The following is a 288,358-nucleotide window of genomic DNA, read 5'->3' as shown; positions in this document are numbered from 1 at the left end:
AATATTAATGCTTTTGCTGTGATTATGGCATTATATATTGTATTGTAAAAAAAAAACAAATCTAACTAACAGGTTTATGTAGCAATTTTTAAAAAGTTAAACAGTACAAATGTCAGTCAAATGGAAAGCAGTCGCACATAGATGTGCATAGACCTCAGTCCTGTGATTTTCCAACTTGGCACATTTAAGATGTGTGGACTTCAACTCCCAGGATTCCCCAGCCAGCCACTTTTAAATGAAAGCAATGAGGCAGTCAGGTGGGCCTTTCTGGAGATAGCATCCCCAAACTATAAAGGGACATTAAAAGCACACACACTCCATTTTGAAGAGTAGATCATCACAGTTCATGAAACAAGAATATCTGAAGCAATATATGTCCAGGAGATACTCTCAATCTAAGTCAAATAAGGCTTTAAAGATTGAGAGGTAGAAATGAACTGATCCCTGTTAGTCATTTAGGCTCTGTATTTTGAAACAGTTAGTCCACCTAACCACAATAACAATAATAAAAACAATATAAAATTTGCCATAAGAATTGTGGTTTTGGCCAGACAATCTCCCCAGAGAGGCTTCAGTTATCAGCTCAACCTCATTGGATGGAATTTGTTTCATTCCATCCATTCTTCTTGAACCTCACATAGTAATGGTGGATCTTCTAAGACTGAGGTCCTCTTCAGATATATCTGACAGCTAACTCCTTAGGTAATCAAACAGCCCACCAAGAGCATCTCTGTCTTTACAAGCTGGAATATCATTTACTGGACCAGTGGTGGGTTCCGGATCAAATTCTAATCAGTACAGTTGGAATGGGCCCGGCGTCACCCACATGGATGTGCGTGGCACGGGCACATACATGTGCAATGCGCACATGCATCGTACTTGCCTGCAATGCTTCTGCAAGCCTCTGCGATGCTCCAGCTGCTTGGCGGAGCGTCACTCAGGTGCCGTATGCGCCATGCACATGCACAGAATCGCCAAAGGCTTAAACGACAGGTAAAGAGCTCGGGCGGGCAGGTGGGCCCTCTGGAGCACCGTACCTGAACGGTACCCAGTGCTCCTGGCAGGCTCCGGTATGCCCGTACCAGGGCTTACCGCCTACAACCCACGACTGCACTGGACTATTATCCAGCCAGTGGTTTTTTTTCTCTTGCATCATTTGGAAAATCAAATTGAAGGATTATTGCATTATTGATCAATAAACAATTCACCATAATTGTAGTTGTTAAATTTGCAACATGGCTGTTGAGTGGCTTCCCCATTGACTTTGCTTCTTAAAAGGTTGGAAAAGGAGGTGGCATGACTTTGGGACACTACAACCATCATAAATATGAGTCACTTGCTAAGCAAGTGAAATTTGACCACATGACCATGGAGATGCTGCAATAGTCATAAATCTGAGAAACGGTCATAAGTCTTTTTTTTCAGTGCCATTGTAACTTTGGACGGTCTCTAATTGAACTCTGGAAGTCAAGGACTATCTGTAAGAACATTAACAGCATAATTTTTCGGAGAAACATTCAGAAACCTTCTATGCTAGTCAACTTTCAGCATAGTTTAGAGGCTCTTTATTATTGAATGTACACATAAAGCTACCAGTTTCAATTTGGTCACATTAAAATCAAAGGAAAAACTGCTTGAAACTCTAGAGTATTGGCTAATGTTAATAGCAACAGGCCTAATGAACCTAAGGTATGACTGTGAATAATGCAACTTCTTATGTTCCCAGTTTCTAGGAACACACACTTTCCTTGAGAGACACTTAAAGGTTCTGCTAGATTCCTTGAGGCCACTATGCAGATAAAAGAGAATAATCCCGAAGAAAGAATGCCAGGGAGAATGCAGGCTGGCTTTTCAGCAGTCGAAACAAATAGTGTGGAAAGGAAGTTGAAAAGAAACCAGCAGGCAAAGTTTGCTTCTCATCCATTTTTAGCATTCAGTTAAATCACTATTTGGAAGCCAAAGATCACTTGAAAGTGGAGGGACACAAAGAACAGGAAACCCACAGCTTGTTCAACCAAGCTCTGTTGTCTAGAACATCCTTCATGTTTTTGTTCAGTGGCACTCTATGCTCTCTGAGATTTAAAAGAAAATATGTAAAGAAAAACTTAAAAGAAATTTTGCTTAGAACCCCAGCAAATTCATAATAGTGAAGACTATTATTTTCTTTAAACAAAGCTGGTTCTGTCCTATCATTGTAGGACAACATTTTTTCCTCAGTACACTTTGCTAGAAAGAGTTGTTTCTACAAGTTGTGAGGGAACAATGGAATGTGATGGGTAAAAACCTGGTGTCATTAGTAAATAATATTTCTTACCAACGTATAAGATAAGTTGTCATCTAATTAAATATAACTAAATGCTAAGGCTTTACTAAAAGTTTCAATGACCTTCGTTTCCTGTTAAGTGGCATGGAAATCTAGTGAATTATATATTTTTTCTTCACCTCTAAATTCTAATTGGATGTTAACCAATTGTGGAGGCCAGCCAGTGGATGGCAAAGGTCTTTGAATAACATTTCAGCAAGATACTTTGTGAATCAATCCAACCGTTGCCGCAGAAATGTGACTCTTTCCACTAGCTTGTACTAGATTTTACAAAGCAAAGCCTGCTACAGATGCTTGGTCAGCAAATTGTTTGTCAATCAAAATTCTCAGATGGACATTCCCACTTGGATCAAACCATAGCACAAACGTGTCCTAGAAACTTCCTCCCTCCCTCCCTTTCTCCCTATAATAATGTTGCTTTCCTTTTAACCCTGACACATGAACAAAGGTAAAGGTAAAGGTTCCCCTTGCACATATGTGCTAGTCGTTCCCGACTCTAGGGGGCAGTGCCCATCTCTGTTTCAAAGCCGAAGAGCCAGCACTGTCCAAAGACATCTCCATGGTCATGTGGCCGGCACAATTAAATGCCGAAGGCGCACAAAACGCTGTTACATTCCCACCAAAGGTAGTTCCTATTTTTCTCCTTGCATTTTTGCGTGCTTTCGAACCCTAACCCTAACCTTTCTGATCGACAAGCACAGCGTCTTAGCTACTGAGCCACCATGTCCTGACACATGAATAAGATACACTTTTGATAATATAGTAACTTTCTTCTTATTCCAAAACCAAAGGCAATCTCAAATGGTTTTAACTTGACTAGGTTTTTATTCCCAAGTTCTCAAAGGAAGTGAGACGATTGGATTGACAGATCACAATAGAGGCAGGATAGAGATCAGCCAGGGGGACAGCAATTTTTCATGCTGGTAGTTTTCTGTCAAGTCATGGATGGGTAGTACTTCAACTCACCAGTGGGGAAAGGTGTAGAGTAGCTTAGTAGATGAAACAGAAAAGTACCTACAATATTCATCATTGACAAAAATGCATGATGGCAGGCCCTTAAAATCCCACATGAATTGAACGAAACACTAAAAGCCCTATGAATGATTTTCAATTAACAGCAAAAGCAAAATAAAGAAATCACTAAGAAAACCTCTCTAGATGGAGAATTCTGCAAGAAGAAAAACGTACTACCGAAGGTCATGTAGCTATCATGATTAGCTATTATTGCTTTATTTTCCACAAATCGGTATCATCTCCTTTTAAAGAGGAGGGGATCAACCTATTTTCCAAAGCACCTGAAGGCCGGCGAAGGAATAATGGATGGAAACTGATCAAGGAGAGATTCAACATAGAAATAAGAAGAAATTTTCTGACAGTGAGAACAATCAACCAATGGAACAGCTTGCCTTCAGAAGTTGTGGGAGCTTCATTACCGGAGGCTTTCAAGAAAAGACTGGACTGCCATCTGTCAGAAATGGTGTAGGGTCTCCTGCTTGGGTTGGACTAAATGACTTACAAGGTCCCTTCCAACTCTGTTAATCTATTAAAGCATCCATGGTGGCAATAACCTCTATATTTTGTGGTAGCATATTCTACAATTTAATTATGTATTGAGGAGTATTATTGCAGTCACATGTCCTTGCAGGTATCTAATAAGAATGCAGCTATAACCTAAATACTATTGCATAAAGAGTGCCTATTTGGCATTGTAGTCTAGAAACTGGGTGACTGGGCATTCTAGTCCTGTCTTAGGCACAAAGCCAGCTGGGTAACTTTGAGTTAGTCCCTCTTTCTCAGCCCTGGGAAGGAGGCAATGGCAAGCCACTTCCGAAATTTTGCCAAGAAAACTGCTGGGGTTTGCAGACATCAGAACTAACACTGACTTTTAAGAGACAACCACCACCCTATTACATAAATAATAACCTATTTAATAACATAAGTAACAATCCCTGTTAAAAACAACACTGTTGAGTAATAATAACTGATCAAAGTTATTTGATCTGAGGACGGGCTCCAGCACGAGTTTGAAAGCTCAGAAGACTAAATCTTTGGTCCCAGTGACTGATCCAGATTGAATCCTGAACCAAGACTTCCTTATAGCAATTACTATTCAACAAACTGTAGCCATCTTCTTCAGTATTTCAGGAGAGGCATCTACTAAAAGGAAATAAACATTTTCCTCATCCATCTGATAAAGTCAGCCAGCTAACAGGACTGTGTTAGTGTAGAGCAGCAAGACTGATCTCTGAAACAACGCAACAAGACATGTGGAACTGACTCTATTGATCCTTCCAAAGAGGAACAGAGATGATCATGCAGAGGGATGTTATTATACCTGCCCTCAGAATCATAGATGGTGCTGCCTTAACTCAAGCCTGGGGAAAAGCTATTCTGTGCAGAACACAATATTAATACAATAATTGAGCAGCAGATAGAGCCCTCTGTGCAAATGACTAATTATATTAGGAAGTTATACTTGAATCTCCCTGTAGATCACAATCAGGCACCCTGTTTTATCTTCACTAATGCTTTGTTATATTTCTCTTGGAGGAAAAATAGAATGAGTAACCAAAGCCGTGTCTGTGTGTGTGATTTTTTTCTCTCCAAAAAATGTGTTCATAAGAATTAGAATTCTGTCCTTGTCAGTATCTTAATCTTACACTTGTGTCTATAGGAAGGAGACTTGTTTCCAAATTCAGAGGAGATTTTGGGTCAGTGCAAAGAATAAAAAGCATTGTTATTATAAATTTAATCCAGACGACCTTTGATGCTTCTAAGCCCTTATTCAGACAAAATGGTTTACATAAAGCACAATCACCATTCATAATTTATGGAAGGCATAATGGAGGGCCACTATTTGAGGTGTCTTTTTACAAACTACTTTAGACAAACATAGAACTACAACTTTCTAGCCAGAGGATGGCAGGTTGAAGAAAGCTGGAAATTCTTATTTTATTTTATGGAGTTAATATGGAGAATCTCTTCCCTTTGATGTGGGCAGTAGATGGTAAAAGTGGATGGTTGTGTAGGAAGTTATCACCCAGCCCTCTCCCAGAAAAATAAAATATCCTAGGAAATATTGATAAGGCAGAATATTATATTTTCCTGGATGTGAAAAAGGGAGAAACACATTTTAAACACTAAATTCCTGCAGCTTCCTGCCCATCCCCACTTTGTCAATGGGCCATTAAGAAGGCCAAGCTAGTCCACTTTACATAATAAAGAGTTCTCCCCTTCAGCTCCAGGGGGGATGGCAATGAAGGCAGGATAATATTGCCTTTTACTCAACTGACCACATGGCATCTAAACTCAATCAAACCTGAATTCAAAACTCACCCTAGAGGGTTGCCCTTGCACGGGCCCATGGGAGTCTGGCAACCAATCAGAATACATTTCTTACACAGGAACAGGAAACAGAGAGGTGGGGCAGAACAGCTTATAAAAATCCCTGCAAGCCCTTCTTCAGCCCTTCTTCTTGTCTGCTCTTCTCCTTCTCTTCCCTTCTCTTCTCTTCTTCTCCACCAACATTGAACCATGTGATCACCTTTGCTGTTCAGGACTCAGGCCATGTGGTCCTGTCCACCATTAAAACCATCTTTCCAAGCAGCCTCCATGTCTCCAGTGTCTTTTTCCTCACCTGGAGCCGAACCCAGAAGGACATTTCTTCCAACAATTGGCACCCCAGATGGGACTCCAAGCTAGCCTAACAAATGGATATGGCCCAGGTAAGCCTCCCATGCCGGCACAGACCCCATTGAGTCTGTGGGTGGACTTTATCTTGGCCTTAGCCATTTGGATCTAGGCTTTAAAGGGGTTTTGAGTTTGAGCTCAAAGGCTGCCTGGAAAGAAGGTGAGTACCTCTAAATTTTAATTCTCTAAAATTTAATTTTAAAGCATTGGAAATGTGTGTATGCCTGCCTGTGTGTGACTAGTTTGTGTGAAAATGGATGGAAAAGTGAATGGATTTTTTATTTTTTGTTGTTGCTGCTGTTTTTGTCCTGTGAGAGAAAAAAGCTAAAGACCATAAGAAAGTTAGTGAGAAAAAGGGAGGTACGCATACCCGCTCCGACAGCACCACTCCTGGGTCACTGTGTGGCTGGTCCTCCGGGTCTCTTTCCCCAAGACTTGAAACTGTAAGAAAAGTCCCTGCGTGAAAGGGCGCGAATCGAGAAAAGGTTCCCGCGGTGAGGAACGCGTCAAAAGTCCCTCCGAAGGGCACCCCCAGAAAAGTCCCTCCGAAGGGCAAACAGAGAAAGTCCCTTCAAAAGGGCGTGAAAGGTCCTCTAAGGACGCGAAAGTAAAGCGGGGAAATACGAAGTGGCAAACCCGGCTAGGACGAAGTGAACCCACATCTAAACGGGATCATGGGAAGCGGTAGCTCGAGGGTAGCCATGGAAACCCCCCTAGGGGAGTTGTTGGGGGCCTGGGACGAAAAGCAAATGCCCGTCCTGGCCGGAATGAAGAAAAAAAAGAGCTGATTGTAGAAAATGGGCTTTGCTGAAAGATGATACAGGAAAAACTAATTTGGCTGAAAAGGTACTTAAAAGAAAATGGTGGGGTTTCTTTTTTTTTTTTTCCCTCTTGACTGTCTCTTTCTCTGTCTTCTATATAACCACGTGGTTTTTGTTTGTTAAGATTTGTGCCTTCCCCAATTTAACTGAAATTCATGGTGGGAATGATTTTGTTTTTCCCTCTTTGTCTGTGTGTGTGTATGTCTAAGTCTTTGTGCACCCTCAAGGTAATTGTAACTAAGATGTCTCCAATCCAAAAGACAAGAATTTTAAAGTGTTCAAAGAAAGAAAGGAGTAAACTGGCAGAAATTGCCTTCGCTCAGTTTGTTGGGCCTAGAAAACTAACTGATACTGGGAAGGGTCTTTACTTTGTGTCTGTTTTGGCCAGCAGAAACAGAGTAAAGATTTTTTTTTCCTTCCTTCCTTGCCTATACCTTAAAGTAACAACCCAGGAAATGTTTGCAAGAAAAGTTTCATCCTTGCATTTATTGTGTGACTAAATGATTTTACCTGTTCATTTCTTTCCTGGAGCATGTGAATCCATACCCCATTTCTCATCTGTGATATCCCCATAATATCTGTTTATCTGCTGAGTAACTGATGCTTTTATTTTTCAAACTCTGCCTGCAAGCTATCTACCCCCCCCCCGCCCCTCCCTTACCTCTAATCCTCCAACAATGCCTTTTCTGTGGGGGAGGGAACCTTGTTCTCATGTCTTTCAGCCCTAGAAGATTGTACTCTTCAGGTGAGTATAGATTTTTTTTCCCTTTTGGGGGGAGGAGGAGAGTGTTGCCTTGTGTGTGCATGTATGAAATGAAGGAAATTCTTACTAAAGGTTTGCCTTCAACCTGAGTAAAAACCCTCTGCACATTTTTCTGACCAACCTACTCTATTAGTCCTAAAGTAAAAACCTGGCCTCCAGAGGGCATTTTTGATTTAGATTTTGTCAACAAATTTGCTGATTTTCTGGCCACCATCAGATGAATCAAGGGCCCCACCCAGATGCAAATGATGTGTTAATGAAAGTCTCCATACATCTTGGATCTTTAAAAATATGCCAGCATGTGCTGGGAGAGCCAACCTGGCTGAATGCAAACAATGTGTGGACAAACATCTCTGTACATTGTTTCTATACATCTTGATATTTAAAAATGCCAGCGTGTGCTGGGATATCAAGATAGAATTTGGATCTTTAAAAATTAGCCAGCGTCCGCTGGCAGGTCCAAATTAGAAACGAACACCCCAGGGCAGAGACAGGCATTAACAATCTAGTGCGTGATCATTTGCAGACCTGGAGGGAAGATGAGATCCTTTAATAATAGAAAATGGAGCTCATTGGCTTATGTACAGCTCCCTGAAGTAATTGTAATAACTGCCTTGCATGAAGAAAGAATGAAATGGGATTTTTGTATGTGAAATTAATGATTGCAGTGCAAATGTGAGTATGTTGATGGTAAAAGTTGGTATGAATGTAGTTTGATTCCCTTTCATATAAAGAAAGAGTAAGTTACAAGGTTGTTTAGTGGTATGTGTGTGTATGCATGTGTGTTATCATTTCCAAACCTGAAGGGAGGGTGAGATCCTCTAATAAAAGAAAATGAAGCTTGGTGGCTTGTGGAAAAAAAAGCTTCCTGAAATACCTATGATTGTTTGGCATGAGCAAGCATGAAGGTCTGATTTCAGTATGAATGTGAGTATATGTCCCCCATGCCCCAGGGAGTGATAAGTGAATGGATCCAGAGATCCACGTGATTGCCTGTGTGAATCCCCCCCCCCTTTTTTCCTTCTGGGTCATTCTTTGGAGGGAAGCAGGAAAAGCGGGGAGAATGAGTGTCTGCTCATTTTTTACCATGAGTGTGTGTATGAAATGCCCCAGTGATACCTGTGAATGCCTCTGGGCATTCCCCCCCCTCCTTCTTTCCCTCCTTCCTTTTGGGTCATTAAAGGAGGCTAAAAATTTTCTCCTCACTTTAACCACTTTTTCCCCCTCTCTCTCTTCTGAGAAATCTGAGAAATTTGGAGTAAATGGGTGATCTGCTCCGCTTACCTTTCACTATTGTGATCTTTCATCTGCATATAAAATTATGCAGTTACATTTCTTTGCTCTGACTACAATTTTGATTTTTTTTTCTTCTGGAAATTTTTGAGGTTTAAAATGCTTAACTAAACCTATAAAAAGGAATGATTTTGAGATATTTTGCTTACATTTGTAAATGTTTTAACATACTTAATGAGAATTTGCTTCCATCTGAATGAAATTTGACATTTTGGAGTGTTGACTCAAAGTACCTTTTTTTTAATTGCAATTTTTTTTAAAAGCTGTTTTTCTTCCCTCCCTCTTTTACACCTGAGTGCATTTTTAAATGTTTATGAGTCAAGGTGCTCTACCCTATGACATTTTATTTGTTTGTTTGTTTGCAACACAAGTTGTTGTCCCTCTTGGAAATTTACTCATCTTACTGCAAAAGTGTTTCAATCATACAGGCAGTGGGAATGTCATGTTCCATGAAATTCACATCGTCTGCCTCCTGAAATAATGTTTGGATTTCCACACTTGGGCAGAATGGAAACAAAGGACTGCTAGCTCAAACCATAACTCTCCAATTTGCTGCTGGTGATTGCCTCCTGATAAAACCTGACATGAGAAAAAAAACTTAGCCAAGCCTGGGACAGACTGCCAAAACTGACTGACCACTCTTACCAGCAAGCCAAGCCTAGTACCATCCAGCAGACATGAAAGAACCCTGAAGGAGATGAAGAAGTAAAGACCAAAAGACTCTTTTCAATTCCCAGAAGACAGCTGAAAAGATTATGGGGAGGGTGGAATTTGATAAGGTTTTCTTTCTCTGTTTCATTCACAGAAATTTATTATGCTTTCTTCCTTGCCTCATTTATATTGTAATCAGTTTAATGTACTCATGTAAGAATTGTATTTGAGAGTGGCTAGCACAGCAAGTTCTGAACACCTTAGATTTCTGGCTGGTGGGAGGGAAATTTTCTCCAAAATGTCTGTATTTTCTGTATTGTAGAAGCAGCTACACACACACACACACACACACACACACACACAGAGGGAGAGAGAGAGGCCCCATTCAGAATTAGATTGAAACTATCTCCTTGACCCAACTCCACAAAGCTTTTCCTACGTTGATTTTTGCCTTTGCACAAAAGCCTAAACAGTGATATCTCCCTTTTAATCCCATGGGGGAAGGGAAGTTCCCCTCAGGCAATCCCCCCACTTGAAGAGCTAGCAGAGAGGATCTAAAAAAAAACCCAAGCTCTCACAAGAAAAAAAACCACACTGCCCAGTAAAGCAGGACATGTTGCACTGGTGGTCTCTGATAGGAGTCCCTGGGCTCATTGTGTGTAACTTTTAAAAAATACTAAATAGCTTGTATTGCACACTAGCTAAACTCAATTTGGCCTCACTAAAATAGGAGCCAGGGCAAGTTAAAGAAATCCCTTGGAAATGGGCAGCCTGTACTTCTTTAAAAGGAAGAATCCTTCAATGGCTGTGAAGGTTTTTTGGGGACTTCTGCTTGCTTGTAACCTGGAAGCTCACAGAAAGTGATATCAAACATCTGAAAATAATTGGCATGGTAAATTGGATATTGTAAATTTCTTTCCAGATATTGTGCCCTGGTTGCTAAGACCTTCATGGTTGAAAGCTCTCTGGGAGCCACTGAAGGGATCCTTCTGCTGTCTCTTTCAATGCTTTTCCATCAGAAAAATTAAGTTTCCCTGATCTGACCAATTTTATCTTTTGTCAAAAACATGTGCGTTCCACTCACATTTTTTTGAAAAAAAAAAAGGAGGGATTGTAGGAAGTTATCACCTAGCCCTCTCCCAGAAAAATAAAATATCCTAGGAAATATTGATAAGGCAGAATATTATATTTTCCTGGATGTGAAAAAGGGAGAAACACATTTTAAACACTAAATTCCTGCAGCTTCCTGCCCATCCCCACTTTGTCAATGGGCCATTAAGAAGGCCAAGCTAGTCCACTTTACATAATAAAGAGTTCTCCCCTTCAGCTCCAGGGGGGATGGCAATGAAGGCAGGATAATATTGCCTTTTACTCAACTGACCACATGGCATCTAAACTCAATCAAACCTGAATTCAAAACTCACCCTAGAGGGTTGCCCTTGCACGGGCCCATGGGAGTCTGGCAACCAATCAGAATACATTTCTTACACAGGAACAGGAAACAGAGAGGTGGGGCAGAACAGATTATAAAAATCCCTGCAAGCCCTTCTTCAGCCCTTCTTCTTGTCTGCTCTTCTCCTTCTCTTCCCTTCTCTTCTCTTCTTCTCCACCAACATTGAACCATGTGATCACCTTTGCTGTTCAGGACTCAGGCCATGTGGTCCTGTCCACCATTAAAACCATCTTTCCAAGCAGCCTCCATGTCTCCAGTGTCTTTTTCCCCACTTGGAGCCGAACCCAGAAGGACATTTCTTCCAACAGTTGCACTATGCTTTCTCTTTCATGAATTACTTTTCTCTCTTTTTTTTACACACTCTCTCCTTTTTCTTCACACAACATATTCTAGGGAAGGGATACATTATCTGAATTAATTATTTGCAAGAGGGACTTGAATTAGATGAGAATGTCTTGCAATTAGGCCAAAGGCGGTATGCAGTTTTAGGGCTGCAAAATTGCCCAGCCCTCTTTCAAGTATATTAACGGCTATAACCTGATAGCTAAATCCAGCTTCTTTTTTTTTTAACTGGCACTGGGCAAAATCAACAAAAGAAAGTTAATGTCTTTTTGCCCTGCTACAGTACGTGGCAGCTGGTCTAAATGAAACTAGTTCAGCAACACAATTCTTAAATCCTCTGTTTCAAGTCAAGCATAAGGCAGACTGGTCATTAGGATTCTTCCCTAGTTGATTGTAAAGGTAAAGGTTCCCCTTGCATATATGTGCTAGTCATTCCCGACTCTAGGAGGCGGTGATCATCTCTGTTTGAAAGCCGAAGAGCCAGCGCTATCTGAAGACATCTCCATGGTCATGTGGCTGGCATGACTAATTGCTGAAGTTGCACAGAACGCTGTTACCTTCCCATCAAAGGTGGTTCCTATTTTTTTATTTGCATTTTTACATGCTTCCGAACTGCTGGGTTGGCAGAAGCTGGGACAAGTAACGGGAGCTCACTCCATTACGCGGCGCCAGGGATTCGAACCGCCAAACTGGCGGCCTTTCTGATCAACAAGCTCAGCATCTTAGCCACTGAGCCACCACTTCCCTGTTATTTTACACACTGATAAAAGTTCTCCTGAATGAAATCCTCAGAGTACATATAGTCCCCCTGCTTAATTCTTCTTTATTTTAAGAGTTACTGATCCACTGATGGGGAAAGGCCTATATTACCATTGCTGTTCATCAGCGTTTAGATACCAATGCTGTCTGTAATGTTGAAAAGTTAGATGAAAAACAGGATTAAAGGAATCAATTGAACAGGTGTGTTAGGAATCTGGCAGAAAGGCTTGGTTTGAGTCCAGTGCCACTGAGCTGGTCTGAAAGTCTTCTGTGTTGCTCTGCAGATGGCTAGAGTTACAGAGAGTGACAGGAGAAGGGTAAAGAAAACCAGGATCAAAAACAAGAACTATTGGGTCACTAGGACATTCTTTCAACATTCAGCATCCTGATAAAGCTGGCATCTGCAAACAACTGATCAATCAAGGGATATCTGTTTCAGTAAATTAACCCAATGTTAATGAAAAATAAGTAAAGGTTTGATATGTTAGAAACTAGGAATTGATGACTTCCTTCCTTCCTTCCTTCCTTCCTTCCTTCCTTCCTTCCTTCCTTCCTTCCTTCCTTCTTCTTCCTCCAAAGATCTTAGGGCAAAGGAAGTATGTGTAATTGCTTTCATCTTTTCATCTCTTTAACTATTCTAAGATTCATGACTGATCTGATATTTGAACTCAGGTCTCCTGTATATCCTGCCATCTGTAACTAATTAACAGAGGCTGTACAGGGCTACTTAGACCCTCTAGACTGTCTCATTACTCTGGCATTATGATTTATCTTCTTCCTAAACCTGTTCTAGCATCTTCCTTGGTTTTGAATTAAACCAGACCTTTGTTCCCGCTTCCCTTTTTGAAGAATGGGGTGACCTTGGCAGATTGCCTCTTTTTTTGATTCTCAAGGATTTCTCAGCCACTCCAGGGGCTCTTCAAATGCAGCTGCAAGTTCATTTAGTTCTGTGTTAAGTCCTAACCTCAACCCTGAAGGCTTAGACTCACTTAATGTCTTGTTTTAGCACCATTTTGTTATTGCTAGTTTTTCTCTCTTTTTTTACTTTTTCAACACAAGAGTCTTTGGGTTGATGTTTTGGGGTTGATGTTTTTGGGTTGATGTCTTTGAGTTGATATCTTTGGGTTGATCTCTTTGGATTGATGTCTTTGGATTGATGTCTTTGGATTGATGCCTTTGGTTTGATCCATTCTGCTTGCTCCAGTGTGAGGTCCAGTCATCTACCTTTTGGAGAAGCAATGACGGCATCATCCTCAGTCCATCCCTGAGAGAGGCAGCCTTCCTGAAATTTCCTTGCACCACATCAAATGTAGTATTCTTCCTCCATTCCCAGTCTCAGTAGTGCAAGCAGGGAAATCCAGTGCATCTGCTATGCTTCCATTACACTAATGCCTCTGGGCCAATAGGCGGGGATGGGCTTTGCCTTTCATTGCCGTTTGCTCCCCATGGAAAAAAAAAGTGTCTTTACAGATTCAGTAATCAAATAGTAAAATGCTGACCATTTCTTTATCATTGTTCTTTTAAAAGGTTCACCAGAAGAAGAGAGAAATACTGACTTCCCTTTCCTTGTGCTCTATTTCCTTCCTTCCTTTCTCCCTCCCTCCCTTCCTGGGTGAACTTGAAGAGTTCTGTCAAGTCCTCCCTTCTACCTCAAAATAACAGAAAAGTCAGTAAACCTGCTGTCATTTTTTCCTACCAATCCTCAAAAGATGTACACAAAACAGAAAAAGCATTGGAAGGAGAAAATCCTCAGTTGGGGGTTGTGTTAATGGCAATCCAATCATCCCTAAAGCAAAAGCTGAGAAAGGGCTTAAAATCTGAGAAAGGGTTTTTTTTAAAGCCAGTTTTATTATATCAGCCAAGAGAATTTCTTTGAAATTTTAAATATTTTTTCCCATTTCAGTTTTCACAATTCCTCTTCCTATTCCCATGATCAATTTCTTAAGTTAATTTTCATGTGTGTTAAGTTGACTGGATCTCTTCCTTCCTTTGATCTTATAGTCTGATCAAATGTCCTTTTAGTCAGTGTTCTTGGTATACCTAATTTCTTTAATATTCTTAAGTTTAAAATTTATATTTGCTGCCAATAATTCAGTCGGATCCAGAGTTTGCACCTGGAAATGTCCTGGCAAATTGGATTGCATTTCTCCTTCTTTCATTTTCTAACCACTACTCATCTTATATTAAAATTGTACATAAAGTTGCTGTCCATGTATTAAAAGTCAGTGTTTATGTTGCTCAAAGAAGATTTTGGCAATGACAAAACTCTACTCATTGTCTCTTGCATAACTGCAATTACCAGCTGTTCCTAAAATACCAAATTAAAACATTGCATTTCTGTTTTTATAATTTTATATTTTATTTGGTTCTCACATGGTGGGACTGCTTAGTGCCATGATGGTGAACCTATGGCACACATGCCAGAGGTGGCATGCAGTGCCCTTTCTGATGGCACGTGAGGTGTTGCCCCAGTTCAGCTCTGCCATGCATGTGAGTGTGCCTCCCACCGGCTAGCTGGTCTTCACATCTCTGCTGCGCATTCATGTGGGCAGGGCGCATGTGGGGGGGGGCTGTGCACACATGCACGGGGGTGGGACATATGTGAGGGATGCATGAGGGGGCACCTGTTGCGAGGCGCACACCAGAGGTGGTATTCAACAGATTCTGACCAGTTCTGGAGAACCGAAAGCAGACGTTTTGAGTAGTTCAGAGAACCGGTAAATACCACCTCTGACTGGCCTCGCCCCCATCTATTCTCTGCCTCCGGAGTCCCAGCTGATTGGGAGGGAATGGGAATTTTACAGTATCCTTCCCCTGCCACACCCACCAAGCCACTCCCACCAGGCTATGCCCACAGAACCAGTAGTAAAAAAAATTGAATCCTACCACTGGTGCACACACATGTTTGGTGGTGAGGCGCATGCACTGGGGCCGCATGAGCATTGCATTTTGGGGGTTTGCACGCGCATGTGCACTTTGGCCACGCCATCTGTAAAAGGTTAGCCATCACTGGCTTAGTGACTTCCAAGTAACTTCAGGAGTGATGCCAGTGGTGTGACCATTCGTTGAATAATAATCCATGCTGGTAAGGTAAAATAAAAAAGAGAACGGCTAAAAGTAATCCATAAAGGGAGGGAGTAATTTATAGAGATGAGGGAAGCCAACCCACCCCAAAATGGAACTCCAAATATCAAACCAGAGGTCGGCAAAGGGTAGATCACTGAAAGGCGTAATTTCAAAGAAAACATACTTGAAATATTTAGACAGGTTTCACGAAAGACGATGGGGCCTCCTGTGGAAGGCTCTTCTGTACCTACTGAGGAAGAACGATGAAACTTCGTTAGCCTATTAGGTGCTGAAGCTGTGGTCAGACCCCAGCTGCAAAAACATCCCGTCGCAGATGGTGCCAATGCAAGTAGTCCTCGACTTACGATCACAACTGAGCCCAGAATGCGTGTTTGCGAAGTGAAACACTTGTTAAGTGAGTTTAGCCCCATTTTATGACCTTTGTGAAGTAAATCACTGCAGTTGTAAGACAGGTGTTAAGTGAATCTGGCTTCCTTGTTGATTTGGCTTGTCAGAAGGTCACAAAAGATGATCACATGATTCCGGGACACTGCAACCTTGATAAATATGAACCAGTTGCAAAGTATCCAAATTTTAATCATGTGACCAAGGGGATGCTGCAATGTTTATAAACTGTGAAAAGCGGTCATGCCGCTTTTTTCAGTGACGTCACTAAATGAACTGTTGTAAGTCGAGGACTGTATTGGACTAGAAGTACCTGTTGATCCTGAGATCAATAAGATATTTCAAATAAATATTTTCTAAGCTTAATACTTATTATATTTGGAAGAAGAAGAAAAACAGATGCAGAGGTTTGTAAGTATTTCCAAAGAGGCAGCTGAGGTTACCATTCACCATAAGTGACTCAAAAACTTTCAAACCTACTAATTGAAATGGGAGGTGGCCAGATGTATATTTTATCTTCCCACTAAGAACAGATATATATGTGTTTGATTTTGAGATACACTGTGCTGATCCACGCCCCCCCCCCCCCAAATAAGGCAGCAATATCAACATTCTTCTTGAAAACAATAGTCAGAAACTAATGGGCAAAGCATTTTGTTTTCTCTGACAACTGTGTCTTTAAGAAATCTTTAAGCTTAGAAACTGGCAGTCTACTGTTCAGATATGGATTTGCACAATGCCCAACTATTTTCTGAGTTGAAGTCTGATTCCCCCCCCCTCCTGTTATCTAAAGCAGCCTTCCCTAAGCCTAATGCCCTCCAGATGTGTTGGGAATGGACTCTCCTTGCTCAATATTTAGCTTCTCAACACACAAAGGGGTGGGTGGGGTCTGGTTTCTCTTTGTTTTTCTATCAAGGGGCTCCTGACATCTCTGTAGAGGGCCCTCCCATTCGCGTTTTTGAAATCACTTTACACAGGAAAGCATACAGCAAGCTTAAGCGATAGCTAAGCATGTAATATAGCCATATAATGAGCATGCAGCATAATGTGGACACATAGTTATGCTTGGCAACTCCTCAAGCATTAAACTAAACAAGGCCAGTCTGATGGCTAGCAACACTGCTGGTTTGTGTGTGGGTGGGGTGGGGGGGAGAATCTCAAAGGGCAACAGAAAGTGGATTCCATGCTTAACCATCTGCTTGGTTTAGTTGGCCATGTGGACAGTCCTATTAAGTTCAGTGGATCTAAGGCAAGCAAATACGTGCAACAATAGTAATTCAAACTATTATTTGCTGCTCTCAGATGGTGGAGATTCTGATCACCAGAAGCCTGAGCAGGAATTTTTTCTTTTTTTTAAAAAAAAAAAAGTCTTTTCTTCCTTCCTAAAAAGGGTTGGTTAGAAACATTGTTTACCTCCCTACCAATATTCCTGCTCAAGATCACAGTGGAAGTTCAGCAATCTGACATGTCCAGATGCAACAATTAACCATAACTATGAGAAACAACCCTTGGGGAGAAAAAATATCTGTCTAAGGTTTCTTTTTCCTGTTCTTCTTTATTTGCAATGTGAAATAATGGCCTAGCTCACTGATGGCTAATCTTTTTGTCATCGTGCACCGGCCCACACCCATAATGCAGTGTGCATGCGACACCCACACCCATAATGCAGTGTGCATGCGACACCCCCCCTGTTCGCCCCTCCCATGCATGCACATGTAACCCCCTGTGCTCCCCCCTTCCCCCCACGCAGGCATAGGTGATCCCCCTTGCCTCATTTTGGGCCTAGTAGGCCTCCCTGCAGCCACCTGGGATCAAAAACGGGCCGCGGGGACGCCAAAACCCCCTGCACCCCATTTTAGGCCTAACAGGCCTCCCTGCAGCCTTCTGGGACCAAAAATGAGCCGTGGGGGGAGTGATGCCCACCCCCACATGCTCCAACACATACCCCATGTATGCACATATGACCCCCCTGCTCCCTGGCACATGCACGTACGTCTCCTGCATTCACACCCCCCCCACGCATGAACGGACCCAAAAATCAGCTGGCTGGGAGGAGGCGTGCGTGCATTTGCGGTGGAGCTGAGCTGGGGTGATGGCTCTCATGCCTGCAGAGAGGGCTCTGCGTGCCACCTGTGGCACGCATGCCGTAGGCTCACCATCATGGGCCTAGCTTGTAGTGGTACTAGTTCAGTGGTGGGATTCAAATAATTTAACAACCGGTTCTCTGCCCTAATGACCAGCTGGGTAGGCGGGGCTCAGTAGTCATGTGATTGGATGGGCATGGCCAACTCAAGGTCACTCAGGTCGATGGGCGCTTTGCCTTAGCTGTTACAATGTAATAAGGGTTAACCAGAGAGGCAGTTTCTGTAAGCAGGGCAATAAAGATTAGGCTAGAAACAACAACAGAATGTTTCCTTCCTGCCTTCCTTACAGGATTAGCCCTGCAAAGTGGAAAAAAACAAAATGAGATCTCTTCCAATAACCGGTTCTCCGAACTGCTTAGAAAGTTACCAACTGGTTTTCCTGAATAGGTGCGAACTGGCTGAATCCCACCACTCTACTAGTTGTTGAAATCATGCAACCCGGAGATGCTGTACAAATGCCACTGATTCTTTTCATCTGGCTGCCTTTCAGATTCCTAACTAATTTCTATGATTTCAGGATGCTTGGTGTAAATAAGGGTGCTACCTTGCTTTAATTAGGATGATAAAAAGGCACAAAGGGGGGAAGAAAGGGAGCAAAAATGGGAGTTGCAGAGGGAAATCAATTTACCTTTCAGGTAAATGATAATGCTTAATTTGCAATCAGATCAGGGGAAACCTGAACTTAAACAATAATTTGCTTATTACATCTTGGCTTTTGTGACTTGGCAGTTAATTACCCCTAGGATTAGACAGCCATTTAGAATATGCTAAATTGCCAAATACATCATCTCAACCTTAGCTGGAGGTTTCTATTATTTGACAGGTGGCTTACGAAGCAGTTCAGGGATGCTGTGTATTCATTGGGTCGAGGAGATCTTTCTGAGCTGCTTTTTAGACCAGGAGTGGAGAAAAACATCCATTTGACTCCTGTCGACTCGAAACAGGATTAATTGATAGGTCTCCTATGACCCTGGATGAGAAAACAACTTTATTACAATTTTGCAGTAAAGTATCAGTTTCAGGCGCTAGACCTACTGTGTGACAGCAGGCTTCCAGATCTTGACTGTGCTAACTTGTGCTTTTGGAAAAAAGGAAATGACTGACTCCTGAATGGAAAAACAACAGTCTGAATGATCATAAACAGCCGACAGAGTTTTGGCTGACTTGAAATCCGTAAGTTCCATGGCAAAGAAATGTTTTGATGTTAGATCAATGGTCCAGAGGAGTGGGGGAAGTCATGTTATATTTCCAAAGAAGGGGGGGGGGATAAGATTCTGAGGCAGCACCCCAAACTTACAGAATAACAGAGTCGGAAGAAACCTTGGAGGCCTTCTAGTCTAATCCCCCTGTTCAAGCAGGAGACCCCGTACCATTCCAGACCAGTGGCTATCCAGTCTCTTCTTAAAAGCCTCCAGTGATGCAGCACCCACAACGTCTGAAGGCAAGCCATTCCACGGGTTAATTGTCCTCACTGTTAGGAAATTTCTCCTTCGTTCCAGGTTGCTTCTATCCTTGATTAGTTTCCATCCATTGTTTCTCACCTTGCTTCTGCTGCTTTGAAAAATAGATTGACTTCCCTCTTCTTTGTGGCAGTCCCTCAATGGTGGCCCCTTCAGTTCAATAACGGAACTGCCAGACCTATGATCAACTTATAATCTTCCCATCTCATTTTAACAGTGTACAATCTCTTGATCTTTCTTTTGTTTGGTTATTTGTATGGTATGACATGGTTTGCAAAATGCAAAAAAAAAAAACATTAAAAATGTTAAATACCTTTTTTAAGCTAACAGTGACTATAGGAGTGTCATAAAGGTACATGATGCTTAGAAAGGAGCCGTGAACAAAAAGTAGTGGAGAATCATCCTGCATCAGATGACATGTGGGGGCTGCAAAGATTGCCTGGAGCACTACTCAGGCCAAGCTAGAAAAGATATTCCTCCTTTCAATTTATGACCACAATTGAGTCCAAAATTTCTGTTGCTAAGCAAGACATTTATTAAGTGACTTTTGCCCCGTTGTATGAGCTTTCTTGCCAAAGTTGTTATGGCTGTAGTTGTTAAAGTTAGTAATTTAGTTGTTAAGTGAATCTGGCTTCCCCATTGATTTTGCTTGTCAGAAGGTCGCAAAAGGTGGTCACATGACCCTGGGACACTGCAACCATCATAACTGTGAGTCAGTTGGCCAAGCATCTGAATTTTGAGCATGTGACCATAGGGATACAGCAATGGTTGTAAGTTTGATGAATGGTCATAAGTCACTTATTGTTGGGTTCTTCTGCACATCATTTTCCAGGGTAAATAGTTCAGCCTCTGGAAATTTTGTGGAAGAGAGGAGCATTTTTCCACAGGGAACTCATAGTAAAGTTCAAAAACCTTCCATGTGCTATTATCATCTGCAAATAAAACATTCAGTGTTCAATACCAAGTTTAGCATTCATGGAAACTGAAAGCCAAGTGAATCAATTGATAAAGTAAGTGCACAACACTTCAGATTTTGAAGAACAGCTGCAAAAGTTTAATTTCTGGCAAAATATCTCAGCCTCAGTAAACAATATCAGAATCAGGAGAAAACTCGGGCTGTAGATTCCAACAAAAGGGCATGCCTTGAGATAAAATTCCAAAGAAAATTGAGACTAAATGTTCTTCAGGAGAATATTTGATATGGGCAAAGTTATAGTTGGAAAGAAAACATAATTTAGAAAATCAGAGACATATTTTGAACTCAGTGAAGAAGCTTAATTCTTAGCCCTAGTGATAAGCATATGGAATATAAAGTACTTTCAAATATGTATAGATTGCCTTTTCCCCCTGAGTGAACATGGAATTACAGGAGGAGGAGGAGGAGGAAGAGAAGGAGAAGTTCTGCTGCTGAGAAAGGTGACTTGTCTCCTGAAAAGGCAATGTGAGATATTCTATGCTTAAAAGTAAAGTTTCCCCTTGCACATATGTGCTAGTCATTCCTTATTCTAGGGAGCGGTGCCTATCTCCATTTCAAAGCTGAAGAGCTAGCACTGTCCGAAGACATCTCCGTGGTCATGCGGCCAGCATGACTAAATGCCGAAGGCTCATGGAACACTGTTACTTTCCCACCAAAGGTGGTCCCTATTTTTTTATTTGCATGTTTACATGCTTTCAAACTGCTAGGTTGACAGAAGCTGGAACAAGTAACAGGAGCTCACTCCATTACCTGGCGCTAGGGATTCGAACTGCTGAACTGCCGACCTTTCTGATCGAAAAGCTCAGAGTCTTAGCCACTGAGCCACCACGTTCCTATATTCTATGCTTACTCCTAAATAATTACTTTGTGCATGCTTCTATTGAACAGTAGAGTTGCTCCTTGCACATATCAGGTTTTAATTGTTTTTCCAAACTTTCAAGAGAAAACTGGCATTTTCAGACTGCATCTCTTATTGCTCCTAAAGGTCATCCATCTAGAAATGGCAAAAGTTGCCTAATACTGTATATCTCAAGACTGGGAGATAGCTCTGTGTGAGGAAATGCCAATGTATTTCCAACAAAGTACAACTTGTCCGATACAGGGAGATGGTGAATTTTTAGCTTCTGCTTATGTAACAGAACTTTAGTTCCCTCAACTCCCAACCTTATTCATACTCCAAACCATCATCAATCTTCCAATCCAATACAGCAAATGTTGACAACAATCAAGATAGCACTTGAGCACTAAGATTAACTAAGCCACAGAGAAGGAAAGAGAAAATTATGGAGAAAGAGAGTGATACTAGGTTCATACTACTGAGACACAGGCTGAGAAAATTAATGAAAAACTTAAATGAAAGAATGAGATGGAGAACAGTTGCAATAAACCTGGAACTTGCAAAAAATGATCAGCTGGACAGCCCAAAGAATTAAGGAGAAATGGGATATACTTCATGGATAGCAATCCATGAAAGATGACCTTATTAAGAGTGTTTTGAAACAATTGGTGTGGGCTAATTAAACACCAGGTTGTCATATGTCCCTGACAATTGAAGGCAGTCTTTCCTAGACTATTCATCTAGGCGCAAAAGAAAAACTTGGATTTGTTTTTTAAATATAGCTATCATTTATTCCAAATATGCTTTTTTCATCACAATTGAAAAAGACTGCACTCAAATAGTGCAAGTTAAATCTGGATGTACAAAATAATAACATTAATAATAAGAGAAATAATAGTCATTAATATTCTGTTTTTATGAAATTCAGGTGAAAATGAAGGCAAAATATATGAATTGAAACAAAGGTATTCTAGAAGAGACCATTGGTAGATATATTTGTTGTAAATAAATGGCTTGTGCTGATAGATTTGTGTCAAATAATTAAAGTCCAACATTTACTACACATTTTTGCAGTTGACATGTGGCATACTGTATCTCCATATCCCTCAATAACATGATAGAAAGACTTCCTATTTTATCACATATTTCATTAGATTTTGTCCCAGATACACTCTACAATTCTATATTATCACATTAGTAATTTCAAAGTGGAGATCTTCCCATGAGGATGGTGAACTAGATATCCTTGAAGGAGTAAGGATGGTATTGTGGGGGAGATCAGTGGTGGGATTCAAAAAATTTTACTACCAGTTCTGTGGGCATGGCATGGATTGGTGGGTGTGGCAGGGGGAGGATACCGTAAAATCTCCATTCCCTCCCTGCTCCAGGGGAAGGATACTGTAAAATCCTCATTCCCACCCAACTCCAGGGGAAGGTTACTGCAAAATTTCCATTTCTTCCTGATCAGCTGGGACTCGGGAGGAAGAGAATAGATGGGGGCAGGGCTAGTCAGAAGTGGTATTTACTGATTCTCCGAACTACTCAAAATTTCCACTTGCTGAATACCACATCTGGGGGAGATCAACAGCCCGAGGGTGAATTCTAGCCAGTGCAGTATCTCCACAAAAAACAAGTAATCATGAGATCACCCCTTGCACTCTGGACAGCTACTCCTCATCACCAACCTGTAAGAATTGAGTTTTTGAGGTCAGCTTGTGAGTTGAGTAGCTGGAAGTCAAGGGAGTCCAGCCAAGTTCACAGCTGTAATGCAGCCTATAAGGGGATAAGATTTTCACAAGCCTCGTTTGGTAACTACTTTGGGTATAATTAACTTACAGATATATTTTCTTTTTTCTACTTTGGCAATAATTTATTTAAGGTTTTAATTATAACAAGAAAAGTTAATGCAAACTAAAAAGAGAGAAAAGAATAAGAAGAGTTCATCAAAGCAAAAAAGTAAAAAGAATGTCCCCTCAAGAAAGAAAAAAATTCATCACAAGTATAAATAATTTCATAATCTCTTCACTTTCCTCTTAATTAACAAATATAAAACTTTTCCTCCCATAATTTATCTCTTAACCATAGCCAAATCGAATAAGTAACATCTTCCCCAATCCAGATATCAGTAAAAAGTCCAACCAGAGATTTAAAATAATATTAATTAACATATATAAAACTCAACATTCAACATCTTAGCTCTAAGCAAAACCCCATTTAAAAGGCATTAAATGGTCTCAATTTCCTGGTATAAACAAAAAAACTAAAGTTTAACATGACAAAGAGGAATGGTTTCTCCTTTAAAAAAGACAAACTCCAATACACAACATTTTTCCATTTCAAATACCAACAGTTCCAAGGAAAACGATCGCAAATAGCAACATATCTCATTCAAATAAACATTCCCTATCTCAACTATAAACTATAAACAATTCTACATTTAGCGAATGTAAAGTAATCCCAATATCTGAATATAAACAAAAGATTAAAATTTAGCGTAAGGAAGAAGTATAATTTCTCCTTTAAAAAGAATAAGTTCACAAAACACCCTTACCTTAAGTAAAAAAGGCAGTTAGATGTAGATTCTGTTTAAATGCTAACAAATTAGGATACATGAAGTAACTGTAGAGGGAAATGCTTAAACATCATATTAAATGTAAGCAAATCCAATAAACCACATTTTTCCATTTCGGATATCAGTGAATCCAAAGAGCACCAACCAAAATGACAATATAACCCACTTTAACCCTGATCAAGTAAACCAACTTTATATTCCTTTTTTCTCTTTTTATACATAACAATCTTTGTCTGTAATCCATTTAGATCCTTGATATGAATTTCTTCAATGCTGCAAAACAGCCATTTTCATAAGCACAAACAAAATTGTTCAAAATTGTTCTCTGGAATTGTCACTTTTATTTCCTTCTTAATTTTTAAAACTTAATGCAATTGTTTCATTACATCTGATGACAAATTCAAATTTTCATCCAGTTGTTCTAATTTTGTTGCATATATTTTTCTATAACATCTTCTGAGAACAAACTGTATTTCAAGAAACAACAAGCTGACATAATTGATTCAAAGTCCCAATGCAGTTACCAGTGCAGCTCCTCAAAAATATCTCTGAACGCCATTATATATTACTTGTCTTGTTATAAGTCAAAATAATTTCCCTTTCCATAACATGCATTTATTTTTAAAATTAATTTCAAAATCTTAATATTCAAATACAATATTTCAGTGCTTTCAGTCCTTAATCCACTTAACATTTTCTGTTGCCAAAACCTTGTCTTGATTTTGCTGTTTATTTTAAACTCTTAAAGATTATAAACGTACATCTTCATTTTCTTATATCAAGGATCGAGGGCAATCTCCTGGTATTTGCAATCTTGTCACTTTGAAGTTGTCTAATGTCTTTGAAACAGTTAATAGGCAATTTCTGAAAGTAGCTAACAAAGGACTTATTGCCTTTTAAACAGGCTCCATGTGTGGCTGGAGCAATTATGGTGAATTCCCTCATCTCCCAATTCTCCCCTCACCCTTTCTGGACACAGCTATCTTGCTATGTCTTTCTGACAATCAACCATAAGGTGAAGAGCTTGGGTGATCTCGCATCCTCTATTTATCCAGAGAGGACTAAAGGAACTGATCAACTCATTGGCTCCTATTCATGAACACAAATCCTGGCTTCACTTTTTAATAGAGTTATCTTCAGTTTGCTATCTTCCTGGAAATCCCTAAAAATTGGTATAAAAAAGCTAGAAAATTCTGCATTCAAATGCATACATTGCTCCAGAGGATTTTAATGATTAATATGCAGTTGAGACCAGAAGTTTTTCTTAAGATTATTGGACAGTCAGTTGGGGGAAAAAGTCATGGAACTTTGCTTTTGTACATGATAACTGCATCGAGATTATTATCTGCACTATTGAATGCTGCATTAACAGATGAGGCGCAGACAGCTGAGGTAACGCAGAACAGCGGTTTATTAACAGAACGATAGCAAACACAACTATGTACAAGTTCAGCACCTTACCCTGCTTGACAGCTATTTATACGGGAGCTGTCAAGCAGGGCAGCCAATAGCAACGCAAGAAACAGCCCGCTTCCAGCCCGGTGCGCCTTAGCCAATAGGCACGAGCCCTTTGTTGCCAGGCTGTCATTCGTATGTTTAGGACTTGCGGCCGGTCGTAAGTCGAGGACCCAAGACCGGTCGCAAGTCGAGGACATAACATGCACAAAGATGAAAAGATTTAGCACTACACACAATGGAGGAATAGTTGATGAAGATGATGGAACTTGCTCAAATGTTGAGTTATTTGATCAGACAAGACAACATCTACATTTACTGCTGAAATGTAGTAACATGTAATAACGTGAAACAAAAAAATGAACTTATGATTCAGGGTTTTGATGATTAGACAAGGTACAGTAGATTATAGAAATAAGAGAGTATGTTGTAACCATAGAATAAAAGGTAAGTTTGCAGTGGTACTTAGAATTTTTGTAAAGATGATTGGGATCTACCGCTTTGTATCTTTTTTCTTTCTTTTCAATTTCTCTTTTTTTTTACACTTTTATCTTCCTCTTTGATTCCTTTCTTTTCGTGTGTGTGTGTGTGTGTGTGTGTGTATACATACACTATCTTCCTAGAGAAAGAACACTCCCTATAGAAATAAAAATGATTGGACTGATTTCAATATTCAATATATCTAATTTTAATATAGATACTTTTAAGAACTTTGAAGGATTTAGATGTAACTCCAGTGTAATAAACCAGAATTTCATGTAACTAAAAGGCTAAACACTGCCAGTGTATTTGTAAACGGTTATTTTTTAAAAAAAAAATCTCATACTGAAATAAATACTTTTGTTTGGTTTGATTGTGACACAAACTGTCAAGAAGACGGCCTTACATTCAAATATTAACTTTTTAAAAAATTTCAGAAATGAAATTGCCCCTCTCATCAATCAACTTATTTTCACGTTGCTATAGCTACCAATTAAACCTGTTCACATTTTAAACTCTAGCTCTTTTCCTTTTGAGACTAGATTTATTCAAACCTGCGCAATTGAATCTAAGAACTCATAAATAACTTTAATTTTCTGTAACTTTTTTTTTATTTAAAGGATCCATGGTTTAAAAAAAATAGCAAATGATTTTGGAGGACTAGATGTTTCAGAATTAGGTATTTTATTTATGGCGATTGATTGATTTAAAAAAATAGCAGAATGCATTTTAAAATAATCTGTCCTCTATTTCTAATGTACTCCTTCTTTAAACTTTACAAACAAGATTACTCTTAATCTTGCAGATTAGAAATAATGACCAGAAGGAATGAAAATCTTAAATCTGACAAAAAAATTTAAAAGGGGTACCTTAGGGTCAATAGTGTCACTGCTGAAGGAATGGGTAGATTTGTAGCTTTTGGCCAGAAATATAAAACTGGCAGCCCACTGCCTGGATGCATCACATCCAGGCCACGCCCACCTCAGCTCCACAAATTGGAAAAAGTCGCAAAACATGAGCTTGACTGTATTTTAGGCCATCATTGTTCAAACCTGGCAACTTTAAGTGTGGACCTCAACTCCCAGAAGCCCCTGCCAGATTTAGGATTTCTTTGTATTACATTGTGTAAGGTTGGCTAATGTTGCTTACACAGATTTTGAGGTTAAAAAAATGCAGAGCATCAGTCAAAGAAGACAGAGAAAAATAACAATCCTTCATTTTAACTTATGACATTTTCACACCAGTGGTGGGTTATGACTGGTACGCCCTGGTACCGGCGTACCGGTGCCTACAGGTAGCACCGGGTTCTGGTACGGTGCTCCGGAGGGCCCACCCGCCCACCCTTACCTGTATTTGAGCTCTTTGGGGCTTCCACACATGCGCACGAAGCATATGGCGGTTGCGTGATGCTCTGCTGAGCAGCTGGAGTGTTGCAGAGCATCGCAGATATGCATGTGCGCGCTGTGTTCATTCATGTGGTGGACACCAAGCCCCGTTGCACCCTACCGGTTTCAATAGGATCCGGAACCCACCACTGTTTCACACCATCAGAATTTCCACCGGCATCCTTTGCAAAGAACTTGTTTAATGTTGGCACTGAAATATAGAGAATATAAAGAATACAATGTGAGATGTGAGTTCTCGCCTCTCTTTCCTCCAACTAATAAACAGGATATAACAAAAACCAGTATTTAATCAATGGCCTGCCCCCGACTTATCATCAGTTATAAAATGGAAACATCTACTCAGTCTCAATAAAATAAATGTTTCCCATCCTCAGCATGTAGAGCATTTCGATATTTTTCAATACTGAATAACTCTAGGCATTTGCTGCGATGTGAATTGAGGCAGAGAAGACCGATCGTAATAAATTAACAAAAGCAGATTGAAATCCTCGAAAGAATTTTGATCCTCCTCTTTGCCAGCATCCCCAGTTGCTTTTAAAAGCTCCCCTGAGTTGTGACAGTGAAATGCCACTGTGTGTTGGCAATTGTGATGCTCAGTGCTTTTCCCAACACTGTGACCAAAATTGTATATTACTACTAGTAAAAGGAGTAGTAAAAGGAGGTGAGTGCTGAACAGTGTTTGCAGGAAGATGCAACCCCAGAAATCCCAGAAACGTCTGATGATCCTCTGATGCGGATATGACAGGGGTGGGTTCCTGCCAGTTCTAACCTCTTCTATAGAAGAGGTTCCACAAATCTACAGTGCTGTTTAGAACTGGTTCCAGTTCCCTCCCCCCCGCCTGTCCGCACATCATCAAGATGAAGAGCGAGAGGAGGAATTCTGGGAGTTGAAGTCCACAAGTCTTAAAGCTGTCACGTTTGAACACCCGGGTTTTTTTTTTTTTCTAAAGGGTTAGGGGTGCAAGGGTCTTGTAACTTGACAGCTTTAAGACTTGCAGGCTTCAAATGCCAGAGTTTCTGAGAAAATGTTTCTGAACATTTTGGTTGCTAAGCAAGAGCATTGTTAAATGAGTTTCACCACATTTTACAAGTTGGCCATGCCCACCCAGTCACATGACTGCCAAGCCACTCCCACCCGGTCACATGGCCAGCAAGTCACTCCCACAAAGCAGGCCACAGCTACAGAAGAGATTTTAAAAAAATTTGAAACCCACCCCTGGGATATGAGGGCAGGAGTAAAATAATATTAGCCTTCTTGAGCACAGGATCTGAGAGCAAGTAAGGGAAGAACCATCTGCAAAGGCAATAGAAGCACAGTGCTTCCAAAAAAATACAGGTTTTGCTGCAGTTCCAATAAGCAGGAGTAGAATTACAAGCAGATTGTTTCAGCTTCCCAAAACTAATTTGCTCATGAGATCAATCAAGACTGATACCAAAGTGGAATGGAAGTACCATTTTCTGTTGCTGCCTGTTTCTGTCAACCTCCTGGAGTAAACTGGCTAGGTTAGAGTAAACTTGTTTGCAACCAGCTGAGCTAATTTTATTTTATTGCAAAGCTACATCAGCAAAACCTTACAAGTCTGAAAGCACAATTTTTCCCCATTTCCTTTATAACCCAAGAAATGAGGGAGGTCTCTTCTGAGGTCTCATTCACCATCCAGTTGTGGGCTCTGCTGTCTCTTATCTGACTGTTCCTTTGGCAACATTTCCTTGCCCAGTCCCCCAAGGTCTTTCCTACACACCATTACAGTTTCTTGGAAAACCATTGAGCCAGAAGGTTCTAAGAAGGAATCCGACAACTAACAAGGAAATTGCCAGAAAAAAATCTAACAAACAGATGATGATGATGTTTGGCCTAAGGAATTATGGAAATGTTTTTAAAGAAACATATTAAATGTAATACCTATTGCCTTGCCATTGAATAAAACACAAAATAGAACCCTAATCGGATAAATTAGGTTGCTAGTCAAGTGAAATCTGATCTGCATCAGATATTTGTGCCATTTTCAGTGCCAACAGGTGATAAAATGAATGGGCATTATTGTATGGGCATTATTGCAATTTCATGCTGGTACCAAATCTGTTTCTCAATGAAATTGGCATAATTCAGCTGCCTTAAGGATTTGAGCCCACCTTCCCTAACCTGGTGCTCTCTAGCTGTGTTGCAATGCCCATGGTATTCAGTCATGAAATCATGAGGTTAGAACATCCCAGATGTGGAAAACCTCTCTAGGGAGATGCTACCTGGCTTACCAGAACAAATTGGTTGTATGGGATGAGTATGCTTTACTATGCTTTGTACTGTATTTCTGTGCAAGCAGATCTAATTATGATTAAATTTCCTTACTAGTTGACAATACAAGGCAGATGATCAAGCTCTATCAGATAGAAAAACATCAAGCCAGGACAGATTGCTTATTATTATAACGCCATACATGAAGCCAAACAATTTGTGTTGTCAGATGTTTAAAATTCAAGCTTTACCTGTCCAAGAAGAAGAAAATAAGCACCACTGATCTTAAAAGAAAAATAATGCAATTTCAGATTTGCAACACATTTTGATTAATTTGTAACTTTATTTGATATTGGGATGTGGGAGCCTAAGGTCTTACCCCAAAAAACTCAGTCCATCAATTTTAGCTTCCTAAAAGCTATCTTCCTAAAAGCTATCTAAATAGCTTCCTAAAAGCTATCTTAATAAAGTATCCCCAATTTATTTATACTATATATCCTGTTTTCCCCAAAATAAGACCTCCCCAGATAATAAGCACAATCGGGCTTTTGAGTGCATGCGTTAAAATAAGCCCTCCCAAAAAATATTGAAACACAGCAGCAACCATGAGGAGACCATGCTCACCGCCTCCTGCACCTCAAAAATAATAAGATTTCCCCGAAAATAAGGCCAAACGCTTATTTCGGTGGTCAAAAGAAAATAAGACCCTGTCTTATTTTCAGGGGGGAAAGGTATGATCTTATGCTTGTTTTCCTCTTTAATCCTTTCTTCTTTCTATCCAGAAGATTTGTTTAATCTAACATTATACTCCTCAAGCTTAGAAAGTCTAAAATCAATTGTCTTAATAACCATGTTGGATTTATTATTAGTTCAGAATAAAGTCATTTGTTTTTAAATTGAAGGCTCACTTAGCTAATTTCTATTCAGAAATTTAAGGGAAAGAGGGAGGGAGGGAAGGATGGGAGAGAGGGGGGGATATTAGAAATTTTTAATGTAGCAGAATCAGTTGGAAAAGTTCCAAAAAGATTTATTCCTAACATCCTTTAAATACCATTTGTTTAGTTAGTCAGTTGTTAGCCATCCATTTAAATTCATAGACCAATGTTCAGTTCCAAATATGTTCTTTTGAAATGTACCCAGAATTTCAAGTTATCTTTCTCTGAGATTTCAACACATTCTGTAAATGGGGAAAATTTCTTTGCAGATACTTTCCTTGAAGACATGTACTATATAACCTTTCTTATCTCTCCTTTCTCTCCAGTATTTCTTACAGTGTTTATTGCTTAAGAGGAACATTCAGACACTTACAATCACAGATTTTTTGGTATAGCTACTCAGAAGCACGCCGCGTCCAGCTCAGTGGGATTACTTCTATATAATTGTATGATTTTTCTTTAAAATGTGGATTGCTGTAATTTCCAGAGGGTGTGATAATGACATAATGAGGTCATCAGAGGATGAAGGCAAGATATGTGGACTATTTTGGCCTTTTAAAATTTTTGTTTGAAGGAGGTCAATTTATCATAGATAGGTTAAACACTTGGGAGTGTTAGATGCACATGGTTAGTTAATTTTCCCAAATTAAGATGTTTGAGCCACAAGTTACTCACCCTTGTGAGGAGATAATTACCAAGAAAACAAGTCTTAGGTGCAGAAGTAAAGCCAGCAGGATTCCTGCATCAAGAACAGATTATCACATTCTATTGTAATATACTTCTGATAAATAAATAAATAATTGGAAACATGGCATATGGTACTGCAAAGGAATGTGCAAGCTTCTGGCTCTTTCTTTATTTCCAGGAAGATCCTATAAGCATTCTTGAGACAGAAAAATGAGGGAGAAAGGTTCTACAGCTTTCTTAGTGCCCAAGTTCTGGACTGCACTAATCCTGATTACCATTAGATGGTAACAATCTCCTCACTTATTACAGCTATGTAGTGGCTTTCTACATTTCCCCAGTCCAGGTTGGGTATCTTCCTCAAAATTCCAAATAGATGTATCAGCCTGAAAAGTGACAAACTCTTTCTTTTAATCTTCAGTGAAAAACTGCTCATTTTAAAATTAGATTTTAGGCATAATAGAAGTACCAGTTTCTTCAAACATCTCTCCTTCAAATATTTGAAGAACGTTATCATTTGATATCAAGTGAAAAAAACCATCATTTCTTTCTACCCCTTCTATTCTTTCTCCAATTTTCTTTTCAAATTACTTCCATCTTTTCTCATGCAATTTATTTTCCATATTCTTAATCACCTTTTTCTGAACTCTTCTCGTTTTTTTCTGTCTTTCTTAGTGTATCAGCTGAAATGCTGACAATATTTCGAATGATGTATGATCCCTTACAGTATCTTACAACTTGGAAATTATCCTAACTTCTATCAATTCTTCCTAAAGTCATGTAAACATTTTTACAGGCACATTATCCTTCTGAATCATCTTTACCCCCTGAACATTCAAAATGCTTTTACACATATTAGTGCCAGAACATTTTTTGTCATTTTTATGGTAGCCATGTTTGTTGAAGATAATAATAAAAATTTACCTCAACACAAAAACTTTGCACTTGGTTTTGTGGAATTATCACTTTGTTCATTTCAGACAAACTTTGTTGAATAATCAAAGATATTTTGAATAGTATTAGTAACTTTGTGTATATTAGCTTCTTTGAGTTTTATTTCACCTGTGATATAATAAAGGTTCTCAAAACACCTTAACTATATAATCCAGTTTTTTTTAAAAAAAAGTCAAACAAAAGAAAGATACTGGATTCAGGACAGAACTACGAGATGAAAAAAATCACCTTCAATAAAACTTTCTTCCATTATTCTTTTCTTCCTTCTGTTTTCCCCTTTGGCATGAATTTAGTTTATGTTTAGTAATTTTCTTTACTTATCTTGGCCTGCTGTCTCTATAATTTTATCTTGCCATGATATCCTACCTAACATTTATCTGACAAATCTTTTTTTTTGACATCTAAGATATAGGATTGATGTAAGCATTGCACTCATACTTTTCTAAAACTGTGGTATCTCCTTGACCAATTCTTCCCTACTGATTAGGTCAAATAAAGAATGTAAACTGATCCACTCTACTTTATGAAAGAGGAGCTTGTCAACCAACTATGACAAGAATGTACTGAAGGTTCTATTCAGAGTTCTCTTCAACAGATACTAGACTCCTCTATACACCTTTATAAGTATGAATAAGAATGGTCCATATTTTCCCTATATTAATGCTGTAAAAGCGAATTGGGGGAGGGGGCTCTTGGTGCTCTCTGAGCTTGCTTGTTTTCTTACAGAAGTTTCATTATCCTAACTAGGTAACATTATCAGTGATGTTACCGAGTTTGGGTAATGAAACATCTGCCAGAACCCCTCATTTCAACCCTGATCTACAAATATCCTTATTTATTTATTTATTTATTCATTCATTCATTCATTCATTCATTCATTCATTCATTCATTCATTCATTCATTCATTGAATTTATATTGCCGTCTATTTGCCTATGTCGACTCAAGGCAGTTTGCAAAATATAAAGCCACATTTAAAACAATAAAACCAATAAAAAGAATCAAATAAATTAACATAGTATAATATAATAAAATCATACCCTGCTCCGGCAACAGCAAATCACACTAGCCATTAAATGGCTTCATCCTGCTCTGGGTCCCCCAGGCTCATTGGCAGAACCATGCCTTCAGCACCTTCCGGAAGAGTATTAAACTGGGGGGGGGGGTGTTCTAATCTCTGGGGGAAGGATGTTCCAGAGAAAGGGAGCCACTACGGAGAAAGCCCTTCTTCTGGGTCCCACCACGTGTATCTCCCTTGGGGATGGGACCCACAGCATTCCCTGCCTCCCCACTCTAATGGGTTGGGTGTGACTGGCAAGAGATGGTCCCTCAGATAACCTGGTCCCAAGCCATGAAAGGCTTTAAAGGTGACAAGCAGCACCTTGAATTGCACTCGGAAGAAATCCGCAGCCAATGCAGCTCCTGTAGGAGAGGTGATACATGTTCACACTGCATACATGCCTGCACAAAACCATGCGGGCCTCTGCATTTTGCACCAACTGGAGCTTCCAGTTGCTCTTCAAGGGCAGCCCCGTTTAGAGCACATTGCAATAGTCAAGATGGGAAGTGACTAGAGCACGAGTATCCATGAGTAGGAATTGTTGGTCCAGGAAAGGGTGCAACTGGCGCACAACCTGCAGTTGTGCAAAGGCCCTCCCGGCCACGACCGCCACCTGCTATTTGAGCAGGAGTCCTGAGTCAAGGAGAACGCCCAGATTATGCACAGGGTCTGTTTGGAGTACTGCCACCCCATCCAAGACCAAAGATGGCAATTCTCCCTGAGCCAACGAACCCCAAAACCAGAGCCATTCAGTCTTGCCAGGGGTTAGTTTCAACCCATTGCTCCCCATCAAGCCCCTAACAGCCTCCAGGCACTGCGAGAGAGAGGACATGGCATCACTGATTGAAAAGAGAATATTTCTAATTCTTAGTAAAAAGAGGTAGGAAAGATTTCATTTATTTAATTATTTACAGGCTGATCATAGAAGATCAGACCGAGCAGGTAACCATGGCCTCTCATCATATGACGGTAATTTTACTACATTTTTCTAGTTTCAATGCAGTACAATCTGCTCCAACTATTTAGAAGTAACATGAAAAAAAAATGTTTTCTAGAACGCATTCATTTTTGACAATTTGATCTTGATTGTCTCAATGGGAGTGTACACTTACAAATTTGCAACTTGTTGCCCTAGGAGCTTTAAGAATGAAAGCCTCTTTATTTAACTATAGCAGTTCTATGATTGCAACTGATCTCAAAAAACAGCATAGCTGATTTCCCCCCCAAAAATGACCCATGCACCCCTTACAGGACAGGACATTTAATAAGTCTTTTCAAACTGTATTAGCACCTGTCATAAACACTTGATCCAGTGGTGGGATTCAAATATTTTTACTACTGGTTCTGTGGGTGTGGCTTGGAGGGTGTGGCATGACTTGGTGGATTGGCTTGTTGGGTGTGGCTGGGAAGGATACTGTAAAATCCCCATTCCCTTCTGATCAGCTGGGACTTGGGAGGCAGAGAATAGATGGGGGCGGGGCTAGTCAGAGGTGATATTTACCGGTTCTCCGAACTACTCAAAATTTCCACTATTGGTTCTCCAGAACTGGTCAGAACCTGATGAATACCACCTCTGGTTTGATCATTAAAACACCTTGTGTATGTATGTGTGCTTGCATGTGTGTGTGTGTTTCATAGACTCCAGCTTTGCATTTTCAGTGATTTTACTCATTTGAGCTGAAATGCCTTCTGACCTTATTGTAGACACTTAGGGACTATTGAGTCCAATTTGACAGCTGTGTCATTATTTCAGCTGCAGGTGTCTCTTGAAGAACAGTCATTGAGTCTTCCATACACAAAGACTATCAATTATATTCCTTTTACTGTAGTTCTGTAGGGCTTCTTTTTTCCTGATAAGATTCTTTGAATCCTTTACTTGCTTGAGTTGTCCTTTTTATCATGGCATTGTAGAAATAAGTAATGGGGTTGATAAAGTGAAAAAAAATCCTGAAATCTAAATATCTTTTGCAAATAACCTGAAATCTACAACAAAATTAAGAGAGATTACAATTTGCAATCCCTTTTGGCATATTCTGCTTTGCAGTCTAGACTTCTAATGTTGATTGCTAATTTACTTGTGACATTCTCAAGCAATTACTGTTTCTATATATTTCAAATGGTATTCAGCCAGAAGTTCTTCCAAGCAGTTCAAAGCACTTTGTAAATTCATGAAATAATATACATGAGGTGGGGATGGAAGAGGCATTATTTCTCACAAGTTAACTTCTGATACATGATTATTCCAAGTAAATAGAGCCATGTAGCTTTTTTCTTCATCAAGATTGACATTTGGTCCAGAGGCAACCCTAGCAGTCAAAAAGTTAAGATGATTGAAATCATTCTTTCTAAGTCTCAACATATTTTTTACATCGTGGCAACCAAAACTGGATGCAGTATTCCAAGTGGGGCCTTATCAAGGCATTATAAAGTGGTACTAACACTTCACATGATCTTGATTCAATCCCTCTATTTATGCAGCCTAGAATTGTGTTGGCTTTTTTGGCAGCTGCTGCACACTGCTGGCTCATATTTAAATGGTTGTCAACTAGGACTCCAAGATCCCTCTCACAGTTACTACTACTATTGAGCAGGGTACCACATATACTGTACCTGTGCATTTTGTTTTTCTTGCTTAAATGTAGAACCTTACTCTTTTCACCATTGAATTTCATTTTGTTGGATAGCGCCCAACGTTCAAGTCTGTCAAGAATCAAGATCCTTCTGTATTTTAAACCAATCTTCTGGAGTTTTGGCTGTTCCTGCCAGCTTGGTGTCATCTGCAAATTTGATGAATTCTCCATCTATCCCCTCATCCAAATCATTGATGAATATGTTGAAGAGTACTGGGCCTAAAACAGAGCCTTGGGCTACTCCAGTGCATACTTCCCTCCATGTAAATGCAGTTCCATTGAGTATGGCTGGTCAGCCAGTTACGAATCCATCTGGTGGTGATGCTGTCTAACCCACATTTTTCTACTTTATCTAATAGTAGGTTATGACCTACTTTAGCAAAGTAGACCATATGTTTTGAATCAGACTAAGGACTTTTCAGTCCAGCATATTATTACCAGTGACTAACTAGATACACAGATATTTATTTGACTTAGATTTCACCCTGCATTCAGGAGCCCAAGGCATACGAACAAGGAAGTCATAACATCCTGTTCCACTGATGTTCCTCAGTAGCTGGATTCTGAATGTGTGCCATCTATGATTCAAGAATTGTAAGATAGCAAGAGCCTATATATGAAATGAATCTGTCTGGTTCCCTTTAAAAATGCAACTAGCTGCTTTATTTAATACCTAAACTAGTGGTGCTATCATAATGGATCACAATCCATGGTTTAACTATGTTAAATATACCGTATTTATTCGAGTATAACGCGCAAAATTTTATACCCAAAAAAGAAGTCAAAGTTTGGGTGCGCGTTATAAACGAGGGCTGGGCTGGGCTGGCAGTGGCGAATTGTAAATTGTAAATTTCGGGACTGCAGCCTCGATCCCGGCCTCAGGCGGCGCCGCGCCGTGCTCAATAGTCGCAACTCAGCTGCCTGCCGCCTTTCCCCTCCTTTGTCTCCCCGCCGCTGCTGCCGCCGTTTAAACCAAGGAATCGTCGCTTGTTCTACCTACAGAAGGTCCAGCATAGAAGCGAAGCCGAAAGAGATCCTTGCGAGGCTCTGCAGGCTTCCTCGGAGTAAGGAAGGCAACAGCTCCCCTCACCCCCCAGAAAGCAGCGGGGCTCGTCGCGATGAAAAAGGCAGCCCTGATGCCGAGGAGAGCCTTGCAAGGAGGCGGAAAGGAAAAGCCCGAAAAGGCACCAAAAGAAGCGGGGGGAGCTTCGCCCGCCTGGTGGGCAGCCATCGAGGTGTTTTCAAAGGCAGCGCCTGGGAGAGATGAGGCGGCGCTCCGGCGGTCCTGTTGCCAGCGTTCAGCGGCAGCAGCAGCGCTCCGACTATTGCCGCCGCTGCTGCCGCCGAACGCTGGCAACAGGCGCGCACAGGCTGCCCGCCAGGCTGGCAAAGCTCCCCCCGCTTCTTTTGGTGCCTTTTCGGGCTTTTCCTTTCCGCCTCCTTGCAAGGCTCTCCTCGGCATCAGAGCTGCCTTTTTCATCGCGACGAGCCCCGCTGCTTTCTGGGGGGTGAGGGGAGCTGTTGCCTTCCTTACTTCGAGGAAGCCCGCAGAGCCTCGCAAGGATCTCTTTCGGCTTCGCTTCTATGCTGGACCTTTAGCCTGCTCTTCCTCTTCTCTATACAGCAATCGCCTACTCATTACAATGCCTCCCGCGAGTTTGGGCTTATTTTGTCTTGACTAGAGCAAAAGCTGGCGCGCCTCCGCCCCCTTCCACCCCGCCAGCGGCAATAGTCATTACTATTACAATGCTTGGTGTGAAACAAAATTTTATACCGATTTTTAATCAAAAATTAGGGGGTGCGCGTTATACACGTGTGCGCGTTATACTCGAATAAATACGGTAAGTAGCCCTCGACTTACAACAGTTCATTTAGTGACTATTCAAAGTTACAATGGCACTGAAAAAAGTGACTTATGACCTTTGCAGCATCCCCAGGGTGACATGTTGAAAATTCAGATGCATGGCAATTGACTCATATTTATGACGGTTGCCGTATCCTGGGGTCACGTGATTAGCTTTTGCAACCTTCTGACCAGCAAAGTCAATTGAGGAGCCAGATTCACTTAACAGCCATGTTACCAACTGAACAACTGCAGCAATTCACTTAACAACTGTGATCAGATAAGTTGTAAAATGTGGCAAAACTCACTTAACAAATGTCTCACTTAGCAACAGAAATTCTGTGATCAATTGTGGTCATAAGTGGAATACTACCTGTAACTTTCTGTATCTGTTTTAAATGATGAGCTCAATTTCTAACAATGTAATAGACCAAGTGGAAAAGCCTCTGGCCACAGTATGATTTTATAATATTTTTGTCACATTTCCCTATGTAGTACTTGCTTATAAACTAAGCCCAAAAGCCTGCTCATTGTAGTGTTTCCTTGTAAAGGAGCTGCTGTAGCCTATTAATCACATTGGTGGTCTTTTATTGCCTCTTTCCCAGCATCGTTTTATATGTACAGGTCAGAAACCATCAATCCTGTTCTTTTGCTATTTTATTCTCATTTAATAGCAATAGCATTTTGACTTATATACTGCTTCATAGTGCTTTAGAGCCCTCTTTGAGTGGTTTACAGAGTCAGCATCTTGTCCCCAACAATCTGGGTCCTCATTTTACTCATCTCAGAAGGATGGAAGACTGAGTCAACCTTGAGCCGGTCAGAATCGAACTGCTGGCAGTCAACAGAATTAGCCTGCAATACTGCATTCTAACCACTGCACCACCACACACTTTAGCAACATCGGCTTTATTTGAATGAATCCCCATGCCACCCTCCTTGCCTATTGATGGCAAACCTGGAGGTAAAATTAATTCATCCACTACAATTAAGCAATCACACATAAGAAAAGCTTGAGTGGAATTTTTTTTAATGTACCCCATTGTCTCCCCTCCCTTTCTGTTTCCACTTTTTCCAAATCTTGGCAACACGTCCCTGAGATTTTAACTGTTTTTTCTCTCCTTTTTTTACTTTCTGTTTTTCTTTTTGACACTGCTACTGGAAAGCTTTATGAAACAATGCCACTGGAGAAAGGAAAATTACTCCATGCTGTGGAACTTTTGCTACAACCTGATCTTAAGAGATCAGCTGTGAGTTTCATTTCTCTCCTCCTGTTTCCTATAGCCACTTCACTTCACCCACACCTTCACTGTGCATTTTGTGTTTCCTGCTATCATCGGGCCTTTGCGAGTTGCCAGTGCCTGTCTGCATTTTCCCATCCCAGAGGCCTGAAATATTGCTTCTGAATGGAACCAGGTAATTGCGTGTTATTCCACTGATGGTAACGGAAGGAAGGCATGCTGGAATCCTGCTTGGAGTAATGTACTGATTAGAGAGAACTATTCAGGTTGATTAAGTGGCCTTTTCATCGAAGCAAACCGCTATCTACTTCTTTCTGCAAAGCTACCTTCAGTGCTCCAGGCTGTCTTAGACTCATGCATAGGAACTGCAGGAGTGGCCTAGAGTTAAAAATATATATATTAATAGCTCTGGATGACTATTGTTGGATAAAAGAATAGGCTTAGCAAAGGAAGTTGCACTGGTGCTGCTGCTTTTTGACCGAGGTTTGCAGCGAGAGATCTTTTTACATTTGGGACTGAATGATGTTAAAAAGCAGGTAGGGACTTGAAAAGGCTTTGAGTATCGCATTACTTTTGTCTGGAAGCATATAAATAGCTTGGGAATAAGGACAGTTTTCTCGCAGACAAGAACAATACATTTTTTAAATTTAAAAAAATAAATAAACAAAAGGCAATCTCCAACCAAGAGCACCTCCAGGTAGCTCACAATATATATTTTAATAACAATAAGACAAAGGAAATCACTAGCACCAAGTGTGCCTTTCTGCCTTTGTGATAGCACACTGTCTACGAATACCTCCAGGGTGGAAAAGATTGCTATCTTTCTAGTGACACCAATATGGAATTGTTCTTACTATCCTTAAGTCTCTTCTGATGTTCCCGTGAAACATGGCCTCCTACCATTGCAGCTTGCAAGATCTAAACCTCTCCAGGGCAACAAAGAATAAGTCTTTCCTTCAGGTACTTAGAAACACGATCTTGTTCCCCATTACTTCCTCAAACTCTGTCCTCAAACAAAGTCTTGGTAAATATTTTCTGAACTTTCCTTATGTCTGGTGAAAAAACAAAACAAAATCAAAGCCCTACAATTGGGAACACATGCCCTTAAATCATTGTTGATATGCCAGACATTTTTTTTCCTCATATTTTAGTGGTTTATGTACTTTATATTATCAAGAAAATACTGCAGCATACAGAAAATGTTTCATAAAAGAAATCTTGCATATCAATAGTGAAAGGAATACAAATGTAATTTTATTACCTGCAGACTTTGCACTTGTTAAATATTTGAGGCTTTTCAGACCTATCAAAAAAGTGAGTGCGTGGAAAGAGAGACTGATCAAATAAATTCCTGAGAGTATCCCAACTTGAAATAGGGTAGGAACTACACAAATACAGGCGTTTTTAAGGATCCAAGGGCAGAAAAGACACCTCAGCAAGAGATAAGCTTTTTGGACCTCCAGACCTTGAAAGTAGAAATTAATCATCCACAAGGCTTGGGTAGCATTGAACAAGCTCATTTCCGCCATCCAGCAATTTGCTGTGTTGTTCTATTCTTTTTTGCATCAAGAGCATGTAACATTTTATAAAATGCATAGCTGACAAGAAAATAAGCATATTTCTGGACTGCACCACTTAGGCCTGCAAATACCTCATCAAATACTCTTGCACGTAAGTCAGTGGTGGGTTCCGGATCCTGTTACAACCGGTATGGTTGCAAAGGGGCTCGGCATCCTCCACATGAATGTGCGCAGCGCGCGCATGCATCATACCATCAGCGACGCCTCCGCGAGCCTCCGTGAAATTCCAGCTGCTTGGTGGAGCAGCGCGCAGGCGCTGTACATGCTGTGCCCATGTGTGGAAGCCCAGAAGAGTTTAAAGACATGTAAGGAGCGCAGGCAGGCGGGTGGGCCCTCCCGAGCACCGTACCGGAACAGTACCTGGTGCTCCAGGCAGGCACCGATACGCCCGTACTGGGGCATACCGTCTACAACCTACCACTGATGTAAGTAGACATACAAATGGTATTTGGGAAGGCAAATGAGATCCAGGCAGAAGAAGAACATCATGGTTTCAAAATCTAAGGGACTGGTTTGGACAAAACTCAGCAGCACTTTTTCATGCGGCTTTGATAAAAATAGGATCAGCAACATGATCGCCAATGCCCGATGATGGATATTGCAGAAGGAGGAGGAGGAGGAGGAGGAGGAGGAGGAGGAGGAGGAGGAGGAGGAGGAGGAGGAGGAGGAGGAGGAGGAGAAGAAGAAGAAGAAGAAGAAGAAGAAGAAGAAGAAGAAGAAGAAGAAGAAGAAGAAGAAGAGGAAGAAGAAGAAGAAGAAGAAGAAGAAGAAGAAGAAGACCACCTTGTCATGCCACAGAAGATCAAGATGGCATAGAAAAGTAAATTCAAACCTTTATCCTTGATGTTCTAGTTTTCTTAACTGTGAGTACAAAGTCTTGGGAAGAAAGATTATGCTTCCCTCCCAAAGTACACAAAGGAAAGCAAGCTGGTAAAACTTTAGATCAGGACAATTCTGAGTTGGTGCTTTTATTTATTTGTTTATTTATTGATTCATTCATTCATTCATTCATTTTGTCACTCGTACAAGATAATAGGAATAAGAATAAACATGAATAAGAACACAGGAAATGGGTACAAATAAATGGGAACAGTAGATCAGGGACGTTAGGCACACTGGTGTGCTTATGCACACCCCTATTTATTATGCACGCCCCTATTTAGTCTTAGAATAACTTTATTGTCACTTTAAATGTACACTAATGGGCATACATTAAAATGACATTTCATTGCATACATGGGAGATCCAGTTAGGCAGCAATCTCTTTCTTGACCCTCCCATTGTGTTGGATTGCAATATCAGTTTCCAGGATATTTGTGGATTATGGGGATTCTAGCTTGGGCTGAAGAAAACCAGGATAAATATGAAAGAGGTCCCTTGACTTAAAGACTGAATTAGTGACCGAAACAAGATTCAAGATTTTTTTAAAAAAATCTGCTGATATATAAAGTCCTGAACAATTTGGGAATAGGGTATCTGACTTCCCAATATAAATCTGTGCAATTAAAATGGCTGATTAGATGGGTCCTCGTGGGTTATATCACAACTTGTGGGCTATTATTTTCAACTGATATGAACCTGTCTAGGATGGCACCCATGCTTTAAACCCGGGGTCTCCAACCTTGGCAACTTTAAGCCGGGAGGACTTCAACTCCCAGAATTCCCCAGCCAGCTAATTCTGGGAGTTGAAGTCTGCCTGGCTTAAAGTTGCCAAGGTTGGAGACCCCGGATTTAAATGATCTTTCTCCATCATGTGGCCCAGCAAAGGGCCAGTTACTACCTCTTCCAGTCTGTTTTTCTAAATTTTGATTTCAACAGGGTTGCATCAAAATTTTATGACTGTTTTTCACACTCCCAATCTCATTGTACACGTTATGCGCTGACAATAAAGCATTATTACATATGACCGCTGCAGCATCCCTATGACCAAGTGCTTAAAATTCGGATGCTTGACAACTGACTCATATTTGGGACACTTGCAGTGTCCCTGGACCATGTGACAAGCAAAGTCAACGAAGAAGCCAGATTCACCTTGTTACTAACTAAGCAAGTGCATGTGATTCACTTAACCACTGTGGCAAGGAAGGTCCCAAAATGGGGCAAAACTCACTTAAGTGTCTCAGTTACAATGGAAATGTTGGGCTCCATTGTAGTCGTAAGTCAAGGACTCTGTCTAGGTGATTGTTACTGTGCACCATTCTGAGCTGTTGTTTATACAGAACTTGAGGATTCATTAAATGAATCAGTGGAATAATGGATGTGGATGGAAAAGTACACTAGGTTGAACTTAATAATTTGCAGGAAGGGTTGGAAGGGCAGGGAAACGCATAGCTGGCTCACAAAGAAGTCACAGTGTCCTCCTCTAAAGTCAGTTGCATGTCCTGGGACAGAACAGCATGTCCTTTATTCACACCTATGATTAACATCTGAAGTCTTATTTCTGTTTTACTTACATCCAGTAACGAATGTGAGAGAGTTGATAGCTATTCAGAACCATACCTTTCTTTCCCCCTAGTCCAGTCTGAGGATAAGCTGGTCCGTTCTAAAGTCCAGTCTTTTTAGTAGTGCATTTCAACCAATTCTTTGGTTGGGAAGATTTAATTGACAGCAGACATTTGCAAAGTAATCCACACTTCACTTGTAATTATTCTTGTGGGTAGGTCAGCATCTTCTTAAAACAAAATTGCTACTGCTAGCAATGATGGTGGAAGTAGTAGCAGTACCATCAGTGTCATTAAATAGTGTGGTGGACACTACCCTCGGGTCAAGGGTGTAGATATTTTATGACATACATCTAGCTAATAAATTTGCATTGCAACCTTCACCAGTTCCACAACATAGATGGATGGAGCTTTGCACCAAACAATTACTAGGAGTGCTATTTTATTTTTGATCATGGTTGTCTCACGCCCCTCTTTGCACAAACCCTGGATGGGATATAGAGAGGTGACTCACTTTAGCCACACAACAACCCTCTGATTAAAGCTAGGCTGAATGATTAAGTGGTGAATTGAGACTTCATTCATATTGCCAAGTGGGACACATCCAGTCAGAGCTGAAGAAGCTTCTTGGATAAGGAGCAAAACGTCTTCAAAGAAAAACCAGAAAGTCCGGGGGCCTCTTGAAAAAGCACCTTTGAGACAACTATGATTTGAATGACTGAGAATCTTCATAGACAAGCGAGACACAAGTCACTTAAAACACTTTGCCTTCCCCTGGGACTAAAACAAAGGCCATTTCTACGTAAGGCTTCGGCAGACTCACACACACACACACACAACAATTGAAGCTTGAGAAATTGGAGAGCAGAGCATGGCAGAAGACTCTGTCTTTTGGCTCCTAGACTGTCCCTGTTTCCATCAAAATTTAGTTCTACAGCTAGTACAATTGAGACCTACATTTCTGTTGCTAAGTGAAACATTTCTTAAGTGAATTTCTGCTCCATTTTACAATCTTCTTTTGCCCATATTTGTTAAGTGAAAGGCTGCAATTGTTAAGTTAGTAACATTGTTGTTAAGTGAATCTGGCTTTCCCACTGACTTTGCTTGTCAAAAGATCACAAAAGGTTATCACTGTTTTCAGTGCTGTCGTAACTTTGAATGGTCACTAAATGAAAGGTTGAAAGTCGAGAAGTCGTATTTTGATCCTCCATTTACATAGCCACGAGGGTTGTCCATGACAGCCATTTAGTCTCCCTACTTGGGGGTTGGACTAGATGACCTACAAGGTCCAACTCTGTTAATCTGTTAAACTACATCCTGACAGTTTACCAAACAGACAAAGAAACAGAGCGGCTGGCTCCAGGTTACTTCTTGCCTTCTGGAATCAATCAGATGGAGGCAGGGGACACAACAGAGGCATCCATAGGGATGATGAAAAATGTCAAGATTCAGTAATCAAAGCCCTGCCCTTTTTATAGGCCCTATTTATCAGAGGTAGAATTCAGCTGGTTCGGGTGAACCATTAGCAGCGGCTGCGGAAGGCTCCGCCCACCCGCCCCAATGGAATGCGTGAGCACTGTGTATGCACAGAAGGTGGTGCACATGCACAGACACAACACGTACAAGGGCTCACGTTTGTGAACTGGTAGGGAAGGTAAGTGAATCCCACTGCTGGGTTTTACCTGTATGAGGCATGCAAAAAAAAGAGGGGGGGGGGGCTTGGATTGCCTAACTGCCATTTTGACATACAAAAACAAGGTCCATGGAACTGAATTGTACTGTAATACTGAAGGACCAGACGCATAGCATGGCATTCAGTTGCGGACTTGAATGGGGATTTCTTTAAAACATATTTGGCAGAGGCTGTCTTTTAAAGGGCTCTCCATAAAAGATTATTGTGATAGGCTGCCAAGTCAGGCTGAACCTCCTGACACATGAAGACTAAGAATTCTTAGTTTGTCTAACCAGGGCTTCCCCTTCAGGCCAGCTCTATAGAAAGAGGGAAAAAGATATTTTGGATTTTCCTGCCCAAAGCCTAGAAATGGAGAATTTGTGCCAATCTTGAAACTCAAGAGCTAGTAAACTGTAAACATTTTGATGTAGGAAGGATTTCACTGAAGATCTTTTATTACACCCAAATCTCTAGATCAGTGTTTCTCAAACTTGGCGACTTTAAGTCCACAGAACTTAAAGTCGCCAAGTTTGAGAAACACTGCTCTAGATGCACACACATCAGAGGTGGTATTCAGCAGGTTCTGACCAGTTCTGGAGAACCGGTAGCAGAAATTCTGAGTAGTTCAAAAAACCAGTAAATACCATCTCTGACCGGCCATGCCCCTATCTATTCTCTTCCTCCGGAGTCCTAGCTGATTGGGAGGGAATGGAGATTTTACAGTATCCTTCCGCTGCCACACCTGCCAAGCTACGCCTACCAAGCCAAGCCAAGCCAAGAGAACTGGTAGTAAAAAAAATTGAATCCTACCACTGACACACTCACACATACACAGTTTATTGGGAAAAGGAAACAGTAACAGGCTAGAATCAGATGAGCACTTTAGGATGGGTGGACTTCAACTCCCAGAATTCCTTAGTCAAGACTAGAGAATTCTGGGAGTTGAAGTCCATACAACTTAAAATTGCCAACGTTGAGAAATACTGTTCTAGATGTTCAATGTCTATTCATAGCAAAGAGATGGTATTTATATTCCATCTCTTTGAATCCCTCCATGCTTTTCTCTTGTGTACTTCTTCCTAGAATGTGGGTTAAATGAGGAGGCAGACTTTTTCTTCACCCCCTCTTGCCAATAAATCAGAAATTATTTAGTGTTACCTTCCAATAACACTTGTTAGAATAATAAAGGCAGTCTAGCATTCCTCAGTTTATCCCTTTATACAAATGAGACCCGTTTGAGAAACAAAAGGTGAATTCTATTGCTCTACACTTCCCTGGAGGGAGTCAGTATAGCAGATGTTTTAGGGTGTATTGTGGTGCTATATCAAGATTTGGTCCTTATCCCGTAGTATATATGAACTTAACTGTAAAACCAGGTTTGGGTCTGTGCTTGAATTCAGATTTTCTAACTCAGTTGTTGCCTACCTCAATGGTTTTTGTGTGCTCCCTCTTCCCCTACCACTAACAAACATGCCAAATAATCAAATCAAATCAAACCTTTATTGTTAATATACAACATGTGTACAATGAAATTGAATAAGCCTCCTTTGGTGCAATAAAAAGAAACCTTAGTTCAGTTTAGCCCTGACACTAAAGAACAATGAGATTTTTTTAATGTTGTATTAATATGTTGAATGAAACGGGCTTTTATAGTTTGCAAATCATAGTTTATATAGTTAAGCACCTTGAGGCAGCCCAACCAATAGTGATTTATCCATTAAAATATGGAAAAGCAACTCTTGGTATAGTATGATTGATGGAGCCACTCAATGACTAAAAGAATTAGGTGACATGCAATGCCACTAGTTGACCTGAAATTTTGATTGCAATCCCCCTCTCTTGTTCACAAAAGCTCTGGATAAAAACACCTAAAGAAAATGCACCTATGTTCGATAATGGTACATATGATGCAGAGATGGGTTGCCAATCTTTTTACTAACCGGTTCGCTCGTGAATGCACACTCACATACACGTGCAACACTTCTGCACATGTGCAGAAGCATCCAGGCGGGTGGGCAGAGCCTTCCGCCACCATTAGTACTGGTTCGTCCAATCCGGGCCGAACCAGGAGCAACCCACCTCTGATATCCTGTATGCATGCTCCAATCACATACCCCAAGCAACCTGCCCCAGAATGGGACAACTCGCTGCAGCCAACTCTCTGTGGCCAACTTGCCACAGCCAAATCACAACGGCTAACTCTCGGTAGCCAACTTGCCATGGCCAACTCGCCGGAGACAATTCAAGGATTCAATTTAATTATTTAAAATAATTTAATCTTTTTTAAAAAATTGTCATTCACATTTCATTTTGTCCCTTCTTGAGCATCTATTTTTAATTATTCTATTCCACCATTTCTTCAGTATTAGTGTAACTCTTGTCCTGCGATGAGTTGTCTCACAGTGAGTTGGCCATGGCGAGTTGACCATGGTGAGTTGGCCATGCTGAGTTAGCAGTGCTGAGTTGGCTGTGGTGAATTGTCCTAGACCCAACCTGGTGAAATGTCTAGTTCCCACCTGGAAGCCTAACACTGCAAAGTATTGGGAGAGAAGTGATATAATCTTGTATCATGATGCAAATCTCATGAGTTCCCTCTAACAGGATACAAATGGAAAGGTGGAGTTTTTGTTGTGGCATCACAGCATAAGCCTTGTAGTTTGCATCATCACGGCTAGCTGTGGAGATCAATGCCACCATGAGTAATTTTGGGGGGTATACCCTCAAAATGACATTATAGAGCAGTGAACATCTGAACACTTAGACACAAGGACAGTTTTTTTCCTACAGGCCATCACTCTGCTAAACAACTAATTCCCACAACACTGCCTAACTATTTACTAAGACTGTATTACTATCATTCTTTTCATCCTTCCTATTACCTATCTCCTTCTACTTATGACTATAACCTTGTTGCTTGTGTCTTTATGATTATATTGTTTTATTTAGTTTCCTACTATGATTTTGATTGCTTATTTAGTATCCTATAACTATCACTAAGTGTTGCATCTTATGATTCTTGATGAATGTATTTTTTATGTACACTGAGAGCTCACAAGACAAATTCCTTGTGTGTCCAATCATACTTGGCCTATAAAGAATTCTATAAAGAATAAAGGATTCTAAATACTAATGTTCTCAGATCTGCATAGATGCAGACAAAGAGAAGGAAGGCCTTTGCTTAATTGGTAGAGGAAAAAATTAAGCCAAATTGAAATGAACCGAATTCTTGTCATAAACGGAAACGGGTCCTGTGGGCTGCTTCAAACCTGAGAACAGAAATCCGCTGTCAGTGGCAGAAGAGCTCAAAACACCCTCTGAAATCTCTGCATCTATGAGGAATTGCTGGATGGTAACCGATAATTCCATGACATTGCATTTGTGACAGATCTGTGCTTGCAGAAACAAGTCTATGATTGCATACTAAGCTAAAGTGTGCTCCAGTCTTAATAGGTTAATTAAGTGAGGCAAGAAAGATTTCTCCCTCTTTGCTCTACCAACACGCAACAGGATGTGGATACAAGACATGATCTTGCTTTTTGAGATATGCACTTGCTGCTCTAATTGTGTACATTTATAACATGTACTCAGATGTAAAGATTATTACTAAATGAGTATAAATAAGGATGGCTATCTTATTTATCATATGCTACTACAGTACTTTTCTCTTCAGCCAGGATTTCTGAATTGGTTGCTTTGCTATTTCTGATTATGCTTAAAAGCCAAGATGTTTAAATTTTAGCAATAGCACTTAGATCTTTATACCGCTTCATGGTGCTTTACAGCCTTCTCTGGGCAGTTTATAGAGTCAACATATTGGCCCCAACAATCTGGGTCCTCATTTTACTGACCTTGGAAGGACGGAAGGCTGATTCAACCTTTAGCCCCATCGAACTTCAGACTGTGGGCAGAATTAGGCTGCAATATTGCATTCTAACCACTGCGCCATCACAGCTTAACCATTTAAAAACTATGTTTCAGCTTTTCTGTATTATTTGTCACATATGTCTGGGAAAGGCATGGAACACCTGAAATAGCAATTAATATAACTCAGTGCCATTTATTGTCACCTGTACACCTAAGCAGATGTTGAAAAAGGAATCTGGACCACCAGGAAAGCTGAAAACTATGAAGAATTTTCCGTGTCATCTGCCTTCTAATGGTCAACTGGATTTTTGCAGCCTAGATCTGGTAGCCTTCTCTATCCCAGCATTGGATTTAATTTAAGTGTTTGGATTAATTTCTCATTCAACTTGAAGGAAGCAAGTATTTTGAAGAGTGCCCGTGTCCTCCTCTCTTATTACATTCTGTAGTTCAGGTATGTAAAAAAAAAGTCACAAAGAAAAGTCCTTTCTAAACATGGGGACACAAGGGCAAAGATGATAGAAAGCAGGATATTATGATCAGATAGAGATGCATTACGCAGTATGTGATACGATTTTCTCTTGTCCCTTTAGACTGGCTTGTTGTCCTCAAGAGTGATGGAAGAGGATGCTCAGTCCTCAAAGTTAAGTATCAGCTGTCAAGTGTGGTCAATTGCTATAACTGGATTTCTCAATCTGTATATGCCTCAAGTAACAACATGTGATCTGATGTTACATGCATCCAGTTTTTATGTTGGCAAACCATAGTTTATACAGTTCAAATATATAAACCATAGTTTATCTAGGTAAACATATTATGGGTATCCTGAGTAAAGCGTACTTCTTGCCTTCTAGTCCTAAACTGCTTTTTTTCAATCTAAATATATGTTCTTCATTTTATGATAGTGCTTCATTTTGAAGACTGGATGCTCTATTATTTGTATATACACATTGTGGTTTTTATATATCATATTCCCATTAAGAAGAAAGGAAGGACACAATGAAATGAACAACCCCAAATAAATTAAACTTAAAATGTAATACTGTCTGTAAGCTCAATGCCTATTGACACACGCGCACACGCGCACATGCACACACATGTATGTATGTGTGTATGTATGTATGTATCTATCTATCATCTATCTATCTATCTATCTATCTATCTATCTATCTATCTATCTATCATCTATCTATATCAAAACAGTTTTCATGGCATGATGTGATTTCTCATTGCCTTCTTCCAGAGTATTGTTTCAATTTACCAAATTAACTGACAGTCTTAAGCTTCTCAGATAAAACCACATCAAATACTAAGCAAAGATGAACTTGTTTGGTTTCCAAATCAGCCATATACCTGGACAATAATTGAGAAAGAATAAGTTTGCAATAATAGAAACATCTCTTCCATTTAGTTTTCACATCACCAAAATAGATTTCTAAGCTTCATGTTAACCTTCCAAATGTGAATAAATGCCTTACTGGCTTGGTGAATCCTCTCATCAGGAAAGCTGAAATGTCACTAAGTGATGTGCCAACTTTGCTTATTCATCCTAATGGGCTGTTAATTGCAGAGGTTCATTAAAAACACTTGGGTGTCAACTGGCTAACAAGAAACAAGAGTAATATGATTCCGTAATGAGGATGCTGAGATATGTCTGTTACTGTAGGCAACTCTAATGCCGGTTACAGAACAATCCAACTAAAGTTAGGGATTATTATTTTTTTTCAAAAAAGGCCCTTCAAGAGAAAGTTTGTATATAAAGCTTTTGTTTGAAAGCGGTCGGAATTAAATGAGCTCAACTTTAGCTGACCATTTGTTTGACATGTCTCTTCCCCTACAGTACAACAAAACTGTAGGAGAAGGAGTGGCAAAATCTAGGGGTGGAGTCCACTTGTGACTATGTAGGAATTCCAGGCTGATCCCTCCTTTATCTCTTCCCCCAGGTTCTAATACTCCTCCTCCTACAAAAACCGTTTTACCTATATAATGGTCCCTAATCATTGGGGGGTTGGTGAACCCACATGCAATTTGCAGAAGTTGTTGGGAGCTTCTAAAATGGGGAGAGGGGCCTGCCCTTGCACAAAATGGTTAATGTGGGAAATATTAAAAATGACAAAGCACCGATTTTCCAGAATGCTATCTATTGCAACATTCCCTTTTATATGACACTGTAAGAAGCCCCCACTTTAGTATTGGGAAATACTAAAAAGGTAGGATAAAATATTTCTCCTAAAGGAGAAATGAAAAAAAAAAAATCTTAAGGGAGGCAGAAACCGGCCCCGTTTCCCCTGCCCCAAGCAGAAACTGAGGAAGCCAGCTTTTAGAAATGCAGATTTGGTAATCCATTCAGAAAGAAGGGGTCAAGGCAGAAACTCAGATAAGCAACAAAGAAAAGGTTGACAAAATTAGCTCAGACAAGCACCTATGATTTGCATTTCCCCATGTGCCTATATAGCCAGCTATGACCCCATAGGAATCTGACAACAGCCAATAGAATATTAAAGGACATGGTCTTGCACAGGAACAGGAAGCTCAGATACAAAGCCCAAAGAAGGTATAAAACCCACCCACTCTCAACTCCCATTTGCTCTGAATCACACGAGGTTGGTGGTTTTGCTTCATCAATAAAGGGAAGCTTTCTTTCCAATCAGCTTCCATTTTATTTCCAGTGTCTTTTTCCCAGCTTGGAACTGGACCAGAGGTGGTATTCAGCCGGTTCTCTCCAGTTCGGGCAAACCAATAGTGGCAGCTGTGGGAGGCTCCACCCACCCGCCCCGATGTACTGCGTGAGCACTGCACATGCACAGAAGGTGGTGCATTTTCTTTTTGCAAGTGGGCCTAACAAAATTTCATTTGCCTTCCCTTCCTTGTTTAGATATGTATTTTATTTTTTATTTTGGCAAAGCTTTGAAGCTCAAAGCATTCTTGCAAACGAAGATGATGTCGGAGTCTAGTGCTGCGCATTGTGGCTGTGCCTACATGAATAGAATGCTTTTAAAGTGGGAGGAATGAAGAGCGAGATGCAGTGCAAGGGGACAAACACAAGGATGCCTTGGAAACTCCGTCGGTTGCGGGGAACCAGAGTTTTATACAAAGAAGATTAAGAGAAGAAAGGAAGCTTGGGAAAGAAAAGAGAAAGCTTGGTAGCATCCTACGAAAAGCATCAGACTGTTTTGATGTTGTCGTTTTTTCAATTGTGTTGCTGGAGAAAACAGATGAGAATAACTTGATCCCAGGGAGAACAAGCCAGGCTGCTCACTGAAAGCACTAAAGCTGAAGTTTAAAAATACTGGATACATAGTTCAAAGGCAAAAGGCACTGGAGGAGATCCTGGAGACGTTGCTGGTGATACCAGGCTTTTCTGTAATCTGAACATTTCTGGGCTTCTTGATGTTTTTTTTTAAAGCACAGTCTCTCTTTCTTTCTGTCTCCCACCCCACCCTCCACCCCTCCAAATGCTTCACATAAGTGATATGCACTTGGTACAGAGGTGGTATTCAGCCAGTTCGGACCGGTTCAGCTCTGATGATCAGATGGCCCCGCCCACCCGCCTCTGCTCTATCCTGTTCTTTATTTCCAGCTTTCTAGCTCAACTCAATCGCGCAACACAGCTGATTTCCCCTCCCATTGCTTCTACTTACTGTTGCTGACTTGGAAGGTAAGCAACTAAGCTTGTAAATGCTCCATTTTCAGCATTGCGTTCATGCGCAAAGCACACATGCAGGCAAAGTGCTCGCTCACCAAACCGGTTGTTAAACTGGCAGCATCCCACCACTGACTTAGAACTATACAATACAATACAATACAATAGCAGAGTTGGAAGGGACCTTGGAGGTCTTCTAGTCCAAGCCCCTGCCTAGGCAGGAAACCCTATACCGTTTCAGACAAATGGCTATCCAACATCTTCTTAACTAAATTGTTCTGAATCAAGGAAATGTTTTCAGGACCACAAGTGATTACACCATCCCTTTCAGATCAAAATCCAGACCTATCCCACCTCTCCCTTAATGTTTCTTTGTTTCAGCGATATAACCTTGGAGTTTGTCCTTAAGCTATTGCTAAAATAAAACCACTGAAAACTTACTATTTAATTGCTAAATACTTTGGAATCTGTCTGTAGATCCTAGAGTGATGTGGACCAGAAAGTGAAAAGATCTTTTCAAAGCAGGCATAATAGACCTTAAAAGATGGGACAGTCACAGAACGACCCACTTGCAGTTAAGAATGTGTGTCAGCCAAAGTGTAAAAGTCCAAAGTTTTGAAATGTCCATCTGACTAAGAGAGAGCTATGCATGACTCTGTTTCTTTCTTCAATCCCATCAGTGTGGCTCCAAAGTCTTCAGCACTGATTATTTCTTCTCCAAAGTATAGCAGAGCTAGGGAGCAAGGCTACGCGAAGAGGAATCTTAGCTGAGAATTCAACATTAGTTGATCGATGCTGAAGTGATCTCAGCAACTTAAATTTAGGTAAAACTCCTGATCTGTTTCCACTACTAGTCCTACCAAATCAATAATCCACAAGTGGACAATTCACAGACAGACTATTAATCAGACAACAGTCAGATCTGATTTTTGAATATTGGGAAGGATTTTGTCCCAAATATATTTGTTTTCTTCTCACTTAAAAAATATTCTTGTCCTGATGCAACTTTATCTGACCTGAAACTTTTAGGGATGGTCAACTATAGCCCATCATGCCCACGTAGTCATGTTATTCTGGGGGGGGGATTAATGGGACATTAATAGCCATGGCATGTGGGTAGCCCAAAAGTGGAAAAGTTGATCACAAAACGTATTTACCAAAACCTTCTTCTAAGAAACATTTGACAGCCTTGACCCTGAATCTGTTCCTTGGAAGTAAACTTTACGTTACGGGTCTCAAACTCATGGCTCGCAGGCCGGATGTGACACATGCTGGCCACGCCCCCATCACAGTTTAGCGAAGGGGGGAAAAGTCGCAATACGTCAGTAGTAGTTAAGTAGTTTTATATACAATATTGGACTGAAATTTATATTATTACATCTCTCCAGGATCCAGATGATGCCAGCCTGCTGGACTTTCATGAAGCTGATTTTCCTCTTGAGTGTTGGACCTGGGGGTTCAGTTCAATACTCAAGGGGGTTAAGGAATTTAATTTTTAGGACAAGTACATGCACTTCGGTGGTGGGTTGCCAATTTTTTTACTACCAGTTCAGGCACGCTCCCGCACATGCTTGTGCGTGCATGCGACACTTCTGCACATGTGCAGAAGCATCCGGGCAGGTGGGCGGAGTCTCCTGCGGCCGCTACTACCAGTACTACCCAATCCAGGCTGAACCAAGAGCAACCGATCTCTGATGCACTTGGCCCTTCACTTTCATTCCCTCACCCAAATAACTTTGACTTCATATAAAATGAACATGATCTTGGGATTGTTCTGATCTGGTTACTGTTGTTTATATGTTCGAAATTATGCTTTCAATACTAGTTCCTTTGTACCTTATTTGGAAAGTTAGTGGCCTTGTTTGTGGCTGCAGTTGTTAAACAATGTTTGTAGAAAGCACATCTGTGTAAAAGTTGAGGTGTGCAAATTAAGGGTTATCTATACCCAGCAAACCATTCTGAAAAATATGAAGAGGCCAAGGTTGAACTCTTTGGAAAGACAATGAAAGGGATCTTTGCAGTTGGATGTTAAGAGACCTTCTTTTCTATGGGGCAAAAGTCCTTGGCACAGTAGAAGACTCTGCCACTTTCCAGGGGTCAACAGAGCACAATTTTACTCTTCTTGATTCCCCTTTCCCTCTGGCAAAGAGCTTCGTAATTTGCCTGCTAACATTCACTTTGGAGAAGCGCAATTTAAACCATAGCTATCTATCAGCTTCCTTTATAAGGAATCTGGCAGGTACCAAAGTAGATGTCCATGAACACAGATGTTGTGCATTTCAAACATAGTCAATTCTCTTTCACATACAAGAAGAAAAGGAAGGATGCCTATGGATATGCCGTCATAGCCAAAAACCCTTCCTTGGCTGGTAGATGCTTTACAAGATTCAATCTCTTCCTCATGACAGTTCTGCTCTGCTGAAGTTTATAAAATGCAGCAAAATGTTGAAAAGTCTTCCAGATGAAGCAATTATGTTTGTGAATGAGAAACCTGAGCCTGCACCGCAAAAATTAGGGCAGAAGATGGAAATGAGGTTGGCCACGAAAAAAACTATATTTACTCTAATGTTACTACAACCTAATTTAGCTTGCATTGAATTGTTTTATTTTAAATGTATTTAAATGTAAATCAATTTAATAAAACATTAAAAGTAATGTGTTAATTTTAACCTTCTGCTTCTCTGTGTGTATATGTACTGTACATACATACATACAGTGTATGTGTATACCAGTGGTGAAATTCAAAATTTTTACTATCGGTTCTGTAGGCATGGCTCGGTGGGCATGGCTTGGTAGGCGTGGCAGGGGAAGGATAGTGCAAAATCTCCATTTCCACCCCACAATGGGGCCAGCCAGAGGTGGCATTTGCCAGTTCTCTAAACTGCTCAAAACTTCCGCTATCGGTTCTCCAGAAACTGTCAGATTTCACCCGATGTATACCTATACTATACGTATACATATCAGTGACGTGCGGTGAGGTTTATGGCAGGTGACGCTGGTGACGTCATCAGCGCGCTCCGCGGTCCCCTTCATGTTGACTCAGGAAGGAGGGGAATGGGACCACGTGTGCAGGAGGCTGAAGCTGCCTCAGCCCCCTGCACACGTGGTCCCATTCCCCGCCTTCCTGAGTCAACATGAAGGGGACCGCGGCTCGCACTCTGTGGTCCCGCAGCTCGCGCTCCGCGGTCCCCTTCATGTTGACTCAGGAAGGCGGGGAATGGGACCACGTGTGCAGGAGGGAGGCTGAGGCTAGAGGAGCCTCCTGCACACATGGTCCCATTCCCGGACCACGTGTGCAGAAGGCTCCTCAGCGCCTTTTCCCTTTTTTTATTTTCATGATGAGAGCGGTGAGGCCCTGACCGCACGTCCCTGATACATATAGATGAAATATAACTATTCTATTGTATGGAGTCTTTGTGCTCCCTGAGCTTGGTTGTTTGCTTGCAAAGATTTCATTACTCAACTAGGTAATAAGGTGAGTTTAGTGTTTGCTCCCTGTTTATATACAGTAACTTGCCTTGCCAGTTTTGGTGAGGATGTCTTTCTACTTTGTAATTGCTTAACTACTAGAGTATTGTTTTATGCTTGATTATTTATCTGGTTTTAATCCCTGCTTATCTGGATGTTGGTTGCTGAAGAGATGCATCTGCCCTTTTTGTTTCCTTCTTAGTTTTTCTTTGTATTTTTTTGTTACTCCGTTCCATTCCATTCTATATTTAAAATCTTCCCCACTTTCTTAAGTCCGAATTTTCAACTTTTGGAAAAGCTCCCAGCAACTGTCCTTATAACTTGGGGAGGCATTTGTGAACCTGCAGAGCTTCCAATCCTCTGCATTCCTGATGCAAGAGAATGAGTGTCAATTTGCCAAAGTAGGCAGTGGACCTCTGGCAGAGTCCAAGGAGGAACTTCCTGAATCAAAAGAATCTTGCCAGGCATTCAGTTTACTAGCTAATTCGGGAGGGTAAGGGCTAAGAAGAGCAAGGGAATCAAAATGGACAGACTGAAACGTGAAAGGTTACAATGAAAAGAATGTTCTTTCAGATGCAGAAAAAGAAAACCTTGCCCATTTCCAGTTCTCTGACCCTTAGTAGGCACCCATTTTTTTTCCAGGCCCTGCTTGTTTTCAAAGAGGACATGGAAGTGATTATAGTCTCATTTGTTGTACATGTCACTTTACATTCAGGAAACATTGCTGTTCAATGACACCAGCCTTCTCAACCGGGAACCCTCTAGACCAGTGGTTCCCAAAGTGGGCAGTACCGCCCCTTGGGGGGCGGCAGGCGGCAGAGAAGGGGGGGGCAGGAGGCCTACAGCTTCAGCTGGCCAGCCTGACATAAATGCTCCTTCTTCATTGATCTACTCGATACTACCACTGCTGCTTCTCGTTGCTGCTGCTGTCTGCCGTGGCGACTTAAGCTACAGCAGAATCAATGCTAACTACCAGCAGCCTCAATCACCGCCCAGCAAAAGAGAGAAAGAGAGAGAGAGAGAGAGAGAGAGAGGAAAAACATGCAGAGAACGCGCAACCGAGCAGAGGAGGGGGAGGGAGTCGAAACAACAAAATCAGAAGACACCGAGCTGCTCCCACGTGGCAGCTAGGCACACGCCGCTCAGGGCTTTCCCCCCTCTCTGGACCGAGCACCACGGCTCAGAACACACGTGCTCCCTGAGCCAGCCGCAGACATGGGCCGCTCCCATCCTCCCCCCTCCCCGTCCTGTCGAATGGTTGCTTCTGGCCTCTTGCATACCGCACATTCCACGAGGTAGCCAGTCAGTTGGCACGCCCTCTGTCGATCCGCACGCTGTGTGCCAAGGGCGGCAGTACCAGGTTCTGCAGGCAGGGAACCCTCTTTTCTGCGGGCGCGCAAAGGGTGATCCTGGGACCTGGGGATCCCCATATGTGCGTGTGGCAACTAAAATCCTCCAGCAACACAAAAAAAGGGGTGGTGGATGGTGTTCCTTGGGTGGGAAGGGGGCAGTGGGCAATGGCCAAAGGGAATTTCGACATGGGTGACGACGTAGCAAGTTTTGCATGAACTCCAGGGGCAAACTAGTAAGAAACAGACCGCTCTTTTTAAGTGTCTTTTAAGACAAACCATCACCCAAAACTACTGGAAACTAGAGCCACTACTAGAGCCAGAGTGCAATGTTTCCCAACTAAGGTTGGGAAACATTGCACTCTGCTAAGTGACTTAAAACCAGACATTGGGAAACTAATATCACTTCATCAAGCCCATCCATCACATTAAGAATTTACTGAACAGTGAAGTAGTTACTACATTTTACTGAGTTTACTAAGTTATTAGTTACTAAGGTTCTTGATAAATGACTATCAGACTTTGAAAACCTGGTATCACTGGATCATGTTCAACAATTTTGTTGAATTAACATTAAGTAAAAAGGTTTTTAAATTGGATTTTGAATAAATGTGCAATTAATTGTTACAGTTTTGAATTTTACTGTTACTACCTTCCATCGTGCAAACCGCCCAGTCACATGACCCCCCCAGCCACGCCCACCAAGCCATGATCACAGAACCGGTAGTAAAAAAAATTGAATTCCACCACTGGGTGGGGGCACTGAGGATCAGTTTGTAGCACCAAGGGGGCGGTGGACTGAAAAAGTTTGGGAACCATTGCTCTAGATGTATAAGATTACAGCTCTCAGAATTCTCAGCCCCGCCTGTACGAATTGGCATCAGATGCCATGCTGTCATTACTTAAGCGCCCCATTTACCTGATGACATAAAGATTCACAAGTCATGGTTTAGATATAATTTATGCTTTTTAAACTTCATTATTTTATCATTTATAAAGTAGTAACTAAAAAGCAGAACAAAATGCAAAGATGAAAATACAGGTACTGTGTTTCCCCCAAAATAAGACAGGGTTTTATTTTCTTTTGACTCCTGAAATAAGCACTTGGCCTTATTTTCGGGGAGGTCTTATTATTTTTGAAGTTCAGGAGGCAGTGAGTGTGGTCACCTCATGGCTGCTGCTGTGTTGCGTGTCGCTAGGCCTGGCACTCTTTTTGCAGCGGCCATTAAAATGATAGAAGGGGCTCAGTGGCTAGGATTGCAGGAGCGGCCATTAGGTAAGGGTGTGTGGAGTGCATGGGGCATGTTCCTCCATCCCTTTCCCCCCGTCTGGCCTCGCCTCCTTATCTCGTGTTGTTTGTATGGAAATCGTGGGGACCAGCTGTGCATATGTTTAAATATTTTTGGGAGGACTTATTTTCGGGGGAGGGCTTATTTTAGTGCAAGCCCAATTGGGCTTATTATCCAGGGGGGTCTTATTTTCAGGGAAACAGGGTAGTCCTTGATTTACAGCCAAAATTGAGTCCAACATTTATATTGCTAAAGTCAGATATAGATTAAGTGAGTTTCCCCCCATTTAATGACCTTTCTTGCCACCGTTGTTAAGTGAATCCCTGCAGTTGTTAAGTTAGTAACATGGTTTTAAGTGACTCTGGCTTCCCTGTTGACTTTGCTCATCAAAAGGCCGCAAAAGGTGGATCACCTGATCCTGGGACAATGCAACCGTCAAAAATATGAACCCATTTTTGATCACATGACCATGAGGATGCTGCAATGGTGGTATGGGTGAAAAACAGCCATAAGTCACTTTTTAAAATGTCATTGTAACTTTGAATGGTCACTAAACAAACTATTGTAAATTGAGGACCTATTTTGTTAAAAGAAAATTGAAAAACACATAAAAAGTGTGATTGGTGCTTAGTAAGGGATGCTGTTGACCCTGATCTGCATCTCATGTTATTTTGTCATTTCTGCGTCATCAGTTCCCTTCCCACAATTGGGCAGATTGCAGATTCCATATTTTACTCCTTGTACCTACCTTCTATCCTACTTGTCATGTCAGACCTGTGATGGGTATTATTTTGTGTGAACCCTTCTACCCTGATTTTCCAAAATATCACAAACCAACCGACCACATTATGACATGATGTGTGTGACTCAGATGGTCCTTGACACTTGCTTTAATAATGGCAAAGAGATGAAGGGTTAAGCTGACGTTTGCAATATTAGAATGTGCTGAACCAGCTTCTTTCCCTAACTAAGGAAATCAGTTTCTGGGATCTAAAGACAGTGAAACAATTTGCTTGGCAAATGCTAGAGGAGCTACAGACTACTCAGAAAACCCAAAGGTTCTGATAAGGAACCTGGGCTTTTTTCGTCTTTTAAAAGAGCCAGTTTGGAAAACTAGTTCCCATGTTAACAGTAACTTCAGCTTGAATGAGGAAGTGACATTTTCTCTGTGCCTGAAACAGGACACCTGTGTACGTCCTTGAGATGAAGACAGCAATAAACAGATAGACACACATCACTATCAGCTGATATTTCTCCTTTCCACCTGCAGGTTCACCTTTGCTTTTATATGGTATTGATCAGTGGTGTGATTCAAATTTTTTTACTACTGGTTCTGTGGGTGTGGCTTGGTGGGCATGGCATGGCTTGGTAGGCTTGGCAGGGGAAGGATACTGTAAAATCTCCATTCCCTCCCCACTCCAGGAGAAGGTCACTGCAAAAACCCCATTTCCTCCTGATCATCTGGGACTTGGGACACAGAGAATAGATGCGGGTGGGGCCAGTCAGAGGTGGTATTTACCGGTTCTCCGAACTACTCAAAATTTCCGTTACCGGTTCTCCAGAACTGGTCAGAGCCTTCTAAATATCACCTCTGGTATAGATTCTTTTTGGACAGTTAGAGGTTTGGGGCATTTAGGTATAAATGGCAATCTCATAATAATTAGAGAGTCTTGTGGGATTCCTCAGCTGTAGTGTCTTGCAGTCTTTTTCAAGATAATATCCTGATATATTGGCTATATAGTGGCTGTCAATTCATATGAATTTCTTGTTGAGGTGTATGGGGATTTAGATTCCATTCATAGGTGAGATGGGCATTAGACCAGTAGAATATAATGAATAATGACTCTCAAGAACCAATTCTGTATCTAAATGTCTATGGAGAATCTCAGTCAACCAGGTCATGGTTGTCCCAAAGCTGCTTTATCAAGAGGGAACTGGACTTCCTTTTCTTTTCTTTTCTTTCTGTTTCACTTCTCATCCAAGAAGCTTCTCCAGCTTCTTCAGAGTTGAAGAAGCTTCTTGGATGAGAAGCAAACTGTCTTCAAAGGTAAAACCAGAAAGTCCAGTTGCCTCTTGATAAAGCACCTTCGGGACTCCTGTATCTAAGTAATTTAATACCAACATAATTCTAATAAACATAATTCTAATAATCATAGTATTCTAATAAACATAGTATAATCAATATCCTTCTGTAGTATTATTTTCCTTGTTCAAAAAACTAACTTTAATGAAGCTGCTGAGGTTCTAGATCAATAACAGAAGCAGGTCACAGCTGTTGTAATGGAGAAGTGCTCACATTGGGGGAAAAAAGTGCCTACAGATTAGTGGTGCTTTCTGAGATTCAGGCATGCCTCTGGATGGCCAGATGGCAAAGTATCCAGGAAAATCTTTGGCAGTTCAGACCAGTAAACCAACATACTTGCTTCTGAAGAAGCCAAGTAGCACACTGTTTAGTTACATCTAGATTTAATTACTGCAGCATGCTCTTCCTGGGGCTATTTCTGAACTGTTTTTTTGGAAGTTGCAGTTGTTCCAGGCTGCCTCCGTGAAAATGTTAACAAGCACTTTCCATGGAACCATTAGATTGGATCTCACAATGTCTGCACTCATCTATTGTTTCTAGGCCTAAATCAAAGTATTGGCAAGCCCTTTGAAGGACTAAATAGTTTGGGCCCAAGTTGGTTGGCAGATCATCTCCAGACATACTAGAGATAAGATAAGCAGTCATTCTCTGTCCTTCCTATAGCAGATACTGGTTAACCAAATCCCTTTAAAAATCTATCTGTGAAAAGCAAAAATTGCTCCTATGCAAAAATGGCTATTTAACCAACTTCTATAGATTGTCTACTAAACTACACACATGCTGAAAATTTGACTTAAAGGAACTAGTTCTTTTCCAACATTTCTTGCCCATTATTTTTATTGCTACAGGCAGCTTACAATTCTGATCTTTACCAGATCTTTAATATTCTTCTTATTGGTATCTATTTGTTCTTCCTCTTGCTGCCTTTTAGGACTCAAAACAAGTAATGAAACAAATGGAAAATATGACTAAAGGATAAAATCCACAGTAACAAAAACGTAGGAAAATAGCAACAGTTAAAATTGTTAAATAAAATCATGGGTCACCTTCAGATTAATCAGCTCAGTTTGGCAAAAATACAGGTTTTAGACCATATTAAAATTAATCAAAAAGTAAATGAAGCTCTATTTTTTTCTGGGAGCAAGGGTGAGTATGATCACAGAGAAGGCTATTTTTCTTGCGCTTACCAGAGTATGTGCCTTGGGCAACCCTTAAAGAAAGTTAAATTTGCAATCTGCAGAACCCCAGGTCAATGCTTCTTAAGTAAGATGCACCACCAAGCGATCGTGCCATGTCTACTGACTTTTAGTTGGCAGAAGGCATATGAAGAGGCATACATTTATGCTGCGCGGAACTGTGATATTCTGGAAGGGTGAATCAGTATTTTAAAATAAAGGGTTATCCTTGGGCTCTGTGGCCTTCTTTGGAGATAAAAGTAATGCATTACCTAAGACAATCTGTATATAATTATGCAAGCTAAGATAGCAGGAAGACAAAATCCTTATGGCCTTCTCTATGGAAATGAGGTCAGCTGAAAAATAATCTCTGGGAAGATCAGTTTTGATTTTCTCTTTAAAGAGAAAGGGAAAGAAGGATGCGATGAGTCGAGTTTCCCAGAACTGAAGTTCCAAGCTTCCACCTCGCACCAGCCCAGCGTTTCTTATTTTCCAGGAGAACTGGCTGACAGGAAGAGTCAGGATTCATTATTAAAAGACAAAGAGACACATTATCTGCTCTTGTGCTGAAGGTATGTCAAAGACTTTCTGAAAAGTCCTGGCGTTCCTTTCATGAGAAGGGATGATTTATTGAAAATTGCTGCCAGAACACATGCACACCCTGGCAGCAGCAAAGTCTATCCCCCACCCCCTCTTCCCTAATAATGTTCTTTTATCAGCATCTTAGGTCGTGTCTGCTTCTCTTGTCTGCATAGAATTATGAGAATCAATACAAATTTTTTCCAGATCTTCCCCCCCCCCCGCACTCTGATTGATTTTCTAAAATAGGCAGTTTTCCATCTGTCCCCCCCTCCCCATCATTTGTTTCTTTTGCATCTTATTTAAATAGTACTCAGTAGAATAGTTAATTCATGTAAAATTACAGCAGTAATGGTATTCTATTCTCTTCATTACTGGTTCAGTAGCAGGAGTGTGCACATCTGGGCATGCACAGAACCTTCTGGGCATGTGCAGAAGGCCCGCGATGATGTCAGGGTGGGAGCGCGGAGCCTCACACCACTGCCACTAACAGTTCGCCCGAACTGGTGTGAACCGGCAGCATACCACCTCTGAATTACAGTATATAGCGTAGGATGAGAGAGGCAGTTTGGTATAGTGATAACGCATCAGGCTAGAAACTGGGAGACTGTGAATTCTAGTCTCACCTTAGGCAAAAGCCAGCTGGGTGACAGTCCTTCTCCCTCAGCCCTAGGAAGGAGGCACTAGCAAAACACTTCCAAAAAGCTTTATTAAGAAAATCTCAAAGGTGTTTTTTTCAAAAGGCAACTAGATTTTGTTTTTCCTTGAAGATGTTTCACTTCTCATCCAAGAAGCTTCTTCAGTTCTTCTTAGATGAGAAGCAAAACATCTTCAAGGAAAAACAAAGTCCAGATGCCTTTTAAAAAAGCACCTTTGGGACAATCATGACCTGGGCGAGTAAGAGTCTCCATAGACATTTACTATGAAAACTGCAGGGATTAAAGGGACTTGTCTGGAGAGGGTGTGGAATTGGATGTATTTGGTGTTCCTTTAAGACAGTGAAAGGAATGCTATCCAAAAATACAGCATATGATGTACATCAGTTAATATATAATGTCCAACCACCAACCAAATACTTTGCATATCTTTTCAGAAGCATATGACACTGGATTTTTTTTAATGTAAATAAAGTTATGATTGCAGAACTAAATACTGTTGCTCAATTGATTTGGTTTCAGTGGGAATTATCTGAATACATATTTGATAATGTCTATTCATCAGGGATGAGCAACATGTACCTCTCTTTATGTTTCATTACAAGATCCATCAACTCTTGCCAGGATCATGATGGTGAAGGATGATAGCAACCTGCAATCTGCAGCTGTATTATCAATGCACCTAGAAGTCTTCTGCTTTAGTGCACCCACAACATATCCCTCCAGATCAAGGCTGGACTGCTACCTGATCATCTGTATGATGTTCTCTTCCATTGCTTCTCTTCCATGGCATTCTTATAGACTACCACTTCCATGACATGAAGGCGCAAATGCTGGATGACACTGAACAGTACCAAAATGAGCAGGAACTTGATAACTAACCATATGATAATCAAACGGAAGATGAGTTTCTCCACTGTATTATGCAATACAGTAGGCAGAGTGAGCTGAGTGAGTGCTAATCTGGATTAGCAACAATGTCTATTGCCACTGTAGCAGGGCCATCAACTAAGGAGAGTAATACCTGCTTCTGGAAGTTAGCACAGTCATGGACAATCTGCTCTTCCTCCAGCATCCATCTAACATGATTCTCTTTCTATCATAGCAGCCGTTGCTTGCAGCATTGTCCCTGACTTTCCAATTAGTGGTGCCGCACAAAGGTCTTGCACCAAGAGTATAGGAGAGTGTCTCCTTCACTACTCCAAGTAGAAACAAGTACTGCTGTTAAGGAGATTTGCCTCTAAACATTCCAGCAAGGCTGTCTTTGTGCAGAAGCTGAAGGACCAGGAACACAAATGGCTTGCCCCATGAAAGTACAACTGTGACCTAGGCACCACCACGAGGACAACAAGGCATTTCGTCAACCACTTACATCATGACATCTGGAACACAGCTGCAACATTGCACATTGCAGGATCATTATGCTTCCACTATTAGCCTTCAGATCACACCATTCTTTGTTATAGTGCAGCAGCTAGAACAAGCAGGAGGATAGCCCTGAAATCTGTGGTGGGATTCAGCCAGTTCTCACAGATTCAGGCGAACCGGTTGTTAAATTACACCACTACTACCACCACCACTATCAAAGTGGATCCTGGGCAGTGCGCTGCAATGGAGAAACGGGCAATGGAGCAGACGGCTCAAGAGAAGGACAAGGCCGCTTTCCCTCTTTCTTCTCCCTGCTCCTCCTCCTCCCCTCATGCCGGCTGCTCCATTGCCCATTTCTCCACTGCAGCACAGCACAGCACCCAGGATCCACTTTGATAGTGGGGGAGAGGTAATTTAACAGCCATTTTGCCCAGGGTCAGATTGGCCATCATGGGAGGCTTGTCCCACATGTTTGGTGGAGCTGGAGAATGGGAATGGGCCACGGCTCTCACGACAGCCAACCTGACCAACCTAACAATGGGCGAACCGATTGTTAAATTATTTGAATCCCATCACTGCCTGTAATCTTTATGTTCCATACAAGATTTGGCCCGAGTCGGTTCTTCTGTATCCACATGAGTGGTGCCCATAGCTGGCCGGTCAATCCTGTTTCCAGGAAGCTAAAGACTGGATAAATTATCAAGTTCCCTATGAAGGGTTCAGGAAATGTAGATACAAGTAGTTCTCGACTTACAACAGTTCATTTAGTGACCTTTGAAGGTTACAACAGCACTGGAAAAAAGTGACACAACCATTTTCCACACTCACAACTGTTGCAGCATCCCCATAATTATGTGATCAAGATTTGGATACTTGGGAACTGGTTCATATTTATGACGGTTGCAGTATCCCAGGGTCATGTGATCCCCTTTTGCGATCGTCTGGCAAGCAAATCAATGGGGAAGCCACCTTCACCGAACAATCATGTTAGTAACTTAACAACTGCAATGATTCACTTAACAACTATGGCAAGAAAGGGGATAAAATTGGGCAAAGCTCACTTACCAAATATTTCACTTGGCAACATAAATTTTGGACTCAATTGTAGTTGTAAGTTAAGGACTACCTATACTGCTGCATGATATCTATGAACAAGGGACATCGTGTGCATTATTTAGAGCCAGGAGTGATGAATTGCCCAGAGAGTGCTGTAAAACACTATGGAGCGGTCTATAAGTCTAAGTGCTATTACTATTGAAGCCAAAGCATATTATGAGGTCCAAGCGGCGACAGGCCATTGATTACTTTGGGTTGGTGCTGATTTAACTTCATTTCCCTACATGTCTGTGCTTGCTAACTTGTACAAGTCTTTCACCAAACTTTGACTGTAGGACTATCTGTTCCTCCATGTCTCCCCCAACAAACAACACATGTGAAGTTATGTGATTTCTGTAGGTTCTGCATCTTTTGATAAGCCTACATCACCACCCACTATTTCCAAGTGCTATGCTCAGAAGGAGGCTACAGGAGTCCATCAGACCCCCTGCATCATGAACGCACTCAATTCCCTTGCCATTTATATTCTATCTGTAGTAGGAAAGGGAGGCCCTATGCAACCTGGTATTACCTGGTGGTGAGATATAAACCTGGGATTACCAGCCTTTATCACGATACACTACAATGTGTTATAATCAGCACCTTTTATTTCTCAATTGTAGACAATGGCAGGAATTGTTCTGTGGGTATCTGTGGGTATACCATATCCAGTGGTAGGATTCAGCCAGTTCGCACCGCTTAGGGAGAACCGGTTGTTAAGTTTCTGAGTAGTTTGGTGAACTGGTTGTTGGAAGACATCATTAGGGCAGAGAACCGGTTGTTAAATTATTTGAACCCCACCACTGACCGTATCTCTCAGTCATCCCACCACAACCCTAGTGCACAACAACAAAACTTACCAATAGTTAAGTTCAATTTCAACAGAGGGAATCGGGACAGGGATATAAGCAACTCAGTGATCAGACAGTGAACTTTCCAAAACTGCCCATGCAGACTATTGTTCATGTTTCATGACGGGATATTGGGGAAAAAGTTTTCAATTAGCAATAATCACGCCTCTGATTGACTTCATTAAATGGCTATGATACTGTCACTATGCAAAGAAGCAGTACCATCCAGGGGAAGAAGAGGAACAAAACTAGTGCAGTGTCATCAATGGAGTAGATTATGTCCTAGGGTCACCCATACTCCTACACATGGAGCAACATTTTCTGTATTCTTCTGACAAAGTAGACTCCATGAGTTTGAAGCTTTCAGCAGGAATATGTTGCTTATGCAGACTGGTAGATGTATCTGCATGGGAGACAAATATGGAAATTATGTTTCCGTGTATAGAAAGACAATTCTGCTATTAAGCTCACGGAGACCACTCTTGTTGAAAGGGGCAGGATGACATTGCCTCTGGAAAATCAGCATGGTAAGATGCCCATCACCCACCAGTATACCAAGATGTTATCTTATGAGATTTGTTTGCAACCTTAGTGGTGAAAAATGAAATCAAGTCTTTGGGGTTTGGAACACTGGGGCCTGCAGTGTGAAGTTGACTGGAATTGACTGCACCATGTTGGCCTTCTGGCTTGTGGTGTCATAGCAGATGGTGAAGGAACTCAGATTGGTGCGTCTGTTTTCATTGCTTTGTCAGAAAATGTTGGGTCAACTGTTAAAATTCCAGTAGACCCATCATTTCTCAGAATGGTCCGGCAATACCCCCCACCCCCATATCTGGCAACTCACGGGACTGTCCAGCATGGTGTTAATGGGGATTGCTGAACTTCAAATTGCTATATTTATGGACAAAAAGAAGGTTTGCCAGTCTGAATCCTGATATTTGTTAAGGCAACCTCTGAGCTGACCACATGATACTTGTTAGAATAACCTACTGCAATCCTCATCTTCCCCCACAAGCAAAAGAGACGCTCAGGATTACGCTTGGCCCCTGATGTGCTCAGTGTGGTGTATCTGCCAGGGAAAGAATGGAAAAGATAATATGACCGTCTCCTGTGCTATCTTGCCCAATATCCCACCTGCAGGCCCACTGTGTCCTCCTTCCACTGCTTTCTGTGTGGTATACAGGGAGCAATCCCTTAGCATGAATAAAAATATACGGTCAGCAGAAGTAATGTTTGGGATGTGGCACAAAACATGGTCAGGGTTTCCCCGTACAGCAGTTGCTTACTGCTATATAAACTGGGAAAGCAATAGCAATAGTACTTATATACCACTTCACAGTGCTTTCCATCCCACTCTAAGTGGTTTACAGAGTCAGCCTATTGCCCCCAACAATCTGGGTCTTCATTTTACTGACCTTGGAAGGATGGAAGGCTGAGTCAACCTGAGCCAGTGAATTGTATACTGCTGAACTGCTGGCAGTTGGCAGTCAGCAGAGTTAGCCTGCAATACTGTGTTCTAGCCACTGCACCACCATGGCTCATAAAGCAATACATAGTCATGGAGAATGAGGCCAGGGGTCAGAAAATACATACCAGTTAAGTGATATTTTTTCCAATGCGGTCTTCCACTCTTACTTTAAGACTTACTTTATACTTCCACTATACTAATAAGTGGGTGGGTGGTGGCTTTCCCTACTGCCCATGGCGTACCAGTTAGCCTCTTAAAATTCATTTGGGCTTGATATAATAACCATTCAAAGCTGTCCTTTCCAGATACACACAAGGAAATGCTACCAAACTGCAACTGGCAAATAGCTGTTGCTGCCCAAACTAAGGACCTTAGTTCACAGAAGGGCCTTGATTTCTTTACATTCCAGTTCTAGCTAACAGCAATGCCATGAGAGAAGAAGAGGGCAGGAAGTCTGTGGGCCTCTCTTGTAAACACTGTTGAGCACATAGAAATTATACGGTTAGTGATGTGTCTGCTTGGAAAGCAGAGGAGTCAAAGTGATGGTGGTGAGAAGGGCAGTGGGTTGTCAAGATGGCTGGTGTTAGGAATTCGCTTCCGAGCCTCATTGGATACTTGTGTATTAAATATAGAAGCATATGTCTCTACCTTTGTCTCTGTCTCTCAGTATTATGTATATAAAAAGGTAAAGCTAAAGGTTTCCCACGCACAAATGTGCTAGTTGTTCCCAACTATGTTTCAAAGCTGAAGAGCCAGAGCTGTCCAAAGACATCTCCACGGTCATGACTAAACGCCGAAGGTGCACGGAATGCTATATTAATGGACAAAAAGAACCTTCCCACCAAAGTTTTTCTGTTTGCATTTCCCCCCCCCCCCCCCATGCTTTTGAACTGCTAGGTTGGCAGAAGCTGGGAGAAGTACTGGGAGCTCACTCAGTTACGCGGCACTAGGGATTCTAATTGCCAAATTGCCAATGCTTCTGATCGACAAGCTCCGCATCTTAGCCACTGAGCCACCGCATCATGTATGTATATATGCATGTATAAACAGAAAGAAGTAGATGGGGAGTGACCACAAAATGACATCCTGATGGGAGGGGAGGGGGAAGGAGTTGGCATGTTAATTGGACACTGGAACATATTGGCATTTCATGCACATGAACAAGAACATGCACAAAACAAAGACACTGATTACATTGGGGAAAACAGACATCAAGTACGGGAACACTTATCCTATAGTTTATTACAGGATAAAAGAAACTTTAACAAAAAAACAGAAGAAGAAGCAATGGTGTACTAACTAAAGTGGCTCAAGGTGTTGACATGGCAGCCCCTCACGGTTGGACACACGCTATCTGGTCTCCTTACAGAGCTGCAACGAATGAGAGAAGGGACTTAGACTCCGGAAGTGAAGCAACTGCACCATAAAAGCACAAATGCAAAATTGGCAGTGACACAATTACCATCAGCACTGCCATGAAAGGCTGATATGTAGATCATCCTTAAATTCAGTGGAATTTATCTTGTTTAGCACTATAGCTGAAGAGGGATGCAATTCTGATTGGATTTGCCTTTTCCCACAAAGAAAAGGGCCATTGTACTTTCCTTCTGGCGTGTCACCTTGTTAGATGAATTATTACCTCTGATGACAAAGTCAAAATTGAGGCGGTGAGAAGCATCTGCATAGGTTGATAAATGTATTAGTTCCCAAAGTGTGCAAAATATTTTCCCCAATTATTGTAATAATATAATATGAAACATTAAAAGGGTTTTATACTGGAAGCCATTGATCCCATTCAAGGCTACATAAATCCTGACAATTTTAGAAGGACTAGATTTTACTCATTATTAATCATCATAATTTAGGAAAGGAGAACAACATTGAGGACATGATGGAAAATTAGAGACAGATATGCGTTCTCATTTTTACTTAATGAATGTTTCTTCCGTCTTCCCAATTTTTCTTTTATTCTGTAGCTCCTTAGACTCAACTATTCTTTAAAGCTTGAGTTGAATTGTTTCTCTATATTAATTAAATCCATGTATTTAAAATAAAAGAATCAGCTTTTTTCCCCACAGAAGGTTTCTCATTCCATGGAAAGGATTCCCTCCCCCATCTACCTCCTCTTTACTACAAAGAGACTAGTTGAAGGACTAGAGAAACAGAGAAATATCAGGAGTACCATGTCTCCCATTTCAAATTGCTTTCCTCTTCACTACAGTGTTTATTGATTTTTTTTCCAATGTTAACTTCATCTCCCTTCCACCCTTCTCTCCCCAACCCCAGTACTAGATTAAAATCTGAAAGGTATTAAAATTGGCATGAAAGATGCAACTAGAAGGGGGGGGGGGAGAGAATCCTACGCACACATATTGTTTGCAGGAAGGGTTCAGAATGATTTCCTGGAAAAATAAAGATCCATGGTTGTCATATCTTCATTCCCCCCACACACACACTTCTTTTGTCTTCAAGGTGATGACACCTTATCATTGGCAATCTTGATTGTCACTTTCCATAGCTTGCGCCTATTATAGTCAGCCAGAGAAGTGCAGACAAGGAGAGGGAAGGGAGGGGGAAGATGGCACCAAAGTTTTATTTTTATTTTTTATTTTAAAGTAGGATCCTGTGGTAGTCAAAACACTGCACAGACCTTTCTAAGAAAGCAGAAGCATTTACTCCTGTGTGCTTCAAGCTTTCTCCTTTTGTGTGTCTCTGTTGAGTGTATATTACACACACGCACACATAGATGTATATACATACACACGCACACATGCTAGGAGAAGAAATCAAACGACAGTCTTTATTTCCGGGAGACTTCAAAATACGTGCTAGAAATGGACAATTTGAGTCCTTTTTCTCCCCTCACCCTCAAACGCAAGCTAAAAGAGGAGGGAGGGGGATTAAAATCAACCACGTGGTAGATCTGAGCTTTCCTTTTCCTTTTTATTATTTTTTTTCTTTTAAGATACACTTTGCAACCTCCAGTTCCATTTGTGTTCTTTCACGCTGCTCAGGGGGAAGGGGGAAAAAGGAGGAGGGAAAAGACTAAGGCTCTTCTAGATGGACGCATCTCAGGGATCAGCTTAGGGGACAGACAACAAGGCGCATCTCTGGAGGCGCTCAAACCCGGTGGTACAGATTTTATTAGAACTTCAGGTCTGGTGGCAAAAGGCTCTGGTGACCCAGCAGTGTAGAGAGGGGGTTTCTCTGAGCATCTCCAAGACTTAACAAGGGTTGGAGTTTACAAGCAACAGCTTAGAATTGGGAAACCTCTCCAGGTCGCTTTTTTTTTTGAGCTCTCCCAACCTCAGGAAGCTGGGGAGTGCCTCAGAAATCAAATCCCAAGAGGACTCAAGTTTGTAACCATCTTTCTCTTCTCTCATCTTCTTCATCAACACCATCTCCTCCACCACCTCCTCCACCATCACCATCTCTAGCATTCTTTCCCCCCTCATCTTATTCTCTTGCCTTCACCCCCCTTTTTCTCTCTCTCTCTTCTTTCTCTCTCTCCCCCCTCCACGTTGTTGTTGTTAGAAAGCCTTCTTGCACCCCCTGGTGCTCTTGCGTTTTGTGTGGTAGGCAAGGAGATTGTCTTCTCTCTCTCCTTCTCTCGCTCCCTCCGGTTGCTCATTATTCAGAGAGAGACACACAGAAGGTTGAGAGAGAGAGAGAGAGCGAGAGGGAGAGCGAGAGAGAGACGGATATCTCAGGTCATCTGCAGCTGCAGAAAACCAGTAAGGGAGAGAGAGAGAGAGAGAGAGAGAGAGAGAGAGGGAGAGGGGGGAAAAAGCAGGGAAAAAGATGGCGATTCTCCATTGCTGAGACCTGGCAAGGAGCACATGAGTCTAGCAAAAACAACTTCCACAACAATTGCAAGCAGGAGAAGGAGAGAAAGGAGAGCCGCGGAAAGCGACCAGCGCCAGCGCCAGGACCTTCCCACTGTAAGTTCTTGCAATTGAAGCCCATCGCGGGTCTAAGCTATGGGAACGGGGAAGAAAAAGCCTTCTTTTGGCTGTCCCACCACCTTGGAAAAGATAGGGGGATAGATCTCCTCTCAAAGCCCCTGATCCATTCATTCCGGCAAGCCAGAAGAAGAAGCAGAAGAAGAAAGGGTGTGTGTGTGTGTGTGTCGGGGGGGGGGGGCTAGGGGGGGCGCGACCCGAAGTAGTGGTGGGAAACGATGGTTTTGTTAGAAGTCTCTTGTCTCTTAATGGGGGAGGAGGAGGAGGTGGTAGTGGAAGAGCCGGTGGTGGGAGGAGGAGGAGGAGGAGGAAGGCAGTTAATTAATTTTTTGTTGTTCTTGCATTAAGGTGGGGGGGAGGTGAGGGCGAGATAAGTGAGAGGAGCGGAGCTCAGAAGTGTGTGGGGGCAGCTGGGGGGTTGGATGTGGGGAAGTGATTGGATCACAGGCGGGAGAGGTGGGGAGAAAAAAAAAACAGCTCCGAGCTTTGAGCTGACTCGACCCAGCTATGTGGTGACCTCTTTCTTTCTTTTTCTTTCTTTGCTTTCTCTTTCTCTCTCTCTCTCTCTGTTCCTCCACCTCTCCTTGCAAATCTGGTCCCTCTTTCCCAGGCAGGTATACTGGGTCCCCCCCTCCCGTCCTACTACCGGTGTGGATAATCTGTATATGTGTGTGTATATACATATATATATATAGATAGATAGATATAATATGCGTATGTATGTATGTATGTACACACGAGTGCTCCCGCCTTTCCTGAAGTTGATGTAGTGGGGGTCTTCCCTTTGGCTGCGGTTTCTGAAAGGATTGGAGGAGAACAGCGTTAAGCTGGAGAGAAGCCATTACACACGTCCTGCTCTTTCCTTTGAGAGACAGAAGGGGAGAGAAGAAAGAAGGGAAAAGGTGGGGGGGGAGGACAGAGACCTTCACTTTTTGTTCAGTTCCGTGGTGTCTATGGCTTTCTAGGGAAGGAGAAGCAGCTGAGCTTCTTCCCCCCCCCCATCTCCTTCATTCCCCCCTTTCTTTCTTTATCTCCTTGTCCTCCATTTGCAAGCTGTCTGCGTTGGTTCCAGTCCAGATTCCAAAATACAAAGCTACTTCTCTTTCCCCCCCCCCCCCCCCCCGCACACACACAAACACATACACCGTCTTTCTCCTCTCTTCTCCCCCCCTCTTGCAAAGACCTCCTTTCTTTCTTAAGCTTGGTAGTTTCTGGAGGAGGGGAGCTAAGGTGGGGTGGGGAGGAATCTCTTCTTGGAGATCCTTGAGATCTGTTCCTTTTGTACCCTGGAGAAAGTTTTCTCTTGTTGGTTTTAGAAGGACCTTCTGGTAAAGGGGAGGGAGGAAGGTGGCGAGATATGGAGTTGCTTTCTGCTGTTGCTTTGTATGCATGGCTGTTTGTCTCATGAAGCTACTTGCATGCCTAAGAGGAAATGAATAGTTGGACAGAGGGCTGTGATCTGAGTCAGGTAAGCCATGTCATGTTCTCTAGCTCCACCAGAAAATGGAGGAGAGGGAGAGCAAGGACAGGCTTTTAACCACCAGACAAAGCTGAGATGGGAAGTGCTCATGCAATTATGGATGTTTCTCCATTTTCTTTCTCTGAAGGTTTGTTGGCAAAGCCTGGCTTTGACAAGATTTTTCCTTCAGCAAGCAACGTTTTTTGATGTCTCTTCTCTTTCTGCCTCCAGGAAATGGATGATTTGAGGAAGTTTCATAGATTCTTTTCATAGAATCTCCAGAGACAGTCAGAGAAAGAGACGGAGGGAGAAAGAAAGAATGAAGAAAGAAAGAAAGAAAGAAAGAAAGAAAGAAAGAAAGAAAGAAAGAAACCTGTCTTCTAAAAGGACATGTTTTCTACCCTGTCTCTTATAGTTGCATTTTGAATCTAAGCCTTTTTATTCTTCCTTCCTTTCTTTCTTTTTTGGCTGAACTTCATGGCATTCAAGTGAATGTGATCCAGTTGATCAAAGACATGTTTGGATTTTTTTTTAAAAGAAAAGGAATAGTTTAGTGTATCTGATGAGGCTGGCAGTGTTCTTCTTCAGTATGACATGAGAATCAATGTCAATCAAATCTCAAGATGGTCTTGCAGTGATCATTCCAATTTGGGAACCATGATAGTAGGCTGCCTTCTGGAACCATTGTAATTTAGGCCTGTATAGCTACTCTCGGCATTGTTGCTGCTTTTTTTTAAAAAAAAGATCTAAATGGGCTATTTGTTAGTTCTCCTGAAATTCCATGAGGCACCTTATGGGTTCATTTGTGATAAAGAGCAATCGCTCAGTTCTGACTCTTACAAATGGTGACATTTCATGTGAATTTCCATTATGAACCAATCATATCTGAATATATTTAAATCTATTTGTTTCAGTAAATCTGTATCCAGGATTAAATCCCACTGAGTTGTGTAGATCTCGGATTGTTATTATTTTTGCATTCATATCTACATCATTTAAAATATCTTTAATCTAGATTATGAACTCGGTTGTTAAGTAATTATGGGTTGCCAAGTTGTTGTTTTTTTTACAGTATGGCAGTTCAGGCAAAACACGAAGCAAAACACGAAGTTCTCACCCTCCATATAGACATCAAAGTTTTATTTGGACTACTTTAAGGTCTGTGTGTAAGAAAAATATGTAGCAGTATATGTAACATTTAACTTTACATTTTAAATCCTCTAGAACTAATGACCAGGAGAATTTCCTTATGAAGTTAAATCTCTCTTTCAAAAATCAATAAAAATTTCAACAGTAAACTACTGAAAATAAGTTAACCAAAATATTTGACATGTTTAAAGGAATGTGGGTTTCCATAATGAGCAGTAAAACTGGAAAACCAAAGCAGGTAATGCTGCCAGATAGATTTTTGTGGATGCCACTGATAGCTGGAAGTCATGAAAAAATAATGGCTCATTCACCTTGTCAGTATAATTGTAGCTAGTAAACTGACAAAACAATATTCTAAAAACTCTTGTACAACTCTTGATTATAAATAGATAACTTTTGTTTCTGTTTTCTTGACAAGCTTATGAGATTCATGTTCATAGGGCCATCCTTGAAACAAAGAACAATGTTATCTGAACTTTATGCTTAAGCTTTAAGTTATGATATGATGGGTCTTTGGGAGGGCCCATTCTGTGGATGTCCTTGAATTTACACCTAGGCTAGGGGGCACCATAGTTGATACCATCATTTATTTTAATCATAGTTTATTGAAACACTTATAGTATTTGGGTTCACGTACTGTGCCAAGTCAAAACAGATACACGGGTGAATCTATGCCAATTGATATATCTGTCGTTGGTGTACTTAAAAAGATTAAGTCCTGTTTTTTCTTTCTTTCTGTGATGGATTTATTCATACTCCGCTTCTACTTAGAAGGAAATGTACCCTTTTAATATTACACAAAATTACATATACTTTGTAACCCACGTTAAGGTACAGATAGATCAGACATCACTTAAAGGCATCCTTTGTAGACATTCAAGAAAATTGCTATAAAAGAATGTAAAGGTCATTTGCACGATAGATTTTAAATGAAATACCATTTGTAGTCAATGATGGGTGTTCTTTAAAAAGAGGAAAGAGAGAGCCTCAAGTTTCTTCCCATTAAAACTACTTAAGACAACTTCTAACAGGAATTTAGCAGTTTTCTTTGCTTGCACAAGCAAATATTCCAATTGTACTTCTATTAGGAAACTGTGAAGTATTTAAGAGCTCTTCACTCTTGACTTAAACTGAGTGGGTTTCTTTCCTTTGATGCCATGTGATTGGGATGTTTTATCCATTTCCATGTTAAAGACATTGCAGTCACTTAGATGAAAATACATGCACACATTCATATATGTTGGAATGTATCTCTTTCTTCTAATTTTGGCCTTAGGCTATTTGGTCATTGAGTCCTTTGATTTTTGGTTTTGTCTTCCAGGCAGTTGTATTCTTTTTCTTTACCATATATTATTTTCTTTCTGTTTTTTTTTATTGTGGTGACTCAGAGTAGCTGTGGAGTTGGATGGCCTCAAAACTGAACTAACAAAAACATAGATATGTCAACTTTTTGGTCCTCTGAAAAAGTGGAGATGTTATTCCTTTTAGATGTTATTCTATATTATAGAATGTTTTATTATTATAGAGTATTATTTTATAGCAAAAAAACTCTCTATAATGAGGAATGTGATATATGAATAATGAGTAAATATCAGCATAGATAAAATGTAGCTTCTTGAAGTTCTTTTTTTTTAAAAGTACAATGAAGTACAGCAGGAGGAATGACAGCAAAAAGGGTCATTCAGAATATACATGATTGCTGTTTCCTTTCTTTTTGTTCTTGGATCAAATAATATAAAATATGGCAAATTCCCACTTATGATGCAACCTTCTATACAATAAGCCTCTAGTTTTTCAACACCCATCTATAGTATCTGTTTTTCTTGATTGTTCCTTTAAAATGGAGTCCATATAATCTCCCATATAAGCAAAAAGCAGCAAGGAATCTTGCATATTTTATGCATTTGGATCTAAATGGTTGCAAAGATGGTGAAAATAAAGATTTGTGGTCAAGGTAATTGCTCTTAATGTTGAGTTAAAGAGGTGTTAAACATTTGTTGTTTAATCAGACTTTTGCAAGTTTTTGAAATAAAAAAAAATATAACGATCTGATGGATTCTTTAAAAATTAACAGAATTGCTCCCTAATTTCAATTCTTTACAATAGCCTCCCTGCATTATTAAAACAATTATAATATTTTTTTATAATTTTCTCCCCAGTTGGAATTATTTTAATTAAACTCTTACCTTAATTTATTAAAGTATGTTGCATTACCTTCACATTGGACATTGCAATATAGGAAAATAAGTTAATTTTGGTAGTTGAAGGGATGGAATCGTATGGTGACCGCTAATGGTAAAAAAATTATTAGATTCACTGGAATATATGTATTCAGTTATTCCTTTGTAGCACTTATTTGCAAACTATCAATACATTTATTTACGAGAAAGGCATAATTGAATAATAGTGATCCAAGTTTAAAATTTTAGCTAAGGCTGACAGGAAACAAAAAATATTTTGTGAAAGAGAGATTCTTAGTTGAGAAAAAAAAGGATAGAGTTCTGCACACTTTGAAAATTGGTAGGAGAAAAAAATACCTTAACCTCTTGTGGGAACATTCATCTCTGCTGTTACTTAAAACACCATCTGTCCTTTAATGTTGCATATATATTTTGGGTATAGGAAGGAAGCTTACACGGAAAGCAATAAATAAATAGATAAATGTTGTAGATTTGTGAGATCCAAAGCATTCACATCGTTTAAGAAGTCCAGTACTGATTGACATACATTTCTACGTTCTACAGTAATATGTTTATGGATGCTTTTCAAAAAAGCATTAATTTCATTCTTAGCAACTTGGATAACAAGTTTTCTTTTGGGATAACACTTGTCCTGAGTTAAATTTCTAAAGTGTAGGATGCAGATGTTAATTGTTTGCCTTTCTGACCAACCGGCACCATCAGTCAAACTGTGACAGCACAGTATGATTTTTGATGTTTATTTATTGATTGACTGATTGATTTGATCAAACTTGGAGGAAGTGAGTGGAAGGTCTGTTTATGTACATTTTAAGTAAGAGTTGAAAACTCATACTGAAATAGTAGGAATATGTAGAACAGCCTTCTCTAGAAAATGTGAGTTTTGAATTCCAACACATCTGGATAACACCTTGTTGGGATAAACTGTTAGGAAAGTTCATTTTGCACTGATATGCTAGGAAAGTCCTCCTTTGTCATGTTAATTTTGAAGATTTTGAAAAATATGTTAATTAGCTAGATTTTCAGTCTATTTCTGGGAAATATTTCAACGGTTGCAATAATCCCTTTTGATTTGAAGGCTACCTTTTTTCTGAATCAGACTGGGCTACTATTCAGATGTGATAGTGTTGATTTCTTTCATAGAACTGAATTGCAGAAAAGTATTTTCCAACTTCTGCTATCAGAGACACCGCTGCTGATCTTCATATTAAACATGAAAAATTATTCCACTTTCGCATCTAACGAGACAGAAAAATCAATCAATTTCCATGGTGTCCTTCTGTGGTGGCGCAGTGGTTATTTCTGCCAACTACCAGCAATTCAATTCCACTGGCTCAGGGTTGACTCAGCCTTCTATCCATAACAAAATGACTTATATTTTCCTTTAAAAATGTGCATTTGCTGCTATTGAGCCGCAGTGGCGCGGTGGTTAGAATGCAATACTGCAGGCTAACACATTGTTCACTCCGGCAGTTCAATCCTGACAAGCTCAAGGTTGACTCAATCTCCCATCCTTCGAAGATCGGTAAAATGAGGACCCAGATTGTTGGGGGAAAGATGTTGACTCTGTAAACTGCTTAGAGAGGGCTATAAAGCAGTGTGAAGTGGCATATAAGTCTAAATGATATCGCTATTGCTATACTTGAATTTGGTGGGAGGTACTGCTGTTAGTAAATCCACTTTCAGGACAGTTTCTCAATGACTACTCCCACCATGGCCAATGCTACAATGCTGCAAAGTTGTATTCAGTACTATTTGGAAAGCTGCAGGTTCCCTAATTCAGGTTTACAATTTTTGGGATCTTCTATAATCTGTTAGATTAATAGAAGATACATTAAGGAATCCTGGTGCACTCTAGTAGCAGCCTTGGGATAATGTCACTGTGGACATACTAGCAGGATAAGGTTAGTGCGTACATATTAGATGGATAAGACCTTGCTTCACCACTTAATGGACATACTAGTTATGATGGTTTACTTTTTCAAGAAGTATTTCAGCCACTTGCGTGAAAAAGAATAGCAATTTCTCATCTGTTTGGGCCTTTGTCAAAGCTGTGGTAAATCCCAAAGCTCCTGAAAAGGGAGAGCATTTAAGAAATTCTTAATTGCAAGAGGTGGCAGCAATTGCACTTGGAAGATTTAAACTGCAATATAAACCTAGAAATATATTAACAATGAATTGCTTGGAAAGCATATATATGTATTTAAGAAGTAGAACATAGAACATGCACAAATACTATCTATAGCAAAAGACTGCAACAACTTTAGATGATCTGCTGCTATAAATAACCAGAGGTGGCTTTTTAGATCATATGTTTTAGATGTTTTTGGAAATAGGGCCTTGAAGCTGTGGTTTTTGTATATGAGAGTACTAATGAATTTCTTGATGCTCGGATATGAGTTTCGAAAGTGGCCCTTTCTCTAAAAATTAGCAAGTTTTATGAAATCATTTTCTACATTGTTGCGGTTGTTTATCCTGGTCTTATAGGTCTTTCGCTTTTTAGAAAGATTTAAAAATATCTTCTTATGTCCTAGAAGTGAACTTTTAGTCACTGTGGAAAAGTTAGAATTAAAACCGTGCATTGTTTAAAACAAAAAAAGCTGTTTGGGACACCGAGAAACGTAAAGGTGATATCTGCTGTTGGGAAAGTCACAGTTAACATTGCAATGGATGAACCCTCACCATGGCAATATTCCAGATGAGTTTACTGTTGAAAATAAAATGTTCCAGAAGAACTGGGAGAACAGGAAAGAAGTTAAAATAGCATAGTTTGTATGCCAATTCTGAGAGGAGGAGGAGGAGAAAGGGAGACAGAAGGTAATTATCACAACGTTGACAGTCGTGTTGCTTGAAAGAACACAATTTCAGAGGTGCATTTGAATGATTTCTTTCCTTCGTCTCTCAAAATGGTCTCTGAATCATTTTTACACTACCGTCTTCACCTCCAAACATAAGGAATTCGAAAATAGGGGAGCTATGTTATAATTTAGATCATAGCAAGTATGCTTTTGAACAACAAAAACTCTTCAACATTCTTTATGATCTAAGTCGAGCATGAAAAGGTGTACCTGCTGCACATGTTTATTTTGGAGTGGAAATTATGCCCAGTACTTTTCTTATTATAATTGATATATTTTGTTCCCTGGCCAATAGAGACAAATGATTCTGGCGTTAGTTTACTGGAAAGCATAGAATTATTCTTGTTCACCAAAGGATTTTTCTTTCGAGGAAACATCAGAAAGTTTTCAAAGCGTCATCCCCCTGAGGTTTCTCCTAGGAAATGGAGTAATCTGACCCGTGATCTCTTATTGTTTGGCCTATAAATGTTTACTAGCTAGCAAGCCCAGATGGACCACATCAGGAGTGGGTTCCGGCAGGCACTACTGCCGGTTTGCTTGTGGGCGCACTGTGTGCATGTGTGCATGTGTGCATGCATAATGTAATAAAAATTGTTCTGCGGAGAAGCGAAAAACAAGATCGTGATACCTACGGCGGCGCCTGGAGAACCAGTTCAGGTGTGTGGCAGACCTGGGTCACTGCTGGTTCCAGCCACCCACGCCACCAAACCACTACAGGTTTGGCTGAACCAGTAGGAACCACTACTGGACCACATGTGGCCCTCACAGCCCTAACTAACATGAGATGTTGATGTTTCCTTAACTTACGAAAGGCTATCATGTAAGCACTATGAAAAGGGACAGGTTGTCTTTAGAAGTTTGATTTAGAATAAGCTGGTTTGATTTATATGCTACTTTATAACAAGAAGCTCTGTTATAATTTCATAGCACTTAAAAGTTGCTTAAGCCAGGAAAATTTAAGAGCATTGTTTTCTATTCAAAAAGTAGCCAACTAACTGATTCTCCTTCATTGCTTAGTCTGTTGATTTAGCTACCCCAGAAATTTATTCTAGCTATATTGAAATTATTCTCCTCCCTCCAGATGGGATTTTGATTCCTATTCCAAATCAACAAAAGTTGGGCTCATTCCATAAGCACACATAACAGGCAGTCCTTGACTTAAATTGGACTACAACTTTTGTTGCTAAGTGAGATGGTTGTTAATTCAGTCAGACCCAAGCTCAAGCCTTTTTTTTTTGCCATGTTCATTAAACAAATCAGTTGTTAAATGAATCATGCAGTCATTAGGTGAATTTGGCTTACCCCGTTGACTTTGTTTGTCGGAAGTCTGCTGGGGAAGTCTCAGATGGTGATCACGTGACCCAAGATGCTACAACCACCATAAAGCCATGCCAGTTTATCAAGGGCCTGAATTTTATTCGTGTGACTGCAGGGATGCTGAGATGTCGTAAGTGCAAGGACTGGTTGTAAGGCCACTTTTCAGTTCTATTTTAAAGTTTGACCGCTAAATAAATGGTTGTAAATTGAGGACTACCTGTATAAGAACAGTCCAATATTTTATTGGACTGGAACTATGACATATACCTGATAAGACATACTTCTGAAACTTTAATTTTAATAGGGCATAATCAGGGTCAATTGGGACTACTACGTTGGGCTAAATATAATTGAAGATTGAAGAATAGTGTTTTTTTCATATCTTTATATGATCTTTAAGCTTTTAAAGATGAAAAATAGGTTTGAAATAATATTCAAGAATATCTATAATTGGCATTATTTATATGGGGTGGTACCCTATAGCAATGATGATGTGAATTACAGATCACTGTTCAATTAACTTATATTTTGTGCAAAGAAAAGGCTCTTAGCTGGATTTTTTAAAAAATTTATGGACCCTGTCATAATAAATTTTGAAATATTAACCCACTGGTGTTCACGTGTAGGTCTGGGTAGCCATGGTGTCAGAAGTTGAATCTCTCCATCTATAAAGCAAAAACTAGGTGCCACTTTATTTGTTCACTGCCCTCTGCTATGGCATTCAGTTCATGTTAAGTGTTTGGGGAAATGCTCCCGTTTGCTTGGCTGAATCTCATCAAGGGTTCTGTATAGCAAAGATCAAGTAATTGTTTCCACTGGCTTCTGTATGTTTTTTGTGGCAAACCAGATAAACATTGTTTTTTAATACACAGCTTGGAGCCTTGTGTGATAGAAGGGGGGTAAGCCAAACATATACATTGAAGTGGAAGAGAGATTTTTATGAGGTGACCTGGTGGCTTTCGTGCTCCAAGAAGAGAAAAACCTTTGCCAGAAGTTGTAAGTGTTCTAAGAAGTTCCATTGTTTTGTGAGGGAACGTGCAAGTGATTAGTAAAGGAACAAAACAATGTTTTTGATTAGGAGAGTGAAATACTTTGCTACTGAAGAAGAATTCATCGGAGACAAAACTTGTGAACTAGTTAAAGTCAATTCTTTGAAACTTTGCTAATAATGAGTATATGGGAAATTACTCCCGAAATCATAATCATAAGCTATAAAGGTTTTGTAAGCAGTGTAAAATCAAGACCGTCATGTTTATGACTTTAATATTTTCCTTTAAAGCATTCAGAGTGATTTGCATACATTAAAAATTCTTACTGTGGGTTTGCCATGTAGTTCAGCATTAATATCCTTTTTAAAAATAAAATAAAATTGGTAGATAGGAAATTAAGGCAATCTGTTCCATAAGGCTTCAAGGGAACAAATGTCTCATACTTTCATAAAAAAGTGAAAGTGGATCAGCTTTACCCACAAAACTCTTTAGTTCCTCAATATTTCTCAGCACTACCATGTTTTCCCCAAAATAAGACCTCCCCGGATAATAAGCCCAATTGGACTTTTGAGCGCATGTGCTAAAATAAGCCCTCCCCCCCAAAATAAGCCCTCCCAGAAAATATTGCAACACAGCAGCCGCCACGAGGTGACCACACTCGCCGCCTCCTGCACCTCAAAAATAATAAGACCTCCACAAAAAATAAGGCCAAGCACTTATTTCAGGGGCCAAAAGAAAATAAGACCCTGTCTTATTTCCAGTGAAATACAGTAGGTTGCTCTGTAAAGTTTTTATTTAAATGCTCAATGGAAGGAAGAGCTTGCTGTGTATTTCCCATATTGCTGCTTCCTTTTCTCTCTTTACCACTTTATATTACAGTTAATTACTTAGTAATTATCAAGGGAAATGAATTACCTGTGACATAACAGTCTTGTGAGACTGACATCCTGTAAAGCCATCTGATACCCGAAGCATCTAAACTGTCTTGAAAATGAAGATAGGTGATGTTTAAACCCACTGCATGACTATTATTAATGGAAAGTATTAGAAGAAACCTAAAAACTGGAATGTCAGCTTATAGGGTTGGCTTTCAAAGATGCAAGGATCACTGTCAGGAAGCGGAAACAGGAGACACTGAAGCAGAAGGCAGGCAGAGCTGTTAAGCAAGCACAAAGTAGGTTAAAACATTCCATAAGCAATATGTAGTGGAAAATCTCTGGTAACAAAGCTATCCATGTTAGAGAAAGAGGGACTGGGTAATTAATCATGGACTATAAAAGAAGGTAGACTTTTATGAAAGATTCTGCAGAAGTAGAATCAGTAGACTTCAAATGAGAAGACCATTTGGTACTAAAATTGGAAGTGTCATATGTGGACACTGTCTGGTTCCATGATATTTTTGACAGCTGTTGGCAGTTGAACAGAAAAATAATCTGTCTTGTTGGTAAAGAGTTAGGAGATTTAAGCTGTGAACTAAGATCTAGAGTTTGTGATTGTGGAAGAAGCTGTAATGTGAGTATAACTTTCATGCTTCCTGTGAAGTCATAATTATAGTTGTGGTATTAATAGGAAAAGAGTTCCTACAAAAATGTTGTTCTGTGTCGTATCTAGAGATTGTGGGCAAGATAGGTATGCCATTTGGGAACATCAAGATTTTGAGCTCTTACGCAACTGGTAAACAACTACTTTTTCCTAGCGGTCTTTTCAAATACTCTTTGGATATGGTGTTCCGCTTTTCCAAAATGGCTTGTTGCCAGATCCACTTGGCTAGAGACACTGATTATCTTTTACCCATTTTATGTCCGAGATCAGCCAAATCATACTGTTCAGGGACGGATATTAGCCAATAGTCCATTACAGTCATGAAAAGGCATTCTAACCTCAAGTGCGAATTTGAAGGTTTAGATGCAGTAGTAGGCCAGAAAATAAAATATTTCACCGCTTGAAAATTAACCTGGTTTATTGAAAGCATTGGTTCACTGTGTAATTGGAGTCCATTAATCATATACTTTAGCATTCTGTAGGTGAAACTGCTCTACACATACAACAGAAATGGAAGTAACAGACAAAAGCTTTTTTTTAAAAAAAATATTTTGTTTATGCAGACTTCACATCTTTGCAACACATTACACTTCTTTTACATATCTGTTGTGATTCTTTTATCAGTACATATAAGTCTTGCATAGCTATAATTTTATATATGTGTGCATTTATATTTCATACATCTTTTTTCTTCATTCTGTATATAACATTCTATATATTCTATGTGTAACAACTTTTATTACATTTGAATCGTTTTGCATTTATTTTCTATTATTTATTTGCTACAGTCTATTTTGTATTTCTGTCTTGTAATCATTTTCCGGTTTTGTTTTTTTAATTTGTTGTTTTTTAATTTGTTAAAAAAAGCTTTTCAAGCATCTTGTCTTCCAGATTTCCCTCTGAAATCCTTTAAACCAAGTTATCCATCGAATTGATCACATTGACCGTATTTGGCAAGGCCTTCATTTGTACAACTTAACACAGGGGTGTCCAAACTTGGGAACTTTAAGACCTGTGGACTTCAACTCCCAGAATTTCCCAGCCAGCATGGCTGGCTGGGGAATTCTGGGAGTTGAAGTCCACAGGTCTTAAAGTTCCCAAGTTTGGACACCCCTGACTTAACATATGAGCGAAAATGAGCAACCCCACCTTTCTCTAAGAGGCATTGATGATGTCACTGACGAGCTGCCTCTAAAGGGATGATGTGATTATTTTTCAAGGAGCCTTTGCAATTTATGCAAAGATTTTTAAGTGAGCTGTAATTCTGAAAATGCAGCACATGCTCTGAAATGGGAAGAAAAGTGCCGCGAGTTTTCCTGGAAGCAGTGTTGTCTTGTTTTAGAATGCAGGCATAAGAACATCATCAAAGGTATCTAGAAACTCTTAATTTGATGTCTTTGAGTCAGTGCTGATTTCTGGTGATTGCCTGGAGTAGTCCTCGAAGTATTTTTGGCAACATTTTTCAGAAATGGCTTGCCCTTGCCTTCTCAGTAACTAATAGTTCATGGCCTTCAGGCCACATCTATATTTTGCATTTACTTTTGGTAAAACAACTGAAGTCCAGTTAACAACATCAGATAACATAAGACTACATTTTATTGCCTTTTCACAACTGACTTCCTCAAGTTGAGATGGCAATGTGGTTATGTTGGTTGAGTGATTATGGAGATGTACAAGATCAATATTATTTGAAAGGCAATGGGGTAAGGAATTGATTGTATAGTATGTATAGTTGAAGTTTCTCTTTTTCATGCTATATCATTTATTACTAATTTGTATTTAGTTTTATGAGGGGCTCTTTTATTGTACGTGTTTGGTTTTTTATTAAATTTGTTATAAAATAGTTTTGACTAAAATTATTTCTGCATTTGGTACAAAGGAATGAAATAGAGGAGATAATATGTTGTTCATGACTTGTAGATCATGACAGTGAATGGTCTAAAGTGAAAATCCATACCATAGAAGACACTGAATGCTATGACATTTCTGGCAAATATGAGTTTGAATATGAGGAAATTTAACTTAATTGTTTCTTAATTCTTTCATTTAATTTACGTTACTAGTTTTATATCATATGTTATCGTGATTCTTAAAAAAATAAGAAAGTTTACATAAAAAAGAGATGACTTTTGGTCTACCATTTCAATTTGTGACCCCCAACTGTTAGGAGAAAGGGAATTTTTTAGAATAGAAAGCTTGGATATTTCTGGATATTTCAGTAGCACCAATATTTTCATCAAGTTGATGTTTGTTGTATTTTCTTCTTATAAGCTGGCGGCTAAGATATTAAAATCATGATAACTCTACTGTTCTGTTAATCTGTAATGCATATTATGAAAGCAGGTGATGTTGGCCAATGCATAACTTACATGCTGCTCTTGGTCTAAAATAGCCTCCTGTATGTTCCTTCAGGTGGTTCTCAAGTCATTTCATCTATGGTGATGTAGGGTGTGACAGACTCCTGGTCTTCACTGTAGAGTTGTTTATTTTAAGAGTTGATGTCTACTTGGCTTTGCTAATGCTATACTGCTATATCAAATGGTCTATTGAGACTTCAAGGGGTTGGTAAGCTATTTTTATCATGTCAGTTTGGTAGATGAAGTTTCAGATTATCTAATGGTACTTTGGAGGTTCTGTTACCATATACAGAAGAACGTTGCCACTTTGTGTGTGTGTGTAAGTGCACTTGTGGAGTATTGCCATGTTTTGCTATTAGATAATCTTGAGCTAGTTTTTTCAAAGCTAAATTCTAACTCTGGATGTTATAGACTTTATTTTGGTTTATCAACCTTAGCATTTTGTTAAGAAGTGTAGAAAGGACAATGCATTGATTCTGGTGAAATAAGTTGATATTTTATCAAGTTAATTCAGACTTATTTTCATCATCATTTTTGAGAAATACATGAATGGGAGAAAGAGAGTTTACTATATGTTTGTTGATTTAGAGACATGCATGATAAAGTGAGTAGACTTGAAGTACAGGATGTGTTGCGTGATTATGGAGCTGAAAATTGATTTCTGAATATGATAAGAGAAGATAAAGCATCTATAAGAATAAACAAAATGCTTAGAAATAGTTCAACACTGAGAAGTTAGTAAGACCAGCATATATGATACCCTGGATTGTTTAGGTATTTATAGATAAATATATAAGAAATTCTTAGAAATGTTTTGATTGTGGGTAGTGTATCTAAGTATACGTAACATCATATGCAAGTAATGCCATGGTGGAAGCAATGATTGTTTGCAAAGTTAAATAAGCATGATGAGATACAGTGAACGAGGTATTCCATGAGAAACATGTGTAGTCTCTAAATATGATAAATAAATAAAATGGTGTAGGTGTAAATTAAGTTTAATTATATATTCTTTGTTATTGATCATGCCTTTCATTTATTCGGTTTTGGGTTTTTTTACCTTTTCTACACTTTACATAATATTGTTTATTCTGAAAGGGAATAGTGTAATAGGTACTACTATTAGTACTACGGTTATTCTTACCATCATCCTAGCTAACCTCACCAATTATCCTTTATAAAGTAATATTACTTTATAAAAGATGTCTGTATGTGTTTGTGTATAATAATTTTTAAATAAAAATAAGATTTTCAATTTTAAAAATAAATTTTATTGAAAATTTTAACAATAAGAACTAATATATATTAAAGTAGAACAAGAAAAGAGAGAAAGGGAAAACAGTTATAAATGAAATTACATTTTAAACTCTCTATCTCTAAAGTTACATCATGCCTCTCTTCTTTCTATAATGTCTCTTGTATAATCATCAAAACCATAAATTTATTCTTTTTTATGCAAAAAGTCCATAAGTTGTTTTCAGTCATCCATAAATGTGGATACTGTCTCTTTTCTAACAAAACAAACCATTTTGATGAATTCTGTCTTCTTCACCAAATATTCCTCCATCGTAGATATTGCCAGTTCTTTCCAGTTGTATGCATGCAATAATCTTGCTGCAGTTTTCATATGTTAAAACAACATTCCATGCCTCTGGATATCTGTTCTGAGAACTCTTCCTACCAAGAAAATGATCTATACTAGTATTTCTAACCCAGGGGTTCAAAAAGCACATGGTAGCATCCTAATTGCCATAGTCGTCCTGGTTGGGAATGAGGTGTTACTACGGGGAAAACATCTCTTTTCTGAATACAGTAATGTATGTAAGTTCTGACCTAACAGAGGCAATTTTTTTCTTTCACACCATTTATTTTGAGCAAATTAAATTTAAAATTAATTTGGGATCTGGCACATTTCCCTAGGCCAAATTCCATTGCTATTGAAATTCTTGAAATGTTTCTTAATGGCTGAATTTCGATTTCTGTTTTCCCATTATATTATGATTGGTCGCACTGTCAGCTAGATGTTTAGACTTGATTTGGCATTTTTATCCACCTATCAAGGCCTTCACAAGGATCTGGGATAAGCAAATATTGTTATTATTTGTTCACCACAGTGTGAAGTCACAGCTGCCAGTTCTTTAGCTGGTGTTGGCCTTCATACACATTGAATTCTTTCCAAGAAGCTAGGATGTCGTAATATATTGGTGTAGTATAGTTGTGAATCCAAGCGGTATGACCTTTTGTTGTTATTGTTGTTGTTATTATTATTATTGTTATTGTTATGGGTTTCTGCATGTTTCTTTTGATGAACTTGCTTCCTTTTTCCCTTAACAGAAAACTATGTTGTGCTTTTTAAAAGATTCCCCCCCCCCCTAAAATGTTAGTCCTAGAGAATAGCAGGATTTAGCATGGTTAGCAATAGGAGAGATTAAACTATATGATTTTCTCATGACTTGTTCCTTTCCATTTAGTCAGAATTTAAAACTGAAAGACAAGAGTATGATTTTTAGTTATTTAAATGAATTGTATTAGTTAAATTGTGGTCATCTGAAGATTCACATTTGATAGTTTTCTTTCGATTAAGATAAATACTTTTGATACCCAGAACAGAACAATTGAGCATTTGGCTAAATTTGAAACCGTTGATGAGAATCGGCCAAAGTTATGAGGGCAGAACCTTTTCCCTCATTCCATTCACACTCAACCATATTCTTTTCTTTCATCACCCTTGTTTAGATTGATCACTTGGGTAGCAAGGGAATATTACAAAGAGCTTTTGTAAACATGCACTTTTGGTTTTAAAGACAGTAGACTGCAAAGGTAGTCTGGGTTTGCAATTAAAATACTAGGTATTAGATGAAGGAGGAGTGTTTCCAAGGCCTTTTAAAAAGAGAAATATGCAGTTGTTCAAAATATATGTGGTTTACCTTGTCAGGGTGCTCAATCTGGCACTTCATTTGTGTCTCTTTGTGTTTTTCTTCCCTGCTAGTGTGAATTACAGCTTCTAGTTATTCTTTGAGGTCATGTTCTCAGCAGTCCAGTTGGAGATAGACCAGGTGCACTGTCGCACGCAGACACTACGTTAAGACTATAGTTTTGATGTGCTCTATGCTTGGTTTTTTTTTTAAAAAGAGATTGCTTTAATGAAGTGATGTTTTAATGGGGTTTTGGGGGAAAAGAGACCATCTGGCTAACAGAAGGTTAGGGCAGGTAATGTCTTGCTGAGAGTGCCCCACAGATTAACTCGGTGTTTCTGAAAAATGTGCTCAGTGGCTGCTTATGTTAGAGTTTTGAAATAGTGCCTTTCGGATTTGCAGAGCCAGCAGATCTATTACCACTGCTGTGACACAGGAGATAATTCTGTTGGGCAAGCAGTAACATGGGGGTGGTTCTAAAGCAGAGGATGTGTAATGTCAACATGAAGCCCTGGAGTTGGCACTAGGAAGAAAAGCAGCCATTTCATGCCAGTGCAGGAAGTCTAAACAGATTCTCCAGGCTCTGCATCTTGTCCTTTACACTACAGCTTTCCCATATTGTAATAAAGCTGCACCTTTGTGTTCTATCATCTGAAAAGTTCAGCTCAGGCGCACATTTCTTGGCTCCCCTCCCCACCGTCTCTCTCTCTCTGCTCCCCCCCTTTTTTTTTTCTATCTGCCTTTTTTATTTCTCCTGAAGGAACTGAAGAATATTCCAAAAGCTTTGTATAAATGAAGGCTGGGAAGGGTTGTTGGAAGAGGTTCACAAAATCTGGAGAAAAGGAAGCATTCAGTCATGTGAAAAGTCCTAAGCTTCTGATGAAGCTCCATTGTAATGTGTCGATTCCTTCCTTTGTCTCCAGCCCAGAGACACTTTTGTTCAATAGCTGCAATCATCTGAGAACACTGTGTGATGACTATGAAGTGGGGAAGGGTATAGAACACTGCAAATGATATAGAATACACTGTGCAATTATGCAATTTCCATGTTATAGTGAAAATCCATCACAATTGTCTCTTAATAAGACATTACTATAGATTTGGGGAGCATTTCTTCCTTTTCTGTACATTCGTTGCCATTCAATTAGCTCCTGTGTCACCAGTAGGTTTGGTGCTGTTAATTAAGAAATCTGTAAAAATGTATGGTGTAACACTTTTGTAGGAAAAGTTCTGGAAATGTTCAGAACATTTTCTTTGAGTTCTTCAGAATTTATTGACCAGCAGAGCATTAAGGTACACTGAAAATTGGGATGCTTTTAAGAATAATAATCAGAGTTCTGCTTTATTAATATAGGTAATCCTCAACTTACAACCGTTCATTTAGTGACTGTTGAAAGTTACAACAGCATTTAAAAAAGTGATTTACAACTGCTTTTCACAGTTACGACCTTTGCAGCATCCCAGTAGATCATGGGATCAAAATTCAGATGCTTGGCAACTGGTTCATATTTATGACCGTTGCTGTGTCCCAAGGTCATGTGATCTCCTTTTGTGACCTTCTGACAAGCAAAGTCAATGGGGAAGCCAGATTCACTTAATAACTGGGTTACTAATTTATCAACTGTGGTGATTCACTTAACAACTGTGGTAAGAAAGGTCATAAAATGAGGCAAAACTCACTTAATAACAGAAATTGTGGGCTCAATTGTGGTTGTAAGTTGAGGAATACCTATATAGCATAGATATTCCTGTGATTACTAAGCTGAAAGCACAGATGAGGCTCTCCAACAATAAGATGTTATCAAGTTTTCTGAAATATTCCTATGGAATGATTAAATTGAAATACTATTGAGATCTCAATGTGAGATGTAGTTTGCGTTTCTTGGCACCATCTGGGATGGGAAGGCACACATTAAACTGAAATTACATAGCAAGAACCTTCTGTTGCTTGCTCTCCACTCATTAGTGCAAGGAGATTTGGTGTGGTGGTAATAAAATTGAGTTTTTAATCTAATCTTTTGGTAATTGTTCAAGGTTTACATTTAGGTGCAATGAGATAATGGTCACCTTGCAAAAACTGTTCTGTTGTTTTTAGCTCTCTTGTAAGAGTTGGCATCTCCATTCATGCTAACAACAAAGTAGAACTTAACACCTGTGTGAGGTCAAAGGGGATTGCAGTGTATTAATTAAGTTTTTGCATGGCTTTCTCTATCCAGGTTCCTCTGCTTCTTTGTATCCCAGAAACACTTTGAATAAATAGTGCCCGTGCAGGTAGCTTTATAAAGATGTTGCTTATGGCTAATCTTTCCTGTGTAATAAGGAATGGGTCATAATTTACAATTAAGGATGACTCGCAGTTAAAGTCAATGAGTTATATCACCAGGATCTTTCCTCCTGCTCACCAGAATGAAGAGAAGTAGCTCAGGGCTACTGGAGCTGCCGTATTCCCAAGAAACCAGTTTGGCAACATCTAAAGCAGCGTTCTAATCTTAGTGTTAACCAAATATCCTGGACTACAACTCCCATGATTCTCCAATCAGAGATGAAATCACATTATGCATGCTGATTAAAACAATAAGCTTCAGTTCCTGACTTGCTACATTCCAGAGGATGTTAGAATCTATATATTTTTTTAAATAAATAGTCCGATCAAGGTGCCTGTTGTTATCTCTTTATTTTTTTAAAAGGTTTTTTTTGGGGGGGACAACAAATATGCAAACCACTTGACTGAAGGGCTGAATGGGCTGCTTGTGTCTTCCTGAGAAAGCTGGTGGTTTCATTCAGTAATTTAGCTTTCCTAATTTCCCAGCCTGCTTGATAAAATGTTAAATATTACTCCCACCTAGTTAAGTGAACAGAAGCAATAGGGTGCATTAGGACAGGAAAATAATGCTGATTAAAAGGAAGTTTTTGTCAGGCTTAGTTACCTAAATTGATGTTGGCTTTTTGATCTTCAGGACTGGAATCGACTAAAAGTGCCAGTCCTGACCAGATAAAATTTCGGATTAAAGAATCATACTTTATGAATTAAAAATCCTTGCATGGCCACAGGATAGCATATGGCCATTTACATTTTCCATACAACTAATCTCAAAAGGTACTAGAGGGTAGAATAGGATAATCCCATGCAAACCATTCCAGGGGGTGGGGGTGGGGGGAGATACAATTTTTGACCATCCTTTGTGTCTGCTGCATATGAATGCAATGGTGATACTGATTCCTATAACCAAGCTAATATCCATCACTAAGGGGTGTTGGGAGATATCATTGAATTAATTGCAATCCATTAGACAAAAAGAAGTGCCTAAATATAAAGACTTGGTGTCTATTTGGAGATACCACAAATCTAAGACTGATTCTTGTCCATTCCATATTGAGTCACTATCTTGTTGGTGTCTCCAGTTTCAGGTCAATGCTACACCTCATAATTGTCAGTTACACTGGACATACAAAAGGAATCAACTGATAACTCTTAATGGATTTTTGCTGACATCAGGATTGAAATGATGAGAGTTGAAGTAATATTTGTTTATAGATCAGTATAAGGGAAAAAGCGATTATGTGTTGTATTTTAAGAGAAGGTCATAAGTTATTAAAGAAATTATATGTGATAAAGGGGGAAAAATTTATGTATATTTCTTTAACATTTTCTTATTTTTTCTTTCTTTTCTATTTTTCTATTTTTTTCTTCTCTGCATCTTCTTAATTTTTTTACTTTCTGTTAATTTTATTGTACTTATGCTTTTGAATAAAACTTCTATTAAAACAAAAACAAAAACTGTGAAGTTGCACAGATTTGTATTTAAAAAGAGAGGCTCCTTGAAAATCTGATACATGATGCATTCCATTTTGAAAGGAAAGGTGGGATCATAAGCATCACATTTTCCCCAAAAGTAGTAGAATACTTATTTGGTAACAGAATACACAGGGAACCCTTTTTTTGGAATGACTAAGTAGGTTCTACATAATTTAACTTTGTAAGTGTTGAAATCTGGACAAAAAAGTCATGTTTAGTTTAAACATTATGCCAGCAGAGAAGCTTCAACCTCTGCAATCATCAATTATAATCCAACACTTCAGGGCGAATATATGTGTTATTGCGGATTATATCTATACATACACACACACATGTACCAATTGCTATAAGATGTAAATTTATATAGTACTGTTTCACACGAGGAAGGCAACCAGAAGAATACAAAGCATGTCATGACAGCCTATTCCTACAGGTATGCTGTACAAGTACCACAAATACTACAGAAACATCTGCAAGCAGAGAAAAACTTCTTTTTCTTTTACCTATCATTTTTAAATCCAGCTTCAAATCAGTTTCAATCTTGTTAACTGTTTCTTTTGAATAACATCTTTTAAACTATATCTATAGAGGCACAAAAAATTCCAAAATCTTATTTAAAATTTATCTGGACATTTAGTCCATTTATCATTTTAATTATTCTTTTGCTATATATTGTTAGGTGTAATACTTATAATTCCTACACATCAGAGGTGGTATTCAGTAGGTTCTGACCAGTTCTGGAGAACTGGTAGCGGAAATTTTGAGTGGTTTGGAGAACCAGTAAATACCACCTCTGATTGGCCCCACCCCCATCTATTCTCTGCATCCCAAGTCCCAGCTGATCGGGAGGAAATGGGGATTTTGCAATAACCTTCTCCTGGAGTCGGGTGGGAATGGAGATTTTACAATATCCTTCCCCTGCCACAACCACCAAACCACACCACGCTCACCAAGCCACACCCACAGAACCTGTAGTAAACATATGAATCCCACCACTGCTACACATCATCATTTATGGGCAGGAGGGAAAATGATGGCACATATTAATGAAGTAATCATAAAAATGCTGTGAATTATGTATTACCAGATGTCTTGCTTTTGCTCTAATTATTTTGTAATAAACAGTCATGCTTTAAGGTATCCATTTCAGTTTTGATTCATACTATTTTGTTGAGCAAGATAACATTACACAGTTAATCTCCAAGCAAAGAAATGCTTCTCTTCCTAGATGCATAAATTGCACTTCAGTTTCTTTCTGAGTCTGACAGAATAAATAAAAAAGTCAGGGAATGCAGGAATATTATGGACCTTTGAATTGAGAAACCATAGCTAACTGCTGCTTTTAAATTCATTTTGTTTCTTCTGTGAAATGCTCTAGTTATTATACAAGAATTGGTTTTCTGAATGGAACTTATTTTTCTACCTATGGCCTGTGGGAGCTGTGCAGTTTTTATTATCTTTAAGGTTCAAATTGCATGGTCGACTATGTTTGACTTTGGCCTAGACTTTTTAATAAAAACTAGAATTATTTAGTTCTTGCTCATGGAAAAAGGGGAATGAAGAAGGAAGGAAGGAAAGAAAAATATTAATTGACAAGAATATACAATTTTTGGATGCTTAACAGCCAGAACCGATAGTCACTGAAGACTACATATGGACTTATGCTGCTCACCCATACAGCTTATCATTTTGGACAAACATTATTTTTGTCATGAACCATCTTCTTAGGATGGTTATGAAAACATTAGATCATGGATTTCTTGAATGTGATCAGAGTATAAATACCAGTCTATGAGTTGATTCCTAGATCTACTGTATGCATGTTTAATTCTGAATAGATTAGGACAAGTCTATATGCAATTGGCTGGGAATACACATATTTAGGAATAAAGAATATTTGAATAGGTACGTATAGAATTGTAGTGCAGTTTCAATTATTCCGTTGATTTATTATTTACTTTTACTGTGATTTATAAATAGCAGTATTTATAAGATACTTGTAGGATTTGTAAGATAATACATACTGAGAAATCATATGGAAATTTTAAAAACTAGACCTTGCCTTATCCCACATTCAGATTTTTTTCTTATTTGCCAACATTTGAATTAAGCCTAAAGGGCAGACACCTATGAAGAATCACACTAAATGACTTTCAAATCCAGTTCTTAATAGTTAATTCAGTACCTTCAGGAAATTTGCATGTGAAACATAACCACGATAACTCTTATTCTGAGTTTGACAACTCTGATTTTTTGAAAATTATATTTCCTCTCACTACTGAAGAGAAATGCTAAATAATAGATAAATATTAAATTTTGTAATATGAAAGTGTTAATTTTTCTGTCAAAATGAATAGTGAAAATCTTTGCCTCTTGGCAAAATTGGAGTTAGGAAACTTCTCATTTGTATTTATCCCAGGCTCTGAAATGTTAGTGGCAAGGAACAATGAAATAAAACTTCTCAAATGTCTGATTCAACTATATAGTGACTTTCATGGTTTTCGCTCCTCCCACCCCAGAGATGTTTAGGAAAGTTATCGAAAAGGACTGTAGGTAAAGCTGTGATGAAGGCAAAGTCTCCACTATATTTGGGCTGGTTGAGTCTGATTACTCTGATATAAAGAAACCTTAGTATCAACTTCTCCCCCTCCCCCCCCCTTTTTAAGGGAATATCATTTTAACTTGCGGTACCTTTTTTTTTTAACCTTTGTATGAATCAGGCAACCTTAAAGAAAGTCCTTAGACACTACCAACTTTAACCTGACTGAGGGACATGTTCTAAAACACTAATTCATTAAGCAGACTTTTGAAGGACATCCTTTATAGAACAACTACCCATTTTATTTGGTTAATGGTTGACCTAATTCAACTATTCTGTTTCATGGAATGCATTTTAATATAAAGAATGCACCAAACAAGATGGGGGATAAAAGCAGCAAAAGTCAAATCTTATCATTGAATAAAAATCAATGCCACCCTCAAAAAATGTTGCAGAGTTTGATACAGTTTTTAAACGGCAAGAATGTTTTGTAGAAAAATTTGAAAACAAATATTGTTTGAATATCAGCAATCCAGTTGCTGTATTTTGAAACAAGCTGTAGATTTAAACAGTTTCCCAAGGCAGACCCATGTAGATCACATTGTAGAAACTTAAGTCAGGCTCCAAATTGTGTTTTTTTAAATATTTGTGAGTATGATTGTGGCCAGTTTTTTTTTTTTTTTGCCTTCCATTTCAAAATGGAAAGATATATATTTTACCGAGTGTATTTGCAAGTCAGCTTTGATATTTAAATTGAAGCAAATTATAAAGAGGGAATTTTAGCCTTTATCTTTTTGGTGAACATTTCCAAAATAAATAATATTTAGAGCTTTTTCTTGTGTGCCTTGACTGGGGATGATACTCTAATCCTTGTGATTTTAATTGCAGAATTTTGATAAGCACATTCAATAGGCACAGGTTGTGTCTATGTTAGCATCTACATTGAACATTAGTTTCTGTGTGGACAATGGCACTTAAGTTTGTAAACTGTTTTAAATGTTCAATATTTCAACATAAATATGACCTAAAATGTTATTTGTTCTCCATACAAGTCTTAAAGTTAGATAAAGAATCCAAATAAATAAATGAATCAAAAACATCATACTACTTCAATGATTTATTGAGGAAAATCATCCAAAACTGCATATTTGTATGTGGCAAAAATATTGATTGAAACATCTGACTCTATTTTCCCCGTTAAATGAATTGATGATCCTTGAGGTTCACATATGTTGTTACACATAAATATATAGCTTTGGATTATTTTCCTCAATAAATCAATGAACAAATATAATCAAATCAAATAGACCAGCATAGAAACAAGTATAATGTTTTGATTCAAATGTTTAATTAGGTTATCTTAGTATAGTTTTAGGACTTGAAGGGATATCACTTTTTAAGTCCTACTAATACAGAAATATTGAATATTCAGAAAGGTTCACATATTTTTAAACTCAATTGTATAACAGTCTTATACTTTAATTTTGTTGGAAATGCTTTTTCAAAAGAAAAATCTCCTTGTGTGATTGTAGCAAGCTTTTCTTTTCCTGTTTACAGAATAAAAAACTTATAGGTATTGATTGCCTTCTATCTTATAAGGAGGAATATTTGTTTTTCACTGGAATCTGCATTATCTGCCACTTTTAAAGTGATATTAAGGTGTGGCTTGTGATAGGCTGGTGCTTTATAGAATAAGATGATTCATACTATAATTATTTCTAGTATTGGGATTGAATTCCAGAAATTTCTTGAAGTATTGAGCTTGGAGCTTGCTTCTATATGTTCCTTTCATTTTAAAACTGTGCTGTGAGCTGCTTCTAAGATTAATAGCTTTAGTTACCAATTGGTCAAGAGGTGATTGCTCTATTTCCTTAAAACAGATAAGTCTTATTTCCTTTATTTAGATAATTCTTCTCATTTGAAAATAGAATAATTCCTGGGATTCTTCTGTTTTTATTTTTATTTTATCATTAATAAATATTATTCATCGGAGTTCTAAGAAGCATGACCTTTGGGTTAATTTTACAGTGCAAGTTGTGAAGAAATCCAAACATATTCCATAACATTTTATATGAGTCTTAAAGCTGTTTTCTGCATCCCACAGTTAATGTAAATGTGATTTACAACATTTTTTTTGCCACCCCCCCCCCCCCCGCATTTACTTTCTCTTTTGGCAAAAATGCCCCAAAACAAACAATGGGCTTTTTTGACAATAGTGGCGTTTCCATGTTTGCTTAACAACTAGTGCAAAATAGGTCATAGAATTTGGTTGGTCGCACTTTATAAATTTTACGACGTACAACTGTAATTTAGCAGACTCTATTATGGTTGTAAGTTCAAGGACTTTGTACATAACCTAGAGATCATGTATGTCAATGATGGCAAACCTATGGCACGCGTGCCACAGATGGCACACGGAGCCATTTGTCAGGGCACATGAGGCGCTGCTCTGTCAGCTGGCCAGCACGCATGCACGCGCTGGCCAGCTGAGTTCACCTTTTTAAAAAGCCATTTTTCGCCCTCTCCAGGCTCCAGAGGCTTTATAGGAGCCTGGGGAGGGCAAAAAGAGCCTCCCCGCCCCCCCGGAGACCCTCCAGAGGCTTCAGGGACCGTCCGGAGGCTTCCCTGATGCCTTCGGAGTGCTTAAAACGACTCTCCGAGCAAACCTCCGGTTTGCTCAGAGGGTGGTTTTAAGCATTCCAAAGGCTTCAAGCAACGTCCGGAGGCTTCCCTGATGCCTTCGGAGTGCTTATGGTCGTTTTAAGCATTCTGAAGGCTTCAGGGAAGCCTCCGGACGTCCCTGAAGCCTCCAGAGGGCCTCCGGGGGGGCAGGGGCGGCTCTTTTCGCCCTCCCCAGGCTCCTATAAAGTATGTAAAAATGGGTCGTGCGTTGTGCGCGCATGCACACTTGGGGAGTAGCGCATTGCATTATGGGTGCGGCACGCCCGCACACGACCCCCCTGCGCTCCCCCCTCCTTGTGGCACGCGAGCCAAAAAAGGTTCGCCATCGCTGATGTATGTTGTGTAATAAAGATTTATTTGGTTGATTATTTTTCTAATAAAGCTGAGGATGACTGTATGAGGTAGGATACAAAAATACTAATTCATAATACATATTTGAGGACCTGCAGCTGCAAAGCAACCATTCTAAAATAGATATTGATGGTTGGAATACTAGGACAGTATGAAAGGATTTTTTGCTCTAACCATGATGTAGACCAGGCGTGTTCAACCCACCGTCCATGTGTGACCCTGGACAGCTAGTAACGTGGCCCCATAATTTCATAATAAAAATATACAAAAATAAAGGAAGTTTGTTGTTTATATACATTAACTATATTATACTGTATATTTTATGTGTGGCCCCAAACAATACTACTTCATTTAACGTGGCCTAGGCAAGCCAAAAAGTTGGACATGCAAAAAATGGTTGTGAGATAGTTCACAATACATAGTGTATAAACAGTGAGGTGGTGTTTCCTGCCTCTATTTTATCTATTGATATTGTTGTTTGTGTTAACAGTTTCCCTAGCAATAAAATTCATGGGTTAATTGCTTTGCGAATCGTGTAAAAAGGTATACTATTTCCATATTTTTATTTTTCCCTAAACCTATTTCAAGTTTATACTGTGTGAATTTTTTGATTAACTTCTTAAGAGTTGCATTTTTCTGTGGTAACTCCTCATTCATTTTATCTATTTATGATACCTTTAAGTTTTTCATCTCTCTGAGGTACTTTTGTACTTCTGTGTAAAACAATTTTATTCTATTCTCATTTGTTGGGTTTATTATTCTATCTTACCCTGAAGGGTCAAGCCTCAAGAGTATTTTTTTTTTCCCCTGTAGAAAATGTGATTTGATATAAATAGACACAAATTTCCAATGGTGAAGTTGGTTTAAGAAAAATTATTTGTTTTTAAGGGAAAAGAAAAGTTTTCAGCTACCTGAATATAGTCACCTTATGCCAAATAGTAGCATTTTTAAGGTATTATCAACAGATTTATATGATGGATTCCAAAATATAATTCTAGACATGTGTCTGAAGGTGGGTCTGGTTTGTGCCCATCAAAAAGTAACTCCCTAGGTTTCACTGTAAAATGGTTCTGAGGCTGAGTGGACAGTTGAAGGCATTTGCGATGTCTTTTTAAAAACCCAATATTTTGAATATTTCACATTAGGGAAGATGTGTTCATTAAATTCTTCCATGCATGCATAAAAATTTAGCTTTGAAAAGTTAAAGAGCATACATATGAGAGGAAAATTGTGGCCTTATTTACTTCCTTTCGACTTCTCAATAAAGCCCACATTTTTCTAAGCCTAGCTTGCCAATGGAATCTTCACAGCTTCTCATCACTTTTCTCTCAGTGAAATGTACCAATCCATTGTCAGGCAAACAATAGTTATTGTACAGAGATGGGGAGATCAACCAGCTTGTGTTCCTGAAGAAAAATTAATGGGAATCTTGACTAAAGTTCGCATAGTGTCAAAGTCATAAACTTCTTGCAGAACAGACAAAGCAATATAGATCCAGTGAGTTACCTCTGAGGCAAAAGAACTGATTTTTTTTTTAAAAAAAGGTTATTTGCAATTTTCCCTCTTTTAAGGGCTTCCCAAAGCTAGGATGTGTTATGTGTTCCTGAAACCTAGGTTCTTCTTTTTTTAAGTAACCCTAAAGCCTTCGAAGATTATGAAGCATAATTCTTAGGATAGTGAGGCCTATTACTGAATAGATACTGGACCTAATTGATTGAGCTGTACTAAGGAGAAATATTGTAATAAGAATCAAGATATAGTGCCTTGCTGAATATGAGAAAGAATTCCTAAGGAAAGAATATGGAAGGTTATCTAGCCCAACTCCCGTTTGATAAAAGTAAAACATCTTATCAGAAAGTCATATCATCTTGTCTTCAATATTTCTAGTGGGAATATAACTAGGGGAATCTGTTGAACAGTGTCTGCCATAAGGATGTATGCTTATCAAAATATAAAATTATCTATGAAATACAAGTTTCTAATACAGAATGATAAACACGTTGATCTTTGGAAGGAAGGGAGTGCAATATCTTTTTGAAGAAGTACCTGTAGAATATTTCACAAGTGAGTCATTGATATTTTCATAAATGCATTTCTGATTTTTTTAAATATTGTAATGTATAGCCTTGAGCGTTTGGCTTTTCTGAATCCTGATTTGTGCTTGGATCAACATCAGGCAAAAATTAACTTCCTCTATGTAAATATCCATAGTAAACTACATGCATTTTACTTAGCTTAATCTTCTCTAACCTGCTGCCTTCCAGAGATGTTAGACTTCTGTCATTTTCACCCAGTGTAGAATACTGACTGGAGACATTAGGAATGTCAAAACGGAGAGTCATGAAAATGAATCATTTCCCCAAGTGTTTTCCCATTCTAGTTAATTTAGGGATTGGGAACAGGTTACAGTGCAATAAAAAGTTACTCTGGGCGTCATTCACGTCCTGAAGAGAACCTCAGTAAATTTCAGCCTGGAGCAAACCACCAAAATTATTGACTCATTCAATTGCACCTGAGGAAACTGAGGAGATCCTTCCCTAGAATATATTAACATTAGTTCTACTAAAGAGAGATTGATTTATTTACTGAGGGAAGACAAATTGGAGCCCAAATATAAATTGAACATGGATAACTTTAGCTAACTCTCATTGTCTGATCTCACCAGAAGTTGGAGAAAATGTGCCAAATTCTTCTCTTGTCTAAAAATTAATTTCTTGTGGTTAAAGATGAAACATTGGCATATGCCAGACTGCCTGACTCGATGAAAGACAGTACCAGAACAAATAAAGCTAAGATTGGGAAGCATATTCTTCTGCTTAATTTGTTGGCTCAGCAACTTCTTTTCTTACTGCATTTATAGTAAGTGCTACAATGGTACTAAACCTGCAAGAGACTGTCATCAAACTCTCAGAGACTTAACACATAGCCAACATGTTTTAGCTGCACAAATGTTTTAAAAATTGGACCACTTCAGCAGGTTTTTTTTTCTTGATTACGTACTATATAAATTTAAGATGTTGCATGAGGCATTTTCTTCTATAAAATTTTAATCTTTGTAAATATGAATGCTCCCTAAATGCAAATAAGGCTGCAAGAAAGCAGATTTACAGATTGACACAGAAGTTCATTAGAAGGAACAGTGTATTGTTACATTCATTGCTTGTGTCCTAAGAGCAGAAGTTCATGTACTGCTGTTCAGCACACATGTGCACACATGCAAAGGGTTGCATTCGTTCAGGGAAGTTATAAAGAGATAACCTGACGAGCTTTCTTTTGTTACATTTGCTGTGACAAAATTATTCTGAATCCAATTTCTAGAACATTTTCAAAATTGATAAACAAAAGTACTAGGAAAATGAGACCAAAACCTTTTCGTTCTCCCTTCTACTCATTTTAACTCTTTGCAGGCTGGTCTAAGGAAACAGTCCAAGAACTAAAACCAACCTACTTCTGGAACATTAAAAACAGAGAGATTTTAACTACAATACATAGTGAGTCCCTCTACCTTGACTCTCTACATTTGCTTGACTTCACACAGTCTAGGAGAGTTATTAGAAAAAGGCTTTTAAAGATTGAAGGACAGAATGAAAAAGGACTCATACCAAATTTGGTCCAAAACTCAGTTTAATCATTGTTAGATAGAAACCAGCCAACTACATCAACTCACTCATCTCTCCTGCCCGACAAAGGTTCTTCTTCAGAGCCAGATATAATAGTCTACCCTTAGTGCTTTTATACAGTAGATTCAATAAAACCCCCATGATTAAATGAACCTGCCCTTGTGGTGATGGTTCAATTGAATCTATTCTCCACATGCTGTAGCACTGCTCCTTTTACAGTTGTATTTAAAGAAGACTCGTCTTTCCTCTCATGCTACATGCACCAAATTCTTCTGAGGAACGTCTTGTTAACTTTCTCTTAGCAGATAAGAAAACTGCTACCTCCCGTAACATAGCAAAAACACTGTATAGTATTGTGAATGTGCACAAAAAATTGACTGACTGATGTGACTGACGTCTTCATATCTAATTGATTTATCTACATCATGTGGATGCTTTGTTTGTTTTCTACTGTAATTTATGCTTTGTTTTGTTTTGTCATTGATGGAAATAAATATAGGTAGTCTGCAACTTAACAATCATATGTTTAGTGATGGTTCGAAGTAACAACGGCACTGAAAATAGTGATTTACGACAATTTTTCACACTTAACAATCATTTCACCATCCCCATGGTCATGTGATCATGTGCAACTAGCATGTATTTATGATGGTTCTGGGATCATGTGATCACCTTTTGCGACCTGACAAGCAGAGTTAATGGGGAATCCAGATTCACTTAATAATTGTGGCAAAAAAAGGTTGTAAAATGGAGTCTTGCCTTGCAGTGTAAATTTTGGGCACAGTTGTGGTCGTAAGTCAAGGACTACCCTGTTTCCCTGAAAATAAGACCTCCCCCGATAATAAGCCCAATTGGGCTTTTGAGCGCATGTGCTAAAATAAGCCCTCCCTTAAAATATTGCAACATAGCAGCAGCCATGAGGTGACCATGCTCGCTGCCTCCTGCATATAATAATAAGAACTCCTCGAAAATAAGGCCAAGCGCTAATTTCGATTGTCAGAAGAAAATAAGACCTTGTCTTATTTTCGGGGAAAACATGGTACCTAGATTACCTATCTATGGAAGATCGCAATTTGTATGACTTGAGGAAAGGCCATTTTTCTACCACTTTTTTATTTTGCTCTGTAACCAAAATATATTTCTGGATACAGAAATATCCAGATAGATGCCAAGATAGAGTTAGCATTCAACCAATCTTTGCAGGTCTTGATGAGTAAGCATCTGATGAGTGCTCAGGCCACAGGAAGTCCAAGAACTGGGGGGAGGGGATGATACATTGTGGAAGAAGGCAACAATAACCCTTTTGATAATTGTTGCCAAGAAAGCTATCTATATATGTCATGAAATCACCAGGAGGAATCTAAGTGAGTTTACATTAGCAGTTTATAAATCTCAGTAATGAGACATCCTTTGCCCTCTGAATTACTGTCTATAAGGAATCCCACGCAAAGAAAAAGGAAAGGAGGAGGAGGAGAGAAACGTTCAGTCATTCTTTTTGAAAATTATCAGTCTTATACCATAATGACCTGCTGGGAGAAACAGTTCAGATTACTTAGGTGACATTGTGACATTGAAGTATGAACAACATGTGATTGCTTCACAGAGAAGGTATCTTATTACCTATGAGAGAGTGTTAGAAAGGTGATGTGAGAGAATTGGGAAGGACGGGGAAAATTGCCTTGATAAAATAAATAATTTTGGGAAGAAATCTTGCTTATCTTCTGTTGTCTCCTTTAATCATCATTCGGCTTTTTCTGATAGGTCCAAGCTTGGATATGGGTATGGCAATCAAAAGTGAATCTGCCAGGCAGATTCTGAATATACTTCTGGAAAGAGAATGGATATATGTGTAGGCCAGGTATCTAGATCTAAAATGTAAAAATAAAAATTTGGATGACTTTTCAGAGATTATAGAGATGTTTTAGTAAAATGTTATAAATCACAGCCAGTTACTAATACATTCAGTTTTATTTTGTTTAAACTTGCTTAAGTATAATACAATACAATACTATAGCAGAGTTGGAAGGGACCTTGGAGGTCTTCTAGTCCAACCTGCTGCCTATAACATTTATTTATTTATTCTAATGTAGCTTCTTGGAAGTTGTATTGCATGTATGTGTATGTGTGTGTGTGTGTGTGTGTGTGTGTGTGTGTGTGTATACACACACCTACATACACACACATGATATATATGTATATGTGTGTGTATTACAAATCAATGAAATGCTCTGATGCAGAATTGTATTTATTATCTTCTAGAAGATAATAAATACAAATCTTTTCCTTATCTTCTAAACATAAAAGTTAGCTAGTCATTAATTCTTCTAAATATGGTTTAAAATCTCTTTTCCTCATGGTCACATGCCTTCCATACTTTCATTTATCTCCTGAATGATCATTTGGATTGAGATAAATTGGGACTTTGCCCATTAATATCACTTCTGTAGAAATACATCATTTTTAGGATGTCTAGGAATATCAAAAGCATCATGTATATGGAAACGTAACCTATCTAGATCAGGGCTTTTTCCTTGAAATACCAGCTTTTCATGACGTATCAGCACGTGTAATGTGACTTTTCTCCAGTTCTGATTAAGAGTTTATGGATCATAATAAAAGTGTCAATGAGGATGAAGTGAAATGCTGTGAAGTCTGCTACCGGTTCGCTCTGCAAGCATGCGCACACAGGCGCCACCATGCAGCGCTGAAAAAGGAGGATTAAGAAGCCTTTTCTGAGTCTGCAAAGGTAAGTAGAACAGCGAGGGGGAGGGGAACAGCTGTGTCACACGATTTAGATTCGCTACAAAGCACAATTTCCTGATTTTTAGCAAATATAAATCATGTGGCACAGCTGATTGTCGCACAGTTGATCATTGGAACTTTTTAAAGCATTTTTTTACTACCGGTTCGGGGAAATCAGTAGTTAAAAAATGCTTTAAAAAAGTTCAGACGATCAGCTGTGCAACAATTAACTGCCGCATGATTTCTAGTTAATATAAATTGTGTGGCACAGCTGATAGTCGTATAGGTGATCGTCGGAACTACCGGTTTGCCCAAACCAGTAGAATTTGTTACTATCGGTTCGGGCGAATCAGTAGCATTTTTTACTACCTGTTCTGGTGAACCAGCCCAAACCAGTAGCATTTCACCCCTGTCATTGTAGGCAAATGTAGCCTGCAAAATTAATTATTATGTATCCTTTTTGTTATTTAAGAATAGCCTGGCATAGTCTGATGTTGTTCAACAGTTGGGAGTGTTAGCTAGGAGTAGTAATTATGGGAATTGTGTAAGTAGAGGGCTCTGTTTGGGAAAAGTGGTTCTACCACAAACCCCCTTGCTGAAGAAAACTTTGTATCTGGAGACCCTTATTTAGACAAGTAATAAGATAATAAAAAGAACCAAGCTGTTAAAAAAGTCATGGATATTAACAACACACTGAGCCACACTCCAGCATATTCCTAGAATAAAAAAAATGAATGAAAGGGAACTTAAAATTACAAATTCTCTCCCCCCCCCCCCCCGCCTCTGTGTGCAGGAAAGAACTTCTTTGTTGTAAAAACTTTGGATTTCAGCTCAACTTTCATCTTATTAAACCAGCTTTCTTACCGTTTCTTTTCACTTCAGTATTTTTAAGGATGGTCATTGTCTGCAACACAATTGCAAGGCCCTGCAAAAATCCAAGAATGGTCTAACACTTCTTAATGATAAACCTAGCAGGTTGGTGCTAAAATTGAGTTACCTACAAAGGGGACAGAAGGCTGTAGGCAAAAATCTCTAAACAGGCTGAAAAAGCTATTTCTGAGAAAATTATATTCTGAGTGATTTGGCCTAGATCTAATTAAATCTTTTGTGGCATCTATTCTGCTGTGAGATTCTCTGGCAGACCTTGACCTCTATTGACTGTCTTGAATAGGTGGACTTAATTTCTTCTGAGAGCTGGGTAGCTACTAAGCTACTTTGAAAATATCATAGCATCAGACTTTGCTTGTGCGTTGGCTTCTCACATGTGCATTCTGTTCTGCTATTAGAAACTGAAATTTCTTGTCGGTTTAAAAAGGATGTCTAAAAGTGCAACTCATGACAAAATGGTTATTAGGATAGCCAGTGGCACAAAGCTAACCATTTTCCCTACCTGCAGTTGAACTTAGACTGAATGGCATCTGTATCTTTCATTATCTGTTCATCTATTTTTTTAGACACTTGTTTACTAAAGTTGCATGCAACTGAACATAATATTCAAGGCATGGACTTTACAATCCCATGAAAATTTTAAAGATTTTTAGAAAACCCAATGATGTACTCTTTCTTTCTGCATGGTTGCTCCGAGTGGGTGGGCACTCCACAAACTCGGGTGCAGCCGGACCAGAGTCCTTTCTCTTCTCAGAAAAGTCTTCTCAGAAGAGCTGTGGCAGTCTCCCTGTCCCTTTCAGGTACCTCCACCCCCCAGGAGGGGGGGGGCAGGGGGGCATAAAGGGAGAAGCAGCTCCTCTCTGAATGAAGGGGGAAAAGTTCGGCTTCTCTTTGAGGCTCTTCTTTAGGGGCCAGTAAAGGATCGGCTGCGGCAGCCCGACACTAGTCGCCTTTCCCCAAACCCGGACAGCGTTACTCCTGCCTCCCTGGTATCTGAACTGCAGCAAGTGAAGTGCCACTTCAGTGGAGATTATCTCCAGCCAGACTGCAAAGCACGGGGAGCAGAGACCAGCCACTGCTACCCCACTGCTGCTACTGGTGGTGGTAATAGTAATAGTAGACATGGATGCATCTTCGCTGTATGTTACGCTGCACCCAGTCACATGGGAGGCGAAATGGGAGGCGCCCCTCCGGCAGAGCGGGTGGAAGGTGAGTGAAGGGCGCTGTGGCCAGGGGCTGGCCACCCCCGAAGCCAGCTCTCGAGGAAGGAGGCAGATATGAGGCCTGGGGCTCGCTTCCCTGCCTCCTTCCTCCAAGAGCTGCGGGCGGCAGGGAAAATGAGGCTTCTTTGCAGCCTCCCAGCTGGCAAAAGAGAATGTTTTGCCAACTGGAAGGTATGTGTGTGTGTGAGAGGGGGGGCGGGAAGAGAGTGAGAAAGAAAGAGTAAGAGGAAGGAAAGTGGGAGAGAGACAGAGAGAGAGACAAAGAAGGAAAGAGAAAGAAAGTTGGAGAGAGAGACACAAAGAAGGAAAGAGGGAAGAGAAAGAAAGAAGAAAGAAAGAAAGAAAGAAAGAAAGAAAGAAAGAAAGAAAGAAAGAAAGAAAGAAAGTCCGGGGGAGAGAGAGACAAGAAAGAAGGCAGGAAGAGGAAGAGAAGGAAAGAAAGAAAGTGGGAGGGAGAGACACAAGGAAGGAAGGAAGGAAGAAAAAGAAAGGAAAGAAAGAGGGAGAGAGAGACACAAGAAAGAAGAAAGAAAGAAAGAAAGAAAGAAAGAAAGAAAGAAAGAAAGAAAGAACTGTGAATGAATTGTGATCATAAGTTCACAATTGAGCCCAAAATTTTGGTTGCTAAGGAAGAGCATTGTTAAATGAGTTTGACCACATTTTACAAGTTGGTCAGTCCCACCCTTTACTTTACTTTACTTTATTTCGTATTTCTAGACCACCTCCTCTCCCAAAAGGGACTCGGGGCGGTGTACAGCCAGGCTAAAATACAAATAGGATGCATATAAATAAATACATAAATACATAAATACATAAATGGAGGAGGCTATATAAAACTCTACCTTCAAGTAAAGCATTAAAAGCAGTATTTAAAAACAACCCCTAAAAATACCCCAAAAAATTGAATTTAAAATAATTACCCATGAAATTCCCCAATTAAAATATCTGCCAGGAGGTAAGATAAAACTATGAGTGGGCCAGGCCGGCTAATCGAAACAGGTGAGTCTTTAGTTTTTGTCGGAAGGAGCGGAAGTCGGTGGTAGTTCTGATGTCGGGGGGGAGGTCATTCCAGAGGGTTGGGCCCATCACAGAGAAGGCTCTACTCCTAGGCGCCGCCCGTTGGCATTGCTTGGTGGACGGCACCCGGAGGAGTCCCTCCCTGTGAGAGCGAATTGGTCGCAGGGATGTGTGCGGTAGGATGAGATCCCGCAGGTAGCTAGGTCCTGTGCCATGGAGCGCTTTAAAGATGGTGATCAACACCTTGAAACGCACCCGAAAAACCACAGGCAGCCAGTGCAGCTCGCGCAGGAGAGGTGTAATGTGGGAGTACCTGGTACTCCCCGTGATGGCCCGCGCGGCTGCATTCTGAACTAGCTGTAGTCTTCGGGCGCGTCCCAGGGGAAGCCCCATGTAGAGGGCATTGCAGTAGTCACATGGTTGCCAAGCCATGCCCACAAAGTAGGCCACACCTACAGAAAAGGTTCTAAAAAAATTTGAAACCCACCACTGCTGCACTCATCACCATCTGAGTCCTTCCACCTCGTTATTCTTATCTTTCCTTCTACCTTTTCCAGGCTTCACATAACGTGTCTGAAGTAGAGTAATTTGAGCATGGTTAATAATGCCTCAAGTGTAAACTTGGATTGATTTGTTCAATGAGCCATTGATTTGTTTTCTTGGCTGTCCACAATATTCTCAGGAGTATTTTCCAATACCAAAGTTCAAAAATGTCAATACCTCTTCCTCTCCTGCTTTGTCAAAGTCCAGCTTGCATTTCCATGGAGTGTCGTAGGGAATATATGGCTTGCAAGATTCTAAACTTTGTAGGTATAGACACATCACAGGATTTGAATACCTTTTCTTCATGTTTACCAAATGCTTGTTTGTGTGTTTCTTTATTGTTGATCCTAAAAGAAGCTTCCATCACTTCGTTATCTTTAGTGGTAGAGGTTACAGATACTTTGCATTTTCAGTTATCAAGGTAGTGTCATCAGCATATTTAAGGTTCCTGATGTTTCTTCCTTGTATTTTAAAATCATGCTTATTTTCTTACTATCCAGCTTCCCTTAGTAAAGATTCTGCGTATAGGTTGAATAAATAACGAGAAAATATTCAGCCTTGTCACACTTCTTTGCCAATCTAGACCCGGTGTATTTCACCATCTTCTGTCTATTCTGTGGCTTCCTAATTTACCGGTATGAGATGTTTTGGGATTTCCATTTTTTCTGAGCACTGTCTACACCTTGATGTGATCAACATAATCCAAGACTTTAATATAATTGATGAATTTTCTTTGTTATTCTTTTCTTCTTTCTCAATTATCCAGCATGCATCAGTAATAATGTTTCATATTCTTTGGCCATTTCTAAAGCTAGCTTGAACAACTGGTACCTCTTTTTCCATGTAAGGCTCTAATCAGTGTTGAATGATCCCAAGCGTTATTTTGCTAGCATGTGAAGTTAAGAATGTTGCATGAGTTTGCGTGCTCTGTTAAGTCTCTTTATCTTGGTATTGGAATCAGGGTGAATAAAAATCGATGGTTTTTTTTTTTATATATTTTAAAAAATTGGATTTTTTTTATTTAAATTGGAAATGTTTTAATTTATTTTTATCAAAATGCTTTTGGAGTAAAAATCTATCTAAAGATAATTTTCTATTTAAGATACATTCATAATTTAGTTTATTCAGCATGAAATGGAGCTTAGTTATGTAGCATGAGGTTGTACATTGTGCAATATTTACATTTTTGGTAAATTTGTTTAATGAATCCAAGCTCTGCAAGCTAAATAGGAAACCTTCACTTTGTTTGCAAATAATAATATTAAAGATTCTAACTACCAGCAAGAATAAATATTTACATTTAAAGAGCACCTGTCATTTCAGATCCATCATGGCAGCACCTGTTAGCGGACATCCACTCACCTGCTGCCCGCCACGTCCCTCACCTTGTTGTGTCACTGCTGCATCACCAGCCATCCCATTAAAGTGGATGGGACTGACTGTGAGTCAACAGCAGGTCAGAGGAGGAGTCGTTGTGGGACAGAGATGACAGTTGCTCTTTAAAAATTATGATTTAAATCCAGTTGATTTAAATCAAGCCTTTTTACTTGTGATTTAAATCATGATTTAAATCGACTTGATTTAAATCAAATCCATCCTCATTGGAATGTAGATTGACCTCTTCCAATTTGTTGGCCATTATGTTATTCTCTAGTTTTGCTGGCATAACTTGGTTAGAACTGTCACTGGTTCTTCTGTTGCTTGCTATATTTAAGTGGCATTCCATACATTTTTCTATTATTAGGTTTTGACTTGATAATGGCCAGAGTGCCGATCTAACTTATCTAGTAGTAGATGTTTTTGTAAGTAAGGAATATTTTCTAAGCTATCTCAGATGTTGGAAAGTTCTTCTGTATAGTCTTCCATCTTCCTTTGATCTCCTTACTCTCTGTCCATTGACTTCTTTAGCACTACCAGTTTGAGATTAGGACTTTCTTCTGAGGTCAGAAATGTTTTCAAAGACTTTCCTTGTTTTTCCATCTCTCTCTCCATCTTCAGTGTCTTGTGTCTTCTAACAGCTCTCTGAAAATCTTTGTTAAGCTCCTTTCTGAGACTATTTGTTGAACTTGGCTTTGGCTTCTCTACTTGGCAATTTCCACAGTTTGTTCTGACATCCAGTTTGCTTTCTTCTCTTTCTTCATTTTTGGCTGTCTCGTTTGACATTCATCCTTAATAACTTTGAACTTCATTCCATATTTCCTCTGGTTCTCTATCAATGAAGATCAGGATTTTAAAGTGATTTCTGATGTACTTGAAAATGTTGGGTATATGTTCAATATCATATTGTAGAAAGTTATTAGCTTTCTTTTTTCTTCTTTAGCTTAATTTGGAGCTTGCACATGAGCAGTTCCTGATCTATTCCAAAGTCAGCACTTGATCATGTCTTTAATGACATAGTTGAGCTGCTTTTAGCAAAAAACAGCTTGATTTCTGTATACTCTTATCTGGTGATATCGATGAATAGAAGTGTCATTTTGGTGGTTTGAAGAGTGTTTTCTATGAAGAAATCATTGGACTGATAGAACTTAATATTTTGGTCTCCTGCTTCATTTTGGTTTCCTAAACCATAATCCAATGCATTTTCTTTTTTCTCCTTCTAATCTCCAATCCCAAGCAGTGTACATATTGTTTGCATATTTTGTTGATTTCAAATTGGGCTTAGAATGGACATTAAATTCATCAACTTCCTCTTCTTTGGCATTGGTGGTTGAATCATAAACATGAATGTCTATGGAGATTTTCAGTCATCCAGGTCATGGTTGTCCCAAAGGTGCTCCCCACCCAAGAGGCAACTAGACTTTCTTGTTTTTCTTTGAAGATGTTTTGTTTCTCATCCGAGAAGCTTCTTCAGTCATTGATTGCATTGTAGCCAAATAAATAATAAATAAACACCATTTATTATTTGGTTTTCCACAGTAATAAATTATGGAATCGTTTGACTGAAACAGTCCATCTCAAACCATCTCAATTCACTGATGCTGCAGATGTCAATTTGTAGTTGTTCCATTTCATCTTTCACTGTCTTGAGCTTTCCTATGTTCGTGTTTCTTACATTCCCTGTTCCTTCCGTAATGTTATCTTTGCAGCTTTATGTTTCCTTTACCTGTATTGCAATATTAGCAACTAGATGTCTCGACAGCTTCATCACAGCAATAATTACAGAATCAGTATACCCAGATCAAGGAACTGATTCTTTTAGAGCAGAGTACTGCAAGCATGTGGGAACTGGAGGCTCTCCAGAAGTTTGCATCTTTCATTATTTCACGCTGCAAGTACAGGTAGTCCTTCACTTAAAACCATCTGTTTAGAGACAGTTCAAAGTTACAATATCGTAAACTGATGTACGACCGTTTTTCACACTTATGGCCATTGCAGCATTGTCATGGTCACATAATCAAAATTCAGATGCTTGCAACTGGTTCATATTTATGATGGTTGCAGTGTCCCTGGAGTCACTTAATTCCCTTTTGCAATCTTCTGACAATCCACGGAGAAGCCAGATTCACTTAACAAATGTGATGAGAAATGTCATAAAATGGATCAAGACTGACTTAACCAGTGTCTTGCCTAGCAATGGAAATTTTGGGTTCAATTGTGGTTGTAAGTCGAAGGCTACTTACATTGTAGTGCGAAGCAGGATCTGTCAAACTTTTTGAATTTGTAGTCGTCAGCCAAATAAATAAACCTCCGCTAGGAGGGACTCAGGGCGGTGTAAATAAAGTGCTAAAATATAAAATGGTATATATAAACATTAAAAAGTTAAATATGTGTAGGTCTGCCTGTCTATCTGTATCTGCCTTCCTGCCTATCTATCCCTTCCTCTCTCTCTCTCTCTCTCTCCCTCCCTCTCTCTCTCTCCCTCTCTCTCTATTTTATCTAATCTATCTATGCCTATCCCGCTAGATTATTTTTCATACCTCCCCTTTAGTAGATACACCCTACTTTGGAGAATATTGCTTTGGTGGATCACATGTTTTTCAACTCTTCTCTAGGGGCGATGGGGATTGAATACTCTTTAAACTACAATTTAGTTTATTGGCCCTCATCCAATCCATTGCTGCACTCAGACATTGATTTGGCAGATCACCTGCAGAGTAAAAGTGGAGGTCACATAACCCCTATAATGACGACATATTGATAATCAGTCATGTGAATAATAAGAATCAAGAGTCTCACTTAGACAGAAATTTACAGTATGCATCACGGTTACAACAGACCCAGAGAACTTGAACCCAGATTAATATTTAGATAAATATTAAAATGTAATTTTAAAAAAATCATTTGAAAGATTTTTTTTTCCACAAAGAATTTGAATGTTGCATATTTTAGGTTCCTTAATTTAAAATAGCAATTTCCTTCTAAATTCCCTTTTAAATTCGGGACCTTCAAATAAGCATTGTGGAAATCTATTTACCTTCCTTTTAGAGTAATCATAATAATTTTGTCAGGCTATAATCTATATTGATTATTTTTACTGAAGCATAAATAAAACCCAATCATATGAACGAATGAATTTACTTAGCAGAACTTTACCAATGATTCTGTTTTAGATCGTTGTTCTGTACTTGCTCAGATTTGATATTCCATTATCTTTTGGACTTTTCTTTAATAACACCTCCATGCAAAGTGGGTAGAGCTTGTTTAAAAAGGGTGGGGCTATTCACACTTGGCAAGACACAGTTAGGTTTCAGAGAGGAAATGTTTTCAAAGACCAGAATGATTAAAGAAGTCATTGTTTTCTCACGAGGTTAATAAGCAGGAGATGATCTGTATCCTTGGCAACTGAGAAAAGTCATAGTTTCAGTGTTTGTCCCCGACTTGAACAACTATTAAAGTGAACTAATAAATATACAGTTTATTTTTGCATGTTGTCCATAGATTATACAATTTTTAGTTAATTGATAATTTGGCCCTTGGTTTAATGTAAAGAGATTTGGAAAGAAATACTACATCAGTGTGAGTGCAGAGTTAACAATCATGCTTAAAATGAAATCCATCTTTAATGTTCTCTCTCCCGCTCTCAGATACACACACACACACACACACATACACACATACACATACACACACCATATTTGAATCAAACAACATTCCATACATAAATGTCTAGTTTATTAAAACTATTGTCTAATTAAAAATGAAAATGGTCCTTTCTATCTCACTCATACTCATTCCATAGCAGAGCTACAGAAGTTAAATAATTCTGAGACGGGTTTTATTATGTATCAGCTGCACTGCTTTGCTTTTTTTATAAACATATTTTTGTTAAATTTTAATTCTGTTTCTAAAATCTCAAATTTTAATTAATTCTGTTTTTAAAATCTCAATTTGCATTCATTTATGAGGAGTTTAGTAGCGCTCTCCAGGCTACAGTCTTCCATATATCTTAGAGTTATATGCTAATATATATGAAGCCACTTAAGAAAACTTGAAGTTTTTTCAAAAAAGTAAGAAGGATATTACAAACAAAAACTCTTACATTTATTTTCCTGGTGATGCTGGGACGGAATCAGGAAAAGTAATTGCCGTTATTCCAAATTTAAGTTCTGCAATAAGAGGAAAAAATTAAGAAAATGGGAGGCCTTATTATTCATATGATGGTCTATCTTTTAGAATTCTGCCAATTAGAGAGAAGCAGTTTGATAGGGTGCAGATTTCCCTATACCCCACAAGTAAAATTCAATGAACTTTAATAGGATAGCTTCTAAGAAATATAGGCAACACTTTGCTATGGGAATAAGCCCTAGTTAATTTATTGGGGTTACGATATGAGTTGAAAAAATATATTTTTTTCCTTTTGGAATAAAGGAAATTCAAAGTAAAGTTAAGTTCATAATTTTTCTGTGTTTTGATGTATAATCCAAATTACATGATACAAAGCCAGAATTACCTAAACATTTAGAATGTTTTTATAATATTCATTAAAACTCAATTTTGTTGTTGCTTGGAGAGTGGCTTTGTCCTAGAATAGATGAAAGAAAACAAGTTTGCCTTATGAAAGGATTTGTGTCTTAATGTAAGGATGGGTAACAAGGCATAAACATATGACATTATCTGACATGGGATCCCAAATGGTTGCAGAACAATCTCTTCAATGAGATGCTGCCCACAGTTCTTCCTTGGACAGAAAATAACTGGTCTGATTGGCAGGAAGATCAGTTAAGAACAGATTTGAAAGAGATGGCCTTGATAATAGCACAGAGCGCTATTGTAACTCCATATAAGGGTTGGTGTATTACTTCTTTCCTCCTTTGCTTCTGCAAACATGTGATTAAATCCTGCAGTTCCTTGTTGTATTAGTAAAGTTTGTACTTATTTTATTCTGCTAAACTGATAAACAGAGGAAAAAGAATAAATGCATGTAATATAACATTGTTAACAACTCCATGTACTCAGAAGTTGTCTTCCTTGCAGCTTTGAGAGAAATCGCAACCATTCATTGATTCATTTCAGGTGTAAGATTTTTTTTTCTTGCCAGTGTTATATGATTGTTCTTTAACAAGTAGTTTCAGTGCCTGAAAAACCTACAGTTTTTGATGCTTTGATAGATGCCAGATACTGGGAATGTAGGCAAGGAGAACATACACATTGTTTAACTTCATTTTAAGATTGTAGGAAATTAATTTCGTGTTCCTTACAGCAACTCTTAACTGGTTAAAAGAAGACATTCAACCTCATGCTTCCATTATTTTTGTAAATAATTTCAGATTTTGTCTCCTCCCTTCCATCTTCTGAGAAAGAGGCTGCCTAGTTTGGGATCCATGAACCTTTCCTCTTAAATCCCATGCTGTAGAACTTCAAAAAGAAGCAGGGACTTTTTAACTAGGTCAAATATTGTAGCTTTCCAACGTCTGTCAAATACAGCCCAAATTTGATAGAGTTTCCATTGTGGCAGGCTTTTGACTACATACTGTCTTCTCTGTTTTTTTCTTTTTTCTTGAAAAACAAACATGACTTGAAATAAAGCTTAAGAGGACCCATTTGTAATATCTGCAGTTAGTATTACAACTCCATTTGTTTTATGATATACCTTACTGTTGTGCAGATGTGGTAAAAAGTTGTGCAGGTAAAAAGTGTCTCGTATGTCCTGAAGCACTCATAGTTTAGCAAAGGTGATATATTGTGCAATGCACAACTCTTAGAAATATTGTTTAAAGGAAGTACATGCTGTGTTGTTCTTCCACTTCATAACCATTCTTTCTCTGTTCCTGCTGACACACCATTGGCAAAAGTGAGCCAGGTTAGTGTTGATAGTATCTTCATTTGACTGTTTTTTAAACATTTTGTTTGCTTTGGGCGTAATCCATTAGGAAATTATTCTACACAGTTCCAGTTAAGAGTATATGACAACTGAAAAAACCACCAGAAGTTGGGAGGCAGATGCCTGACTTAATTTATTGTAACTTAAATGTTGATCTTTTTCAGAGATTTATGAGTTTATTTGCTAAAGCATTGAAAAAAAACTTGTAATAACATAGGTGAACTATAATATTTATTCATCTTATGCTGGTGATAATTACCCAAATCCCCCCTTTGTGTGTGTGTGTGTTTATTAAATTTACAGCATCAACATAAGGTTTTGTTATATTTCACTGCTGTCTTACCTATTGTAGACAGCTTATCTGGAATTTACATATGAATATTTGCAGCAAGAGGCCCAGTTTTGTGTAGTGATTAAGGCATCAGGCTAGAAACTGGGAGACTGTGATTCCTAGCTCCTCCTTAGCAACAAAGCCAGCTGAGTGACTTTAGGCCAGCCACTTTCTCCCAGCTCTAAGAAATAGGCAGTGACAAACTGCTTCTGAAAAAGTGTGCCAAAAACTGCAGGGAACTGCCCAGGCCAAGAATTGGACATGATTGAATGGAATAAAAAAATGTTGCAATAAAGTGTTTTTGTTATTGTGATATTTTTCTGAGAAGTTACAGTTGATTAATTTAGCCAAAGTAGGTTTATAAGTTGACTTTTTGCATTCCCTGCACCTTTTCCCCATGTTATATCCAACTATCCACTTTCCAAAACGGGAGGGCCTATCTTTTGTAATAACAAGCATATGAAGTTAGGTATTATCAAACTACAGATGGTCTTTGCTAACAGAACTGAAGTTGAAGAACTGAATAAAACTAAGACTTCCACTAAATTCATCTTTCATAGAAGGAATGCTAGAAGGAACAATGTATATTATGCTCTACAGATAGTTCAAATGCCTACAGATCCTTGTGAACGCTGAGTTTTTAAAGAACTCTTTCCAAAGCAGGAGAATGTTGGAAAGAAATAATGTAAAAGGAGGTTTCAGTGTATGTCAGTATGATGATTATCTGAAAACAGAATGGAATGGGACCAATTTTGGAGTGGTAGGAGAAATTAGGAAAAGAAAGATGGAAATGATTTCAACTAAGGTCTTCAGAAAAAAACAAATGCACCCTGATTGACTATGGTGATTCTCAATCATCCAAGACATGGTTTTCTCAAAAGTGCTTTTTCAAAAGGCATCTGGATTTTATTTTTCCTTGAAGATGTTTCACTTCTCATCCAAGAAGCTTCTTCAGTTCTGATTGAATGGTGGAAGATGGAAGGATTTATATTCCTTGCATTCATCTGGTCCTTAGCACTCTTTTTTCTAAATTGTTGAGACCACTTGGAAGTTTATCAGGATTACCAGAATAGTGCAAATGGGTGTGGAACTTTCTTGGAGCTGCTGAAAGAATGAACTTAGGGCATAGATAAATCTCCAAGTGGCCTCAATGACTCAAAGTGAAACCCCTTCAAGGAAAAAGAAAGTTCTTTTGAAAAAGCACCTTTGGGGCAAAATCCATCCTGATGCAAGAAGCCATGGGGTTCAGAAAATTGCTGTCTTCTCCATTCAAAGCCAACTTTGGTTCAATCAGTCAAGTATATCTTCTCAGAAAAATGTCCGTTTATTGAAAGTTTTTTTTTCTTCCATTCAAACGTGTCTGATTCTTAGAAATTGGACAGATCCCTGCAATTTTTGGCAGACTTTTTTCAGAACTAATTTATCTGGTTTGGGTAATGAAACATCTGCAAGAGAATAGTAGATTTACTTTACAACTGCTGTTTTGGCTTAATGACCACCACAAAAAAGGTGACCTGCTTAATAACATGCACAGCTTGCAGCCATAATTTAGGGGCCAATTGTTAAGTCAAGGACTACCTATAACGAGTTCCATTGCTTTCACCAGTGCTCTTTTTCCTAGTGCTCTTTATAAAGCCTAGAGAAATAATGGCAATCAAAAGTGTAATTAGCCAAAACAAATTTTATGAAAGCCCTTTAGAGTGGTCCATTCTGTGCCACTACATCAGAGAGAAAAGAAAGTGTCAGGTTGACAAAACCAAGTTCTAGCAACCAACTTTATTTTTCCTATTCCCTCCTTTCTTATTCATCAGCTCATGCATATTGAAACATGATCAAGGAAAGCGCTGTGAAAATGCATGTTTTAAGGGTCTTTCTTTCTAAAAAAAATCTTTAAGATGTCATTCTTTGCAACTTTTTTCTTTAAAAAAAAGATTCCGATCAATATTTGAGCCATCATCAGACTAGGGAATCAGGGTAGCTCGCAGAGAATGTGACATTTGCCTTTTCAAGAACTCCGCCTCAATGTCCCACCTAAATCTAACAGGAACATTGGTATATGTAACGTATATAACTATGTTCGATTCTGTCCAATGTCTTTGGAGTGTGCTCAAAAAGAATACTGATACATATAATATATGCTAACTAATTACATGCATTTTATTTATTAATGTTCCTACCAGATAATTTTATGTATGCTTTCTTGGGGGCAATCCAAGAGAATTCAATGGACCCTCCCACTGAGTAAAAGTATACATGATCATGTTGCCTGTCAAACACATCAAGCATTAAAACCATATAGGGAAAAATATCTTGTTTTATAGCCTTTGCACGCTAAACCTAACCCTGTTTGATGGCAGAATTATTTCATTAAAATTTTAAAAATTGAACCTTTCAGCTTAGGCTGGCGGGAAGTGAATATGCAGTTGGATACCTTCTATCTGAAATTTTCTACCCGCAGCTGTGCTTAATAGCAAATTAGAATAGCAGATGCTAATACATTTCCAAACAGCTCATTAATTATTTCAGCCACCTAGGGCCATCACCAGTTTTACAATTTGGCCATATGTCTTGTGGGAGTTGGGTGCAACAACAACACAGAGCAGAAGAAAAAAAAGGAATTAGAAAGGAAAACTAACAGAACACTCACTTTTTTTGTATTTGGCCATGTGGATAATATAGCAAACTGACAGTTGGAATGAACACTTCTATACATGAATTGGTAAGGGAAAGGAAGATACTTGCTAATGCTGAACAGTACTGTAAATCAGTAAATCTATTTCCTTCAAATATCAGGAGCTAGACACAGATGGAGAGCCAGTTTGGTTTAGTGGTTAAGGCACCAGGCTAGAACATGAGAGATTGTAAATTTTCCTGTAGGTTCGGCGGGAGGGGCTACAGCTGGGTTTAGTCACAGCCTGATTGGTCCAGAGATTGAGGGAATTTTCTTAAGTATCCTTCCTTCCCTATAGGCTCCCAGTTTCCCTCAGTCTTTGGTCCAAGCACTAGCTGTGGCTCCAATGAGGTACTTATTGAAGTTTATATCTTTCCTAATTTGGTTGATTGGATATTCTAAAATTTCTACCAAAAATTCGACTGCTGGCCATAGAGACTGTCCCTCAGCCTCATCAGGATAAGGAGAGCCTTGGCCTCCTACCCTGGGCCTGAAGGGGGGCTTGCCCAATTCCTGGGTGTGTAGGGGTGGCAGGCTCCTATTGCAGTCGAGCAAATTGCAGGCTCTGCGGGCGGCTTTGATTGTCAGACCATTTTCAATTGAACAACCTTTAACAACCTGCCGCTGCTGCAAGGTCTCGCTGCCGCCAGAGCCTCGCTGTGACTTTAAGAATTTGCCGCGGCTTTAATTACGCTTTGAGAGGCGTGCCTCAGTTGTTAAGTCGCCTCGCGCGGCTCGTAAAGGAGCGCAGAGCACGAACAGAAAGATCTAGCCGCTGCAAGAGTTCCAAGGGGACTCGGCTCACTGCGAGGCCACAACCTCAGAGCCATTGATACCGGGCACCTTCTCTCTCGATCCACGAGGTGCAGCGGCCATATTGGTGCGACCTCATGGGCGACAGCCATTTTATAAGACAGCGGCCTGCATCAGGGCCATTGACCAAGGCCTACAGACATCTTCTCCTCTGGCCTACTGTCGATATCGTGGCCATTCATCGAGGCCGATAGACTCCTTCTCCTCTGATCAGCTACCTGCAGTGCGGCCATACATCGAGGCCGGCAGGTTTGCCGCAGTCAACTCAGGCACAGGCCACGTAAATGAGGCATTGCCTCCACAGCCCCTGAATCAGTGCAGCCCAGGGAGAAATGGCAGAAGAAGGCCAAAGCAGACTCAGAACCAGAGCAGCGGCTTCCAGGCCTGCAGCTGACCAGCTGACCAGCGCCCTTTCAGAGCGGTGGTTAGTGAGGGTTCTATCCTAGGGGACGTGGCTCATCCAGACCTGGGGTTCTCGGAAGATGAGGACTCAGTTTCTCCTGACCCTCCGGCATTTCCAGGCCTCTTTCCTCCTCTGGCCTTCAAACCTCCATAAAGCTAAGAAGACTACTCAGATTGGTACGAGGGCCCCTCCAGTTTCCCAACACAGAAATCCCAACCTAGCCATGTTTATAAATCCCAATACAGATAAGGAGGAAGTCCCAGCCCTCCCCTCTCTGCCTGGAAGTGGTCAAGAACCAATGGTCTCAACCTTCTTCCTTGCCTAACCCTGGGAGTAATGATAGGTGCTTCTACAACATGGAGCAGGCCTTCTCCCAGGCCCTACAATTACCAACGGTAGATGCCCCCATCGCCCTTCTTGCTAATGCATCCACCGTAGTCTCAGGTGATGTGGCCGACAAACTAAAGCCCGAAGACAAGCGTGCAGAACTTATCTCCGTAAGAATTTCAACGCTTCGGCCTCCCTCAGGTCCATCCTCCTGGGAATCCGACGGGACGACTTTATGGCCTCAATAGACTTGACGGAAGCGTATCTGCATATCCCAATACTGCCAGCCCATCACAGATTCCTCTGCTTCTCCCACGAGGGGCCCCAATTTCAATACAGGGCCCTCCCATTTGGTCTGGCCTCTGTCCCTGGCACGTTCACGAAGGTCCTGGCGGCATTGGTGGCTCACCTGCGATCCCTCCCAGTGAGACTCCATTGCTACCTCAACAACGTGCTCATCCTGACCCAATCCCGAGCACAGGCAATTCACGACCTGAATCTAACCATCCAGACTCTGCAGTCTCTGGGATTTTCCATCAACTTTCCCAAGAGCCATCTCTCTCCCTCGACGAGAATACTCCATCTGGGCACAGTGATAGATTCTGTAGCGGGACTTGTTCGTCTTTCCCCAGAACGCTTGACAAGACTTCAATCCTTGGCACAGCATGTCCACACAAGTCGGTCAATTTCCATCCTGACCTTGTCCCGCTTGCTGGGCAAGATGGTGTCGTGCATACGGATAGTTCCCTGGCCCTGCCTCCACTCTCGGACTCTTCAATGGACGCTCATCCCTTACCAATGCCAGTGCATTAGCAATTCCCCACATTCAGTCTCCCTATCACCAGGGCTTCGCTGGTCCCTGAAGTGGTGGCTGTCCCCGGCCTTGCGCTACAGATCTGAGTTTTGGAACTGGACTGCATCTCAATCACGACAGACGCGAGCCTTTTCGGCTGGCAGGCCTTGATGGAATCCAGGCTGGTGCAGGGTTGCTGGACAAGCTCAGACCTGCGCCACAATATAAATTGGCTGGAGCTGAAGGCAGCTCGCCTGGCCCTGCTTCACTTTCAGGGCTCTATAGCCAATCACCATGTGCTCCTCTTGACGGACAATGTCGCCGCAAAGGCCCACATAAATCGTCGGGGGGACCCATTCCAAGAGTCTATGGCTGGAAGCCCAGAAACTCGGGTTCTGGGCAGAGAGGAACCTGGTGTCAATAACATCAGAACACATCTTGGGCATAGCCAACCATCAGGCTGGCTAAGTTGGGTGACAGTCGATCACGGTGAGTGGCAGCTAATTCCAGAACTCTTCCACAGAATTTGCCTCCGCTTCGGCAACCCAGTGGTGGACTTGTTCGCCAGCCCATCCAATGCTCAGCTGCCCCGGTTCTTCTCCCGTTTCCCAGCACGCAATGCAGAAGGAATGGACACCCTCAGAAGTCCATGGCCCCCGGGCCTCCTTTATGCCTTTCCCCCTCTCCCTCTATTCCAGGGGACCCTGAGGAAAATAGTGATAGAGAGTGCACATCCTAGTAGTGCCATATTGGCCAAGGCGGCCTTGGTTTGCGGACCTAATCCAACTGTCTATATCTTCCCCCTGGAGGATTCCCCAGGAGGAGATTGCCCTGTGCCAGGGGGTCCTGGTCCATCCGGAGCCCAACTGGCTCCAACTGACTGCCTGGCACTTGAGCGGTGACTCCTGAGGGACATTCATCTGTCTGCCAAAGTCATTTCCACCACTGAGGCCTCCAGGCGCCTGTCGACCACACAGATTTATAATTTGACGTGGTCGACGTTTGCCTCCTGGTGCGGAAGGTTCCACCTATCTCCGACCAATGCCTCAGTTGCCCAAGTCCTTGAGTTTCTACAACACGGCCTAGATCAGGGCCTTTCCCATAACACCCTGCGAAGACAGGTGGCTGCCCTCTCCCCCATCCTGGCAGGAGAGGGCCGTTTATCCTTAGCCCAGTCCCCACTGGTCAAACGGTTTCTAAAAGAGGCAGCGAACCTGTGCCCGCCCCCGGTGCATAGGTTTCCAACATGGGATATATCCCTAGTACTTAGAGTGCTCACGGGACCCCCCTTTGAAACATTAAGGACAGTACACCTCAGCTACTTAGCTCTAAAGGTGACCTTCCTCGTCGCCGTTACTTCATCTTGGCGTATATCCGAGTTAGGCACCTTGTCATCCAAAGACGACTTATGCCAATTCGACCAAGACAGGGTCGTCCCGACATTTCTCCCAAAGGTCAACTCCCTTTTTCATAGATCTCAGGAGGTCATCCTCCCTAATTTCTGTCCCTCTCCCTCCCATGAGAGGGAAATCCTTTGGCACAGGCTTGATGTCCGCCACGCCTTGCGCATTTATCTCAGGCGCTCATTCCCCTTTCAGAGTTCAGAGGCTCTCTTCCTATCCTTCCAGCCCAGTACTCTGGAGGCTAGAGTCTCTTCGGCCACCATAGGCAGATGCTTATGGCAGGCCATCAGGGCGGCTTACGAAGCCTTAGATCAAGTTCCACCACAGGGAATTACGGCCCACTCCACTCGGAGTGCGGCTACCATGGCCGTGTGGGCCACTAGGGCCCCTCTAGAGGACATCTGTAGGGCGGCCACTTGGGCCTCTCTGACACTATTGTTTAGATCGTTTCGCTTTGGCGGATGCGTCCTTTGGCCGTCAGGTTCTCCAACAGGTGGCAACCTCACCTTCCCCAGGGTCTACATCCCGCCCTGGGACTTAGCTTGGATATGTTCCCATCGAACCTACAGGAAGAAGAACATTGGTCCTTACCTGAACGTATCTTTCTGTAGTGAGGCGGGAGGGGCTACATCCCACCCATAGCATTCTAGTTAGTCGGGTTCAGGGCGGTCACGAGCCTGTGTGTGTGCACTGCCTTTTCCTTATATAATGTTTCACAGTTTTTCCATTCGACCTCGTGAAACTGGGAGCCTATAGGAAAGGAAGGATACTTAAGAAAATTCCCTCAGTCTCTGAACCAATCAGGCTGTGACTAAACCCAGCTGTAGCCCCTCCTGCCTCACTACAGAAAAGAAACGTTCAGGTAAGGACCAACGTTCTTTCTAATCCTGCCTTAGGCACAAAGCCAGCTCTAGCTAGGTGACCTAGGGCCAATCCCTCTTTTTCAGCCCTAGGAAGGAAGCAATGGCAAACCACTTCCAAAAACCTTGACAAGAAAACTAAAGGGATTTGACCAGATATTTCAACATTGACTTTAAAGTTTTTTTTAAAAATAACACCTAAAAAAATCCCAAAGGCACAGATGAATTCGCTTTTAAATATCTGCACATAAGCCTCCACATTTGCATGTGTATGCACGTTACAACATGCCTAATACACTGGGATAAATTAATCTGAAAATGTCAGAAGAAGCCCTCTAGAAAACAGATTGAAAATTATACATTATTAGTCAAGTTTACCAGCTAATTGTATTAATTGTATAATTAATAAGCTACTGCAGTTTTCATGGCACGGATAAAAGAAAGAGCACATCAAAAGAGAAACCAAATGATTTTTAGAAATGTAGGGCGTGGCTATCCGGCAGCAAGCTCATTTGTCCAATTCAAAAAGGTGAAACATTTTTTTCCTCCATGGAATATGCTTTCTGAACATAATGAAACAACACTTCGACTTATAAATGGATCTTTATGGCCCGTTTTGTGGAATCGATGCATTTGAACCCCCAAAAACCTGAATCTAAATCAGCACCTTTAATATTTGATCCATAACACAATCTGGATCCCTGCCATCAACTATTCTATGAAATTCTGTGGAGAAGACAGGAAACTAGGATTATTCACTTCAGGCTAGTGTCTGCTTTTCAAATAAAAATATATTTTTTTCTGGAAAGGAATGTCTGTTCTTTTGGATTCTGGAAGAGATAAATGTAAGTATCTATAGCACAAAAAACTGCTGCAGCACCAGTAAACAAATTTATGGATGAGTTTCTGCTTCAGCATCTATAATATTTCCTGGATGTTAATAATTAGAATTTCATACAATGCAAATGGAGTTGAGAGAAGATAGCCCACAACATTTCCACACAGCAAAACATACAGTGACTTCAGATGTAGCTGCTGAAATTTCCGGAAGGCTGAAAATTACCTCAGCTAGTTGTTTTGTCTACTCATCTCTAAAGCATAATTCTGCTTGAAATCGGGCTTTATTAACACCTATGCATTGCCAGTGGGAAGGCTGGCAACTTGGTATGTTTGCTAAATCACATAGACTTAAGTTGTGTTTCTAACCCTATGTCAATACAGTGTCCCTATTTCCATAGATGGTCTTTAAGGTCACATCATGTTCTTTGACGGGGAGTTATAGAATCAAAGAGTGTTCCACCTCGTCTAGTTGTATATTACGTTTTTGTGTCCTTTGTTTTCTACCGTGTTTCCCCGAAAATACGACAGGGTCTTATATTTTTTTGACCCACGAAATATGGCCTTGGGCTCATTAAAGGGCAGGGCTTATTATTTTTGGGTTGCCGGGTGGCTGCTCCCTTGCGACTAGGTTCCCGAAGAGCCGGGCACAGCCTCAGGGTCGAATGGCTATGTTGCGCTGTCACAGCAGCAACACAGCAGCCATGAGGTGACCAAGCTCGCGAGTAGCCGCCCGGCAACCCCCCTTTCCAGCCGGGTACAGCGCCGCTGACTGACCTAGCAGTACCCGGAAGGCACCAAGCAACGCGAGCTCCTGTTCGCCGCCCTCTGCTCCTGCGGCTCGGTGCCTTCGGAATGCCCCTAGGTGAGTGAATGGGGCTCTGCATGGATGGAGAGGGGGGTTGCGCAGCGGCTTTTCCTCTCCCCACTCGCGCGAAGGGCATCTCTGCTGCTGGCGCTGCCTGCCATTTGGGGTTTTTTTTCAAAGCACGGAGGATGGATGCTGCTCTGGGAGTACGCTCTATGGTTGTATGATCAAGATTGTGAAAGTTAGAGGTACACAGCTACTAGAATGATTCCCAATCCAATAAAGGAGAATATTTGTAGCTCAGGATTAAAATAAGAGGTCTTTGATTTGTTTTAAACCACTAGTGTCAAGCTCAATTTCATTGAGGGCCGCATCAGGGCTGTGGTTGACCTCGGGGGGTGGGGGATAGGCAGGCATGGCCGATTGGGTGGGTGTGGCCAGTTTGGTGCTACTACCCAAACTGCTGGCATGTTTCCTCTTTGCATTGGGTAGACCGGGCCAAAGCCACGCTGGCCCGATGTTTCCTCTTCACACTGGGTAGACCGGGCCGAAGAGACGCAGGCTGGCCTCTTACATTTTTCAGGACAGCCCTGTGGGCCGGATCCAATCACATCGCGCCTGGAAGCGGCCCATGAGCCTTGAGTTTCATGCCGCTGTTTTAAACTTACGGAAGTAAATGCCGGTTTCCAGAAAAAGCATAGTAAATTGTGTTCATGGGACTGCGGGGCACTACAAACAGATGTAAATGCAAGCCAGTTGCTGAATGGCCAAAATGTGGCCACATGACCACGGTGAGGAACACACCCATCGAAACTCTAAATCTGAATCACAGCCTGGGGAAGGTCTATCATAACTTCAAAAGGTCACTGAGTGACGGGTCATAAATTGAGGATTACCTGTGCAGTATCTATTAGAAACTGCTATAAGAATTTTATTTGAGGCTGTAGGTAATAATGTATTCTGGGGGTGGGGTGGAATAATCTCTTTAGGCAGCTGTTACATTTTTCTTTTAAATTCATAACTTGAAAAAGTAATCGCAAATATAAGAATAAATATGTAGAATACTTCGGGGCACCACAATAGGTATTGCTTAATCCGGTGGTTCTCAAAACTTTGTAACACTTCCTAAAACCATAAATGAATTTATGTGAATACCCATTAGTAAAACTAATGTTAGTTGGTTGAATAACTAACTGATTAATAACTAATAATGATGTTATTAGGTTTAAGTTTGCGCAAGAAATAAAAATGGCATTAGTATTATGACTCTATATTTTATAGGACTTTACAAACTTTACAGTATGATGCAGTACCTCCTTGCTATGGATTTATATTGTAAACCAACCCACAGTGTGCAAAAGCTCAGTCATCTAAACACATCCCCTGCTTTTCTATCATGTCACTCAAAATTGGCTTCTTGAGTTCCCAGCAATTTCTCATTTCAGAACTTGTCTGATTAAATTTCAATTTTTAAAAGTCTGTTTAATTAGATATTGACAAATCTTCAAACAATATACTTTCTTTGTGAAACCTGCAGAAGACCAAGTCATCTTGGCTTTTCATTATTTAGCTAAGGTTATGGCATTATGCTTATGGAAGCACAGACATTTTGGAAATCTGCATATCATACTTGAATGTCAAATGTTAGACACCATGTAGTTTATAAATGGACTAGTCTGTTTTTAGCTATATTTTATTAGCTGATGAAAACTTTTGCCTCTGTAAAGTTTCAGGAACCTTTAATGCAGAGACTGATTACTGGTGAGCGGGAACTCTAAGGTAGCTAAATGTAATTAAATCATGTATCTCGGATAAAATTTACATTCTTTTTACTTTTTTGTCTGCTTTTCTTGGCATGGAACCCAGTTTGTTTCCCCAGTTAGATCTATTCCTGAATTTCAATTTTTAATTAATCTTTAAAGGATAAGATGGCAATAACCAATTACTACAGATTATCCTTGGGTTAAACATGATAGTTTAAGTACCATGAGTTCAGAATAGTGGGACACCTTACAAATGCATTAATCATATTTTCCTAAATTATAAAGGAGTTTTCTTGAGCTGTTCTAGTCTAGGCAAGTTATTACTTACAACTCTGTATGATGAGCTCTTTAGAGGATTTCTTTTTATTATTAAAAAGCATCTTGCTGTATATAACTAGATTTACTACCTGATAGAATTGAAACTGTCCAGACACCAAGTTGAAATATAGGAAGAGTTATCAAATTTATTGTCTTGGTAAAAAGTCATAATAGATTCAGAAAGGATATTGAAAATTAGTTCTTAATTTACTCACTAATGCAAATACATAAAGAAATGCTTATTAGGAGTTTGGCTTATAAAATGCCCCAGTTTCTTCCTCTTTCTGTATTTTTTATATAGAGGAACTTACACTATATGCAAGTCCAACTAATAACAGAAATTATCTGGATCAGATAAATTATTCATTAAACAATTCAAATTCAATACAAAACAAAAACCAACTAACAGGAACAGCTATTGGTACAAAATAGAAAGAATGGGGTAGCAGCAATAGCACTTAGACTTATATACCCCTTTACAGTGCTTTACAGCCTTCTCTAAGCGGTTTACAGAATCAGCATATTGCCCCCAACAATCTAGGTCCTCATTTTACCCACCTTGAAAGGATGGAAGGCTAAATCAACCTTGAGCCTGGTGAGATTTGATCTGCCAAATTACCGGCAGTCAGCAGAAGTAGCCTGCAGTACTGCACTCTAACCACTGCGCCTCCGTGGCTCAGATCTCTAACGGCTAGGATAATAGTTTTAATCAGGGGATAACACACTTAAATTTTGGGAGAACTTTTTCTCCTGCTCAAGAGACAAAGTGTGAATGTCAAGAGAGCCTCCTTGAAGAAATGGAAATTTAAAGAATCTGGTAGTATCTTTTGAGACTGACAATTTAAGGCATAAGCCTATTTTTTGACATGGCCCCTGCCTTTTGGTACATCATTTGGTACATTACTGAAATTAGACTTGTCCCCAAAAGGCACTAAAAACCTGGCTTTGGCATTAAGCTAGGGCTCTGATGGCATACGTGAATCCATGTTGTGGCTCATTTGAATGTGATTCTTTTCAGCTCTTATTCTTATTTATGTTGTTTTTACTGTTCGTTTCAGTTATATGAATGACACCTAGAGTCATATGAATGAGACGAGCAGCCTGCAAATTTACTCAATGAATAAATAAAATATATAATAAATCCTCTCAAAAGATATGACCCGATTCTCTCTGAATTTTGGCCACCATTGAGTCCACATGACTCATTACACAATATCTTCTATAAATGGAGTGACACGGATTTCTTTGTGATAGTTACCCAACAGCCAAGCATTTGGAGAAAGTTAACTAAAAGCTCTGGGGAGTTATATCCCTTAGGATTAGCTGAGCTAAAAATACAATAAATTCATTATTGGTTTACCAAACATGGTTTAGTCATAGGGACTTGTGACTTTGGTATGCATTCGTTAGTCCATGCATGGGGTATGCATCTTATTGCATGTAACATGCATGGGGTATGCATATTATTGCATATAACAAACCAATTAACTCTTACAAACTTAAATGTCTTTCAATGGTGATGACAATCAAGAGGTGTGATGGATCACTTTTTATGATTAGTGTAATCATTGCAAACAGTGCATTGCTTGCTTGTCTGTCAGCAGTAAGGTGATATCTGAAGGTATTTTTCTATCGCATCTGCTATTCATGTATTTAACAAGTTTCCACTGAAAGCAGAACATTACTTATTTTCATGGATCATAGGATCCTTATGTTTGTATATTGTATCTTTGCAGGGAATACATCAAGCTGCTTCACACTTCCAATGATTGCAGCATGCCCGTGGTCATGTGATCAAAATTCAGATGCTTGGCAACTGACTCCAATTTATGATGGTTGCAGTGTCCCAGGGTCATTTGGTCACCTTTTGCAACCTTCTGACAAGCAAAGTCAATGGGGAAATCAGTTTCATTTAACAACCGTGTTGCTAATTAGCAACTACAATTTAAACAACTAACTTAGCAACTGTGTTACTAACTTAACTGTGGCAAGAAAGGTAGTAAAATGAGGCAAAACAGCTGTCTCACTTAGCAACATAAATTTTGGGCTCAATTGTGGTCATAAGTTGAGGACTTTCTGCAATTCTGGGGAAAGGACGAGGTTTTTATTTTCCACTAGATATGTCTCTGGTTAGTAAGAATTCATTTAATTCTCTGTCTCTCTCTCTCTGTAGACATGTATATAGTGGATTGTTTTAATCATCAGTTGTAGGGTCAAATACTTGCGTCTTGATATTGAATTGTTTGTTCTGGAGAGCACACCTGTGCCTGCCAAGGATAAACTTCTCTATTATAAACCAATTGAGTTAATATCAAAGATGGGCTCTGCACTTTTCTGTTCACGGTTAGCCTCGCTCACTATGTTGGTAGTTCACTTCAAAGGAGCAACAAGAAGAACTGTGGCAGGCAGTTGTAGTCATTCCAATTTATCATAGTTCTCACCGACCCCATGCCGGACCACACAGATTGTAAATAGCTATGTTTAAAGTGTCTCACAAAAGTCCTACTTTGCATAAAAATACTTTTTCCTCCTGATCTTAGCTAAGGCTCTCCAAATATAAGGAGCGTGGTTTTTATTCCTGTTATTTTCTCTTCCTTCCTGCGCTGTGTAAAACATTAGCCTTTAATACAATGATGGCAGGCTGGTTGTGGTTGTTATTGTCTAAAATTCATGTTTATGATGCTCAGTGGGTACACATCCCAGCACTATGCATTGAGGCCTCAATATCTTCAAGCTGAGATGGCCTTGAACCAGGAGAACTAGTCCAAGATAGTATTTCACAATGGGTACCCTGCAAGTTTGCTGGTTCCCGCTCCTGTCAGTGAAAGCTAGTTACAAGCCATAGAGCATCACCTTGGCCATAGCTTGTCTAAATTATAACAGGGATTAGACTGTAACCTTGTTTTCCCTAAATGGCCCTGTTGGTAGGTTGTCTCAGGAGCTTTGAAATTATTCCCTACCTGCATGTGATTAAGACACCATGATTTGGGAAGTCTGCTAAATACATACGGCTGTCATCTGAACAAAGAATTTTCTTCAGCAGCTTTGGTTTATTTCTTCAAAGAGGAAAAAAACTGAGCCAGATGTAGTCTTTCTATTTTCTTCCCCAAAGATATTAATTCAGAAATAATTAGGAGTAGAAAAGAACACACAGCAAAGGCAGCTGAAGCTGCATATACTGCTTGGCATATTTGCTGGCTATGAAGCAGAAACGAAGAGCACTGAACAGGAAAAGTGTAAGGGATGCATATTTTATGGCAGATAAAAAATTAAAACATAGGAACATGATAATTGGCTTTCTGCATATTCATGTTATACATATGCAGTTCTCATGGCAGAATATATTTAGGAACGTTCTGGAGTGTTAAATCATCAAAGTATAAAAATATTTTTTTAAATAAAAATTCAAATAATGTTCTTGAAAACCATAATTAAATTTACTCAATTTTTATTATCACAGCTGTATCACAGAAAAGCAGACCTAGAACAATTGTTAACAAATGTTTTTTTTTTGGGGGGGGGGAGACAGGAAAATCTGTCTTCTTAGATTTCTGAAAGGCAGAGAGAGTTTGAAAAGACAAAAACCATCAGAGTCACTTCGTTATGAGAATCCAACAGAAAACACTTTTTCCCCCAGGAAATTCACATACAAATGAAAATGATCTATTAAGCATTTTAAATATATAATTACTTAATATATAATTAGGCTTGATAGAATGTTTGAGCAGCTCTACTTTTCATGATACTGAAAAATATCCTATCATTTAGAAAATGAAAACGTTGACCATTTGTAACCTGCTACCTATCATATCATGGATATTTTTTTTTATGGATGAGGGTCTTTTGTTTGTTCATTGTCTCTCCTTGTTATTTAGTGATGTGCATCCCCCCTTTTTTTCTCTTCTTCTTCGTCTTCTTGAGCTGCCTATATCTTTCTTCCTTTCATTGTATCCTGGCTACAGAATGTATAAACAAGCAGATTACTGACAGACAAAGAATTGCCATGATTGGGTCTCTGCCAGGTTGCAGCCTTCGTGTTTAATTTTTGCTAGGTTTCAATTTCTGAATGTCTGCTAGTGAGGGCAGAGGGGACTTCAAATAGTTCCAGTTCTCATGGCCATTGGTGAGCCACACTGGGAATTGTAATTAAGCAACATAAGGAGGCCGGTAGGTTCCTCCTCCTGAGACAATTTCTATTCCAGTTAATTTGGTTTACCCTTCCTGCCTTCGTTGTGCTCTTATTTTGTTATTGTTGTCAGTGTTGTAAGGATGAGAAAACGTTACTGAAGGATCCTATGTCCAGACCAAAGCTTCTGTCTGCTAAGTCCTTTCAAAGCCTTCTAAAGTAGATGTTTTCATTCAAGTTTTTAACCTTTTGCTGGGAGAGATTTTGCTTCTTTTTGCAATATGTACCTAACCTTGAAATAATCTGTTTTAAACTCGTTGTATTTCCAACATTAACCCTTATTTTCTTTTTGCTGTCCAGCTTGGTGATTTCCACGTTGTTGTTTTTTTAAGTCACATCAAAGGCCAGAGAAACTTTTCTTGGAAAGGCAGGCTTATATCTTGGGAGCTAGAGGAAAGTCCTGCCATGCTCTGTTAATTTACCTGCATGTCAAATTGGGGGTTCTCATTTATTTGCTCTCAGTAGGCTTCCATGCTAGTTTAGTGGGCCACCAAGATTGTACAATTGCAACCTATCTTTATGGGGTAATACACGTAAAGCAATTATGCATTTTTAGGAATACCTGATGAGAGTTACTGTGCATTCATCCTATAATCTTACAAAGCATTACAATTTCCAGAAAGCCAACTGTGTGATGGAATTTTAAAAAACTCATTCCATTGGTGCAAAAGAAATTTAGGGATTATCATATTCCAGGGATCAGAACAATCTAAAACCTAAATCAAAGTGTACTTTCTCTTCCTTGTGTACCATGTTTAATGCACTGGGCTTTCCCTACTGAATTTTGGAACAAAAAATCAATACATATTGCTCTTTTCTTATATATCAGCACATATCTACTCTTTCATCTTTAGGGCAATGTTTCCAGAGTCAAAGTAGAAGCTTGTTCCCAGAATTCATTGCAGGAGAGTTGGAGTCCTACAAATTGGGATTAGCAGTAACTGTGGGTAGATGGGATGAGTCCTAGGCCCAATAATTCATGTTCTTGGACGAGTGCAAGGAAAGCAAGTTGGAATATGATAACTGAAATACAACTGCTTAGAGCAGTTGCATCAAGTTGGTCCTTTAGGAAATTAAGTCTGATAAATCAAATTCACAACCGCCTCAGCAAAGCAAGGAAAAATTGATCAAGATACTTTGCTCTCTGCAGAGCAAAGTAGGTAAGATCTCTTATAATTATCCTCCTTGATAAATTTGCTTATGAATTCAAGGAAAAAGCTATTCACAGGCAGCATTAATTATTTTTTATTAATGCAATATTATTTATTCTCCTTTTCTGACTGCAAATGCTTTAGTAATGTTGTTTATCCTAATTTGTTTTGTAAGGTACTCCTTTTGCATTTGTCTGTGGTTTATCTGCCTATCTAGGATCAAATTGCCATCACATTAATGAAAATATTTAATTCATATCATATAATGAAGATATTCTGGATTTTCTTCATATTTAAACATACTGAGTTAGCTGTTATCATAATTGAGAGGAGACATATGAATGCAAAATAAAAGCCTGAAATCTGTTTTGACCAAGGCCCTAAATTGCTCCAGTAACTCAAAGCAGAAATGGAGTGGGGGGGGGGGAATGCACTCCTTTCAGCGTTGACTGAGTTAATTACCTTAATATAAGCGCATGAACAATGGCCTGCTGGATCAGACCTCAGGGCAGCTAGTGCAGAAGTCTGTTCTCACAGTGGCCAATCAAGGGCACAAGAAGCCCACTAGTCAACCAGCAGGTGATCTTCGGTGGCTGTCCCACTGCCATCAGGGCTAATAGCCAACAACAAAGAGTTGCCCTAAAGAACATCATCACTAAACCCTTCATCCTACAGCCTGCAACAGGAGACACTGTAGGAATTGGGGGCATTCCAATAATAGGCCATGAGGCCTCCTAGGCCTAACTGAGCCTAATTGTGTGTCCTTCTATGACTGTTGCTTGCTTCTGACTCATGTAACGTGGGGCTGTGCGTAGATTGCATTACAATTGAATTATCTCAAACTTTGGCCTTCATGTGTGGCACACTGCCAAAAAGGTTAGCCAGCACTCCCTCCCCCCCCCCATAAACTTGCTGATAATAAATTCTGTTCCTTAATATTCTCAGACTGAATTCAGTTTAAGCATTTTACATAGTTTCTTTTTTTAAAAAAACAGCACAGATCTTAACACTGAACCAGATTCACTGGTGTTTCTTCCAGCATTTTATGAAATCAAGGAAGGAATTTCATAATTCTTAGATAATAGATTTTATTCACTTAGGAAACAGCAGGTATTGCTTCTTATTTGTAGCAGGTTTCAAGTTCAGCTGAATTGGAATTCTGTTCCTCTTCTGCACTTTATTGTCTTGGCCCAGCTCCAGCAGCATGTAAAAACAGAATAAACTGACCTCATCAAGTTTGTGTCTTTACAGAACTGATTTTGGTCAGGAAAAATGGAAACTGAAAGTCCATAACTTTCAAAAGTTCAGACCTGTTAATTAGCCTGGACAGAATAAGTTTTATGAGATGAAAGACAGAGTATATTGGTAGCTCTACATGAATAATTGATTCGTTTTCATATAAGCGGCTAGTATAAGTTTGTGTTAATCATGATGAGACTTAATTATAGCTACTTTTAATTGGTAAAAATTTACAGTTTTATTGATGTGAAAAATTAAACTATAATTCAGACCTTTTTAAAAAAAAAACTTCCATTTTTAATTTAAAAAAATCAAATAATTGATTATTATGAATGAAAAAGGTAAAGTTTTGGAGCCAGGTAGAAATACTAATGCAGTTAATACAACCCATAATAAAAATGTGTGCATTTGTCTGTCATATTCATATGTCTGTCTGCCTGTCTGTGTGTGTGCGTGTGTTACATTTTTGCTGATAAATAAATGAAGGGAGACTTTATTTAATAGCAAAAATGTAACACAAAATGATTTTTTGTGTAAGCGACTGCCTGGAAGACTCCTAGAGTGGAACTGAAAGGCAAAAGGGAAGCAGTATGCTCCCTCCCATATTTGGGCACAGCAGGTGCTTTGACAAAAGAAAAAACACTTTATATACATATACACATACATCCTACGACATTACATTCAAGTACAAAATATGAAACCAGAGGAAACACCCAAACAAAGGGATGTCCATATGACAAAGATTAAGAAATACAGCCTAGGCACAGCACAGGTCTTTGCATATCTCCTCTGAAGCAGATTTGTGTTGAAATTTGTATTAATAAAATAAAGCAATGAAGATTCCTCCCTTACTCCTGAACTTTTACACAACAGCTGTTGGGATCAAGTTGGCGTTTCATACTGGAATGCAGTATGGTGTCCAGATTTATCAAACTAATTTTCACCCTAATATCTTGATTTTCAAGGGAAGCATCACATTCTGTTATATTTTCCTCATCTGAAAAATGAACAGTATAATAAATCAAGATAGTCACTGAACTTGAAGTAGTATTGTCCCTGTAGAGATCTGAAACCTGATTTCATCCCAGTTGTTTTAGTGTTCACCATTTATCCCACTGCAGCCACAAGTCTAATTTCCTTGCAACGGACTGGTTAAGTAGTGTTTTCTATGCCATACATATCAGTCTTGCCTAAATTAGCATCATCCGGATGTATTGGATTAGACTTCAATTCACTCTTGGCATTATAACTATGGAAATCTTATAACTGGAGTGCAACAGGCTTGGGGAACAGTGCTCTACACCAGTGGTTCTCAACCCGTGGTCCATGGATTCCTGGGTGGCCCACAATATCAAAAGGGGTCTTCAAAGGTTTGAAGAAATGTTATGATTTGAATCTTGAATTAGGTCTTAGGAGTCCATGGCCACAAAAAGTATTTAAAGGAAGTCCGTGGTGAAAAAAATGTTGAGAACTACTGCTCTACACCATAGTGTTATAACAACACTATATAAGGCATGCTGTAGAAATTAATTGTTGAATCAATCACAATCACAAATTTTGTGATTTGTAAGGAGGTTTCAACTCTTCAAATAACATCTGGAGAATAGAATTCTCCCCCTCCCACAGCAAAAGGCAAAAGTAAATCTGTATAAAATACCACTAACTGACAAACCAGAAGTTTTTAATGAACATTTTGAACATAATCAGTTTTTATGATTGTTTCCAATGTCTTATTTTATTGGTGTCTAGAGGAGAGCCCCCTATCTTATATATCCATTAAGTTAAGATTTTGAGATCTTACTTTGTCAAGCACTCTCCCTCTTAATATTATCTGATCTGTATCCTCCTTTCCTGCTTTTTAACAGATACAGATTAAAACATTTATTTTAATTTCACTCTTTGGTCTGTAAAATGGTATTAAGCTACATTTCATACCTTTTTAAAAACAGTTCATTTTTAAATCAAAATTATTGATTTTAATATAGTTTGATAATTGAAAAGCTGTGGAACAAGATTTTAAAAATAATGCAATTAATAGAGCCCAATACAAAATGTTTGAATGATTAAATGATGAAATCAAGATGCCAAGCCACTAGGCATGAATGATTCTACATATTTTTTAGTTTTTGACATTCTTTATTGCTCTTTAAAAATGCTAATTGATTTTATTAACATTTTTGTGCTTCTTTTTAATTATATTGGCTTCTCTGGAAAGAGATTTATTTTGGAAAAGCAAAATAAGAAAGAAATACATTCCTTTGGAAAACAGAAATCCTGAGAATCCTTTTCTCACTGTGGATTTGTACATCTTAATACATCTTGTGAAGTATTAGAATAAAGCATATTCACTTCTTGTCTTCCCAGCATGTTTATAATCATGTATCTTTAACCATATATACCTGCATGAATAGATTTCCACTTGCATATTATCTATTTCCTTGTCAAGCAACACAAACAAAATTCACACCCATGTTATATCCAAACCAGCACTTATTGCACACATTATATTATATAATTATGGAGCTTAATTCCAACAAGGACTTCAATGTTTATTTGCTTCTGTTTGTATGGTTGATGGCCTTCAGTAAAGATCTCCCAACCTTTCATGCAAATCTTAAATTTTGTTCTGTTGAAAAGTCTACTTTTCTGTCCACCACTACCACTTAAAGTTGTTTTCTGAATGGAGGTATTGGAATTTTCCTTTAAGAGCCGAACCATTTGTCAAGTTGACCAGAGGAGAACATCTCTTAATGTTGGAGTAGTACCCTGATTTTGTAACAGTGTTTGTAGAGGTCTGCTGAGGACTCTCAAACCAATGTTGAGTGAGTTTGTATGTATAGATACAAAAACTTTTTAAAGTCTTTTTTTTTAATAACTAGATATTCAAGTATGATCTTCTTTATATATACCTTAGGAAATTTCAACCCTCTTCCATGAAACCACAAATAGCAGCTTGGTACGGGTAGTTGCTCCAGTATTCATAAGCTCTTTTTAACTAGCTATCAATCTACTTCCTGCCTTAAACCTATCAGAGGCAGTTGGCCTCCACATATTAAGGTTTCTCTTGGGCTCAAGGTCACTGCACTAAGTCTGGTTGCTTTTCTATCTATATAGTCACATCCTGTCACCCATTTCCTCTCTGTTCCTCTCAGCACTACTACAAAGGGCTATTTTCCATTACTTTCATAAAGTCATCAGACTAAATATTTCTTCTAAATATTTCATGCCCAGAAAAACTTAATATGAGTCTATAATGAGAAGGTACAATTAACATTTAGTATGGCTATCATTTGTTGGTTTTGTGCAATTTAAACTGAGATAGGTTTCTATCAGTTCTTTACTTGTGAAGCATTCTAGAATTGCACACACATGAACAATCACGGTTAACACTAACCATTAACCATTGTTTCCCATTGTGATGTTCTTCAATTGAACTTTGGAATTTTGGATTGGAGAAGATTTGCAAATGATTTTGAGCAAATTTTGTTGCTGCCTATGCATAGAACCAGAACATAGTTGAAACCAGATAGCAGGAGGAAATTCCTTACTAAAAAGGGAGCTGCCCATTGCAAATCTAGTTTCTGATTGGCCAGTTTTCAGGAGATAGTGCTGTGTTTGCACTAGATCTAATATGGATGATACAGAGATGACAGTTCACAATATTTTTCAAATTGTCAACATAATTTGTCCTAAAGACATTGTATGTAATATACTTAACTGGCAATCTAAGGTAGCAATAGGAGGCTTTGCATTAGGACTGCTAGTGTTTCCTGATTTAAAATCAAAAATTCTGTAACAGGGAAATTGTAATAGAAAAGAAAAGAAAGAATGTACTCGGTATGATGTTGCTTTTGGTATTTCAGGTTCTATTTCTTGAAGGTTTTGTAAGATTTATAATTAGTTGGCTGTTGAATCACATTGCTGTTTCAATGCTTATTTTGGGTAGAGTAATGTCTCTCCAGCATAGGGCGGGGGTGGGGGGAGATGAGAGCAATGCAGTGGCCTTCTGGATTCTATTAAGAGATGTTTGCTCAAATGTATGGAGAATGCAAAACTTCTGTACAATTTCATCTTTGGAGGATTCATAACAGTTTTTCTCTCACCAAGGATCCTTCCTTCCTTCCTTCCTTCCTTCCTTCCTTCCTTCCTTCCTTCCTTCCTTCCTTCCTTCCTTCCTTCCTTCCTTCCTTCCTTCCTTCCTTCCTTATCTTCCTACATGGAACTTGCGATATTTCTTGAGATGGATATTAGAAAAATGACCAGCATATTTTTATTTAAATAAACTGTAATTATTCCCCAATCAATTCTAGTGCCTGTGTGTGTGTGTGTGTTTTGTCATGTTAAGTAAGAAGACCTGTGTTTGAAGGTTGAAAGATTTCACATACTGAGTAATTTTAAACAATGGCTTGGATACATAGAAGTCTATCAGGCTTAGGACACTACATCTTTTTACTCTTTCTTTCCCTCTTTGAAATCTCGAATTTTTTACATCACGTTACAATATTCAAATGTTATATTTTAAAAACAGAAAAAAACTTTCTAAACTTGGAAGCAATTTTATTATTCTTTAATCTAAAATGCAAATATAATGGAATTAGAATTTTAGAAAAACACTGTTTAAGTATTTATCTGAATGTGTGGGGAGACCTAAATTATTTTTGTGTTTGCTGAATTATAGGTATAGCTTTCTGTATGATCAGGAATTGAAAGAAATAGGAGTTCTGAGTTGCCTTGATAGGTCTACTTACATTGGAACAAATACGGTTTCCTTTCCAGATTTCCCACTTGACTGATAATGGAACTGAGCCCTGTACCCTACCCCAGTCTTCACAACCTTGACAACTTTAAGCTACATGAACTTCAACTCCCTGAATTCTCTACCCAGTCATTGGGGAATTATGGGAATTGAAGTCCACATGTCTTAAAGTTTCTAAGATTGAAAAACACTGCTCTAGACTTTGAGCTCTCCACATTAAGTGAACATCTAAATGGGATTAGAAAGTATGTGGTACATTAATGCTCTCATACATGGTTGCTTCAGTGCCATGTAAAGCTCTTTGCAAACCTCTTTAATGTCTCTTCAATACTTAATCCCTCCAAAATGTTACATAATGCTAATTATTAGAATGATTGCATTAAGACAGGGATATCAAACTCGCGCTGTCATGTGATATGTCGGGACCTTTCCCCCTTCGTTAAACCTGCCGTGGGTGGGGGCAGCACGTGATGCATCCGGCCCATGGGCCGCGAGTTTGATGCTCCTGCATTAGGAATAAGCAAGTAGTTGTTTATTAAATAAGAGTGTTAGGGATGTAATCCTAGGCTTGTCTTGGCAATGTATATAAACTATGATTACTTTACTGTTACTTTAAATGCTTAAGAGATATAATTGGTTTGTTACCTCAAGCAGCCATAAGAGGGAGCCAGAATGGCTGTTAGCTCTCTGTTTTGTAGACATTTTGAGGTATTGTGGTTTGCTACTGTTTAGCTATACTTTGTGTGTTAGACTGACTATTTTGATAACTGAATTACCGAACTGTGTATGACTTGGACTGTTAACCGGACTCTGAATACTTCTATATTTCTACATAGTAAACTACTATATTTTTATACTATTCAGTGTCTCTGTATGCTGGCTTGTGCGTGTTATTCCATATCACTCTCATTACGCTTCTCTGCATACTCGCTCTTCTAACGGGGATCTTAATTACTTAACAAAGAGTAATTGAAAAATCAGGGCATAAGACAACCATGGTGGCCCCAGTGTTTATTGGCACATTGGATGCCATACCAAAAATTCTTGGGTAGCACTTTCCATCTGTCAATTGCAGGAGGCCAGAATGCTTGGATCTGCATATAAACTACACTGATAATATTAGAACATCCTAGGTTCCTGGAAAGAGTTTGATGCATGTGAAGTTGAACACCAGTTAAGGAACTGGTAGCTGTAACTTCACCTTGTTGTGAACAAATAACAATGATGCTATTTTTAAGTTGGCATAAATTTTCTTTTGGATGCCAAATTTTTAACAAATTTTTGTTTGGCAGCCAGGTTTTGAATAACTTTCTTAGTCTTTAGGGTTTCTTTATTATTTTGTTACTGTATAATCCATCGATAATCATATGGACAGTATGCCACTGCTGCCTTTGTCATTATGGACAAACATGCCAATATTGTTTCCATATATCTTCTCTTTCATGTGCATCTTGACAGCATATTAACATCAGCCGTGAAAAGCTCCATTCTTTGGCTGATAGATGGTTCTCCCTGCTCTCTTATCTTCCCTAGACAAAGAAAAATACAGACACTCTATTTTGACCACTGAAACCACGTAAGGCCTTTGGAGGAAGCTCATCTCTACCTTCAAATGTTCTAGACGTAATAAATAAATAAACAAAATAAATAATAAGGAAATGGTTTCTTCAGATTTTGGTGAAAACATGAAACTGAAGACCGCCCAGATGTAACTGACCATAAAGTTATTAAAGTCAGAGGCACTGTCTTGAAAGTTAAGAGAATATATGTTAAATAAATGCATGCACATAGTCCTCTAGCATGGTTGGATTTTTTGGGGGGGGTGGGCGGCGGCGAGAAAGACCTCCTTTAAAACAAACAAAAGCTGAGCCAGCAACATCTTGCTATGAGAATCCGGATGTCAGGTGTGTTTTTTCTTCAGCGCAGAGCTTTCTGCTCAGTTCAGCCAGATCTGTCCTGGGACAGTTGCCCTTGTTAATAGTTGACAATTGCATTATCCTGCGTTCTTGTTTTGCTACAGAACAAGTGGAGTGTTTGGTCTGAGTGATTTACTCATGGGCAAGCCAGAGTTAATAACCTTTAGAAGAAGCTTCAAGAAAATGCAACCATGTGGTACTGACAGCTCTCACTTGCTTTTTTTAACCTTGTAGGGAGATGTTTCATTTGTTATTCCCCCCCCCCCTCCTCTCTTCTTCCTTATGATTCCTAAGCTGATGTGAGAACTTTCTAAACAAGGAGGAACACAGCAGAGAAAGTCCTGTTTCTTTCTTCCCCTTTTCTTTCTTTCTTTCTTTCTTTCTTTCTTTTTTTGGGGGGGTTCCTTTCAGTCCTTAAAGGAAGACTCCATCCGGTATGTAAAGGAAGAGATTCCCCGCCTGTTTTTTTTCCCCTTTTCCCTTGGTTTCCACACACAATGGAGCTTTCAAGAGAACCTCTCTCCAAAGGAATAGCCCCAGCCTTTGTGTTGAAGGGTGTGCCTATTGGCAAGGCTTGCTAAGCAGACAGCTTGGCTGGTGATTAACAAAGGTCATTAGACTTTGGAATCTGGCAGGCAGAGTCAGATGGTATGTCTTCTGTGGATAGAAGAATGACTCCCATGAGGTTAAAGTGCATACTGTGGAAGGCTTTCCCCCTCCCTCTTCTTCTTTTCTTTCTCCTGGTTCTCCGTCTGCTTCCCTTTCTTCTATCCACCCTGTCTTAAAATAATAACAATAGTAATAATAATAACAACCTGGTTGTGTTACTGCTTCTTGCTTTGCTTTGGACCGGGAGGCCACCTGGCCAGATCTTTTTTGCTTAAGCAAAGACTGTTGCTGATGGATCATTGAGGGTTGGAAGAACCTTCAGAGGTATTTTGACCATGGCTTTGTTCAAGGAGAGGAGGAAAAAAAGCTGGTTGGGTTGCAACCTTGAAGTCTTGGGCATCTGTTCTTTCCCCTTCAAGGGGGGAAAAAAATCTGGTTTCTAACCCTGGCCTTGGAAAGCAAAGGAGAAGATGGAGAATATTGTGTGGTGGAGATGAGGCTGAGATAAGTGAAGCCATGTTGCGTGCAGGCTGGAAGCTCTCAGCCTATCTCTCCCTTACTTAATACATGGCTTGTCTGAGCTAAAATGGCTGCTCTGTCTGTCTCTCTCTCTCTCCCCCTCTACCTCTCTCTCTCCCTCCTAAAGCTCAGAGGATAGGGCAGCTTAGTGAGTCTTAAAGCGTCAGTGACGCAGGAGCTCATATCTCTTGAAAGTGTGATAAACACATTCAGAGAGAGCTGTGGCTTGTTTGACTTACCGGTAGATGAAAAGACTATGCTGGGGGGGTGGGGAGTTTAAGAAGATGGACAGTGAGAAGATCCGTTCCATTATTTCCTCTCCTGCTTTTTCCTCTGGAGCATTCTGAATTCAAGAAGAGTTGTCTGCTGCACCATGGCAAAAGGGGTTGGGGGAGGGAGGAGGGAAAGAGAGATTGTTTTCAGGTCTAATGGACTGTGCAAAAGGAGACTTATGGGGTGGGGCCTCTGTGTTCACTGCTGTAATTTGATCCAGAGCAGATAGCAACCTCTTCCACACACAGTCTGGTCTGGTGCTTGCACATAAAAGATTTTGAGTCTCCTGATTGTTGTTAACATTGTTAGCTGAAAAGAAGGCAGGGCCAGCATTCAGCCTTTCAGGGCAAAGAGGAAGGTGATGTGGGGCACCAAGAGATTGCCGTGGGTGTGCATTTTCTGCTGATTAGGTCCACATTTTTAAAACCATGCCATCGAGAGGAATTTTCTTCTGATGCAGGATCCTGGTAGTGTTGCTTTTTCTTTGTAATACGGGTGGCAGACTGGTCGCCTTTGAGCATTTGATAAACATCACCTCATGTTACATGACAATGAGAAGATGGGATTTTTTTCAAAGCTCATTTGAGCTGCTGTTCCATCTCTTGGTCTGGTGGAGCTCCTAGACTAAATATGACCTGAATTGTGTGAGGAGACTTTAAAATAAGCAGCTCATTAAGGTAATAGCTGCTGGATTAGTCAAAGCTAGCATACAGTTAGTGTATGAAAATAAGTAGGTATCTTATCCTACTCTGCTACATATTTTCAACCTATTCAGTGATAATTTCTCAGAAGAATGGAAACTATAGGTCTGAAATACCGGGAGAAATGTTATATATATAGATATAACATTATATATATATAATCTTGCTAAAGTTCCTTTTCTATTATTGAAGGAGGTTTAGATGATGTTAGGCTATCATTTTCTTTTAACTTGCAGGCTTAGAATTTCACAATTTTGGCCCTATACATTTGGAAAGCTCTAGAGTTGAGAGGGGTTACATAAAACAACATTCAGTAATAGCTGGTAATATCAAACGTATAGTAAATTGGAAAGGGGGAAGTACTTTAAAGACTTTTTGGTTAAAAGTTTGGACTCACCATGGGAGAGGAGGTGGCTGTACCAACTTAAAACTCAACATCAGTTGAACTTAAACAAGTTGCAGATGTCAGCCTTAAGAAGGTTAAAATTGGATAAGGTATAATATGTGTGCCACGTAAGCTTGGAGGAAGCTTGGGATTAAATGTCTTAAGTAAATAATCTGCTTGACTTTCTAAAACTTTTTCAACAATAGTTCCCATGCATTTTATTGTTGATGGCTTTCCAATAGATGCTTCCTTGTTCTTTGGAACTGGATTGAATGAACAGGTAAAGTGAGAGTAGAAAGGGCAATTAGGCAAGACTTCTGCATAAAGTAACAATGAGTCACATATTTGAATGTATCAAAAGTACATTAGGTTCCAGATTTCTGTAAAAAAAAAATTGTTACTGTTCTGGTATGCTGTACTTCTTGTGCTTGGAGAATATTTCTTCTCCCATATTTGCTCAGTACTGAATCTGCTGCTGTAACAGTTTGGTGAACTGTTCTTATAGGCAATATGTTTCTTCTCCATCTTTTTTCAGGTTTTCCTAATGTAAAGCTTAGCAACAAAGATCATGGAGGTGCTGCAGTGTGACGGCTGTGATTTTCGAGCGCCTTCCTATGAAGATCTTAAAGCTCACATCCAGGATGTTCATACTGCATTTCTGCAGCCCACGGATGTTGCTGAAGAAACTCCTAGCCCATCGAGATTCGGTTCCATGAACAGTGACCCGGCTGAGGTGGAGTATTCTTTGGTAAAAGATGAATTTGCAGTGGCAGATGGGATGGCAGGTAACTTTCTATTTGGAACGTCATTCTGAGAAGTTATCCCATTGCAGCATTCTCACATTACCATCCTAATTGCCATATCCGAATCTTATGACAGATAAAAATAACCAGGAATTGCTTTGCAGGACAACTAACACCTGGGTTATTCATATTCAACAGGAAGCAACCATACCCTATGGCTAAGAATGTAGATTCCAAGAAGTATTCATCAAGGAATCTGTTATATGTTCATTATGGTTTGGTTGAAAAAGGGGGAAAATAGCCACATATGGTGGATTGATCCCTCCAGGGCTGCTAAGTTTTTGTTCAGACTTTTTTTTTCTTTTGTTACATTCAGAATTTACAACACAATATCTAGAAAGCCATTTGTACGTGAAACTCATAGTATGCATGCATTTCAAGATAAATATTTTATGGAACAACTTTAATAGTTTATCTAGTTGCTAGCAGTCTTTTGTTGCTAACAAGAGTTGGGAAGTTAGTGTTTGTGTGCGTATGGTGCGTATGCCTGAATTGCACTGGAATTTTATCCTTATTAAGTAGTAATTGGGGGTGGGGGGATGGTTAAATTATTTAGAAATAATATATATATGAATTCAGCACTCTATAACTAACATTAAAAATGTGTATCTATGTGTGTATTTACATTTCAATTTCAATTGTGCTTTTATTACTATCTCTCCCTGGAAGTCAGTTGTAAAGAATAAGGTCGTGGTTTTTTTTTAAATTTTGTTTTGGGGTTTTGTTTTGTTTTTAACATCCTATCTAGTATTTATGAACCAAATACCTTGGGAGGAAACACAGCTTTGAAGAGGGAAAAGAAAAACAAAGAACAGGCACTGTGGTACGCATACTTCACAGATAATATTTACTATTTTTTCCCTCTTTTTTAGGGCAAAATGCAGCTCAGCTGGGAACTGGCAATTACTACAGCCATAGCCAGGGTTATTATGGCCAACATATGCTCTCCAAATCAGCAAGCAAGTTTTTCCAGTGTAAATACTGCGTACGTTATTTCCGATCCAAAAACCTTCTTATAGAACATACCCGGAAAGTCCATGGTGCTCAGACTGGAAGCTCCCCAACTGGATCCACAGGTGCTGGTTCCTTAAACTACAACATCATGATGCACGAGGGCTTTGGGAAGGTATTTTCATGCCAGTTCTGCACCTACAAATCTCCAAGACGTGCACGGATTATAAAACATCAGAAGATGTACCACAAAAACAGCCTGAAGGAGAGCTCAACCCCTCCTGCTTCTTCTGCTGCTATATCTGAATCAACTTCTACGTCTGTCTCGATGCAGGATTCGTGCAAGGAGCTTCCAGCTGAAGTTGTTGAACGTAGCATTTTGGAGTCTATGGTCAAGCCTTTAACCAAATCAAGAGGCAACTTCTGCTGTGAATGGTGTACCTACCAGACGCCCCGAAGGGAACGTTGGTGTGATCATATGATGAAGAAGCACCGAAGCATGGTGAAAATACTGTCCAACCTGAGGCAGCAACAGGATGGGACCAACATGTCAGATGTTGTAAACAAGAGTCCCCCAAGCCCTCCCCCAAACTCTAACTATATACCCATGAATGCTTCTGGGCGAGAGATGCCCAATGCAACTGTCCCAAACTACAGAAGTTCGGTAAACAATTCTCTTATCAGGTCCAACGCCTCTCCAAAATTTTCCTCTGCTTCCTACCCTCAGATGAAACACAAGGCTCCTCACAACTCGGGCATTGTTAATTTGTCTGACCGATCTCGCTATGGAGTTGGTGACATGGCAAATTCTACTGATCTGGATACCAACAGCATGCTGAATGACTCCAGTTCGGATGATGAGCTCAATGAATTAGACAGTGAGAATGGGTTGAACTCTATGGATCACCAAAGCTCAGGACTAACTGCTGAGCAGCTGATGGGATCTGAGGGCCACAAGTTACTGGAAACCAAGGGGATCCCCTTTAGAAGGTTTATGAATAGGTTCCAGTGTCCTTTCTGCCCTTTCCTTACCATGCATCGGCGAAGCATTTCTCGCCACATTGAAAACATCCACCTCTCTGGAAAGACGGCCGTCTACAAATGTGACGAATGTCCTTTCACCTGCAAGAGCTCTTTTAAGCTTGGTGCTCATAAGCAGTGTCATACTGGCGCAGCATCGGACTGGGATGCCGTGAATTCCCAAACTGAAAGTATAGCTTCTTCTTTAAACGAAAGTACAGTATCCTACGAAGGGGGGAATATAAACGGCAGGAAATCAGGGGGGATAATGGATTCCATGCAGCAACAGCAGCAGTCTCCCCAGTCCAATTCGCAGCATCCGTATAAATGCACCATGTGCAATTATTCCACCACAACTTTGAAAGGCCTTCGGGTTCATCAGCAGCACAAGCACTCGTTTTGCGATAACTTGCCAAAATACGAGAGCCCATCAGCAAATACGCTGCAAGACAGCGAGCCCGATGCTCATGCTTCTCCCAGCACTGTGAAGAAAAGCCAGACCTCAATTCTTGGACTGTCTTCTAAAAACAACTTTGTAGCAAAAGCCTCTAGGAAGATGTCCAATGACTTTCCCTTAGATCTGTCCCCAGTAAAGAAAAGAACCAGAATTGATGAGATTGCCAGTAATTTGCAAAGCAAAATCAATCAGAACAAGCAGCAGGAAGATGCAGTCATTAATGTGGAGGATGATGAAGAGGAAGAGTATGACAATGAAGTAGAAATAGAAGTAGAACTGGACAAGGAAGAAGAACAAACAGAACCACTGTTGGAAATAGCAGCATTTGCTTCCCAGCAAATATGGGGAAGAGACCCAGGTGATCCTCAGAAAGAGCCCAGCTACAGGAATATCCCCCATGATTACAGCTCCACCAATGGGGCAGAAATTGAGCTAACTATATCTGAAGATGAGGAAGAATATTATTGTTCTTCGGTGGGTTTGAAGGATCCAGGACTGAATTCGTCTATTCTAGGCAGCCAGGCAAGCCTATATGGATCTGATCAAAACAATGAGAATTCCGATTTTGGTGATTCTGGAAGGCTTTACTATTGTAAACACTGTGACTTCAGCAACAAATCTGCCAGGAGTGTCAGCACTCACTACCAACGGATGCATCCCTACATTAAATTCAGCTTTAGGTATATCCTTGATCCCAACGACCACAGTGCAGTGTATAGGTGTCTTGAATGTTACATTGATTATACAAACTTTGAAGATCTGCAACAGCATTATGGTGAGCATCACCCGGAAGCCATGAATGTATTAAATTTTGATCATTCTGATTTGATCTATCGCTGTCGCTTCTGCTCTTACACCAGCCCCAATGTTAGGAGTCTAATGCCACACTACCAAAGAATGCATCCGACCGTTAAAATTAACAATGCCATGATATTCTCAAGTTACGTGGTGGAGCAACAAGAAGGGTTAAGCTCAGAATCGCAAACTCTGAGAGAGATACTGAACTCTGCTCCAAAAAACCTGTCTACTTCGACCCCAGTGGGACGTGGGACTTGTGGCATACCTGCTGCTTTTAACAAAAGTTCTTCAAAGGGCAATAGCCCCGAATCTGAAAGCCAAAAAGAGTCAACAGTCAACAGTGTTGTAGTTTATGATTGTGATGTCTGTTCCTTTGCAAGTCCCAACATGCATTCCGTCTTAGTGCATTACCAGAAGAAACATCCCGATGAGAAGGCTTCGTATTTTAGGATTCAAAAAACGATGCGTGTGGTGTCAGTAGAGAGGGGTTCTGCCCTGGCTCAGATGGCTTATGAACTAGGGTCACCTGGCTCTCCCAAAATGTCACCGTTACCACTTCCACCACCTCCAGACCTTACCACTGAGCTTTACTACTGCAAACATTGCTCTTACAGCAACCGGTCAGTGGTTGGGGTACTAGTACACTACCAGAAAAGGCACCCTGAGATAAAAGTGACTGCCAAATACATTAGGCAGGCACCCCCAACTGCAGCAATGATGAGAGCTGGAGAGATACCTCCTGGTGTTCGTAGACCAACAATGCAGCACCTGAATAGGGACAACGCGGATGGTGCTGTAGCTCCAGCAGAGAACGAGATGTTCTTCTGCCAGCACTGTGATTATGGAAACCGGACTGTAAAAGGGGTCCTTATTCATTACCAAAAGAAGCATCGTGATTTCAAAGCCAATGCAGATGTGATTAGGCAACACACAGCCACCATCAGGAGCCTCTGTGACCGGGGTCAGAAAAATTCCCCGGGTGGCTTACAAATTCCTACTTCTGGTTCCGAGCAAGAAAGGGCTAAGTTAAGAGCTCTCAAATGCAGGCAGTGCTCTTATACATCTCCTTATTTCTACGCACTGCGGAAGCACATTAAAAAGGACCATCCAAGCTTGAAGGCTACGGTCACATCTATTTTGAGGTGGGCGTTTTTGGATGGTTTAATAGAAGCTGGATATCACTGTGAATGGTGTATCTATTCTCACGCAGAACCCAGTGGCCTGTTAGTGCATTACCAAAGGCGACATCCTGAACATTACGTTGATTACACATATATGGCAACAAAACTCTGGGCAGGACCAGATCCTTCACCTCCAGCCTTATTAATACCATCAGAAATGAAAATATATAGATGCAGAGACTGTATTTTTGAAGCCTCTTCCATTTGGGATATCACTAATCACTACCAAGCTTTTCACCCTTGGGCTATGAATGGAGATGAATCGGTGCTACTAGATATTATCAAGGAAAAAGACGCTGTGGATAAAATGAACCCAGTATCGGATGGTATTGGTGCCAGAATAATTTCAGAGGATCATTTAGCATTGCCACACGGGGACCCAGATACTGAATATGCAGAAGAGTCAAACCTTTCCCAAGACAAAGCTCTTCAGCTCACCTCGGTGAACCCTGCAATATCCTCTACGCCGTACCAGTGTACAGTGTGCCAGTCTGAATATAACAATTTGCATGGACTTCTCACCCATTATGGAAAAAAACACCCTGGGATGAAAGTGAAAGCTGCAGATTTTGCACAAGACATTGATATTAATCCAGGAGCGGTATACAAATGTAGGCATTGTCCTTACATTAACACACGCATTCATGGCGTTCTTACGCATTACCAGAAGAGACACCCTTCCGTGAAGGTCACGGCAGAGGATTTTGTGCATGACGTGGAGCAGCCTGCTGACATGAGCCAGAATGACGTGGAGGAAACCAGCAGGATTTTCAAGCAAGGGTATGGTGCTTACCGGTGTAAATTGTGCCCCTACACGCATGGCACTTTGGAGAAGCTCAAAATTCATTATGAGAAATACCATAACCAGCCTGAATTTGATGTATTTGCACAATCTCCTCCGAAATTCCCTGCCTCCCTGGAGCCCGAAGTTCTCACTGAAATTAAGCCCTCCCCTGAGATGACTCCAGAAGATCTCCTCGGAGACGATTCACTGCCATCTTCCCACTTCTCCAGTTCCCATTTGGTTTCTCATACTGTGTTCCGCTGCCAGCTTTGTAAGTATTTTTGCTCTACTCGGAAAGGGATAGCCAGGCACTACCGAATAAAACACAACAATGTTCGGGCACAGCCCGAAGGCAAGAACAACCTGTTTAAATGTGCCCTGTGTTCCTACACAAACCCTATTCGTAAAGGTCTGGCTGCGCATTACCAGAAGCGGCACGACATTGATGCTTACTACACGCATTGCTTAGCAGCCTCAAGGACTATAAGCGACAAACCCAACAAAGTGATCATCCCCTCGCCCCCCAAGGAGGACTCTCCTCAGCTAAGCGAGGAACTGAGAAGGGCGGTGGAGAAGAAGAAATGCTCCCTCTGCTCTTTCCAGTCCTTCAGCAAGAAAGGCATAGTCTCCCACTACATGAAGCGCCATCCTGGAGTATTCCCCAAGAAACAACATGCCAGCAAGCTTGGGGGTTACTTCACTGCGGTGTACGCGGACGAGTATGAAAAGCAGCAACCTCCCCCAGAAGAGAGGAATGATTTTGAGAAGCCCGAATTGGAGGTGGAGGCTCCAGAGATGGAGTGGCTTCCCTTCCGGTGCGTCAAATGCTTTAAGCTCTCCTTCAGCACAGCCGAGCTGCTCTGCATGCATTACACTGACCACCACAGCAAGGACCTGAAGAGGGATTTTACCATCCTGGGAACTGGGGCCCGTTTCCAGTGCAGGCACTGTGATAGTAAGCTGCAAAGCCTGGCGGAGCTGACCACGCACTTGAATGGCCACAATGAGGAATTCCAGAAACGTGCCAAACGCCAAGAGAGGAGGAAGCAGCTTCTGAGCAAGCAGAAATATGCGGATGGTGCTTTTGTAGATTTCAAAGCAGAGAGGGTAAGGATCAGATTTTACATTGCTTTCTTCCTATTTGATATTATTATTATATATTTTATTCATTAAACATGAAACTCAGTCAACTGAACATTCAAAAATGCATCACAAATACCATTGACTGGTGCTAATGGTTGATACAGGTTGCTGCCAGCATCCTAGGTATCAACCAAGCATCTTCTTAAAATGTATGTTGTTTCGAGTAGCGCAGTCTTTTGCAGCTCCGCTGGCGCTTATTTCTTCTTCTTCCTCCTTCCTCCCTCCTTCTCCTTCTTCCTCCTTCCTCCTTCTCCTCCTCCTCCTTTTCTGGCTCCTTCTGCTTTTCTTCTTCTCCTTCTCCTCCTCCTCCCTCTCCACCATCCCCATTCTGCCAAGAATACTAATTTCTTATTATTGCCCTTGGTAACTGAAAAGCTACAGGCTCTAGAGTCATTGGGTTGTGCCAGTCAGTTCCATGCCCATTGTTTCCTTGTTTCATTTCTTTTCTCCTTTAGACTCCTGGCATGCCGTTTCATTTCCTCCTTTCCTAACTTTTCAAAGTGATTTTATCTTTGAATAAGAAAATCATAATTGTTCTTCCTATCTGTTCCTCTGTCCCCATGTCAAATATATTTTTTGCTCTTGAACAAAAACATATCAAGAATGCAAGGAAATAATTGAGAAGAAAATCCAGTGCAAAGCCCTTTGTATCTGTGGATGTAAACCAATCTCTTTAAATGAACTGCATATGAAATTAAACGCTTAGTTTGCTTGATGATATACGTGGAAGAACGTGCCTCTTTTGGAAGTCATCAAAGAGTGAATATCATGTGGAATAAAACTTGCTCTTAATGGCATTCTGTCATACAGAAAGATGTTTTAGCAAGTTGGTGCTAGAGAGAAAAGGGAAATGATAAATGCATCTCATTGGATCAAAAGCTACCTTCTGGTTTTGCAGGGGAATTATTTTCAAGTGAGATCTCAATGGAATATAGTCTTGAGGCTGATATTTTTGGTGAGGGAAGAAATAAGAATATGGCAAATTGCAGAAATGATCATGATGGTTCAGCATTCTGGAAAAAGGATCAGAATGATCAAAACAGGGAAGTTAAGAAAAACTTCAGGGCCACAGATTCTGAAGAGATCGTGTTTGATCGGAATGATTAAGCGTTTATTACTTTTACAGCATATTTGTCTGAAATGTTTGTACGTACTACAGGTAGCCCTCAGCTTACAGCAGTTCATTTAGTGACCATTCAAAGTCACAATGGCACTGAAAAATGTGACTTATGACCGCTTTTTAAAGTTACAACTTTTGCAGCATCCCGATGATCATGTGATCAAAATTCAGATGCTTGGCAACTGGTTCATATTTATGACTGCTGCTGTGTCCCAAGGTCATGTGATCTACCTTTTGTGACCTTTTGACAAGCAAAGTCAATGGGAAAGTCAGATTCACTTAAAGCCTTGATTACTAACTTATCAACTGCAATGTTTCATTTAACAACTGTGACAAGAAAGGTTGTAAAATGGGGCAAAATTCACTTAACAAATGTCTCGAGAAATTTTGGGCTCCGTTGTAAGTCGAGGACTACCTGTATTAGCTACTAGCTCTCTGCATTCAGGTGCAAAAGATTCACTTTATTTTGAAAATCATACATTTTTTTAAAAAAACAACAACCTTCTCTTTGGGACTTCCATTGATCAAGAGATTGACGTTTAAATAATTAGAAACTATACTCCAGCAGATACAGAGAGCACCAGAATAAGGGAGATTTCTGTGAGTAATTTTATTTTTAAAAATCCTTATGAAGGACATACAAATTCTCAATTAAATTTCACAGTGCTCACAAACATAACTGCTAGACTTGCTCCCCATAGAGAAAGACATTAATGTCCTGTTGGTTTAGCATAGCTGCAGCTAAAAGGATGTTATTTGAGTGGGGAAAACTCAGTGGTTTATGTTTGTATTTTCTTTCTGTATACAAACTCAAACTTTTGCCGTCCCATTTCATATTGCTAGTAGAAGAATGCTGCCAACTGAGGTTGAGTTTTTCTACATGCCCTAAAGGTTTGAATCAATATTGTAATAGCACGCTATATCTATTTTGGGACTTTTAAACATCAGTTTTTTAAAATAAACTCATGCCACCTCAGAGTTTTACTTATTCCAAGAAGCAACATAAAGCTGCCTCTCCTTGTATTTAAATCTACAAATTTGTGACATTGTTTGGAGCATTGTTTCTGGAAATTGGCAGGTTGAAGACGTGTGGATTTCAACTCCCAGAAATCCCCAGGCAGCCCTGCTGCCTAAGGAATTCTGGGAGATGAAATGATCCACAGGTTTTTCAAACTGCCAAGGATGAGAAGCGCTTACTTAGAGAAGGAATGGTTAATTAAGTTTCAAGTTTTATTGCCTTACAGCCTTTTGGCAGCTTGGAAGAAGTTTCGAAATTGAAAGAGAGGAAGGTGGTAGGATACAAATGTAAGTTCTGTGTCGAAGTTCATCCGACTCTTCGCGCCATCTGCAATCATCTTCGTAAACATGTCCAGTATGGGAATGGTTCCTCGGTCTCTACTGGAGTCAAGGTGCGTTTAAGGGTTTGTTTTGGGTTTAAATCCTTGGATTCATCCAAGGAGGAAGAAATCCCAAACCGCTTTTGTGGATCAGACACCACCACTATCAGAAATATATATCAGCATTTATACCATGATTTCTATGTAGCTTTCCTTTTTTATTGGACTTAAGCCTAGTTCCTTGTGGGCAGAATATATGCACCCATATTAATGTTATTATAACAAAACAATGTGAAATGAAAGCTGCCAGTTGTTTGCTGGTGTTGGCGTTCACATCAATCCCCTCCCTCAAAAGAATCTAGGATGTTACAAAGTATCAGCACAGCACATGTGTGGATCCAAACAATATAGCCATTTGTAACTTCAGCTGGAAATTTTGACATTTCTAATTCATTTTTTTTTATATGGAGCCCTTTGCGCCAATATCCACTGGGACCTCCATGATTGATTTATGGCATAATCTTTTAACTTTAATTTTCAGATTGGGATACTTTACAATCTTTTCCCCATTCTTTGTCTTCTATTCTATTATCTCCTAGAATTTGCCACATCAGTTATCCACACTTTCTTTTCAAACACACAATCTAGTTGCTATGAGCCAAGACTTTATCAGTTTGTATTCTGAAAACTCACGATATTTTAACGTGCTCATTTTCACCTACTTTATGTTCCCACCAATTTTTTCATTACTGGCACAGACGTTTCAGTGAATGATTTTGGTGATTATGTTATGTCGTTGTTTATAATCAGTTTGCATGATCTTCAACAAGCTGAGTATATGATCTACTTTTTCTTCTGCTTCTTTGCCCAAACTGCACTTTGAATCATTCAATGATTCAAAGTGGGGTATTTTTTCCAATTCTGGACTTGATTGTGTTAATTTGGATGGCTTGCCCTTGATATTATTATCTACGTACAACAATGTAAAGTCAGTGCTGCCAGATGTTGGCCTTCATATGCATTAAGTTCTTCTGTAGAATATCATAACGTATCTGGGTAGCCTATGTGCGGATCCAAGCATCATTATTATTAAACTTATATGCTGCCTTACTCTCAACAGACCTGGGTAGCTTACTATAAATAGACATGCTAAATTGTTATTGCTGTTTTGTGGAACCTTGAGAAAAGGTTTGGACTAACATCTCTAAAAGCTTTACACTGATGTAGCCAACCTGTTTTCTGAAAGCTACTGATGGAAGTCTTGGTATATGCTACCCTAGGATCCTTTGCTTCGAACTGTTTTCTTTACTTCCTTTTATATGAGAAGCTGCTCTTGACTATTAGATGTAAAAACCTCAGAAGCCAGAGAAATTGGCTGCATAAAGTTTCCAAGGACAAGGCTGAAGTCGGTGTTGCTTCTATAGCTTTCTTCCCGTGTTTTATTTTTATATAAATGTTTTGTATAGAATCTTATCACTTGTGTTTAGGATGTTACTGGCTATTGTGCATTAATTTATATAAAATAAATTATGAAAAATAATCAAATCATCCATTATGCATAGTGTCTACATAATTCACCTGTAATTGCGGCAAAACATGAACTTCTGTTTTTAAGTGAAAATATACATACACTTAAGTTTAAATTTAGCTTTCATTTAGAGATAATTAATTAAATCTTGGTATGAGATATGTTAATACAATAAATGAAACCTAACTGCAAATGGCCCCTTATTTGCAATTTGCTTGTTACGTGTCCTATCTTTTTACGCATACAGGCTATTGTATGGAAAAAATACTTTTTCTTCAAATGTGGCAGTAAATGTTTTCTACAAGTTTATTTCCTTCCCAAGTTTTTATAGGCCACGACCAGAGCTTACATGCCTTCTGGTAATGGTGGTTAGTAAACCATCTGTGGATCTTTATTTAAGGCTGACAGATTGATATATTTTATAAATTAATGCAAATAAGCTGAATGTGCCCAGTAGGTGAGAAAAGTAACGAATACGGTGTAATCTTTTTGATATTCTTCTTATCCCCTGTTCATCCCCCCCATCCCAAATTAAATCTAGATTATTTTATACAAACTTGGACTTTTTTGAACAGATCTATAGAAGCCAGTATATAGTTGCCAATTAAATAGTTTGAAAAATATTTGTTTGGGCAAATCGGCAAAAAAAATAAAAAATTGAAGGCTTATAGTGTAGTGTCCTTGTGCCAGTTTTACCTCAGGAAGCCAAAAGAACGTATTATCGGAAACACTCCAATAAACATCTGTAAGGAATATTGGCATTGGGACATTTCTACCTAATGAAGTGAATTATTCTGGGGGGGAAAAAAGGTTTTAGCAACAGAGTGCACTCCAGCCATGCTGATCACCACTAAAAGCCGTATGTTGCTTTTCAAGACATCTTTGCTCAGATTGCATGGATGTCTGCTCATAGCTGGATTTCAAGTTTACTGCTATCAAAAGAAGTTGCTAGGCTTCCATAGATATAATGGTAATCATAGGGAAGAAGGGAGAGAGAATTGATGGCTTTGGTGGGGATGTGTGTCTTTTAGCAGGAAGCTGAAGAACCTTCACATGCAGCTTTCTTGGAGGGTATTGAGGGAGCCAAAGACCATATGGCCACTATGGAACTTGCAGAAGCTGAATCTGGACCATCACTGGAAGATGAAACCAGACCTGGTGGCTACCATTGCAGCCAGTGTGATCGGGTTTTGATGTCTATGCAGGGTCTACGATCGCATGAGAGAAGTCACTTGGCTTTGGCCATGTTTACTCGCGAAGACAAGTACAGCTGCCAGTACTGTTCCTTTGTTTCTGCATTCAGGCACAAGTAAGTCTGTATTATTTACTATTTCTGCTTCTTAATGTTCATTTGCCCATATTATGAGGACCATCCAGATTTACCCAAACCGAAGCAAATGTTCTTATTTTCCACATGTACTACTTTTACTGTGCAGTGCCCAATTAATATCAAAGGTATTATATATGGATGACAGTAAGCTCCCAGTAATTCTTAATAAGCAGTTCTTATTTTGGCTTTTCAACCCTTAAATTAGCCAAAATTACATTATGGAAATACAGAAATTGAAATGTAAGCTCCATAAATTCTAGATTTTCAGTTATAAACCAAAATCTACACCGAAACCAGGTCATACATTTCAGGGTTTTTTTTTTGAAATTGTAAACTTAAAAATGTTCTGGGTTTATAACCGTCAATTTGTTACCAGCTAGACAACAACAGATTGAGTAAAGCAGTCTATTCCATAGAGGTTGTACTATATAAGATGTAGAAATGGAAAACAGAACCATCCTTTTTCGCTCCTCCTTCACACAACCAAGCTTATGTAGGCCTGCTATGTTAAACTTTGACTTCTATTGGATTGCTGCATTCGTCCTGTGGATAAGTCCATATTTTTTTCCCTTGCTTGGTTTTCTTGATACTTGCTACAATACTTGCCAGAAAAACTATTGATAAGTGAATGTATGATTGATAGGTTAATTGACCAGATCAGAATTGTGGATGCCTGTAAAACATTTTTTGCAATTTCATACTAGAGTTGCAAAAGTGTATGACAAAAACGATAAAAGATTAAGGATAATTCTCCATTAGGAGTCTTTCTCTTCAATTTCATTTCTGTGGCATGACACTACTGAATTGTCTGTGCTCAAAGTCCCTTCTTGACTTTCTGTTTTCCTGTTTTCTATGGAAAACATTGATCACCTCACTTTTATTGTACTCCAGGTCCAGCTGATGAAGCAAAACAAGGCAGCCATGGAGGCTATAATTTTAAACATACTTACTCAGAAGTAAGCCCCTTTCAGCAAAATGCAAACTTCTGAGTAAGCTGGCGGATTTAGAAAACAGTAGGAACCAAAAAGCTAAATTCTTATCTTTCCCACCAAAGGGGGGAGGGGAGGAATGTATACTGTGTATAACATATTATGTTTTATCTAAAGAGAAGTTAAATCAATTAATCTGTGTCTTTAAATTAAACTGAAATTATTTAGAGACACACCTCCCCATATACATAGTAATGGTGCAAAAAAAGTAGGTATTGTGACATTGAAGATGCCAAGAAATAAGGGAGAGAATGCAAAATGAGTTACGCTTGTCAAAATGTACAGGTGTATCTCCTGAAAAAGTCACAGAACAGGCATCTTTTGTAAGAGAAATCAAGACTATCTGCTTTTAGATAAGAACTAGAAAGCAGGGAGAGAAAACAGTCTATGATGTTCCCTTTACTGGAATTTCTGTTTAACATCCCAAATAATCTAAAGCAGGAATATCCAACCTTAGCAACTTTAAGACCTGTGGACTTCAACTCCCAGAATTCCCCAGTCAGCATTAAAACCCAGAGGTCAAAGTTGGACATCCTTGATCTATAGCAGGCCTGTCAAACCTGGCGGCCTGAAGACTGGATATGGCCCATGCAGGCCACGCCCATCCCTGCTCCGCAAAGGAAAAAAACCATTGAGATACGTCATGATACAGCCTGTGATGTGAGCGGGTTTGACACTGATGTATGTCTTTTACATTATGGAATTGGGTTTCTATGAAAAAAAAACCTGATTTATAAGGTTAGGCAGACCTGGATTGAAGTAAAGGACTGTGACTGACTGATTGACTGACTGATTGAGTACAGATGTGTTTATGCTTCTTGAATCATCAAGGCGCTAAGCAGCTCACAATAGCAATGTTCTATGAAATAAAACAAATGTACAAATTATAATTTTGTATTACTAGCAAATAATTAAAACACCATGACATAAAAATGAAAGCACTTGAGAAACTAGTCATACTTTTTTTTTCTTCCTAGCATTTACCCACAAGTGCAGGCTCTGTTTTTTTTTTTAAATCAAGCAAGTGTTGATTCATTGGTTGCAACAGGAATTGACTATGTGGGTTGAGAGAGTGAATGACCTGCCCAAAGACACCCAGTCAGCTTTCATGTCTAAGGTTGGAGTAGTACTCATCGTCTCCTAGTTTCTAGCCTGGTTCCTTAACTACTAAACCAAACTGGGTCTCCTTAAAACTAATTATAAACCTGCTCATGTCTCAATTCTTTAAAGATGCTTTCTGAATGTCAGGGATGAAAATATAGCTCTTGTTGGAATGGTGTTCCACAGAAGAAATATATTGGATTAGGATGGAAATCTGTTTTATGTTGATGCAAATATGTTGTATACTTCATTTGCTTTAGCTACAGAAAGTGATGGCAATGAAATAGGTTGGATCATAACTTTATTGTTTCAAATTTAGTTATAGGCAGTAAGGTCTTAGATGAGGTGGAATGGATGCAGGGGATGTCAGGAGATTCAGGTTGAGATATGGAGTTTAAGGAAATGAATTAAGTCATCGACAAAGATGGGTAGTAAAAATGTCCTAATTGGAAATGGAAGCGAATTAATACAAGTCTTTCAAGTTCATCTTGTCCACCTGTCAGTCTAGAGAAGTTCCTTCCTTGTTTAGGTTCTTCCATAAGCCCACAGAAATAAATGTTGCATTGTTATTTATCTAACAGAAAATGAAATATTTGATGGAGGTAAATAATCTCTAGGTCTGGCCCATTGGAATCTCATGATAGTATTTACTGAATAATTGGTTTAAGTAAAACCTTTAAGGACACAGCGTTTATAATACCATCAGGTTTGTACCTTTGTAAACATTAGACACTGAATTGAAGGTAGCCTTAAACTATTATAGTCAGGCTACAATTTTGAGGGAGAATTTCATTCTGTCAGCTTTGTCATTGTCATCTGGAACCAAAACAAGGCAGTCTTAACTATACCAGCAAAAGCTTTCCATTTTCTGATATTTATTTCCCTTGGTACAGATAAAAATCTGAGATCCATCCAGTGGAGAGTTGTCTAATGCTGTTGGGAACATGCAGAGTTTCCACCGTCAGAGTGGTGGAAATGTTGTTCTTTGTAAGACATTCCCAAATCCTTCAATTTATACAAAATGTGAGATCTTGCAGATATCAGAACAAATATTTATCCTGCAGTTTGGCATCTTGTCAATACTGTCTGTGGAGATTTTCCCTTCACCCTTAGCAGGGAACCCATTTTAATGTACCCATCCTTAAACTGCTCTGATCCTAAGTTTCTGAGGAGATGTGAGGGTTGCATTGTTAGTGTTACTAGCTAGAGTTCTTCAAGGTTCAGCCTTTCTATCAACCATAGAAATGGATATACTTTGGTTCAAGTGCACTGCGCATTGAGATCATGCATTTCTAGAAAAGGATGCCTCAAAAATTTGAGAGAAGCATTACCTTGAAGCTGCTTGTGAAGCAACAAGCCATTTCTTGTAAAGAGAAGTGACCTTGTTGTTCCAGACTGTTCCACTTTGCAGCCTTTCCTCAGCATCCTTCACCACTTGGGGAAGTCAGATAAGGCATCTGCATGTAGCTGCCCAAAAGCCTATTTTGGCTTTTGCGAATACTGGAGAAGACTAGAAGGAAACTGCAAGAGAATGTAGTCCTCTTAGCCTTCTCCAATCCTGCTGATGTCATTTTCTTGAGTTTGCAGCTGAGAAAAGCAAGATACAACAGGAAGCTTTCAAATGGATGCCAAAAGCTTCCCTAAGGCAAGTCATGTTGCCTCCTTGCCCAAACAAAGAGGACATTGTCTCTGTCATGCACCTCTAGGTCATCTCCACAGGCCTACAATCTGGATAATACTCTTAGGGATGAAAGCTGGCTGAGTGACTTCAGATGAGTCATTCACTCTCAGTCTAACCCACCTGACAAGGTTATTGTTCTGAAGAAAATCAGAGGCAAGGGCATTGTTTGCTTGTGTGTGTGTGTGTGTGTGTGTGTGTGTGTGTGTGTGTGTGTAACTAAGAGGTGGAATAAAAATATAATAGTAATATTAAAGATTATTATATTAATAACATCAATGATAATAATTCATGATTACCATGCAGACTGCCAATTTGTATTTTGCTATTACTAGATTTCTCTCAGATTCTTCTTTCTTGATAACACTAGCTTCTTGTATTTTAGTCCTCCTGAGTCAGTCTCCTAGGACGAGGTTGTTGTTTTTTAAGTCCCTTTGAAAAGAAAAATGAAGCCACTAGGGGGCTAATTTTAAGGGGAGACAGGGATAGGATTGCCCTTTTGGTTCTTTTTTGAAATGATTCTTTAAAAATATATTAAGTTAAATTTAAAATAAACTCCTTTTGGCTCCATTTTATTATTTTAAACTTGTAGTTTTTTAACCTACAGGATTTCCTTTAGGATAAGTCTCCCACTAATAAAATAAAGCATTTTGTGGAAATACTATTCTCGGTAGTTTAGTAAAGCACCTGAGATAATTGGTTTGTTCATTCTTCAGTATTTTTTCTTCATTAATATACTTCTCCAAGCTATGCATTAATCAAAATTATATTTATATTCTATGAATTCAATGAGAAGTAATAATGAAATAGTCAGGTTTTTAATTTTATACTTATATTCTCACCTCAGTATTGATAAAAGTTATATTACTTCCAATTTATCATACCAAAGAATATATATATTTTAAAAAAACCTGGAGTAATAATACAGGAACAAAAACCCTAATCTTATTAGTGAATAAAAGGATTAAAAGTAATTTGTAGTCCACATGGTCAAATAAATGGTTTGAGGAGATTAATCATACTTTTTAAAGTACAAATGTCCAAATTAGAAAACAGAAGTGTAGATGGTATTATAAAGTAATGACTTTGATTCTGGGCTAAAGTGAAACTGAAACAAGGTTGTGTAATTTCATATTTAATTTATTTGGTTGGCAATCGTTGTTAACAGTGATAGCTGAACAAGACATCTGTGCATATGAACATAATAATTAAGTCAATTTTAGTGATCTATTAATGAATTCTTTCTTAGTACTTTCTCTGGTCCTTTGGTGGAATAGCTAAAAATTCAGAATATTTAAAGTGTTTGTTCAGCCATAGTTTATTATATCATCTAACTTTAAATTGTACTTAACAATTGTAGCTAAATTTGTTTAGTGAAAATTAAGGTAAGAAATTAATTTGCTATACCAGACATAAATAAGACTAGTCCCAGTTTTCAGTTTGAACTACGGTAATGGCGAACTATTGTTAAGTGAAAATATAAACTAGTATTTCCTATTTCTTTTCCCTCATCTGAAGGACCCCAGAAAATTGTTAGGTTTATACACACCTCTAGCTGTTTGGTGTTTTCCACAACAGCTGTCAAAATTGTTTGAAAGATGGCTTCAGAATGTATGGAACACACTTTGTTCAAGTGTGCAATTGGCACTTTTTTCAGTGAAGAGGTTATTTCTGAATGCATAGAGTCAGCCAGAAGCAACTTGATGTAGTTGCTTTGAAAATCTGAGCTTCAAAGAGGCTTTGGGATAGTCTAAAACATGGGTGTCAAACTCGCCGTGTCATGTTGCCATTTCATGGCGGTTTTCCCATTCGCAGAGCTGGGGTGGGTGTGGCCTGCATGTGACATCCCTGTTCTAAAACATTCATTTGAAAGGTTTTGGAAAAAAAATCCTGCTCTTCATTTAGATTGTCATTACCAGCCGTTCTGGTTGCTGACTTTTTATGAAATAATTTTAAATTACATTTTAATAGTTGGTCTTATTTTACTTCTGTGGTGATCATTCTGCCCAGCAGAGAATAATTAAAAATAGTGGAGATACTTTTCACCTGGGGATGAAAATTTATAGCAAGGGCATTTCTTACTGTTCAGATACATAGCAAAGAGGAAAGCAACTTCTCCCACGTATTGGCTTGACTTTTGGGAGATACGCCTTACTTTTGTTGGAATCAATATTTTGAATGGATCTGTTTTATTCATATTCTACAGGCGGCTCTGACAATCCTAATTTCATTTTAGTTGTTCAGTTTTTTCAATTAAATAGGAGTTGTGGATCTAGCACTCCTAGGAAAATGTCTTCTTTTGTGCAAAAATTCACAGCATTTTTTTTCTCCTGGTAGGAAGCAGGGACTTCAAATGTTTGCTGAATATTTTTATTTCAGCTAAGAAAGACTGAAATATATGAACAATGGTTAGATGAAAAAAGAAGTATTTTATGCTACTGCATATTTATAAAGAGGATAGCTATTGAAAGTCACCTACCTCTTCTCATAGTAACATACTACAGCCATATTCAACTATGCAAACTACGAATAAAATTAGAAAGGCAATGCTTTCAACTTCTAAAATTTTGTGTGTGTAAAAAGAGGCAAGCATTAAATAAAATTCACAGCTTCTTTAGCCCTGGTACTTAGTGTGTGTGTAAAAAACACGCCCTGGCTTCTGTAATTCCTTGGAGATACACACAGTTGCGTCTCTTCTTGATTTCCAGAAGTCTCCTGGAAATCTCCTGTGTTCCTGGCTTGAAATTAAAGTGTTTGTAGAGCTCCTGTTCAGATTTTTATTTTTCATTTTGGGAGTCTTGTTTTGGTCCAGAGATGTAATTATTAGTTATTTTTTAATATATGCATTGGACTTAACAGTATGTTGCCAAGAATCTTCGTAGAGTTGGGTGGCCTTAACAAATCTAATAAATGAACAATACACAGCTTATCAGTTGAATCATTTTCATGTTATCAATGGTGTAACTATAGTAATGGCGCAGTGGTTAGAATGCAGTATTGCAGGCTAATTCTGCCAACTGCCAGTAGTTCGATTGAGAAACTCAGATTGTTGGAGGGGGAGGGAATGCTGACTCTGTAATCCACTTAGAGAGTGCTATAAATAGCAATAGCTAAGTTACAATAGCAATTTAGACTTTTATTAAGCTTTGCAGTCGGTAGAGTCCTCTCTAAGCAGTTTACAGAATCAGCCTATTGCTTCCAACAATCTGGGTTCCTCATTTTACCGAGCTTGGAAGGATGGAAGGCTGAGTCAACCTTGAGCCTGGTGAGATTTAGACTGCCAAATTGCAGTCAGCCGGCAGTTGGCAGAATTAGCCTGCAATATTGCATTTTAACCACTGGGGCACCGCGGCTCAAAAGCAATATGAAGCAGTATATAAGTGCTATTGATATAGTGGAGATAGAAGAAGTGGTTACCTTGGGCCTTGTGAGCTGAGACTTTAGTCTTAAAAAAAAAGATGGACCTGGCCACAGACAGTTGTAGGACCAATGTACATGGTCCCATGAGGAGAAGCTAATTTGACCAGGGAGCATATTGGATATAGGTGACCACTTTCTTCCTTTCCTCCTCAGCCCTTCAGGAGACTCATATCCACTCTTCTGGCAGAGGTACAGTTGTGTGATGCTTCTCCTTTTCTTTCTTCTTTCTGCCCTGTATTGCTACTGCTTGAGCTTTCTAACCCTTCGATGGGGCCACTGGAGAGATCTGGCTTGCAGCTCAGTGGGTTAGTGGCGGTGAAGGTATTAGATTAGGAGAGGAGAGACCAGTTTCTTGCCCGCTCTCAGTTGCGTAAGCTCCCTGGTGACTTTGGGCCCATCATTCACCCTCTGTCCTACCTAGGACATGGTGACACTATTGAAGGGGAAATTGGAGGAAGGAGCTCTAAGTACGCTACCTTCAGCTCCTGAACAAAAGGCAGGATATAAATCCAATAAATAATATAATATTCATGCTCCTGCACCTCTTCCGCAGTGCACCTTCTCTTTGAAAAGAAAATGAATCTGTGTCAATGCAGGCAGTACAGTAGATGTCTTTCCAGTCATCCCAGACTGGTTGAAATGATTGATATTTTTGCTTCTTTCTTTTTTGCTTCCCATTGCTGCTTTTCTCCTGCCAAGTTTGGATCGCCATATGCAAGCACACCACGGACATCACAAACCATTCCGCTGCAAACTCTGCCCTTTCAAGTCATCCTATAATAGCCGGCTGAAAACTCACCTACTCAAAGTCCATGCTGGTAAGTCTCTTCCTCAGTTTCATAGGTCCCCTTCCTTCTCCCCACCCCCCTCGCTGTTTTCTGCTGCTGTAGCCTCATCAATTAACAGTAGCTCGCAGCCTTAAAGTGAGCCTTGGGGCCAATTAGGGGAAAAGTGCTTAAGTTAAGATAATTCTCCATTCAGCAAATCTTAAGCTGGAATTGAACCAACTGAGTTAGGTGATCCTAAATTAGACACAGGCTGGAACTTAATTCCAGAGCCATAATTAAACTTCTACTAGGGTGGAAACCAGGGCAAGAGGTTGAATTAAGAGCTTAGGCTACAGCAGAACAGCCAGCCCCTTTGGATAGTAAATGTTAATCAGGTTGAAATAAAAGAGCTGTGCCAAGTGTTCATATTCAGATTACGTGGTGTAGTTTTACACTTTGTTTTGAGCCTAGTCATAGCCATTATTCCTTGTGTATTTTGTTGTTTGACATAATTTCGTGTTTACATTAACAGTCTGCTTTTTGGTTACTGTGCGAAGATCCCATATCGTACACTTTTATGAGGATAGGGGCATAGGATGTCGCTGCATGGTTCAGTGAGAATAAGCAACAAGAATGGAGTGCACACTTTAAGACACATTCATGGACAGATCGTCATGCTTTAAATGTACATTTTGAAGCATGTGTATTCTAAGAAATCACATTCTGATAGGAATCCCAGATAGGATCAGATAGGAATCTGATAGGTGTTATGTATTAACCCAAGGAGCCTTGGTGACCTCCTGGGAAGACTTTACAACCTTTGAATTTATGGACTCCTTTAAAATTGTGGGAAACCATAAATATTTTAATAAGTAATATTCAGAAACTTCCAATTCCTATGGTTTACCAAAATTCTAGTATTACAATGTGTAGTCTGTTCAGTAAAGCACAGAGAAGTTAGGTGACTTTATTAAATGAGAATTTAATCTGACAGTTATAATTTTGACTGTGTTCTTCATCAGCTACATAACTAACGATAGCTTGAAAATAATTAAGTACAGCCTGCTAACTCATTAGTTTATGGGCATACATTTCAAAACCAAGAATTTCAAAAATAGCTGTGGGCTTCAGAGATTTGTCTTCAAAGTTAATGTTGTTGAGAAAGATACAAGTTTGTTAAAGCAAACGTAGTTGGAAACGTCTTACTTAGAATAAGTAAGAATACTTGCAAATTTTATTTTTTATAGTTGTGTCTGATCGTTTTTGTAAGTCTTAGTTCTTCAATAAGTATAGCATAGTCCTTGATTGGCTGTTATGTCCTATCCTATTACAGGCTAGTTTTTTATAAGCTTTGGTTTCATGTATTAATTAGCCCCAAAAAATTGGGTCAGGAAGAGAGTAGATTGGCCCCATCACTTAGATTTCCAAACTCCTTCCAGGTGATAATTGAGTGATAACTCTCTATAATTTTGAGATCAGATCTTTAGGAAATTATATTGAAGGTGTGTCCTGAAGTCAATCATTCCAGTTTATGTTCTTTCAGGAATGTTTAGCCAATGTTATAACTTAAAAATACTTGCATGCAATTTTCAATGTTTGTGTTCCTCTTTAATGTAGTCATGAGTATCAAGATGTGGTTATGTGATTTTCCTTGTGTTCTGTGCTGCTACAGTTTTACCAGAGTTTACACATCAGGATCATATGACTTATTTTTACCTTGACTTTTTTTTCCCTCTGTGATTACATTTCTATTCAAAACTGGTATTTTATTTCAATGCTAGACATGACAGAGGCACTATTTTTATTCAGTTCTATTTTGATTGAGTACAGAATTAACTTGTGGAATTTTCTAGCACTAGATTGGCCAATAGCCCAGATGGTTTTAAACATGGGTTGAGCACATTCATATACATGAGTTATCTTCATGGCTAATAATCTTAATAATTAAGGGAATTTCTGTGCAGTGTCTCTGAATCCCAGCTCTTTTTTCTAGTCAGCAGTGGAACGGTGGCTGCTTGTACACTTGCTTATACATATCCTGAAAACATTTATTCAGCATTGTAAATGTACACTAGAATCATATAGTTGAAAGGGACTTTTGGAATAAACTAGATTCATCCTTTATTCTAGCATAATAAAGTTGTACTTAGGAGCCCAGTTATGTTGCAAAGTATATTTTTTAATATTACTAGGTGTTCGTTTCAGTTGACTCTTAAATGGAAAATGACTGGATATGGGGATTTCTTTTGAAAAGTTTTTTTAAAAAACAAAGGAAGTGCTGCTTTTGAAATACTATTATATTTCTTCATACCCACACATCCTATTCATTTGATTTGCTACTGATATTTTCTTTAGCTTTTCTGAGATTCTTGACCTAATGTATATTTTGCAACTAATCCTTCGGAAAGAGTTTCAGCCAATTAATTGTCTGTTTGCACAATATCTTTTTCTTTTTTTAATGTCAAAGGGTTTGTTTTGGGTTGTTAATTATTAGCTGCATAACCAGAAGTAGAGCAGGAAGGCTGGAAGCATTTTAGTGTCTTGCTGAAGTGTATTTTGGGGTTATATGCTGCTGTCTTAATGGAGGAATCAAATAATACCTTTCTGTACTGAAAAACTGAGCCTCTCATAATATTCTCCGGTGACCTCCATATTCTATTTTATTTTTATTCTACATAACTCACTTTGAGGAATGCAGAGCCCTTTTGTGATTCTAACCTTTATCCTAAACATTCATGTCTATGGAACTTCTGTTTTGTGATCGAACTTAGAATATGAATGATATATACTCATCCTGCTGTAGACTTTGTCATTTTTGCTTTTTGTATTTAAGCATTTGGAACAGTTGGTTGATGTGCTTGTTTATAAATATATTTAGCAAAGCATTTTAAGGAACTGTCATTTGTTTTCCTCTTGTCAATTCTTATTCTCATGTGGTAACTTCTGGCTGAAGCGTGTAGTTTGGTCTATTTGTATTTAGAAGATACACTAGAATCAGGTCATGGTGGGTGTTCTCACTTATATGAATATCTCCTGTTTCCTGGTGCAGAAAAATTGGATTGCTATCAGCAGCTCATTTGCAGGATCCAATCTGAGTTGGTCATCGGAACCAGAGGTTTAGTCTTCTGAGCTTTCAGTCTTGTGCTGAAGCCCAAACTCGGGGAATTTCAGGTGGGAGAGAACCCTGAGAATGGGCTTCAGCACAAATCCGGAACAGTGGTGGGTTTCAATTTATTTTATTACCGGTTTGCTCATGCGCAGAAGCGAGTGGGTGGAGCCTCCAGCCACCGCCACTACCAGTTTGCTCGATCTGGGGCAAACTAGCAGAAACACACGTCTGATCTGGAAGCTTGAAAAGCTAAACCTCTGGTCGCGGTAATCAATCCAGATTGGATCCTGCAATATTATCCTAAGACATGATCGTGTACAATGTACAATCTCTCACATTAGAGACAATTTGGTATAGAGATTAAGGCCCCAGGCTAGAAACTGGGAGTCTGTGAGTTCTAGTTGTGCCTAGGCAGTGTGACATAAATTTTGCGCCAGTCATTCTCTCTCAGCACTAGAAAAAAGCAATGACAAATCACTTTCCAAAACTTTTGCCAAAAACTGCAGTACTTGTTTTAGGCAATCACCATGAATCAAAACTGACTTTGACAGCACAACAACAAATATTCCATGCAATAAATATCCCTTCAATCATATTATTTTGTGAGTTCCTTGTAGCCTCCCCCCCCCTCCCCCGGTTGAATGGCAGGAAGGTTGAATGGGCAGACCTGATCCTTAAATGTTAGTCTGACTCAATAGAAAAAAAATGACCTGTGTTCATATAGTAGTTCTTGAAAACATTTATCATTCATGCTTTGTAATGTCTTGAAACAGCCATCTTTTCCTCCACCTGAATGTTATTTTGTTTTTTAAACTGAAATTTTGTTCATCATAAACAATTACCCTGAATTAGCATTATTATATGAAATCCACCAGATCTTGAGAAGTCTTTCATGTCAAAGACGGTGTCCTTGTAAAATTTGAAACCTCTTTATCACTTAATTCCTAATTGCACTCCTTTTCATCCTTTGAACCTTTTGCACATTTCCCATCTAACATCATCATATTCATTTGTTCGTGCATCTTCTAATGTTCTCAGTTGTTTAGGCACCAAAACTAGTTGCACCATAATTCTATTATGCTGCATTAGATCTGTATAATGAAAGATTATCAGACTGTAAAATGGGTTAGAAGTCATAGAATCATAGGACTGGAAGAGACCTTGGAGGTCTTCTAGTCCAATCCTCTGCCTAGGACAGTAGTCTTTATTCCATCCTGGACAAAGGGTTGTCCAATCTTCTCTTGAAAAACTTCAGCAATGGAATACCCACAACTTCAGGAGGCAAGCTGTTCCATTGACTAATTCTGTGGAAATTACTCCTTAATTCCAGGTTGCATCTTCCTTTGCTTCTTTCCTGCCCCCAGGTGCTGTATTAATTCTTTGGGAATTATATTGAAGATAACTGGAAAGTAGAAATTATTTCCATTAAGCCATCTACATGAGGCTCATTCCCCAATGACATATATTTACTGTTCTATTTTGCTATTTTATTTATATATGTTGCTTTTATGACTTTGAAGAATTATAAATGTCAGGTGATGGTAGTGATGGTGTGTGTGTAATTGATGTAAGAGAATAATGAGATTTTTTTTTAGAGATTTACAAGAGAGAAGTATTGATACGGTAGACAGTGGAATTGAAATGAATGTTATTGTTAGTGCTTAAGAAAAAAAATGATGAAAAGTAATTAATAAATGCTAGAAGAATGTTGGAAAATGGTAAAGCTACAGGTATATATGGTAGACCTGGAGAAATGTCAAAAGAGGGATGTGTTGGAGTGGCTGTGCATTTATATAATATGTGTGAAGATTTCATCTGTGCCTGATGATTGGAAGACTGCCATTATGTTCCTTTGTACAAAGGTAAATATAACAAAAAGGAATGTAAGAATTACACAGCAATTAAGTTGTCTCATATACCTGGGAAAGTTTGGGCAGAATTCTGATCTCAAAATGTGGCACTGAGCAGAATTTGAGAAATTCATATGGTGTTATGCCAACCAAAGACTTAGAAAGCAGAAGTTTTGTTTTTGAACAGATTAATGAAAAACGTGAGAAAGAAAGGTTATTATAATGATTGATATATAGAACACATGCTAAAATAAATAGCATTGAATTAAGGGATATTTTATAAGAATATAGAGTTGAGGGCTGCTGAGAACAGATGGTTGAATGTAAAGTACTGGTATGTTCAAGAACAATAAAAATAATGAATAATAGAAGAATAAGAAGAATAAATAAATGCTTAAAAGATTCAAAAAAGATGTGTGATATTCCTTTGGTTATTTAATATATTTCTGCATATACAGTGTATATATATATATATATATATATATATATATATATATATATATATATATATATATATATATATATATATATATATATATTTGTTTTCGTAGATTTTCACGGGTGTAGGTATGCTGGTTTTGTTGTATTCGGGTCTTTTCCCGTGTAAGGTTGAGATTGTCTTTGCAACGTTTCGGCAGGATCACACCTGCCATCTTCAAGCTGTGGGCTTAAAATGGGAACGGAGCTGCCGTCTTTCTGTAAGTCTTGGTGGGAGGGGATGGGGTGGTGGCTTTGTTTCAGTAAGTGGAATGATTGGTTGTGTGGTTGTATCATGATTGGTAGATTGGTGCTGATTGGTGCAGGTTGTGTGTGCATTGTTGTTTTGTATTTTAACGGCTTGGGTGGTGGGTGGTGTTCGTTTGTTGGCTAGGGCTGGTTTCCAGATGTTCACCCCCACAGCATGAACAAACGTGATGATACCTCCCGCCTACCAAACATCTGGAAACCAGCCCTAGCCAACAAACGAACACCACCCACCACCCAAGCCGTTAAAATACAAAACAACAATGCACACACAACCTGCACCAATCAGCACCAATCTACCAATCATGATACAACCACACAACCAATCATTCCACTTACTGAAACAAAGCCACCACCCCATCCCCTCCCACCAAGACTTACAGAAAGACGGCAGCTCCGTTCCCATTTTAAGCCCACAGCTTGAAGATGGCAGGTGTGATCCTGCCGAAACGTTGCAAAGACAATCTCAACCTTACACGGGAAAAGACCCGAATACAACAAAACCAGCATATATATATATATATATATATATATATATATATATATATATATATATATATATATATATATATATATATATATATATATATATATATATATATATATATATATATATATATATATATATATATATGAAGTAAATTTGTTGACATTACAGATGCATTTGTTGGGAATGTGAATGTCTATGTACATTTCTGTAGAAACGATGCTGAGTTGTTGGCTGAGAACCCAGATGATTTGCACTTAATATTGTGAATTCTAAACTTTAATGTATTAAAGATCAAAAGTAGTTATCTTTGAGAGGAGTAATAAAGTTAAGTACTGCAAGCTGTGATAAAAAATATAAAAAACAATAACAGGTTTTTTTAGATGAATTTATGAACCTTAATAAAATATTTATCAAAGACGGGAAACTGAAACTACATGGAAGAGATTTGGTCAGAAAGAATGAATGAAGTTAGTGGGTCAAGAGAAAACAAAACACTGGAAATATAACTGGATAAATGTTGATAAAGATCTTCAAAAAACATGAGAAATTTAAAAAAGAAAAGACAGTGGATAGATGTGGTGGATGCAGGGATGATTCTCACGTATAGAAAGATAAGGAAAATTATGGTGTTACAAGTAATCCACCTTTAACAATGGAAATTGGAACCAGAAATCCCATCACTAAGTTGTGGACTTGTTAAGCATGATGTCATACAACTGTGGCGGTTAGTGACCGTTCTGGCAGCCCCGGTTGCCATCATTAAGTGACAGCCATGCAGTTGTAAAGCAGGGACATCACATGACTTATGATTTACAACTTCCTGTCAGCTTTCCCATTGACTTTGTGAGAAGCCGGCAGGGATGGTTACCAATTATAATCACATGACCGTAGAATGCTGTGATGATGGGAAATGCAGGGCGGTTACCGAATGCCCAAATCTCAATCAAATGACTAGGGGTGCACTGTGATGGGTGCAACTACAAAGATCAGTTGTAAGTATCATGTATAAGTGCTATCACTTATTAATGGTACTTAACACCTGCCACTGAACAAGCTAGAACTACTGATCTAAGGATTAAATTTCCTTCTCCTTTTGATAGCTATGCTTTTAATTCCTCTGGGTTACATTTTCCTTTTTTTTTTAAATGCACTTTTACCTTGCTTCCCCGAGAAAGAAATAATGTGATGGGCATGTAAGTCTGTATATATGATGCCCAAATGTCAAGTTCAATTCAAGTAAAAGGATTAATTAGTAGTTACCAGTAGACATACTAGGAGAGTTTACAGTTTCACCCCTGGACTCATGACCTCAATCAACACGGTACAAGTAACACATCATTAATCATGTTAATGAGGGTTATTATCATTTAAGTACTGTTTGGCATGAATATTATGTTTTCACTGTACACTTTAGCCCCTGGTATTTCCCTTCTTATCTCTTGGAGATTGACTTGCTTCCTTAAGCGAAGCTGCCCCATCCCCATTTTCTGCCCCCTCAAGCAATTTTTGTTAGGCTTTGCTGTCCTATCGATATGCCAGGCATATAGTGAATTTTCACCGTGGATAATAATCAGCAGCTCATTTATCTGAAGGTTCAATCTCTCATATTAGCGACAATTTGGTGCAGCGCTTAAGGCACTGGGATACTGTGTGTTCTAATCCTGCCCTAGGCAGTGTGACTTAGACTTTGGGCCAGTCATTCTCTCTCATCTACAGGAAAAAGCAGTGACAGACCACTTTCCAAAACTTTTGGTTTGAAGGAAAGAACAGCTTCCAGTACGTCAACCAGGTTTCAGCATTGGTCCTGAGATTAAAGGAAATAGGACAGTTCCAACGATTTTATTCTATAGGACTACCCAAAGGAGGATCCCATGGGATTTCGTTAGGACCCATTGCCGATTCCATTTGAAGAAAAATATCCCCCTCCCAAGCTTCCTTTCTCACCCCCTACTTTTCCCCCCCTCCTGTTGTCCTGTGAGCTGATGACTTGCTTGTTGTTTTGCTCAAACAGGTGAACATGCGTACAAATGTTCCTCCTGTTCATTTTCCACCATGACAATCAGCCAGCTAAAAGAGCACTCCCTGAAAGTGCATGGGAAGGCATTGACACTACCAAGACCACGAATTATCAGCCTTGTAACCTCTCATGCTCAACATGCCTCCAAGAACCACACTACTGCTGAAGAAGTGGAAGACTCGAATGGTAAGAGGTGCTCTCGACACCCCCTCCCCCTTCCTGCCCCAGGGTTCTAGAGGGAGAATCTGTTTTCTTCTCTTCATGGGGGGAAAAAGCAGTCTAATTCTGAGGTAATTTTTTTTTTCACTTGTAAAGAAAGAAAGAAAGAAAAATCCCTTCCCACGTAAGCAAATCGGATGTTGATAGGCACAGAAGAGCAGTGCTTGTTCATGTTTTATCCCTATAATTGGCACGTAAACAATTTAGATTTCCCTGCGTTTCTTGTTCAGTGTCTTGGGATACTGCATTATCAATATTTTGCAGCTTTAAAATGAAGAAGCAGAAGCATTACAGACTTCCCCTAGCTCAGGATTATGTTGTTGCGGAAACGAGGGTAAAATATTGGTTGATCTTTGGCTGTCACCATTCATACAGTAGCAGCAAGAGGTGTTTGGCAAAGCAAATTTGTTGATTCATTTTTAAGCAATGCCATATGGAGACAGGGAACCTGAAATGTGAGCCTTCCTTAACCATAATAAAGAGATGCGCCCTGCTGTCCCTCCCCTCAACACATATTCTCTTCCTTATCAGTTCTGACATTTTCTGACACTAGGCTGTGAAAACATCTATAAAAACCAGCTAGCAAGTCTCTGAGTAGCTTTAACAAAAATGTCTAAACACCATAAAGGTTAATGCTGTGAACTGGTCCACCACTTCCACTATTGGAGTCAATGTATGTTACAACTAAACTGGCCTCGTGATTTTTGTGCAGCAAATGTGGCACCTATGAATGGAATAGAATGGCAGTAATGCTTAGTACAGTTACTTTCTTAGAATCCTATAACTTTTCCATATAACAGATTGTTTAGAATTTGATAACTTATTTTTAAAAGCATTATCAGGTTACACACATTTAATAAAGTTCGGTTAGTTTATCGCGTGTCAGGTTGTGTAATTTTTGGCATCTAGCTTAATCTTTAAAAACTATGAAAGGTCAGGCAAGTACTTTAGCACTATATCTCTCTGCCTCAGGCTCTTTTACTAGATCTTTTTGTCAAATGAAAATTGTATTTGGTTACAGGTTTTTTTTTCTGGTGACATAGAAAGAATAATTAATCTGATTGAACCCAAGTTAGTAAGTAAAAGAAACATTTTTTCCTAGCATGAAGCAAAAGAGGTGTGGGGGTTGTGTGTTATTCTTTATTAAGGACTGACATAACTATCTTTGTTTTTACAAAATATTTGTGAGATGAGCAAAATAAATCTAAGGGCTTTGGAACTGTGAAAAAGACTAAATCTGTATTGATATTACTAAAAGGCAGTTTCTTATACCGTATAAGCAGCAATAATGTATGTCCGTGTTTGCTCTCGGTTGTATATTCATTCAGATATGCAGTGGTGAATTTTTCTTCAAAATATATAATTTTATATCAAGAGACTATTAGAAAAAAAAGTATACTCCCAAACAGCTTGATATTGGCAAGGGGTTGGGGAATTCATTTATTTTAAATAATGTTCCTAATCATAAGAAACCAGCCCACGTATTAGCAAAAAGGATGTCTCTGTTAGCCAGATCAACTTACAGAATTAGAAGGACTGTGTTGTGAATATCCACTCACCCTTTACTAATAGGTTTATTAATCACATTATTTTTGACAATTATGGAAACAGCTGACTAAGGAGCCTGTCAGTGTACAGGTGCTGAAATAATGAAATTGACATCCTCAGCCTCATTTGGTAAAGGGAGAAATCCCTCCGGTGATTTTTCTAAACTTTATACTGCTGGACAACAATTTCATTACAGGTAGTCCTTGACTTAACAACCATTTGTTCGGCATTTGTTGTTATAGCTGCACTGAACAAAGGCAGTTATGACTAGTGCCTGAAGTTTCTGTCATTGCAGCGCCACCTATGGTCACATGATAACAATTCAGGAGGGGTGTGATGCTAATTCGCCTCCTCATGGTACACCCTGGATAGCATGGAAGTGTGAACCAAACGACTAGCAACAATTGGCAGACAAACTACATTGAAGAATAGGCAGTTAACAGCAGTTGGCAGTCAGACATCTTTGTAGAACTCCTGGCTCCCTAAATACATGGCAACGGATAAACAACATTAAGAGCTTACATCGGCCCAATGTCTGATTTTTTTCGGCATGGACTACCCTGTCCTTGGATGGCTGAGTGGACAGGACATTTGAACTTCTGTAAGTCCATGTATTTGCCATACGCTGAATAAAGAAACAAACAATTCAGGCACTTGGCATCCCACCTGTACTTACAACCCACAGGGCGCTTCAACTTCCTCCGCCTATTTTTTTCTACTCACATCTATGCCCTGTTTGCTAATCAATATGGATACTTGGCATTGTACTTTATGGTTGCATCACTTAGCAACAGAAATCCCAGTCCCAATTATAGCTGTAAGTTAGAACAAGCTCCACAAGTTGGCTTTACTGCTAAATTGCTCACCATTGCTCATTCGTATATAAAGTTATTGTCATGGCCCCGTCGGAGACCGGGTGTCAGCCTCTGTTCCGCTGTTTGCTTTCGGCTGCCATTGAAACGGGGAGGGGGGCCCTGGTATTTGGGAGGGGAAGTTTAAGTACAGGAGAGATTGTAAAAAGGGAGTTTTGGTCTCACTGTCTACTGCTCATGCTGGAGACTAGTGCTTGGTGTTGGTCAAGGCCAACCGTCCTGTTTTCTGTTTGATATAAAATAGATTGAAATTACTGGAGGATATAAGGTAAAAATATGCTGTCAAAATATTGCTAAGTAGTAATTATTTAATGTATTAACAAGTGAAAGTTATGAGAACCGGGGGAAGTGCCATTTTCTGCATAATGTAGCTGTCAAAATTTGTAACCTTTACCCATTACCCTTCTTCCTAAAAATTTTGTAAAACCAATAAAAAATTTTGTTCAAGGCCAACCGTCCTGCATACCAACCTGATGATGCTCCTTGAAGATGGAACTCACATGACACCTAAGGGATTTGCAGATTGGACAGTGGGGTAAGGGTTACCAAGGGGAGGGGGTTGGTCACATATTGATATGTATGATTTCAGGCACTTTTGCCTCAGAGCTTGCTTTGCTTAGCTGCTATCTTTTCATAACCAGTAAGAGTAAAAGTACTCTTAATTCTGCAAAATGGAGTTAAGTGGTTTCTTTCTTGGTTGCTGAGGGAGGCCGGCTTGACACCGGGTCCGAGGAGGAGGAGACCAAGATGGGGCTGACAGAGGAAGATGATGCAGCCTCTCTGGCCCTGAAGGAGTGACTGGAGGAACAGGATGAGGCAGCCCCAGATCCCTCAGGCCTGGGAAGGGTCATCAGAGAGGAAGAGAGAGCGCAGCATGACTGAGTGAGAGGGAGGAGATATAAAGGACAGGCAGAGGAGCAACCGTCTCCCCTGCCTGATCCCCGAGCACAGAGAATGGAGAGGAGGCAGGATCAGTGCAGGGTCTCGGGAGGAGGGCATCCCACCCCTCGTCCCCAGGCTTACCTGGAGAATAGGATTTAAGGAGACACTGTGGGGAAGGGTGTTTGTCAAGAAAAGTGTTGCGTTCTTCCAGCTACACACACGAATACCGACATCTTGCCACCTTGCTTTGCCTCGCCTGGATTTTGAAGGAAGGTTGGAGCAATAAAAGGGAATTAAGTCTTCACTTCACTCATGTCGCTTCCGTGTCCAGCCCTGGTCATCATAGTTATATGGTTGCTTAAAAATACAGAAACCTATGTGCATATATGGGACAAGGACATATATGGCAGAGAGTTTTTGGGACCTTTTAACATTTATAAGTACAGATAGTCCTTGACTTTTAACAGTTTATTTAGTGACTGTTTGAAATTACAATGAAAAAAGTGACTTATGACCATTTTTCACATCTACAACAATTGCAGCAGCCCCATGGGGCAATTCAGGCCCTTGGCATCATACTTATGATGGCTGCAGTGTCCCGGGGTCATGTGGTCATCATTTGCCACCTTCTGACAAGCAAAGTCAATGGGAAAACCAGATTCACTTATCGATTGTGTTACTAACTACTAACAACTACAATGAGTCGCTTAACAACTGTGGCAAGAAAGATTGTGAGATGGGGCAAGAGTCACTTAATGTAGCAAAAGTGACTGAACTCGCTTAGCAGCAGAAATTTTAGTCTCAATTGTGTCGTAAGTCGAGGACTACCTGAAAATTGTATTTCTTATCAGACTTGGATACACAAATGTCCTTACTACCAAGCCATTTGTTAAATTCCATTTAGTTCCAGTATCTCTAGCAATATAATCACATTTACCGTATTTTGGGGACTATAAGATACACCTTTTTTCCTCAAAAAAGAGGCCGAAAATCTGTGTGTGTCTTATACATCGAATACAGCAGCTTTGCCTCCCGAAGCCTCGCCCCTTCACCAAAATGGCCGTGCATACCCTTATGGAGGCTTTCAGAGAGCTCCTGGGGGCTGGGGAGGGCAGAAATAAGCAAAAAACGGGCCATTTTTTTGCCCCCTCAGCAGCACTCTCTAAGCCTCCATAAGGGTATGCATGCAATTTTTTTGACAAAAAACAGGCCCGTTTTTGCGAAAAACAGGCCGTTTTTTGCTCTTTTTGCCCTCTCCCACGCCCCCCAGGAGTACTCTACAAGCCCTCCCAAGGCTATTCATGCCTCTCTTTTTTTGAAAAAAAAAACGGGCTGTTTTTGGGAGGTTTACAGAATGCAAAAACTTTTTTTTTTCCTTTTGGAAAGCTCTTTAACTGATTGATGAGAATTACATTGATCAAGTGCTGTGCCAGCAGAAACAAAGTCTTAGGTGCTGCAGATTGTCAGAGATTTCTTTCTCCATCACATGGATAAATATACCTGGAAACATCTAACTACTCTCTCTCTCTCTCTCCCTCCCTCCCTACTGTATTTCTCTCTCTCTCTCTCTCTCTCTCTCTCTCTCTCTCTCTCTCTCTCTCTCTCTCTCTCTCTCTCTCCCTCCCTCCCTCCCTCCCTCCCTCCCTCCCTCTATCTACCTACTTTCTCTCTCTCCCTAACTACCTACTGTATTTATCACTCTCTCCCCCTCTATCTACCTACGTACCTACTCTCTCCCTACCTATCTACTGTATTTCTCTCTCTCTATCCCTCTACCTACCAACCAACCTACTCTCTCTCTCTCTTCCTACCTACTATATTTCTCTATCTCTCTCTATTTCTCTCTCTCCCTACCTATCTACTATATTTCTCTCTATTCCTCTACCTACCTACCTACTCACTCTCTCTGTTTCTCTCCCTACCTATCTACTGTATTTCTCTATCTCTCTCCCTACCTACCTAGTGCCTGTCTGTCTCTTTCTCTCCCTCTCTATCTACCTACCTACTTTTTTTAAAAAAATTGCCTCTTATACTCTGGTGCGTCTTATACTCCGAAAAATACGGTACTTTTAGGAGTATGATTGATTCCTGTGTTTTCCAGAGCAATGGCCCCCAACCTTTTGGGCAACAGAAACCGGGTTTGTGGAGAGAGGTTTTTCTGCAGACTGGGGGGGGTGGGGGTGCCTGCATCCCAGGGATGGGGCTTCGCTTGTTTGTGCAGCCCGGTTTCTGGCATGCTGTGCCCTGGTGCCAGTGGTGGGGGATCCCTGTTTAGAAGAGCATGGAGCTATGTCAGTGACCCAAAGGGATTATCGAGAGCAGGGCAAAAATGATTATGTACCACTTCCATTTCAGCCAAAGGCTGTTGGCTAACAAACAGAACAGCCAGGGACTGAGATCCAGCAAGCAACTGATCTTTTGCTGTGGGTCAGTATTAAGCGGCTTTCTAGAATGGCTGATTATATAGTGGAAATGACACTCATAGCTAGGGAAAGGCATATCTAACGTACAGTTTGTGAAATCCTGTTGTGGTTAAGCAGTTCGCAAATACATGCTGTCTGAGATTGTAGAAAGGCCTTCAGTGGTTTCTGCTTTTTTTTCTTTCTTTCTGAGGTGTAAAGTAGAGTCAGAGAGGGTCAGTCTTGGTGTGAGGATTTGTACAGAATATTTGTGCACTCAAGCTACTGTTTTACTGAGAGTGGTGTTTAGTAATTAAATGTTGGATAGGTTTCTACACCAGGTGTTCCCTTCACTGCAGCACTGCAGTGTGGAAATGACTTTTGCAGCAGAAAGCTTGTAAAAGCAATTTATATTACTGCAAAGAAATTGTATATTGACAGTGGATATTTTTAGAACAGTGGAATTTATGATTGGGCATAGTCTCAGCAAGGGATACCTGTGGCAGCTAGTAAGATCCTGGCCGGATTGAGAATGTCTTATTAATACTCTTAAGAACTATATATTCATGATGAAAGTTCAGTATATTAATGTATAATCTATTTTGGATTTTTCATCCCAGAAAAGCTCTTGCCATGGTTTGTTTATTGAGATGTCGGAATCAGTAGCTCTAATTCTACCTCCCTTGCCACCTCCACAAGCCATAGTCAGAAGCTACGATTAGTTGTGGTCTTCACCATTCCTGATGTTTTGAGGGGGGGGGAAATATCCATCTAAATTCAAACATCATAGTAAATCGTGGAAGGCAATTTTATTTTTTGGAAAGCAAAGCAAAGTGGGATTGACAAGGAAACTATACTGGCATATTATTGTTCATGATAATTTTTTTAAGTTTTGGCTGTAGATGACTTGGGGACAAATTGGATAAAAAAAGAAATGGTTAGATGGAGAGGAAAACCATATTTTCATTATCATGTTTTTAGCAAATCTAAGATAGTTGCCTTTAAAACAAACCACAATAGAACCAAACTGCAATGGATATACTGTAGATGTGACAATATCCTTCATGGGTCGTCATTCTCCATGCCCACAATTATAATATGAAATGACTCACTTGATAATGTGAGATGTAAGTGAAGGTAGCAATACTGGTCAGTGGATGATGGAGTACGTTATGGGATGATTGGACTAGTTTCCAGTCTATCAAATCTATAGAATAATGCATTTATTTCTGTTTCAGCTCCTTAGATATTTAGTTGCTCTTGGGTTAATAATGATTCTCTTTTTAAAAATGAGAAAAAAACTGATTAAAATAACAAAGCACCTATATCTACTATTAAACCAAATATTAAACAAACGTTCTTGCTCCACAAAGTTTGCACTTCAAATTCATAACTGAACATTTCAAGAAAGTTACCAAAGAAGAGATTTGAGGGGGGGGGGTACATAATCCTAAAAGATTTTGCATGCCAAGAATATATCATTTTAACTTTGCATTCTTTAAAGCTGAAACAATGTGTCACATGTACTCCCCAACATTATATATATATGTATGTATGTATGTATGTATGTATGTATGTATGTATGTATGTATATATATATATATATATATATATATATATATATATATATATATATATATATATATATATATATATATATATATATATTCTTACTTAGCACTTGCCTTCAGTATAAATGATTTGCTTTAAAAACTTACTGCACATCACATGTTTAACTTTGCAATTCACAATAGTATTTGAATTACAATTTGAAAAATCCCCAACTCTACAGGCAATTAATAATAATGATAATTTATTAAACTTGTATGCTGCCGACCTGCTGATCCTGAGTGACTCAGAATATCTAAAAAATTGAATCAACTCAGTAAAACATAAAAGAAACATACATTAAGATATGGCATTATACACAAAGAATTACATGCAGATTCATAAAAATAAACCAAATTCTTGACCTATATTCACGTTGAGGGTGAGTATTTTCAGTTGTCATGAAAAGGATAAAACAATGTCTTTTGAATTTTTTAAAGACAAATCTCTTAGAAATTGGTAGAGCTGCCTGCGTTAATTTATAAAAATACAAAATAATCCTCACTTATGTCAAATGTACAGACAGTGCTGCTGTTGGAAATAGAAATAAGAACAATATATTTTGAAAGGAGAATGTTCAGGTAAGCATTAGAATTAGTAGAAATTGTTGCAATTAGATGTATTGTTCTACAGATTTTTTTTAAAGTAGCTATTCCTTTATGAAAGCTGTTGAAGGCCCCTCTAGAAATAGTTTGTGGAGTAGTGGATGTTTTATTCTCCCCTCTGAGACAGTATCTCACAGGCATCCATATTATGTGCATTAGAATACCAAGGTCCCTTTAGATCAGGGAGGAATCAACTTCCCATGTTTGAGGCTTTAATTCTCATAAAACTCCAGGGATCTTGGAATCCTCCTGAAGCTTAAAAATCAACATGCTGTTTGTGATGCACAGATGAGTCTTGGAAAGAGCATTCCCCACCCCCACCACCCCCGGATTTTCAAAGATGAAAAGTTAGCCAGCTTCCTGAGTGTAGCGCTTAGGAGCTTACCTTCTCTGCTTTTGCAGTCCCTTTTAATTCAGTGTTATCTATGGTTAGCCTTATATCTCATTGCCATTCATCATAATTAAGATCAAACCATGTTTTACGTTATTATAGGCAACAGGGTGGATTTAAATTTAGTCAATTTAAATCACGATGTAAATCATAATTTTTAAAGAGCAACTGTCATTTCCTCCTGATCTGCTGCTTACTGACAGTACATACATACATACATACATACATACATACATACATACCGTACATACCGTACATACATACATACATACATACATATCCTCATGCTACTTAACTAAGCTCCATTTCATGCTGAATAAACTAAATTATTAATGTATCTTAAATAGAAAATTATCTTTAGATAGATTTTTACTCCAAAAGCATTTTATTAAAATAAATTTGATAAAAATTTAAAAAATCAAATTTAAATTTTAAAAAATCCATTTTTTTAAAAAATTAAAATATCATTGATTTTTATCCATCTTGATAGGCAGTTAGATGTTTGGATTGGATTTGACATTTTTGTCCACCTATCAAGTCCTTCCTAAGACCTGGGATAAGCAGGTTGTTGTTATTTGATGGTGTTAAATGTACCGTCGCAGGATGTAAGCTATTCCATATGAAGCTGCCTTTTGCAATTGACTGATGGTGATTTTGCCAATGCCAATAGTGTTTAGCAGCGCACCAGTTATTTTGGGATAGCACCCAAGGTGCCTATTGGGTGCTATTTTTGTTAGCACCCAATAGGCACCTTGGGTGCCAACTAGAGGTACTTGAAGCTTGTACACTACAAAGTATTCTCATTGTTGATCGCACAGTCAACCAGATGTATTATTATTATGTTTGGTCACATACAGTAGGTGGCCAGATGTTTATACTGGACTGGACATTTTTATCCACCTATTGAGTCCTTTACAAGGATCTGGAATAGGCAGGTGTTGGTATTGTCACAGGATGTAAGCTGTTCCAAGTCAAGCTGCCTTTTGCACTTATTTTCTGTTCAGGATAATCTGAAGTCACAACTACCAGTTCTTTAGTTGGTTTGCCCTTCATAGTTGTCAGATTCTTCCCAAGAACTCCCAAGTTGTAACGTATTGGCATAGTGTATGTGCAGATCCCAGCAGTGTGGCCTTTTGCAGTTCACAGATGAAAAGATTGTCAATGTGCAGATTTTCTAAGTGCAGTCCAAGATTTTTTGGTAGTGCCTCAAGTGTAAAATTGATTATAGCTACCGTATTTGAAAAGACTCTGGGCAGCTGTATTTCTCCTCCATAGTGACAAAGGGTTTCTAAACTCCTGTCAAGATGAACAGGGATTTAAAGTCATTGGGTTATTTTTAACCATACTTTATCCCAGAACTAAAAGGAATTTTAAAAAGCACCAGGATAAAAAGGAAGCCCAGAGTTGGTTTGAAGTTGCCTATATTTAAATAAATGATACATTTCCTGGATGCTTCTGCTCTTTTAACGTTGACAAGGTCTGGATCCAGACTGTATAGAATCAGCTATATAACTGACTTGTGCAGTCACTGGAAATAAGATTAACTGGATTGTTCCTTCAGTTGAACCTGGTGCACTCTGCTAATGATTAGTAAGACATCTCTGGAAGCCAACAGTATTACTTTTATTGATTCCAGTACATAATGCATGTAGTAATGATATTTATGTCATATTGAAAATCTATTCCTTTTGCCATAAAAACTGCTGTACAACATCTGTCTGAACTCACCTGTGAATACCATTCTAGTTTATCTTTGTTTCCAAGTGGTTCTTTCAGTTCTCCTGGTACCTCTGAAGTGGCTCTTTAAATTCCTCTGGTTTTACGATTGATTTGGGAATTTCATTCAATTGCTTTTAACAAAAGAATAGTTTTCTATTTGTCATGAGAATGAGAAAACCCTTCTGAATCATATTCCCTTTCTTTCTGCTTTGACTTTGTTTGACCTGTAATTGTCTTGTCTGCCTATATATAGAAAAGAATGTGATGGCTTTTGTAGCTATAGCTAAAAGCAGTGGTTTTATTGCAAAGTAAGTAACAGTTGTGAATAAATTCTACATTCCTGAGAAGCTTTGAGATGCTTCTTTCCATGGAAAAATGGGGAAGGTTTAAGGAAAGCACCAAATTTAGGATGAGGAGCATTGGAATTAGCTACCATTGGGAACGTCAGGATTTGGACATTCATGGACACAGATGAAACCTAAATTAAAAATTGTAGTAGTGAAGGATCATAACTCGGCAGTAAAGCGCCTACTTTGCATGCAGTAGATGACAGGGATCTTCAATTAAGGCTTGTGAAATCAAGACTGAAACCTTAGAGAGCTGCTGTCATCTTAGTTGTATGGCGGCTGGACCAATGGCTTGACTCATTATTAGAAGCTTTCTATGCTGCTATATGCTTTTCTCTTGCTACTGATAGTGACAACCTTGTTAATCATAAATCTCTTTTCACACTGCAAGTGTAGAAAGCAGGAAATGACAGGGTTTCCCCCCCCCCCTCTAGGAATTTGTAGTTGACAGGGATAAAGAGGTTAGGTTTTGTCTGAATCATACTGTGGGGGAAAAAAGGTGGTTATACTATGTTGGAAAAATCTGCCCATTGTACTTGCCATTCTACTTCATCCCATTTTTAACTAGCTAAACTGAGAGCACCTTAAAGCAGGTACATGCAGCTTATCTTAAAAGCTGCACACCTATCACACTGTCCATGAATGGAATCCTCATGCAGAGCTGCAGGAGTCTTAACAGGATAGGAAAATGTCAAGGAAGCTGTTAATTTCTTATTCTTGCCATCCCCAAAATTGGAAATTCTAGAAGTGCCCCAAAGCTCTCCTCTTTATTTATTAATTACAATTTCTGTCTAGTTTCTCTACTTGAAAAGCTCTTTTCTGCCAGTGGAAGAACCTGTCAGCAGAACCCAAAGAGAGAGCAGTTGGAAGCTATTTGCTTAGCGACAGCACAAGCATCCTTAGACGGCTGTGTGATCTGAAATACAGCTTAAATTAGTCTTACTTTAATCATCCCAAATTCCTTCTGCAATATCTCTTTCAATGATTAACTGCGTAGATCCCTAAAGCTTTGCTTGGTACATCCAGGTGGAAGTAAACGCCGCGATAACTTATACTTCAAGAGGAACTGTAATAAATATCACCTGTAGTAATAGATGATTAATTTAAATTTATGTAGCTAAGCTTTCATTGCTGCACAGTTTTGCTAAGAGACGATAAACGTGTTTCTTAGATAGCGTAGTGTTTCCTGTAAAATGCATGCCCGTGTAAAGGAAACTAATTATCACAACTCCTTGGAATTTAAGAACAGGATACTAGTTAACTCATGTATTCTTTGGAGAAAAAAATCAATGTAAATTTTGTTAGAGAATGGGGTACTTGAGCAAATGTACCATAGTTAATGCTACTTCTTAATAGGAGATGTTTTCTGAGTTAACAGGCAGGCTTTGGCGTCTGGAGATTTCCAATCATCCGGGTCATCGTTGTCCCAAAGGTGCTTTTCAAAAGGCAACTGGACTTTCTTGGGTTTTTTTCTTTGAAAACTTTTCACTTCTCATCCAAGAAACTTCTCCAGTTCTGGCTGAATGGTGGGGAATGCAAGTTCTTCAGCCAGAACTGAAGAAGCTTCTTGGATGAGAAGTGAAAAGCTTTCAAGGAAAAAAACCCAAGAAAGTCCAGTTGCCTTTTGAAAAGCACCTTTGGGACAGATAAACCTGCTTCTTTTCTTAATCTTTCATGGATGATTAGAGGATGCTTAAGAGCAGGGGTGTTCAAACTGGATTTCTTCGAGGGCAGGATCAGCATTGTAGTTCTCTGTGGCCGGGGGGAGTGGAGATGGGATGGCTGCCTCCTGCAGCCCCCTGCCGGCCAAGACAGGTTAAAGGAGGTCCGCATGCAGCCCCCCACACTTCATTTTTGCCCTCCATGGCCTCCTGCAGCACTGGCCCTTTCAGCCCTTGGGACTGAAAACTGGACACATGCTATTTTTGGCCCCATTTTCGGGCCCTTTTCCGGCAGCAGAAAGCTGTAGGAGGCCATGGAGGGTGAAAACAAGGTGTGGGCCATTTTAGCTGCCAGAGGCACCATAGGCCAGTCCTTTTGATATTTCCAGGACGGCCCCACGGACCAAATTTAAGCACCCCATGGGGCGGATTCAGCCCTTGGGCCTTGAGTTTGACACCCCTGCTTTAGAGCAAGAGATAAAAGATACCATTCATTTGAGTTCTACTTTTTATGTTACTGATGTTCTTAAGTATCAGCACAAACAAGCTACTTTTTGGTACCTTCCTTCTGAAATACCTTAAGTTTCATATGATGGTCTGGATCATATGAACTCACCCTGATAATTTTGGTTATCTTGCATGCCAGTTGCTGATAATAAAACTAAAAATGATAATTCAGAGGAATAGGACTGTGATTGGAGCTTCAGGAGTCAACATAATGATAAGGAGTAGAGCTATTTAGGGAACAATTTACCACAACTCACATTCTAATCTTGATATTGTAAAAATCAAGTTACTGTTTCCTTCCCTCGGAGGAGTGATGCATTTGAGGAAAAGCTGGCTGTGGATCTGGGGAAATAAGGAAGTTGAGCACTGCATAAACAAATAAAAATATAAAATAAATTAGTGGGAAAATTTTCCATTATTTCTGATTTCCCCCTGGCAGAAAGGATATACTTGATTTCTGTTTATCTCTCATTTTTCCGTTGTACTGTATATGTTGATTCAGCATCTTGGCGATCTGTTGACTATCTCCTGGGGCTTTTGCGGGGGGGGGGGAGTGAGGGGACAGGGAAGAGAAAAAGTAAAATGTGTAGATAAGTTAAGAGTGAATTTTATTTTGAAGTGATCAAAGTAAGTAGTAAGAGAAGTGAAGAAATAGAAACCCTTCCAAAAGGGCTTATCTTTTGTTAATGCCATGGTCTCTCTTGGGAAAGTAAACCAACAATTGGTGTGTATGAAAAATAAAAGGAAAACAAACACACAGTGTGAATGTAGAAATGATTTAGTGAAATTTTTAACCTTGGTCTGTCCACAGGATTTTCTGAAGGGAAGGTTTAAAAGCGTACTGAAGTTCTTCACTGAAATCAGTAGAAATTTAAAATGTGTGGATGTGAAAATGCTACAGGAGAGTGTAAGGTGTGTTATTGTCAGGCAGTATTTTTTTCTGAACACTTGGAAATGTGTGTCTGGTAGCTAAGAGCTACTGTTTCAGATTCTTTCTTACAAAACTGCCATAACTAACCATACCTTTCCAGTGTTCCTTTATTATTGCATTACTAAATTATTGTTAATGTCTCTAAAATGCTATCAAGATTCAGAAAACCGAATAAAATTGGCTGGTATAATTTTGCAATGAGATTCTTGTTCTATCCACTTTCGTTTAGGTTTATAGTACTGTAGTTCCAAATAAGATTTCTTCCTAATTAAAATTATAATCCAGCATATTGCAGTTTTTTAAAGAAGGTCCTTCTTTTTTAAAAAAAAACTAAAAATAATTGCCACAAATAGAATGGTATGAAGCTGGAGGCTCACCAAATTAATTTAAACTTCCTGTTGGTTTAAATTCTGAGTGAAATTAACACATGTGAGTTGTTGCTTAGCATTTGTCTTCTCTAAGCCATTCAAACTTGAATATGTAGAGTATATAATTTAAAAAAGGAAGAAGTAAATTTCAAAAAGACGTAGATAACATAATAGGTTACATTGCTATAGTCCACCTCTAATTCTTGCCCTTTACAATATTCTCTCTCTCTCATTCCCTCTCTCTCTTTCTCCCTCTCCCTCATATTATTTCAGTGTATTTTAAAGACCAGAGCGGCTGCAAAATCCAACCTTGATAGGCTTCCATGCAATTTCAAGGCAGGTACAAAAGAAGAACTAACATATAGTTCTAAAAGATCATTGTCTCCTCTTCAGCTTTCTGAAAGTTTGTTCCAAAGCTTTGTTTTTCACACCTTTTCCGATGCTTCTTTTGTAACGTGTAAACTTCTGGCCTTTTGGATGAATAGGATAGACTGGTATTTGAACATCACATTGCTCACAACAGGCTTCCTTTGCATGCAACTTCCATTCCCATTTTCTTATTTCCCTTCCCTCAAGGTAGTTTAGTGTAAAAGGCCTGGCTGGTCCCTTCCTGGAAAACAAGTCACATTTCCTTCAAATCTTGGTGACTTTAAGGATTATCTGTGTAGTTCTAGAAGTGACCTTTAAAAATATTTTACAATATTAAGTTGTACTGCTTCAGCCTCCTATAATAAAACCAGAGTGCTCCGTTTCACAAAGTTTAGGGCCATGCTCGGGGAGTTATATCTGTATCCGTTTGTGCGTCTGTATGTCTTAAGGCAGGGGTGTCCAAACTTGGCAACTTTAAGACTTGTGGACTTCAACTTCCAGAATCCCCCAGCCAGCTCTGCTGTTTGGACACCCCTGTCTTAAGGGATGCCTGCAGTTTTTGCTGGATTGGTAGGGGTTAGGTGTAATTGTGATTCCTCTCATTTGGTTTGAGAGTAGAAGCAAAGTAAGACTAAGCTAACTCTAGAAACCTCCTCTCCCTGGAATTTGTGTTGCCTATTAGTAAAAGGGATTATGCAATATCGCCAACCCCTTGTGCTTAACTCTGTTTGGATTTCATAACGATCAGCCCATACATTCAGATAGAGAGCCTCTTTATTAACAAAGTGGCCCAAAGGTCCTTTGAGAAAAATGTCATGTCTAACACAAGGTGAAGAGATTTCCTCCAGACCATTAGAAGGGAAAATCCATTTTTCTTCTTTTTTTTAACAAAAAGTCTGTTACATCTGTCAATGGTGTCTTGGCACTCTGCACCTTTTAGAGCAAACTCGATTTCATGAGGGCCACATCAGGGTTGTGTTTGACCTTAGGGGCCGGGGTGGGCATAGCCAACTTGATGTCACTCGTGTCAGGAGCGTCTATGCTGGCTCGAACGCTCTGCCAGCGAAAAAGGGCTCCCAAGCTCCGCTTTTAGCTGGGATGGCCTCCTGAAACCCTCTGCCTGCAAAAATGGAGCTTCATTTTCACTGGCAGAGGCACTGTGGGCCGGTCCTTCACTGTTTCCAGGGCGGCCCCGTGGGCCATATCTAAGGACCCCACGGGCCGGATCCGGCCCACTGGCCTTGAGTTTGACACCCCTACTTTACATCTTCTTGGTTCAGCAACCTGTCTCCCCATTGCTGAGGATTCGAATCAAAGAATTTTTTTTCTTTATAAAAATGTGGTCAGTTTTGCCCATTATGTTTAACTACAAACACACTCAGTATTTAGAACTAATAACACACAGAAAACATCCTCTTGTTGATGTATGTTGCTCACTTGGCTTTTGCTCAAAATAGATCCAGATGCACGATAACTGAATATTAGTTGCCCTGAGTGAAAGGCATAACTGAAATAAGCAGTTACAGGTAGTCCTTGACTTAAAACAGTTCATTTAGCGACCGTTCAAAGATATAACGGCACTGAAAAAAGTGACTTATGCCCATTGTTTACAGATTGATGAACGTTGCAGCATCCCTCTGGTCACGTGATCAAAATTTGGGTGCTTGGTTCATACTTACGACAGTTGCAGTGTCCCGGGGTCATGTGATCACTTTTTGAGACCTTCTGACAAGCAATGTCAGTGGGAAAGCCAGATTCATTTAACAACAATGTTACTAACTTAATAACTGCAATGGGTTAGGGCAAGAAAGATGGTAGAATGGGGCAAAATTTACTTAACAACTGTCTTACTTAGCCACAGAAATTTGGGGCTCAGTTGTGATCGTAAGTCGAAGACTACCTGTACTTTAGAAATTGTGATTTCTGTTAGTTGTGCACTGGTATTTTTTGTAAGACAAGCAAATAGAGTGAAGAGTAGTAGGTCATTGATGCTAATAGAGTATAATCCATACTATATAGCTTTACTAATTCTGGATATATTAGCAGCCTGGATAAAAAAAAATTGTTCAGCAAGCATGTGTAAACTAGTATGAGCTCTCCAAAGATAAGGCAATGTGTGATTCTAATAAATATAGTAAATCCCTCTTCCGGAGACTCCCACCCTGCTCATGAAGTTCCCAGTGGCACCCATCACTCCTTTGACACTTCAGCCTTCTGCAAAAGGCAGCTAGCCTTCCCATCGTCCCTGAGAGTCAGAGCTGACTTGTGTCTTAATCCTTTGAAGAAGCCAAAAATGCAATCAAACAAGAGAAAGCAGATGAGACACATAGAGGGTTTTAGTTTCCCCCCTCCAAGAAGTTTCTTTTGCTGTTGAAGTAGGGTTATGCGGAAGAAAAGAACGTAGGTAGGTGGTCTTCCTTGTATAGTTTTAACATACTTACCCATGCCATTGACAAAACAGGTGCTTAGAAAGTGCATGTGCTAGGGCTATTGGATCTGGACTGTGGACATCTAGAAAACTTACATGGCAGAGAAAAAGAAACAGAAAACTAACTCTTGCTACTCTCTAGAGGTTATCTGGATTTTTGCAGCTCAGATCTTGCAATCTGTCTGTCTGTCTATCTATCTATTTTAGAGTGGCTGGACTGTTTACAGCTAAAAGAATTATGGGTACTATATGGTTTTCCTTCAGCAAAGAAAAAGAAACAGAAAACTAACTTGCTACTCTAGTGGTTATCTGGATTTTTGCAGCTCAGATCTTACAGTATCTATCATCTATCTATCTATCTATCTATCTATCTATCTATCTATCTATCTATCTATCGTCTATCTAATTAGAGTGACTGGGTTGTTTACAGCTTTAAAAAAAATCACGTGCACTATATGATTTCCCTGCCTATCCTACCCTTCTGCTGGTTTTCCATTTGAGTTTGTTGGTCTCTTCTTTGGGCTTGCTTCTCCCTCCCGTTTTCTCTGCCTGTGCGGCATGAAGTGAGCAAATCTTTAGTGCACTTGAACTCTGGTTCCTTACCTCTCTGCTTCCCACACGGCTGCCACCACATTTCTCACTGCTGTTTAGCGTGTTGCTTTCAAGTGAAGATTTTCAAACTGGGAGATTTGTGTGGGGAGAAAACAAAGGCGGTGTTCAAGGAAAGCAAGCTGTGCGTTCCCTTTGCTGATGCGTGGAAACATCTGAGGGCTGAGTTTTTCCTTTGCCCGATTTTTGAAAATCCCTTCCCACGACTTATATCCCACCCGTTTTACCAATCAAAATAATACATTCACGCTCAATTCTCTTTGAGCGCTTATAGAAGTACGCTGACTCACAGGTACACCACGCTCAATGTATATCCTTTAGTTTTAATAGATGTTTCAGATGGGGAGCTTTTATACCTGCCAATCAAAATGAATTAATGAGAGATGGAGTTTTTTTTTTCCAGGATAGGAAAAAAGACAAGCAGTGGGAACACATAAGGGGATTACATGGAAAAGATGATACCATTGTAATGATCCTTCATACAAGGCAGGGTGGATGAATCAAAATTGTCTTGGAGTTAACCGTTCAATTATTAGTTCAACAGATACAATTCTTCCTGCTTAAAGGATGATTTGTAGAATAGTTGCCTTCAGTAGTAGGTGGACTTACTCACATTTCCTTCACTCCGGTTCATGCAATAGTCAGCACAGGTAAACCCAAAATGGGTTCAAGATTAGGACAAGAATGGAATGAAGGACAAGAATAGAATGAAAAATTGGTTGCTTGAAGTAGAACATGATGCAGATTTTTCTTTTCCTTTTTGTGTGGATTTTTTTTTCCGTTAAATGTTAAAGGAACTCTTATGTACATGACATACAGTCATCTCTATTTCTAGTTACTAGTCCATTAAAACAATCATATTATGTACTGGAAGTTTTTTTTCAAATTTGTTACATCACTAGTGTGAAAAAGGTAACAGCTAAGCTTTGGGGGGCATCCTTCTGACGAATGCAATAAGTCTTCAAAAAGGACTTTTTGTTAGATTAAATGAGTTTTTAAATTACAGGAAGCATACATAACAGTTCTTAAAGCCTGCTGTCACTGATTTTGCAATAAAGGCTATTCCAACACTCTATTAAATATTTCATTTTGATTCCTTTTTTTAAATTGAGAATTTCTATTAATAGTAGTAAATGTAGTTTGGTCTCTTTAAAAACCTTCTCCAATGTAGCCAGAGCTTCCACAGTTTTAAAAGCTGCTCATTAATGCATTTTGCAAAATCTGAAATTAGCGAATGATTTAGCTTGTGTGTGAGAGATATCGATCGATCCATCCAATTGATTGTATTAGTTTAGTTCTTTTTTGTAATGTTTCAAAGGTTTTAAAGATGTACTATTTCCATTCTGAACCCAGATTCTCCAAATCAAAGTTCTCCCAGCTATTTTTAAACAAGGATTACTTTACAACATCGCATTGAACATAGTCTTTATTGTGTGGGTAGCTTTTTACTATCGCACTATTAAAAGATGAATAAATGTGATAGCCTAAGACACTTGTACAGGATAGTATAGACCACAGATAGTATTGCATTATGGAAATGTATGTCAGTGATCCAACCATAAAGAGACTCCAAGCCAGTGACAATATTTGGCAGAGAGAGACAACATGGTGTGCAGCTTTTTGATATGTCTTCTATGTCAAAGGGCCTCTTTCTTGCAATAAGAAATAAGTCCTGGGACCTCACTCCTCCCATATGTTTTTATTTATTGGTTTGTTTGTTTCTTATATTTATTTGCCACCCATCTCACCGTAGGGCTACTCTGGATAACTTACAACAGTAGGACGGACAAAATGATAAAACAGAATTGAAACATGACACTAGCAAAGCAATGAAACAATAAAGCAGTAAAAATACAATAATAAGCAAAAAGAAGAGCAGGAAAGGGGAGCAGAAAGCACAGGAGGAAGGTGGGGTCAGTTAATTGGTCCAGTAGCCATCTCTCATGTGGTACTTCCCTATTGGGTCCCCAGGCCAACCAGCAGAGCCAATCTTGAGGCCCTTATAGAAGGATAAAGGATGGGGGCAAACCTCACCCCAGTGGGCAGGATGTTCCAGAGGGCTACAGCAGAGAAGGCTCTTCTTCTGAATTCCTCTGCGGGAGTTCCTTGACCAATGGGATCCACAGCAGGCGTCCTCTGTCAGCACAAATAGGGCAAGCTTATCTTAGCACAGGGATGAGGAACTATGGCCCTTTTATGACTTGTGGACTTCAACTCCCAGAGTTCCTGAGCCATCAGTCTGTGGTGAATCATAATGTGCTGCCTGACGTCCGACAATTCAGCTGCTGTATAAATTACTATCATATGCTATGTTATATTAATTATATATATTATTACATATTAAGGCCAAGCAGAATGGTGGCCTAGTGGTGAAGACGCTCACCTTCCACTCAGAGGGTCAAGAGCGCAATCCTAGGTATTAGAAGATGTTTCTCTCTCCTAAGGTACAAAGAAAAAAGTCTGTGAATTCTCGGCACGGTGTCAGGAAGGGCATCCAGCCAGTAAATGCTCAGCTCCATCCAGTCGCCCCGGCTCTACCTCAAATTAAGAGATTACAGAGTTGTAAAAAGGGAGCCTTGTTACATGTTAAGGTTCTGGCTCAGGAATTCTGGGAGTTGAAGTCCACAAGTCATAAAAGGGCCCTACTTCCCCACCTCTTAGCAGGACAACAGAGTTCATCAAATAGCCTGGATCTGTGCCACGGAGGGTTTTGATTTTTAATTTGATTTTATTTTTTTGTCAAGTTTTCACAAAAAAGCAAATGAGATCAGATTAGACAACCTCTTCCTATTATTTCGTATGAAGACTCGACTTGCAATCAGGATTATAACAATTTCTGATCCGAATTGTGGCCATATGGCAAGGACTACTTATAGGTCCTTTGATAAGCATTTGTTTTGTTTGAGTGGTGGGATTTGGAAGGGCTGTCTTGTCGTTCTTCTCAACTAGAGAAGCAGTTGCCTAGTTCCTGGAGTTAAGCTGATGACTCTCCCCTGTGTGTGATGCCCAGAAACTATAATGAAGAACTATTGTTCTTCAAGTGGTGATCTGTGCATTCACAGCTCCTCCCCTATGTTCCTTTCTTTAGATGCTTACTCATCAGTCTTGGGGAGCTGGGGGGAATGTTGGAACCCCATCTTGATGCATGTGCAGAGGGCCAGGCTTCCTTCCAAAAGTCTTTGCTGTAGAAGAAGAATCAAAGTTAGAGGTAAGAAAACCTGTTCTTGTAGCACCAATGGAGAAAAGCAACAGTGGTGCTTTTATGAACTCAGGCAGCTGCCACAAAAAAATGTCTTGGAAGTCATGTAGCGTTGCTTAGGAAGGGAGTTGGTCATTCTTAGAAATGTGAAATGCCACTTTGTCACAAGAGAGCCACAGAGAGATGGGTGGAGAAAGGTGGGGCTTTACTTTGGTTGTATAAGACATTTTGTTCCTCTCGCTTTTCCATCTATTTGTTTGGAACCAAATTAACTGAGAGAGATAAAAGCGACTAAGGCCATATACTATCCATATACCATATACTCCTATCTAGTATCCCTCATGTGGTGCTAAGCTGCAATATATGTAGTGCCTGTCTTAGTTACTTAACCATTTTGGATGCAACCTGGCTATTGTGAGCAGATTATCCATCCTTGGCATTACTGTCATGCCACCTTGCCATTCACCACAGCCACAATGTTCAGTTTTATCTAGCAAATACAGTTAGCAAAAGAGTCTGAACATCTCCCATGTTTAAGAAGAAGCTCTTCCTTGGCCATTCATTAAGTGCCACGGCATGCAACAAAAGAGCATCAGAGAGGACCCCGGCATTGTTATCAGCAGTAGTCGGTAGTCTACTACTACTCCTGGCCACAGCCCACTAGTGGGCCACATCCCATTTGGAGGTGGGCCACGTAAGCGGTGTGCGTATGTGTACATAGCTCCACTTCCGCAAGGGGCAGGCAGGTACCTATTGCTCACATGGAACCATCCCCCCCCCCACCGGGCCGCCAAGCAGGAAAGGTTGGGGACCACTGGTCTATTAATACAGGTAGTTCTTGATTTACAACCTTTTGTTTAATGACAATTCAAAATTACAACACCTTCCTCTGGAAAAGTCATGACCTAAATTCACATTTAATGTTCATCATATTGTCCCATTCCCTCCCCCCATAGTCACATGATCATAGTTCAGGTGCTTAGCAATAGGCTAGCATTTACGGTACATCCAGTTGCAGCATCCTGGGGTCACATGATTGTGATTTGCAACTTTCTGCCAAAAAAAATCAAAAGCCCAGCAAAAAATGTGATTAGGAAAGCTGGATTCGCTTAACGAATTGAGAATTTGGCCAAATTTCTGACACTATACTTATAAGAAAGCCTCTGCTTTCAGTAAGAACTTTTCTACTTAAATTTCCTATTAAACTATATACAAGAGCCTAATTCCCTATCAATTAGCATGTAGACTTACAGCATTTTTATATGTTTAAGTGAAGTGTTTTTTAAAAAAAAGGAAATGTATGATAGCTTATTATGGGGAATGTTTTGATGCTGTATGTGAGCCAAAGTAACTACAAATTGTTGGCTGTCATCTGCTTCTGCAGAGGAAATGGTAATAGCATATTGTACTGCAATAGTATTTCATATTTGTTTCTCATATAGTAAATCCTAGAATTTCCAGTAAAAGTATAGATATATAATTCCTCTATTTTTCTTAACAGATGGATTGAGCCAACATCCTGAGTATCTGTCAATATGTATTATGTATCTCCAAATTACAATCTGTGGGCAACATGTTATTGCTTATCCCACCTTTATTACTTTATAAGTAATTCAAGGTGGAGAAAATACTTATTACTCCTTCCTCCTCCTGTTTTCTCCCTCTGAGGTAGTTTGAGCTGAGAGAGAGTGATGGACCCAAGATCATTCAGCTGGGTTTCATGACTAAGGTGGGACTAAAACTCAGTCTCCTGAGTTGTAGGCCAGCACCTTAACATGTAATAATACTCATTTTAATAACCCTGTAATCACTTAATTCGGGGTAGAGTCGGGGTGACTGGATGGTGTTAAACATTTACTAGCCAGTTGTCCTTCCTGACGCCATATAAAGAGTTTTCTTTGCATCCTAAGAAGGAGAAACACCACTCTGCTCGACTTTAATAAGTTAATAAATTATATAGTTGTATATAATATAATATAATTATATATAATATAATTAATACAACATAGCATATAATAGTAATGTATCTAGCACCTGAATTGTGGGAAGTTGGGCAGCACATTATGGTTCATCACACAGTCAGCTAGATGTTTGGACCAGATTTGGCCTTTTGATCCACCTGTCCAGTTTTTCCCAAAGACCTGGGATAAGCAGATGTTATTATCACCACAGGATGCAAACTGTCCCAAGTAAAGCTGTCTTTTGCAAATGACTGATGGTGATTTTGCCAATGCTCACGGCATTCATTATTATGTACACAACCGTGTGAAATCACAGCTGTTAATTCTTTAGCTGATGTTGGTGTTCACATGCATTGAGTTATTCCCAACAATATTCCCAACTGTGGAGCCCCGGGGGAGGCCATTTTTGCCCTCCCCAGGTTCCAGGAAAGCCCCCGGAGCCCGGGGAGGGTGAAAAATGGACCAAAGGGCCAACCAGAAGTTTGGAAATGAACTTCCAGTAGGATCATTGGACCAGTTTTTCACCCTCCCCAGGCTCCGGGGACTTTTATGAAGCATGGGAATGGTGAAGGCCAAAAATCGACTGGCTGGCGCACACATGCACGCTGGAGCTGACGGCTCATGTGCTGCCATAGGTTCGCCATCACGGATCTAGCATGTCGCAAGATATCAGCATAGCATATGTGCAAATCCAAGCAGTGTGGCTTTTTGCCCATAAATGAGAGTGCCATCCAAGATTTCATGATATGGCAACCAGTGTGCCAATAGCCATCAACGACCATCATAGCCAGTTTATGCTATAATCTTTCCACTTTGATTTTCAGACCTCGATATTATTATTGTGTATCTTGATACAATGACTAATAAAGATTCATAAATACAGGTAGAAAGACAACCAGGGTAGTATGTGCCCTTTTGCCAGGAGTGAATATTTGTTAAAAGTAGTGAAAATGAATGCAAGGGTATAGAATGTTTAATAAGCATGTATAATAAAAGAAGAAGAGATAAGGTCAAAAATGAGTGGATTAAATGCAAAAGTGAGGGACAATGTAGAAGAGGATCAGTATAAAGGGACAGGTTCCTTGAATAGAGAGAATGGATGTGGATTCACAACTTATGAATGGGTTGAGAAGAAGGAAAAACCCAAAAGTAATTGTGTAGAGTTTATGGGATCCTGAGAAAGAATAAGGTGTGATGATTTAAGAACAAAAGGTAATGTATGAAGCAGCAAATTGTGGTAGAAGCAAGAATAGAAAGGTATGAAAAAATACCACGAACGGTATTCATATAAATTAGTGCTAACAATTTGTTGTTTTATTTTCTCTTCTTCTAACATTTTTTTTTAATTTTATTTGTCTTGCTGTTTGTTACTTCCTTTCTGCACTTTGCATATCACTGTTTCTCCTGAACGGGTATAGCATTGAGGCCATCTATGAATGGAGCTGACCCAGCAGCTCACTATTGAGAATGTGTCTATTTATTCTAACACTCTTCAGTTAGTCCACCTTCTAAAGACTCCAACACTTTTCCTTCCAAACGAATGTAGAAAAAGAAATTTAAACATCCTCATAATTACCTTTTCTGTCTCCTCGGTGATAAGAAGTTTAGCCTTTATATTCAAATACACTTGTGTGGGCATTTGTGCTGCCAAAAAAAGCCAACACAGTTCTAGGCTGCATCAACAGAGGGATAGAATCAAGATCACGTGAAGTGTTAATACCACTTTATAATGCCTTGGTAAGGCCACACTTGGAATACTGCATTCAGTTCTGGTCGCCACGATGTAAAAAAGATGTGGAGACTCTAGAAAGAGTGCAGAGAAGAGCAACAAAGATGATTAGGAGTCTGGAGACTAAAGCATATGAAGAACGGTTGCAGGAACTGGGTATGTTTAGCTTAAGAGAAAGAAGGACTAGGGGAGACATGATAGCATTGTTCCAATATCTCAGAGGTTGCCACAAAGAAGAGGGAGTCAAACTATTCTCCAAAGCACCTGAGGGTAGAACAAGAAGCAATGGGTGGAAACTAATCAAGGAGAGAAGCAACTTAGAACTGAGGAGAAACTTCCTGACATTTAGAACAATTAATCAGTGGAACAGCTTGCCTCCAGAAGTTGTGAACGCCCCAACACTGGAAGTCTTTAAGAAGGTGTTGGATAGCCATTTGTCTGGAACGGTATAGGGTTTCCTGCCTAGGCAGAGGGTTGGACTAGAAGACCTCCAAGGTCCCTTCCAACTCTAGTATTGTATTATTGTATTTCTCTTCATTCTTGGACTTCACTTCTTCCTCAGATTTTGGGATGACAATACAGGGTGGCTTAATCAAGCCCAGCGCTTCCCATTTATATTGGAGGAGCTTGCTTGTGTCTGCTTTGGCTCTCTTATTTCTGGTGGTTGGAAAAACAGACCCACCATGGGGCAATTAGGCACAATATATCAGAGCTGCCCCATGAGTTTGAGAGCTTTGAGCAACCCACTTGCCAAACGGCCCCTGTCCTGCTTGTTTTAGGAAAGGAAATAAGGTGGAGGACTGCCACTCTGATATGTAACCTCTGCCAAAAATTGCAAATGAAATTGTGGTCAGCAAAGCTTATTTTCTCTGGGTTATTACTTTGGCTGCCCTAGACTTCGCCTTCCTCAGATTGTCCTATAGGTATAAGTTAATCCCTCCTCCCCAACCCTCTAATTCATCTTATGTATTATTAAAATGGCACTTTTGGGGGAATCGTTTTAAGTTTTAGCAAAGTCTGTTAAACACACATTCTTTTGAGGGCTGAAAATATCCTGACACCAAACTGTAGGCATCAATGTGGAAGGGGATGCTTACTAATTATAGGCTAGGTCAGTGGAGAAAGAATTTCCTGGCTCTCTCTAGTAGTGTTGGGATCATGGGATTCCTAAGCAGAGGACACAATTGATGTCACTGCTGTTTTGATGCCATAATTCAGACAAACCCTTGGCTCCTCTGTTCCATAATCTTCTGACTTCTCCCATGACTTGCCTTTTGGTTACCATATTGAAGACCCAAAAGGCATGTTGAGAAGGTAGATGAGTATCGTGATGCATGGTGAACTTCAACTCTGGAAGCTTAGATTTTAACACTCTACTGCAGGGGTGGCGAACACGCGGCTCGCGAGCCACATGCGGCTCCCGGCCAAAATAAATGAGGCTCTTTGCCTCTTATCATTATTTAGTATACTGTGGCTCGGATCGCGCGCTCCCTTTCGGAAGCTGGGGAGGTCCTTTGCAGGCAGCTAGAACGGGCCGCCTGCAAAGGACTTCCCCAGACTTGCTTTGAGGAGCACGGGGCGACTGAGGCTAGTTGTGAAGCCCCAAAGCCCCCACCGCCACCGGAAGAACTGCTGCCACCTCCTCCTCATCCTCCTCTAACAGGCAGCACTGCCGGATTTGCCGCCCGGCGCTGCGGCTGAGATGAAGCCGCCAAAGCTCCAGCCGGCATCTCCGCGCGTGGCAGCGGCGCCTCCCCTCCGCTCGGAGCAGCTGAGCTCAGTCAGCGCTGGGTTACCCCTGCCCCCTCCTCCTCCTCCGCCGTGCTTTTGAGGAGCCATGAGGCTGCAGGAGCCAGTAGGAAGGCGGGGGGGGAGCAGGGGAAAAAAAGCCTCATGGCTCCTCAAAAGCACGGAGGAGGGGGAGGGGGCAGAGGTAACCCAGCGCTGAGCTCAGGAGCAAATCTGGTGATTCTGTTGGAGGAGGAGGAGGAGGAGGTAGCAGCAGTTATTCTGGTGGCAACTCGTACTCGTCGGCATCTTCAGCAGAAGCCCTGCCCACAATGAAGAAAGCAAAGATGGAGCAGATCCACGCAGATGACGTCGCTGCAACATGACTGGAGGAGGATTTCTGGGAGTTGAAGTCCACAAGTTTTAAAGCTGTCAGGTTTGAAGACCCCTGGGGGTTTTTTTCCCTAAAGGGTTAGGGGTGCAAGGGTCTTGTAACTTGACAGCTTTAAGAGTTGCGTGCTTCAAATGCCAGAGTTTCTGAGCCAACATTTTGGTTGCTAAGCAGGAGCGTTGTTAAGTGATACTGATATTATATAACACTTTGAATTAAGCGGGTACCTTGAAGAAACATAACTTTGAGTTTCAAATAATACTGATTTCGTTGTTGTCTTAGGTGACATCTGTGAAAAAAATTCGGGTGCTCAGGCATGAAAATGTGCCGCTCAAACACTATACTTTTCTGCTCACATCGAAAAAAAATTAGAGGGAACATTGCTTCCGGGTCTGTTTTGGCAGGTCACTGCGTGGTGTGGCTCTCTGACTCTCACAGTTTAAAATTTTGGCTCTTTTTGTCGAACTTGTTCGCCACCCCTGCTCTACTGAATCATGGCATTCACTGGTTTTTTTCTTGCCTGCCTTACCCAGGGGGAGGTGTGTGTGTGTCAAATTTTAGGAAAAAATAGAAAGAAAAAAATCCTTTCTGATATTTGAATGTGTTTTAAAGCAAGTCTTTTTGCTATTTGGAGCCATGTCTGCCATCTTTTTTCTCTGATAATACTTCATCTGATTAATTATACTATTAGTTCATTCTTATGACCTATCCTTAGATTTTATTCAGAAGGGTGTTTTGCTTTCATTCTTCCCTATAAAATAAAAGCACAGTATTTATTTGCCTTGAATTGACTAAAGCTTTTAAAAAGCTGCTTGTTTTCTTCAGTATATCCAGAAGGAAGGAAATGTTTTCAAGGGGAAGGGTTTCAAGGAGACTGGCCCAGACTGAAGTCTTTTGAGACTAATATGAAATTCACATATGAAGATGCTAAACAGAAACCTGTTTTCATATATCTTTGCTCCTATTCCAAAGCAGAGCAAGCACTTGTGAGTTTTAAAGAGAGAGCTGTTGGTCCAGGATCTTTGCCTGAAGTACTCTTGGAGATAAGATTCACCACTTGAGAGCCAAGTGAGGTTGGGTGCCTTACGGATTGTTAGAAATGCTTTAGTGTGGGCTGTGGTATAATTTCAGAAATGTAAAAAATGCCATTCCAAATTAAAATAGAAATGGTTCTTTCATGACTCATAAAATGTAATGCACAGGATGCTATTGTGCATATGTAAAAAGAAGCCCGTGGGGCAATTTTGTACTGGACCTCTAAATGATACTTGAACTCTGAATATAAACACCTAAATAGCAATGACGTACAAAGCATGAGCATATCTAAGAAGATTTAAAAGAATCAGTAAAGAATTGGAAAGCCATCAGAATTGAAAGAACTTCGGCAGCTGCGGGCGTCAAGTAGATTAGTTAGATAAAATAATTTTGTCTCTTTCTAAAGGCACTAAAGTAGATCTTGGGACAGTGCAGAGATAATTTGGAAAAGATAATTGGGTGGCTGGAGGAAGGTAAACATAGCAATTGCTCATAATTGTTTAAAGCAGCCATTCTTCCTAGAAATCATGTGACTGTTTTGCACCTGCCTCATCGTCCCAGGAAAAGAAGCAGTTGCTTTCAAGAGTTACAGCCATGTGCTTAATTCACAACTCCATTGAATGGTATTAGTAAACGCTACTTTCCCAGATTTTTCTGATAAAGGCATTTGGAGTGGTGGCGCAGAGGTTGGAATGCAGTATGTCAACTAACACCGCCCATAAACAGGAGTTCGATCATGACCTGCTCAAGGTTGATTCAGCCTTCCATCTTTCTGAGGTGGATAAAATGAAAGCCCAGATTGTTTGGAACAATATGCTGACTCTAAACCGCTTAGGGAGTGCTGGGAAAACATTATGGAGCAGTATATAAGCTTTAAGTGCTATTGCTGGTTGGAATACTGCTGCATTGGAATACTGCTTTGGAATACTGCTTTCTTTTCTCTCTGCCTGTCTTAGATCTTTTGCTGGGAGCACATATTGTATGTTAGAAAACTCAAGCGTTTTCTATGGACCTCCCACTAAACCCACATTCACTTAGTGTCAATACTTTTGCTCAGATTCATACAAGGCCAATTGCAATTTGTTCTATTCTGGATTCTACGATTTATAAACTCATTTCTAAACAGGGATTTTGCATATTCTGACTAAATATTTCCGTAAAAATTAGCAAAAGTTGAAAGAAACGTTGTACAAGAGCAGAGCAAAATTTCAGGAGGAAGCTGTAAAAAGCATTAGCTAAAAACAAACAGGTTTTAAAATTGATGTTATTTGCAGATTTGTGGGAATGGAATGGGGAGGAATACAGCCAAATATTGAGTTGTATACTGTTGAATGCACACTGAATATAAGAAGCATGCCTTTGTGGTAGAAATTTTCATTTCTCCTATAGGTAGTCTCAACTTAACGATCAAAATTGGGACTATAATTTCTGTTATTAAGCAAAGCAGTCATTAAGTGAGTCGCACCTGAATTTACGAATTTTTTTTGCCATGGTTAAGCAAATTATTGCAGTTATTAAGTAAATCACAGCAACTGTTAAGTGACTCACATAGTCATTAAGCAAATCTGGCTTCCCACATTAACATTGCTTATTGGAAGTTTGGCGATCATACGACCCCAGGATGTTGCATCCATCATAAATAGATGCCAGTTGTCAAGCATCCAAATTTTGATCATGTGACCAGAGATGCTGTGACAGTCATAGGTGCAAGGACCAATCATAAGTCACTTTTTTTCTCAGTGCTTTGAGAAAAGCTTTGAATGGTCACTAAACAAATGGTTATAAGTCAGGGACTACATGTGTTCCCTTTTCATCTGGAAATGGAAACTGAAGTGTTTTAAGTTATATAGCAGTTTTATATATCCTCAATCAGTCTTAATTCCAGGATTAAGATTTTGGCAATTTAATTTTCTTTGTCTTCATTTTAAGGAAAGAAATTTAAATAAGACAACTAGACTTAAGGGAAGAAAGCAATATATTACACTGTGATTTAAACTTATGGCCCATTAAAATCTCTACATGACCACCTTGCTTTGCCCTTTGCACAATAAATAAATTAGAAACTGGCTTAAAGACCTGTGTTTTGCTTGTATGGATGCCATTTAATTTATACCTCTTCTACTACAAACACTAAAGACACGTGACCTAAAACTAAAACCCCAAAATAGGATTCATGTCCCAAATATCAAGGCATGTTTTATGGTGCTGTAGAATTAATTTTAGTGTTATGATCTATTTGAGCAGAGATAAACTCAGTGGTGGGTTTCTATTTTTTCGCCGCTCCAGGCCGAACCGGGAGTAACCCACCTCTCGATAAACTACTTAGTAGTGTCCCGAGGTTTTGAACCTACAATTGACATTCATAGTGTTTATGAGCAGAGGGAGCTATCTAAAGAACAACTGAAAAACTTCATTATGGGGCATCCCTCTAAAATCCTATATATTTGAATTGCTAGAAGCCGAGAAAGGTCCATTCAACCATTGTTACTTCTTTTGTCCTTCATTTTGTTATTTTGTTCTTCTTTCTGTAACAGTAGTTAATCAAAGAAAATTTCTTATCAAGAATTAAATTGAGCCAGTTGGCACAAGTCTACCTTAATGAATTAAACAGTGTTATAATTATGCTTAACGGTTTTCCCCCCAAGCAAATAATGTGGTTTGTTTAAACAGATTCTAGGTTATTTCTCTCAGGACAAGCCAAGAAAAGAAGCCACAATCCATCTATAGTTTATTACCCACTCCCTGAATGAATGAATCAGGGACTAGCAAGCTCTTCATTCATCAGTGACCTTAATAGGGTCGTGCAAATCACTTTAGAGGGTTTTTCCCCCTTTTGGTGATTTTACAAATTGGTTAAATATCATAAACTTAGCCTGTAGCAATTAGACATCTCTCTTCATTACTTCAGATTGTAATTTATATTTCCTCCTTTTATTTTCCACTGTTGTTTGCTTCAATTAAAAGTCCTTTTTATTTGTGGTTATATTGATTTGACTAATTTTGACATAGTTTTAAAGGATGAAATACAAAGTTTCTAAATGTCTTTCTCTTTTTGAAATTATAATGTTGCAGTAGTTTTGATCAGCATTTGTAGCCTCCCACTTTAATTATATCTGTATTCCCATATACAGGTAATCCTCGACTTATAAAGTTACAACATCACTGGAAAAAAATGACTTACGGTCATTTTTCACATGTTAACAACCGTTGTAGCATCCTCGTGGTCACATGATTTACATTTATATGCTTGACTGACTCTCAGTTATGACAGTTGCAATGTCCAGGAGTCATGTCATCACTTTTTGTGACTTCTGACAAGCAAAGTCAAAGGGAAAACCATATTCACTTACCAACCATGTTATTAATTTAATAACTGCAGTGATTCACTTAACAAATGTGGCAAGAAAAGTCGTAAAATGGGCAAAATTCACTTAACAAATTTCTCACTTAACAATATAGATTTGGAGCTCAGTTGTGGTCATAAATTGAAGACAACCTGTATAACATAAATTTTATAAGTAAAGCTTGCCTGCTGATAATGCATATAAGTTTTTCCTTCCTCGTTGGAGTAAAATCTGCAAAAAATAACATTTCTTAATGAGATACTGAATCTGGAATAAGACAGATGTTTTTCCTGTTGCAAGCTCCTTCATTTTCAGTCTTCATATAGTATTTTCTATATGTGCTTATTTCATACAGGTAATCCTTGATTTACAGCCACAGTTAGAATTTCCATTGCTAAGCAAGGCAGTTGTGAAGGAAGCCTTGCACAATTTTGTGACCTTTTTTGGACATGGTTGTTAAATGAATCACAGCAGTTGTTAAGTGAATTACGCAGTTATTAAGCAAATGCAGCTTCCCCCATTGACTTCGCTTGTCAGAAGTTAGCTGGGAACGTTCAAATGGAAATCACATGACCCCAGGATGCTGCAACCATCATAAATAAAATGCCAAATGTTCAAACTTTGATCATGTGATTGTGATGGCTTTATTACATGTACTGGTTGTAAGTCACTTTTCCACTGCTGTAACTTCTAATGGTCACTAAATGAATGCTTGTAAGTCAAGGACTATTTGTAAAAGATAGGGCTCCTAAATCTTTGCGCCAGAATTGATCTGATCATTCAATGGTGATAAAGATACAGAAATTGTTAGAAAAACTCTTAATCCTTTCCTTCTATCTAATGATCATCCTCATTTTTTGCAGCCCATCTCCAATATCCCTAAAAGAAAAGGTAGATGTCCGCACTTTAATAAAAGTATTATATTATGTGTACTTGGATCTTCCTTTTGGTAGCAATTAGACTTACTTTAAAGTAAAAAGAGAGAGATAATTCTAATTTTCACCTGAAAATTAAGTTATGAGGCAGTATTCTATATGTTGTATTTCTATCTTGAGCCTGGTAGAATTTTCCGGGCTAAAACCAGCAACTTCAATCCAAAAATAAACTTGCAGAAAATAATGTCAATATCAAACAATTCCAGTTTACAATGTGGCTGCAATACTCTTCAGTATTTCAGTAGGTGGCAGCACTTGGCTGATCTTATCTATGTTTTGAAGCTAAGCCAGGTTGGACTTGGTTAGCATGGGGACTATTTAGAAAATCCCAGGGCTTTAGACTAGATTGAAAGTTGAAAGAACATCACAACAGAAGGCAATGATAAGCCTTTTTGTTTGTTTTTACTGCTGCCAAGAACACTCTATGCCATAACCACGAGTCAAACTCAACTTGAAAGAGTCTCTATCGTTTTGATTTGCCCTAATTGTAGCTTCCAGATCCACTTCAAGAGCACTTTCATTTTTAAGGTGCTAAAATAGGCTACAGTGTTTTTTATAATGTGGATAAATATGGACACCTACACATCTGGCTCATGAGTTGAAGTTGATAACATTCACTGTGTGCTGCAGTTACATGTTACATACCTTACTTTACATTTAAAAGTATGTTTAAGCATCTTTTTGGACCCGGTCTGCCCAAGCAGCAAATGAATACATAATGTTGGCTGTCAACTATGTTAAAACAATAATTCAACCAATAAGAACCAACTTTCCTATAACCAATGGAAAAAAAAAATTAGCAGAGCAGCATTGATCTAGCGTTGCATTTAAATTTCAGAGTCAGTTCTTCCTTTGTCCTCCTTCCTTCTCTCCCCTTTTGGATGTTAATGTTAAATAGTTGTTTACTTTCCCTTGCAGATTCTTCCTATTCAGAGCCTCCTGATGTCCAGCAACAACTGAACCACTATCAGTCCGCAGCCTTGGCAAGAAATAATAACAACATTAGCCCCGTCCCACTTTCTGGAGGAGACCAGAAAGCCGAAGCCATCCTTAACTGTGAATTTTGTGAATTCACTTCGGGTTACATACAGAGCATTCGCCGTCATTATCGTGACAAACATGGAGGGAAGAAGTTGTTCAAGTGCAAAGACTGTTCATTTTACACAGGCTTTAAGTAAGTTGCTACACTGGAGAGTTAAGGGTGGGTCTGTTGCCAGGTCAGCAGCTATGCGTTTAATCCTGACAATTTGTCACGGTCTGTTGGAATAACCTTGGGAGACAGGAGGAAGAACTATAATGTAGACCAGAGGTCTCCAACCGTGGCCACTTTAAGACTTGTGGACTTTAACTCCCAGAATTCCTCAGCCAGCTTTGCTGAGGAATTCTGGGAGTTGAAGTCCATAAGTCTTAAAGTTGCTAAGGTTGGAGATCCTTGGTCTAGACAACAGTCTGATAAGTGAGTCCAAAGAAGAGATAGTCTGGAGAAAGCATCTCAGGAGGGACCTACCTTAGTTTTCAGAAGAGTAAAAGTAAGGGAGAGGGGAGAGATATTTTCAGTCTTGCAAAAATTATATTACTCTAATCTTAAAATAAAGTTAGTGTTAGCGCTCATCGTTGGTGCTTCTTGTCTGAAACACCCGAAGTGGCTCAGCTTCTGTCAGTAGACCTGCGTTCCCTCTATTTCTGTATTGTGACTTCAGCCTCCATATCTTGACATTTATGTCCCATTTACACAGTGAGGGGAGGGGAAGCTTCTTCTTGTACTAAATGCTGCAAACGCACCCTTTTGTTTATTAGCAGTACTAAGATATAACATGCTTCTAGTCCTTGTTGTAGAAAAATAGATAAAAATATTTGCTTTGTTGTACAACCCGATAAATATCAGCTCAGAAGGATATCATGCTGGATTCATTCCTAGACACTGGATTTACAGGATTGCTGTTTTAGTTTTAGAGTCTGAGACAAGATGATAGAAACAAGTAAGAGAACCGTAATCCACATTGCTAGAAATACCTACAGAAATTTGAACACTTAATCCAATAGACCAGTGGTGGGTTTCTACCAGTTTGGACCGGTTCAGCCTGGTGGTCCATAGGCACCGCCATCTTGTTTTTGGCTTCTGCGCATGCGCAGAAGCATTTTTATAGTACTGTGCATGAGTGTGCATCAAGCACACGTCTGCTGCGCAACCATGAGTGAAGCGGCAGTAGCGGCTGCCAGAACCCACCTCTGCAATAGACTACATATGCTTAGAATTATAATTTCACTCTTTTCCATGTGAAGTGAAGCAGAGATGGGTATTCAGCAGGTTCTGACCAGTTCTAGAGAACCGGTAGCGAAAACTTTGAGTAGTTCGGAGAACCGGTAAATACCACCTGTGACTGGCCCCGCCCCCATCTACTCTCTGCCTCCCGAGTCCCAGCTGACGGGGGGGGAATGGGGATTTTACAGTATCCTTCCCCTGCCACGCCCACCAGGCCACGCCAACAGAACCAGTAGTAAAAAAGTTTGAATCCCACCACTGAAGTGAAGTGTGAAAAGCAATAAGCTACTTCCTCCTGAAATCCACTTTGTCATTGGGGGGACTGATCCTATAAGGGCTGTTTGCCCACCAAACATTCAAAATATCTTTAAATGGCTGTGTTTTCTATTTAGGGTTCTTGGTATGGTTCTGTCTATAATCCAGGAACACAATCGAGTGGGCAGCACAAGCTGCAAAGGGCGATGTGCTTATGGATAATCTCTTGTCTGCTGAAATATGCATAGGGCAGAAAAAGTGTGAAAACCTGTTGGTGTGTGAAAGAGGCACACTTTTGCAAACAGCTGCCTAGGCTAGTCCTCCTATGGCCTTCACTCTAACATAAAGATTGCAAAAGTGTCTGTTGTGGCCCGCCCGTGGCCAGCAGTGCTGGTGGCAGACTCAGACAGTGAGGAGGTTGGGAGGAACATGGGCCAGTCCTGGAGTCTAGGGAAGGCTCTGATGAGGGTTCTGTGTCGGAGGCAGAGATGGGGCCAGGGCTGTCCGACAGTTATCAGCTGCCTTCGCAGTCAGATATCAGTGGGGCAGAAGAACAACTGGAGCCTGTTCCCGATGTGCATATGCACAAAGCTGCCAGGAGAAGGAAACATCTAAGGAGCAAGGGTTGATTCGGGAGTAAAGGCACAGGTGGACAGTGAATGCCCCCCCCCATAGGGAATAAAGAGGAGCGAAGGGCGAGAGGAGTTTGCAGGAGACAATTAATTCAATTCATTAGGGTGAAGATCTGTTCCTGACTTCTTGCCAAGTAATTGATGCCTGGCAACTCTCCAAGCCTGATAAAGGTCTGTAGTTGTGAAGTCGCATGAAAGACTGTTTGCCGGGACTTTGCTGGAGAGGAATTCCCTTTAACCTAAATAAAAGAGGTTTTCTCAGGACGAGGAGTCTGCTTCATGATCTTGGGAAGCCTAAGTCAGAACAGTGTCATGTAGAAATAGGCCATGAGTGTCAAATTCACTGTGTCACGTAGCTGTCACCTGACGTATCGTGACGTTTTTCCTTTCGCGGAGCATGACGTATCTGGACCGTGGGCCGCCAGTTTGACACCATTGACCCAGGCGCTGCCTGTACTGCACTGTATATTTGCAGCTTCAGTAAAGTTATGTGTGCATAGGCTGGGAGGGACTTTGCGAACACAGCTCTTCCAACAGCACTTTTTACCTTATCTCTTTAGTTAAAGTTGACATTTGCCCTGAAGGGAGAAGGATTTAGAAACCTGCCTAGGGGAATATAATAGCGAATTCTTATTGACTCTCTGTAGGGTTCTGCAGTCAGCAAAATCTTCCTTCTCTTAAGTTTTGAATTCCCTAAAGTTGGTTTTAATGCTTTTCAAAAGAAACTTCACAAATGGTTCCTGGAGTTTTTGGATAAAACTGTGAAAATGGAGTTACACTCTGCCAGGTGTATGTCCTGATATATAAAGTATATGAACCTGCAGTTACTTTGCATGAATAGATCCTAATTCAGGTACAATCTGGGTAATTTCTACTTTGAAAACATGTTTTTTTGCATCCCAGTAATGTTTGTGCATAAACACATGTTGACAACCATGTGAGGTACTGTATGTACAGACATCTAAATCAGGACAATATGGATTTCCCGTTCTATTTATATGGATGGATTGATATTATGGATTAATGCAGTGTTTCTCAACCTTGGCGACTTTAAGTCCTGTGGACTTCAACTCCCAGAATTGGAGTTGAAGTCCACAGGACTTAAAGTCGCCAGGATTGAGAAACACGGTTAATGGGTAAGTTTTCTATTTCGAGATGAATTCTTTTTTTCCCCTTAAAATGCCTTTCTGTGGCCATACTGTACATGCCCACCCAGCTCCCTTTTGGGATACATGCCGGTCATCTATACTTTTGCTTTAAAATATTTGAAATTGGCACCAATGTAACATTGATCTATTGAATATAGCTAGTCCTCAACTTACAACGCTTCATTTAGTGATCGTTCAACGTTACAATGGCACTGAAAAAATGTGACTTATGACCATTTTTCACAGTTATGACCTTTGCAGCATCCCCCATGATCAAAATTCGGACGCTTGCCAACTGCTTCATATTTATGGCGGTTGCAGTGTCCCAGGGTCATGGGATTCCCTTTTGCGACCTCCTCACAAGCAAAGTCAATGGAGAAGCCAGATTCACTTAACATCCAGGTTACTAACTTATCAACTGCAGTGATTCACTTAACAACTGTGGCAAGAAAGGTCGTAAAATGGGGCAAAATTTACTTAACAAATGTCTCATTTAACAACATAAATTTTGGGCTCAACTGTGGTTGTAAATCGCAGGATTATCTGTATTCCAATATTCATTAATATAATTCTAATTAGGTTTAATCTGTGTTAATATTGGTTAACATAACATTTAATCCTACCTTTTTTTAAAAAAAGAGAGCAAAGTAAGTAAAAAATGTGGCTGAATTCATTAATCACCTAAGCTATAGTTTGTTATCACTGTGGTTTAATGAATAAATAAAGAACTAATTGTACTAAGCCTTTAATCATGGTTTACAAAATAATGTCTGGGTTGTCACAAACCATTATTGTTTAACGTGAGCCAGACCTAGCTTTTATTTCTATCAGTTCCTGGGAATATTAAACCCACTGTTCCTTAAGTCGGGGAAATTTGTCTTGACAAATTTGTATAGCATGCCTGTAAATGTCGATATATGTAACTTCTGTCACATACAAAAATATTCAAAGGGTTAAGGTTCTCTCCACTTATATCTGAGCCTGTGTACTACTTTCTGTGTTTGTAGATCTGCTTTTACTATGCATGTGGAAGCTGGGCATTCAGCAGTTCCAGAGGAAGGACCCAAAGATCTCCGTTGTCCTCTCTGTCTCTACCACACCAAATATAAACGGAACATGATCGACCATATTGTCCTTCATAGAGGTAAAGAACTTTACAAGAATGTATCAGTGACCCTTCCAAGATCTTTGCGTGTTGCTCCTGCATTACTCACTGGAAAACATGGTGCCGAGGAGAATACAAGAATCGTGTCATCCATGATCTTGTGTCAATATTCAGCATCCAGAGAATAGAAGGGTGGCAGAAGCTTGTGGCTTAAACCTTTTGTTTTTAGTGCTCTAGATCAGAGATGGGGAATGATGCCCCCCCCTTTATGACTTATGGACTTCAACTCCCAGAATTCCTGAGCATGGCTGGCTCAGGAATTCTGAGAATTGAAGTCCACAAGTCATAAAAGGGCCATATTTCCCCATCCCTACTCTTCTGACTATCATTGCTGGAAACTATTCTAAGACAGGAATCACGTGAAAACATAATTTTAAAAAACCCTAAGAAAGCTTAATCAGAATAGAGCTGGAAGGGACTTTGGAGGTCTTCTCATCCAACCCCTTGCTCAAGCAAGAAACCCTATACCATTTCAGGCAAGTGACTGTCCAGTCTCTTCTTAAAAACCTCCAGTGATGAAGCACCCACAACTTCTAACGGCAAGCTGTTCCACTGGTTAATTGTCCTCACTGTTAGGAAGTTTCTCCTTAACTCCAGATTACTTCTCTCCTTGATTAGTTTCCATCCATTGTGTCTTGTCCTGACCTCTGGTGCTTTGGAAAATAAGTTGATCCGCTCCACTTTGTGGCAACCTCTCAAATACTGAAATACTGCTGTCCTGTCCGTCCATCCGTCCGTTCCCCACCCCCAGTCCTTCTTTTCTCTAGACTAGCCAAACCCAAATCCTGCAGTCGTTCTTCATATGTTTTAATCTCCAGACCTTTAATCATTTTAGTTGCTCTTCTTTGCACTTTTCCCAAAGTCTCAACATTGTTTTTGTAATGTGGTGACCCAAACTGGATGCAGTATTCCAGGTGTAGCCTTACTAAGGCTTTATAAAATGGTTAAACTTCCAAAAACCCTCATTGGAAATCTAGAAATCAAAGAAAGCCATGGCCTGTCCATTGTGGCTACCAACTTTCAAAAGGCTGCTCATTCATGTGGTCTATAGAAATGTGAATACAATTCTTGTATTCGCCTAGGGACCAAAGAGTGCTGATTTGCTGCCGTCCGCAACTTAATGCTTTCCTTATTTGTACTCACAATGAAGACTGTCATTACAAGCTGCGTAGTTGTGTGCCTACCATAAAAATGCTCGCAGATCCTGTTTTCATATATCACCTTAGGCCTAGGATGTCTTTCTATGCCTGGCATCCGATCTTACCTAGTCTTTGCAGTGTTGGAAGCATTTAGCCCACTGAAAAAGCAAAATAATATCCGATTCTCTTGGCTGCAGATTTATACGCTCTGAAAAGACAGCTGCTTAGAGTCCTCTTGGCTGGGAACCTTGCCCATAGTTATCAGCCTTGATGCTTTGAGATGGTCTGTTGGCTATCAAAACCACATATCCATGTGTTGGGGTGGAATTCTGCCTTATTGCACGCTGAGTAGAGTTCCTCAGCAGGGGTAGTGGCACCGAAGCAATGAGTAGCATGTGCCATCTCTCCGGGAGCAGATATTTTTCCGTTCTTGTGTTTCCGTCGCAACTTACACAGTGGCTTGCCGCTTCTTTGTAAGCTTCTGTTGTTTCTGAGAATTTGAATGGGGGAAGCAGGAAAGCCAGAGCTGCTTCTGTAGTGATTGTCTCCAAATGTAGAGGAAGAGCAGACTAATGATTTTCACAGATGCCCTTTTGATAGCCTCCCAAAAAAGGGGATTTCTTTAGAGTTCAGATCCATGTAACGGAGTCCTGAAACTGAAGCGAAGGAAACTGCTGCTGTCACAGTTGCACTTTAGATCTATGGGAGTTACAGGGCCATGTAGCCCAATCCTGTTGGTCTCCCAAGCTTGCAAAAAGCCTTTTTTAAAATTATTTTTAAATGTTTTTTTTTAAAAAAACACAAATAGTACAAACAATACATATACAACTGAATACAAAAAAAGAAAGACAAAAGAAAAAGGGAAAAAATACCTATTACAGTTTACCCCCCACACCCTGGAGACCTTTCCTTCCCCCCCCCCCCTTAATATTTCTTAGATATACAATATATTTCAATTGGGCCCTTATATCCTCAAAAACAACATATGTTCTTGAGTAGGTTTATTCCCTTTGCCTTCCACCAACACTGATTTTATAAAATATCTTCCCCCCCCCTCCCACTATTTCATTATAATTATTTACTTTAATCATCCCTTTTTAAAGTTTAATTTCTGTTCAAAAAGGCTTTTGAAGATTGAAGGGTGGGATTTGGAGGAAGGGCGAAAACAGGAATACGAATTAAACCAGTGTGGGTTTTGTGCTAACACTCTCTGAAATGCAGATCTTGTTGCATTCTAGGTTTCATTCAGTGGTGGGCTACTGCGTGGATGCGCAGGTTTGGGTGAACCCTTAGCTTTGATCGCTGGCTGGGCCCGTCCGCCCGCCCGCCCACCCTGGTGCTAAGCTATCCATTTATAGCTAACTTTCTGGCTCGTTCCCTCTGCCCTCGCTGCCCAGCTGAGTTTCGCGCCGCCCCTGCTTTACTCACCGGAGCTGCCTGAGTTGATTACCTGCTTCTTTGAAGCTCCGTTTCACTCCCAAAGGGGCACATGCGAGTGAAGCGCTATAGCGTGCACGCACGCGCACTCACAACCAGCAAGCCGCTTGTGATCGAAAGTGCAGCCCTCCTCTGGTTTCATTTCTGCTGTTTCTACGAAGGAAAGGTTGCTGAAATAATTCCCAAGTTACAAATATGCATGACTGGAATAAGACTCAATTTGGTGTAGCATTGAAAGGTCCTCAGACTAGAAACAAAGAGATTGAATTCCAGTCTTGCTTTAGATATGATGTTCACTGAGCGACTTTCATACACTCCCAGCCTTCAGAGGAAGGCAACAGCAAACCACTTCCAAAATTATTGTCAAGAAAACATCACAGGACTCATCCAAGCGTTGGCCAAGAGTCACTTTTAATTCAAAGGAACAAACGTGTGAAATAGGGTCTGGGGTTCCCCCCCCCCCCCCATGGACAATGAATGTTTTAGCCAAAAAATATTCTTAATCTCCCTGAAGCAAGAGTAGCAAAGGGTATGTTGCCCTCCTGAAGGGAGCTTATTTGCCTGCATCAGAGCTTCTTGTCATCCTCTTCTTAAGGCCCTCCTTCCTGTTTTGGAGATGCAATTAAATTCTGCCATTGTGTGAGTGGATATGTGTGGTTGCTGAACGGGTTTTTATTTATTCATAAATAAAATTTATTTATTTATATTTATAATAAACAAATTTTATTTATCGTTCGTTCAGTCATATATTTTCTACTCCCAAGGCTCTAGGGAGTTAAGCAAATCATAAAAAACTTAAAATTAGGTCCAGAATAAAATCAAGACAATATTGGAAAGCAGAAAATGCGTTAGGCCAGTGATGGTGAAACCTAACGGCACTGAGTACCCAAATCAAAATGTGCATGCATGTGTGTGCACCAGAGCATCGGAAACACAAAGACCAGCTGGCCAGCACACACATGCCTGTTGTTTAGCCATTTTTCTGCCTGTTTTCAGGCCGTTTTCCAGCCATTTTTTTTGGGCTGTTTTCAGGCCATTTTTCCGCGCCTGCAAAGACCAGCTAATCTGGCGTGTATGTGTGTGCTGGAAACCCGAAGAGCAGCTGGCTATGGTGCACATGCCCACAGAGAGGGCTCTGCGTGCCACCTGTGTCACACGTGCCATAGGTTCGCCATCACGGAGCTAGGCTTTGACCAATTATTTAGTCAATGTCATCAGAATTTAAAAATATATCAATTAGGTATATTTTAAACTACGTACAGTAAGTGTTGAGATGGGAAGCACTAGCATTTGTGTTTTACATGGTGTGGCTATATTAGCACTACAATATCAGGATCCTGGCAAGTTCTAGACGTTCTTTTATAGTTGGTGTGAAACTAAGCAGGCTGCCCTTACTAGCAAACTAACGAAGTAATACCCAACATTAATTTATGCAAAGTAATATCCAACATTATTTTATAGTATAGTGTTGATCAATACCTGTGATAGCACGGGAAAAACTGACGCCATAATACTTAAATGTTGTAGAGTTCCTACAACTGAATCCACGAAAGCATTTTTGCAGCCATTTGCCAATTCTTTCCAAACTAGTAAAGTTAAAGATAGCTAACTCGGGTTCTGAGAGGTTTTTTTTAAAAAAATTTTTTATCTATTTCTTCATCAGATTCATCCCCCAATATAAATTACCCCCTCCGAAAATCTCTTCCTATGAAATCTTTCTGCTGTCAAAATGTCCCCCTAGTCCATGGCTGGATGACTAATAGAGCCTCTGGGTTCTAATTTGTCAATCATCTCTAATATTTGTTTTACTCAAATATTAACTGTCTTGGGCAGTGTTCTGGGTTTAGCCCAATTTTGCCTGACAGATCTCAGCTGTGAAAACCTCCGTCAATATCTGACTGGGTTTTTTTGCTGCCAGCCAAGCCATATTTGACTGAATGTTTGAAGCTTTTGTTATAAACTTTTCCCAAACAGTAGCACTCGTGATAATAATTTCATCAAAAATTCAAACAGGAAGCATGCTCAAAAGCATGTCCATTGTTTCAAGGAAATGGCAAATATCGTTCGGATAGCTTCACCAAAGAGCAAGCATGATCTGTACTTTACTTTATTTAGATTTATAAACCGCTCCCTCTCCCCGAAGGGACTTGGGGCGGTGTACAGTCAGAGTTAAAACATCATATACATATATATACATAGAGGAGGCGATATACAAACTGTACAGTAATAATAAAATTAGAAACAACATTAAAATCTACCCCAAAATATACCCCAAAATTAAAAATAACTGCCAGGAGGATAAGGAATAGGACTATAAATGGGCCAGGCCAGCTAATTGGAACAGGTGGGTCTTGAGTTTCTTGCGGAAGGAGCGGAGATCCGTGGTGGTTCTAATATCGGGGGGGGAGGTCATTCCAGAGGGTTGGGCCCATCACAGAGAAGGCCCTACTCCTGGGCGCCGCCCGCTGGCATTGCTTAGTGGACGGCACCCGGAGGAGTCCCTCCCTGTGAGAGCGAATTGGTCGCAGGGATGCGATCCCACAGGTAACTAGGTCCTGTGCCATGGAGCGCTTTAAAGATGGTAATCAACACCTTGAAATGCACCCGAAAAACCACAGGTAACCAGTGCAGCTCGCGCAGGAGAGGTGTTATGTGGGAGTATCTAGTACTCCCCATGATAGCCCGCGCGGCCGCATTCTGGACCAGCTGCAGTCTTCGGGTGCATCTCAAGGGGAGCCCCATGTAGAGAGCGTTGCAGTAGATCTGTTATTTCACATGAAATCCATTAGTACCTGACATTCAGTTTTTATCAGCAAAATCGAAAATTTGCTGTATCTGATTCTCTGGGGCATGTGGCACAAAATACATTTAGGCTTAGTTACAATCTACAATGGTGTTAGACAAGTGGGTCTCAATTTGTGATCTATTGGTCAGAATCCACTTGAGTGTTTCAGATGAATGCTTTTTCCTTTCTTTTTCTTAGTTTGTACTAGGTTTTTTTAATCTCAACAGGTAGTCTTCGACTTATAACAATTCATCTAGTGACTGTTCAAAGTTATGGCCCTGAAAAACGTGACTTACAACTGTTTTTCACATTTACGACTGTTGTGGCATCCCCAGTCACGTGCTCAAAATTCAGATGCTTGGCATCTGAGTCATATTTACGATGGTTGCAGTGTTCCAGGATCAGGTGACTTTCTGACAAGCAAAGTCAATGAGGAAGCCAGAATCACTTAATGACCGTCTTACTAATGTAACAATTGCATATTTAACAAATGTGGCAAGAAAAGTCGTAAAATTTACTTACAAATATCTCACTTAACAATAGAAATTTTGGACTCAATTGTGGTTGTACATGGAGAACTGCCTGTATAACCTCAGCAAAGAAAATTTTTTTTTTTTAAAAAAAGACCTTGTGAGATTTAGGTGTTTTTATCCTCAATCACATGTAAGGTAGTCTCCCAGGATTTCTAAATTCAGATGTTTTGGGGAGAGGAAAAATGGCCACAGCAACTGAGGACCATGTTATGTTTCCTTTCTTGGTTTTAGAATAGAGGAAATATATTCTATTCCAGTGGAAATCAGAAATAACAAATTCAGATGTGTGCCAGAGAAACTTCGAAGGTAGAGTTGGGATTAAAATGCATACATTCTGTTTCCATTCAGATCCAATTAAGATACAATGTGGATTTTCCTATATAGCTAGAATTAAGGGATATGTGGGGAAGCAAACAAGAATCTCATAGAAAAAGTTACAGACTGTTTCTCATTAAACAGGATGTTATCAATCTGCCTAAGCCAGTACCGAGCTGCTTGATTCAGTTATTCGACTGGAACACCAACCTAAGCGGGGTTTCAGCTAACCTTGTACTGGCCTAGTGGAATGGGGATTCTGTGTACTTTACAAAGATTTGCAGGGTGATTTTTAAAGTAGTTGTTGCATGGTTGCGGTAGTAGTAAGGAATTACTTCTGACTTGTAAATGAGCTTGCTTTTCCTAACAAAGCTCTCCTAGCTCTCTTGAATCCTTTGGCACCCTTATTCTCAGGGCGGTGGAAATGCTAATCCTCAGCCAAAGGTTAAAGCTTTCTCATTTAGTACAGATAATGTAATTAGCTAGCACCTTCTAATAAATCAAATTTTCACGCAGGCTTTCAATAAATGCCCTGACATTTTTTCCAGTGCTTCATGCAGTTTACCAAATAATATATGCCTGAGACCTTTATTTTATTTTTATGTTTTTTAAATATCTTGTATCACTGTTTCACTTTGGTCAGCAGAATAAAATAATAGTTATTTGTAAGTATGAGGACTGTTTTTCTCCGTCACCTGCTGTTGCTTCCTTTTTTTAAAACAAATATAGGGACAGTTGCTATGCAGAGTATCAGGGTTTCGATTTTTCAAACATTAAAGGGAGATCATAATTTCAACATTATTCAAGGCAAATGTAACTACATGTTTACCATTGGAATCTTATTGATACTGTTTTTCTTTTAAATTCAGAGAAACAATTCCTATGCAGGTATAAGCAGCAAATAAGAAATTCAAATTCCACAGACCACAGTTTGAAAAGAAAGGTGCATTTGATAATGAGCTAAGAACTCTGTTATTAAAGAACTGGCAATTAAATTCAGATGGTTACACAGCCAGCTCTGCTCTCATTGTGGTAAGAGGAGGAAATATTCCATCCTTTCCTCTCCTGGCACAGGAAATGCATTGTGTGATGCACTTATATCATGCCCTGACTCAGGCTGTTCTTAATGGGAAGAAAGGGAAAATGAGTGCTTGAGTCACCCATGACATGAGGTGTGATGACAAGGCAAACCAAGTACTTTTCTTACCTGCTGCCCAGTAAATGTTTGATCTGGCCCTTGAATTACAGTTAATGTCAGACCTAACACCATTAAACCTCTAAACAGAAACAATCCTTGGCTCCATTTTCTGAGAAAGGTATAATTTTATTAGAAGTCAAGTGTAGTGCAGTAATGCATACCAGAACTGAGAATCTTGCACTAAAATCCCTAAGTTCAACTTCCCGCCCCCAGTCCCATCACTGACCACCCCATGACCAATCAGGTTCAGGCAAAATGTTTTCAGAACAGTCAGTTAGTATGCAGCTGCCTTCTTTTCCCAGTTGATGACCTTGAGGCAGCTTCTCAGGGAAGTACAGCAGTTGCTTTCATTTTCCCCCAAGCATTCCCCCTCACAAACACACTCCCCAGCGTTCATGGCAGACTATCACCGCATGGTAGCAAGACACAAGCAAGCTTAAGATGGCAGCTAACAGTTACTTTGTTTAAGCTTTTCCTGTAAGCTACTTCTCATATAATTAATGACCTACATAAACATCATGATTCCATAGGAGATGGTATTTGGGGACATGACATTTTTTGATAAAGTGCTACTGACTGAACATAAACTTCCACACTATTTGGGGCTGTGATATGACCCAGTAATAGCTTATTTATTTGACTTCTTTCAAAAGATGAACATCATTCTTCCTCTTTGCTCCTGGGCATGCATGATAGCTTGCTTGCCTACAGGTCGTCCTTGACTTACAATCATTCATTTAGTGACCATTTGAAGTTACGATAGTGTTGAAAACCAGTTCCTATGACTGTTGCAGCATTCCCACAGTCATGTGATTACCATTTGTGGGGCTTCCCAGATGGCTTCCAACAAGCAAAGCCAATGAGGAAGCAGGAAAGGAAGGTTGCAAGTCAGAATCATGTGATGTCTTGCTTAACGGTTGTACCACTTAATGATGACTTTTCAAATTCTAATTGTGGTCTTAAGTCAAGGGCTACCTGTATTTATTTACTTGTTTGTTCATTTTATCCCAATGATTTTGTTAGAGTTTGTTTGCTTATTTGTATCATGCCTTTATTATTTTTACAAAAAACTCAAGGTGATGAACATATCTAATATTACTTCTCCCTCCTATATTCCCCACAATAACAATCCTGTGAGGTGGGTTGGGTTGAGAGAAAGTGACTGGCCCAAGGTCACCCAGCTGCCTTTCATGCCTAAGGCAGACTAGAATTCAGTCTCCCACTTTCTAGCCTGGTGCTTTAATCACTCTTACCAACTCCATAATTTTAATCATTTTTCGAGTAGTTTAGACTTTAGTTTCTCCAAAGAAGCAGCACAGTTCAAACTTTTAAAGCACACAAATGGTTTCCGTTGTAGGAAATGCCTTTATCTAAACTTAGGAGTTGCACACACATTATTACAATTTATATCAAAAACTTTAGAAACAGATGCACATTCTTACAAATAGGCAACAAGAATTATTTGCTGTATATTTTCTCTGCTCCTTTCCCTCTCCACTTCCTTCCAGGAAGGAAGGAAAGGGAAGTTATGTTGGGTGAGCAGAAATTCACTTGCACGAAGTTGGTAGGTTTCAAAGGCTCCTCCTAGTTGCTGGTTCTTTTGAAGCTTGTTCTAAGGAGTTGTTCCTAATCAGAGGTGGCATTTAGACAGTTCTGACAGGTTCTGGAAAACCAGTAGCAGAAATTTTGAGTAGTTTGGAGAACCAGTAAATAGGCTGGCCCCGCCCCTGCTGCCTCCCCGCTTCCCAGCTGATCTTCTTTTGTTGCCCTGAACAGGAGAATGAAGCTGGAAAGCAGGTTAGTGGGGTGGGGAGGGAATGGGACTTTGCAGTGTCCTTCCCCTGTCACGCCCACAAAGCACACCCACAGAACCGGTAGTAAAAAAAATTGAATCCCGCCACTACTCTAATCCTGATAGCTACAGTGGGGATTTTTGAGAAACACCTTAATAGCAAGAAGGCATTTCATCAGATCCCTGAAAAGCTGTCTTCATTTGGCAAATGTACACAGATAAAGAAGTAGAGCGGGAAAAGCTATTAAGAGACTGATCAAAGACCAATGGGAATGCAAAAAAACAAAATCTGGCAAATTTGATTACACCATTTTATGCCCTCTAAAAAAAAAATAACCTTGACAGCAACCACTCATTGCAACAATAATCGACAATATAAAGTCTTAACATTGCTAAACAAGCATCTGTTTTAGAGAAAAGCTGTTGCCTGTATTGTAATAAACTCAAATTTTATTATTTCTGATTCAGCTACTATGCATGAGCATCCAATTTCAAGTCCTTCTGCCGAGGAATAATAACATTCACGCTTGCAGTAACTTCCAATAGAAATAAAAATGTCCTCCTACAACAATTTTGAAGTCCGATGTAGCCAGTAAATACGTTGATCGTTCCACTTTGCTCTGCTGCGTCCCATCCCGTTGTTTTTTTTTTTTTTTTGTTAAGCAAATGGAACACGCCAGAGCAGAATTTGGAAAATACTTTTTTCAGGACCATCTTTAGGGAATCACGGCTAGAACAAAAAAAGAAGAAATGAACAGGCTTTGAATTACCTGGTCCATCTATCATGAATGAATTGGCTTTATGATTCAGTAACTAACTGGATAAGCTGATGTATTGTACACTCAAAAGTAATGAGTTGAGTGAAATTTACTCTCAAGGTCACAGCCTGGGCATATTTGCAAAATATGACCGTGTTCCTAATTTGTATGGCTGTGAGGAGAATTGAGACAGAAAATGGGGAAAAGGCAGTGTTTTTATGACCAGCCTTGACTTTTGACTGTAGTTGAGCCCAAAGTTTCTATTGCTAAGCAAGACAATTGTTAAGTGAGTTTTGCCCCATTTTATGACTTTTCTCTATGCAGTAGTTAAGCAAATCACTGCAGTTATTAACATGGTCGTTACGGTGAGTCTGGCTTCCCTATTGACTTCGCTTTGTCAGAAAGTCGTAAAAAGATTACGGCATGACCCCGGGATGCTGCAACAGTCATAAGTGTGAAACATGATCATGAGTCGAACGGTTCTTCAATGAATGGTTGTGGGTTGAGGACTAGTAAAGTGCTAGAAAAATAAACTGAAGTGACTATCCCTGAGCATCGGGAGAAATGGCAAAAATAACTCTCCTCTTATCATCTCTTTTTTGCCCCAATAGAAGAGCGAGTGGTTCCTATAGAAGTTTGCCGTTCCAAGCTGTCCAAATATTTGCAGGGAGTCGTTTTCCGCTGTGACAAGTGCACCTTCACCTGTTCCAGTGATGAGAGTCTACAGCAACACATAGAGAAGCACAATGAGCTGAGACCATACAAATGCCAACTCTGCTACTACGAGACCAAGCACACGGACGAGCTCGATGCTCACCTTCGCGATGAGCATAAGGTGAGCAGTGGTTTCTGCTCACTGAGGCCCAGGCCTTGGTGGGGGGGGGGGTGAGGGGTGTCTCGCCTTGAGATGTCAGTTGGTCAGCTTCTAAAGAAACTCATTTCCCCCCCCATAAGTATCTAATGGATTCAACACATTTTCCATAACTAAGGTTCGGGGGTGTAGCAGGCCTGGGTCACTGCTGGTTCCTGCGACCCAGGCCGCCAAGTTACCATCAGTTGAGCCGAACCGGTAGGAACCCACCTCTGGTGTAGGCCCTGTGCTCTGGGTGTTTAATATGGTATTAGAGATGCACAGAGGAAAACCTATCAACCTTTATTAAGCAAGAAGTATAACCTGCCCTTAAATGTTGCACTGCGGAGACCTCATTCCACGCCGTTCATCTTGGTTTTCTGAATTTATACTCCAGTAGCCTTCTAACGGAGTTAACATCTTGTTGAACTCCTTTTCTTCTTCTCTTTTGGTGCCCTTCCCCCTCCCGAAAAAGTTTCACTTCTATTAAAATAATAATAATAATAATCGGGAGTGAATCTACTCTCCGTTGGAAGTGGATCTTTATTTGGACAGTAAGCTTGTTAGCGTATGGCAGGTGCACGGCAGAAAATAGATTATCATAAATCAATCACTGTTTTCTGTCTTTAACAGCAGCAATTCCGGGGCGGGGGGGGGGGGGGCTTCTAAATGGAGCTACTGTGATAAAATGAGCTTGGATGGAAACCCGGGAATGCATTTTGGCCTTAAACCTGACCATGTGCTTCTTTCTAGTATAAAGAAACAAATTCCAGGGCTGAACGTGTTGAGTGTCAGCTTCGTTCTTCACATTTAACAGTACAAGCTACCGGCATCATTGCTTTGCATCTGGTTCCGGGTGATGAGCTTCCAGGAACTCTAGCTAAAAAGGCTCTTTTTAAGTGGTAGAAATGGCAAAAGATGCACAGCCTATAAAATCTCCCTGTAATTCATCCTAGGGATAGGTGGCTCAGTGGCGAAGACGCTGAGCTTGTCAATCAGAAAGGCCTGCAGTTCGGCAGCTCGAATCCCTAGCGTTGCGTGATGGAGTGAGCTCCCGTTACTTCTTCCAGCTTCTGCCAACCTAGCAGTTCGAAAGCACGTAAAAATGCAAGTAGAAAAATAGGAACCACCTTTGGTGGGAGGGTAACAGCATTCCGTGTGCCTTTGGCATTTAGTCTTGCCGGCCACATGACTACGGAGACGTCTTTGGACAGCCCTGGCTCCTCGGCTTTGAAACGGAGATGAGCACCGCCCCCTAGAGTAGGGAACAACTAGCACATATGTGCGAGGGGAACCTTTACCTATAATTCATCAGATGATAAGATGAATCCTCTTCTTTTCGGAAGCTCTCTGCCTCTGAGTGGTAGAAGACGGGCTGTGGCATCCCCCTGCAAGCAGCAGACAGTAATAAAGGTCTCTGCACATATTTGTTTAATTGTGTGCTCATTGAGATGCAAAGTGAAACACAATATTCCAGATGGTGACATGATACATGACATTAGGAAGGTGTTCTGCATTCACCACCCTTGTCCAAGCTGCCCTGCCAATGTTTTGTTAGCAGGTGTCTCATCCCAAAGAGTCACAACGTTTGGCTGGCAAAGTGTATAAATTGAGTTGTGTTATGAAGCATGCAGTGAAAGGCCTCCTTGCAATTTAATTGCACGGAGGACCGTATTTATTTCTATCAGATGTCTTAATAATAATGGTGTAGGACTACATAAGATACATCCTGCTCAATTAAATAATACGTGGAATGAGGAGGAGGATGTATATTAGCTCAAGCTGGTCAAAACAGTTTATTTTTTTCCCCTGTTCCTGCCACAATCACCCAGTGAATCAATTGAAGGCTGCCATCTTTAGTTCCCATGCCCTGTGGTTGTATCACTAAGGCAATGATGGCGAACCTTTTCGGCACCGAGAGCCAAAAAGGTTGCACGGAAACAGCACATGCGTGCTTGTCGGGGCTGCGCTCCAGAAAAGCCAAACTTCTGGTTTCTCATGCATATGCACACCCGACGATCCACTGCCCGGCGTGCATACACAGGCCAGTTTTCGGCACTGCCGCATGCACAAAGGACAACTGATTATCGTGCGCACATATGCGCCAGAAAGCCAGAAGACAAACAGGCAAGGCCGTGCGTGGCAGGCGATATGACTTTGCGTGTCACAGGTTTGCCGTCACGGCTCTAAGGTATTATGCAGGGCTCTAGATTTTCACCATTCCTCTTGGAAGATCAGAATGGACATGCCCACTTCCTGCTCCACCCACTAGAAAGTTATCAGTGGTGGTTCGCTTGTGTTTATAGAATTTATAAAGCTACTCAACTTGAACATTGCAACTCTGAATGGCGTACAGTAGTGCCCCAAATCAAAACAAGATAATTTTTTTAAATTAACTTCTAAGAGATTAATAGGCAACCAGAAACTTGCATTCATATCTTGCTCCAGATGGGGATGCCAATTTTCCCAGCCTGAAGAGAAAAGTGCTTTTTTTGTATTGCCTTTCTAAAGACCCACAGTAGGGTCTACTCTACGCCAATGGTATCTCGGGAGCGGATCGTTCCATGGGGCTTTGTTTCTCTTATCTCTGTCTTTTCTTTCATCAGCACTTTCATCTTTCTTCAAATAAGGGGAAAAGTAAGCCCTGCCAGAAGAAACCGTCTGTCTCTGTTACTTGACACTTTTCAGATCTTCAACTCTTTGCTTTGTTCCTAGGGAGAAGATTCCCTGTTGTGGAATAGCGAGAAGGGCATTGGTCTATGGAATTTCAAGCACGCATAGTGTTATCACAGCTTTTTTCAACCTGTTGTTTCCATACTATACAGTGTTTGGACTCTCTGTTCCTTATATAGGAGTGTCCCAGGAAAAATAAGCAGCTGCTTTAAAGAGTAGCCACTCAGTGCAGTTTTTGCAAATACACTGTATTGTTTTCCTCCCCAAAGGTGAATCGCAATTTTGAGCTGGTTGGACGGGTTAACTTAGATCAGTTGGAGCAAATGAAAGGAAAAGAGGAGAGCTCCAGCAGCGATGAGGAAGAAAAGGATGAGGAGATGAGCCCCGAGACAGAAGAGAGAGGTCAGTGTTGTGGTTGTCTTGATTAATTCTCCACCCAGCAGTTGCAGTGAGAAACATTTTGAAAGCTTCCAGTCATGCTAAAATGCGAAGTGACTTGCCTTTCCTCCAAACAGGAGCCTGTTCAAAGGACAGTTTGTTCGGGCAAGAGTCTGATCATCATTCCAAGAATATATCATCATGGTTTTGTTTTGGGGTTGTTGGGTTTGTTTGTTTGTTTGTTTTTGCAACAGTCCAGGTATAATAGATCCCCAAATAGATCTCCTATTTGAGGAGTATAATTGAACATTAACCTCTCTGAAGCTTAACTCAATGGATCTGATCCTCGTTAATATTAATTTTTCAACAAAAAGGAACTGCCAATGGGCATAAGCGCTCACTGTCCCAAAGTCTTCTGTTTCTTAAAGAATGATTAAATCCATGCACATGACCGAAAGAAAAATGTATTTGTGTAACACCATAAAAATCCCATTGATACGAAGTGAACGTGGGGTGGGGTGGGGGGGCAAAACAAGATGGCATGATTGTTGTCTTGAGGACTTGCTGTTTGTCCATTATGTCCTCTTTTCACCTGAATCGTACCCATTTCCGGCACTGCTGATCTTTGATTGTGAATTGGATCCTCCCAATGGCAGGCAGGCAAGCAATGAGAAACCGCAATCTAATTCACTGGGATTTCTCATACGCTGATTCGTAAGGGGATCATAATTAACGGTAACAATATCTTCCTTCTATTGTTACATTCCATTCTTAGCTAATCTGACTTACAGCTGTTGATAGACCTGTTCTCCACAAACTTAAGTCTCAATTTTTATTTATTTATTTATTTTGCTTGCTTGTTTGGGGAGAGGGGGCGGTCTATAAATTTAATAAAATTAAATTAAATTAATATGTCCCCCCTTCTCGTATGCACGACTCCGGGCAGCTAATAAAAACATAGTAAAAAGCAATAGAGATTAAAAATGGGCAGAAATGACATAAAACAATGCAGTAATTGCAAACACTGATTTAGCACAACTATGACCAAGAAATGGCTCACCCACTCCATCTTCTGTCTTGATGACAAAACCAGGTTTTCTATGCCTTGTGAAAAGCCAACAAGGTTGGGACAAGTTAGTCTCTGGGGGAACGATGTTCCTGAGGATGAGCACCTTGATAGAAAAGGCTTTGCTCCTAAATCAGATGGCACTCGATAATGGGTGGGCCCTGGAGCATGCCTTTTCTTTTGGATCCCACAAGATGGGTAGAAACCACTGGAGAGACATAACCTGGTAGGTAGACCAGCTCAGCCCTTAAACCCTGAGGAATACCTTGAATTGCACCCAAAAGCACCCTGATAGCAATACAGCTCTTAGAGCAGAGGTACCACATATACTGATCAACTGGCACCCAGAACTGGCTGTGCTGCCACAATTTGCACCAGGCCAACCTTCTGAATATTCTTCAAGGACAGCCTGTTGTAGAGCACATAGCAGTAATCCAAGCAGGAGATGACTAAGGGATGGGTGACTATGAAAAAGACCTCACAGTCCAGAACAGTTACAGTATGTGATGCATAACACAAAGTTGTGAAAAAGACCTCCTTGGCCATGGCTGCTACCTGCTCTTCAAATAGAAGCTGCAAATCCAGGAGGGACACTCAAATTGCACGCGGGATCTGTCTAAGGTAGGGCAAACCCACCCAGAACAAAAGATGGGAGACCACGAAAATCAGAGCGCCTTAAAACACAAGGCCCCTTCATCTTACTAGCTTTCAGCTGTGGACCAGCAGTGGGATTCACTTACCTTCTCTACCGGTTCGCAAATGTGAACGCATGCGCAGTACTCACGCATGATGTTATGGCAGGTGGGCGGAGCCTACCACAGCCGCCGCTACTGGTTCACCTGAACCAGAGGAAACCGGCTGAATACTGCCTCTGCTGTAGACATTTTATAAAGATTTTCCAGTGCTGGGCCTTCCAGAAACATGCGGAGAACCTTAGGAGAAATAAATAGTTAAATGATGGAGTTGTGTCTACTCTGAGTTAACTTTCAAAAGCAAAGCCTGTAAAACTTACAGATGGCCCTTCCCTCCAAGAATTTGCCTGATTTGAGGACCCAAACTCTGAAGCAGATAGATTGACATTTGGGGAATTAAAAGGAAGTTTAACCTCAAAAAAACAAGTCTTTTTAAAAAAAACTTTGAGGATAGTTTAAATTGGCCTGGCTTGAATTTCAGAGAGTTGTAGGGCAGTATCCTCTAAAACAAAAGCACATCTATGTGTTTGGAAAAAGTCTTGGGAAGAATTTGACAATGTTTCTTGTAGCCATCCCCACAAAAAAACAAAACTGCAGAGGAAGAAGGGCATACAATATACAGTATGTGTATGAGATCACACAGAAAAGCAAAAGAGAGATTGTCAATGGGTTAGGTTGCCTTGTGAGTTGTGTGATAGCATAACACAAAGTGGAAACAAGGCATGCAAAGATCAGCAATTAAATGCAGCAAAATCCGACTGTTTTTCATTATGTACTTTGAGAGGACTCTGGGAAGCGAGAGACATTGGCATTTTGTTGCTCTTTTTACTCAGGATAATCCCCACTACAGAATTAATGCTTGGAGCAGATGGTACTGTCTCATTTTTCAGTGAAAAGAAATCAAGCAAGATAGTCCAAGTAATTATTTTTAATGGCCTGTGTGGCAATCGTCTTAATTTTGTGAGAAAACATTTCATCTTTTGTTTGGCAGACAGCTCTCTGGTTCACACTGGTCTCCCGTATTTCACCCAGGAGGAATGTCCACTGTGATTTCAGGGTCTTGGGAATGCTCCATTATGCTCTGCAGAACAACATCCAGCTAAAGCTTAAGCCGATAATTAGTGCTTCCCACCCGTTAGAATCAGTGAGAAGTATTTGGCTGGTCTATTCTTGAAGGGTTGATTGGCAGGGCATTCTCAGAGTAATAAATACTTTCATTGAGCGTTACCCTACAAGGAATGCCTTCCCTATAGATGGAGATCATATGGCTGCAAACCTGTGGCACCGGTCTATCACTGACCTATGGCATAAACACCATCCAGTTCAGTGGAATCAAATTGCACTCTGTATTCAGAACAACTTTTGAAAAGATGCTCACGGAACACTAGAACAAGTAAATTTAGCCCCAAAGAACTCATAGAAATCATATTTCTGTTAAATGTTTCTTCAGTGGTTATAACAAAATAGGTTCGTTCACAATTAAAGTTAAGCCAGTAGTGCTGGCTGCTTATTTGATTTGCTGTCAACCAGCATCTACTTTTCACAAGGCAAAGAGGACAACTGTGAGGCATTTTCTGCATTTTTGCACCTTCTGTGCTTACAAAACATTCGTACAAGTGGAAATAATTCTCTTTAGAGATTGATAGTATCTTTGGAAAATAACAATCCTACAAGTTATGAAATTCCCCCGTAAGTGTCCCATAACCTCTGGAATTATTAATTTATATAGGGACTATATAACTAGCTAACAATAGTTAAATAGTTGAGTATGGCAACTACCGTGGGACCTCTGGTCACGAACGCTTCTGAATACAATCAAATTGGGTGCCGACCAAAAAGATCCGCTAAATGTCTCACTCTGTTCACAGACACATCCTCGGGTGGCGATCAAACACAGAAGCAGCGATTTCCCCTGCCGTGCTTGTGTGTGTGTGTGTGTGGTGTGTGTGTGCGCGCGCGCGCACGCAAGAGCAGTCAGTCTTCCTTCCGGTCATGACCAAATCAGGTGCCGACCGAAGTCCTGGAAGGGAATTATGGTCATGACTGGAGGTCTCACTGTACTAACAATAGAGTAATAGTTATAATAATAGTATAACTAGCTAACGATAGTTAAAGTAGTTGAGCTGTGGCAGTAAAATCATGCCTTTGGAACCTAGAATTATTTTCAAGGTTACTAGATGAGGATGAGGATGATATCCATTGAGTTGACTCAACAGACCTTTGGTAATTCTATGGGCCAGGTCTCTCCACATCTTCCAATCTTGCACTACTTCATTGAGTTTTCTATGATGCTGTGTCTGGTATCAGCTTTGATAGTGAAGTTAATGTACAATTTGGAACAAAGAGGCAGGTATGATGGGTAATGTACCAGTGATTTTATTTATTTATTTATTTATTTCTTGGATTTCTAAACCGCCCCCTCTCCCAGTATAAAGGGACTCGGGGCGGTGTACAGTCAAATGCAGATAAAAATACAATAGTAATATAAAACAATTAAATACATTTGGATGGAGGAGATAAGGCTGTGCAAGAAATAAATAGACTATAAAAAACCCTAAAAACACCCCAATTAAAACCCAAACCCAATTAAGATATATCCCGGGAGGTAAACTAAGAGAGTGCCAGGCCAGCTGATTGAAATAGGTGAGTCTTTAATTTCTGACGGAAGGAACGGAGGTCGGTGGTAGTTCAAATGTCGGGGGGGAGGTCATTCCAGAGGGTTGGGCCCATCACAGAGAAGGACCTACTCCTAGGTGTCGCCCGCTGGCATTGCCTAGCGGAGGGCACCAGGAGGAGTCCCTCTCTGTGTGAGCGGATAGGTCGCAGGGACGTGTGTGGAAGGATGCGATCCTGCAGATAACTAGGTCCTATGCCATGGAGCGCTTTAAAGATGGTGATCAGTACCTTGAAACGCACCCAAAAGGCCACAGGTAGCCAGTGCAGCTCGCGCAGGAGAGGTGTTACGTGGGAGTAACGTGTACTCCCCATGATAACCCATGCGGCTGCGTTCTGAACTAGCTGCAGTCTCCGGATGCGTCCCAAGGGAAGCCCCATGTAGAGGGCATTGCAGTAGTCCAGGCGAGACGTCACCAGCGCATGAGTGACCGTGCGCAGGGCACTCCGGTCCAGTAGGGGGCGCAATTGGCGCACCAGGCGAACCTGGTGGAACGCCCCCCTTGCCACGGCTGCCACATGGTCCTCCATTGACAGCCGGGCATCAAGGAGGACGCCCAAATTGCGCGCCCGCTCCACAGGGTACAGTTGTTCGCCCCCTATGGCCAGCGATGGCGTCAGCTGGCTGAACCGAGGTGCCGGTACCCACAGCCACTCAGTCTTGGAGGGGTTGAGTTTGAGTCTGTTGTCCCCCATCCAGACCCCGACGGCTTCCAAACACCGGGACATCACTTCGACAGCCTCGTTGGGGTGGTTTGGGGTTGAAATGTACAGCTGAGTGTCATCAGCATACAGGTGGTACTCAACCCCAAAACCACGGATGATCTCACCCAGCGGCTTCACATATGTGTTGAACAGGAGAGGCGAGAGGACCGACCCCTGTGGCACCCCACAAGTGAGTGGCCTCAGGGACGACCTCTGCCCCCCTGTCAACACACATTGCTTCCGGTCGGAGAGGTAGGAGCCGAACCACCGCAAAACGGTGCCTCCGACTCCCATCCCCTCCAACCGGCGCAATAGGATACCATGGTCGATGGTATCAAAAGCCGCCGAGAGGTCTAATAGGACCAGGATAGAGGAACAACCCCTATCTCTGGCCCTCCAGAGATCATCAACCAACGCGACCAAGGCTGTCTCTGTGCTGTGCCCGGGTCGGAAGCCGGACTGGCGTGGGTCTAGATAATCGGATTCGTCCAGGTGTCGTGGAAACTGCTGCGCCACCACATTCTCAACAACCTTCGCCAAAAAGGGGAGGTTGGAGACTGGACGGTAATTAGCTAGCTCCATTGGGTCGAGCGAAGGTCTCTTGAGCAAGGGTCTCACCACCGCCTCTTTCAAGGCGGTTGGTAAGTATCCCTCACCCAATGAGGCGTTCACCAGGCCCAGAAGCCAGCCTCGTGTCACCTCCCATGCTGCCAGTACCAGTGTATGATGCATACACTGTTAAGCACCACTCTAGAAATAGGTAGTCCTCAAGTTACAATAGTCTTCAAATTACAATAGTTCATTTAGTGACCGTTCAAAGTTACAATGGCACTGAAAAAAGTGACTTATGGCCATTTTTTCACAGTTACAACCTTTGCAGCATCCCCATGGTCATGTGATCAAAATTCAGATGCTTAGCAACAGTCTCACACTTATGATCATTGCAGTGTCCTGGGGTCCCCTTTTGCAACATTCTGACAAGCAGAGTCAATGGAACAAGCCAGAACTATGTTACTAATTTAACCGCAGTGGTTGACTTAACAACTGTGGAAAGAAATATATACCATATTTTTTGGAGTATAAGACACACCTTTTTTCCTCAAAAAAGAAGCTGAAAATCTGGGTGTGTCTTATACACCGAATACAGCATTTTTTTGCCTCCCAAAGCCCCGCCCCTTCACCAAAATGGCCGTGCATACCCTTATGGAGGTTTTCAGAGAGCTCCTGGGGCTGGGGAGAGCAGAAATGCGCAAACAACGGCCTCCAGCCCCCAGCAGCACTCTGCAAGCCCCCCCAAGGCTATTCATTTTTTCGTGAAAAACGGGCTGTTTTGGGGAGGTTTGCAGAATGCAAAAACTTTTTTTTTCCTTTTGGAAAGCTCTTTAACTGATTGATGAGAATTACATTGATCAAGTGCTGTGCCAGCAGATACACCTACCTATCTACTGTATTTGTCTCTCTCTCCATTTCTCTCTCTCTGTCCCTCTACCTACCTACCTACACACTCACTCTCTCCCTACCTACCTACTGTATTTCTCTCTATATCAGTGATGGCGAACCTATGGCATGCGCTCGCTGGCCAGCTGAGTTCACCTTTTTAAAAGCTATTTTTCGCCTTCCCCAGGCTCCAGAGGCTTTATAGGAGCCTGGGGAGGGCGAAAAGATCCTCCCCTGCTCCCCCCCCCCCCCCCCGGAGGCTTCAGGGACCGTCCGGAGGCTTCCCTGAAGCCTTCGGAATGCTTAAAACCACCCTCCGAGCAACCCGGAAGTCACTTCCGGTTTGCTCGGAGGGTGGTTTTAAGCGTTCCGAAGGTGTCAGGGAAGCCTCCAGACGGTCCCTGAAGCCTCGGGGGGGGGGGAGGCTCTTTTCGCCTTCCCCAGGCTCCTATAAAGCCTCTGGAGCCTGAGGAGGGCGAAAAAAGCATGTAAAAATGGGGGGGGCATTGTGCGCGCATGCGCACTAGGGGTCGCACGTTGCATTATGGGTGCGGTACGCCTGCACACGACCCCCCTGCGCTCCCCCCACTTGTGGCACGCAAGCCAAAAAGGGTTCGCCATCGCTGCTCTCTCTATATATATTTCTCTCTCCCTTTCTCTACCTACCTAACAACTCTCTCTCCCTACCTATCTACTGTATTTTTCTCTCTCTATCCCTCTACCTATCAACCTACCTACTCTCTCTCTCTCTCTCTCTTCCTACCTATCTACTGTATTTCTCTCTCTCTATCCCTCTACCTACCTATCTACCTACACTCTCTATTTCTCTCTCTCTCTCTCCCTCTCTTTATCTACCTACCTACCTAACTATTCTCTCCTCCCTCCCTACTGTATTTCTCTCACTTTCTCTCTCCCTCTCAACCCCTCTATCTACCTACCTACCTTTTTTTTATTTGCCTCTTTAAAACCATGGTGCGTCTTATACTCCGGTGCGTTTTATACTCCGAAAAATACGGTACATACACATACACATTTTCATTTGGCAAAGGAGGTGAACATCCTGTGCCTCTCTTACCTTGAGAGGGAGGGAGAGAGAGGGGGACTGACTCAAAGAGAAGCACAGGATGTTCACATTCTTTGCCAAATGAAATGTCCCTTTCTAAAGATATTGGATTCCCATCTCACAAGTTCTTTCAAGTAGGGAAATTTGTGAAATGTTTTTTTTTTCTATTGGACTTTCAGACTACTTTCTCTTTCTGCCTTCTGCCTCCTTCAGAGAACTTTGACTTATTCTTAAGATTGATACATGTTCTATGCGCTTCTTTTCCTCCAAGGGGACATGAGGTTTTCAGAAAACGGTCCTCCTGAAAAACGCTTCCCCTGTGAATTTTGCGGACGAACATTTGCTGAAGGCTCTGAATGGGAACGGCATGTGCTGAGACATGGCATGTAAGTGGATCCAGAAGCTACCACGTCTTCCACCAGCAAATGGAAAAAGGGAGCATTTCCCTGGTATACTGTGTATTATGAAGCAAATGCTACAAACAAAGCCAGTTAAAGATAAATTAATGCTGACTGTAGGAAACTGTCTATAGCTTTGGGTTTTACTGTAATGAAAACAAAGAACTTGTTAGATTACAAAGCTACTGAACAGTAGTACTAAAAGTAAATAGTCTATAATATTTTCCTTCTAATACATGAATGCCTCGAATATATAATCACAGTGATATGGTTGAAAATTAGAAAGATTAAAGCCACCCTCACCAAGAGCTATGTATTTTTCTTTCCATAAAATGTAATTATTTATTCATCTGTAGCAAATATTTGAGTGGGACAAAAATACATACCAGGCTTGATACAAAAGTCATCATTTCTCCCTACAAACGTAACAATATTTTCATCTGCCTCTGAATTCATCGGGATAACATTTTCAAATGTTGTTATCCATTAATTAGATAGTAATTCCCAACATGGATTATATAGTAGACATTTGACTGTATTCTATTATTTTTTTTTGGGGGGGGGGTCTCATTACTTGGACATATGCATTATATTCTTCATCTGTATTTTATGCTTAGTCTTAAACAGAGAGTAATCCATAAATTCCTTTTTATATAACATTTTAAAAAATGCTGCCTTCAAATCAGATCCTGGCGACTGCCTACACTCCCTGCAGTTTTCTTGGCAAGATTATTCAGAAGTGGTTTGCCATTTTCCCCTGGCTTAAGGCTGAGAGTAACTGGCCCAAAGTCACTCAGGTGGCCTTGTGCCTAAGATGAGACTGGGACTCATAGTCTCCAGTTTCCAGCCTTGGTGTTTTAACCTCACTATAAGAAACTGATTCTCTTAAGCTACAATAAATAGCCCAGTTACTCTTAAGTCCCAGAGAAATCCATAATCTTGCAAAGTCTAATTAGTCAGCCTTATTAAAAGGAAAAATAAAGTAAATCTTGGGAACCAAATATCTGCATGTTTTAATCCCCAACACACCCCCAAATCAGCAAGTGCATGAAGACAGGTGCTTCTTGATGCCTTTGTTCCTCTACCTCTCTTCTGATTTAAGGGGGAGCTTGCTAACCATTTGGAAGAAACAACACCCACCTTATTTTACCCTGTACAGATAGTCCTTGAGTTACGACAGTTCACTTAGCAACGGTTTAAAGTTACGACACCACCCCCAAAAGTACTTACAACCCAGTCCCACAGGTATGAATGTTGCAGCACCATGGCAGTCGCTCAGTCTTACAACCAACCGCAGGGACGCATGCCCCCTGCCTATTCCCCCACCCCTCATGGCCCTAACAGGCACAGGTCCTGATGTGCTAGCCCACCGGCTCCCCCCTATCCTGTCACTGATCCGCTCACTTACCTTTTCAAGATCTGCAGAACTCAAGAGCCACGTGGCAGAAAAGTACCCTTCTTCTCAGAGACTGGTAAAGCTGTTCTACATGCCCATCTGTCCCCTTTGCAAAAGGCTTTTTGCACAGACTACGGAGGCCTGCAGATGTGCAAGATCACCCCCTGCAGGACCCTCTCCTCTGTGCCAAAAGCTTTGGCAAAGGGGATGGAAACCTTCAGGGGCGCGATCTCAACGCAGGCCTCCGATGTCTGTAGGACAAACTTTTTCCAAAGGGGGCAGAAGAACATGAGATCTAATGAAAACAACTTCACCTGCATCTGAGAAGACGGCCACCTTTCTATCACATGTCCCTGAGCTCTACCTATCTTTGAAAGGTAAGTGCAGAGGAGGCTGAAGCAGCTATGGGGACCCTAAGGGATGGGAAGGGGAATATGTGATATCTCAGTGGGTGCGGGGAGACCTTAGGTGGCCCCAGGCGGGTGGTCTTTTTCTGCACTAGACTCTCCATGGTCTTACCCATCCCCGAGGTACTTCATGCGCACTTAACAACCCGTGTATTCAATTAACGAATACAAGGGGGAGAGGCAGGATGAAGGTTCATTTGTTAAAAGCGATTCAATTAACGTTACGATCGTAATGGCCATTATGCTCCCTTATGGTCATAACTCAAGGACTGCCTGTACATTTATCCCAGGCTTAGAGGCCATCTGACTTGCTAAGTTGTTCCTAAGGCCGGCGTGGATTTACTCTTCCAAATTTCTAAGTCGTGCTGGCTCTGCCCTAGGAAAAAGAGCCGGGAGGTTCCCCGGGATGCCCAAATCGTCACCTTTTTTTCCCTTCCTGTCTCCATTTCCAGGGCAATGAATGAAACCAACCGGGTCATCAGTGACGAAAGCCAGGCCAAAGAGAATGCAGAAGAGACGGTTAAGGTACCATTGGCAGAAGAAATGGAAAGCAGCCCAAAGAGACTGGTGGACTTTTCCCACAAGAACGAAGCTGCCATCTGTGTCACTGTTGCTGCTACTGCTGCTGCTGATAATAAATCACTCCCAGAGATGGCAGAGGTCAAAAGTGAATGAGCACCTGGTGTGATTTCCGACAACCTACTTGAACAGTGATGAATGGGGAGGGGGCGGGCAGGGGGACAAGGAAGAATCAAAGCTGCTTTTAGGACTGAATGATCTATTTTCAAAGCACTGGTACCTGTGTGTGTGTGTGTATGTGGGCATGCATGTGGGCGTGCGTGGGTGGGCGTGTGTGTACATAGATTAAATTTATTTAATTGAGGAAGGTGGGATCCGTGGCTCCACGACACCCGCACGACTCTTCTGGATCTCGACAATGGGAAGTTACACGGTCATAACTTTGGACTTGGCGAGAATCAAATTCCCAGACGTGTCTTGCATTTTGCCTTTGTGCTCCACCGCTGGAGACTTCGGGATTCTTTCGACGACGGAGGCGTCCCAAGGATGGAAGAATGCAGGGGACAAAGTTCCGTGCCCAACTTTGGGGCACTCTTTTTTTTTTTTTTCTAGTTTTAATATACATATTACGCTTTTCCAGAGTGACAAAAAAAAAACAAGAAAAAAAAAAGAAAGTTAAAGACTGCTTTGGCTTAAAACAGTCACCTGTTTCCTAGTACCTCAGAATTAACCAAGGGAAATTAAAAACAAAACAAAAAAAAACACAAAACAAATCTCTGCATTTGTGAGTACTACCTGTTGTCGTTGTGGTTAAATATATATAGAAAGACAGACTGCTGGGCAAGATGGTGAATGGAAGAAAAACCACAAAGTTTTAAAGAAAGAGAAGAAAACAAAAAAACAAAAAACAAAATTGTGCTCAAAAATCCCTGTGGGGGGTTTATTTCTTAAAATACTGTGATTTTTTAAATTATTTTAGTAAAAAAACAAAACAAAAAAGAGAGAATTCCTAGATACTGTCTGTGACTTGTCATCTTTTATTCCAGGTAAGCTGTTTGTTAGCGTTCAGCTATGATTTTAGGGCGTTGGGTTTGTTGGTTGGTTGGGTTTATTATTATTTTTTTTTAAAGACTCATGTGATTGACTCTGTGCCGTTCTCGTTTGCCCCATGTCTACGTCGGCTCAGCCTGAGGGATTACAATACAGCACAATTATTATTTTTTTCCATGTGAAGTAATGTTACTTCCCCCGCATTTCTCCTTCGCCCTCACCCAATGTGATATGGCTGGGAAGGAGGAGTCGTTCTTGTGAATAGATGACGACTATTATTATTACTATTATTATTTAGTTTTAAACATGTGGAGATATCAAAGAAGTAACTTTTTTAAAGAAACTCAAAAACAAAAAAGACCCTTTAACTAAAGAACCAAACTTACAGCACAGCTATGCAGGTTGTGGACCCATCCACGAGTCCTCAGAATCATTCTGTTGCTCGTCCAATTGAACATCTTTCACTGATTATTATTTTGGTTACTTAAGAATGGTTGCCTTTTCTTTTTCTTTTTTTCAATGTGGTTTGTCTCGTTTTGGTACAAGGAGGGTCGGAGGGGGAGGGAATCGATAACCACATATAGTTCTAAAGTTCAGGTAACCCGGTTTTGCAATACTAGGAGCCTAGAGATCTACATTTTGTGGACTTCAAGGAGGGAGAGAAATCATGGCGCCACCTCGCATTCTTCACACGAGGGGGAACCGCAGAGCCTAAATAGGAACGGAAGTTGTGTTTTGAGTTCCTTTTTCCATGTAAAAATGTTGGGATATCTTGCATGAACCTGAAGGAGAAGGTCAAGGCCCAGGGTAGAATGGTCTGATTGCGAACAAACGGGATTACTTTCCAAAAGTAGAAAGTACTTGAGTGAAATCTAGTTTTAGAAATGCATGTGTCTCTTTGGGTTGCTTTTTTTTCCTTTTTATTTCTTTTCCTTTTTTCTTTTTCTTTTTATTATTATTTTTTTAACTTTGAGGGGAAGGGAAGGGAAGGGATGGGGTGGGAGACAGGAAGCTGCGGAGAAGCCGATACCCACACAAAAATTCTCAAACGGATGGCGTGAAAGAGGTGAAAAGAAAAGAAAAACGACTACCATTGCATTTGTGGAGGAAATGCTAGTTGAAAAAAGCATGTTTTGAATTTTGCAGATTCTTAGTTTGTGAGGGTGGGCTTTCAGTTTCGGTTTTTTTTTCCCCTTTTTTAATTATTTGGTGGGGAGGGAAAGTCATGTGGCAAACACATTGGAAGAAGTATAAATAAACATTTTGTGTCTGAATGTTTTCTTTTTAATTGGCCTCATATCAAATGTATTTAAACAGTTCCATGCCTGGATTGGATGTTTGTAATGGTTACCAAAAATGAAAAAGAAAAAAAAAAAGAAATGATTGTGACATGCTTTTATCACTACTTTATTTTTCGAATAACATGTAAATATTGTAATCCATTGGATTTTTTTTTTTTGTTTTGGTTTTTTGGTTTATTTTTATTTTATTTTTTTGCTAACCTGTTAATAAATATATGGGACCATTATCCTTTTTAACAAGTCTAGAATGTCATATTTTTTCTTGTGTTTTTCCCCCTCCCAAATGTATCCTTTGATATATTGTGGACACACATTTTAGATGCATTATTACGATTCTGTTGGCTGTAATGATGACCTAGGATTGAGAGTAACATCCTTTTTTTATTTGTTTAATTTATACAGAGGACTTTTTTCAGAGTTTGAGAGAAGGAAATAAATAGCAAAATGATAACCCACTGGCTTCAGAACTCAGTATTTCCTAATTAAAATTAACTACTGCTCAGTGTTTGGTGGGTGAGGCGTGGATGTTCTGAAATGTTGCACTGATAACTTTTTTAAGGCAAAAGAAAACGAATAAAAAATTTTCAAACAGAAGTGTGCGTATGGTTCTCTCAAGTTCAGAAACGTTCTGCCTTTCTTTTGTTTTAACCCTGAAATATTGGCCCTTTAATTTGATGTCATTGTTATCAGCAGTGAAAGACAAGTACTTTTTAATCATCTTCAGACCCGGCTAATTTTATCCCAATGGAAAGTTTGGCTGGATTACTGTTAACATTTTTTTAGAAGTTTGTCAATATATATACTGTATTTTTGGAGTATAAGACGCACCAAGGTTTTGAAGAGGCAAATAAATAAATAAAGTTTTTGCACTCTGTAAACCTCCCCAAAACTTTTTTTTCAAAAAAAAAAAAAAGGCATGAATAGCCTTAGGGGGCTTGCAGAGTGCTCCCAGGGGGCAAAAATGAGCAAAAAATAGCCCTTTTTTGTCAAAACAATTGTGTGCATAGTCTTTAGGACAGGGGTGTCCAAACTTGGGAACTTTAAGACTTGTGGACTTCAACTCCCAGTTTGGACACCCCTGCTTTAGGAGGATTATAGAGTAGTCCTGGGGGCTGGGGGGGGGGCAAAATTGAGCAAAAAATGGCCCATTTTTCACTCATTTCTACTTTCCCCAGCCTCTTCACGGCCATTTTGGTGAAGGGGGTGGGGTTTCGGGAAGCAAAAAAATGCTGTATTCAGTGTATAAGATGGACCCAGATTTTCAGCTTCTTTTTTTAAGAAAAAAGGTGTGTCTTATACTCTGAAAAATATGGTATTTTTTTGTCTTGTGAAAATTAAGTCCTTTTGGAGCTAAACTTATAGGGTTCAACACATTAGTTTCCTCAAGAGACATCACCAGATCTTCCATTGGACTCAGCAGGTTTGAAACTCATTTTAAGTTTTAAAGGTTTTCCCCTGCTCAGACGCAATCATGACTCGGGGAACCGCGCTGATCTCAGATTCTCAACCGAGGGATCCTGGGTTGTCTGAGAGACATTTCTGCCATCAAGTGGCCGCCATGACAATACAGAATGCAGTATCCTTTCCCGCCAAAGTGCCTATTTATCTACTCGCATTGGCATGCTTTCAAACTCCGAGCTTGGCAGGAGCTGTGGTGAGTAATAGGAGCTCACCCGTCACATGGCACTCAGGTCACAAACCTGGGCTGTCGGCTTTCCAGCTGACAAGCTCAGCATCTTAACCATCATGCCCCTTGAAACTCATTTAGCTAATAATGATAATAGCTACATTGTTCTTCTCAAAAGGTCAGTCATCCGGGTTAGTGAAAACTAGTTTTCCTAATAAGAGAAACAGACAGTGTAAACATAGCAAATACCCATAGATGTAGGTTCCAGTAGTCTCAAAACCAAACTCGTATAGCTGTTCAAATTTCACCTCAAAATGCCATCTACTGCCACTTTTTTTGGGGGGGGGGCAGGGAAGCATAGCACGCAATAGCACATATACTTATATACCGCTTCACCGCGCTTTACAAGCCTCTAAGCCGTTTACAGAGTCAGCATATTGCCCCTAACAATCTGGGTCCTCATTTTATCGACCTCAGAAGGATGGAAGGCTGAGTCAACCTTGAGCTGGTGAGATTCAAACTGCTTGCAGTCAGCAGAAGTAGTCTGCAGTACTGCATTCTAACCACTGTGCAGCTCTTTTGTGGATTGTCACATGATGCTCTTGTTTGATGGCTATGCTATCTGGATATTCTGGGAATATCTCCCAAATTTAGGAAAAGAGGAAGGGTGTTTTATTTCCAATGTCCTTGCAGGTAATCCTCAATTTACACTTCATTAGTGTCTGTTCAAAGTTACACCACCACTGAAAAATTGACCTATAGCCAATTTTGACACAATCATTGCAGCATCCCCATAGTCAGGTGATCAAAATTCAGACGCTTGGCAACTGACTCATATTTATGACAGTTGCAGTGTCCTGGGGTCAGAAGATCTGTGATATTCCGACAAGCAAAGTCAGTGGGGAAGCCAGCTTCACTTAACTACTATGTTAATAACAGTGATTCACTTAACAACTGTGGCAAGAAAGGTCATAAAATGGGGCAAAACTCACTTAACAAATGTCTCTACTATTCTCTCTCCCCATACCACTTGGGTCCCACCTTAAAGGGCTTTCAATAAATCATATTGCTTTACTGATAAGTATGCTTTACTTGCTGATTTTGGTGATAAGTATGAACCTGCAGAGTTAATATTCAGGGAATATTGAGAAGGAAAAATCTACTGGGGGCAGAAAAGCAATGATAAGAATAGAATAAGAGCAGGAGCAAAATATCCCATCTTGGTGCAATTAAGAACCATCAAGATAGGGAACTTTAGATATTGTTCAGCAACAACTCCCATTATCTCTAACTATTGGCCATGTTAAGTGGGACTGTAGCAACTCTTAAGCTGTGTGTATTTCAGCTCCCAAATCAGCCATTGGTCTATAGCTGTGATGGCAAACCTATGGCACACAGCGCCCTTACTGATGGCACATGAGCCGTTGCCCCAGTTCAGCTTTGCCGCGCATGGGCACACGCCTCCTACTGGCCAGCTGGTCTTCAGGTCTGCTGCGCATGCGCTGTGGGTGGGGTGGGTGGGTGGGTGTACGGGGTGGGTGGGTGTGCCGGAGGGATGCACACACATATGTAGGGGTCACATGTGCATGCACCGGGGGGCGTGCGTAGGGGTGTGCACATTGCATTTTAGGAATTCGCATGTGTGCGCTTTGGGCACTCGGTCTGGAAAAGGTTAGCCATCACTGGTCTATAGTATTCTATAGTGGGGGTTTCTTAGTAAATAATCATTAATTTTTGTGAATTTGGAAGAGTTTATAGGCAATACATGAAATTACATAAGCAATGTCCTCATACCAATTAAAGGACTTTGAAGTCCACTTATTTCAAAGAAGTTGCACATCACTCTCCAGAAATGGAAATGGAAAGTCATTGGTTTGAATGGTGAAAAAATATGCTGTGAGTAATGTGGTGCTGTTGTGTGTTCTCCTATAGCCTAACTATGGTTAACAGAAGAATGGGTTACAGATGGTTCTTAGGTTAGTAAACAGTTACAATTAACCTATACTTTTGTTTTATCTCTCGCATTTTGTCTAAAAACTCCCATTTTACTGTAATCATAAACTTGAGTTGTATAGTATACTGAAAAGTTGTCAAATGTATTGTGAAAGATCATAGAATGAGCGTTATGGCTTTCTGAAGAATTGGACAAAAGTCTTCCAGGGTTAGCCAGAAAGTCTGTTCGTGATAACACTATCTCACCCTTGCCATGACTTATGCTAACTAGATAAATGGTCATTTATCCTAAATAGGAAAGTAATATTAATTTAGCTTCCTTTTCTCTAATCTGTCATCCCCCATTAACCTACAGAGTGTGATTGTGGAGGACTTCTATTGTCTCAACACTTCTGGAAAAAATGCCAGCTTGGAAAAAAAGATCCCATATTCTTAACCCAAAATACAGATAGTCCTCATTTAGTGACCACAATTGGAACCAGCAAATCAGTCAATAAGCAAATTGATTGCTAATATTTCAAACTCAAGGAGGAAAAGCAATTACCATTAGTATCAATATGAGTCAGAATTTGGAAAGAGAATTTGCTTAGAGATGATAAGGCAGCCATGCAAAAATGCTAATGTCCCTTCTCTTTGCTGCCCTCTAGGGATCTTCTGGAGTTCTGCATCCCAGATCTGCTAGCTTTATTTTTACCAAACTCTTCTTGGTAAAAATAGTTTTTCCTACCGTGTTTTCCCGAAAATAAGACAGGATCTTATTTTCTTTTGACCCCTGAAATAAGCACTTGGCCTTATTTTCGGGGAGGTCTTATTATTTTTGAGGTGCAGGAGGTGGCGAGCGTGGTCACCTCATGGCGGCTGCTGTGTTGCAATATTTTTGGGGAGGGCTTATTTTAGCGCATGCACTCCAAAGCCCAATTGGGCTTATTATCTGGGGAGGTCTCATTTTCAGGGAAACAGGCAGGGGTGGGTTGCTGCCGGCATTACTGCCAGTTCGGTACGAGACCAATTTTGGAAGGGAGTAAGAAATAGCATGCCAAATAAATAAATGAAGACATATATACAGACTTCAAAAAAGCTAATTATAACCTGCCCTCAAAATTACTACTATCTCCTCAAGGCCACATGATTGTGTTTCAAGTGCTTGGCAACTAGCTCACATTTACAACCTGTTGCAATATTCCATGGTCATATAACCATGATTTGTGACTTTTTGCCATTTTCCGGAAGCAAATGGCAAAAAACCTCACCCATTGGATACGTTAGATTCACTTAACAGCCATGGTGACTCACTTTACAGCCATCAAGGTCATAACATTGAGTTTGATCACATCATGCCTCAACTTTATGACTGCAATGACTTATGACCAAAATTCTGGTCTCCGTTGTGTTGTAACTCAAGGACTACCAGTATCTTTCTCTCCTTGCAAACCATTTTTGCTTCTCCCACATATCCACAACACTTGAGAAGTTACCTTTTCTTCCTTATGTCTTATTCCTTGACTGCAAGGGAAGCAAATATACCTCCCACCGTCATTAAATCTCATTCTTTAATCTTCTATTTCTAATTTTAAAAGCACAATGAATTATAGCTGTTCCTTCTAGGTAAGGTTTTTCAGCTCTCTAATTGCTCTGGTTGTCTTTTTTCTCTTCCTTCTCCAGAAGGACATCCTCTCTTAACTAAAGTAATTAAAATTCTAGAGAATATTCCAAATAGGATTGAGCTGGGAATTTAAATGTTACCACATTGGAACTTTTACCTCTCATTAAGTTGTAGCCTTCTTTTGACCCATCTGTTTCTTCACCTTCCCTTAACAGCCACCTATAGACACCATGTCAATGTCCTTTCTTTAACTGCTTCTAGAATGTAGAATGTAGAATATAGAATAACAGAGTTGGAAGGGACCTTGGAGGTCTTCTAGTCCAACCCCCTGCTTAGACAGGAAACCCTGCACATTTCAGACAAGTGGTTATCCAATCTCTTCTTAAAGACTTCCAGTGTTGGGGCATTCACAACTTCTGGAAGCAAGTTGTTCCACTGATTAATTGTTCTAACTGTCAGTAAATTTCTCCTCAGTTCTAGGTTGCTTCTCTCCTTGATTAGTTTCCATCCACTGCTTCTTGTCCTGCCCTCAGGTGCTTTGGAGAATAGTTTGACTCCCTCTTCTTTATGGCAACCCCTGAAATATTGGAACATTGCTATCATGTCTCCCCTAGTCCTTCTTTTCATTAAAGGAGACATACCCAATTCCTGCAACTGTTCTTCATATGTTTTAGCCTCCAGTCCCCTAATGATCTTTGTTGCTCTTCTCTGCACTCTTTCTAGAGTCTCCACATCTTTTTTACATTGTGGTGATCAAAACTGGATGTAGTATTCCTAGTGTGACCTTACCAAGGCATTATAAAGTGGTATTAACACTTCATGTGATCTTGATTATATCCCTCTGTTTATGCAGTCTAGAACTGTGTTGGGTTTTTTGGCAGCTGCTGTACATTGCTGGCTCATATTTAAATGGTTGTCCACTAGGACTCCAAAATCCCTCTCACAGTTACTACTATTGAGCAAGGTACCACCTATACTGTACCTGTGCATTTTATTTTCCTTTCCTAAATATAGAACCTTATTTTTTACACAGTTGAATTTCATTTTGTTAGATAGCCCCCAATGTTCAAGTCTGTCAAGATCCAAGATTCTCCATGACATTACCTTCTTCCTCTCACCACCACCCCCTCTTCCATTAGGGCAGGGCTGTTAAACTCGTGGCCCGCAAGCCGGATGCGTCACACACTGGCCACACCCACACCCGGTTTAGCAACAGAGGGAAAATTGTGATACATCATGTGACGATGCCATGATGATGCCAGTTTGACAGCCCTGCACTAGGGGGACACCTGTGATAACTTATTACCTATTACCTTGAAGAGAGGTCAAGTGATTGGAAGTGGTTTAGAACAGAGGCAGTAAAAGAGTTGCTAATGGGAGTCAGCCTCTTTCACCCAGTGTTGTTATTTGCTTACTTGAGGTTGAGTAGGTAGCCCCTTTAAGCCAGCAGCAGGAAAATTAATATAGAAAGCCTTCCATGGTAAGCATTAAATCTTGGCACAAGTACAAGGACCAAAATTTCATTCATGCGCTGGGATTTTCTTCTGATTAAACATGTTTAGGATTGCTCTGAAATGTAATTAACTGGAAGAATTGCTTCTGTCAATGGGCCTCTGTTTTCCACTGGTCCCCACTTCTTCATTTATCAACTTAATTTGTGAATTAATTCATGATGTGTGGACTTTTTAATAACCTGGGTTTTGTCGGCGAGCAAGAATAAAGTTGGGTTCATCCAACTCTGATCATGTTCATTCCTCCTTGCATTTATGACCAAGTTAAGTTACAAGAAAGGCTATGAAACTTCATTGCTCAATGGGATCTAATTACTACCTCTGCTTCTGAAATCACTCTAAAGAGTGATTAACGTTAGGCAAAGCCGATCTCTTTAACTCATAATTCTTATTACAAATCTCAAAGGTGAAGGGCATTGGCCAGCATTTGGTAAGCCCAATTACGTCATTTTAAAATAAGGGATTCCAAAAAAGCCTGAAGAGCTCAGACTTCCCTTGAAGAAATCACACTGATACTACCTGATACTAGCATTTGCCCTACTTTGGCGACGTTTTAATGCTCCTTATGATATCCGAGAAAAACTGGAAAGTCATCTTTTATAGGCAGAATGAACTGCAAAGGGGCATTAGATTTTAATTGTCAAACGCTAATCAATTCAGATAAAAATTCTCATGGTCTTCCTGTAAGGGAGGACTTCATTGTTCTCCTACTTTCGGCTTATGGATTTGGTTGTAGGGATGTGGGCTGTTAACTTTTAATTACACAATAAGCTCTATTTGATTAATTATATTCATTTGAATCCTTAATCTTCCATAAATTGATGGACCTTATGCCTTCATTTTGCTTTCCAGAACCAATATTTAACACGGATTGAGTTCTTTGTGATGGATTAAATACATAAACCTCAATTAAGAAAGAAAAATGCTGCTGGAAAAGTAAAAAGTAATGAGGTTTTCAACACTTTAAAGTGCAAACTTTAATAAATATACTGGTAGATATTAAAATAAGTAAGTACATACATACATACATACATACATACATACATACATACATACATACGTACGTACATACACACGTACGTTTGTATACATATACATATACATATGTATGTATGTATGTTCTGATGTTCCATGTTGTCATTTGAACCTTATACCCTGTTTCTCTGAAAATAAGTCCTCCCTGGATAATAAGTCCAATCAGGCTTTTGAGCTTATGCACTAAAATAAGCCCTCCTCCGAAAATATTGCAACACAGAACAGCCATGAGGTGACTACGCTCGCCATCTCCTGCACCTCAAAAATAATAAGACCTCCCAAAAAATAAGCGCAAGTGTTTATTTTGGGGGGTCAAAAGAAAATAAGACTCTGTCCTATTTTGGGGGGGAAACGGTATCTTTTCCCCCCCAGTTTATTAAAAACCCACAGAACATTTGGAAAATGTTTTCACTTCCACAGAAGACTCTGGATATTTACCTTCAGAACAGAAGGCCTGGTGGTTTTTTGCATTAAGACTAGGCTATCAAATGTGTTGGTTTATAAATCCATCATCTCCAGCCAGCAGGGTCAATGTGTTGTAATGATGGGAACTGGAGTCCTTCACATCTGAGGCTGCCAAGTTGAGTAAACTAGCGTTAGATGGTATTTGTTAAAGGAAAGGCAGATTTGGAGAAGCAAATTAGGCTTGTGGATCTGGTGGGCTTTTTGGGGGTGGGGGTGGGGGTACAATTCCTTCCTCTGTCCCTTTGCCATCTTTCTGCCCCATCTTTTGGACCAAGCTCCAATGGATGAAAAGGAAAAGTGGGCAAGAGTTAAATATGTCAAGGGCCACAGCTGTATTTTAATTCTTCTGCAGCTGGAGGCTGTGAGAGAGACAGCATGATTTTTCAAGCTGCAACCTGGCAACCTTATTAGCAATTAACTTAATGCATCCACTCCCACTCTCCTTTCTCCCCCTTTTGTTACTGATACTGTGGCTTAATTCAATTTACACTACAGAGTAATTGGATTAAGGGGAAAATTCTGATCAGTTTTTTGAATCAAATCAAGTGGATCCAGTCCAAGCTGTCAGTTTCTATCCATCACTGTTGTGCTCGAAGGGAAACGTTGCCATGTACAATCCTAAAAAATGCAAGCTGGCAATAATACTTTTAGCCCCACTCGCCCCTCCCCCGCTCCCAAGGAAGCAAAATTTGGAAGGTAACTCTTCCCTTTGTATGGATGGGCATTTATATAGGAGATATTAGCTACTCAATTTCCCCTCATACAAAAAAAGTGACCCTTAGTAAGCTGGTCACACACGTTGCTTGGATAAGGAGCAGAGAGAAAGGATCATTCCTTGGGGAATAAAACCTAATTCTCTAGTCCCTGGTCTTCAGTTTTAGATAACTAATAGCCCTCAAGGGACCCAGACTGGTGTAACGATTAAGGCACCAGACAAAAAACTGTGAGGCCGTAAACGAGAATAGCTCCAGCAAGACAATGTGAGTTGACACTTCATTTTTTTAACTCCCCAGTTTCAACTTCTGCTTCCTTACAGGACCAGAAAAGATTCCAGTCTGAAATCCTGAAGAATTCCTCAGACAGTGATGATAATATTGAACTCACCACCTCAGGAATCCAGCTGTAGCTAAGATCCCTTTTTTTAATCCTTTTTTAGAATATTGAAATCTTTCCAGACAAATCCCATGGAATTGTCAATGTTTGGTGAGGGAGGGGGGAGATATGAGTTCCCCAAAATTGTCCACCAGCACATTTGAAAGAAACACAGAAAGGTAAGTTAAAATACAGTGTGTTAAAATGCAGCTTTGCTTCCTTCCTCTATCTGTTCCCTCCAAATTCTGAAGGCATCCGGGCAGGGCCGGATTTTCCTATAGGCCAGGGGTGTCCAAACTTGGCAACTTTAAGACTTGTGGACTTCAACTCCCAGAATTCCCCAGCCAGCAGACCACCACCACCAATGGCAATACCAACACTGCAGGAAGGACAGGCACAGGCACAGGGATGAATATGGCCCACAGGCCGTAAAATGGCCAGGTCTGTATATGATCTTACTTTAGAGAAGTCCCTTTGAAGTCAATGGTTCTTGATTTCAAGCAAGTACATGTAGATCTCTAGTCCTATTAAGACAGGGGTGTCCAAACTTGGGAACTTTAAGACTTGTGGACTTCAACTCCCAGAATTCCCCAGCCAGCCATGCTGGCTGGGGAATTCTGGGAGTTGAAGTCCACAAGTCTTAAAGTTGCCAAGTTTGGACACCCCTGCTATAGGCTAACTAGGCTTCAGCCTAGGGCCTCAAGATCAAGAGGGGCCTTTTATTTATACGTGCCACATTTTTTATAAAGGTTAGTACCAATTACAACATGTTTCATTTAATATATTGATATATATCACAGTAATGATGTTTTTTATTATCTCTCATGCAATTTACAAACTTAAAAATGGGAGATGAAAGGGCCCCATAAGTGGAATAGCCTAGGGCCTCTTTTCATCTAAATCCGGCCCTGCATCCGGGCATTAATCAGTTCATCCAGGCAAGAATGCTGGTGTCACGAGCGTCGTTGGTTTTGTGAATGGTTTCAGCTAATAAGCGTTTGATGGCTGACTAGCTTCATTTTATCCTGACCTTGTTATGATCTCCTCTGCATCAGGCCCCAAACTCCTCCAATTCCCATTGGACCCAGTCCCCAGTCACGGCAGCCATGATTTATTCAATAAATCATAGCCAGGCACACAAGGGCTTAGCTCTTTAGGCCGCTTCAGGGAGTTGTCCTCAACATGCAGCTCACCAGAGACTCAGAAGGGCAATTCCCAGCCTACTTGGCCAATAGCGAGGGAGGCCTCCAGATGTTCCTGCGCAGCATCTGGAAGGCAATCTGTTGGAATCGCCTTGCCTTCCCTGCTGAATGCAGCAGTGCTGCTGTCTCAGAGACAAGAGCTTGCTAACACGATACCCAAGAACTGAATTCTTACTGTAGGTGGGTATAATGTTTTATTATTCACTGGGAGGGAGGCATGGCTGCTTCATGGGGCTGCAAGATGGAGCTTTCCCATTGTGGAACAGGGTCCACATTTTCCCCAGCCCCAATCAGTTTGCAAAGTATCAGTGGATAGGATAGGAACCCATGGAAGGAGGTCAGCCTATCTTCAAAATCTTTCATTGCCCTTTTGCTTCTTTCTGCCTTTTCTTTCTTCTTTCTCCTTGCAGCAAAGGTTGGTCTCCATCCACTATCTCAGCTGCTTCAAACTCTGCCCGAAGAAGGTTCTTTTAACTGATAGATGCTCCAAGCTAAATATGCACTCTGCACCCTCTCAGAGGCCCTCTGATGTTACAAAGGCCAGCTTTAGAACACAGTACTGTATACCAACGATTTGTATGTTCTGACGTGCTTTCTCATTTCCCATTTAGTTCTGTTCGCAGCCTAGATCAGTCTCTCTCTCTCTCTCTCTCTCTCTCTCTCTCTCACTCTCACTCTCACTCTCACTCTCATTCTCACTCTTTCTCTTTAATTTCTTCTCTTCTTCCTACATTCACCTCCTGTACATAACTTACACTATAATTTCAATAATGGCTCCAATAAATCATGGAAGATGACAGAGCGTGATTCAATTGGAACGATTTTTTTTTAAAGGCAGTGCTTCCTTCCTTATCAGAGCAAATTATCTTCCTTGATAAGAGTCAGAAAATGAACCGTTAGTTGATTTCAATAGTTTGTTCCACTTTTACACTGGGCCTCTTCCACTTTACAGTGTTCATGTTGCTGGTGTTTTGTGATTTTTAAAAAAAAAAAACAGGAAAATGTCTCGGCATCATCTCCTTCTTTTAAAAGAAAAGGTTTTATTTCAAGAATAATAAATGGACTGCTAATATTTGGAAAAAAACATTCCTTTATCAAATCACAAACGTGTTTGGCCTGTTGTTGGACCCTATCTCTAATGTCACATGCACCCAGATTTCATGAAGCCAAAAATAGATTGTTGGATGTATATTAACGCTGTTCAAAACCTTAATGCTCCAGAATAGATTTAGGAAAGGTGTTTTGTTTAAATATCTCCCAACTATTGAAATCTGTCATTTTGTTTTCTGGAAGCAAGTACAAAAGATAGCCAAAAATCTTGAGCAATGTTTTGAAGAGTTTGTATGTTAAACGTCCTTCTCTGAATAATTTCCATAGCTCTGATGCTCCTCAACCCAAGAAAAACCCTGTTGCTGCATTAACAGCATCTTATGGGCAATGGAGGCTGAGAGAGGAAGCCAAGATGCATTTGATTGCTTTACGTTTGATCTGAATTCTTATCAACAGAATCTTGCAATTTAATGTCCATAAAGGTAAGCAACATGTTTCCCCTGTCTAATCATGTCCAACTCTCCATTTCTTAGCAGAGGGAACCAGCATTGTCCCAAAATCCTTCCATGGTCATGTGGCCAGCATGACTGTATGCAGAGGTGCATGGAATGCCGTTCCTGTGGTACCAACAGGTCCTTGTGGTACCTATTTATCTACTTGCAATTGCATGCTGCTAGGTGGGCAGGAGCTGGAGCAAGAACAGGAGCTCCCCCCATTACGTGGTGCTTGGCACAGTGCCACAGTGTCGCAGTGGTTAGAGTGCAGTACTACAGGCTACTTTGATTGACCGCCAGCTGCCTGCAATTTGACAGTTCAAATCTCACCAGGCTCAAGGTTGACTAAGCCTTCCATCCTGCTGAGGTGGGTAAAATGAGGACCCAGATTGTTGGGGGCAATATGCTGACTCTGTAAAGTGCTTAGAGAGGGCTGTAAAGCACTGTAAAGCAGTATATAAATCTAAGTTCTATTGCTATTGGGTTTTGAACTGCCAACCTTCTGGTCATCAAGCCCAGCCCAGCCACCATGCTAAACAAAACAAAGTTTACATTTGAAGTGGGATTCACAGATAAACATCCTAATCAGGAGCTATAGATAATTGTGTGATAAGATTCCTGTAACTGCAGCATCCAGGCATTTTTATAGCATCCTCACTTTCAGTGAGCGGAAGCAATAGCCAAGTCTTATCTTCAACCTCATTGAAGATGTGCAGCCTACTGTATGAGCAGAGGCAGCCATGCTCATATAAATTCTCCTTCAGTAGAAATAAACTGTTGCAGTTTCATATCTTAATACAGGGGTGTCCAAACTTGGGAACTTTAAGACTTGTGGACTTCAACTCCCAGAATTCCCCAGCCAGCCATGGCTGGCTGGGGAATTCTGGGAGTTGAAGTCCACAAGTCTTAAAGTTCCCAAGTTTGGACACCCCTGTCTTAATAGGACTAGAGATCTACATGTACTTGCTTGAAATCAAGAACCATTGACTTCAAAGGGACTTCTCTAAAGTAAGATCATATACAGACCTGGCCATTTTACGGCCTGTGGGCCATATTCATCCCTGTGCCTGTGCCTGTCCTTCCTGCAGTGTTGGTATTGCCATTGGTGGTGGTGGTGGGGGCGGCGGATGAGGCATTGACAGGGGACTGGAGAGCAGTGGGGGGCATGGACAGTGGGGGGCATAGGCAGGGGTTGGGGCAGGGATGGTGGTGGGCAAGGGTCACGGTGTGATGGCAACCTCCACAACAGACCCAATTTTTCATGTGGCCCCTGAGGAAAATTATTTGCCCACTCCTGCTTATGTAGATTTAGGTGTGCTTAGGTGTGATTATGGGACATTAGGTTTTCTCTAAAATTATCTGTTGACTTTGAATATTATTAAAAGAATAAAGTCACCCATGTCATGTTACAAAACGGGCAAATCTTTAATTAATTCATTAAACATATGAAGTTGCTGCCTCTGACTTGTCCATCCCATTGGGGATGCCCCACGCCATATCATCCCCCCTTCCCAGTTTCCCACAGCAATAAATGTGGCAGGCCCGAAGGCCCAATGCAAAAGATGGCTTCCAGGCTTGAGATGGCTATTCCTCGGGTGCCAGAAAACAGCAGTGAAATTAGCAGAAATAAATTATTGGCAGTTCCCTGATAAGGCCATCCAATAATAATGCCTGGCTTGGTCAGAACTCCCGAATCATTGGAGCTTGACTCCACCTTCCATCCATGCTGAGTTATGAACTCAGCTCTTGGGATCAGGACAAAATGGTGGCTCCTTCCCCATTCCAGGCATTTTGCTTTGAGAGCACTGAGGAGACACCATCTCAGGCCAGTTCTCAGGATGACTCAGAGTTTATTCTCCGCCAGAAGAAAATGTCCCAAGAGCCCCACCGAAGGAGACGGGGGAGGGCTGCTGCTCTTTCCGGGAACAGCTAGCCTTTGCTGCCTAATGGTCACTCTACTACGTGGTCAGTCTGCTTGCGCTGTGCAGGCAGAACCAGCCTTGGACTCAAGGCTACAACTTCCAGAGGAGGAAATCTGTGGGCGTAACTCTTATTAATGTCCGTGTGCAGCACCTTATTTCCAGGCTGACCTTAGTGCATGTGCCAGAGGTCCATTAAACTGCTGATTAAATAGATCAACAAGTGCTTTGGCAATCATTTGATATTTAATGTTCAGCTTGCTATTAAAATGCTAATTAAATGTTTTAACATGCCACACATGTTTTATGTATTAATAAGCAATAAGCATTCAACTTACACTTCTTGTGTGATTTAGAATTAATTGAAGGGTAGTGAGGGTTCCTCCGTTATATACCTATTAAACCCCTGTAACTGCTGTTTTTACAGTTGATTGGTGTTCATTTAACATACCATAATTGCTCTTTAAATACGTTAAGTGCGTCTTTGAGACAATTTACAGTGTAGCAGTTTCCCAGCAGTATTCCTCAGAGGTATATGCAAAGTGGCTTCTGTGCTGGAATTCTCCCCGAAATGCATGGCAAAAACCCTTCCCCCCTCCCTTTGCATTGTGAGTGAAGTGAGAGGGCGGAGAGGGAGGGGCGCAGACGCTGTCTGTGCAAGCTGAGAATCTCAAGAGGAGAAACTGGTTCCCTGGGTGCTAAAACAATGCATCACACCTCCCATAGGCTGGGGAGGGGGGGACTAGCAGAGGGGGGGGGCTAATAGAGATGTTTTGCTGGCAAGCCAATTAGACGGCATGAGATAATGAAGGCATCTGTAAGTACTCTGTGCTCTTTGGGCAAAGCTGTGTCGTATGCAAATCTTGCCAAATCTTGAGAATACCGTCATTGCAAACAGCCAGGACTGTTGTCTAACTAGGCTGTTTCTGTTGTTCGATTATTATTATTATTATTATTATTATTATTATTATTATTATTATTATTATTATTTCATTAAACATAAAACTCAATCAACTGAACATTCAAAAATGTATCACAAATACCATTGACGGGTGCTAATGGTTGATACGGTTTGCTGCCAGTGTCCTAGGTATCAACCAAGTACCTTTTTAAGATGTGCGATGCTCCGAGTAGCACAGTTTTTTGCAGTTCCGCTGGTGTTATTGCAGGAAGCTGAAATTTGCCGATGTATCTTATAAAATTTTGATGTATCTTATAAAATCCTTATTCTGTATCTTATAAAATTCTTGGACATGGTACCAAGTGCCTCGAAGACAATGGGTATCCCTGTCACATGTTTCATCCATAGCCATGTAGTTTCGATGGGCAAGTTGTGATATTTTGTCATTTTTCCCAGTTCTTTTTCTTCGACTCTGGGATCTCCTGGTACAGCGATATCAATAAACTGTACGCTTTGGTCCTTGACAACTGTGATATCTGGCATATTGTGTTCCAAATGGCGATCCGTCTGTATTTGAAAGTCCCACAAGATCTTCACTGTCCCATTTTCAGTGACTTTTTCCAGCCTCCCTGTATGCGGCCCTCCCTCACATGCGTGCGCCCTCGCATGTACCCAGCCCTCACGCATGCACATGTACCCCCATGCGCTTTGACCCTACGCAGCTGTGCAAGCCCTTCCTGCATGCACTCTGCCCCCACACATGCACAGCAGAGACCCAACTACTAGCTGGCCAGTGGGAGGCATGCGTGCATGTGCGGTGGGGCTGAACTAGGGCAATGGCTTGCGGGCCCACAGAGAGGGCGCTGCGTGCCACCTGTGGCATGTGTGCCATAGGTTCGCCATCATGGTCCTAGACCAATAATAGAGTCCAGCATTTTTGCTGATGGATTTATAATCACCCAATTCTGCCAATGATATTTTTTCTCTGACCACTCTGCTATGCTACTCCCCTCTAGTACTAGATTCCTCTTGATTCAAAGACCAAAAGATACTTCAACTTTTGCAAAAGCTGAGTTGGGCCCCTCCTGGCAAGAGACAGGTCAAGGTCTCTGTCCATGGCCTTCAATTTCAAAGAGTCTAATTCCTCTATTTTTTTTCCATTTTGCTAGTAAAACACAATCTATAAAGCTTGATACAATAAATTATTTCAATAGAATGATATTTAAATGGTTAAATTCTTAACATTCGACTGTTTAGGCACCCTAGAGTACTGAATACAGAGAAAACAGAAAGACCGGAGACTCTTAACAATATTAGTTACAAATTTTATTGCTTTTAAAGTAAAAACCAAAAAGGAAAACAAAACAAAAACACAAAAATAATTATGATAAAAATACAGACATTATTAAAAGAAAAAACACCACATAAACATGCTTTTGGAAGAAATGGGGGGAAAAACCACAAAGGAAAAAAGAAAAAAGCTTTGAAAATGAGGAGATGAATGTCGGGTTTCTCATCAGACAATATGATTTTCACCTCATCAACTCTTCTCTTGATGAACTTGCCAGCTGAGAATTCTGAAAGTTGAAGTCCCCAAGTCTTAAATTTCCCAAGTTTGTAGACCCCTGGTACACCAGGAGTCTTCCAGATTTTTCTCATCTACAAAACATCAGCAAGGAGTTGCATGAATATTTGCCAATCGTTCATTGCAGATCCCTCCTGAAAACTATAGTACATTATTTGATAGATCAACACAGTCAGAGGTGGTATTCAGCCAGTTCTGACCAGTTCTGGAGAACCCATAGTGAAGATTTTGAGTAGTTCGGAGAACCAGCAAATGCCATCTCTGACTGGCCCCGCCCCCATCTATTCTCTGTGTCCCAAGTCCCAGCTGATCTTTTGTTGCCCTGCATAGGAGAACGGAGCTGGAAAGGAGGTGGGGAGGGTGGGGAGGGAGTGGGGATTTTACAGTAACCTTCTCCTGGAGTGGGGAGGGAATGGGGATTTTGCAGTATCCTTCCCTTGCCACGCCCACCAAGCCACGCCCACAGAACTGGTAGTAAAAAAATTTGAATCCCACCACTGAACACAGGGCCCAGTATTATATTACAGCCAAAGTCATGTGCATAAGCACATAGTAGGAAATACCACTTACTTAGTTACCACTGGAAAGCCTTCTTTCCTGCTAGCCCAGCTTAGCGCATGTGCATGATTGATAAATTCCCTGGCCTCCTTCTTCCTGCCGTATATTTAGCAAGTTAATGTTTTCCTTGGCTCAGAAATGGAACTACTTAGCAGTTTCCAACAGCCAACTTCACTCCTACCCATCTCAGGATTCGCTTTCAGCCGGGATGACATCACCTCCCCCACTTCTACCCGGGAAAACCTATCAGCTCAAGAGAAGCCTTAGCTGAGTCTTAGAACTGCACAATAACACGGGGCTCTTCCCGTTTGGTGAAAGATTTCCTGCAGGCTGTACGCCTGCTAAAGAGGCAGAGCAGCAAAGCCAGAGGGGAAAATCAATCACCTTGCTGAGGAGAACCCACAAATCAGGAGAACCCAATTCAGCAGTGACTTGAACGAGATGTAATAGAGGCAACTTAAGAGATTGGCCACAGCGGCAGATTTACTGGTGACATTTTTGTGTGCCAACATGAAGTGGGTTGATGGCACCATGTTAATCCAGCAGCGCAGAAATGACAGCAGGTTAATGACATAACGGTTTAATACAGGGATGGAGAATCTGTGGCCATAAGATTGTCACTGAAGAACAGCATCAGGCAGCTCATCGAGCAGGGTCCATCAGCTGCCTGGTGACTGATGCTGGGAGTTTGTTCTTCAGCAACATAATTTCCATCCTTCACTTAGATTAGAGGCAGATGCACTTCTGACTTATGCTGAATTCCCAGGCTTTTCCCCATCTGAAGAGTCAGTTAGCATTGTATACCGGCTGCTGGGTTGCTGTTATTTCTGGATGATTTGCAGCTGTCCCAGGAAAATGGAATGCTGTAATCCATAAGATCTATCGGTGATGGTGATTTTAGGCATGGAAGGCATTGTTGTCACTGGCTGTAAGCAATGGTCATTTTGCAGAGCCGTGAAGGAATGGCATTTCTATGCATCCATGGACATGCATCCATTTCAATGTTATTGTGATGTGACTAAGACCATTCTATTCTTCTAGGACTTTTATAGCTTTTTTTTAAAGCACACATTAAAGTGCCTTAATTTTTTAAAATTCTAATATTACCTGATGATATTAGTTTCATAGTTTTTACTACTACTACTCCTGCTGCTGCAGCAGCAGCAGCAGCAGCAGCAGCAGCAGCAGCAGCAGCAGCAGCAGCAGCAGCAGCAGCAGCAGCAGAATTCTGGTTATTGGATAGAAATATTGGGTTAAATATAGCACCAGAATACATCAGGCACCACCTTGCCAAAATAAAATCTACCCGTCCGGTCAAAACCTCTCAAGAATTTCTGTTGAGAATATCTCTCCTCATTGTCCAAGAAATTTGTGAAGTATGGGTCAGATGGTAGTATTTTTTTAATGTAGCTCTAGTGCTTTATGTGGCTCCTGAAAGGAGGGTTTAATTTTGCCCTTTGCTAGCACTTCGTAAGGAACTAACAGTTACCTTACTCCACTGAGCTGTTTAATTGTGGGGGCATTCATCTAGGCTGGATTGTTTTTTTCAGAGAGTGAGTGTATACTTAGCTCTATGCTGTTTACATTTACACTAAGGGAAGAAAGAAGTAAGTAAGTAAGTAGTGAAGGAAGGAAAGAAGGAAGGAAGGAAGTCAGCTGCTACCTCATGCTTCCTTGTGTTTTGCTCTATTCAGTAATGTGCGGTGAGGTTTATGGCTGGCGAGGCACTGACAAAGTGGTGGGTTTCAAATATTTTTAGACTTGTGGACTTCAACTCCCAGAATTCCACAGCCAGGCATGCTCAGTTCCAATTTAAAACGACAGCATTTGTTTCTCTCTCCCTTCCTCCCCCTCTCTCAAACACACACACACACACACACACACACACACACACGCAGAGAGAGAGAGAGAGAGAGAGAGAGAGAGAGAGAGAGAGAGAGAGAGAGAGAGAGAGATGATATGTATAATGCATAGTCAGGTGAACATTATTATTCATGGACATCTAAAACTGGACTATCTCTCCTACCCCCTTCACTCTCTCACTCACTCTCAAACAAACACACAAAAAGACAAAAGTTGGATTGGATATCTTTTCCAGTGGCTTGAAAGCAGCTCCTCGGCCACCCCCACCCCCATTCCCCTGCTGCCTTCCCCAAACACCTCCACCATTGCAAATGCAGCCTACTGTCTGGGTGGGAAATGCCTGGAATGCAATAAAGCCCACCCACTCACCTCCTGCTGGCAGGCTGGGGTGAGAGAAGAGGCAGAGAAGCCGGAGAGCAGCCGATCTGAGCCAAAAGAAAGAGGCTGAGGGAAAGTGTGTGTGCTACCGCATGGCTCTTTGCCTGGCTTCCGTGAATGACTCTGCTTAACTGTTAAAAAAAGCCTCTAAAAAGCGCCCTCTACTATGAGGCAGGAGAACTGCGTGCCTCCCCTAGGTCAGGAATTTTTAGGCTTTTAATCCTTGCTTAACTCTGCTCGAGTGATCATAAAAAGCCTAAAGTCAGATTAGAGTAGGCACGCAGTTCTCCTGCCTCATAGTACAGGGCGCTTTTTTAGAGGCTTTTTTTAACAGTTAAGCAGAGTCATCCACGATGAGACAGCAACTTGCTCAGCTTTTTCCTTTTACATTTTTTTCTTTTCATGATGAGAGCTGTGAAGCTGTGCCTCACTTGCCTCACCTGACTGCACGTCACTGGCTCTATTCGGTGACAGACTGCATGGACTCTGGGGAGGGGAGAAATGTAACAGGGAAGACATGGGGGAAAACAAAAGTAAGTGCTGTTTCTCTTCAAGTTGCTGCTTCAAGGTCACCTGGCATACCAGCTGCACACCAAACTGTGCCTGGACTGTCCGTTATGAAAACATAAGCCTCATTGGCTGCCGGAGGGTGGGTAATGGGAGGTAGCTAAGTGTGGGAGGGAATTGAATTTAAGGCTTCTGGCACACAATTCTCAGTTCTGGCTTTGCATTACTACAGTACACTTGACCAGATTCACTTACCTTTCCTATCGGTTTGCAAATGTGAGCACGCTCATGCATTACATCAGGGTGGAGGACGGAGCCTCCTGTAGCCACCGCTACCAGTTCGCCTGAACCAGAGAGAACTGGCTGAATACTGGCTGAATGCACTTGACTTCCAGAGGTGGGTTGCTCCTGGTTCGGGGCAGATCAGGAGAACCGGTAGAGGTGGCGGCAGGAGGCTCCGCCTACCCACCTGGACACTTCTGTGCATGTGCAGAAGTGTCACACACACGTGCAAACCAGTAGTTAAAAAAATGGAAACCCACCTCTGTTGACTTCTACTAATATTATACCTTTCTCAACAAATGGAGCCCAAGATTGTTTCAGTTTAGAAGTTTAACTATGGCAGGTCTGAAGGGAGGGAGGGAGGAAGGAAGGAAGGCGATATAAGCAGAATAGGGAAACAGAAATATGTCTCCACCATTGTGCAGAGTGAGACAGCCACATAAATGACGTATTGGAGCAGTGGTGAGGTGAGGTATTCAAAAACAGAACTGCGTGTAATCTGATTACTTTGGAGAGACATCTCATCCTTCACTGCAAGCCACTTAACTCTCTCTCTCGCTCTCTGGCTCTGCTTCTGTAGTTTCTGTTCGCAGCCTAGATCAGTCTCTCTCTCTCTCTCTCTCTCTCTCTCTCTCTCTCTCTCTCTCCCTCCCTCCCTCCCTCCCTCCCTCCCTCTCTCTCTCTCTCTCTCTCTCATCCTTGTGCTCTTCAGATGTTGAAGCTACACATCAAAATTTCTCACTGAAACATAGCGATATGAAGTTATAAGGCACATAGTGGGCATTGCACTGGGGGAAAGAACAAGTGTGGCCCGCAGCTATGCTGGTTTAAATTTCTGGATTTGGAGAAATTGCATTTCACTCAAGGGAGATTTGACTTTTTTAGTCCAAATGTCTGGAAGGCATCAGGCTAGAAGGGCTGAATGAAATCTATCAGGTATGGTCACCTGGGAGTGCTTACAATAATGGGTTCATTGCTAAGCCGAAATATATCTGTTTTTCTTTGCAGTAAGCTTGTGCGAACCTACAAATTCTGGTTTATAGGTCACAGATTTTGGATAGCACAGTGTAATAACCTGACCAATTTTAACTTTATCACCCAAACACTGGTAGGTCCATCACAGTTTAGCATGAACAGGGTCATCATTGAAATAAACCCTTCTTTAACTAGCAAGGAAGTGACGTGGAAACCATTAACACATTTCCCCTATATATTTTAATGGACTTCTTTAAAGAGTAAAATAGATTGATCGAACAACCTCTTTTCTATAATAAATCTACCATGCTATTATTTTTGAAAGAGCACCCCTGTTTTATACATAATGTGCCATAACGTGGAGGCAATTTGGAATAGCATCAATTGTTCCCTGCCTGTTGAGAGATGATTAAGGACATAAAAGGCAATGTTGTTACTGCTTTCATTTACTGTTAGGAAACTACAAGGCAAATGAATGAAACTTTGATTCTGTACAAGAGGTCAGATGCCCTGGCACTGTCCTTTAGGATTGGCCCAGCTCCACAAAAAGTGACAGTTAGTTTAGAAGGAACCTGTGGGCTCTGAATTTTTCAGCAATGGGGGCAATGTGCTCCTTGCTAGGTCACAATATGCCAGTGGTGGGTTTCAAAAATTTTGGAACCTCTTCTGTAGGTGTGGCCTGCTTTGTGGGAGTGGCTTGCCACCCATGTGACCGGGTGGGAGTGGCTTGATGCCCATGTGGCTGGGTGGGAGTGGCTTGCTGCCCATGTGACCGGGTGGGAGTGGCTTGCCGCCCATGTGACCGGGTGGGAGTGGCTTGCCACCTATGTAACTGGGTGGGAATGACTTGCTGCCCATGTGACCGGGTGGAGTGGCTTGCCGCCCATGTGACTGGGTGGAGTGGCCAAGACGATGTCACTGAATTCTTTGCCCCACTGGATAAACTACAATAAGATTAAAATAAGTACACAAAACAATAAAAGAGCTACTTACAGAAGGAAGATGACTATCCTTGCCAGTCTTCAGTATCACTGACTCCAATGAATGGCGTGCACAAAGAAGAGACACAGACATGAACTCTTCCATTGCATGCACTGCATTATGATGAAACAAGCACACAAAACAATAAAGACAGCTACTTACAGACTCGCAGTGGTGGGTTTCAAAATTATTTAGAACCTCTTCTGTAGGTGTGGCCTGCTTTGTGGGAGTGGCTTACCAGCCATGTGACTGGGTGGGAGTGGCTTGCTGGCCATGTGATCGAGTGGGAGTAGCTTGTCAGCCATGTGACTGGGTGGGCGTGGCCAATTTGTAAAATGTGAAACTCACTTAACAATGCTCTTGCTTAGCAACCAAAATGTTGGCTCAGAAACTCTGGCATTGAAGTGTGCAAATCTTAAAGCTGCCAAGTTACAAGATCCTTGCTCCCCTAACCCTTTAGAAAAAAAAACCCCAGGGGTGTTCAAACTTGACAGCTTTAAGACTTGTGGACTTCAATTCCCAGAACTCCTCCTCTCGCTCTTCATCTTGATGATGTGCGGACGGGCAGGGGGAGGAAGCTGGAACCAGTTCTAAACGGCACTGTAGATTTGTGGAACCTCTTCTATAGAAGAGGTTAGAACTGGCAGGAATCCACCCCTGCCTTCTTGCCACTTTCTCCCAGCAATGGAGCAGTTGTTTCCTTAATTTTTTTATTGTTTTTAACACGTTGGAAGCTTTTTTTGTTATTTTTTACTTTTGTGGCTAACCTTTCTTCATCGTAAGTCTTAGCTTTGCTCATTTCATCTTTACATATTTGGGCTGTTTGCTGATATTCTGCCATACTTATGTCCCCCTCTTTCCACTTTTTATATTTATCTTTTTTGTCTTTCAATTTGTCAGAGAGTTCTTCATGCAGCCATGCTGGTTTCTTCTGGGAGCTGTTATTCTTCTTCTTCATTGCTATTGTGCTATATTGGGCTTTTGCAATCTCATTTTTCAAAATTTCCCAAGCTTCTTGAGTTGTTTTTCCCTTGAGGATTTTCATCCATGGAATTCTTCCCAAGCTCTCTCTGAGTTCATTGAAATTAGCTCTCTTAAAGTCCAAGACACTAGTTTGACTTTGTTCTACTACGTGTGTTTGCATAATGTTAAATTCCAATATTGCATGGTCACTTGCCCCCAGGGTTCCTGTGGCTTCAACACCTTCTATCATTTCCTCTCTGTTAGTGAGAATTAAGTCTAATATGGCTGATCCCCTTGTTCCCTTCTCTACTTTTTGGGAAACAAAGTTGTCTGCTAGATTTGTTAGGAACCTGTTGGATCTTCCACTTGGTGCAGAGTTTGTTTCCCAGTTGATGTCAGGGTAGTTAAAATCCCCCATTACTATTGTGATGTGAATCCTACATATCTTAGTTAGCTGACTAGCAAAAAGTTCATCTACTTCCTCTGCTTGGTTGGGTGGCCTGTAGTATAGACCTATGGCAATGTAATTTCCCCCCAACATTTAATATTGACCCAAATGCATTCAAGATAGTTCTCATCATTGTTGTGCTCTATTTCTGTAGAGATGTAGTTATTTCTTATATATAGTGCAACTCCGCCTCCTCTTTTATTTGGTCTATTTCTTTTAAATAATTTAAATCCTTCTAGCTGTATGTTCCATTTGTGGGTTTCATCCCACCAAGTTTCTATAATGGCAACAATATCGTATCTGCCCTCATTTACTTGAATTTCTAATTCACCCTGTTTATTCCTCATACTCTGTGCATTGGTGTACAGAAATTTGAGTCCTTTAAACTTTATGTAACAATTGCTTTTATTTATTTTTTACACTTAACAATATAAATAAAATTACAAACAACAACAACAACAACAACAATAACAATAACATTGTTATCCCAAGCAGGGCTTTGTAGGTGGGGAAATTCTGTCCTCCAGCTGCATACCCTCCATTGCTGAAGGCGTCCTGTAGGCAGACAGAATAACAGAATTAGAAGGGATCTAAGAGGTCTTCTAGTCCAACCCGCTCCTCATGAAGACATTCCCAGCATCACATCTGTCTGTCTGCTGGGCTAAAGAGACAGCTTCTGGTGCAGCCCATCAAGAAGGGGGAGACTGGCTCCTCTCGCAAGTAATGCAGCTGACCTTCACTACTCCTGGCTTTTCTCTCCCCTAAAAGTTCTTTGTTGAGGTGCAGAAGGCAATTCCTCCTCCTCATCACTAACAAGCTGGCAGCTGCCTACTTTCCCCACCTGAAGTCTCAGGGCTGCCATGTTGTTTCAGCCAAATCACTCTTGACAGGCTGCTTGGAACCACTGACCAACTCACCTCCCAAGGTGCCTGGGGCTGGTTCCTCCTCCTCCAAGCTGACCTCTGGAGGGGAATCTGAGGAAGCATCTGGGGAAGGAATCAAAGACTATTATTAGTACCATGTTGTTCTTTCTGGAGCTACTTGTACTTGCCCTCCGCTCTTCCCAGGTAGCATATTGGACACCTTCCTATCTGTGGCGCTCTTACCTCTTCTCACTGAAGAAGATGGTCCAGGGAGTCCAGGATGTCCTCTTCCAGGCTGCTGAGATCCTCCAGAGTGTCTTCTCCTTCCTCTGGAGAATCCTGTGAACAACAATGATTCCTCTTTAGCAATCAGGGAAAGGAAACTCAGAATTTCTAAAAGAGGGTCTACTGAATGGGGATCACATTTCCCATTTAGAATACCGGTCCCTGATGTGTTCCAGGAAAGGAACCAGTCGCACCAGAGCTTGGGTGCATATAGTTAGACTAAATACCTTGCCCCAAGGGCCGGGTGTCCCCTTGCTCCACTGCCCAGAGAGCTCCAGCACAATTCCCTCAGGTTAGAGGGACTCTGTCCCTGCCCAACTGAAAACAATTTGTCCTTCTTACCCATGGACTGGAAGAGGCCTCCGCATCCTGGTCCCAGCTATCCTCAGATTCCTCCTCCAGAAGGTCAGCAAGGGAGTCTTCATCCCAGAGGCTGCTGGTCCTGGAGCCCATCAGGACAGTCAGCAAATCCTGCAAATGACAATGAGTCCTAAGCTTTCTGCATCCCCATTGGATTGCTGGAAGATAGGGTGCATTCAGGCCCTATGGGCCAACAGCAAGAGAGCCTTTGTAAGCCTTAAGCTTAGAAAGATACATACCACAATTTCTCCCTCTCTCATTAGGAGTCGTGGCATAGCCCTAATCCTAACCCTAACCATTGCCCCATTGCCAAAACTTTCTTACCTCTGGGGAAGACAAGTCCTGCCCGGGAGAGGTCTCCACCTCCACTGGTTGGTCCTGTGGTTCCTGGAATCAAAATACCAAGAGTTTGTCTATTGGTATAGTAAGAAATCCACAGAGACAGGGCTTCTTCTTTTCACATGTGAGGAATTCTCCAGTCCTTACCAACTCAGTGGAGGTCTTCAAAACAGTGGACAGCCACGGCCTGCAGGGCTCCTGGGGGGAGAAAACAAAAGGGTCAAAGATCAAAAGAAGCCATGGGCCCTTTTGTAAGAGTGGTCATGTTGAAGCTCTAGGAACCCTTCCGGCTGGCCTGCCAAGGGGCTTGGCCTTCCAGTGGGATTCCCCTGAGATGCCTCCCCTCTGCAAGTGTTTCACCCTCCGAAGTGATACCTACCCTGAAAGGCAGTCACCGCTTCCCTCCTGCAGAACCCCTGAGCTCAGAGGATCCTGCAATAAGAATGCAAATATTCCGTCTCTTGGCATTTTAACCAATGCACAGAGTCAGAACTTCTTCCACTACCAGGGGGAGGAGCTGGTCTGGCCTTACTGACTCAGTGCAGGTCTCCCAAATTGTAGCAAGCCTTGGTGTCCACCTCAACGAGCTCTCATTTCTGGGGAGAGAACGAAGGGCCTGAGTTATTCTTCTGTTAGCAGAGGTAGAGGCAGAGGGTAGAGATGCCTGCCCTCTGCCACCCTTTCTTCTAACCCTTCTCTTGGGGGCTTCAGAATCCCTCAGCTAAGAACACTAACCTCAAAGAAATGAGAGCTGGCCTGACATCTTCCTTCCTGGGACTCCGGGTGCTGGCAGGAGCACCCATCACAACCTGCAAGAAACAATTGTTCATTGTCATAAATTGTAAGTCCTCTGCATGTTTATCTTCCCTGGGAAGGAAGGGCTGCAGTACAGAGGGCACAGAGACAGCAGATCATGGGAAATGTTGATAAGAAGAGACTCAAAATGGGTCCTCCCTAGTATTTCCCAGGATCTTCCCTTCTGAGCCATCAAGATCATCCCATTAACACAAGGAACTCTTCTTCAGCTTTCTAGGCTGGCCAGGTTCCCCCCAAGTGGGAATTCCTCCCTTCCCCCACCCGGTTTTGAAGTATGAACTGGCCTTCTTGCAGAAGCGTCCTTACCCCAGGAGAGGAAGATGTGACTCCATCAGACACATGATGTGTCTCCCATTCTCCCTGCTGGTCTTTCAGTTCCTGTGCCGTCCTGAGCAAAAGAAGAAGGTAACATGTCAAAAAACATCCATCTAGCTCAGCCTCTCCTTTCTCAGGCCAGCCAGTCAGCCTGCCCATCTTTTTGCCCTGAAGCCCCTTCTGGACAGAAAGCCATTTGGGTAGAGGCTCTTACAGACTCCACAGTCCATCAATGGTTCCCCACCATGCCCAGGGTTTAAGGAAAAGGGGGTGGTACCTGTCAGGAGGCACAGGAAGGTCTTCAACGTTGCTCTTCAGACAACAGAAAAGGTGCGAACACCTTTTCCAGACGTTCTGTGAAGAAAAGAGAAATAGCCGTGAAGTCAGTCAGAAGAGTTGAGAAGCAGGACTTTCTCCCCTGCTGCCAGTTTCTTGAGAGCTGAGATGGCCACACTTACTCTGAAGAGCCTTCTGAGAGCCATGACCAACTAGATGCACATCCTGTCACTGCACGAAGGGAGAATGGGCAGATGGGCATTGGCTAGAGGCTTGTCAGGGAAACTTACAATCTCGTTCCCTTGGCAACCAAGTAAACAATGGCCATATTCTATACCCACCCAAGGAGGGCAGCTCACCTGGGTCTAGGAGTGACCGATGGCTGACTCCCTTTGTGGCCTTTTAGCCTGTGTGTTTCATGTGGGAAGTTGTTGGTTCATGAACAACAGAGAAGCACCATCATTGTGGCACAAAGCACAGAGGGAATCATGGCATCCTAGGGCGGAAGCGACTTTTAGTCCAACTCCCTGCCCAAGGAAGGGCTCCTCCTACCATCTCAAGCAAATGATTGGCCAATCTTTTCCTGAAAATCTCAAGAATGGAGCACAAACAAGTCTTGGAAACAAACTGTTCCACTGCTTAACGATTCTCACAGTGAAGAAATTCTTCCTTATTTCCAGGGTTGGATCTCTCTCTGATGAGCTACACACACACACACACACACACACACACACACACACACACACATGCACACACACCATCATCACCACTATCCATCCATCCATACATACAACTATGCATAATGTATATTGCTATATTGAAAGTCAGCTCCATTTTCAATTCATTAAATGAAGATTCCATCCCCACCTGATTACATATTAGTCATTTTTATCAAATTCCTAATTAATTTTAATATTGAACCATATGATGTTTTTCCTCTTCCTACAGTTTCACATTGCATTTTTATGAATTGATATTTTTTATCTATTTCTACATTGGAAGTCAAAGGAAACTCCCATCTACATTCTATCAAAGCCCCTCCAAAATTAAAAAACCTCTTCCTGACTACCTCCAAGTTCTTCATTTCAGCAGTCTCACTATTAGATGGGAGAGGAGTGTCTTTGGTGCAAGGCAGGGATGGGAAATTTCTGATAGATGTGAAAACTCAACCTGAGGCTATGGCCCTTTGGAAAGTCCCCATACTGACAAAGGCCAGGAGAATCCCAAGGAGTTGGAGGAGCCTTTGGCCTTCAGCAAAATAGTTGGCCAAGGAAACTCTTGAATCTATCAGGGCAAAAGAGATTCAGGATTCCTAAAAGAGGGCCTATTGATCGGGGATGTTGGACCACAACAATCTGACTGTTGCTGGATACATCTCTGGAGTTGGAGAAATCCCCATTCCAGAGGTGGGTTGCTGCCGGTTTGGCCCAGTTTGGCTGAACCGGTAGTGGAATTCAGGCCTCGGTCACAGAACCAGCAGTGACCTAGGCCTGCCACACACCCGAACCGATTCCCTCGCTGCTGCTAGGCGCCGCCATTTTGTTTTTTAGTGACTGCCCATGAAGTTATGTTTCAAATAAAGTACACTCTGAAAATGGATTAGGATAGCCAACTGGTAATACCAATGAAACAATTTACATTTTGTTCAATAATTAGTCTATTTTTAAAGGCTGTTTAATTTAATCTCTGTTCTGTTCTGGCACTCAGGGAGATATTATGCCCAGCCTCTGCTTGTCATCTCTAGATCAGATTAATGTGTCCTACTCTACATGGTGTTATTACCTAAAATTAAGTTGGTACAGAATGCATTGACATATATTTTGGTTGCGGGAATTTCATTGCTTAGTAGTAGGTATCCAGGTACAATTCAAGGTGTTGTTCCTAACTAAAAAACCCAGAATGGTTCAGGATTCAGTCCAGTGGTGGGTTTCAAAAATTTTTGGAACCTCTCCTGTAGGTGTGGCCTGCTTTGTGGGAGTGGCTTGCCACCCATGTGACCGGGTAGGAGTGGCTTGCCACCCATATGACCGGGTGGGAGTGGCTTGCCCCCCCATGTGACCGGGTGGGAGTAGCTTGCCGCCCATGTGACCGGGTGGGAGTGGCCAAGACGAGGTCACTGAATTATTTGCCCCAATGGATAACTACAATAAGATTAAAATAAGTACACAAAACAATAAAAGAGCTACTTACAGAAGGAAGATGACTGTCCTTGCCAGTCTTCAGTATCACTGACTCCAATGAATGGCTTGCACAAAAAAGGGACAGAAATAAACTCTTCCATTGCATGCACTGCATTAGGATGAAACAAGCACACAAAATAATAGAAAAGGAAGGTTACTGTCCTTTTGTGTGTTGAAGTCACCCATTGACCACCTTGCTCCAATTAATGGCCTGCACAAAGAGATACAGAAAGGAAGACTTTAATTGCTTGCACTACTATATTAAAGATGAAACAAGCAGACAAAGCAATAAAACAGCTACTTACATCGGAAAGATGACTGTCCTAGCGGTCATACTCCGTTGCCTCTTCATCCTGTTAAATAATACTAACTGCAGAAGAAATAAAACAATATTGGACTCAATTGTGGTTGTAAGCTGAGGACTACACTACAGGTAACAGAAGGGACCTCTGTTTTCACCCAACAATGTACAGTCTTTTCAGGAAGGATGTCCCCCAACAAACAGGAAAGATATAGTCTTTCATCCAAGAAATTAGATCAAGAATGAATGTCATAGATTCACAAAGCAATACAGATTTCTTTTTTTTTGAAATTTAGTTCTCAGTTAAAAAAAACAGAAATATATGAATTAGGTTCAGTACTTAGGTCGGTCCAAGGAGCTTTTCAAGAGTTAGTGGTTAGAAGCAATGGTAAAGCAAGATATGGAATTAAAACCAGAAATATTTTGTTGGCTATTTGAAAGGGAACACAATACATATTTAATTTTACACATGTTAGCAGCTGCTGGAATTGTGTTTGCACAACAGTGGAAAAACAGAGATACGAAAATGAATAAATATTAGAATGTGCAGGAATAAATAAATTGACAATTAAAATCAAGAAGGCTTTGAATACTTTTTCACGTGGGATTTGTTTTAGCAACTGCTAACTAACAGAAAAAGAAATTAGAAATCTAAAAGTATGAAAGTATGAAAGAAAACACCAATTATGTAAGAAAAGGTCACTAAAATGTATAAGGAAATATTATTAATACTTGATCATTATTAATGTGTAGATAACTGCGGGACAATACACAACCATAAACTATGACAGTGCCAGGAGGACCCGCTGCGCTTTTAAATGGCTGTTAGATGTGGGCAGGTCGACTCCAGCCCGCTCACTGATTGGCTGGTGTCCAGCTAATCAGTGAGTGGTGGGCTGGGCTAGTTTAGTGTGGACAAGCAGGGGAGCAAGCGAGCTGCGACGGAACGGGCAGGGCGAGTGAGCGACTGGGCCGGGGCAGGCGTTCCGGAACTTACTTCCGGGTCCACCGATGGAATGTCTTCTAACCGGTTCAGTAGATTTGACGAACAGGCTCTACCGAACTGGTGAGAACCAGTAGGAACCCATCTCTATAACATGCCCAAGGAAGGCAGAGAATCACAGGGAGGTGACTTCTATCTGCTAGCAGCTAGTGCAACTCAAGGCCCATGGGCTGGGTCTGGCCTGCAGGATGCTTAGAACTGACCTGGAGGATCAGTCTGGAACAGGGGTGGATTCCGGTGCTGGTTCACTCGTAGCATGCGCAGGAGCAAAAAACAAGATGGCGCCACTATGGCGCCATCCAGAAAACTGGTTTGGGGGCATAGCAGGCCTGGGTCACTGCCGGTTCCAGTGACCCAGGCTGCCAAACCACTACTGATTCAGCTGAACCGGTCCGAATTGATAGGAATCCATCTCTGGCCTGGAAACAGTAAAGGACCAGTCCATGGTGCGTCTGCCAGTGAAAACGGAGCTCAGGGGGGGATGTGCCCCCCCTGTGCTCCACTTTTGTTGGCAGAGGGCTGCTAAAGGCCATCACGGTCAAAAACAGGGCACCGGGGAGGGCACGTGCAGGCCCATGGGCTCCATTTTTGCTGGCAGAAGGCTATCAAAACAAACTAAAACCAAAACAAAGGAGAAATGTTTCCCCTTTTGCATTTGAGCATGTAAGAAGGGACAGGAAAGGAGAAAAGGAAAGAGGAAAGAAAAAGGAAAAAGTGGAAGAGGGTAAGGAAGGAAAAATAAGGAAAAGCGGAAGGAAGAAGAAAGGCGAATGAAGAGGGAAGGAAAAAGAAGCAAAGCGAGCGAGGGAGGGAGTTTATAATGAGTGAGGGGGGTCTCATGGAAGTCCTTCCTTAACAGTTGGCCATCACAGATGCCCCCAACACAAGTGATGTCAAGTTGGCCCCGCCCACCATGGCGACACACACACCCAGCCCTCCGAGGTCAAATACAACCCTGATGCGACCCTCAATGAAATCGAGTTTGACACCCCTGAGCTAGCGGATCATCTGTAACTTTTAGACCAGGCTGAGAAAGAATGAAAGAGATGGAAAAAGCAAAGCTTCATTCCTTCCAAACCAACAATAATCCCGGCTTGTTGGCATCAATGTGCGAATCGCTCTTGTGGCCAATTTGCTTTTCCAGTAGCTCTGTCTGAATTGGCAAAGTCTCAGAGAAGTCACCTGCATGCAAGCCCAACGTGGTGTACTTCAGGGCATCTTTAGTTGAGGGTCATTTCATCCGTTCACTTCTGGGAATGGTCCAGAAGTGATTGAGTTGACCTATTGCCTGCAGAACTATAAGAGCTTTAATTGGAAGGGAAAAGAAGGAATTTCTTTGGCTGCTCAGTCAAAAACGAATGAAGGTTGGTACTTTCTATTATCTCTTTACGAAATCAGTGGTCCCCAACCTTTTGGGAACCAGGGACTGGTTCCCTGGAGACAGGTTTTTCTATGGACCGGAGGAGGTGGGGATTCATGTGTTGCCTGCATCCCACGGATGCGGCTTCGCTTGTTTGACAGCCCAGTTTCTGGCAGTTTGTGTGGCCCCAGTGCCAGACCAGAGATTAGGGACCCTGGAACCAAAGGAAAAAGAGATAGGAAATAGCCAGATTTGTCTTTACTGTGGCAAAGTTGGAGAAAGGAGTTTGTTTAAGAAAACTTGCTGACCAGGAATTTGGTGTTTTTGTTTTTTGCACTTGTGAATCCCCTCTTGCAAATCAAGGATATCTGCAGGACAAACAATATGACATCCATCATCTTGCCTGCTTTGACCTATCCTATCTCCTACTGTTTGATCCCTTCTTTCTGTTTCAGGGATTGCATCCACTTACTGTATTTTCACTTCCTTTCTTTCCTCAGCTGTTCGCAAAGCTTCCTCAGACAGCCATTTTGCTTTCTTGCTTTTCTTTTTCTTTGGGATGGTTTCAGTTGCTAACTCTTGTACAATGTTGCCAACCTCTGTCCATAGTTCTTCGGGCACTCTGTCTATCAGATCTAATTCCTTAAATCTATTTGTCACCTCGACTGTATATTCATCAGGGATATGATTTAGCGCATACCTGAGTGGCCTCGTGCTTTCCCCTACTTTCTTCAATTTAAGCCTAAATTTTGCAACAAGCTCATAACAAAAATGATTGAGAAGGAGACTGCAGAACTGAACGGGTTAAATAACCCATATTCCCTTTCTGTTTTGCCATGAGTCGTCTCTCCTCCTTTCTACCTGCATTCACTCAAATCCAAAGAAGACTCTGTGAGGGGAAGAACAAAGTTAGTTTTAAGGCTTTTAGGAATTTGCAGGCCTTGACTTCTGAAACCCCATCTCAGTGTGGAAGGCCAAGGGGCTATTTGGGGGGAAGCAAGGAAGCAAGGCGAGGAAACCATAATGCACTCTGTAATTCCCTTCCTTTCCCTAAAGGGAAAACTGTGGGGGAAGACAGGGTTTTCCTAAGGCGAAACAGGATATGCTAAAGCCATTCCCCTTGTTTGGCTAGGGATTAAAACTGCCACTTTCTGGTATTTACGCTTCTCCAATTACTCCCTGTAGTAAGGAAAGAAAAACAATATAGGAAAAGTAATTTGGCAAGAGACACCATTGCCAAAATTCGCAATATTAGTTGCTGTATGATTTAGGGGAATCTATGTCCCTTTGTAATTGGAGACAAATTGGTTGTCTACATCTGCTAACTATATCAACTGTAGAAAGCCTCATAAGACTTCTGTACTGTGTAGGTGTCATTTCTAATGGGACTTCGTTATTTATCATATTTATAGCTTCCTCTGTTCCAGAAATTATAAGTAGTCCTCTACTTACAACAGTTCATTTAGTGACTGATCAAAGTTACAACGGCACTGAAAAAAATGACTTCTCATACTTATGACCCTTGCATCCCCATGGTCATGTGACCAAAATTCAGATGCTTGGCAATGGGTTCATAATTATGACGGCTGCAGTGTGCTTGGGTCCTTTTGCAACCTTCTGACAAGCAAAGTCAATGGGGAAGTCAGATTCCCTTAACAACCGTGAACTTAACAGCTGCAATGACTTACTTAATAACTGTGGCTAGAAAGGTCGTAAGAGGAGGGCAAAATTCACTTAACAAATGTCTCAATTAACAAAATAAATTTTGGGCTCTGCTGTGGTTGTAAGTCAAATCCTTCCTGTATAGCAGTCCCCGCACATCTGGAAGAAGTTAGGTTAAAGAAGGGTAAAGAAAAAGGTAATGCACTTTATAGAAAATAATGAACTTGAGAGTTCAGCAAAAACTGTAGCTGAAGTAGCTGCAAAGTCCTGGCACCATGGGAAGTTAGGAATAATTAAGCCAAAGAGAGCCACCTGCCAATTCGTACTTCCGGGGGTGGGATCCTACCAGTTTAACAACCGGTTCACTGAGCACACGCTTTATTCATGCGCACATACGCCTGACACGCGCTGTGTGTGTGTGTGTATGCAGTTTACAGAGAAATCACATTCTGCATTGCTGCTGGGGAGGAAAACAGCTGAGGTGCGGTACTCCACTCTGCTGTACCTATTAGGTGGGCTTCAGAAAAAGGAATATAGGTGAATGTAATGCAGGAGCGGGCAGGCCCAGCTGATATCCAGAGCTACCGGTTTGCCAGAACCAGTCCAAACTGGTATAATCCCACCCCTGGATACTTGTACAGTACCGGGTTAGAACCCAAACATATTTATTACTGTTCAAACTCAGGTTCGGGGCAAAAAGTTGCAAACAACCATTACACATAGGAGTCTTTATAGAGAGATGGAAAACACGCTAACAAGGAACTGATGAGGATGCAAAGAAAGATTCTAGCAATGTCTCCAGTTATATTTGGAGAGCCCAGAGGTCCACCCCCCCTTCCTGCTCCTCCCACCCAGTTCAAATCTCTCTCAACCTCCTCTTAGCTGATTCACACATTCAAAGACCCCTTTGGTTTGCCTGCTCCATTCATCCAGTGTAAAATGACAGGGGGGACCTCTTCCATAAAAATAACACGATCAATTTTACAATTGTTTCAATTACATTCATTTGATTTCAAATCACCTGTTTTGATGCACTCATTTAGGCTGGACTTTCCTTTATTTTTGGCAATCTCTTACGCGCGTCAATTTTAGTGACTATGCCTCTAGTCAAATGCCGTTTTATTTTCCAAGAATTTCCTGGGCTATGTCATACTGTGGCATTCTAGGAAAATATCCACTTGCATTTTTTTTTTTTACTTCCAGAATGCCCTGTCCAGAAAAAACAGTTTTGGATGCCACAATGTAGAAAAGATGTGGAGACTCTAGAAAGAGTGCAGAGAAGAGCAACAAAGATGATTAGGGGACTTGAGGATAAAACATATAGAGAACGGTTGCTGGAACTGGATAAGTGTTCATAAGTCTAGTCTTATGAAAAGAAGGACTAGAGGTGACATGATAGCAGTGTTCCAATATCTTGGTGGCTGCTACAAAGAAGAGGGAGACAAGTTATTCTCCAAAGCACCTGAGGGCAGAACAAGAAGCAATGGGTGGAAACTAATCAAGGAGAGAAGCAACTTAGAACTGAGGAGAAATTTCCTGAACATTTAATCAGTGGAACGACTTGCCTCCAGAAGTTGTGAATGTCCCAACACTGGAGGTTTTTAAGAAGAGCTAGGGCAACCATTTGTCTGAAATTGTATAGGGTTTCCTGCCTAAGCAGGGGGTTGGACTAGAAGACCTCCAAGGTCCCTTCCAACTGTTATTCTATTCCACGGGTGTCAAACTCAATCACGTCACATGGTGTATGTTTTTTGCCTTTGCAGAGTTGGGTGGGCATGGCCTGCGTGTGATGCATCTGGCCTGCAAGCTGCCAGTTTGACACCTCTATTCATTCTATTCTATTCTATTCTACTCTACTCTGGGAAAATAAAATGGTACGTGCCAACATTTAACTGTTACATAGGAGATAAGTGGCATAACCCATACATATCTATTAGCAATCCCTGACATTAAAAATGAATGCAATCCACGATTGCTTTATAATTTTCCAGTGTGACAATGCTAGTTTCTTGACAAGTTACTATGAGTAATAATACAGGCTGGTCCTTGACTTAGAACTGCTCGAAGTTACAACAGCAAGTGAAAAAAGTGATTTATGAACATTTTTCACGCTTAGGACCGTTGCAGCATTCCCATGATCCTGTGATCCAAATTCAGATTCTTGGCAGCTGACGCATATTTATGACAGTTTCAGTGTTCAGGGCTCATGTGATCCCCTTTTACGTCCTTTTGACAAGCAAAGTCAATGGGGAAGCCAGGTTCACTTAACAACTGTGTTACTAGCTTAACAACTGCAGTGGTTCACTTAACAACTGTGGCAAGAAAGGCCGTAAAATGAGACAAAACTCAGTTAACAACTGTCTGACTTAGCAACAGAAATGTTGGGTTCAATTGTGACCATAAGCTGAGGACTACATTTAACTATCTGTTGAAACCAACAATCTTCTTTACCTCTACAGTGTCTTCTGCTAGAAAATGTTCATGAGAGTTTGATGGGATTGTGAGTTCTGCCCCTGAAGCCGTAGTCAATGAAATCGAATGGAGACAAGAATGCCTACAATATGAAATCTTCATTATTGTTATTATATGCACAAAAATGGGAAATCACACAGCTGCCGGTTCTTTAGCTGGTGTTGGCCTTCATATGCATCCAGATCCTAGGATGTTATAATTTCCAACTTTTTTTAGCATGTGCAGATAACCATTGGAACCACCATGGCCAGTTTCCCCAGTGGTTATCAGCACACCAAGTGCTGCATCTTTATTATTACTGTACTACAGATGTTAAAGAGGATAAAGTTGGAGGTGATGAAGGTTACTGTTTCAGTAGCAGGTGCCCAACTTTTGTCTTCTGACCTCTGATTATATTGATTGGATCCTTAAAATATCCTGTGGTTGACTTTGAATTACTAATGTGGTTGGTAATTTGGGACCTTGGCTGAATGATCTTTTTGTACTTCTTCAGATAATTCTACATCCTAGTTTCTGTTATGAGCTACATAACTAGCGTCTTTTCTCTGATATTGTATATCTGGTGCCTCCAAACATGACAACTTTAAGACATGTGGACTTTAACTTCTAGAAGTCCATGCTGGCTGAGGAATTCCAGGAGTTGAAGTCCACAGAGGTGGTATTCAGGCGAACCGGTAGTGGCGGTGGCGTGACGCTCCACCCACCCACGCAGACATCATCACGGACCTTCTGCGCACACCAAGACGCATGCTCCCACTACCGAACCGGTAGTGAAGAAAAGAGGATTCCATTGGTAGAAGTCCACAAGTCTTAAAGTTGCCAAGTTTAGAGATGCCTACTGTATATGATGGCTAAGGACCTAAACGTCTGCTGCCTTGATGCTAAACACATTGTTTTGGGAATATGGACCGTACAGAAAAAAGTTATCGAAGGATAGCCAGAAATGATAAAATAGCATCCTTTAAAACAACATATATAACCACATTCCTAACAGCCAGCTGGCTCATTAGAATATATCATTACAAATTGGAGGAGGGCTCAAATAGACTATCAGGCTTAAAGGATTCAGACATGCAGACCCTAACAAACATGGAATGAGATAAATCGCAGTGGCCAACTGGCTGCGGGACAATTCAATTATTTAAAATAATTTTAAAAATATTTTAATTTTTGTCATTCACATTTCATTTTAGTCTCTCCTTTTGTCCCTCCTTTCATTAATGATTCTATTCCACCATTTCTTGATATTAATGTAACTCTTGTCCTGTGGAGAGCAGTCCTGTGGCAAGTCGGCTGCGATGAGATGGCCATGGTGAGTTGTTCTAGACCTTAATAGGCGGTAGGTCTCTCCGACAGGGTCATCATTATCCATCACTTGGATTATGGGGGTTTTGGATCAACGTCTAGGTAATGGGTGTCAAACTCAAGGCATCACGCTGCTGTCACGTGATGTTTTTCCCTTCATGGAGCTGGGGTGGGTGTGGCTTATGCGTGACGCATTGAGCCCATGGGCCACTAGTTTGACACCCCTGATCTAGGTCCATTTCTACCTGCATTAATTATAGCAAAAATAAAATAAAGCATCTCAATGCTGCTTCCCTATCCTCTTTTTTCAAGTAAGGTAAAGGTTCCCCTCACACATATGGCTAGTTGTTCCCAACTCTAGGGGGCGGTGCTCATCTCCGTTTCAAAGCCAAAGAGCCAGCGCTGTCTGAAGACGTCTCGGTGGTCATGTGGCTGGCATGACTAAACACAGAAGGCACACGGAACGCTGTTACTTTCCCACCAAAGATGGTTCCTATTTTTCTACTTGCATTTTACATTCTTTTGAACTGCTATGTTGGAAGAAGCTGGGACAAGTAACGGGAGCTCACTTTGTTACATGGCGCTAGGGATTAAAACCGTCGAACTGTCAACCTTTCTAATTGACAAGCTCAGCATCTTAGCCACTGAGCCACCACGTTCCTTTTTTTTCGAGTAACATATACATTAAATATAAATGACATTTTTTTAAAAGGGGGGAAAAAAAATCTCTTTTTCTGCTTTTAAATTCACCCATCCGAACTGCATTTTGCTCTCCTTAAGAATAGACTTGAAAATATTGCCAACGGATAATTCCTCCAAGCATTTTGATCGTACACAGTCCGGGAAGCTTTTAGTAGCTTCTTGCAGTGCCCATTTCTGAAAGTAAAGACTTACTTTATGGTTTAGCTAAGATGACAGCAGTGCTGAACTTCAAATGGTTTCCATGGGAAGTGGAGGTGGCTGTGACAAGGTAGTAGGAGTTTGCTGATTTCTAGGGTCGAGCGTTACTTGACAGAGAGGAATTCATTAGCCAGTAGAACAAAGGCAACATTTGCATTATCAATCTGGATGTACATTTCACGGCTGTAGACAAGAGGAACGCCAACATTTGACACTGCAAGTGCCCTCCTGCCATGCAACATTTTCATTTGAAATGAATCTCTTTGAGTGAGCAGGACAAACTGAAGTGACGGGTATCAAGAGGTGGCACCATGGCCCTCTGGCTCTAATTGCTTTCCTGGCAAATCTGTTCCATTTCACAGGATGAAGCTGTTCATTTCTTCATCTGCCACCTTGAATCTGGAAACAAAACAGCCTTCCAGGATTTAGGCGATGTCGAAGGAAGCGCCACCTGGGCATTTTTTAAATTTGGACAAGCATATTAGGAAAACAAAGAGACCTCTTTAAGAAAACACATCTGGCCATAGGCCAATAAAACAACAATTTCCCCCAGGAAGAAGCTTCAGTTAATTTGTAGAAAACCCTGATATTCTTTAACTGGATTTTGACCCTGTATTAATAGAACTCAGAGCTTTTCCAAGAAATATAAAGCGAGACATTCTTAGAGTCAAAAAGACCATGTTTGATAGGAAGATCTTTGGAAAGGTTCTTGTGTTGAATAGTGTGTGGATAGCCCAGGAACTGAGTGTGTGGATTGATCTGTGTAAATCTATCTCAGGACAATGTACACTGATAAAGATGTTAAACCTGAGAAATTAACCAAGGAAGAGAAGCAACCTGGAGCGAAGGAGAAATTTCTTGACAGTTAAAACAATGAATCAGTGGAACAATTTGTTTCCAGAAGTTGTGAATGCTCCAACACTGGAAGTTTTTAAGAAGAGATTTGACAACTATTTGTCTGATGTGGTATAGAGTTTCCTGCTTATGCAGGGGGTTGGACTAGAAGACCTCCAAGGTCTCTTCCAACTCTTGTTGTATTTCACAATTTGGAACGGAAGATGGTATTTTTCAAGACTCATGCATAATCTGTCAAAATGAGCTATGATCTCCTCTTTGACAGGCAGGAGAATTTATAAATAGGAAGAGTATTAAAGGAGAAATCCTGTTGAAGTCACTTGAACTATCTAGAGTAGTCAGCTCACCTTACTGAGTCTCAGTTTCTAGAGGCGTTAAAAGTGGTTTAACTTACAAGAGTTAATATACAAATGTACGAACCTCTTTATTGTATGAATGCTGTGCCACGTTAAACTAAGTATGTACTTAGTTTGGATACTCCTTTTATTTGCGAGAGAACTGTGTTTAGTAAAAAAGAGAGGTAGCTCTGGTTTGCTTTGGAGATTGATGTAAAGTACCATTCTGTCAGAGGTGTCTGACAGGGCTAAACTAGTCAAGGCAGCAGTTGCAATAACACAACTGTGGTGCATGTCAAAAAAGCATGCCTGACATCCCATCACAGAAGCCTACATCTTGGTGTTTTTTTTTATTCTCCCTGCAAATGAATGTCATTCTGCCTTCAAGGAATGTTGGCATTATCCCTGAAAAATCTTTTCAGTAGATTTGTACTCTTCCAATTTTTACTACCAGTTCTGTGGGCTTGGCTTTGTGGGCATGGCTTGTGGGGAAGGTTACTGCAAAATCCCCATACCCTCCCCACCCCACTAAGCTGCTTTCCAGTTCTGTTCTCCTGTTCAGTATCAAAATAGGCACAAAGCATAGATTGTTTACCCAGTTTTCTCTTTGAGTTGTAATCTTGGCTTCTATTTCCAAAATCAAAACTTAAAGGTGTCATTGTTTATGTGGCTCAAAGTGTATTGTTTACAAACAAGGTAAAGCTTCCAATGTGTTCATGAGGTCATCAACAGTTTTTTTTAAAAAAAACAAGCTAAAGACAGACATCTATAAAAGTGGAGGATAGGACAGGACAGGACAGGACAAAAATGCAATAAAGTATCAGAATGTGATAACTGATCCTTAAAGAGAATAGCATATGTTCATAGCCATGAAATACCAAATGGTTTGCCCAGTGATTTTATAGTGCAAATATAAACTGCAGCGCTCCATACTACATAACTATGCAGCCGGGCCCACCTATTTTTTTCTACATTAAAATATCAATATTCTATTCTGAGTTTTGTTTAACCCTTCCACCAGGAGTGTCATTATTTCCCAAATGTATACTGCATTCTCTAGGAAGCCCCCACCCCACCCGCCTAGATAATGAAATATTTTGGGGGATATTAAAAGAGGCAGAATATTACATTTCCCCAAAGGAGAAATGGAGAAACATGTTCTTAAAGGCAGGAAGCATCCTCAGTCTTCCTGCATAGTAAAACAGCCTCAAGCAGAAGAGACTGGCCTTTAGGAATGCAGATTTTTCATAAAAGGCATTTTTATCCCATTCACAAACAAAACATTTTCAGCCACAGCTTCCCCAGGCTGGGATTAAGAATTTACACCCCCACCCACCCAAATTCTAAGTCCAGGTCAATGACCTCTAGGACATAATAGGGTTAACTCACCTACCATTAGAATAGCAAAAGGCACAAGGCTCACTACATTGGACAACCCTCTGGAGCATCTCAGAATCCTATAAAAATCCATCTATTCCTAAGCCAAGGGGTCAGCCACCCCAGAAACACTGCTGTTGTCACTGAAGTTTCTAGAAACCAATAAACTTTCTTTCCTTGCAGCCAGTCAGCCTCCATTTTATTTCTAGCGCCATTCTCCTGGATTGGAACTGGACTGGATTTCTCCCCCCCCCCCCTACAATTCCTGAAAGAGATGCTGGAAGGTTTCTTTCAGTTCTGACCAAAGAAATTATCTTCAGGATTTAGCTTCTAATGATATATGCCTCTGTTGTCATTTTCTGATTGGACACCGATGAAGCTGTTTTGTTGCAAGCTCTTACAAATTGTGCTTCCTTGCCATTATCCGAAAATCGGTTGTGCCCTAACTTCTACCCCACTTCAGGGGTGGAAGTAACTGGTGTTGCAGCAAATTTGACTCTGCGTTTGTATCATTTGTTATTTCTTTGGGGAGCCCATGAGAGCATTAGAACTCCAGAGGCAGGACACTCAACAGGGAGAAGGAGAATTGGCTAGCGTTCTCTGAGCAAAATGACTGGCCGATCAATGGTGAGATGAAGATCTAAAGTACACTATGAATGAATTGTAAATGAGACTGGTTTGTGGCAAGGCAAAGTTTGATAAGCTAGCTCAAGTCTTCTTAGACTATTAGCACATAACTGACATTAATAAAAGATGGTCAGGCAACTTTCATTAAATAAACGGAGAAGAGGAACAAACATAAGTAAGTAAATGTAGGTTTATTTGAATGTGAATATGAGAGAGAAAAACAGTGATCTTGGAATAAAAGTCACATGGGGTTAATTCAATCTGAAATTTGTTCTAAAATAGGCGGGAAGAGCAGGCTACAAGGCAGAACATAAATGCTGAGAAAGGATACTGTTCACCTTTTCAATATCCATCTAGATACTGATTTTCCTCTGGAAAAGGAGGCAGAAAAAAATGATGTGTGTGTATTGTAAATGGAGGACAATGTCACCTGGACTCTTGTAAATTATATGGGGAGTATCTTCCAGCATTTACTGATGTAATGGCCATGACAGCAGATAAATGATGTATGGGCTTATTGGGAAAGGAAAGAGGTCATTGAGAATAAAAGGATCTCATCCAACCAAGTCATTAACTTGGAATGAGCTAAAGCAACTTTCATCATGCAGATATATATTTAATTGGGACTTATGTTCCACTTTGGTAGAGAAATTAAGCCAGTCTTAGAAGTGTGGCTTTAATTGCAATATTTCTCAGGATCTCAGAGCCTACTGACCTCAAGGCAGTGAGCTATAGATAGGTTGAAGAATTTCTTTTGTGTTGTTCCTTCTTTATCTCCTTCTCTGCTCTTTGGTGGTGAGATTCTAATTACAGGATGTTTCCTTCCTGACTTTATTGTTGCAAGCACATTTGTTTTCTTACCGCTTCCCTGAAACTAGGTTGTTTGTAAAGACATAGGTTTTCCTTCACTAAGGTTTTACAAGAAAGTAATACAAATGAAGAAGAAGAAGCTATACAGAAAGAGGGAAGAAAACCAAAAGTACAGAAAGAAAGAACTGAAAAGAAAGATAGAAGGAAGTTTATGATTTTCCTGGAAGGAAACAGAAGCACAATCACAAAATTATCTTACTCTTATGATGACAAGATCATAAGATCCACCTATTCTGTGTTCCAAGAGAAGAAAATTTGTGTAGCTCATGTATGTACGGTTGAACTGTGGAGTCCTTAGTTACAGACATTTCATTATCCAATTAGCATGGTTCCTACCGTTTCGGACCTGTTTGACCGAACCGATAGTGGTTTGGCAGCCTGGGTCGCTGAAACTGGAAGCAACCCAGGCCTGCCATGCCCCCAAACCGGTTCTCCGGTTGGTGCCGTAGGCGCTGCCATCTTGTTTTTCAGTTCTGTGCATGCGCAGAACTATTTTAATTGCATTGTGCATGCGTGCGGAGTGCACATCAAGCACGCATGCGTGAAGTGCACAAACAAGCAAGCCAGCAATAGTGCCCACCCCTGCCAACTAGGTAACATCATCAATGCTGGTGAGTGTGAAGTTTGTTCCCTGTTTATTTATTTTATTTATTTATTTATTTATTTATTTCTTAGATTTTTAGACCGCCCCTCTCCCAAAAAGGGACCCGGGTGGTGTACAGTCAATACAAATAAAACCAGTCATAATAATAAAATACATTTAAGATACATTTGGAGGGGGAGATAGGCTGTACTAAGAAATAAATATATTCTAATCCTAAAAACATCACTATTAAAACCCCAAACCCAATTAAAATGAATAGATCCCCGGGAGGTAAAACTAAGAAAGTGCCAGGCCAGCTGATTGAAATAGGTGAGTCTTTAACTTTTGCCGGAAGGAACGGAGGTCGGTGGTAGTTCGAATGTCCGGGGGGAGGTCATTCCAGAGGGTTGGGCCCATCACAGAGAAGGATCTACTCCTAGGTGTCGCCCGCTGGCATTGCCTAGCAGACGGCACCAGGAGGAGCCCCTCCCTGTGTGAGCGGATAGGTCGCAGGGACGTGTGTGGTAGGATGCGATCCTGCAGATAACTAGGTCCTATGCCATGGAGCGCTTTAAAGATGGTAATCAATACCTTGAAACGCACCCGAAAGGCCACAGGTAGCCAGTGCAGCTCGCGCAGGAGAGGTGTTACGTGGGAGTAACGAGTACTTCCCATAATAACCCGCGCGGCTGCGTTCTGAACTAGCTGCAGTCTCCGGATGCGTCCCAAGGGAAGCCCCATGTAGAGGGCATTGCAGTAGTCCAGGCGAGACGTCACCAGCGCATGAGTGACCGTGCGCAGGGCACTCCGGTCCAGTAGGGGGCGCAATTGGCGCACCAGGCGAACCTGGTGGAACGCCCCCCTTGCCACGGCTGCCACATGGTCCTCCATTGACAGCCGGGCATCGAGGAGGACGCCCAAATTGCGCGCCCGCTCCACGGGGGACAGCTGTTCGCCCCCTATGGCCAGCGATGGAGTCAGCTGGCTGAACCGAGGTGCCGGTACCCACAGCCACTCAGTCTTGGAGGGGTTGAGTTTGAGTCTGTTGTCCCCCATCCAGACCCCGACGGCTTCCAAACACCGGGACATCACTTCGACAGCCTCGTTGGGGTGGTTTGGGGTTGAAATATACAGCTGAGTATCATCAGCGTAAAGATGGTACTCAACCCCAAAACCACGGATGATCTCGCCCAGCGGCTTCACATATGCGTTGAACAGGAGAGGCGAGAGGACCGACCCCTGTGGCACCCCACAAGTGAGTGGCCTCAGGGACGACCTCTGCCCCCCTGTCAACAAACATTGCTTCCGGTCGGAGAGGTAGGAGCCGAACCACCGCAAAACGGTGCCTCCGACTCCCATCCCCTCCAACCGGCGCAATAGGATACCATGGTCGATGGTATCAAAAGCCGCCGAGAGGTCTAATAGGACCAGGATAGAGGAACAACCCCTATCTCTGGCCCTCCAGAGATCATCAACCAACGCGACCAAGGCTGTCTCAGTGCTGTGCCCGGGTCGGAAGCCGGACTGGCGTGGGTCTAGATAGTCAGATTCGTCTAGGTGTCGTGGAAATTGCTGCGCCACCACATTCTCAACAACCTTCGCCAAGAAGGGGAGGTTGGAGACTGGACGATAATTAGCTAGCTCCATTGGGTCGAGCGAAGGTCTCTTGAGCAAGGGTCTCACCACCGCCTCTTTCAAGGCGGTTGGTAAGTATCCCTCACCCAATGAGGCGTTCACCAGGCCCAGGAGCCAGCCTCGTGTCACCTCCCAGGCTGCCAGTACCAGCCAGGAGGGGCACGGGTCCGTTAAACATGTGGTAGGTCGCAGCCGTCCACGCAACCTGTCCAAATCCTCGGGGGCAACAGAGTCAAACTCCTCCCAGAATGGTCTCTCAAGACTCGCTGTTGGCAGCTCGTCTGGTCCACTGACGGAGGCCCACCCGCTCCGGATCTGATCGATTTTGTCCTGCAGATATTCTCCAAACTCCTCTGCTCTACCCTGTAAGGGTGTCTCCCTCACCCCCTGCGATAAAAGGGAGCGGGTCACCCTAAACAGGGCGGCAGGGCGGTTATCCGTGGACGCAATAAGAGCAGCACAATGTCTACGTTTGGCCGCTCTTATTGCCACAAGGTAAGTCCGCAAATAGGCTCTTACTTGTGTTCGGTCAGATTCGGAGCGTGAGGACCTCCACCTGCTCTCTAGACGTCTCCTGTGGCGCTTCATCACCCTAAGCTCCTCAGTAAACCAAGGAGCCCGGGTGGGTCGATGCCGCAGGAGAGGTCGCAAAGGCGCAACCCGGTCCAAGGCCCCAGTCGTCACCCTATTCCAGGCAGTCACTAGGTCCTCGGAGCGGGAGCGGGACAAGGCTACAGGAATTGGCCCAAGCTCCGTCTGGAATCTATCAGATTCCATCAGGTGCCTGGGGCGGTACCAGTTTATAGAGTCTGGTTCTGCCTCCTCGCGGTGGGGGATAGCGCCAGGGAAGTCCAGCCGGAGGGATGAGTGGTCTGACCATGACAGGGGCGTGATGACTAAATCCCCTATTCCCAGATCACTCGTCCACTGTTCAGATACAAAAATGAGGTCCAGTGTGTGGCCCCCTTCGTGAGTGGGGCCCTGCACTAATTGGGTCAGGTCCATGGCCGTCATGGAAGCCATGAACTCCCGAGCCACCTCGGAAGCCGCTCCCGTTGACGGCAAGTTGAAGTCCCCCATGACCAAAAGTCTGGGAGTCTCAACTGCCGTCGCTGAGATTAACTCGAGGAGCTCGGGCAGGGCTGCTGATGCATAGCGAGGAGCCAAGTATACAATCAGCAAGCCCCACTGCCTCCCTGGGCCCCAGTTCACACCAAGGGACTCACACCCGGGTATCTGAGGGACAGTGAACTCCCTCGGCTCTAAACATTCCCGCATAACCACCGCCACCCCTCCACCCTTACCCAGGGCCCGAGGCTGATGGAATGCACGGAAACCCGGTGGGCACATTTCCACGAGGGGTAAACCACCCTCGTGGCCCAACCAGGTCTCCGTTATCCCTGCAAGGTCTAGCTCCCCCTCTGAGATCAACTCATTAATGAGGGGGGCCTTGTTGGTGACAGACCTTGCGTTGCAAAGCATCAGCCGCAGGCCCTGGCTCTGTAGGACCTGTCCACCTAGACTGCAGGGGTTGGTACAAGCGACCGGGCGTAACCAACAGCCGCGGTCTCCCAACCGACCTTGGGATCTTATCCTGTCCTCGCATCCCCTCCTCCCCGCGACCGTTGTAATAGGACAACCCTCTGCTTTAGTGACCTTTATATTCCCCCCCTCCACCGCATCCCCGTCCTTCCTGGACTCACCTGTCTGTCCGGCTCTGGCTCTCCTCCCGGTCTGATTAACCCTCCCCCCCACCCTGGGACCCCCTAAAAAAGATAAAAAACATTTTACTAAAAATCCCCTTAGCTTCCGGTTCCTGCACCTCTCGGGGTCCACGAACCCGTCCTCGAGGCGGGCCCTTGAAAGAGCCAAGGGCCAAGCCTGCGAGAGAGGGGCCTCCCGCAGGCGGAGCAAGTCTAACGTCGAATACGTTATTATCGACAAAATTCCAATAGAGGCTAAGGTGCTGTAGTTGGTAAAAAAGTCAGTATGGGGGGGAGGTAAAAGGCATTAGTCCCATAAGTCAATGTCAATGTGGGGGGTAAGAGGCATTGTCCTGGATGATTCTTCAGAAATGAGTGGGGGGGGAGTAGATGTCTAGATGATAAAATTAGACGGATGTGGCGATGCTGATAGAATGGTGGAAAAGATGGTAGAAAAAGTGGGTGATAGCCCCAGCAATAAAGTTGGTAATAACCCTCCATGGTCTTAAATGGTCCTAGGTGGGGATAAGCTCAGGAACAGAGATTCAGGGTCCTTGGTGGGTGGGTGGGGGCAGTCTTGGCTCCAGATAACCATACTCCTAGGCAGCCTTCCAGCCTCTCCATGGTCATAGGCCCGGTCCATGGCCCTGCATGCACAGTAGCTTATACACAGTAGCTTGCCCTGCCAAGTTTGGCAGGGATGTGATTTTCTCTTTCCATTTTCCTGATTGCAGTATCATTTCCTTCCTATTCTCTCTGTATTGTATATACTACACCATATTTCTGCTAAACTTAAAACAGGCTGCTTCACTCATTCTTGCTCAAGTTAAATTCTCACTTTCCAGAAACACAGAAATCATTTTCTACATGAATATTTCCCAAATTAAGACTACCGAGATACTGTTGGATTTTATTAAAATTAAATTATTTAAAAGCTGTTTTGGCGACATTAGCTGGGGACCATGGAAATTAAACACATCTGCAGAGCACCAAAATAATCCCATGATTAGCCACCTAAAAAGACAGATTTTGGGAAGTTTTGCTTTTCACATTCTTTGAAACTGTTTTTCAAACCTTTTAAGATGCTAGCGGGGGGGGGGGATTTGGGGAACTGAAGTTAATACATCTTAGGGTTGCCAAGTTTGATAAACATTGCTTTAAAAGGTATTGTAAAAGGAGTCATTTCATCACTGCTGATCTGTCAATAGCTACAGTTCCTGCCTCCTCTCAGTCCATAGAAAGGAAGTAGATAAATGATAGCCTTCAAAAGATTAGAGCCTTTTAAGAAGAAACTGGTCAACCATTTCTCTGAAATGGTAGACAAGTAATGGCAAACCTTTTTTGGCTCGCGTGCCAAAAGGGGGGCCGTGCTGACGTGCCATACCCATAATGCAATGCGCGACCCCCAGCGTGCATGTGGGCATGACCAGCGCTCCCTCCATTTTTTGTATGCTTTTTTCACCCTCCCCAGGCTCCAGAGGCTTAATAGGAGCCTGGGGAGGACGATAACAGCACTCCCCCCCCGAAGCCCTCTGGGGGTTTCAGGAGCTTCCCTGAAGCTTCCAGGGCGCAAAAAAACAGCCCTAAGGGCAAACCAGAAGTTCGGGAATGGACTTTTGGTTTGCTCGTAGGGCTGTTTTTTGTCCTCCAGGTCGTCCCTGAAGGCTCTGGAGGACTAAAAACGCCCCTACAAGAAACTGGAACTGTCCCTGAACTTCCGGTTTGCCCGTAGGGCTGGATTTTTGCACTCCGGAGGCTTCAGGGAAGCTCCTGAAACCTCCGGAGGGCCTCTGGGGGAGGCTGTTTTCGCCCTTCCCAAGGCTCCTATAAAGCATGTGCGCTGGCCAGCTGACAGGGCAATGCCTCGCGTGTCCTGACAAATGGCTCCGCGTGCCACCTGTGGCATGCGTGCCCATAGGTTTGCCATACCTGTTATAGGGTCTCTTGCTTGAGCAGGGGTTTGGACTAGAAGACCTCCATGTTCTCCTCCAACTCGGTTATTCTGTTAGTAAGGGGCCCTTGATGGTCACTGAGCTTGGTTGTTTTCTTGTAAACATTTTATTACCCAAACCAGATACTGCAAAGGGACGTGGTGTCTCAGTGGCTAAGACACTGAGCTTGTCAATCAGAAAGTCGTCAATTCCATGGTTCAAATCCCCAGCGCTGCGTAACAGAGCAAGCTCCTGTTACTTGTCCCAGCTTCTGCCAACCTAGCAGTTCGAAAGCACGTAAACATGCAAGTAGAAAAAGAGGGACTACCTTTGGTGGGAAGGTCACAGCGTTCTGTGCACCTTTGGCATTTAGTCATGCCGGCCACATGACCACAGAAATATCTTTGGACAGTGCTGGCTCTTCAGCTTTGAAACGGAGATGAGCACCGCCCCCTAGAGTCAGGAACGATTAGCACATATGTGCGAGGGCAGAGTTGGGTTGCTACCGGTTCGCCCTGGTTTGGGCGAACCAGTAGTGGAAATTGCGACTGGGTCGTTGAACTGGTAGGGATGACAGGCTCACCAAGCCCTCAAAGCAATTCCCCAGTCGCCGCAGCATGTTTTTTTTACATTTTAAATGTTCTATGCATGCGCCGACCTTTTTGTAGGCAACTGCGGACGCAAATCATGCACGCACCAAACCGGCATTAACGCTGGCAGAAACCCAACCCTGTGCGAGGGGAACCTTTACCTAGATACTGTAACATCAATGTTAGTCAGTGATGTTAGGTACCTAGTTTGGATAATGCCTGCAAGAAAACAACCAATGTCGGAGTGTAGCAATGACACCTCATATCAACCCTGAGCTACAAATATTCTCCTTATTAGTAGACTGGAGTGAGTATCACCAGGAGTAGCAGAATTGGTGGGACATTACAGGGTCAAACGTGACTTGGAATCACAAAGCGGTAATCACATTTTTGAATAGCATTACTACCATTACTGCTGTTTGTTCAAGAGAGCCACAGGCCAGCCAATGTTGGCAATTCAGATCATAACAGAGGTTGGCTCTTTTGCCTTAAGAGTCAGGAGAGTTGATTTTGCTAGCTAGCTACTAAACGACAAGCAGAAAAACAAGGCGGGCTTCTTCAAGAAATTCCAATTCTTTCAGTCTTTTACTTTTTTTTTGACAAAAATCTATTTGAATGACCCCTGGTAGTATATGTAAGCTTGGAACATATTGAGTGGGAATAGAGAAACATACTTGAGTTTTTGTAGAATACAGCTGGGGTTCATCACAGTTTTACTTTGACAACATAGACATATTCGAGGTAGATTTCTGTATTTTGAAGGCCAATAAACATGACTTCAGAGAATAACTCAGTGGAGGAGAACTGGGGGCAGATGTGTCACACTACAGAAATTTTGCCTCAATTTTGTCAAGCAAAGTCCCTTGAATTGGGCCATTGTAAGAGATACATAAATGGCCTCATTTTTTCCCGGAAGAAGCACATCCAGGTTAGATTAGGGAAGCTTTTGTATACTGAAAAAAAGTTTCCTCTCCTCGTTCTGCCCCACGGATATCAACGTGTTGCAAAGGGCTCACCCTCACATCTGCAGCTACTTTAAATGTTTGCTAGCAATCAGTTTTGATCTTATCTGAGAGAGTGCAATTCATGGGTGAAACTTAACACAGAATATTTATATCTGATTTGTTTCTTGACAGCTCATAATTACATACCTGGTAGATTGTGAAAGGAAGAAAAAATAAATAAAATAAACTGATTTGGATCAGCTCAATTTTTCGGGATTTGTGACTGCTCGTATGGACTAGTTTAGATTTTCTCAACCTCCTGACCTCACGTGTTGGGCCTATTACCCACCCACCCCCTTCAAATCTCTAGCCACATCTGGACTGGCCAGGTTAGGGGAGACAGTATATGAATGACGATTCTAAGCACTTGATAACTCAAGAGTTTTCAACTGTCTCTGGAGATTCTCCATCATCCAGGTCATGGTTGACCTAAAGATGCTTTTTTAAAAGCCACCCAGACTTTCTTGATCTTCCTTGAAAACGCTTCGCTTCTTATCCAAGAAGCTGAGAGAACTGAACTGAAGACACCAATGATGGGTTGCCCTTTTTTTTTTTTTTACTACCAGTTCGTGTGTGCACGATGCTTTTGCTACTACTGGTTTGCCCAATCCGGGCTGAACCGGGAGCAACCCACCTCTGGAAAACACGTCTTGGACAAGAAGCAAAATGTTTTCAAATAAAAAACCAAGAAAGTCCAGTTGCCTTTTGAAAAAGCATCTTTGGCTCAGAATTTTCAAACACAATTTCCATCAACAGCAGTGCGTCCATCTGATTCTGCCAGTTATTGCTGGTTGTTGTGGTCAAGTATAATCAGCCCACAGGGAGCATTAAACTAGGTAATTTACCTGAGTCTGTATGATTCAGCTTTCATTTGGGATGGCTGTGAAGTGATTGACTGCCTGAATCTTAACACCTTTAAGATGTATGGACATCAACTCACAGAATTCCCCAGCTAGAACACTTAAAAGACCTTAGACCTCCACACATCTGAATGTTGCTATGGTGGAGAAATACTGGCATACAGTTTGTGTTCTCCCGTGCATTCATTTGCAAACAATCTCCTGATAAACATGTAACAGAATAACAGAGCTAGAAAGGGCATTGGAGGTCTTCTAGTCCAACCTCCTGCTTGAACAGGAGATTCTATACCAGGGGTGTCAAACTCGCGACAACGGGCCGGATGTGTCACACACTGGCCACGCCTCCGGTTTAATGAAGGGGGAAAAAGTCATGATACATCATGTGACAACATGACTCCCCGAGTTTGACACCCCTGCTCTGTACCAATGTCTTCTTACAAACGTCTTACAAACTTCTAGCGATGGAGCGCCTGCAACCTCTAAAGACATATGGTGTGCACCAAGTTGCAGAAAGCTTTATTTGTATGAAAATCTAAGACAGAAAAAGACAAATCTGGTTCTTTTTCTTTAGACTTGCTCGTGACTATATCTCCCTGGCCTTATACATCAAAGACGTGGGTGAAAAACAAATGGTCACAAAGCTAATATGAGATATGGATGAATTTCCAGGCATGCTGCAGGTATGCTCCATTTTAAGTATTGCCAGTCATAAACATATTTTTGAAAAACCAACGCTTAATCTCACTATAGTTTGACAGGATTATTTAAATTTAATTAGATTGTTTCCAGGTGTGTTTGGCATTAATTAAATCACTTTTTGAAATGTGCTGTAAACTTCCTTGCATATTTTTGACCAAGTGATATCTGTTAATTGCATTTATTTTCTCTGGCTAGGTCTCTTCAGTGTTGTAAAAAGTATATGCTTATGTAAACGTTATAGTCCTTATATTTTTAAATGTGCACAACCCCAAGTGTTTGGCTTTTGAAGGCTCCATATAAGGAGCATGATAATGATGTATATAACTATTATCAATAGTTCCAGATTCTTTGGAAGAGAACTGAAATGATATTGCCTGTTCATTTCAACTAGGCTTGTACACATTTTTATTATATGTATGTTCCCTGAATGCTCATATTATTGGGCACTAATAAGAAACATAAGGAGTTGATATAGATTTACACACTGCTTCAACTGCAAAGCAACTGAGAGCCCATTATAAAAATTACACTGAAACCTCTGGGTAATTGTAGATCTAGTTCACAGAATTATTTCAAGAATACATAAGGGAAAAAGAGGTAGTCCTCGACTTACAGCCAGTCATTTAGCAACTGACTACCAGTCCTCACACTTATGACCACTGCAGCATCCCCCACAGTCACGTGATAAAAAATCAGGGCCTGGCCAACTGGCATGTATTTTATGACTACAATGTCCTGGGACTCACACAGTTGTCATGTGCAACCTTTGCAATCAGCTGTCTTCTAACAATCAAAGTCAATAGGGGAAGCCAGCTTAATGACTGCATTATTCACTTCAACAACTGCAAGTGAGTCACTTAACAACTGTGGTTAAAAAAAGTTGTAAAACTGAGCATGATTCACTTAACAACCACTTGCTTAGCAATGGAAATTCTGGTTCCCAACTGTAGCCGTAAGTCGAGGACTACCTGTCAGTGAAATTCTGAAGTTTAAAATTCCTAACTCTGAGCCTTTGGGTTTCAGAGGGATCATTAGCTCGATCATCTGTCAGGCGATACAGACTGCCAATATATTACACCCCTGGCAGGGATTCTAATAAGGTCTGTAACGGCCTTTCCAACTTCGTGCTCTACCAATACAGTTGGACCCACTCCCTGCCAGGATGGCTGAACATTGCAGGAATTTAAATCTTGTTTATCCCTAGAGCCTATGGAAGGCTGATATTTAGATCAATCACAATGATTGTACCCAGCACTTCACTTTAATATAATAACGTGGGTGGCATTAACATGACACCAGACCACATGATTTAGATCAAATTAAGGGAGAGGAGATGTAGGTGTTATCTGGAAGAACGACAGCTTACGAACGGGTTCAAAGAGCTTTCACTGTAGGTAGAAATAATGTTGTCAGTTAGTAATAGCTGTAGACTAATTAATAGGCCCTCTTCTAAACAACGGTAATATATTCCCAGAGAAGGCTACGCCAATATATCCGTGTACCTTTTACACTCTGCTAAAGGTATAGTCATTTATCTTGCCACAGCATTCCTCTGTTATTGGCGATTCCCGCTCCACCTGGACTCTTCATACCCAGATGGACTATAATTAACTTGAATTTGTGCCTGGCTCAGACCTGCTGCCTATTTTTTTTCATTTCTGCAATTAACCCTTGCCCTTTTGACCCCCCCCTCCACTTGAGAGAAATTTGATCTCGTCTCAACATTTCCCTCCAACGCCAATTTTCCAAAAGCTGCTCACAGCTTGACAAAAACCACGATGCCTCCCATCCCGGCAAATAATCCAGATCCAAATAATTACACAGCCAAACGGGTGCCAAGTTAAACAACACACAACAGCTTTCGGGAGATGCCAAAGTGGCGCTTTTTGTTTCATTCGCAGGGCACGTCTGCCTTGGCCCTGGCCACTTTATTAACGCTAATATAATTCTCTGGATTGAGTTCCTGGCACTCCCCCCCACCCCCCGCCCCCTGCTTGGCAAGGAGTAATCATTTGCTGTGATTGGAACCGAGCATGAATTCTAATCTAGGCTAATCCCACCGTGCGATTTGGAAACATTTCCCCCCCACCCCCCACCCCCAAGAACTCTTTTGCTAGCATTAGCAGCCAAACGAGAACTGGCCTTCAGTAGTTCGAGCGGTTTTGGAAAACTAGCCTCGGCATGCAAATCTAAACCTGTGCCTTATTTATATACAAGAGTAAATAAGAGCATGAGAGCAATGTCCTGGTTTAGGCTTTCACAGTCAGTATACGTTGGGCAATGTTGAGCTTCAGGGGTTAGTGACAGCACAATTGTGGCTGGCATCTTCAGAGGCAAAGTCTTCTGCTACACACAGGCAACGGGCAGCTAACTGAGCAGGGGCTATCTGAGCGCCTGTCTTTATCACCAGGTGATCTGACTTCTGATTGGTCTTTAGCCAAGTTCGTTTCCAATTGGTGTTAAGTCAGAGAGGCCTGGCCTTTTTTTGATTGGTTCTTTGTTGGTGACAGGGTCTGAGAAGCTACCTTCTCTGCTTTCCCAAACTTTTCTGAGAATAGAAGCTTACTGGTAATACAGGTAATCCTTGACTTACAACAGTTCATTTAGTGACCGTCTAAAATTACAACGGGCACTGAAAAAAGTGACTTATGACCATTTTTTGACACTTGCAACTTTTTTAGCATCCCCCTGATCATGTGATCAAAATTCAGATGCTTGTCAACTGGTTCACAGTTATGACCGGCGCTATGTCCCAAGCTCATTGAATCTCCTTTTGCAACCTTTTGACAAGTAAAATCAATGGGGAAGCCAGATTCACTTAACAACCAGGTTACAAACTTATCAACTGCAGTGATTCATTTAAAACCACAGCAAGGAAAGTTGTTTCCTTTTATCTGATTTATTTTGAGGGACCGTAAGAATTAGGAAAAATCTTGATTGGCGAAGAAATCCTTTTTCTTTTTCAAATAGAAGCAGGCTGCTAAAACTGCTGAATCAAGGGAAGTTTTAAATTTATAGGGATCCTGAATACATACCCCCAGTTTCCTTCTAAGCAAACATGCAACCGATGCTGGTCTTAAAAGTATTAATTGGAATCCATGGAGAAAAGAAGGAAAAGATGATTAACTTCCTTTGGCTTAGTCAGTGGTTTATGAATTGGGAACCAGGAATCAGTGTTGGCTATGCAATAGGTTGCCTATGGAACAGAAAAGGAATTTTGAGAATGATATCCTTATATTTTAAAAAACGTTTGCACTGCTGTTCTTCTTGATAAGAAACATCTGGATATACTCAGGCATGAAATTCTATAATCTTCGCTACAGGTTCGGAACAGGGAGCGCATGAGGGACACTTCTGCGCATGGCACTTCTGCGCATGGAAAGAACCTTCTGTGCACAGCATTTCTGCACATGCACAGAGCATCTTTGATGGCATCTGGGGGGGTTGGCGGAGCCTCCCGCTGCTGCCGCCACTACCGGTTCACCTGAACCGGGGCCAACCAGTAG

At 40.7% G+C, this 288,358-nt stretch overlaps 2 protein-coding genes and 2 long non-coding RNA genes across 22 annotated transcripts; 1 reads left to right on the top strand and 3 right to left on the bottom strand.

The window, feature by feature from the left end:
* Nucleotides 1–70,625: 70,625 nt before the first annotated feature.
* ZNF462 (zinc finger protein 462) lies at nt 70,626–234,407 on the top strand. 19 transcript variants are annotated; one of them, XM_081940203.1, is made up of 15 exons: nt 70,626–70,995; nt 142,060–142,309; nt 143,200–148,625; nt 151,026–151,190; nt 153,678–153,955; nt 161,318–161,353; nt 161,864–161,982; nt 170,136–170,327; nt 190,693–190,812; nt 202,845–203,100; nt 207,232–207,368; nt 217,958–218,181; nt 221,139–221,271; nt 229,155–229,269; nt 231,537–234,407. In XM_081940203.1, the coding sequence occupies exons 2-15, from the start codon at nt 142,093–142,095 to the stop codon at nt 231,757–231,759; spliced, it is 7,641 nt and encodes a 2,546-aa protein (XP_081796329.1). In that variant the 5' UTR covers nt 70,626–70,995; nt 142,060–142,092; the 3' UTR covers nt 231,760–234,407. The 19 variants fall into 19 exon arrangements, with proteins under 19 accessions (XP_081796329.1, XP_081796333.1, XP_081796331.1 ...); XM_081940207.1 differs by lacking the exon at nt 70,626–70,995 and adding an exon at nt 71,025–71,166; XM_081940205.1 differs by lacking the exon at nt 70,626–70,995 and adding an exon at nt 138,944–139,471.
* On the bottom strand, nt 139,382–140,538 carry LOC309385609. The gene is made up of 2 exons (XR_014174264.1): nt 140,405–140,538; nt 139,382–139,694 (listed from the first exon to the last, which is right to left on the bottom strand). It is a non-coding gene; the product is annotated as an uncharacterized lncRNA (long non-coding RNA).
* A 23,389-nt stretch (nt 234,408–257,796) lies between the features above and the next one.
* Nucleotides 257,797–259,237, bottom strand: LOC309388021 (uncharacterized protein). The gene is made up of 5 exons (XM_081944986.1): nt 259,179–259,237; nt 258,837–258,965; nt 258,453–258,548; nt 258,264–258,332; nt 257,797–257,901 (listed from the first exon to the last, which is right to left on the bottom strand). The coding sequence occupies exons 2-5, from the start codon at nt 258,917–258,919 to the stop codon at nt 257,829–257,831; spliced, it is 321 nt and encodes a 106-aa protein (XP_081801112.1). The 5' UTR covers nt 258,920–258,965; nt 259,179–259,237; the 3' UTR covers nt 257,797–257,828.
* Nucleotides 259,238–260,339: 1,102 nt separating this feature from the next.
* LOC309387921 lies at nt 260,340–263,194 on the bottom strand. Its single transcript, XR_014174693.1, has 3 exons — nt 262,791–263,194; nt 260,602–260,678; nt 260,340–260,397 (listed from the first exon to the last, which is right to left on the bottom strand). It is a non-coding gene; the product is annotated as an uncharacterized lncRNA (long non-coding RNA).
* Between the last annotated feature and the right edge of the window lie 25,164 nt (nt 263,195–288,358).

The sequence above is a fragment of the Natrix helvetica genome (genome assembly GCF_964273705.1).
Source record: "Natrix helvetica genome assembly, chromosome: 2".
In the NCBI taxonomy this organism is placed as follows: Eukaryota; Metazoa; Chordata; class Lepidosauria; order Squamata; family Natricidae; genus Natrix; species Natrix helvetica.
The sequence above is the reverse complement of the archived record's forward strand: the minus strand, read 5'-3'. Positions and strand labels throughout refer to the sequence as shown.

Bases quoted from the DNA above. Each gene is read 5' to 3' on its own strand.
- LOC309388021 (XM_081944986.1), bottom strand. From the start codon at position 258,919: ATGAAGACTCCCTTGCTGACCTTCTGGAGGAGGAATCTGAGGATAGCT. The intron at 258,333-258,452 runs GTAAGAGCGCCA...TTCCTTCCCCAG, and splicing joins ATCTTCTTCAGTGAGAAGAG to ATGCTTCCTCAGATTCCCCT. The intron at 257,902-258,263 runs GTGAGTTGGTCA...GTCTGCCTACAG, and splicing joins AGCCCCAGGCACCTTGGGAG to GACGCCTTCAGCAATGGAGG.
- ZNF462 (XM_081940203.1), top strand. From the start codon at position 142,093: ATGGAGGTGCTGCAGTGTGACGGCTGTGATTTTCGAGCGCCTTCCTAT. The intron at 153,956-161,317 runs GTAAGTCTGTAT...TTTCCTCCTCAG, and splicing joins GTTTCTGCATTCAGGCACAA to CCCTTCAGGAGACTCATATC. The intron at 190,813-202,844 runs GTAAGAAAACCT...TTTCCCTTGCAG, and splicing joins AAGAAGAATCAAAGTTAGAG to ATTCTTCCTATTCAGAGCCT.